Genomic DNA, 270108 nt, shown 5'->3' with positions numbered 1-270108 from the left:
CTTTTCTCATGTTACCAACAGCACTTGGTTTAGTTAACTTGTTCTTTTTTTTTGTTGTTGTGTTTTTTTTTTTTTTCATTTTTTGCTTCGGTAAAGTCTGTAACTCTTGATTATTAACGTAATAATTTATTTATAAAAGTAATACATATATATTTATATATATATAGTACCTTTGTTAGAGATTACAGATTGGGCAAATTCTTACTGAACCCCAAACTGCAACAATTCACAGTTTTAATGCAAAAAAATGAACAAATGAGTCAATAAATAAAGAGGTGTATGTTCCGGGCGGTGGGCTGGCTGAGGGGAGCTTGACCTGTTGCTCCAACCGAACTGTGGGGCAGAACTGTCAAACCAAAGGGCAATGAAATCATGAAACCGATTCTTTATCTCATAAGTGCCCACCCCGCCACCCTCCCCCCTCCCCGTCCGGCGGCCCCTAGCCTCCCAGACTTCACCCTCTCGGTACAACCCGACCCGTTCTCCTTTCAGTCCAGGACCTCAGCAGACCTGTTGAAACTCTCAACAATGGTAATGGAAAAGTCATGCAGCTGAACAAAAAGAACAAATGTCTATAAACATGGAAATCCATCTTCACCAGGGGCGTACCGCACCCACAGGGGTTCCCGTGTCTCCTGGTCTCCGCTCTCCACCGGGCCGGCCTGGCCTGAGTCGACTCCCTCATACCGGCGTGGTGCGGCGGTTCGCTGTGTTGGTGTGGCTCGAGTCTTTCAGGTCCTTCTGGATGCAGTTGTGGACTTGCAGGAAGTTGTGGTCCCTCTCAGAGTTGTAGGTGGCGGTGGGCGTGCCGGAGGACTTGAGGGTGTCCCGGGGCAGTGTGTACATGGAGATCTCTGTCGATGGCAGCGCGCTGAAGCCCTTGAGGCCCACCGGCGAGGCGTCACGGGAGTGTGACGGGTCTGTGGAGCGGGAGGAGGAGCGCGAGCGGCGTCTGTAGCGGTAGCGGTAGCTGGGGATCCGTGTTATGGCCGAGCCCTGGAGGTAGTCGGCTGCGCGCGCCCCTATTCGTAGCTGTCGATGACGGTCGATGAACATGTGCACGGCCAAGACGCCCACCATCTCAGCCATGATGAAGGAGAGGGCGCCGAAGTAGAAGGACCAGCCGTACGAGTAGCTGTTCTTCTTCGAGTCGCTTTTTGAAGGGTCCCCCGCGTTGGCTGATATGTACACAATGATCCCGATGATGTTGCTCAGGCCTGAAACGATGGGAAATGCAGGATGGGCGCCATGCAACGGGATCGGGGTGGGTTATGGGTAATGAGTTCATGAAGCAAAGAGAGGAGGAAAACAAATTGCATCATTCAGGACAAGCTCAAAGTTATCCTTGTTGTGCAGTTAACTGAATACGCAGCATCATGCCAAATGTGTTCAGAGCGCTGATTCATGCCGTGTACAGAGTACTAATCCTACCCAGGCCACTCTGACTGATATTAGACTCCTAATCTTTGCCCTTGCAGCGAGAAACAGAGCGGCTCCAGGTTTTGATGCAGATCATTGGGGACAGAGAACAAAATAACCCACAGTGGAGCTGTGTCCTGCGTTCCAGCCCATCATATATCCACACACACATATATATATATATACTTTAACTTGTTAGTTGAGTCACACACAGAGAAACGTTTGACGTGGAGTATCTGGGAAGATGGATCGTAGACAAAGTGTGTCAGGGACAAAATATTTTTAGAGATGAGTCCCAATGGGTGGCTTTTCGTCTGACAACAGGACTAAGAGAAGGAAGAGAGAAGAAGAAGGAACTCGTAGCTGCGTTACAACCAACAGCCTGAGACAGAGCAACGCTGCATACGTGGACACAAATTAAGCTTGTAATGAAAATAGTTTGACATTTTGAGAAATGACGTTTTTTTTTTTCCCACAGGAGAGAAAGATAAGGAGATTAATCCTTCCCCTTGTACCTGCAGACAGAATGCAGATACAGCAAGCAGCAAATTAGCCTAGCTTAGCACAACAACACCAAGATATAGATTTTTTCTTCTGTTAACAGATCTCGTGCTAAACTAAGCTGAACTAAGTCACTGCTAATTCCCTTCCCACTGATTCCACAGAAATGCCAAACTATGCTTTTAAAAGAATCATCCACCATACAAATTAATTTTGGATTTATGAGGTTGTAAAATTCACAATCAGTGATTAGATCATTTTATAATCCTCAACAGCTGAACACATCTCTGAGCAGCACAAACAAAACAGCTCTATTTTTAAGGAGTTTGGTCACATGAAACCTAAAGTTCATCTGAAATTTTTATTCTGCTGGTCAACCGGTCACTAACCACAGGAAGGCTTTTATTTTGAAAGTGTTGCAAGAGGCAGGTGTGGAGTTAAGTTGTTGCTGTTTCAGGAAGAAAACTGACTGACTTTGGTGGAATTTCATTTTCAAGGATTAAAAAAAAAAAGGCCATTGCTGTAGTAGAATATGTTTTGAGGGCCGCGGTGCTGACAATGCTCAACAGTGCTGCCCCTTTGTGTTGCTATGACAGGTGTGTGACTCACCTGCAGACACAAAGAAGATCCCTGCGCTGAGGATGATGTTGTGGCGTGACTTATAGAACTCACTGGCAGCTATACACAGCCCTCCCATGAAGAGCAGGATAACACTGAGGATGGGGAAGATGCTGGAGGCTCGTACCGCACCTGGAAAAAAGGGGAGGACAGAAGAGGTTTGTGAAGGGAAGAGACGGGGGAAATGGCAATGATGAAGGCAGCGATGAGTAGGAAGAAGCGGGGGCGAGAGACAAAGAGAGAGAAGCACATTAGAGTCCATTTCAGCATCTGCTCTTTGTGTGTGAGCACATCCTAATCAACACCCCATCAGGCCTGTGAAAGACTCCATCAACACAGTTTAGTGAGTGTGTATCCCCACAGTGAGCCTGTTATCCAGCCTTATGTAATCACACCGCTTGACTCTCCCTCTCGCAGCACAGTCCACAGAGCGAACTGGCTGCTGTGTGAAGCTTCATGTGAACGGCAGTCGACTGAAGTGCTACGGGGCTCCGGCGCGTACACGAGCCAGGCCGCAGTGCAGAGGGACGCCCTTCAAACCAAACGGCGCCCTTGCAGCTAATTATGAAGACGCACAAACTGGAAACGGGACGTGGTTTTATTTTGGAGGTCAAGCCAGTGTCAAAGAAAAAATAAATAAAAAGGGAGCCGTGCTGCACCCTGAGGTGTCAGGTGAAATTAGAGTCTAAGAGAACTTGCAGGGCAAACAATGAAGAAGCCCCCCCGCCCCTCCATCTGCCTCCTGTTTAACATGCACGCTTAAACTTTCATCAAGCTGGGAAAATTTTCCCCACTTCACCTCATCTCCCCATGTGGCTGCCGACTCAGCACTTTTCACAGCTTCTTCCCCAAAGTGCTGACGCCGGTCTGGGTGACTCTGCTGAACCGGCCCACCTGCACCTCCACAGGGACCCACCGGGCTCCTGACGGTCCATCTGCCTGTCTACCTGCTGCCATTCACCCCACCGTGTCCCACAGGTGGGCTCATGGGTGCCCAGGGTACCTGAGGGGGCTCTGTTTAGGCTCACACACTCAATACACAACTCCAGCATTGGTATTATTACTGAAAATGAAGCAAACCTCCAACGACTCATCAGACAACAATGAGAACAGAGAAACACAGTTGATCCAGTATTTCATTATAAGAAGATGGAAATAAACAGAAAAAAGATTAAAACGAGTAAAAAAAAAAAAAAAAAAAGAAGCAATACCCACAATATCTAATATAATATAAAATAAGACACTAACATGACTCTAGCCAGAAACCTTCAGAACAAATCTTATATTTTTAGTCCCAATAGTGCTACAAACAGCAAACTCATGAATATATTATTATTCATTTTGTCCATGGCTGTTATGTTGTGGAGAATAATGTAGAAATAAGGCTGTAGAGACACATTATCTCTCACTGAAGACTGAAGAAGAAGGCCCGAAGCTGTTTTTGAGGAGGCTGAGGCACTTTGATCGTGTTTAGCAGACAAACGAAGGTGCCGATGTGGGAAGGGAGGGGCACTAAGACAGGAAGACACAGTCAAAGTCACGTATCATGCTGGACAGTGTCTCCCATCCGATCTGCAAAGACGCACAACAGGAGGTCGTTTCTGTGTCATTCTGATCTTTGCATTTTTAAATATTCCTATTCAAATGTAATAAATATATTCTATGGGGATTACTTCTTTAAATTTAACCTCAGCCAGTCAAAGGGGGACTGAAGGGATATGTTTTATGACAGCGGGGTTGACAACATTAAAACCTTAAAGATTTTAAAGCGCATTGTCCCGGGACATCTTTATGAATGAGCTTTTGACCTGATGTTGTAATGTCTCTGCTCCCCGTCCCACCTGTCTCCATCATGCCATCACTCACTATCACGACGTGCTCATCCCTTTCTTTAACCTTGCCTGAAACGGCCCGGCCACTGGGCTGTGGTCTGGGTGATGGAGAAGCTTTAAACGCCATCATTCACCTCCTTCCATTTTTCTTCCATCTGTCCGTCTCTGTCTGCTGCACGCGGTCATCTCGCCCTCTTTGTCACTCGTCTTTTCTTGTCTTTCTCCCTCTCTCGCTTAATTCTCACTCAGTCAAAGCACCAGACAAGTTGAGATAAAGATAAAGTGTCTCCCTTCACCTCGTCTTTCTCTGTTTCTACCCCCTTTTTTCTCTCCCACTTGTCTCCTTGCTCAACCAGAGGGGATTGTGGGAGCTTGGGTTACCGTTGAGGCTGGATGATTAAATATTAAGTTGTCCTGAGAGCTGACCCTGCTCCCCTTGCCCCCCATCTGTGCCGCCCTCCCTCTATCCCGTTAACCCTGAAGGCATTGACATGGTCGTTCACAGCACGTTCCCTGTGAGAGCACCGGGGCTCTTTTTCATCCATCGGCTTCATTTGCAGAGACAAAGGAGAGAGGGGGGGCCAGCCAAATTTATTGATTGTTGACAGTGGGGCTGTTTAATAGTGTGGGATCTCAAGGTGACACCGAAGTTGCAGAAACCTCAGAGGCTCAGGTGCAGACAAACGTAGAGAGAAAAGGGAAATGTGTGCACGTATCTAAATCTAGATGTAGAAAAGAACAGCGTGACAACACCTGATGTGTGCGACATCTGACCCAAACCGACACGGAGGCCAAATAAAGTCTTGGACTGTCATGTGCTGCTGTCGATGAATCTATCCAAGAGTGGAATTAAAAACAAAGTTAGATGTATCACACACATTAATGCACCAACAATGTAAACTCAAAAGATAACATATGAGCATTAAACCTGAATAAATAACTGCAATTATGTTAAATACATACTAAATAAAAACATGGATATTCTCGTTCCCTCCCTTTTATAATAGTAAAGGTGGGAAAATGGCCAATAATAATAATAAAATATATTTGTTTCATGATAACACTGCCTGGAAATGTTTGTGTCTGTGTCTGTGGAGTCTGTGGAGACGCCTGATAATTTTTTTGGAGAACACAGTGATGTTTTAAATAGTACGACTGTATTACCAGTTTCTGCGTCCAAACATCTTATAATCTATATTATCTGTATAAAATGTGACAGGCAGCGACAGCACACGAAGCCCAGGCATCCTGAAAGCTGCGACGGGGTTTGTGATGCTGGAGTATTCCAGGATCCAAACGGATCCAGCTCATCTGCATGGCTTCGAAGGACTGGCCGCCCTGCAGTGCTTCTCCAGTGCGATGCATTCTCTGCATTAACTTCCATGTTGAGCAGCGTGCTGAAAAGTGCAGTGACCTTCACAGTGACCTCCCATCATGCACTGTGCCTTTCCTGGGATCAGGCTGCAGTTTGCTGCGCCAACATGCCCCTGGGTTTGGCTGACCATGCTCTACCTCGGAAGAAAAGGCTGAAGTCCCTGCAAATTTTTCATGGCAGGGTGCTCTCTGCATAATACCGAGTGTGCCCGTGGTCAAATAGCACACGCATGACGCCATGTCTCCCAGCGGCTCTTTGCCTGCAGTGAGCGCTCAGGACGGGGGCTGTTGGGGCAATAACTACTCCCTAGGGCGGTGAAGCTGCTTCTTCCTCACGGCATTCAGGAGGTTTCACATCTTCACTTTACATCTTTTAAGGATGGGCTGAGCCCCTGTCAGATGTTTGGATCCTGCCTGGGGGGGATGTTTAAAGTAGGCCCCTCAGGGGGGGAGGCAGGCAGAGAGACTGACAGGCTGACAGGTCTATGATACACCATGTTTAGCAGCGCTGCACAGGGCCAGACAAATATATTGATTTGTTGATATATTGAGCTCATGTTGACCTTCTATTAAACTTTAGCTGCTGGCTAACAATGTCGGCCACCTCTGACATAATGAAGGTCTCCTATTCTCTTTCATTCATTCTACCTGTTCCAGCAGCACAGAGTGATTTAAATACTCAAACTAATGAAACATGGTGACAGTACAAACTACAGACATCAAAACGGCAGCTCACAGACTGATGGGTGATGCCAGTAATTATGAGCAAAGCCCCTTCTCAAACCAACTGGTCCTCTTTAATTGTGTATCTGTTATATCTTCACATCTTCACGGAGGCCTGCAGAACGGAGATTATCTTGGCCAGGCTGAATTATTCTGACAGACGGCTGTTGGGACGGCTCCAGTCCTGAGAGAAGAGAGCGGGATACGGTTGCTCTCCTGTGCGGTAAAACGCTGTCAATCTCCGGCTGCTGGAAAGAAAACGACCCCGTCCAAACGAAAGCTTTGACCCCCGTGCTAATAGCCAATGACAGCGGCGACCTCTGCGGCGTCTTGTGTGTCTGAGGCTCTCGCCACGGCCCACATGAAAAGATGCTCTCAAAAGCCCTGTGATTAGCCCCGAGGTCGCTGTTTTGATTTGGGTCGAGGTCACGATCACAGGGAGCGGCAAATCTGCAACACCCAGTTAAGGACAGTATCCGGGGCTGAACACCCGATCGGCTCCTCCTCACTGCTGCCCGTCTCTGCCTTGTCTTTCATATCTGGTAACACATCGCGTCATATTTTCGGAGATATAATTCAACCATGGCTGTTTGCTATACTGCTTCACGGTCAGCTAATCAGCTAACTGCTGAGCAAACATCACTGGGCATCGGTCCATCAAGCTTTAGATTTTTGCACATTGCTCCAAAAGAAGAACTAAGAGACACAGTGTAAGAAATTAATTCAGCCATGAATTAATCCTATTAAATGTTTCTACCAAAGACAATTTGGATGTCATAAACTATCTCTGGTGACATGTGAGGGGTTATTTCAGAAAAAATGTCCTTTCAGGACGTTAGTCTGATCTGATTCGGACATTTTCAAACTCGTGTTCAGTTTGCCAAACTTATCAAAAACAAAAACCACTATGTTGCTTCTCCAAGTTTCCCTACAGCTTCTCTTTATTCTGGTCGGTGACTGTTTGTCTCCAGATGATTGACACTTTTCTATTTACCAACACAATCACTGGTTGTTTTCATATCGGCAACCGAAATGAGAATTGGCACATAAGTTTACTTACTCCAGATGGAGGAAATCTCATTTACTCTGTTTTTATTGAACAAGAACTCTAAATATTGTCACTATTTGGTTTGGTCTGATCCTTTTTATACAAACGTTGGAAGATGCCAAGTGATGACTAATGAGTCGTATATTCATTTTCCTAGTGGCAGCCTTTTACTGTTTCTCCGGGTCTGCACAGTTGGGGGGTACATGGCCACTGACAGGGCCTCGCTCTGCCCAGACTGTTAGTGGTAGTAAGGGGTGATGGGGGCCGGTTAGCCCCCGCCTGCTGCCAGCCTGCGTGCCAACCTGCTCAGACACCCCGGCTGAAGGCAGAAACTGTGTGTACTGTATTGATTGGCACGGCTGTAGCTCAGGCTGGTGTCCGAGTGCTGGCACTCTTCAGCGCCTGCTGACAAACAACTTAATGAAACTCAACATGCATGCATGTCGATGGCTGCTGGGTTTCTACAGCGGTTAGTCCTCCTGGATGCCGCCATGGCTTTACTCACTCAAACAAATGGTAATTAACCTGAATATTTAGACGCATCTGAACAGCTTTGAATCAGATCTGAGGAGGAAGCCGATCTATTTCATATTCTGATTCTGAAACTCACACTGACTGGCAGTTTGAATTTTTCAGAGCATCACAAAAACAAACACATGAAAGAGAGAATCCAGAAAACAACAAAGTCCCTTCATTTCATTTGAGTCAGAGTCAAAGTCTGAGGCAGAATCTTTATAAAAATAATGCTTTTGAAATTAAAAATGCACAAGTGAAGTGTGCACGATGAGCACACGCACTGAGACTCATGTTGTTCATGTGAACATACATGTGAACTGATACGCACATCATTCTCTCCACAAAGGCGTCTCTTTGCACCTTCTATTCCTTCGCTCTCTCTCTTTCATTGACAGGGTTGAGAGGAAATTAGCATTGGCTCTTAATCAGCTTCCCACAGGCCTGAATGTGCTGATGTGCAGGACGGGGTCATGCTAATCAGGTGCCTCAGCTCCAAGGCACATTGATTTAATACTACAAACGCTTATTAATCCCCTCTATACCGCCTCCTCCTCTCCCTCTTCTTCATCCTCCTTGATACCGAGCCCTTGCACCGTCCTCGTCCCGACCATGAGGTTTGTTGCCCCCATCAACCCCGGCATCAAACACCCACAAAAAAAATAAATAAGTAAAAGGATGGTGCTAGTGCCCACTGATGGTGTGATCGTGTTCAAATACACGGTGTGAAACAACATGTATTATGACAGGAAATTAGCTTTGGTGGCTGAATTAAAATGTGTGCTTGCAGGAGTGCTTACGCAGCTCTCAGCCTCATGCGCCTCGATAACGCAGCTCGAAGGCAGAATGAAGTGTGACTTGAATTGATTAGAGAATAAAGGCAGGTTTCACTCACTGGTTTATAAACCACACAAGAGTAAAAGCTGCGATGTTCAGATGTGACATTCAGGACACCTATGGGAACTCATGGACTTATTCTGTTTGTTCTTATCCTGATTATTCCTTTTTGGCAATTTGAATCTATTTTTCATACACGTTGTTCCTCATCATCCTGTTTGTGACACTGCTGGTATTCTTCATTTAAGCAAGAATAATTGAGCTGTTCACTGCTCACAGAGCTGAGATGACAAGATGATTAATTTATTAGTCATTCGACAGATTTGGAGGATCCATTAAACATTTAACATGTAATTCTTTAAAGCATCAGAAAATCAAGCTTTTCTCTCTAATATGTTAAAATTGGCTAGTTTTCTTACGCAATAAACTAGATTGGCAGTTTCTTGGATTGATAGCTGGAATAATGTTAATCATTTTTGGTTGCAGCTGAGTGAGACTAAAAACAGTTTGATATTCACGGTCAAGATTTCTGACCGAGTCTCTCCAGTCACTCATCATAATTCGTGTCTAATCAAAGAAGGGCTGCAGCCCTCCAGGACCAGTGTTGGGGACCCCCCGGGGGCCTAAGCCATGAAAAATGATTTATTCATTTCAGTGTATTTTAAGTATTTTGTCAAACTGACGGTGGCCACTGTGGCAGCTGCAGCAGTGACTCCCAACAGCTGACAGTGAAAAAATAACTTTTGTAAATTAAACTGAAGTGTTTTTGAAGAAAGTAAATTTCAGATAAACCCTGCTGAACGTAAAGCCACACGTGGGTGATCTCTGCAGAGTACTGCTGTCATTTTACCACCACACACACAGTTGGGTCAGTGGAACACAGAAGAAAAGCCCTTCACATGACAGGCCTGCTCAGACTATTAAAGTTCCCTCCACACAACACATTTCAATTACTGTAATTAGCCTCCACTCGGCTGCTGATGTCCCCACAGATCACGCCTGAACGTCTGCATGACAGCACTCGCTGCTGGAGCTTCACATAGCCAAAATCACACATCAGCGGGGAAGTGAACGCCACACTGAGCGGCTTCAACACAGTTACACTGATGTCAGTTATTAACGTTCAAGGGTCAGATGGTTGGGAAACAAACAGGCTCAATGCGCTCAACAACGACCATACGTATTTATTTGTATATCAATTTTCACATAAAACCTTTATGTCTTTTAAGCTGAACATTAACCTCGATCATATCCTACATTGACTAAGCATAAATTGTGATTATGTCAAAAGTTTGATACTGTTCAATGTCTCTAAAATCATAAGTGGGAAAATTTGTGCTTGTCTGTGCTGACAGCCTCAAACCTTTCCATGTTTCATCCGGTGGTGTCATTTACACTTCACAACTATCATCAGAGAGCGAGGCAGGAACTGCTGTATCTGCTATTCGTTATCACAGAAGCAACTATGACGATGTAAGTTTATAAATCAACGCTATCATGGTGTGTGTGTGCCAAAGTCACCCCACTGTGACCGTGAAGATTAACGCCACATTCCTGATATGTAGCCTAATTCAGTAACATGGAATTAGAGCAAAGAATTGGCCTCCTAACATGGAATTAACGTGGCTCCAGCATGTGAGGGCATCAATGAGATATGACACAAAGATGAAATCTTCCTAATGATCACGCCACTTTTAGCCCCTGCGTTAACTTTCATGTGTACTTATTTCGTGTTTTTGCCCCAAGCCAGAGTTAATGCCAGCCTCTGGTGTTTGCACGTGTTGATCTGAGCATATTCGCTGACACTGATGACAGAAGGGCAGGCCTGTCACAGCCTGCTGTCACCCTGGGGCCTCGCAGCGGACTGGACGCCGACCTAAACTGGCTTTGGCGTTGACCGATAAAATCAATGGGTCTGGGGCAGGACACGCAGGGGCTTGTAGGGCAGAGCAGGGGGAGGCATCAAGCCAGCATGATCTTTGTATACTTTAGTGTATGTGCATGGAGGGAGGGGGGGGGGGGGGGGGGGGGGCTCAGCAGGGAGCTCTCACATGATCACATGAGTTGAAATGAGGTTGTCAGAAGGGAAGGCTGAGTGCTAAATCTCACAATGACACTGACATGTTTGGTTTAGCAGTTGGTCATGGTGACATTGAGACATTGAGCGTCTTGTTTGTCTCGCAGTATCCAAGACAACAAATAAGGAAGCCATCGACTGACACAAAACACACACAGCACACAGACATGGCCCAATAAATTAAAAGGCAATCGTTTTTGTTCTGGTTGACCGAGTGAGTGATAGCACTCCAACTTTATATCTTATTAACGACAAATATAGAGGCAGCACGGCTTGTAAAACACAGAGGTGAGGTGGGTGAGAGCGTGTCCCCATATTGAAACCAGATTAAAAAATACAGGACAAGCAGCAGTGTTGGGCTGTCACTGGGGCATCATCAAAAGACAGCTACACTCTCTCCCTTCAGTTTTACATACTCACATTTATTCATAAGTTGTGAGCCATACAGTCGGAAAATTCCCACTGCTGCCGCCGTGTCCTTTTTATCTCAGACATAAAGCAGCAAAGATTCAGGTTTGACAGTTTGTGGGCCTTTCACGCAGAACATAGCAGAGAAGGAAGGAACAGCTTCGGTGTGGCGGATCCACACGCGATCAAAAGCGAAATGACCTCCAGCTGCCGCGACATAAAGAAGAAACAACTGGTGTAGGAAACATATGGCTGAGTGATAAAGTCTGTATGAGATCCATCACGGAAATGTGCTTTGTGAGCATATTTCTGGGTCACAGACTGTAACGTAATCTTCTCACTGACATATTTTATGGGGGACGGTTTTGTGTTTGCAGAAATGTGAGTGAATTTGATGAAGGTCACGGTCAGCGTGGCCTCAGTAAATGATTTTTTTGGATGTAATTCATTCACCAGTTATGGGACAGAAAATGGAATAATAACACAAGACTACCAATGTTATAAACCTAGATTCTGTCCGATGACCTTCAGGGGGGCAACTCCACTTTTATTGAAATCTACGGGAAAATGTTTCAACATCCTCTCTCATTTTATCAGCTCCCTGATGGGTTTATAGTCTTCAATGCAACATGATTTTATCTTCCATATTTTGATAAAAGTAGACCATAAAGTAGAAGATGGATTAGAGAACATTAAGTTGAGGCTTCAATACGGCAGCTCACAAACCAATGTGTGATGTTATTGTGGGACAGAAAAACGCTGGTGCCAGCTACAGGAAACAAAAAAGTTTCCGGCTCCAAGAGCCGAAAAAATGGGAAGCATTGGACCTGAAAGATGATTCTCTGTGGGTTCATCTATGTGAGTGACCCCTTTCAAATAATAGTTCTTATGTGATCTGTTGTTCAGATGGAAATATTGATAATGGCTGCTTTTAATTACTTTATTCAGAAATAGCAACACCAAGCAAAATTTTCTGGACTATGTCCCAACAACACAGAGCCAGTATCAGCATTATTAGATAGTTTCTGCTTCATAGTTTGAGCCTATATTATGAAAATGAGACGCACTTCATGACTGGAGGGGTTTCAGTGGGCTGCTGGATGAGAAAAACAAAGCAGCCAACAAGCAAATATGCTGCTCGAAGCGCTGGAAGATGTTGTGGCCTGGAGAAAGAAAATTCCAAACCCACATGGGCTTGATGAAAACCATACATATATTAAATGATTAAATTAATCAGCAGTGAAATGATGGTCTTGTTAGCGATATAGAACCAAAAACAGATCTTTGCAGTCTGCTGACTGTCTTTGTGATTAACAATTATGTCAGAAAACAGCAACAAACTGCTCACTATACAATTACAAAGGGAATTATCAGATTGTTTGTTCTGTCCGACCAACGGCCCAAAAACTGAAATAGATTTAATTCATTTCTGACTTAAAACAGAGACAGCAGCAGAATCACACATTGAGAAATTAATTATCAAAACAGCTGGTGATTATTTTTCAGTCGATTAGTTCATAACAGAATTTCTCAATCCACAGAAAACCAATCAGAAATCATTTCAATAATCTGTTTGCTGAAGAACGCAGCAATTTGGAAACTGAAAATATTTGCAGCTTTTGAAAATGTTGGGATTTCTAGCTTTTATGTCAATGTAAACTAAAAATATTCAGGTTGGTCAGAGTAAAACTTTCATTTAACTACATGACCTGAGTATATGTCATCATCACACTCATATACAAGTAGAAATATTGATTCTAAATTTCTTTGATGTGTCATCAAAATGATTCTAGATTTTGTGATTCATTTGGTTGATAATGAGGCCTGGACTAGTCAAATCACTTATTGTTTTCAGCCCTAATAACTTATTGTTTGATAGTTTAAAAACATGAAAACCATCAAGGAAGTTGAGCCTAACTTGAACTCTCGCCAGCAGCGTCGACGTGAACCAGACACGCAGTCTGCTGCCCCTGGTCTTTTTTTTTTAACAGAGAATTGATATCTTTCACTTAAGTATTAGTATCTTGCATAACTGGGCGTCTTCTTCCTCTCTCTTTCTCTCTCAGCTGCTTAGCGCCCAGTAGAGCAGTGGATGATGGGAGCTCCGACACGGCATGATCTAAAAACCCACTGGCGCTTTAGTGTGCCTCAGCTGGCTTATATAACCCCGTGTGGATGTGCAAACTGCCTCGCTATTGAGAGAGCTGAGGACTCACGGATCAGACAAACAAACACAGAAGCGACTGATATGTGGTCTGTTTGTAGGGGTTTGTGTACTTGTGTGTGTGTGTTTGTGCATGAGGACAGCAGATCTCAGTGTGTGTTTGTGTGATGAAGCGGAGGTGCATTTTTGGAGAATATAGTCAGATCCGTCTGCTTTCTGCTCAGCAACCACGCCACCAAATATCCCCCTCCTCTGCTCTGTGCCGCCTGGTGACATCACCAATGTGTCCCCTCGATTTTGGCCCAGTGTGCTCCCCATGTGATGTCACTTCCTCCGGGCCTTCACCTGAAATGACATCACTCGTGTTGCATAACTATCCCCCCCTCTTCCTCGCCTAACACGAGAGCAGAGCCAGCTTTTCTGTGTCTCTGGCCACCCAGAGGCGCCGTGAAACTCCTCATTATGGAAATACCAGGTGTGTGTCCATAAAATGGGCAGCTTTAAAAATACATCACCAGGGCTGCTGCGTCCCCTATGACCTCCCCATGCACCCAGAATAATCATTCTCACATGTTTAAACCGCTTCATGCTCTGAATCATCACGGCGGAGACATGACAACAGGTACTGTACAAATCCTGACTTGAAATAATGTGGGTGTGAGGGTTAAGAGCGAGAAAGAGAGACATTGATAGAGAAAGGCCTGACCTATATAAGAAGGAGGCTGAAATATTTATGGATGTGAGTGTCCTAATTGGCAAGCCACTGGGAGCACTGTGGCCTTCTCCTCCAATCACAGCCAGGGAAGAGGTTAACACACACTCGGGCACGCGCCTGCAGACGAGCCATGGCGATCCAAGGGCCAGAGCGTGACTTCCCCCTGCCCCTCGACGCTGTCATCCCCAGCCAGAGAGGCGCCTCGTTACAAGACGAAGCTCCGGCACAGTTAGAATCATTACAAGAGCTGTTATCATAAGCGTTCTCCACGATACATACGGGCAGGAACAACCGCTCAGAGCGCTAAGCCAAACACAACCTAATTGGCTGAGCTTAATCTCCAGCGCTGGCACACACTGCTCGGTTCTCAGGCCTCAATTACCGCCCTTGCTGATGGAGACAAGGAGACGGACACTTTCTGACTTGTAGTTTAAAACCAGTGCAGACTGCAGCTGGCTCGAGGGTGGGGGGGCACAGCAGGGGGCAGAGTGCACCACATCAGTCCACCAACAGGGACTCATTTGGTTTCACGGTGACTCAACGGATACATCGTAGTGAGAAAAGTTGGAACAATGTTATTTTACTGATTGGTGAACAGCAGAACATCCACTACTGGTGTTTCTCAGACCTTAAACAATAAGGTCAATGTAAGAGAATTTATCAGAAACCTGGACAACTGAATACCTTCTAAAAAAAAAGTCTTTTGGTGCAAAAATCATGTTTTCCTGCTGAACTGCTGTGGCATTATATATTTATATTATCTCCATTTGAACTCGTCTTCAGAGACCATACCTGTCCCATCCTTTCAAACACTTCACATGTGGACACTTTGTGGTCCCTCCTCAGGGAGCTCAGTCTGTCACCCAGCTATGGGCTATGAGATTGTGTTTCTTTTGCAGCACAAGCAGTGATTTTGTTTCCAAACTGATGGATTAAGCGACTGTCTTGATCTAATTATGGTTCAAATGAAGCTTGAAAACGTGGACTCAATTTCTTCATGAAATTCACATTTATAGTTTTCACAAAACGGAAGCTTCTACATTATTTCTAGATTTATATGTTCACGTAGTTTTCCTCATACTTCATATATTTGTATAGTGCTCAGACTGTTAGTCGGCATGAGCAATGACCACAATATCTAATCCAAGCAGAATATTACAGTTTTACATGTGCCCATATCAACTTTTCAATATGGACATGATCCACAAAGCAATGGATTCTGATGACAGTGATCCAGAATCTTTCTTATCGAAGCTGTCTGAACAGATTGCTTCACAACAGGGAAAGATGTCCAAAGCAATAAAGAAAATCCCACTGACTGGACCAGAACAACACAACTATAAGCTCCATCTTAATTCCTGTCCCTCCAAACATGAGGGCAGATAATGAGACAAGGGGCCCCTGGGCACAGATATTATAAAGGCCCGACATAAGTCCTGCCGAACAGCAACAGCCACGTGTCCAAAGAGGCACATTTTTGTGTGGCTTTGTGGTCATTTTGCTGCTCTTTGTGGTGGTTTGATTTCCCAGAGAAATCATTATTAGCTGTTTACTTTGGACATACACTGTGTCTCATGGCCCCCAGACCCACTGGGGCCCCTCCGTTTAGAAATCCTTTATACAAGAATGGAAGAAAACATTTATAGCTTCCATCTGTTGCTACATTGACCATAGAAACAGCCGTCTCCAGCATTAACACTGTCCTGACAGCATAAACAAATGAAAATAAGATAAAGCGGCGCTGCTGTTTAACCAGCTGACTTATCTGTAATTCACAAACAACAGGTCAAACGCGTTTAACAGCCAGTTAGAGGAGCGCATTGAGCTAACCGTGCTAACAGTAAATCATGAGCTCCGAGTCATTGTTGTGATTTTTGGGATTAGCAGGCAAATGAGTTCGACAAGCATCTCAGTCCTGCTTGCACAAAGGAAAAGAGGGAAGAAATCAATGGGCTGTGTTTACAGGGTACAAAGCCGATTGTAACACTGCACGTTGTGTTACACACAGCCAAGCAGTAAAAGCAGAAAGAGCTGCTTGGCAGAGCTCAGCCTGGCCAGCCTCGTGCTAAAAGCAGACAGAGACGGCAGTGACACACAGGCCAAGAGCAAGTTACTGGCACCGGGCTCCAGTCTGAGACGGAGCAAAAAGTGGGACACATTTCAAAAATATTCTGTGGAAATGTCAAAAGAACATGCATTTTTTCCCTCCTTGTGGCCATAAAACACTTGGGCAGCGAGAAACCATCATAATCCAATGTGCATAGAGGATTTTCAACATGCAAGAGATACTCACGTAAGAAGTACTCAGATGGGTCCGCTTCATAATCTGTTTCCTCAGGAAAATGGTCTATCTGTTTACACATCCCTTTGAAGTTCCCTGTTGGGAAAAACAGAGAGAGTTCAGTAGAGTTCAAACTGCTGCTGTGAAAACTTTTATTTACTTTATTTACTTTTCAAAGCTGAAATGACTCGTTGATTAATCAGAGACTGAAATTACACAAAAGTAATTGGCAACAACTTTGATGAAGTTGCTTGTCTCGTAAAAATTCACACATTCCAGCTCATGGGTTACAAAATAAACCAACAACCTTTCACAACCCCGAGAGCCTGAGAGAAAGAGGCCCTGGTGGTAATATTAAATGGTGCATCTTTATGTGTGTGCAAGAGTTAATATGAGAATGTAGAAAGAGTGCCAGGTAGACATGTCAGGGTTTAAATAGAGGACATTCCCTCTGAAAAGGTGAGAGGGACGTCTCCGCTCTGATGGGATTCAGGAGCTGGTTCCACCTGAGATATTTTTACTCACATTCAGATAGGATTATTAATCAATTCATTGAGAAAAATAATGAATAGATTCAACACATGCCACACGTTTCTTTCATCCTCTGCACAGATAGCAGAAGAATAGCTGGACCCTGTTCGCTGGTCTTGGCTCTTGCGCAGACCGGAAGGTCCTCATCAGAAAGCAGACCTGAGCACCAGGCCTCTCAGGCAGCAAGTGGCGGCTTGTAAACAAGAGCAGTGCAGCTGGTGCGATCTGGAGCTGCTCCAACTGCTGTGCACAGGGAACCTCATCTCTTAATGCTTGTTCATTTGGCTGACACCATCCCGTCCAGCTACTCCGTCCACACAGGAAGCAGCAAGCCGGCTTCCCTCCCTCCCACTTCCTCTAACTGCGGCCCCTCAGTGGAGTTTTGGCTTTGATGAGGTCACTCAAGGTGGCGTGGCGGGGGAGGTCTCCATAAGGCAGCCATTAAGGTGGCCTGCTGCTGCAGTGAGCAGGCAGATGCCGGGGCGTTTGATTGGACCAGATTAGCATTTCATTAACTTCTTCATCTCCTCTCCCTCCAGCGTCCCTCTAATTAGATGAACAGGTGTTGGTTACCATGGTGCCAGGTGTTTCCAAGGAGGTCTTGGCAGAAATGGATGATGGGCACAGCAGGGTGTGGTTATTAGTTTGTGAACAGCCCACATTCTACGGATAGAGAGGGACCCCCGGTGATGACCACTCAGCCATAAGAGAGACTGTCCGGAAACATCCTGCCCCCCCCCGCCTGCACAGGTTCAGTGTTAGCTCAAGATGGATGGCTTCAGGTCAGTTTGGTTTGACTGTCACTTATCAAGATTCCATCAAATGTGATGCAGATTTTAACAGAATTCATTGAAATGACCTTCCTTTATCTGACATTAACAGCTAATACAATAAGGCCATTAAAGCGTAATACATTGGTGTGATTAAAACATGCAGGTTAAACCTCTTTGTTTCGTGTTTTAATTTGAGGAATGTCACTTTCTGTTCATAGTTCATGTCCATAACATAACTGATTTCATCATGAAGTCTGTAACACATTGCGTTCATCAATATACCAACGTAAAAACTTGTGTAAATGGACGCATACTTGACGGATTAGGTTTAAGACTTTATGCCCAGCGGAGTCGCTATACGACGGTCATTGGGTAAAATGCAGGTTTAAGGCTCTCCATCTGACTAAATAAACAGTGTTTGTTTGCAGGAAACATTCATTTGTATCAGTATCAGTTCAACTGTGACCTGAAAAACCTGGTAATCAGTCAGTGGAGACAATCCAGTCAGCTCTGGTTGATAATCGAAAAACACTTCACAAGTTCTGTGGCATTTAGGACTGGAGAAAGAAAAGGTAATGGGAACAGGAAGGAAAGATAAATATAAGAAGGGCATGGAACAGAGTGCTTTTGAAGGACAGAGGGGGAAGATGGAGTGGGAGGTGGAATACATCAAGTCTGAGTGTCACAGTTTAGGCCTCGGTAATTGCTGAGCCATGAAAAAGCCCTCCAGAGTTTAACAGACCTGCACACTTTTGAACTTGAGACACTGATATGACAGAGTTCGTCTTTAGACAGCTGACTGGAGATCATGGCTGAGTTTATACCGATCAGCTGGAAGGTGGAAGGTGATCTTAGTTAACTCGCTGGAGATACTTCAGCAGCTCAGTTTTGGTGCATACTGTAGGTGTAACCGTGCCGCCTCCTGCAACTACTCCCCCAGGCTGCTGCTGGAAATAACCGTGTGCTCCTCTTCAACTTGCCTGCTCAAAAATAAGTTGCATTTCAAGAGGAAAGAGAGAAGGGGAAGGCGGGGAGGGCGGGGAGGGCGCACCCTCGTGCCTCCACTCATCAGAAAGATGACTTGTGTTTACATACAACTACATTGTGTGCTCCCAGTGGAGCTGTCTGAGCAAACTAGCAGCAGCAGCAGCCCACAGAGCACCGGGTCTGTCTTAACAACGTTATCCAGTGGTTGGAAGATTCGGTTTGCAGCTGGCAGTCCCATTCGCAGTTGTGCGATTTGTAATAGCAGCTGTGGAGAGTGGCCTATTGGGGGAACCTCTTCAATTAGCCTGCTGAAAGATTTATGTGACACTTAACCGCTCCAAATGGTCTTTTTCGTGTCAGACATGTAAACTCAGCAGGCTGGTAAATGGTTTATAATAGCATTTTCATTTCAGAGACCTCCCCAGACGATTGTGAACGCAGGGCCCGGTGCATGGAGACCTGTTTAGCCACAATAACAGGCAGAGACGGGTGGGGCACCAGTGAGTGGAGTGGTGTTAACCAGAGGCTCAGGTGTGTGGCGGGTCACAACACTTCGCCCAAAGAGGAACATCACTTACACTCACAGCACAGTGCGCTGGATTACTGAAGTTCTCTGAGTTTGAAGACACACAAAACCGGGTGTTGCTTCACATTTGAATCCAGATGAAAGGGAAGGGGCTAAAGCACAATTGGTTTAAAGATCACAAACGTTCTGTTAAACAGCAATAAATTCCACCAAGAACCTCACAATGCAGGATTTTAGTGTTGCAAAGAGTGGAAAACAAGTCTTGTGTTGTTTTCATACTGCTCTGATTGTAAGTAAAGCGACAGAGTGAAGAATGCTCGAAGCTAAATACAGTCGATTTCTCCGTCTGCTGATGAGCATTATCCTCCCTCAGCCAGAGGAGGAGCGGCTCACACCGGAAAAAATTCTAATCAAGTGTGGGTGGCGGTCAAACAGCTCCAGAAAAATTACGTAAAGTTTGATTAGCAGAAGATTTCCAAAGTTGCTGTAAAAATGTAATATAGAAGGAGACGGGGTTGGTTAGTGGTAGTATGTAGCACATATCGTATAGGTTGATCCAAGTTGGACACCAAAAAATTCAAGATGGATGGCAGCTGTCAGGTAGCGCTCATGCTTCTTGCTCATAAAACAGCCACCACGTCTCAACCTGCTGTGACGTCAGCCGCTGACTTGTGAGCTGATGTTTTCAGTCCTGCAGCTTGCAGGTTGCCCATTGCCATGTTGGTTTGCCCAGCTTCTCTACAAAGTGACTTCTGAGTCGGCACCCATCAACTTAAACACAATCATTCAAGTTTATGCTTCTGGCACTGCCATCGCTGCACACAAGGCAATAACAAACTTGACTGTGGTGTTAGAGCGAGCTGCCAAACTCACCTCCTCTCTTAACACCTCTAACATCCTCACATTCCTAACTAGCACCTTCTACACCTTGTTGAACATATTTAGTGCTTCGTACCTCGAAGGTCTTCTGCTGCACTGAAGCATTTTGTGTTGTCCCTCACTTTGGATAAAAGTGCCTGCCAAATAATTCAATGTAAATATACTTCAGCGCGAGATAAAATTCAGCTCAGTGATATTTATAATAAAAGATGTCAAAGGTTTTGCACATTGTGTCCATAAACTTCTCTGAGGACAAATATTATGACATGAAGACTTAATGAGGTGAAAAAATGTTTTCCTGACTTTGAGAGTGAGTGAGTTAAGTTTGTTTGTGCAACTTTTAACCAGTTTCAATGCGCTTCAGATAATTTAACACAAATAAAACATGAAAACTAAAACCCTTCAGACCTCAAAGCCTCACAGAGAGAAAGGTTTGGGAAGGCGCTGTGACCGAGATGCTGACTGGATTACTGGACGGGCCGACAACCATCTTTAAAAAAGGGGGGAGAGTTATCTGAAATGTTCTGCAACACCCCCATGGACCCCTCTGCTGGGACCGGGCTTTGTGTATTAGTGTGCATATGGTGTTGGCGGGGAGTTTGGGGGGAGGACACGGTGTCCAGACTTACTCAATCATCCCAGTCACTGCCGGCCACTGTGCCCCGTCTATAGAGGGAATGAGCTATGGGCTAACCCCCTGCCCCCTGCGTCCCCCCCCCCCCCCCCCCCGTCCTCTGCAGCCATAAAGCACTTCATTACCTCAGAGCCTGAAGAGACAGGGAGGCACTCAAGAGGGGAGTGCTGTGGAGAAGAGGGGGGGTCGTTGGGGCAAAAAGACACGGGGGGTGGATGGATGTAGATTTATAGCTGCCCACCGCAGCGTGGCTCTGGGGCTGGACCTGAGGGAAGAGGGTTTATTCGGTCAAGTCTGTTTTTAGACCCTGTTGGCACAAACACACAACCATGAGGAGAAGCTATTCCTGCTCTGGCGACGGCGCTGCGTTGCTCTTTATTCATGTTTTTTGAAAGGATGCTTTCCCTGAGCTGATGTTCACATATATGTGCAGGGTTTTGGACTGATTCCAGCCTGAGCTCTACGTAACGTGGAAGCATTCCAAGGTTTAGGTGTTGACTGGTTAAAAGAGGTCCATGCTCAGAAGACTTTTCTAAGACTACTGATACCACAAGCAAGGCCCCTGGCTTCTGGTTATCGCACAGAAGAGGAAAAGTGAGCCCGAGGACACTTTTTTGGCCTCCCTTCTAAGTTTGAAGTTCTCCCACTTTGAGTCGCATCTTAATCTTCTTGTGCATGATCAACATGAGCATGTTACAAGACACAATTTTAACATAATTCAACAATCCCTTCAGCTGTTTCTTTCCTAAGATCACTATGCAGCATGCTACAAAGTTAATCATTATATACACATTGATAACACTACACAGCTGCTATTATCAGATTTATATTTGCAGATAAGAGAAGAGCAGAAGTGGACGAATCCTTCCTGACGCCGGAGGAGAGAGACATCCAGGTCAGACCTGCCCACACACATGAAAACCCTCCAACAGTGATCAAACACAATCACAGCTGCCACAGAGCTGCAGACACAGACAAAGGTTTGATGAAACACAAACATGGAGGAGGTGCATGATGGGATGGCAAGGAGGTGGGGTGGGGGGGTGGGGTGCAGGGCTGTTTGAAGGTGGGGGGCGGAGGTTAGAAGGACTCTTAACTGAGTAGGAAGTATGGATGTAAGTGAGCAGAGAGAGACATTTAAGCCGGAGTCTGATTCGTCAGTGAGTTGCATTCTCAAAAACTTTCCAGGCAGCCACCAAGTGCGTCAGCAAACCCCCCCGCCTCCTCCCGCCGCCAGTCCACATTGTCGTCCTCCCACCTTCATCAGCAATCCCTACGGCAGCCGTTGCCATGTGGACATCAGGACCGTACTTCGGTTGCCATGGTTATAGCTAACTGGTGGTGGTGGGGGTCACACGGCAGAGCTGTTGAGGTGGACACGCGGCAACAGCACCGGGACTCAACACAGCAACCTGCAGATGCAGTCAGGTCCACTCGCGCCCTTTCAGGTCAAAGACATCAGCTGGATTGCACCAGCCAACAGCCATTGGAAAGAGATATACTGCATACACGGGTCATTTAACCGTGCAAATGATCACAAATTGTCTCTTCTGGTCTGGTGTTACAGCGTCGCAGTATTCTCATGTGCATGCAGGCATGTATAGGTATGCTTATAAATCCCGGCGGATGAAAAGGTAATGGGTTCACACATGTTACAGGCTGACATCCTCTGTCTCCTAACGAACAGCCGCCCCAGCAGCAGTGACAAGAGCCCTAATCGCCTTATTCATCTTCATAATCACACCTTATTCATCCTTATAATCACTATATTCATCTTGGTAATGACCGCACTAAGGCAGGGAGGCCCGTGTGCACCGTCTTCCCGAGCACACACACACCACAGATGTAGTGGGGCATCTAAGGCTGTGAAAACTGGCTTTTTTCATGTCAACGCCGGAGCCCGGCTGTTGTGCAAAGACTTGAGGAAACAGTGAAATGACAGTTGGAGCTTCTTTAGCTTAAGTAATGTGACACGTTTCACAGCGAAGTGGAATATGTGGACAGGGTATAATTTCAGAGGACATCTGATCATATCGGGGATTTGAAAGTGGACGTGACTTCAGCCTGTAGATCGACTGTGGCTCAGATGTGGATTCAGCTGTTTTAAAGGCACGATTGCCTCCACCCACACCTCCCTCAACCATGTTGTTGAATCGGAAGCTGGAGGAAGACGCAGAACTAAATATATCTTACAATCATTCACTTTTAGTGAATTTGACTTTGGCCATGACATTTAAGCCCACATCTCCAAAAACAGACTCTTTGGGAAATTAGGTTTCTTTAAATACTGCTAAAAACCAGATACACTGAATATGTAACAATTCTAAATAAAAATAAATAAAATAAAAATAATAACAAAAAACAACTATCTTTATCTAGACAACTGAATTGAGCTACGTGATGTACTGTTAAAAGTTTTAGAAAACCAGGAGTTGTGGTTCGACCTTGACTCTTTACATAATGCCATCAGATTTCTCTGACTCATATTTGATTGGATATCATTTATACATACAACCTAACGTCTAGGATGAGTCATCTGAAATAGTTTCATGTTTCCCAGTAAGAGAAAGGGCGAGGACTTTAGATGTATAAATAATGATAGCACTTTACTTCAGATCCCCTTTTAAGCATTTACATGCATTATAAATACATTGAATGGTTTATGTTAAACCATTTGCATGTAGCCTTTTAAGATCACCATGTATAAACCAGTAGAACTTACACAGCGACAAATAGAGATATCTAATGCAAAATAAGCTAAACTGAAGAGAGTGCCATCATGTAGGATCATCTAGGTCCGGGATATGTACTGTTTTTATTTCAGTGTTTATTTTGGAGATGTGGTCAGAAAAAAAAAAAAAAAGAATATTAGCAGCTTTGTTAATAAAGATGCCTCGTTCATGTCTCTGAGAAGTTGGCAGGTATGTAACCCAGCAGCTGTAGCTGTCAGTGATGTGGGAGGCAAGCTAATGTAGGCAGCGAGGTGCTGTCAGGTTTCGGCTCGTTGGAGGATGACTGACAGATGTTAGGCAGTCATTTGACCTCCCACAGCTTGGCTTGGAGCGCATGCCTAACAAAGCAGCTCCTCTCTGCCCTCCAACTGCATGTCCATCGCTTCTGACGTTGAAACGCCACCGCTCACCACGTCTGTGAGCTGAGGGCCACCATCTGTGGCAGCACCGCCTGGGCCTGTTTACTCCTTAGATGATGTGTGGATGGAAAAGAAACAGGAAGGGAGGAGGTCGGCTGTGATAACGCTGCCAAAGGAGCAGCAAACCTGTGGGGAGGCCAGGCTCTGTCCGATTCCCCCCACTGCTCTCTTGATTTTTCTCTGTATTTATAGCCTCCTGTTTTTAAACAGTATCAGGCTCTGCTCTGCAGGTGGCGCTCTCAGGGAGCTCAAACAGCTCCTTCACAACAGCACAATAAATGAGGGATATGTATTTATACCTCCTACTGAGAACAGGACAGTACAACCAGAGGACTTTCATCTGCTTTCCGGAGTCTGGGATGAAAAACTCCACAGGAAGATTTTAGAGAAAATCAATATGAGCTCTACAGTTTCCATTGTTTTCTGTGCCACAACTGACCTGCACTCATCTCTCTATCAATGCATTAAAAAGGAAAAGAAGTGTCACCTCAAAAAACAAAATGGGGTGAAGAAAGAAGGAGCAAACATGAAAAGACTGACAGGTTCATTTTGTAGGACTCTCCAACATACAGGAGGTTCCTGTTTTGTGTTTTCGTGTTCAGGGGTCTGATGAGTGGGAGGGTTTTCTCCTGTCTCTGGTCCATCTGTGTGTCTCAGCTCAGATGTGTGGACGCGCTGGGACATGTGAGGTCATGGAGAACGATAAGAATGGCGGTGGAGGGTAGGATGAGATTTCACAGATCCAGGAACGGGGGAACCAGTGAGTCACCGGTGTCAGAGCACGAATGTGTCACAGCCTTCTGGGCTGACGGGGTGAGAGCTGTCCAGTTCTTAGAAGAGTCCCTCAGCAGCAGCACCCACAGGGAGAGGCATTCCCAGAATGCAGGCCAAGTAAACACCTCACGCTAATAACAGCAATTGCAAAAGCAACACCTCACCTACGCCAATAACATTCATGTAATCACCTTCATGGAGGGAAACTGGTTTGCATCTATTAATGATTCTGCGTTTTGAGTCTTTTAAAACAGGCTCATTGGAACGCAGCTGTTTGAAACCCGGCTGGACACGGCAGAGTTAGAACAGATGTCAGGACATTCAACTGGGAATCACCTGGTTTTAATGTTTACCTAGTTCAGCCTTCATCCTCCACAGTGAGAATGTGATATTCACCGCGTGTCCAAATCGACTTAGATGCAGCATAAACACGTGTACAGTCAACAGAAGAAGGCAAAGTTCTGCTGCAGGCAAAGTAAAATGAGTCAAAGAGGAACTGATTCCAGTTCAAGTCTTGACTGACAGTTAATGAGTAACTTTTGTTAAGTTTTCTCCCTGTAGAGAATAAAAAAAGAGCTGTAAACTCCAACATATCACTGGTCAATAGAACTGAGAGGCCAAGAAGTCAACCTCCGTTTCTACCTGTATCCATCCACAGCTTGATCAAAAATCGAAAATCTGAATTTACATGGAACTACTGTCACTACAACAACTGAGATGAACAGTTTGCACGGCGGCTAGAAGAGAGGGAAACTCACCTGGCAGTGGAAATGGGTCTAATGTAGTGTCCTGTTATGCTCACATTTAAAAAGCTTGAGTAAGCCTGCTAATTTTGTTGGAAAAGGGTTGTTAGCTGTAAACTGATGTTATTTTTAAGTGGCAAGTGTTAATACGTGCATGAGAGCTCAGGCCACAGGGCTGATATTTATGAGCTAAGAAACGTCTCAAAGAAGGACAACGACCTGAACGGAAAGCTGAAGCAATGGTTTGTAAAGTATCTATTTGACTGGACAGGAGGCAGAGCTCCACTAACCATCAGCCACCATAAAATCTAAAGCGTCCTCTCTGCAGCACAGCGCCACACTTTACCAGACCTGAAGCAACGCACTGGCATGGACTAAACGCTTTGCCCATGGCAACACTCACACAGCTTCAGATGCACCAGGTTGCTTATCTTACCTGTACAAGATGCTCACAGGGAGAAAACAAAGTGATGGCCGGAAACAAGAGAGATAGGAAATCTTATAAAACTTCATAGGAATCTATTAATCCATTCATTTGTACCCATAACAATAAATATCAATTCAGCACTTAAAGTGAGTAAGAATGCCTGAAAACACTCAGATCTTATAAGCTTGATGTCAGATCTCAACTTCACTTTCTCTGCATTTTAACAGTTGTCGACCTGTTTATGGGATCCAGTTCAAGCCAGAGCACCTGACTTGTTCTGTTGAGACTGGGTTATACACAACGGAGCCTCAGCTCCCAACAAATCTGATCTGGAGATGCAAATTTGTCTGCTGTGATGGTGGGACAGAGACAGAGCACATAAGGACATGTTATAAATAAATAAGTGTTTACATGCATCCACGGGAAGTAGCATGCAAGAAAAACTCTCAGAAGGTTGTTGTGTATTTCAAGTTCAGGCTTCTCTGAACAAACCCTACAACCTCCTCACAAACAATCAATGTTTATTGTCCATTTCAAACTTTAGCTCTTTGTCTTTTATCACTGGCTATCTAATCACGTAGCTTTCAACTTTTTATTAAATGTGCATAGAACTAATGATGATGTAATGCTCCCTCAGCTCACAGCTGTGCTTAGCGTCCAAGCAGGAGAACAAAGCGTCCTTTAAACTTTCGCACCTCAGGTTTATTTCCACAGCCTGGAAAACATCACACTCACTCCAGCTCACTTTAATAAACTGGCAGCAGCGCAGAGGTACCGTTCACCTCTCCGCACTGGTGATGATGAAGCTGTAGCTGATGTTCATCTGCTGTGATGAAGCCCTAAATGATTTGACCCCATCGGCGACCCCCATTTTGCCCCCCGATGATTTACATCTCACGCCCTGGAAGTGAGCTTACGGTATCAGCGCAAAATCTGCACAGTGAGCACAGTGGGACAGTGGCTGGCGTCATAAATTCCCTCGTAAAACAGTTTCCCATTGATCTTATCAACGTGCCACACTCTTATTTAAATCAACTGGATCCCCAACTGCCATTAATAACAGCAGGAACACTTGAGGACAGATCTAAGGAGGGGGTGGGGGGTGGGTTACTTTTACTGGCGGCTATAAAAGATCACAAATCAAAGAAAGTCGATGCAGCTGTTTCACCGGATTATAACGAGGAATGTACGGCAGAGAAAGAGGATTGATAGAGAGAGCTGTGAGAATACAGGAAAAAGGTTATTTATCTGTAATTATTGTTATTACTGGTCGTCAGTTGCTGTGTGCAACTTTCTTCTCAATTAAAATGTAGGGGAAAGTGACGGGTACATGCAGACTGATGGTATTAAAGGATTCATTTTGAAGCATTGGAAACATTTTTTTCCTCTTTCATCATTTACTATCAGGAAGTGTTGAGAAATGAACAAGGTGATGTCTTCAAACTGCTCAGCACATGGGAGATACAGCAAGCCCATGAAATCCTCAGACTCATCTCTACAATAGCAGCTAGCGTCTCTGTGAAGAGAGAACACGCTGACACGCTGACGATAACTGTCCTGTCAGTCTACGCTACATCGTTTTGTTGCATGAGGTGCTCAGGACTACAGGCCTGTGGCGCATGCTGACGCATTTGTGTGTTCAGAGGGCGTTGGGGGTCCTGTTGCACACATTGTCTCTATCCAAAAAGGTTGTGTATCCAGCCACCCGCCTACTCTTCCCCTAATCCATCTCACATTATGTTGGCTTGAAAACCGCCATATGTACACCAGTTTTCTCTTCAGCTGAACGGAATCTAGAAATATCTCTTTCTTTTTTGGAGTTAACACATTTCATTGTAACATTAGCAGTAAAATCGCAAAAATAAATAAAAAATAAAAACCTCAATAATAAAAGATTTCAGGCCTGAGGCGACTCGCAGGATGAAGAGCCAAGAAAAGCTGGTTCTCTGATATATAAACTCTGGTTCCAGACAAGTTGGATTCCCTACAGTTTCCCGACACTGGAACACTTGGACCCTAATACAGCATATGCACACATGCTCTTTCTGGATTACAGCGCTGGCTTCAACACCTTCCAACCAAGGAGGCTGATTGTGAAGCTGGCAGAGCAGAGAGTGCCAACACCCACCTCTAACTGGATTTCTTCACAGGCAGACCACAGGTGGTGCCTGCTGAGCTCACAACCAGGGCAGAGCTGCTGCCTCAGCCCCGAACTCCGTACACCCTGTCACACTTCGGACTGTGTTTACACCCAGGGCAACAATCTTGTCATTGAATATGCAGATGTGGGGATGAGTCAGGGAACTGGTGAGCAAACATCAGTGTCTCGGGAGAGGGCATGGAAAAACTATTGAAATAATGAACTTCAGGAGGAGGGACTCTGGCCTTTAATGACAGAAAACCTGAGTTGGGCCTAAGCCAGTGTGTCCACAGTGGCAGCTTTACTTCATCGTGCTGTGGAGGAAGGCCTTGTCCAGGCCAGCAGCCAGCAGGAAATCTCCTCAGCCAGTCATCGGCTCTCACCCCCCCTCCATGGACACAGGTCACACATACAGATCAGTCTGTTTCAGGTGGAAGAACTGAGGACCATCACCACTCACACGGTAAAGGCTTGTTTTCCAGTTTGATGGCAGATGGTGTTGATATTACCTCCTCGGGCTTTACTGAGGAGAATCATCTACTATAAATAAAAAGTAAGACAAATAAACAATGGGACGTGGAAATTAGCAGGTTTATCCATGAAAGCGGTGCTTAGACGAGGCATCTGTGCTGTGGAGGTGTTTGTATAAGCCAAAATGAACGGATGCCAGCAGGTGGACGAGAGAGACAAAGCAAGCACACGGGCCAGCTTTTATAGTCCAGAGGGCCCAGGTGAACTGCATCAGCTGACGCCGCCGCCGAGTTTGGCCTGGAAAACCTTCAAGGCAGCGAGAGGGATGTCGCACTATTACCATTACTATCAAAACTGAGACATCTGTCCAGAAGCAGCATTTTACTACACAATACTAACAATGAACTAGCCTCCATCTACATTTTTTTCTAAGAACTTCGGGAACTCTGTGGACTACAGTGGTGGCTATCACACCCCTGGGCTCTGTATGTAAACATAGGTAGCAGTGTAGGAAAGTGTATCCGTGCTCAGTTACAGTCCCACTGTACGAAACACTGGGCCAGACTTCTGCCAACAGTGGCACAAACACTGTATCAGGTTATACCTACACTCAGCACCCAGAGCCAAGTCCCTCCACCTGATAGGACTTTCTCCACCATACATTACGGCATTTTGGGGTTGCTGTTGATATTACATGACGTCAGGACACAGTCCCTTAGCTATTTTAAAGAATATGTATATACAAACATTTCCTGATGCAGGAACAATGTGCATTCAGTGGAGTTGAAGGGCTGGAAATGTTCTGCATCCCATTTGAGCAGCAATTCATCCATCCATCCTGAATATTACAGCCATCATCAAGCCATAATAATCTGAGAGAGGGAGTGAGAGATACTTTTTACCTTTGGCTTCATTTACGGAGATTATGACTCACTCATATGTCAGTCTTCCTTTGCATTGAAAACAGGATGTTTTGTATCCCAGCTCTCATTAATAACACATGGAACGATCATCATCCGGAAAAGGCTCAGTTGATCCATGTCCTCGGAAGGAGATCCAGCCGCTTGCTGCCAACTCCTCGAAAGACTGAGGGATAAATCATAACTGTGATCGACATCCTCTGTAAGATCAAGACTGAGCTCTCTGTTTATGCGTTCAGGAGGCGCAGGAAGTAAACAGATCTGCTAGATTTCCGTCATATTATTGGACACTTTATTCCTGACTGTTTCAGACTCTTGATTTGTAGTTTCATTTTGAATTGCTTCTTTGTGTGGCACCTGACCCTCTCACAGACACAGTGTCATCATTTATCTTACTCTTTCTCTCGAAAGAAAAAGAAATATTGTCCAAAATGTTAAACGTGCCCTAAAATCAATACTCATTGATAATTATTTTTCAGGAACAAGAAATCTAAATTATTTTCCATTGCCATCTCAGACACCATTTTTATGTTCTTTTTGCCTTGAGATCATCATAAACTAGACAATCAAGACTTTTGAAAACGTCACCCTGGGAAGCTGTGAGAGCCATCTTTCACTATTCTGACATTTTATTGACTAAATAATCAACCAATGGAACAAATAATTGACTGCCTAAATTGGCAGCTTAAATGAAAATAAACGAGAGTGAGTGCTGCAGCCATATTAACCGGAGAGCAGCAGTTTGGATGGTGGCGGTGTTGAGGAGATCATTTCCAAATTCCCTCTCAGTCTGATTCATTCATAACAAAGAACCTGTGATGTTTTCCTTGTGTCCCTGCTCTCTTTGCTTCGGCCTGATCCCTCACCTCCCAGCACTCTCAGTAAATTAGCCCCATCCCCTTTTCCTCTTCTTCTCAAAAAGTGTCTGGTAAAGGATCACTCCCACCACCATCACCGTGTCTGTGTGGACAGTGTGCGAGAAACATAGAGGCCTTTCCTCAGGCAAATAAAGTACTTGTCATTTTGAGTGGAGTGAAAACAGGCAGAAGGGGAACACACTCCCTTTCTTTCCTTTTTTTTAATGTGAGCTTCAGGTTTAGCTTTGGAGATTTTTAACTCACTTTCTGTACACTTGAATCATGTGAGGTGTTTCCTTTTTTCTTTGTTTTTGTCTTTATTTTTAGTTCTTCAAACCGTGACCTTACAGCTTTATTATCAGCAGGATTTATGAACCAAACCTTTATTCAAATAACCTCTAAATATCAAACTAATTTAATAAACATGCTGCTCCAAAGCTCTGTTTTGATCAAATAAGGCTCCAAAGCTGTACCAGATAACTTTATTGTACTAATTTAAATTTATTGATAAATGTATTCTTTTGAATCTAACTTAAACCAAATGTTGTAGCTTAACACCACTAATATAAAAGAGGATGTGAATTCAGTCCTTTCTGTTTGACTAATTTTCTGTCACTGTTTCCAGACTATTTCACCAATGAACCATTTCTTACAATAAATGGTTCTCTTATATATACACTCTTCTTTTAACTAACGATGAGATTTACTCAGTGGTCCCTTTAACGGCTCCATATTCATCCCAGTAACGGTCCCATATGTTATAAATGCAGACGTTCATGTCTTCTGTGATTATAAATCAGGTCTATATCAGGTGTAACCCTAACCCTCCGTCCACAGAGAAAGGCCCACATAAGAAGCGCTAAAACCAGCTGTAAGGACTCGTGATGTCACAACAAAGCGTCACTGTGCTCAGGCCACGCCTCCAAGCCCCCAACTCAAAAAACACAAATACATGTTCTTATAGATCAACACTTCAGATACAACATGTAAGTGTAAAATAATGGCCTTTTACACAGAACAAACACTGCGAAAATTAAATAAAAGCGACAAACCTAATATCACTCCGTGCAGAAACAGTGCTATAACAGCAATATGAGGCCTGAGTGAGACATGCTCAGGTCAGAGACATTCAGCTCCTCCGAAGGCACTTCATACCTTTTTGTCAAAAAGGGATTTAAACAGAGGTTTCACACAATTTAAATAATTCCATCAGGGTCCTCCTGCTCCTGAAAACTGCAGAGCTCAGCAACACTCAAGCAGCTTGGTAGATAAGGTTATTGAGCAGAGATAACAAAGTCTTAGCAGAAGGACCAAATGCAGGGAGCGACACGGAAGCCAAACTCACAGCAGCAATTTCCAATAAAGGTGAAGTGAGGTAAATGCAGTTATGTTCAGGTAGTGATGAATATGATGGCAGGAGGTCGGGCAGCTGGTGGGGTGGGGTGGGGGTTGGGGATGTAATAACCCTGTGACTAATGCTGGTTTACTGTAAACACAATTTCTCATGCCCACATTGCAAATCTTGTGCAGTCTTAGATACGACTGTAAGTCTCTCAAATGAAAACATTACTCAGTTCAGTTTTCAAATTCACATTATTCCTATGGCTTCGGACAGGCTGATAAATATTTGTGATCGCAACCCCCCCCCCTCTTTTAAGCCCAAGAGTCTGATCATCAAAACATGCAGCCTAGAGTTCCTCCATCGACAGCAAACAGCACGCTCACTTTGTGGACTCATCCAAATGATATTTGAGCCTTTTCCACCGGAGCCGAACTCCATTTTAAAAGCACAGATAACAGTTGGGAATCAGAAAATGCGTGCTCACAGTGTCAAAGTCACCTTTTCCATCTCTGCCAATTACAGTAAGTTCTCTGAGGTGCAATACTGTAGCTCAGCCCGACACCACACATCAGCAGGAGAGACAAATTCCAGCACTGCGAGACAGCTGCTTCATGCCCAGGATTACAAATTGAATTGTCTGAGGCAGTATAATAAATCCAAACACTAAAATGCAGACTTATTCACTTTTACTTTATGAAGTTTCAACTTTAATTTTACAATATACCAAGTGCTGTGTCATAAGAAGGACATGCTTTCTTCAACAGACATCCTGTGGTGCACTCTATTTTTTAACCCTGAACATGCCTGCTATTCAAGGGCAGAGGCATAAAACCCTAAAACTGTGCTGATTCATGAGTAAAACAAAATCTGAAAAAATGCAGTCACAAAAGTGAAAATATGTATTATTCCGTTATAGAAATCTCACTCGTCACAAGCGAACCTTAAATGAACAAAGACGCATTCTTAATCATCATTTTGCAAAGAAAATTGTTATCAGGCAGGGAGAGAAAAGGATAACGGAAAGGAAAGAACTTCGCAGATTGTTGGTGGAATTAAAAACTCAGCTCATTGGGAAATATTAGCACAGTAACTCCAGCTGTTAAGTCCTCTTTTAGTCTAAACTTCATGTGTTGGGACAAGAATCGTCTTCATTAAGATACAGGGGCTCTGAAACTGTGATCAGTAAATATTAAAAGAGTGTGTAAAAGGTTTACAGACTGAATCACAATAAATAACAATATAATATTAAACAAGGACAAACTGAGCACACAACAGAGAGTTTGTTGCTGTGTAAACACTTAAAACTCATAATGATCGGGACGAATGCAGCTCTGGGATTTTGTTTTCTTTTATGTTAAATTCAGTGTCTCCTCTTTGTTTTGCATTTTCACTTTGTTGGATCTGACTTGACTGTGAGCAGCAATTTTTGTAAGCTTCTCGTTTTTCTTGGCATTATTACTTGATACACTAATAGGACAATATCTGTCATAGTGACTTTATAATCTGATATAATAGTAGTTTAGCTTTTCAAATCAGGGTAAATTAAGTGGTTGATGTGCTTGGACTCAGTTAAGCCTAGCCCAGTCCGATTTCACATCTGTCCCAATACAGACTGACTGAACAGACAGACAGACCGAGCCACACCCACACACACCAGATCAGACAGGTAAGGTGTGTAAGTATGCAGGTAACAGCAGCTGGCTCGTGTTTAGCGTCAGCAGGTAGATCTGGACCGGACTGGAAATGCAGCATCAAGTCAGGACCACAGAACCACATGGGGAAAGTCACAATTCAAATCACGTTTCCAAAAGAAATCTTTCACAGCTGTGGCGCTCCTGCAGTTGGGGTTCCTTGTCATCCATTTAATGCCCCCCTCCGCCCCCGCCATGACCAAAACCCCAGTCCGCGGTTTTGCTGCTTTAGTTTCAACACACCTAGAGGGTGTTTGTGGCCCTAAAATAAAAAAGGCTCAAGCAATCACTCTTGATACCTTTCTGTAGCCCTCTAAACCCCCACCCCCACCTTCCTAACACCCCCCCCCCATCCTCACCTCCTCCCTTTGACTGCCCAGGGCAGAATGATTAATTTGTGACTATTGATTTCTCCTCTTGAGCTCAAAGTATGTGAGCGAGGGAGGGAGGGAGAAGGTGAGGTAGCGTGAGAGAGGGTCAGAGAAGCAAAGGGGTGAGGGCGGAGATACTTGGAGAAAGGAGAAAGAGGGTGGGGGTTGGGTGGTGGGGGGGGGTACATCCAGTATTCAGTGTAGTGCTTCTCTGCAGTTCTTTTTTTCCTAATCTTTAATGTAGGAGAAAAAAAGCCAATGGTTGCAGTCTGGATGCGTCAAACCACCTCCCCTCAGTCTCTCTCTCCCCTTCTCTCTCCCTCTCTCTGTGGCAATTGGCAATTCACTGAGTGTCCACATGTCATCTCTTGCCCTGCTGCAGCGGCGAGCAGCGTGGCATGCTGGGAGGAGGAAGGGAGGGGAAAAATCAAAACATGAAAATGGGGGGAGTTTAGGGAGAGGCGATGAGGGTGGGCACCCAGGATGGCTTGATGGATGTGGCATGCGTTCATCCACTTCCCTGTTTCAGTAATTCTATGTAAATGCTGCTGGATATGTATGGGTCCATGTGTGCATGGCCATCCCTCTCCCCCCACCCACCCCCACTTCCCTCTTCATCCTCCCCCCGCGGTCTGATAGAAGACAAACGTCGTCTCGCACAGTTTTCTCCCCTCCAATTCTTCACTGCCTCTTTTGGTTCCTCCTCCCTTCGGCTTTCAGTTAAATCCCTGTGCAGCGGCAGCAGCCAAGGAAATTTAATATTATGTCCTCTGGAAAAAAGGAGGGTGGTGGGGGGGTTAAAGGAGATGACAGGCCATGTGATCAGCACTTAATTCTATTGAATAATCATTTTAATTAAGCCTCTATGTGGTTAGCGTTTTGCACTGACGAGCCTGTCTCTGCGTACTCCAAACACATCTTGAACAGATGACGTTTGGAGAACAGGGTGACCTACATTTGTTTGAGACTCACACACACTCACACACTGTGCTTTGTCTGACTGCATACAGTTAATGAGGGAAATGAAACACACACAGTGATCATCAAATGCCCATTTTGTCATGTGACCTTTCAAGGGCACATTTACAGCAGCAGTGAGGGGTGATGAAACTGAGCCGTCCATGAAAAGAGCCGATTAACATCCCAGTGACACCACTGACATGGAGGGGACAATCTGAGGAAGATGACGACCTGCTGAACAGCTCAAGAGAATGAAATTTTTTAAATGTATTTTTAAAACACAAACATTAAACCTGAAAACGCCAACAAACAGACGACAGGTCCGGAGGAAAGTTGTGTGCGGGTCAGATGCTGCAGTCATCATGACTGAGACTTCTGGCCTGAATCTGGAGATTAGCTTGATCTCACACGGACAGGACTTCAGACATGAAAATTACATGAAAATGCAATAAATAAATAAATAAATAAAAGGAAAAGAATAACCTTAAGTGTAAAAGTGATTTCTCACATTTTTTTAGATGAGATTACGTCTATTACGACTATTATTAACAGTGACAACAAGAAAAGATCACATGTTGTTTTCCCTGTTTAGAAACATATCAGTTCAGGCTTATTGCTTTTGCTGGAGGTGACTTTCCTAATCCTTCAGAAGGACTGTGAAGGCTCCACCGTGCTGGTCTGTTTTTATAATGAAAATCTGGCAGCAGAATGTGGCACTAAATAGTATCAATTTATCAGCATTTTTGAAAGAAATAACACACAATAAATTCCTGCTTTTCATTTCACCTTAACATCCATATGAACACGCCATGCACACAGCATTTCGCAGTCTGAGCTCATTCCACTAGATTTAATGAAACTGTGCTGCTAATTCTCACCACTTGACTCAAACTGGCGTGGCGCCACTGAGGGCAAAAAATAATTAGATTTTGTTCAGTGATCGATGCAGACGTGTGGTTTGCGAAGTGAGCCTCAGTCTCGGCCGTTATATTCAACTTATTTTTGGGCGCGCTGCCTTCAATACTACTGTGATGTGTCCTGACTTTGTGGCCGAGCTGCCCTGGAGCGAGCGGTATGAGGAACACTGTGGGTAAATAAAAGATTCATTTTCACAACTTGTTCATGCAGTCATCCTAAAGACCGGCACAGCGCAGGCCCTCACTGTGGTGATGTAACAGCATGACACATAAAAAAACACACACACACACACAAAATAAGAGGCTGATTACAGACACACAACTGTAAGGCTTGAAAAAATGTCACAGCAGCACCAGTGTCATACTCACTCATGTCCACTCAGAAGAAAAAAAAAATAAATAAAATAATCATGTGCAGCTCACATCGTCATGACATCTGCCGTCATCTCCAGGTGAAAATGCGTTTGTTGTATATCTGTGTGTTTGTGTGACTTTTCCCCGCCTGTGTGCATGCTGCTGTGATCATGAGAGACTCCCTGTCCTGGAAAGCGATCTGAGAGAGCAAAGGGGAAGCCACACTGCTCATCATTAAAAATTCATCCTGTTTCTTACTGCTCGCAGAAATACAGAAACAAAGGTGAGCGGTCACATGCATGCCTGCACACACAACACACACATACTCACAAAACAGAGACACACACTGAGACGAAGAGACGGGGAGGAAAGAAGAAGCATAGTCGACTGAAAATTACATCATCCTCCTTAGTGGACTTAACAACACCTTATCTTTGCCTACATCAGGATGGAGCCACGATAACGGCAGCAACTTCATTTTGACAAATTCCCTGATTCACTCAGATCTGCCGATTAGCGTGGCAATGTCTTTTTATCCCAGCAAAAATCAGCAGCATCGTCAGCAGGTTTGGCCCGTGCTTTGTCTAAGCGTTTGAGTCACAGTATGTACCGCCACAGACATGAATAATCGAGTGTCAGTCTTTCCCAGACACCAGGTTTACATCATTTCCTGTAGGAAGCCTATTAAATCATCAACCTTCAGTTAAAGGACCCAGCTCACTCCATCAAGCTGCTCCAGTGAGACATGTGAGTGATAGAACAAACAGCATCTAAATCAATTACATGGGTCACATTCAGCATTTGCTCAAATGAAAATGAATTTTACAGACAGCTGTAAAAAAAAAAAAAAAAACTACACAAAAGCAAAACAAAAAAACTTCCCACCACGATGAAAAACAAACTAAAATGTCAGGCCGCTCTCAGACTATGAACCCATCGCTGCTGCACATCAACCTTCCACCTCATTCTCTTCTTCTGCTGCTCTTGCGTTTTGGATTGAAGCAGTTCTCAGCAGCCTCATTGGACAGATACGGTCTCATTACAACTGTTTGTTTTCCCAACAGCACCATTTGCTGTGACAGTGGGGTCTGCCAGTCCTGTCGACTGCAGTAAATACTCACTCTGGAGTGCAGTAAACATGGCCATCTGAGTGGCGTCACACTGATAGGCAGCTCTGATGTCCTCAGAGACAGACAGGCAGACACGTAGGCCAGTTCAATGCCGCCGGGTCTTCGCTATCAATATGGTCGCCAAAGGATATGCCATATGTTTACTGTACACTTTATTATTCGGACGGATCACAAAACTTTGGTTAAGAATATCATCTGTGGCTTCCAATTGGTGCTCTGATGTTATGTTTCTTTGTAGTGTATATTTATTTATGTTTTACTTGCTTTTATTTGTCTCAAACAATGGCTCTGGCCCAAAGTTACCGTGTGCTGATTTTGTTATTTTTGGTTTATGGGAAATTCTGCATACGTCATGACTTTTTAGAAAAAAAGAGCTAAACATTGACGCTACAAGTAAGGACCTGTTACTGTCTCTGACATGTAGTCTGTGGTGCAGACTCCTAAACTGTGTAAAAAATAAATCAGTCTCATTGGATCAGCTGTCTGTCTGAAATTACAAGCGTCTAGAGTTTCTTTGCCTTGTTGCTCAGAAAATGAATCAATCAGATTGAGTGTCAGATGCCAAAGACATTTGATATCTACACCACGAAGCTTCATATAGGCCTTTCAAAAACAGACGCGCACCTTTACCATCCTGGGCCATCTGGAGCCGATCACCTCCGTCCTCTCAGCCTGGCTCTATAAAATCACTGTAGATATACATGAAGCGATCTCTTCCTTCCTCCTTGCCCTCTCTGTTTGCCCTGTGCTCACTGCTCCATCTGTCATACTCTGACACTGCTCTGCTGGCGTTACCTCCAGCCGTCCTCCTCTGTCCTCCAACCAACCCTGGGCGGTGGCCCACAGTCCAGCTACAGGAACCTCCAGCCCTCTACACCCCGAGCCTGACACTCAATCTGGAGAGTTTTTTGGCCTCATCGCTGTGGCAGAGCTGTCAGCGGTTCTCCAACTACATGAAAAGAGGCCAGAACATTTTTGTCCACATCTATCACTTCATATGCATTTATCTGTTTAGCTCGATTAACTGCATCATTGCAACAGTTACTGTGTCTGAACTACACATGAAGATATGTCAACAACACTGACACATAAAAAAAATCACTTGGACCTGTTAAAATAATAGCAGGTAATTAAATGAAAATCTGAGGGGCTGTTTACCATATCAAACTTTTTGAAGCAAAAACGCCAGATATTTGCTGATTAGCCCCTTTAAATTTCAGAATCTGATGCTGTGTCATACCTGACAATAAACTGAAATATATTTGTAGTTTTTCATGGTTATTTGGACACAAAAAACATTTTGGGACATTTTATAGGAAAAACCATGAACTGATTAAGACAGCACCACTTGGAATAATTAAGAATTATTGAGAGCAGTAACTAAGACACAGGTTGATAATACGTAATAATCTGTAATTTCCCAGAGTTCACAGTAACATCTTCATAGTGCTCGTTGTGTTTGACCAACAGCTACAAACCACAAGATATTACATTTACAGCGATGTAATACATTGGCACAAACATTATCAAAATAGCTGCCAATGAACTGATTCAGCTCTGATGTGATTCTACTAAAAGTTATGAAGCAATGAAATTGAATTAAGTTTCCAGCCAGACTGTTGCAGTGAAAAAAATACACTCAGTATCCACTTTATTAAATGTAAGTGTAGAATCTCATGCAATCCAAAACAATTGACAGTCACCATTTATGATGCTGATGATCAGTTTTTGTTGACAGTGTGAAGGAGGTATTAATTAAACTATACGATTCAGCAGTGAGGCTGTAATGAGTGACCTTCACACGTTACATTCAGTTTCTAAAATTCTGCCCGCCCCCATAGAGCTGACATGTTCTGATCGAAACAGCACAAAGCAAAGTTAGCAAAATTGTTTATGCTATTTTTGGGTGAAATGACGCTTTAAACAAGACGAGCACTGGAGGCCACGGGGCTGAGCTCTGGGACAATGGATCAGGGTTAAAGCAGAAATCTATACCACGGTCATTACAGTTATTGTTTCATTATTAGCATGATAGTAACCAGGCAGTCGTATTCTCCCCAGCTGGGGCAAAGGCACCAAAAACACACTGACTCTGCCCCGTCCCTTCTCCCAGCTCTGAAATGATGCAGTGTGTTTGGGCTGCGTTCTGACACAAAGCAAATACGGTGTAATAGATTGCAAATGAACTGCACCACGGACACCACCAATTAATCAAAAGGCAGATTGCTGTACTTTTTTTCTGTGCAATTGCAGTGGGGGGGGGGGGGCGCAAAGAGAGAATCGCACCTCCTTAAAATGAATGGATTGTATCTGCAGTTAATTATCATTTACTACAGAGTCTCTTTGGGATGTTTCCACAGCTTAAGGATACAGCCAGTGAAGTGGAACGGAAAGGAGCTCTGCTGCGATGGAGTCAGAGATTGGCCTGCTGGTAATTACACTTTCGTTGTAAGAGGATCAATTCTATGTAATCAGAGTGCAGTCTCACTGAAAATTGAGTGGTTATTCAAGCCGCTTTAACGGGGAAACTTTACATTTTCAAGTGGACAACGTTTGTTTGACAAACAATAGTCACGAACAAAAGGTTGTAGGTTCTGTTTGGGCTGGATACCAACACGTTTCTCACCAAATCTGCTTTTGACCTCTGACCCCTGAACACTGCAGAGGTTTGAAAAGCTTTATCTGGTGTGTTTCTGGGCCCTAAGGAACCTATATTTAAATCTGCCCATTGTGTTTTCTATTAAACATTATCAAGAATTATTGTCATTGTCATATATAAATGAAATTAAGTGTGTCTTATTACTCCAGAAAAATCTTAAAAAAAAAAAAAAAAAAAAAAAAACAAGCCCCCCCCCCTCCAAACCACAAATTAAGCCAACTCTAGTGCACACTTATTTTTGGGTAATTTTATATTTATGTATTAAAAAAAAGTGATCAGTAAGAGGGCTGCGCCTGCAGTATCATGCTGTGGTGAGTTGTGGTGCCACACAGTATGCTTACACAAAGACTAGTCCAGGGCATGTTTTGTATTGATTTGTTCTCTGGTCATGTCGGATAAAGATAGACCCCACCCAACAGGACCAACTGCAGCTAAAAATAACAAACAGCCAAAGCCACAAACACAGATACATGCAGTCCTGCTGGCTGTGATGATGACGATGTGTCAAAGGTCAGAGGGGCCAATTATTATGTAATAACTGAGACACTGCTCCTCTTTGATGCATGTCCCATGTTTAATGCTTGTTCTTTAATTTTATTTTTCGAATTTATAGCCACAGCGCTTTCTCTCTGGATTATGTTGACCGTGGGGAGGGGGCCCTCAATGCAGAGCGAGTGACAGCATTTATGGGACGTGCCACCGAAGTTTACAGCACCTCTCCCATCGATCAAAGCCGCCTGAGCCATTAATCATATGTTAAAACCAATTACCGTGCCATCACACCCGTCTACTGTCCATCTCATCTCAGAGGCTCCGGCAGGTCGGCTGAACGCTGCTACCAAGACAGGACTATTAATATACTAGGGTTGGTGGTGGTGGGGGGAGGGGGGTCTTTCTCCAAGTGTGTACTTTAAATCTCCGTTGTCCTCTCAAGTTGGATGTAACTCATAATATTTTTTTTTTATTTGAGGGGAACAGATCCTGCTTCAATATGTCCAAAACTTATTGTGATGATTAATGCTTTTGGGTGTTTGTTAATTTTTTTCTGGTGATGCAATATCAACAGTATTTTGTCTTAAAGTGTGACATGTAATTTTTTTTAACATCATTCAGATTAGAAGATGAGAAGCTGCAGTGTATGTAGCTGCAAGATTATTATTTTCTCTGTATCCGCTCATTTCTTCCTGTTGTTAAGCGTTAGATGTACAAACCAATAAGTTTTTCTATACTTTTTCCCTCATAAGGGAAAAAGCAACCACTTGAACATCCTGCAGCCTTTCTCTAATTTTGCCAACAGTTTGAAGGCACGGTTGTTGTGTCTGAATAAACTTTATTGGTATTGTCACTGGGCAAAACTGATAGCAGGTTCTGTGAGTTCAGTGTGAGCTTCAAACTGCGGCTGGTTGATTGATTTGGACAACGTGAGCATTAATGTCACAGGTTCTGGCCACACAGGGAGGCCGATTACAAAGTGTAGTAACACAACATACAAGATTAATACAAAATGTGCAACGTTTGCCCAGTTTAATGTGCTTTACCATAGCAGCGCTGCTATTAAACCTACATAACAGACCTGAGGCTACACTCAAACACAATCAATAAACTCTACACTGATATCCTGGTAGCTGAGCGTGTTTGCTGTAAATGAAGCATTACAACAAATAGCAGTCTTACAGCTACATCAACACAACCCAAGGCCACAGTCCTGCACTGTTCCTAGACCATCGCTGGCCTCAGCCTAATCCGGTAATGTCTGGCCTGTAATTTGGCCTTTGTGGGCAATAGAGAGGGCAAAGTGGAGAACAATAAAACAGGGGCGTTCGGCAGTGACTGTCTGCACTCTCAGCGGAGCTCCAGTGAAAGGCAAGCCGGGGCAAAATGAATCCCATCCATCGCCGGCTGCAGGGCAGAGTGACAGTGTACTGCAATAGAGCTCAATCACTTTACACAGGCTGTTATCAGATGAAGGGTCGAAACAGCCCAGAGTAGTGACACCCCACTGATACAGGAGAGAAGGCCCAGATTCAGCTTCAACAAGTGGCTTCCCAAATAAACTTTCCATACACACTGCTCTCAACTCGTCAAACTGTAATCTGGCCCATGCAGCTGGATGTGCAGTGGATCGGCATCATAATGCGGCGTAATGCCACTTTAGAGCCGGGACATTAGCCTGGGTGGGCATACTCCAGTTTGGTAATCCTTATCTGATTGGACTATGAGACTAATCCTGCTCTTCTCTGCCGCTGTGCTCCGCTATCTGCTTTTATCTCATCCTGTCTCTCAGCTACAGAGAGAGCACACTCATAAACATCACCATTCACATGTTAAAGCACACACAACTACATATGTGCGCACACATACCCACGCACAACATACTCCCACGTGTGTTTTCAGTTGCCTGAATGTACACTACATTGATACTCCCACGTGCTTGAACATAAAATCATGAGGCAGAACGCGTGAACTGTGATCTGTGGTGATTGACAAGAGCTGTGGGAGGCCACACTGCAGTGGTAAATGTTTCAGTTAAAAAAAGAAAGTACATGTTCCTAAATAATCTCTGTTGGGTGTTCGAACGCACCAAAAAGAAGAAGGAAGTTAGTAAAGGTTTGGTTGACCCGAGTTTTACCTTTCAGGCTGCGTTAAGGCAATCCTTGAAGATTTAATTGTTTAGGGGATTATTCAAGTTCATCCCTCATCTTGCTTCCTTTAATCCTTTCATTTATATCTATAAATGAAAGCAAGTGCAGCATTATCTTCATACAGGAGAAGACTGGGACTGTACAATTACTGTAACATGGAGGAAAGAGTAGGAAAAGTCCAGCGATTAGTTTGATCATGAAAATGTCATTTAAATGATTCTCGTGTTAAAGCAATAGCCACTCTACAGAAAATAATGTATGCTTATTTTTCTGAGACAATGCACTTTGTGTCAGACAAAACGGGCTGTTTGGAGACATTCCAGCTTTCGGATGCTTCAGTTCTCAGATATGTATGGCCAAAATGAGTAAACAGCAGAATATTTACGAAACTGAAAGCCCTTCATTTGAGCAAAAATATAATTTGCATTGGAGAAATGCAGGAAGCTACACTGCATTTATTGTAGTTGTTGTAGTTGTGGTGTTAGTGATTTTAAAGCACAGAAGAACCTAAACCAACAAATTGCTTCATATAAGAGGTAATAAAAAGACAGCATGGTGGCCGTCCTTCATTTCTTTCCCACACATCCTCCCTGACTCTGAGCCTCTCATCCTATAACCACAGCGGAGGCTGAGGGCGGCGCTGTAATGAAGACGAATGCCTCAGATTAGTAGAAAACACAGCAAGGTACACCTGGTTGAGAGTGTGGTGCAGCAGCAGTGGTGTCTTTTACAGACGTCCCATATAGGACTGGGGAGCGGTGGCCTCGGGGGGCCACTTCATCAGCAAAATGCAAGATGTTTGGTGTGCAATGTTCATGTCTCATCAGCCGAATCATCGTCTGCAGCCACATCTGTGTTTGTGGTGACACAGTCACTGAATTTTTAATACAGTTTCAGGACTTTATGGGAGAACTGTGCACTTCCTTACCAGCAAATGCAAAACCAAGTACTGAAAATGTCCAGCCCTATCTGTTATTGCCAAAAAAGGATTTCCAAATTGGAAACTATTATAATTGATTGATAATATAATACTAGATAATTGATTATATTTACTAATTTAATTTAATTTTTGTTTATCAACAAAATCTGCAGTTTTATTGCGATGCTACAGATGACGCAACCAGTATTTGGTTAAAAAGATACTAAATGCTCGTTCCTGGTAAAAGTCTCCTGAATAAAAATTATCTAATCTTGCTAGAACCAGAACAAATGACTCCTGTATCAGAAGACAACCATGATTAAAATAATCATCACTGATTGATAAAGATACACAACAGCTTCCTTATTCTGGAGGCAGAGGTCGAGGTGCTGAAACACCCGGAGCGAACATCCCTGTTTTAGGCTTTTCACAGGCTCTTCTTTCCTGTAGCTGGTTATACAAACACAAACCATCCCACCTGTGTCCACTCTGTGAGCAGGATGTGTGGGCCTTTGCTGCCAAACAGTGCTGCGAACAGGACAGATCACCAGTAAGCATTCATTTAACTGAAGGGGGGGGCATCTTGGCCCTTTGCATTAATTGAGCTGAGCTGCAAACTGAAGCCCAATTAGCATCGGAAATGTTAAACTAGATCTCACTCCTGACTGTACTGAGACAAGGTTGGGTTTGCAGCAAGCAGCTTATCGCCGCCTCTCCCCAGCTGCATCCGCTCTGCACATTTTTTTCTCCCCCCCTTCCAATTTTTGGTCTGAAATGTGCAAACTACCTATAATTAAATGTACTTGCTTTAAAAGACCCAATTTGGTGAACAGGAAGTCATTTGAATTTGAATTTAAATTAGCCTGACCCTGTAAGTAAATGCTGTGGCCCCCTTTCTACGCTCCCTTGCCTTCACTGGGCTGAGGATCATTCATGAATCAGAAATGACAAATCTGAGTTGATTTCCTGCCATTTTGATCCTGCATTCAAAGGAAGAGGCTTATTGTTCTGATACAAAGCAACACACACACACACACACATACACACACACGCACGGAAATCAGATTCAAAGAAAGCAGAGTGTTATGTTTTGATCCCATCTTGACTCTCCACTGTTTTGTTTGCCAATTAAATAATGGGCCGGCAGGGGTAAAGGCTGCTCACTGCCACCATTACACTCCAGCTGTGATTAATCCTATGTGCATTAATGTAATTATTGTAGGGAGGGTTTATATACACCAGAGCACTGTGTCAGCATTCAGAGGTATCTCTTCTTACCTATCCCGGGATGGTTTACTACGCTCATTTCAAACACACTCATATCTGTAGTAACCACACATTTCTGCTGTTAACACCTGAGCAGCTTCTCAGGAACAGCTAAGGTGTAGATGCTGTGATGAGTGATCTGAAGTGGGGCTAAAAAAAAAAAAAAACAGTGCAAATAGGAGATATGAATTTCAGTGTTAATGCTTAAACCCATTTTTCCCTGTACGCCACTCCCACTTTTTCTCTCATTTCATGGTGTGTTTAATGACCTGTGTTTATGTGGCTCTTTGATCCAAAGCACATGAGTTAGCCTTTCACTCCACCAAGGCCAGCTGAGTTTTGAACATATTTTCATCAGCCTTTCTGCTTTAGATTACATTATACTTGGAAAAAAAACTTGGCAATTTGCTTGGCAGTTGCATCGCCATCAAGAGCATTTCTTGGTTCAGTGTCTTGCTCAAAGTACACTTAAACATGCGGACAGGAGGAGTCAGGGATCAAACCACCGACCTTGCTTTTTGATAGACAACCTACTCTGCCTGCTGAGTCACAGCGAAAATTGAGCCAGACATCAGTGTTTAAACACAAAAGAGGCGTTCAAGATCTTTGCCTGAATACATCAAAGAAGTGATCAAAGAATCGGTAAACAAGAGTCAGAGCTCGACCAAGTATTCAGAGCCAACTCTGGGTGCTGGACAGATATCGACAAGGACACGGCACAGTAATCATAAAGTATTGAGGTGTGACACCAGGTCCTACTCAAAGGTAGAAACTGTCCTCCAACAAACATCAGGCTTTGCCAAAAGAGACCAGTTACCAGCGACAGGCCGTGTTGAACAAATGTCCTCTGACATTAAACTGTGAACTGACCCAAACTTTAACCTGCAATAACTGTTTCCAACACCAGTGAAGAGAAGCTGTACACATAAAACTGACATATCATCACCTTGTGTGTAGCAGACAGCTACAAAAACACGTAATCGTTCATTTGGAAATACGCATGTTTCCAGTGTTTTGGTCTCCACCAGTTCCGGAGGGAAATATCTGGTTCTCGAGCTGCTAAATGTTCCACTATTTTCAGAAACTAGTCTTTTAACTGACAGTTTCAAATAGTGCTCCAAACAGTCACCGAGCTTGTCTGGTTGAACGTTCAAAAATGGGTGTGGTTGGACCAATGACTAATCATGTAACAACATTGTCATGACTCCTGAGTGGTCAAGGAACACAAATGGCCATAAAGTGTGTGTACCTCAGAAAGTCCACATTGTGGCTGCTTCCCATGGAAGATCGTCTGTAGTTGTAAAAATAAAGATTATGGCTTCCTTAAATTGAACCTGATACTTCAAACCAGTTATTAAGCTTTGAACAGAAGGTGCAGAGTCTGGCTGCTTATCACAGGAGGCAGAGGAGCATGAAGTCAGATACTGTGGCCTTTCAGGAGCTCACAGCTAAGAAGATGAGCAGATTTGTAACGCTCTGTGCCCTCACAAGGTTACAGTGCCTCTCTTCAAGTCAGCACCCAATGCCTCCACTGGGGCATGATGGGAAACACACCATCTCCGTTTGACAGGAATGACTCTGGAGGTCGTCTTGAAACCTGCATGCACTTGTGCAGGTACCGAGCCCAGACATGTCAAAAGTTACATGACAAACTGTTCTGACATCACTGACTTTATCTGGTCTGGTCAGAGAGAGAGCCATGTCTTCACTTTGGGGTCTGCATTATTCAAATAAATATCCTGTCCAAGCTGCTGGCACAGTGTTAGCTCCCCTGTAGAGGGAAAATCCCCTGCAGTTTTCTTTAATTAGGGTTAGACCAAAGTATCGGTTTGCCAATTTATCAGGCTGATATATGATGAAGATCCTACCCTAACTACAGCTTGAGAATATGTATTTATTTCATTAATTAAACTCTGATGTCTGAGCAACTGTTCCAGAGAGGTGTGGGAGGAACAGCTTCCGGCTGCAACCAGAAACCACTTCACCCTCTCTGCAGGAGCTCAAAACCGAATGTGAATGATATCAGCCTAGATTTAAAGGAAAGTTTTAGTTCTCAGTGTCTACCGGTGTGTGCCATTTAAACACGGAAGGTGATGTTTCCTTCTCAGATTCTTTCAAGTGGAGACATGGAAAAGTAAAACTATTGGGCTTTTTACAAGAAAAAGAAAAGAGTGTCAGAAAAGTGTAAGAGTTAGGACTTTTCCTTTCGGTCTATTAGAGAAAGTTGGAGCAATAAACAAGAATTTCTTTATGTGAATTAGGATGGCTGATCTTTTCTGCCCTTAATGATGAAGAAAGAAGGTAAAAGTAAAATCTTGCAACACTACAGTTGAATCGGAAACCCCTGGCAATCATGCCAAAATCAAAAACGGTGGGTTTCTGGAAATATGCACCTAGGTTGGCTGAGCTTTCAATGCTTGTGGCTGCTCTGGTCTCCTTTCCAATTCTTGTCTTCCAGTGTTGTACATTTCATGTGTGGGAACAGAAGCATCAAGGAGCATCTTTACACTTCCACCGACACAGCAGGTCAAAGGGCAGAGGGCTTGAAATTCAGCCATAAAATGTGAGTTACTTTTCTGAACATCACAGCTGCAGAGAGACAGATTTCCCTCTTACCTTCCAAGCAGCATGTCCTCCACAGGCCCGAGTGGGTCATCACTTCCTCATTCTTCTTGCTGGTCTCATTCTCGCTCATGGACTTTGTCTTGCAGACACCGCGGGAGTACAGCCAGTAGTCCGTGCCGACCGCGATGGTCATGAGACTGAAGGCCGCGAAGGCTCCCACCGTGGTCAGCAGCATCTGGACTCCGCGGTCGAAAAGACCCATGTTTCCACATTCCATGAAAGGGGGACCCCCTTTCCTCTTGATGTACAGGAAGTAAATATTTGAAAATTTTCGGGACCAAACCAAACCGAAAAAACGGGATATACTCGAGCGGAAGGAGAGGGAAGAAGGAGGCGGAGGATGCGGTAGGAACCTTATGGTTGCGTTTGGGTGAGGACCAAAACAAGAGAAAAAATTAGGAAAGGCTTGTTTTGCTGGGGGGAAGAGAGGAAGAGGCAGTGATGTCTCTCCTCTCTTGTTTGTTCTTACTTTTCCACCCCAAAGAGATGAGAAATCTGGTTATGGAGGATGGCAGCCCCTCAGCAGGCCTGCAGCTGCAGATGTAGCCACAGTACAGCCACTCACAACAACCAAAAAAAAAAAAAAAAACCTACAAATGAGAACAACAACACTAAGCTATAAGGATTATTTATGTCTTAAAGCCTACGGTGGCAGAGCTGAGCCTAAAAATGGAAAGGAGATAAACCAAACTTAGGTTTATTCTCCACAGAATCTGAAACAACCTGTTTCTTGACTTATAAAGGTTACAGCTAAAGCTGATTTAACATGAGCTCAAATGGAGCAAAGAGATGGTTGAGGGCAGTTGGGAGGGGGGGTTGGGGGGGTGTTAAGAGTAATGGCAGGCTTACAGTACAACAGTTCAATATGTCTGTTACAATGAGTTACAGTTACTTTAGTCAGAAGGCTATAACATTACTGGTACGAAATACGAATTATAGCTATTTCCAAAGCTATCCTAAAGACTATTATTAATGATATTATTCTAATGGGTTTTGTTAGTCAGAAAGGGGAAAAGCAAGGAGATCGTTATAACAATAATAAACTGGGGAGAATCTATCATAATACAGGGAACAGAAAAGAGTAAACAAATGGACAGATTCAAGTCCTGTCAGGAGGAAATAAAAGCAAATCTCTGGGTGTATTACAACGACCTATTGTGAGGCTAAAGGAAAATATTAGGCTGGCTTCTCACAAATCAACCCGAAGGCATGAGGAAATCAGGGCTCAACGAATAGATTAATTCATCAGCACACCGAAAAAAGAAACAAATATAAACCGATGAAAACCTAAAAAAAAAAAAACAAAAACAAATTAACCGCTTAGATTTCCCTTTTTCCTAAAATTTTGATCCCCAGTTTCCATATGTAGCTCTATAGCTCTGGGTAGGTTTCCGCCGAAAATGGGGGTCTGCGGTCAGAAGAGGCTCGGTCGTCGACGATCCGGAAAGAGCGGGGAGCATCCAGAAAGGCAAGCCGACCATCACTCGACATAGAGCCGGCAGGAGGAGGACGAGGAGTCGCTGTGGGCGCCGCCGCAGCCGTGGATGATGCTTGTTCTTCCGCGGATGGAGGAGGAGGATGCTGCTGCTTGGATATCCAAATTCACCGTGGCAGTATCACATCCAGGACCGTCCCGTTTGTTTAACCCTTGCGCCATGTAATAGGAAGAAAAATAAATTCTGATGAATGTTGCAATCCTCCTGTTTTTCCCCTCCTCCTCCTCCTCCTCCTCCTCCTCTTCTTCTTCCTCTTCTTGCTCTGTTGCTGCCGCTTCCTCTCCTTTGCGCTCTCGGCTGCAGGTTTGGCCGCTTTGCAGGAAGGGAGAGAGGAGAAAAAAAAAAAGATATTACACAATCAGGACTTGTGCACAGATCCACAGACAGACAGAGCTGGTGTTGTCACGATGTCAGTGTCAGCGGCGGTGTGCATTGAAGACATTCAGGTTAGCCCCCCCAACACACACACACACTTTCTTTTCACGGATATTGTCTGCAAAGAAGCTGCTCTTAATTCTGCAGGCAAGTTTCTCTTCTTCTTAAAAGGCTCACAGCGTGTGTGCGTGTGTGTGTATGTGTGTGTATGTGCATTCTCGCTGCAGCAATGGAGGCTCGTTGCTGGAAAGATATTAAAGATTTTTTAATTCCGTTTGTGAGTGGAGGGGGCGGAAGGAGGGGGTGTTTCGATGCTGGACTCGCTCTCTCCCTCTCTGTCTCACTCGCTCTTCATAGATGGAGGATTACTGAATTGCATTTGTGCACACTGGCTGAGATTTATGCATTTATGGCTTATTATTGTCCGATCCAATCGTTGCAGCAGTCTCTCAGGCACGTCCCTGCCACTCTCCCCTGGAGTAATCTCGCTAAATGCCCAACTGCGGCTTCACCTCGCTCACTGTGGTCATCAATATCTGCGATTTCTTTTCAGGCTGCATCTTTAAAGCTTTTAGGGCAGATATGGTGTCATGCTCCGATTAGATGCGGGAATGGCACTTAGGCTGCCCAGACTGCATTTCATTCAGCAGACTGTGTTTGGTCATATCGAGGGTTTCAATCTCAGAATTCAATGTTGAATTCAGTCACATTAAAAAAAGCTCTATTTTAGTGTGTGTGTGTGTGTGTGTGTGTGTGTGTGTGGGGGGGGGGTGCTGAAAGGACAGCTCCCTCCAGCGCTGCCTCTGTGGAGTTTGTCGCCCCCTGCTGTCCAGACGTCTTTATCACAACCAATAAAATATCCAAACCCAAAGACATCCAACCTTTGTACACCTTATTAAAATGACCTTTTCAATAAAGATAATGGAAGCAGTCAGATCTTATACATAGAAGAGTCCAAGTCTAAAACATGGGTCAGATGCATAGACAGACTTTCAATGTAACGTGTAGTCAAGGTAACTCTCACTCCCAGACACAAACACGGCCTGAAATCTCACGGAAGGAATTCCATGTCAGAATTTGATACTAATAAGCCACAGATATCCACTTTACCGGTTCATGCACCAGCCAAAAATAATGTATGCAAAATCTAGAGTATGCCAGTCATTAAGCTGGCTTCCTTATAAATGTAAAAAACTTCAAAGTTTTTAGTCAGAATGTTACCACAAGAAATACTAGACAAAACATGGTAGAAATGTAAGGCACTCAAGTTGTTGAGCTATTTTTGAGTTTATTTATACTAAACTATTTCCTGACGTGTTTGATGGTAGTACATCACTGTCGTAGTACAATCATTATATTTCCATGTAAAAACTAACTATTAGTAAGTCTGAACTTCAACTATCACTAAAAAAAACGTGCGTGGCAGTATAAGGTCCCCGTGAGAGAAATATCATTATATTTGGCATTATTAGATTATTGTCACTGCTGTAAGAGGTGGAGCTGGTTTTAACTATTTTATAGTTCATTCTGGTGGTTCTCAGCGTCAGAAAAAAAACAAAAACAGCCAAAACAACAACAACAATAAAAAAACTAACGCTAAATCAAATCAATATTTGTGATGGCCACTCTCTGCCTTTGATCCAGTGCTAGTTCTTCAGGTATACTGTCCCTTCACAGGTAAATTTTGGAGACCTTGCCAGATATTTCCTGTGGATTTTGTCTTTTTCAGTGTCTACTGTCAGTTTTATGTGATCCCAGACTGACTGTGTGATGCTGAGCTCGGGGCTCTGTGCTCAGGGCCAGGCCATCTGTTGCAGTACATCTTATTCTTCTGGTCTCTGGAGACAGTTCTTTATGGCATCAGCTGAATGATGGACTTTTTGTCCAGCTGCCAAACAACTATAGGAGCAATCAGATGTCTCCCTGATGGTTTGAGGGGAATCTGTTTCTCTTCATCACCTCCATGAAATCTGTGCCTGAAGGTGTCGTCTAATGGTCAAGAATCTACAAAATCTTTTTCATTAAAATCTGTAACTGTCACCAGAAAATGAGTTAGTGGAGTAAAATATTTCATATACATAAAATAAAACAGTTTTTTTAAAGTTATTATTACTGACATAATTTCAGTCATTTCTGACTGACTGGATAATGTGCACAACTTTTTGTGGTCTCCAATAATGTCAAATTGAAATGGTCCGTCTGGATTAAGACTTTATATCAATTGAAAGTTTCGTTGCTGAGCCAAAAGCTTCCCTTTTCTGAGCAGATATAAAATCCAAAGTGTTCAGTCATGAGAAAAACAATACGTTTCAGTACCAAGACCAAAAACATTTTAGAAATCTTGTGGATTTTATTCTCATTTCAGTCCACTTTAATAATACTTTGGGATAAACAGTATAAAGATGAAGGTTTGTTATTAAGAGTTCACTCCGGAGGGCGTCGTTAGCACAGCCGGGCTAATGAGCTAGCTCACGAGCGAAGCTAGCAGGAGAGCTGCTAATTAATGATTTTTACTCAACTTTTACTGCATTAAACTTTTGCCCACCTCAGAAAAAGCACAGCGCAGGCTCCATCTTGTTCTTTCGGCCACTTTGGCACAAAGACAGCAGCGGTATTAGTCCCAAGTTTCCGAGGAAAAGTTCTCGAAACGTTGAGCTAGCCTAGCAGCCGCCGCCGGACCGCGGGCAGTGACGTAAGCACGGCAGGCGCACAGGAGTGACGGAACGCACCTGCCGTGTAAAGAGACCACGCCCTCAAACCTCAAACACCCTAACAGGTGGAAGGTGCTACGGTAGGTTTTGGGTTCGAATCCGATCTGACTGTACAGTTAACACTAACGGTTTTTTCCCTATCAGCATCATTGTAGGTGATTGCAGGTACTCCAGCTTTTCCTCCCACAGTCCAAAGACATTTAAGAAGACTGGTGACCTGCACCTGGACATGCTCTGCCCTCGCCCGCTGTCACCTGGAATCGGACCCAGGGGGTCGACGGCGATGGATGGATGTGGTCCTCTCCTCTGCTCTCTCTGCCAGGTTTTTGGCTCATTAAACGAAGATGGTCTTGTCCTGCTCTGTTTGGAAAGTGTCTTGAGATAACTGATGCTGCAAACTGGCGCTGTTACCTTTCTACCATGTTTGCTTCTGCCGTAATGTTGGGCATTGAAATAATGGATGGGATTTGTGACTTGTGTTTAGAGGCAACCTTAAGTGGCCATTTTAGGAACTGCAGTTTTTCTGGCCACTTGTGAAGACAACATTGACAAACTGTATATATATATATATATATATATATATATATATTATATTTTAACGTCTTTGTTTCTGTGTCCAACAGTCACTGAGCCACGTTTTGATTTGTTTGGAGATAATGATTTATGTCCACATGATGAGGGGAGTTCTGCATTTTCCTTGTTTCAGTAATCTTGTTAATTCTACGAGCAGCCTCACTGCTGCTAATATAATACATTTGGTATTTGAAAATTATCTTTCATCCAAGAGCTTGATCTAAAAAGATTTGAGTAAGACTTAAACTGACTAGAAAAATCATAATATTGAACTGAAGTACACTGCAGTAAATTTGATTGACACATTCTATATTAAGCCATGTCTTCATCAGACAAATACTGTAAATCAGAGTGTTTCTCACAGATCTAACACTCTAAGCTCTGACTAAAGACCTCTCTGATTCTCACGCTCTGCAGGATTTGGGACACCCTTGACTTTCATTAAACAATTATCCCTGACAGGCAAAGAGGGTTTGCAAATAAGGTCCCAGGCCTGCACCCACACTGGTCCCACATGAACTCTTTATGCCAATCTGACATTAACTCAGCAAGCTGCAAATCCAGCTCTAATCGGGGCCTTGTTAGAGCGCCCCTCGAGCATTGGCTCGGGGAGCGCTTCTTGTAAATTGAGCTCTGGAGAAGGGAAAAACAAAAAACAAAACAAGAGCACACTTTAAACATGCTCGTAATTTGAACATTTTATTCTATCTGCATTAATTGAACCTGATTAGTTGCATTCTCTGGGTGAAGGTGCACTGGTGGGTTCTTCCCTCCAGGGATGCAGGGTAAATGTGTCAGTGAAGGATGTAGTTTGATGTTTTTTAACTGCACTTAATATGCGTTTCTGAGCTTTTAAGATACCAAAGTGTGGTGCTCACCATGAAGTTGCCATAGATTGTTCATTTCCATTTATTCATTCGGCAGATGGTTTTATCCAAAGCCACTTACAACAAGGGACACTGGTAAAGCTTGGGTTTGGGGTTTTTAGGAGAGAATAGGAGTTTTCAACATTCAATAGCTTTGTAAAGAAAAAGATTAAGAGGGTTGTTGTTGCTCTCATAGGATTCAGGAGCTGAGCAGAACATCTGAGATTTACCTGTTTGTAAAAATGGTAACACCAGAGGTTTTAGTAACAATAGCTAACACACATTTGTAAATACTGAGTTAAATTTTTCAGACTTCCTCGAGGACTCAGCACAGCAGCCGTCACTGTGCATTCACAGAAAAAGCCTTCATTGACCACACTATTCAGAGTTCATGAATCACCCAGCCACCAACAAACATCTTCTCTGCTGGAGGTCTGGACAGATCTGCAGAGGATTTCCATGATGGGCTGGGCTGCAAACCGATTCTTTCCCAGGTGGACTGAAGAGAAGACATAAGGTGTGATGTGGCCGACAACTTGTGTCAGGATGCACAACACAGGGCTGCAGTGAAAATGTGTATTTTTGTGGCTCTTTAGTGTCATCTTGCACATTTGAAATGATTCTCTGCAGAAAACCAAAGGCTTTTGAAGTGTGTTGCAGAATTTGTGATTCATTTCTACAACATTGACTACAAGGTGCCTTGCATGCAATAAAAAACATAACCTTTATTTATACCAAATGCATGAAGACTGAACAGTTTGTAAATAACTAACCTGAATTAACAGCATAGAAACTAAGAACTGAGGCTATGTAAGTAAAGAAGGACAATACCTGTACAGTCAAGGGGACGTATATGGGAACAGAATACTTCAGATGTACTTAAATGTACTCTGTTACTCTGCTGCTGCTGCTCAGTTCATGTTTTGCGGCTGTCTTGTGTGCGTGAGGACACTGCCATGTCAGCAGCGTTTCCACCTCCATCCCCGGGTGTCTGCACTGAGCTGACTGCAGCTGAGTGAGCGCTTTGACTGCTAACCCCCCCAGCACACACACTCCTACCTTACCACAGGGGAGGAATGAGAAGTGTCACCTTCATGTGTTTCCTGTGGCCACAAAGAGCGCCACCAACTTTACCACAGCAGTTTATTAAAGCAGAAATGAGTGAAATTTATCCCTTATTAAAATCACATAGTGTGGTAATGTAGTCCGCCGTGGTGAAAAAGAAAGAAAGTCAAACTGTCCTGAGGTGGACAGTAACACAGTAAATTTACTTGATCACTGTACTGAAGCACAGTTTTTGAGTATCTGTACTTTACTTGAGTAGTAGTAGTGTCACATTACTCGTTCTTTGGTTTTAATTGTAATTGTTTTTGTTCCAGGTAAGAATTTGGCCACAAAGTATAATGTTCATCCTACCTGGATTATTTCTCCAGAACAATCGGCTGAATCTACATTGTACATGGAGGCCTTGTTATTACCCGAAAGACGCACAAGTCTCGCAATAATGATATATATTTTTTACATTTAATGAGCTGGTATGTTAAATTCTGTCCCTTTTTCCTCCATCAATAATTCATCTCAGTGGGTGGTTCGTTCTGTTCGGGCTGGTTTCGGCCCAGTCCATTAAGAACCACCTGACCTTACCTGGTCTCTCCCCTTTTCCTTGTAGCTCAGCCCCTCATCCGCCGCTGCCGGGAATCGAACCGCGACTCCTCATTGCGGGTCCGCAGTGTTATCCACTACTCCACCTGCTGGAGGGAATCAAACCCCCCCCCCTTGCTGCGGGGCTCCAGCTCCATATTTGCCAAGTAGTATCTGTACCTTTACTGAAGTAGTAAAGTTGTGTACTCTGTTCCACCTCTGACTGGGTTGAATGTGAAAATTATCCAAATCCTCTCTTGATTTATTACCTCAGTAGACATTTATTTTTATTTGTTTGTGGTCTCAGTCCCTAGTTAAAAGTCCTCCTCAATGCAAATCAATGTTAATTTATTTTATAAATCATATTATTAATGTCTAATCGAAAATGGAGTGGAAATGAACGACAGCACCCGAAGGCAGCACCAGGAAGTGAAAGTAAAAAAACAATATCATGGAAAATCCTTTTGTCCATTTGCTCCTAATATCACACTGAAGTAGAGGACGGACGTGTCAGCTGATAAGTGTAGTGATGTGGAAAACGAAAACGAAACCTTCCTGCTGAAGCCCGAGCTGTCTGGAAGCTGCTGGTCTGTTGGAGTGTTCAAAACAAACCACAAAACAAACAAACAGACAAAAAATAAAAACAAGCTGGTGATCTTCAGCAGAGCAGAAATCCACCTCTGACCTTCCTCTGTTCTTTTTTGTGTGAGAAGCTGACGACAGAGCTGAGGAGAAGATGGCTGCTGCAAGGTAAAGTCTGAGCTGCTTTTGTTCTCAGCAGAGGAGAAAACACACCTCATGAGTTTGTTTTTATAGGAAATACATGTAAGAAAATCTAATTAAATTAATTTAGCAGATTTACTTAAGAGTTCCTTTAAGTGCAGGTTTTAAGTTCTTCTACTTAATGATACTTCATACGTTGTTTTTCCATCGAGCTTTTACCTGGAAGCTGGAAAAGCTAATTGGCTTACAGTTTAGGAAAACACAGTATGATATGCTGAGTTACAAAACAAAACTGAAAGTAAAAAATAGTGTGGCCTTCTGGCCCACAGTGCCATATTAACAACAGTTTTAGGCTGAAATCAGTGCATTCAGCCAATACTTGGGGAAAAATCTGAAACTTTAAGATAAATTCGTGCCTCCATGTAACCTCTGATGACCCCTCAGATTTATGATGTGACTGAGGAAGCATGAGATCATTGCTTCATTGTTTACATTATTTAATAATACAAATTATAACTATACATTATTAGGCATAATTAATTATTGTCATGCAGGTAATTACTTTTACAAATAACGTCTAAACTACCAAATTAATAATGCAAGACTTTACATTTTGTAGAGGACTATTTTATTTATTTATCCATCCACCACTGCAGATAAGTGAATAATATGTTTTGTATACAAAAGTAAAGGTAAAAGCAATAATTAATTTAATAATGGTGACTCCTCCAAGTCACCATTATTAAACACCAGGTGTCACTGTTTCATTTTTATTTTCTTTGTTGGAAACTGGTCTTTTTTTTTTTTTTGCTCAATATTATTTCCTTACATTCAGTCTGAACTTTCGTCTCTTCTGTAGTCATTTTGTGTCTCTAGTGTCTTTTATCTGGTTGTCTACCAATGAAGCAAGTATCTGTCCCCCAACCCTGAGTTGAAGATGATTTGAAAAAAGATTTATTGCACAGCAACAACCGCCTTCCTTTTTGTTTTAAAATCTCGAAAATTGACTGATGGTTTGTCTTTCAGACGAAGAGAACTGCGGGAGGCGTTGTACCGCTACGCCACAGATACCTTCACATACTTGGACACAGTGAAGGGATTCTATGAGATGCTCTCCAAATGGGAGCTCAGGAGAGAAACAGAATTAAACATGATGATGGACATTAAACAGAGGGCTGACAAGATCAACCTGGGTATCAGCCATGTTACAAGGTCACAGAAGAAAGGTAAGGCCATGTTGGACTACATGGCGAGCAAGGCGACCCAGATCACTGCAGACCGCAGGCGTGCAGAACTCGTGGAGGAGCTGGCTGCCGTGCTGAAGGACATGCTGGGTGGCCTGGAGGAGCTCTACTCTTTCCTGGATGCAGTGGAGAAGCTGGCGGTCACCTCCCTTCATGTGTTCACGGAGAACCAGATGCTCCGTCTGCCCGAAGGAATCAGCTTTGAACATGTTCAGATTGTCATCAGTGCTGCTCGACTCGTCTGCCCCTACCTGCTGGTGTTTAAAAGGGATGCACAAGTCTTCTTCCTCCCCAAACTTCAGAACCTGGAGGTGCTGTCGTATCAGTTAGATCGATACATACAGACCATGAAGAAAATGTGTGAGAAGTTAGACAAAAGGTAAACACCTTCACGATCAGAATGGTTCTGCAGCTGAAACAGACTGTAGATTCTCAGTGTAACTGTCTGTCTCAGCTGTTTCAGTGGGTTTTGCCCAGAGGTGTCTATGGAGTCTTTGGTGCACGTCAGTGTGGGCCTTTCTGAAGACAACACACAGAAGCTGCTCAACCACATTAATCAGCTTGATGAAATCAGGTGAGTGTTGTCTCGTGTATCCATAGATTTTGAATTTATTTTGCTGATGTACTTGTTTAAATTCCTAATTGGCAACAGCGCAGCCCAGTCTGAGAACTGCTCTCGCTGGCAACATGGCTTTGCCTCTATTATATTCTCCCAAGTGGGATCCAACTGTGACTTGACATCGAGCTGTTGTTTTGAAGCCTCCGATTTGTAATTGGTCTTCTGGCCATCTTGTGTTTGTTTTTTTGTTTTTTGTTTTTATTTGGAGGAGGAGTGAGGGGTGGATCTGACCTGGTCTGTACTTTGTCCAGGTACAGATTTCCAGTCACACCCTAACCCATCCCCTGCTTCATGGTCTGTTTGCTGCTAATAACCATAATAATAATGACAAATCCATAAGAAAACTGTTTACTGAGTAAATGCATAAATGGGAACATTTTCACATAGACTTCAGTACAGTCTGGTGTGGAGTCACCCCCTGGTGGTCATCAGAAAGAATGTAGGTTTAAGGCTTCACTTTTCAGCTCTGGGGTCCATGTTTCGTCCACCTGTCCCTCTCTGGATCACTTTTGTCGTGTCACTTATCCCTCAGCTTTTCCTTTAGCACCGCCCTTTTTCCTCCATTAAGTTTTTGTTCTAAAAAAGAATAACATTCGAGATGCATTGTTATTTATTCTCCTCTTTTGTCCTCATCAGGATGAGCCAACACTTCCGGACAGTGTTTATGTTTCGGGAGGATTCAGGCCATGGCTTCCTCAAAGAGTTCAGCAAGCGGCAGCCCGGGATGCTGGACTTTCTAAAAGAGCTGGAGCAGACAAGTGTTAAAATTGACAGGATGAATAAGGGCGCAAAGATTTCCAGTGTGGCAGGCAGCTCAGTGGGGGCCGTTGGAGGTGTGCTTTCCATTGTTGGTCTGGCCTTAATTCCTGTAACTGCAGGAGTGTCTCTCGCTCTGACCATGACAGGGATAGGGCTAGGGATCACCAGCGGAGTCAACAGTGCTATCACTACAGCCACAGAGCTCGGAGTAAATGTTACACAACAAAAAAAAGCCAGCAGAGTCATGAAGTCCTTTGTGGATGATGTGGAGGCTCTCCAGAATTGTTTGGAGGAGGTGATAACGACAGCAGCAAGTAAGCTGGAGATGGCTGTGGAAGTTGGTAAGGTGGTGTGCAAAGCTGGCCTTGTTGGAAAAAACATTGATGCTTTAGTCGACGCTGCTTCTGCTGCTAAATTGGTGAAAACTGAAGAGGTTATTGCGGATGTTGGTAAGATTGTGGCCCAGGAAGGCAAAGCATTACGGAATGTGCCTAGGGCGGCGGCAGACATTCCAGATATTGGTCAGGCAGCAGTAAAAGGGCCTCTCGCTCTCAGCAAGTCAGCCAGGGCAGGTCTCATCGCAGTCAATGCTCTGTTCCTCGGCATGGATATCTTCTTCATCTGTAAAGACAGCATCAGTCTGGCCAAGGGCACTGAGGCTGAAATCTCACAGTTCATCCGAGCCAGAGCTGCTCTTTGGAGCACAGAGTTGAACTCGTGGCAGAAGATCCATGACTCTGTGATTGAAGGCTTGCTGACTTCAGAGAAGGACAATGCTATCCTGGAGATGCCATTTTATGAAGTAGAAATGGAGGTCAACAAAGTTGTGCCTCGTGATAAAATGGATGGAAGAAAATGTATTGTTCAGTAGTGGCCAGTTAAGAGATTCATCCTCATGGTGTTTTTTTTTTTTTGCCAATTCCAAGAACACAATAAGAGCAGATCAAAGATATTCATTCATCTATCTGTCTTCTGTCACTTATCCTTTTCCAGGTCATGGGCAAATCAAAGACATTTTGTTTGAATTGACCACATTCATCTGATGTTGTATAACTCCCTGTTTACCATTACCACCATGTATATATATATATATTTAACCATACATGTTTCAGATCACACATTGATATCATACATCTGACAATGAAAAATTAAATCACTGTCAATTCTAGAGATGCAAGAACTGCTTCATAGAAATGTTTTAAAACAATGTTATGTGCATTCTGTATATGTGTTCGGTTAGCAGCTTTTTGCTCAAGCAAACTGAGAAAGTGCCAAATTTTATGGAATATATCATTTATATATTCAACTCAGAACAACAATAAAGTATATCCAGCTCATTATGTATCTCCTTTTTTTTTTGTACAAATATGTTTCCCAATTTTCTACGACGTCACGGTACATTAAAATAAAAATTGCTTACTCAGGAACAGCCAACAACTATAAGTACTGTAACTGCGTTCTGTCAAACAAGACATGAAAACATTTGTACTTCACTGACACAGAAAGTAATATAAAACAATGATATTTGATAAAACAACACCATGCCAAATTATGAACAAAAATAACCTACTTCAAATTGGCCTTAACATCAAAACAAAATGGAGGACATCTGAGATAACAGTGTGATTTAATAATCAGACTGATTGATTTACTTTATTGATCCCACGCTGGGAAATGTTATTATCGCATCAGCCAGGATTCAGCATGAAGCCGCGCTGTGATGACCAAAAAAAGGTTTGGTGTAAAGAGCAGACTTACTGGAGGCTGGATTTTTAGAAGCACATGTTGAGGAGTAAAGTCTCGGATGATGGTTTCTTTTTGTTTTTGTTTTTTTGGATCCGGATCCGCCTGACAGTCCGAACATAAATTAACTAATTTCATCAGTCCCAGCCAATCAGAGAGGTCGCTTACTTTAAGGGCGGGGTGAGAACAGCACCTTCACATTTATTATTGGTTATTTTTTATGTCAATCAAATATATCTCGCCTGTGATTGGCTGCTGCTCTCAAAGTCGCGGAAGTGTCACTTTCCTTTTTCTGCGGACTTGAGCTGAACTTCATCACACCGAGCGGCGGCTTCGGGCTGATTCTCCGGCTTTGGGGACGAAATGGCCTCCAGAAAGCACTGAAACGGGTACGTTTGGAAGCTTTTCTCCACACCAGAGGACAGGACTGTAGGATTTATCCAGGTTTCTTGGCGCCGTTGGCCCCTTCAGACGTGATCCGAGTTTCACTGTCCGAGTTTTAAGCTAGTCCCACATTTTGTCAGTTAGCGCCGATGAAGTCAACGGCAGACTTCGTTAAAATGTGCTGATGTTCACTCCAGAAGTGGAATATTTTTGTGTTTTCACACAATGTCCACTCAACCCGACCCTCCGGCTCTCTTCACGGTTCCACTTACATTGAATCCGCTGACTTTTTGTGGTACTTTGTAGTTCTCCCCATCTTCTTCCACTAAAACACGTTCACACCTCTTCAAGTTGACATTTCACGGTTTAAAAAAAAAGGCTTTTTGGTGAAAAGTGTCTTTGCCGAATTTTCTTTGATATGTTAATAAGTTAGAAAATGTCTCCCTTAACTTGTTAGAACTCGTCGGGGTCTTAATTTCAGTGGGGCCAATTTGAAAATGCGAAATCTCTTTAACGGAGTTTTGGCCTAATTCTTTCTGCACGACAGAGCAACGATAAATATCAGAACATGATCCATCCTGGAGCCTCCTCCCGACAGTCCAGCACCAAAACGGAGAAGCTGTGTGGTCTGAATTGTGTAATTGTGCATTTTGCATTGTTAAATTTAGATCCCCAATCAATGGTGGTGGGTAGACTTGGTATCTTGTTGAAAATATCCCCAAAATACGGAAGTTGAAGAGCGCAGGCTTGGACATGTCTGATGTCTCCTGTTGTGTGGTTTTGTCAGCAGTCTGTTCTAATAATAATAATAATAATAATAATATCGGTTTGCACTTTGAATGCCTCTCATAACTTGCCTGTTAGTCAGACATGTGCAGCATGCCTGAAGGAACAGCCTGCAGCCTTTAAACTTCTTTCTGATGAAATGTAATGAAAGACCAGACTGGCAGGATTTGATTTGGCTCACACCACTAAGTATTAATAGTCCCTGACAATATCAACAAACTCTGTGCTGCTGTTATAGCTGCAGTAACTGATTTATTAAGCCAGTCCTCCAACAGGTTGTTAATTAAAGAATCAGTTTTAATACAAAAACAGCAGAATGCTTTTTTTAAATGCTGGTAATGGTAAAACATCCTCGAGATGAGACAAGGAATATTCATCAACAAACGATTAAGATTAGTTGATCATTTAATAGAAATATTTGCTGCCCCATTGTTCCTTTCTTAAAGCTGGCCGCATAATATGCATGTTTCAAAACTGCTAAACTGGATTAAAAGACAGCATAAGTGCACAGAAAAAACCCGTTGTGAAGATATTCAGTGTTGGATATGCTGTGTGAGTATGACTTCACCAGGCTGTGGTTTCTGCCCCTGTGAAAGCAGGGCATTGGGGCATCTTCCCATCCAGGTTGACCTAAATTCTCCCGTACCACACTGCTGGTCATTGTGCAGCTCGACGTTACGTCAAAACATTAGAGAAATAAAGACGGAGGGAGGTTTGTGTCAGAATGCCTGTGGCCGCACCCGTATCATACACCCAGACAGTTTCTGTGCTACAGTACGACTAGACTTATGTTTGCTTGGCTAAACACCAGACATTTACTTAGTCTTTAGGATGTTTTAGGGAGAGAAAGAGGGGGATTATCAACTACAGGATTAAAGATAGGGAGAGGGATGAAAGAAGAAGAGATCTCTGCTGTGGATAGATGGACGAAAGGCTGCTGTTCTGGGCACTTTGTTGTGTGTGAGGGGGGACTTGACCGATGTTAGCGGTGGGTGTTGTTTATGTCAAAGCGAGCAAGCTGGTGCATGCCTGCATAATTCTGAATTGCCGCATTTGCATTCATGTGTGTTTGACTGCATACACTGGATGTCTGTCGCTGTAACAGTGGGCCAGTTTAATGAGTGTGTGTCATGTCAATGAACTTATCTTATTATACAGCAGTTGTCAGTTTCATATATCATAAGGACTAAAGGAAGGAATCTGCTGATCTAGTTAGACTTCATGAAAATGGACGTACACTCCTGAAAAGTGAAGCCAACTCTGAAAAGACCATCATCTGGAAACTTCACTGCTTGTAAAAAAGAGGTCAGACTTTATTGAAACCTATGGGTAAATGTCCCTACTTCTCCTTTGTTTTATTAGCTCAGTAAACGTTTTCCTGATGAGTTTATGGTGTCAGTCTGTAGTTTCAGGTCTTCAATGCAACACCATGGTAATGTTTTTAAATGATGTTCCCAGTTAGAGGGAAATAAACCCTTATGCAGTTGGATTTATTACAAATAGAAATAATATTTTTTCTGAAATGACATAACATAATTCACAGTTTGTCTCTTATTTAGCTGTAGAACAAAAATGTTTCCATAGAATAGAGATGCAACACAACATGGATCCTTTACTATAGAAGAGCAGTGTGAGGGTGAACTCACACCTTCTGATAATAAGTTAGTAAAGAACTGTATGAATGTTGTAGCCATTTTCCAGAGCACTGAAAAAACTCATTTTGCATTTAGTAGACTATTTAGAGATGCTGCCTTTCCACAGTGTAACATTAGAAGTGCAGCTGGTCCACATCATGACACTGTGCATACTGTATGTGACAGAAGCATGAGCCCCATCACTGACTTCCTCTTAAATTGCTGTACAGGAAGCATGGCCGACCACAGCAAGAGGCCAGGTTGTGTCACTGCTTTCAGCTCTACTGAAGACGAAACTGAGCAGGTTTGATGCACCTGATATGGGAGATTACAGGCGTTTAGCCTAACATTGTATTGGCTGGTGTGTTTTCTTATTCAAAATTTATGACTGCTCTAAGCAAAGATTCAACTCAAGCATTCTTTGCAGACTATTGAATTATTTCCATAAAGGAAGCTCATTTAAATCATCATGCAATCTATGTTACATACAACAGTCATATGTGGCCAGGTCGCTCCCATTTTATGGTACAACACATCAATTAAATCTGTTATTAGGCTGTACAAAGATCTGCTCCCAAACACATTAACTGAAAAATCCTCACTTATAGTCAGTGAAATACATTTAAAGATGAAACCTGCAAACTTTAGCCAAATAATTCCTGAATTATTTCACAGTGGAATTAGTCTGAGTTTGACATCCCCTTGATTCCTTCGCTAAAGTAGACGTTTGTGACAGGAAGACGTTTAGGGTAGTGCAAAAGGAAATTTGTCTCATTCAGTTTCGTTCTGTGTGCACGGTGGCGAGAGAACTAAGCTGTTTTGTCCATTTGTTTCTGGGTGTGATCAGCTGTATACTGTCACTCTACCCTCTAATGAAAGCTCGATGGTGTACAGTATTATGAGTGGTGTTGTGGCTCTTTTGTTCCAGTGTGTTTTGAGTCCACTCTGTTGCTCCATAAATAATATTTAGAAGGCTTCCTTGCGTTAATGAATTCTCTTGTGTAATCTGGTGGACAAAGTGCTTGTTGCTGCAGATAAACTCTTTCTAAGCAGTTTTACGTGTTTGTGACTGCCGTGACGTCAACACTGATGTGGCTGATGGGTTGTTGTTTTGAAGCCATACGAGCTCTACGCAGTGTTGATATTACTTTGTTCTGTATTATCAGTTGTCCCACAGATCCATCAAGCAGCTCCAACATTAACACTCAACCAAAATAACCAGATTCAGTTTTTCTAGTGATCTTTGATAACAGATGTTAAGGTCACAGGAAGGTGATTATTATTATATTTGCCTTGTCGTACTCTGCTGTGTTTTTCCAGGGAAACTTTGTGTTGTATCAGAGACACACCGCACTGAGCGGTCCTTATCCAGATTTTATTTAAAGTAACGGCTCTGTACAGAAAACCAAGTGCTGTTAACTGACTGTTGGGTAGTTTCTCGCTGGTTGCTGTAGGAAGTGGTTTTCTTGTTGCCACACATCTCACTCATAACGCACCGTGTCTTTTTTTTTTTTGTTGTTGTTGTTGTGTAGTGGATGATGAGTATTTAAACAATCAACCGCCAGCAATGTCAACAATCAGTTAATTAATGCAATAGAGTGAGATTTCATTTAAAAAATGAATTTTGAGAAAACAAATGATACAATTGTATTTGTTATTGTTATCTTTTTGGAAAAGTGACACTTCCATTCACATCTGTTACAATTCTGCATCCAGCTAGACAAAAACGAAGTTGGACTCATTTCCAACAGCACTGAATAAACATGAAAACTGTTGGCCCTCTCTCCACACAGTGGGCTTCAGTGTTCCTGCTTTTTGTGAGATAGAACACAACTTTATCTACATGGGCATTGTTCATTGTAGTTTCTCTGTGGCTGCCGGAAACTCCTGCTCAGCTGATGGAGATGCACAAATAATGTGGTGGCAACTTTATCAGTCCAGTTTTGCATTTTCATGAGCTCAGATAGCTGGAATTTTTGCAGCAGTGTTCATCAACATGACAGTGAAAGACCACAGTTCTGCCTGTTACAGTTTCCAATGATAAATTAAAAATGAACAAAACAACAAATCTTCTGTTTTGGGATGCATGCCTGTTGTTTGTTTTTAGTTTTTTTTACTATTTTAGTTTGAACGATGCCAGAAATGGTTTGGAAAGTTGTGGAACCTCCAGATCCAGTTGTGTGGTTTGTAAGCTAAAGTTAGCTTAGCCTAACCTTCCACCTCACTGAAAACCTGACTCTTTTTGGTTTGTCCTCTCACAACCACAATGAGTTGAAAATAGATTTTCAAATGGTTCAAATCCATAGTTTTCTTGAGAATTGATAATTTTTTGAACGAGCCAGTCTGGTTTCAGGCCGTACTTTTAAATCTTCTCTCTTGTGTGTGTCAGGAGGTGGGAGGATGTCTGCGGAGGTGGACGTATTGCTGCAGGAGGCGAAGGAAAGCATCGAGGCGGCCCAGAACTACCGCAGTGAACTGCAGCAGCGTCTGCATGGCCTCAACCAGGCCAGGAAACAGGTACCAGTCTGTTCAGCCACTACATCTGAATTATTTCAATGGGTTCTCCACACCAGCCACCATCTCTGTCCCTTTTAAAATACTCCTTTTCTCTCTGAAATAAACACAAACACAGCCGGGGCCCATATGAACTGTGTCAGCTGAGTCCCATGAGAATAGATTCTCCCTCTCTCTCTCCGCTATCTCTTCCTTCCTCCTGCTGTCTAGATTTACCCATCCAGCTGCTCACAGTAAACAATGCTGCTATTTCCTGTTTCTCTGGAGGGACAGAAAGCCTTGGAGGACAAATAAAGGAGGAGCCAGACTCCTGTCCAGAACATGGGGCTCAGACTCATTTTAAATTATCAATAACGTTTTCACAAAAAAATGAAAAGTGAGACACATATCTCCTCTTTAGAGAGGTCACCATGGCCCAGTATCATTTCATGTATTTATTTATTTATTTTTTTATAAATAAGATGGATTACAGATCTGTTCAGACCAACAACTGTGAGTAGGAGTGAGGGGAGGATCTGACCTGCTCTGTCCCGATTGGGTGGTAAAGTCTGTCAGTCAGTCCTGTTTCAGTCATGTTGTATTGAAGACTTTTTTGAAGACATTTTCCCATAGAATTCATATTGACTGCTGATCTGCGCTGGCCTCACTTCTATGTGCAGTCTTATATCAGTTTATTTATTTATTTTTATATCAGTATCCTAAATGACTGATATAAATAAATGTACCAGTGAGAAGTGTAAGCCGGACCAGTGAAAAGGATTCTGTAGATTTCAGAAATAAAGCCTCACCCACTGTAAGTTTTATTTATTTATTTGTTTTCCTTTGTGTGTCAGACTCTCTACCCAATCCCAGCCGTCCCATCAAACTATCAGGTGGGGTCTCTTTCCATAACCCCACTTTTTCCCACAGCAGGGATGGCTCACCACCAGATTATAGGAATCCAGGAAGCATTACACACCACAGACACAATGAGATACCAGAGTGTGTGTTTGAACACACTCAGACAATGTTATCACAGCAACATCTTGTCTTCGGACGAAGAGTTGTCTAAACATTTAGGAAAACGTCTTTCTGTGTTGCCTGATGTCAGATCGTCTCAGTAAATATCGGATCAATTATTTAATGTTTTCTCCTGATATTTTTAGTTTGACTATTATGACTAACTCCAAAATATTGATCATCAGTCGTCTGTGTCGGACTGATAGTCACCAGGAAGTGATGCATTGTGTCCTGTGTCTGCAACACACACACACACGCACTTTTACATATGCACAAAGTTCAGTGTGTATTCTGGCAAAAACTCCAGTTTGTGTTTTCCATTCTCATCGTTGGACAGTTTCTGCTTCCTGCTGTTTCTCTGCAGCTCTCCAGCTCTGAAAACGTGTGTGTGTGTGTGTGTGTGTGTGTGTGTGTGTGTGTGTGTGTGTGTGTGTGTGTGTGTGTGTGTGTGTGTGTGTGTGTGTGTGTGTGTGTGTGTGTGTGTGTGTGTGTGTGTGTGTGTGTGTGTGTGTGTGTGTGTGTGTGTGTGTGTGTGTGTGTGTGTGTGTGTGTGTGTGTGTGTGTGTGTGTAAGTAAAGTGATTTGAAAAGCAGAACTGAAACACAACCTCTACCTCTGGTGACAAACCAGCAAGCTTCATGACGAGCTGCCTGTGCTGCCCCTGCGGACAATCTAAAGCCCAACACCTCGCTGATCGTTGGCAGAATCAGCTCCAACAGCTCCCATTTGTTGTTTTGTCAAACTGATTTCAGTGAAACTGAATAACCAAGTGAGTTCAGATCTGGATCAGTCTGACTTTGATAGTGACCTCTAGAATCACGTCTCTACATCGGACGCTCCTATTGGCTCCACTTGGTGATGTCACAGCCAATCAGAGTCTCTCTGTATCAGTCCTGTATGTTTCTGGGTTTATTGTGTCAGAATAAAGACAGTCAGATATTTAGAGCAGATTTTTCATCATTGCTGCTCCAAAGAATGAGCAGAACTCCTGATCAGATTTCTGTGCTGCTATCCCCTATTACAGTGAACAGGCTCTTTACTGAATGACATGTATAATTAACTGTGGTTGTGCTGATTCTGAATATGTGGAGACTTTTTAAAGAATGACAGCTTTGCTCTGGTACTACTGTGGCCAGCTGTTCTCAGAAATGACCGAGCTCAACTGAAAAATGATAGCTCACGAATATATAATTTACGTTTTGATTTACATCTCCAGTATGAAGCAGTGGGTTTGGAGATATTTGGCGAAATCTGGTGATCTGGTGAAAAAACATGTAAGTGCATCAGGTGACCAGAAACAACATTCCATGTGAAAGAAATGAGCTAGATGAAGAATGTCTTTGGGTCCCAGTAGTTCTCAACAGTTTCTCATCTGGACCGTGACTGACAAACAAAAATTCTTTTTTAGTTTAAGATCCTGAAATGACGACTCCCACTGTGTTGTGATGGAAGCCGGGCTTAAAAACTCTCCACAGCAACACTCTGATCGTCAGAATAGTTCCTGCTTGATTCTTTTGTCGGTCATACAATCTTTCTGCTGCTTCGTTTCTCTGTATTGTCTTTGTAAACTCACATTTTTTTGTATTGAACTGTTGGTCAAACTAATTTCAAGATGTTATAAAGCCAATTTAAACTCAATAAATTGAGAATAGATCAGTGCAGTGACCGTGCCTTTGTTGGTCCTCACCTGCTTCCTCCTCTTCCCTCTCTGCCCTGTAGGTCCGGGGAAGCTCGGGTCAGGCCCGGGAGGCCCTCCGGAGACACTTTGCAGAGCTGCAGACGGCAGCGACTCGGCTGCTGACAGACCGACTGACCTCACTGTTGGCCGAAGTGGATGTCATTGAGGCGGATAGCGTCAAACCGCTGGATGACTGTCAGAGCCTCATTGAGCACGGTGTGGGCCAGGCGGACGAGCTGCTGAGAGAGGGTGGGCCCTTAAAACCTCTGAAGCCTTCTGTAAAACATTCACGCTGTTCCTTTAGGAAGTGAAGATGCAGCTGAGGCGGTTTGAGAAAATAATCTGCATACTTTCCTTCAGCGCCAACCAGATAAGAAGGAATGCATGTTAAATATAGCCCCCTCTCTGTCTCCAGGGGAAGCAGCTCTGCGTTGTGGTCTTGGGGAGAAGGAGGACAAACTGGGCAGTTTCACCAAGAAGGCCATGCATATCCAACTGGACAGGTAGGACACAAGCAGTCTTCCTTCCTTGGCAGACAGCAGTTCAGGGTCGTGATAAGAGAAAGAATCCAGGGAAATGTTTTATTATTTACTGCATGTCTGTCCCACATTTCTGTTTCTCTCCACTTTCCCTATCAAAGTAAACACATTAGACTGTCCCGAGAGAATAAAAAAAACCAAATATCTGCTGGTGCCTCCAGATATTTTTATATTATTACCAGATTTGGTTTGAAATGATCTGCTGGTTGTGGTGGTTTCCCAGTCTACCCGAGGTCCCGGCGTTGGTGGATGTGCCGTGTGTTTCGGCCCAGCTGGATGACTCCCTGCTGGGGGTTCTGAGGGACCGGGTGTCCCGCCACGGCTCCGTGTCCTCCCACCCGCCCGTCCAGATAGAGGAGCTGCAGGAAAGACCTGGCGGTATCCTGGTCCGCTGGTGCAAGGTCGGCAAGAGGATGCTCATGTACCCGCTAAACGTGTTTGATATGTTGGACGTACAGTATTTGTAGATTTGCGGTTTCATGTGTGTGTCAGGTGGACGAGGACTTCGCCGCGGCAGATTACCGGCTGCAGCACCGGCGGTCGGGCAGCGGGGGGAGCCAGTATGAGGATGCCTACATAGGACGAGACACTGAATTTCTGGTTCTACATCTGGACCCCCACACGGATTATCTGTTCAGGGTGTGCGCCCGCGGAGAGGGACGCACTGAGTGGAGCCCCTGGAGCATCCCTCAGACAGGATACACCACACTGGCACCACACGGTAGGAGAAGGATTCTTTTATGGGATTGAACTGCTGCTGAAAAGGTTGAAATACTACATTCAGAAACCATCATTCAGCAGCCGTTAAATATCTTGGACGGTAATGTGCACTCAGAACGAGCCCAGCAGTGATCAGTGATGAGGAAGGTGGTAGTTGCTTTGATACGTCCCGTTCGCCTTAACCTTTTCCCTCCTCACTGCAGCTTTTTCTTCTTGCACATTATCACCAGTATTAAATCGATCCACCACAACATCCTCTAACTGTGGTGTCGATTCCGATGCATTTCCTGCAGCTACTTCACAGTGAAACTCTGAAGCTGAGCAGCAGGAAATGATCACTTTGAATTAGAAGTAACTCAACACAATAGATAATCGATGTCACGCTGTTATTTGACATTTGAGCATGTGTGTCATTATAACAGAGTGGTGTCCGGGCACTGAGGGCTACATCCTGAGCAGCAGGAGAAACATCGCCCTGCGAAATGACTCATCCCAGTCCAAATGCCCCATCCTCTACTCCAACGCACCCACCTACTTCTCTGGGCAGACTCTCACTTTCAAGTACGCACACACACATTTGTTCCTCCAGTGGCAGCCGATGTAAATCTAGTTTAGTTTACGGTTTTTCCCTCTGGACTCGTCAGGTAAATTATTTTGAAACTGCTTCCTGTGTGTAGGATCTCTGCAGCAGGTCACGTGGATCGGAGGGACAGTCTGGGCGTGTGTGTGGACAGCCAGAGGGGGGCGGAGTCACTTCAGAGAGACCAAGCTGTCTGTATTTCCACTAATGGTACGCTGACCTTTGAACCCTGTCAACAAACGTGGTGTCAAATTTATCTGGAGATCATGCCAACTAACTATATACTGAAACTAATATAAGTCAGTAATTCTGGTTATTAATTGAAATTTCACATTCCGTTTTTCCCCTGAAAGATAATTTAGATTCATTTATAACAGTAAAACAGACGCTGTCACTTTCTCAGCCAGCAGAATAAATTACAGCTCATCCTACACTCAGTGTTAGAAAATATCATCTATTGTGATCACATGATGTACGTTTCTCTGCTCAGGTGCCGTATTTGTAAACGGTAAAGAGATGACCAACCAGCTGCCCGCCATCACCATGGGCTCCGCCGTGACCTTCGACATGGAAGTGGTGAATCTGTTTCCTCTCAACAACAACCTGAGTGAGGGCGGCAGCTTCAAGCTGAGGGTGACGATCGGCTCAGGGAACAGGGAGGTGGTGTTCGACTGGCTGGTGGACCAGGCGGTGGACTGCCTCTTCTTCGGCTGCTCTTTTGTCCACTCTGGCTGGAAGGTGCTGGTGTTTTAAAGGCTCCGTTCTGAGTGGGTCCTTCCGTCTGCTGGAGTTTGGGAGCTGTTCACGCAGGCATCGCCATCTTCGCTTCAATCATTTGTCTTTTTTTTTCCTTTTTGCAAAGTCTGGAAAAATGTGAGAATCTGTCTTTTCTTCCCAGAATTCCTTTGATTTAACAGCGGCTGACTTTGAGAATTCTCTCCACATCAGGCATCCCGGGACAAAACTGACCTGAAGTGTCAGTTTGACTTCAACACATCTGGACGACGAAGCTGTGAGCTGCAGAGCTCCAACAACTTTGAACACAAATGAAGAGTTTCTCTGTTGTTGTTCAAAACCAGACATTTTTTCTGATTATTATTTTTATTTTTTATTTTTTCCAGATTTTGCAAAACCACATCAGCCCCCACCCCCACCCCCACCCCTTGTGTACACGCACAAACACACTTGTGTACATGTGAACAATCAGCTGAGCTGATCACGGCCGTGGTGGACGATGATCCAGCTCTTCCTCGGTCTCTGCTGATATTTGTGTTGATGACATTTCTTACGTTTTTGTTTTCTCTGGTTTTGGGCCTTCTCATTTGTTTGGCCGTTGTTTACAGCTGTTTTCTCATCTTCCTCACAGAGAGGAAGAGTCTGACTGTTTATCTCTGCGTCATCTTCCTTTAGTCAAAGTCTGACAGATGAAAATGCTTAAGTGTTGTCTTGTTGGTTTTTTGGGAGCAGAATCGTCACAATCTGCTGCTGCCTCTTAAACAGGTTTAGCCTGATTAATATTTTATTTTCATGAAAAAAAAAGTCACTGTGAAAGTCTCACTTCTTCTTGTTTCTGTCTTTGCCCCGTTAACCTGTTCACCAAAAACACCGCCCCCTCCCAGAAACTCAGCAGAAACTCTGGAAATCATGCCATAACAATAACAAATAGCTCTTGGACAGGCTGAAAAGCAGCAGCTCTGTTCCTCGTAGTTTTTATTTCCTGACATCTTTGGATTGTGGTTAAAATATTTTCTTATCTGGACGCGAGGAAACATTTCCTTCTTTTTAAGACAAATTTTGCTGATATTCATCTGGAGATAACGTCTCTGGACTCAGAACAAATTGTGCCAATGTGACGCAAAAAGCTCAGGGAGACACTGAGATAAAGGCATGATAATGAGATTATAGCTGAAATATCTACGGGGGGGGGTCCGACCTGGTGAAGCTCTGCCTTAAATAATGAGTCATCTACTCTTTATCTTTTTACTGTTGCTTTGACAATCCTATTACAGTATTCACAGCACCTGCCACTTGAATTCTAAGGTGATGATCTTGTTCAGTCCAGTTTACAGTGTTTGATAAGAGTGGGATGAATGTGAGGAATCGACGTCACCTCGTGTGTTGATCAAAGATGTTGGTAAGACTTGACAGTCGTTCCTTTGGTAACAGCTGCAACTAAACATTTATTTTCATGAGTTTGTCTCTTTAATGACGTGAAAATAATGAAAATTGTCTGTGATAGTTTCTTAGACATCTTCACGTGACTTTATTAATGTTCAATGTTCCATTAAGAATACAGAAATTAAAATATTCCAAGAAAAAAACTAAGTAATATGCAGTGACTCCTTCATTGTTCGTCTGGAAAAGATGAGAGATTCCAAGATTATTTTAATAATTTTTATGTATCAGAAAATCTGAAGTCTGAACAATAATAATAAAAAAGAAACATCAGAAAAGTTTTTTTTGTTTATATTTGGTTGATGTTTTTCTTTGTAGACCAGGAGGGAAAAAAAAGAAAAATGTTTCCTTGTGTTGTTGTTCTGCTCAGATTTCAGTTGAATAATGGAAAAAGTCTTGTCCTGTTTTTATGACAATCAGGTATTTCATTAATATTATGATTAATTTTAAAGAGGGAATAAACTTTGGGTGTTTTTTCCTGCTCACACTTTGGACTGGAACACACGAAAAGTGTCATTTTCTGATGTGTCCTAAATATCTCACGTTCAGCCGACACGTCCAACCAGCATTCCTCATCTCACTCATCTTGGTTTTTCCACCGCTCTGACGTCAGTGTTTTATCACAGATGTGTCCAACTGATGGTACAAATTTGGTACAAAAGCCACCTCAGTCCTCTCCTCTCACCTGAGAGACAAACCTGTCAGCCTGACCTGCAGTGAAGCGGTGGCCTCTGAAAACGAGGTTTGTTTTCAGCGCTGCCGTTATTTTGTTCAATAAAGATCACTTCATGTCAACTCGTGTCGTCTGTGGTTCAACCTCTGTGGGCGATTACATTTCTTTATTTACACAAAAAATGTATTTTTAGGCATTATATACATTATATACATGAGTTTTTAAATGCTTTATGATGAATATGGGATTTAAAGTAATGAGATGAACTTTTACATCTAAAACTTATGTTTTGTTGTTCACTGAGTCATTTTATTGTGTTATCTGCTGATTTTATTTAATTTAATGTAAAATCTGTTTCAACCCAGCAACCATTAGTTAGCACTGTTAGCTAACTGAAGCTAACGCTCCTGAAACAGGAAGTGACGTTTACCGGATTAACCTCCCGCTTTCTTTTTCTGTTATAACTTTATTGGTTCGACAGTCAGATCTGTTTAACTAAATGAATTTTAATCGTGATTTTGGTGAATTGGATGTTTTCGAATAGGCCATGAAACATTTTAAGTTTATTGTTTCAGAAAAAAGGCGGCAAAACATGTCTACGGCGCACAAAGTTAGTCCGCCATTTTGTTTCATAAGAGCGACTTTGGGGCTGATTTCTGTCTTTTTGTCCACCTTTCACCCAAAAAGCCTCCTTCAGCTTTAATCCAGACTGCTTCACATTCGTCCAGTTTCACCTGAAGACTTCCAGGAGGAAAATTATTCCTCTGCTGACCTCTGGAAGAAAGTCCGCCGTGAGTCTGAGAGCCCGAACTGGAGCTTTAATACACTTTAATACACTGAACATTAACAGAGTTAGAATAATAGAATTTGGTTAAATATATACGTAGAGAATTTTTGTCCGCTTGCTTTTGTTACCATGACTTTGGTGACTTTATTTTGAAAACCGGAAGTAGTAACCGCTCTATTGACGTCATCTTATTACCGTCATGCACATCCTGGTTATGACCACCAGAGGGCGGCAAACACTCATCATCCTCAGTTAGCTATTATAATAAAAAAATAAACATTTAAAAATATAATTTATTGTTTTTAAATATCTCATACATGTTAGACACACACAGGCTTGTCTAGTTTCTAAGTTTTGAACAATTTTCTGAAAATATTTTTAATCATGTTAAGACTGAAAGTGCTCAGGCTGCACACACTTGTTGGAATATGTTCACGTTTGTAAATCTCTATTTTATTTTATTACAGTATTCGAGTTAATAAAACCTCCAAAAACCAACAAACAAAATGATATATTTGGGTAGTCGCACATTGTGGCCACTGAAGGGCACCAAAACTCCTCATTCAAGGAAGCAATGAGTATCAGATATAAAAAAAAAAAAGACAATAACACAATTAGACATTCATCTGTTCTAAAGAAACAATCAGTGGAGAGACATCCTCAGCAAACGTACACAAAACGTTCTGTTGGTTTGTTTGTGATAAGAGAAAGAAACGGACCACATGACTGACCGTTGTACAAAATTGTTCTTTTAATAGAAAACCATTATGACTCAGCTGGTTTTACATTATTGTTGTATTTCTTGACATGGCTCCTCTCATCTTGTGCAAAATGCTGCTTGTCTTGTGTGAATCAACAGAAAAACCTTAAAATAAACAAAAAGTGCTCTGCACGTCACTCTGAACTGTCACATCTGAACCAAACGGCTCTGAAAACACTCAGCAGACCGGATTCCTGTGAGAAGGATTATCCTGCATGAGACTTCCTGACTGATGTAAAGCTTTTAAAAGAGCTGCAGCTGCAATATGAGGAGTCACACATAAAAAAAAAAAAAAAAAAATCCAACCATTCCCATCAACCCTCCAAATATTTCTGCATCAGTGCCGGTTCCAACAGCTGGCCACATCTGGAAGCTCCTAACTGCAGATAACACCATCAAATGAAAGCAGAGCAGTAAAACTGAAACTGTATCTGGACTGTTGTGCTCTCAGACCTTGGCTCATCTGACGGCAGTGCTGTTGGGTCAGACGGTTCAGAGATGCAGCCCGAATCTGCTGTGCAGAAGCAAAAAAATCTTCCCCAGAAACAAATAAGTGGATAAGTCTGCAGCAAATTCGCCTCCTTTGGTCTGTAACCTAAGAAACTAACAAAAGCTCCCAGATGGAGTTCAGCTTTCCAAATAACCTTATTCCAAAGCTAATGTATGACACACTGTTTCAGAGTCATATATACTTAAACAGGTGCAGCGAAGAGTGGAGGAAGAACCAGCAAAGAAATCTGTCGTCTCTTCGTCCATGTTCTCTGAAGGTGAAGCCTCCTTCGTGTGATCTTTCAGTTAATGAGTCATTCAGTCTTTAAATTGCAGCTCGGAGGTTCAGAGAGGATCAGCTGATTAACAAACTGAATGAAAACATTGACTCAGCAACACTCCTGCTGTGAGCAGTTTGTTTGTAAGAAAAGATGCTGCGTTTTCCGTCCTGAACACGTCAGGCTTCGTCAGACCGGTTGTGGATCTGACAGGAGGCAGAGTGTGGCGTGAGAGTGAGGAGTTTCTGTTTGATTATAAAAAGCAGCGATGCACCTTGACCTTTATCAGCACTGGCAGTGTTTCCTGTTTTCCACCAAGAGGAATAAAACAAGGAAAAGGGTGAAGCACCAGAAGGAGAAGCTGTAAGCAGACGTGTGTGTTCGTGCTTCGACTCTCAGAGCTGATCTGGATCAGTGGAGCCTTTCACTTGTAAACATGTTGATCCAGGACTCAGTTGTCTGAACCGGCTCATGAACCAGAACCAGAGCGAAGCGGCAGAGACATCTGGTCCAGGACCTGATGAGACCTGATCAGACTGTGGCACCTTCGTTCGTGTGCACGAAAACAGTGATGAATGAAAAACCTTTGGTGGAGCTGAGTGTGTCTGGAAGGTCAGTGATTGAGGTTCCTTAGCAAAACTATGGAGGGAGCACAAAAGGAATCTGATTGGTTGAGACGCGAGGCGGTGCAGAGGCAGGTGGGATCAGGTCTGGAGGAAAAATTCAGTCTGTTCATTCACGTCTGGGGAAAATTTACAACCAAATTCTGTTTACAATTTTTTTTTTTTTTTTTGAAACACTGAGAAGAAGAAGAAAAAAAAAAAAAGCTGCAAAATCCCCAAAACTTTTGGGAGATTTGTTTGATCTGATGAAACAGATATGGGTAAAAAAATAGTGAAAGCAGATTTTAAAGTCAAAATCCTGAGTTCTATTTTTCAAAAGTCCAGAAATTACAATGAGTTTATCTCACACAGACACACACAGTCTGTACCAAGCGTGTCTTAATGCACAGCTGAAAACACTCAACCTGACCGGCCTCATTCTTTGTCTCAGACTGAGACCTGGTTTGTTTTGTGCTCACTTCATAGTTAAGTTGTTGATGAACTTGCTGGTCTGGGAATATTTCCGATTCAAAGTTTTTTGCCGTCATGACAAACCTCTGAGATTAACAGTCGGGTTGTTTTTGTGTCCTGCCTTTGAAAGTGTCATCCCTGCAGTAAGTTGTGTTTGTGCTTTAACGTCTGTTCCTGGATCCGGGATTTTCCAAACTGCTCAGGGTCTTTAGATCAGTTTAGAACCGAACCAGAGAGTTTCTGCTTGTTCAACATTCGCTCGGTCGTGGCTGCTCCTCTTCCGCTCTCCTCCTGGTTTTCCTTTTCCAGGCAGCCAGCGCTCGTCTCCTCGCTGTAGGGTTTATACTCAGACGGATCCGGATCGGGATCTGGATCCAGCTCTGGTTGGGACTCCACAGCTGTCTCCCAGTCTTCCTCCTCCTCCTCCTCCTCGTCTTCCTGCCTGTCTCTCTCTCTCTGGGTGGCCTGGCTCCTGATGAGGCGGAGTTGGGCCATCGCCTGGTCGATGGTCAGCGTGCTGACCAGGTTGAAGTCGTGCATGCTGATGAGGTGCAGCAGGAAGTTGCGGCAGAGGTTCTGTTTGACGATGTAGGCGCCGTGGTTCTGGGCGAACAGCAGGCAGGCCTCGTTCATCTGGTTGTCCGCTATGAAGCTGGATGGAGGACAGACACAGCGTCAAAAACTGAGCTAATAAGTGAGAAGTAGGACCATTTTCCCATTAACTTCAATACAATACGACTTTGTCCCTGGTTGTAGATGTTGAGGAAAAGACTGACCCATGCTTCATGGCGTGCAGGTTCCACAGCTTCATGATCTCCTTCTCACCTTCGTTGACGTCGGTGAAATCCTCGATTTGCTGAAGAAAAAACAAAAACTCAGATTCACTCTGATTTTAATCCAAAATGCTTTTCAGACTTGAGGACCTGCAGAAGGTTGGATGATGAGAGTCAAGGAAACTCCGGCTGTGACCGACCTTGACAGTTTTCTCTTTTAGCCAGTCGGGGTCCCTCTCGTCTTCGCTGTCCACCTCCATCTCCTGAGGCCGGAGTGGCAGGCAGCTGTCGCTGTGGAAGTAGAGCCGGTTGTGTCCGCTGATGTAGGTCCTCTGCAGCTCTCTCTCCCCGTCCTCCAGCTCCAGGAACTCAGACAGGCTGGGCTTCGTCCTCTTGGGTCTGGACAGAGGACAGGACGTTAAGCCTCCTCTGACAGGAAGTGAACCTGCGGGGAAGATAACGGAGGATCTACCTGCAGACGAGGACGTGGGTGACGGCGGTCCTCTTGACGGGGCCGTTCCTGCTGAAGGCGAAGCCCGGCTGGCTGTGGATGTCCTGGGGGTTCCCTGCATACGAACCATCATAACACTCATTGATGGAAACCTCGATCTTTGCTCCTTTAGGATGCGGCTGCCAAAGATCAAGGACTCGTGTGAGGATAAAAGACATTCCATCAAACGTCAAATTTTTATTTATTCTTTTATCCGTTTCCTTCGTGAAAACATAACATCTGATGTTAAGATTTCTACTTTAAGTAAAGCATCTTAATTTGCCATGTAGGACATTTTCTCATCTTTGCGAGTCCGGCTCACCACGTAGTTGAAGATGAAGCGGGAGTGGGACAGTTTGAGGTGTTTGAGGAGACTGTAGAGCTTCCTGCAGTTCAGGGTACACCAGGGACAGTGAAGGTCGTCTCTGGCCTCCGTCTGCTGACGAGTGTTGTTGTTGTACTGAAACTGGACAAACACAAACCAACAGTGAGCCGAAACAGCACAAACTAACAGCTGATGAAGGGATTATTATTAGATCATTGGAGTACCACCTGACTGGGTCCCTGAGCTTTAGTTGGGGGGTTAAGGGTCATTTAGCCTCACTGATCTCCGGTGATCTGTATTTATGTTCAATCCGATGAGATCAAACTCGGACTCCTGCAGGTGAAGGACATCCGGTGAGACTCACCTGGTAGAGGATGCGAAGTTTCTGTCTGGGCTCAGCTGAGATCTGTTCTCTTCGTGTTTGCATGTCAGTGTTGACGGATTCTTTCAGGGCTGCAGAGAAGAAACACCGGCTCTAACTACTGACACCTGCACTGACAAAGATCCTGTTTGTGTGTTAGTTACTTTGTCGTGCTCACCCAGTGTCTGTGTGGATCTCAGGGTGCAGGGCCTGGTGTCCTGGTTAGTCTCGGAGTTTCGTGTGGCCAGAGGCTTGGCTACGGGTGCAGTGGAGCGATCGGAGGAGTCGCTGGTCCAGCGCAGTGTGAACTGCAGGGTGGGACCCTGAGAGAAACTCTCAAACGGAGGTAAACGCTAGAAAAACACAAATCAGACAGTAAAAAAAAAAAAAAAAAAAAAACAGATGCAGATTCAAGGTCCATTATTCCAGAAAGTTTTCTATCACATCTGAGTAGGATTTAACTACCTGCCTGGTTACCACAAACATCTTACATGTGAACATGTTACATAAAAAGAGCTTTCTCTCTCACGTGCAGACACACACACACACACACACACACACACACCTTCCCATCCAGGATGGTCTCCCAGGTCGCCCTCTTCTTGCTGATGGGACACTCCTCCATCTCTTGCATAGACACCTCATACTCTCCGTCTAACAACTGCAGACGCCTATGCACAAACACATCAGTGTTTTCTCACTTCTTGTTCCTGCTACACAACTGCTGCTTTTCCTGTGTCACAACTGTGTTTGTGAGTGTCACACTGTGTGAGCTTCACCTGTTCTTATCAAACACCGTCATCTGAGCCACGAATGTGGTTTCTCCCTCCTCCCTCAGAGAGGAGCTCCTCCTCTTCCTATTTACCACTTCCTCTGTAAAATCTGAAACAGACATCACATCATGAAATGTAGCTCGTCTTCATCACACTTTGATCATTTTGTATGCCGGATCTTTAATGGGGCGCCCTCAGGAAGAACCGAGGTGACACGTGAAATTACGATTTCATTTATTAAACGATCTCCATTCAGATCAGCGTTTTAGCTGCGTGTCGGAAACAATCTGCATCCAAACCGAAACGCCTGAAAACACACCGATGTGACTATTCTGATACTGGACACGTCCACGCTGGTCTAAACAGGAAGTAGAATGTGTGGCTGTGATCTCCATTTTTCCAGAGATGTGTTTTAAAACAAAAATGTAGCAGTGTGAAGGTGACTGTAAAGAGAAAAACCAGACGTTTAGCTAAAAAAAACCCTGAAAGCGCCGGGGATATTTTTTCCCCAGCTCACGCTGAAATGAACCAGATCAGATGTCTGTGTGCGTCTTGTGCGGAGCTGACCTCTGCTGTGGTGATTCTCTCCGTTGGTCAGGCCGTTGATCTGCGTTTGGGTGCACCCAGGCAGCAACACCCTTAACAGTAAAGAGTAGGACTTGACCATGTGAGAGTTGCTTGGTTCAAACTCGCTGCTGGGGACCAGCAGGGAGGGGAAGGAGCCTGGCTTGGCCTGGACCCCAGCGCTCATATCTGGGTTCAGAGGAACCTGCTTCTTGCCTGTGGGGACCTGCTTCACCGGGCAGCTCACATCCTGGACGGCAGAGGAAGAGGAATGTGGGTCACTGAAATTCTGAAAAATAAAAGCTCATCATCTAAATGTTCATCACACACACCTTCCTCTTCTTGTGGCAGACTTTGATCAGCAGCACCTCCAGAGACACAGAGTTCTGCTCATTCTCACAGTCCTGAGAAGGCTTCCCTGGAAACACAACGTCACAAACCAAGACACAACACTTCCTGTTAGTCACAGTTAATCAGAGGAAAGAGCTTGTTTAGAAACGCCAAGGAGGAGGAAGCTCAAACTTACCAGCTTTATGGAAAAACCCAGTAAAGGTGAGCTGCAGATTAGAGGCCAAGCTGTGGGAAAACACAGAAACTTTAAAAGCAGCTGATGTGGGTCAGGATTAGGGTTTGGTGTGATTAAATATCATCTGGATTTAACATCAGGACTACAGTTTGAAATCAGGACAGCCAATGTCTCTGATTAGGAGATCCTTCATCCTCAATATCTTCACCAGAAGTAACCAAACCCATTTAATTATATTCCCTAAGTATTAAATACCATCAGAACAGCTGATCTTCCCTTGGAGGATAAATTCAGTGTGTTGAACACCTCTTCAAGTTTTCCATATGAAAGGACTTGACTTATCTTTAAAAGTGTATAAATGTTGACACAGACCCTGAGTGTTTACCTGTGAGTCTCCTGTTCACCCCTCATCTTCTCCACCTTGAACAGCAGGTTGTCAACTTTGAAGGTTTTCCTGCACACATGGAAAAACAACTGCAGTTAGGAGCTACACAACCACCACTCGTGACTGATCTGCAAGCACAACAGAGCACTGGACAGAGTGAGACCGAGCCAGCGAGGGGTCAGAATTCCTGGCTTCATGATGTCACCTCGTCCTCCCATTCCTCCGTTTTCTCATGTTTTATAGACCAAACAGCTGATTCGTCAGGAAACTAAGTTAAAGGTGAATTGATCACCAAAACGATTAGTTGCAGCCTTACATCTCAAAACCAACCAGTCGAATCAGGTTGAAATGTTGTTTATAGACTTCCAGTTGGTTGATTCATCAGCTCTGTGTGTCAGGTGTTGAATGTTTGGCGCCCAGACTGGATTGAACCACCTTCATGGATGGAAAGTGGAAACAGCTGACAAACCCACTGTAGCGAACTTTAATTACCTTTGTTTAAAGAGTTGGCACGAGTTAGAGTTAGACGACGCAGGGCATTTTCCACGTGAATCCAACCATGACAAGCTTTGAGATCTGCGATCATTTGTCTGCTGGTTGATGTGACGTTTTGTTTGCATGATACAAAAGCTGACGATTCATGTCGGCATGAGTTGCATGTGCTGCTTTGTGCGCTGGATTCATGCTAAACAGGAAGCACAACCACCTGGCTCAAATTGTTCCCATTAGTGTATAGAGTTTGGTGACCTCATATAAATCCATGTTCTGTCCGGCGTCAACCTGAGAAGCAGTCTAATGAGCTGAAGTAACTGAAAACACCTGGGAGGCCGTGCAGCGCCCTCAAGTCTTCAGGCTGCTTTCAGACAAACATCAAAAAGTTCTGCCTCCTTCCTCTTCTTTCATACAACAACGCAACATCCACCAACGCACCTCATCAGCTTAACATGAGCCAGCTCTCCTTCCTGGTGCTTCACCGTAACACGAACGCCTCTGTTTTCCTGTTCTCCAGGAGAAAATGATCAGGGTTTGTGCCAGATTCACCCAGTTCACTTGATTCACTGTAGCGAAATTACAGCATTTCCAGATTTCATATTGTCTGCGGTTGTTTTCCCAGCACTTTGCTGCAGGAACCAACAATGCAGCAACTATAAAATATAATGAAGTAATCCTTAAATATTCTCTGAACCTGGATAAGCAGAACGCTGCGGCCAGAGTCCTCACTAACACATTACACCTGTTCTTAAATCACAACACTGGCTTCCTGTGATTCAAAGGATCGATTTTAAAATCCTACTGCTGGTCTTGGGCCTAAAGACCGAAGAGACATCCTCGTCCTCTACAAAGCACCCAGACTCCTCAGGTCCTCTGGGACAAGCTTGGGACTGTTCCTAGAACCAGAACCAAGCAGGGTGAAGCAGCCTTTAGTGATTATGTGGAACAAACTGCCGGAAAACCTGAAAACATTCTTATTCAACGCTGCATTCACAAAGTCCACTGAAACCATTGCTCCCTTTTAATCACTGTTTTATAATTTCTTTATAAAATTGAATTTATTTTTAATGTAATCTTTTCTAAATCTTTTGTTTTAACTATTAACTGTAAAGCACTCTGAATTACTGAATGTATGAATGGTGCCATACAAATAAAGCTGCCTTGCCTTTTGCAGTCAGGTTGCTGTAAACCACAGGAGAGAAAAAAGGATTTAAGACCTTTGTAAATGGAAGTTAAGGTTTTTTTTTTTAAATACCTTTCAAGGTCTTTTCAAGAGCTGCATAATTACCTACACCCTGTGGATCTGCTGCTGCTGGCTGGCTGCCTTTTACTTTAATTTGCTTACAGTTACATACGTCAGGGTCCAGAAGTCTGAAACCACTTTCCCATTAATGGTAAAGTGGTCTCAGACTTCAGGACGGCACAACATCTAAAAGATCTGAGCAGCTTTGTGGGGTATGGACTCATTCTGACACACTTTCAAACTGTAACAATTCTGTGCAGCGTCAAGTCATTCTTTTGCTTCTGAGCCCTAGTACAGAACATTTCAACTCACTGCTGAGATTATCTGCCTTTCTTTGTGAACAGTTAATGGCTGTAGAAGAGCCCTGTGCCAAAATTCATTCATTCATTCATTTCAAATCACAAGCTCAGTTTCATGTGACTCATTTTCTGCTGTACTTGTGAAACTGAGCTGAGCAGCAGCCGTCACCTCGTTCATAATCTCCACTTCAAATCAGAAAAGGAACCCAATCTAACGGCTTCCATCTTTAAGAAACAGAACAAAAGTGGTGGTGGTCTGGTCTGATGAGGGAAAAAGACAGACTGAGACATTCCAGACACAAAATGATCATCTACAATTAAATGGATTTAATTCCTGCTTATTCCAATGAACATGTTTGTTTTTAATCATGAAAATTAAAATTAAAAATACAGCAGAAACTTTTCCATATTCACACATTTACAGAATTAGTGGAAGACTTTTTTACTCTTTTTTTATACACAAAAGCCCAAACAGCTTGTATATTTATATTGGAAGTGATCCACTGATTAACCACAGTCACTAGTTTATTGGCAGAGCAGCAGGAGATCTTTTAATACCAGCGTCAACATGATATTGAAGTTTTTGTACGAATTCTCAGTGTCTTACTTTTCAAATAATTACACCTCATTTCTAGTGACGTTACAGCACAAACGGTTTTACGAGAACACTGACTAAGATAGCAATAAAGATGACTCAAAAACCAACACACCCCATACATGGGGTCCAACAGCAGCTAAATGTCATTTTTGATAACACAGCTCAAAATGCTTAACATGTAGTTCTTCAGCTGAACATCTGTGACGCTGACAGAGGGGGCTCACTATTTTTAACACACTCCTTTAGTGCAAACTTAACCACAAGCAGCCCCATGTGTGTCAGCAGGATCTCTTTTTTCTGGTGAAGCGTCTGTATGCAAAGCAGCCTAACTGAAAACGTGTCTCCTATCTCAGTTTTAACTGAGCCAGGCTGTCCCCACCTACAGCCGTTCACTCATTCATGATAAGAGCTGGCCTGCTTTCTAAGAGTAAAACTATTGAACACCACATTTTAATCCAACCAACAGCAAAGAATCTTAAAAAAAACAGAAACACAAGAAGCCAATTAACACTTATCACAAGATGTCTATCTGGGCCTACAAGTTTTCAATGAATCGCATCACAGCATTATCAAACAGCATATTCTGTTACCTTTTGGTGTTATTCCTTGAGTTTCTGTGGCACATATAAGTGAGAGTCCGGTGCAAGAATATGGGCTGAAGTTTAAAAGAAAGAACAGTTACATGTATGCTTCAACATGCAAAGAGGTCTTACTCAAATTAATCATGTGACAAGTTTGAAGAAAAGGTGAAACTCACAGCGATCAAGTTTCGAGTGCGTAGGAATCTGTAGATTTGTGTTGGTTCTGTGAAGAAATATAGATGTTTTCAGGGAAGCCAAAGACACAATGACCCAAATCAAACATCCATTTCTTGAATAAAAACTTGAAAAATCAAATCAATCACTTCATTTTAACATTTGTTCAGTTTGGTTGCAGTTGCTCATTAATATCCATCTCTTTCATATCTTCATTTTGGCATTTTGCCTGACTAACTTTGATTTGAAGGAAAAACTTTGTGCTCAGTTAACTTTCGTTTTCTCTTTCAATGACACTTTATAAACTGCAAACTGACAGATTAACAGAAAAGACAGTTAAACACGTGATTGTTAAGTTTCACTGAAATGTGCACAAAAATATGAAGTGTGGCAGCACTTTCACACGTGTTATTCCGAAATGGAAGTCTTCGTTCGCAGATAACAGTCCTGTCTGTGCATTCTCCTCTGGCCTGACTTTAAACTGTGCTATCGGATTTTTGGAGACATAACTTGGTGACAGCAGTAACTCACTCTCGAAGGCCTGCAGGAACAACTCGTGGTCGTCCTGAATGAGCTGCATGTTGGGCTTCTTGGCTGCAGCCACCGCGGAGGACGGCTGGTAGAACCCGTTGGCTTTTCCTCCAGGACCGAAACCGACAGGGTGGCTTCCACCTGAGGAGCTCTGCTTATGGGGAGCCATTGTCAAAACACCCCGCCCCAAGAAAAAAAATATATATGGGGGGGAAATAAAACTTCCCCTGCACCTGATCGGTTTAAAGAAAATAATCGAAATAAACTACGGTCCTTCCTTTGTCAAAACAAAAGAGCAGCGTTGGCAGAGAACCGGCCGCCTAACACAAACTGTGTCGACTCATTTTCCGGAGCGGATTCAGCTTCACTTTCCGCCCGTTCACACCGGACACCGGTGTGGGTGGGATGGGAGGATTTTCGGTCCGGGTTCAGACCTCCGGAGGAGTCCGGGCTGGGTGGAAATGCGCGAAACAAGAGAGCAGCCTCCGGCGAGCTGAGGCTCGCTAGCTAACCGGCTAACTTCCTTAGCCAGCTAGTAACGACCGCGGGGCTAACTGGCTAGCATTGTCCGGCACTTTTTACTTCACCGGATCGGAAAAACCAAAACCTTCCGCCAACCTGCTGTCGACGTGACACCGAAAAACGGCTCAGGGCGCCTTTGGTCTCGATGCCACGGATTTTCTTCGGCTGATTATTCACATTATTTGTCGCCGACAGGCTGTTGGCAAGTTGGGAGAGCGGTGCCGGAAAGCGGCGCGAATTAACGCGGACGTGATTGCGTTCGTATTTCCTAAATAAAATCGAATCAAGTGTGAAACTGCGAAGCGCGGGTCACACGTGTTTGTTTGTTGTTTTGTTGATGTGACATTTTTTTTATTTAATCGAAAAGTCGCCGAATAACTGTAGAATTATCGAACTTGGGAGGTTTTGAAACGAAATCGTCTTCGACGGGCGGCTTTTGTTTTGAAGGCGAGTTTCCGCTTTCTTTGGCCCAGCCGTAAACTTGACGGATGCGCGTTGACGCTTCGGCGTTGAAAGATCCCGCCTTTCGTCGGCTCCGACCAATCACAGGGCTTGTTTGCGAAAGGCCGAGCTCTGATTGGCCGTAATGTCGGGCCGGTTCCAGGCACGTTTGCCGCCCGCAGCAGCGGCAGCATGGCGGCCGGCGGCTCCGCTGACGGCCGGAGAGCTCCTGACAATAAATACAGTAGGAATAAAATAAAGTTAGTCACACGTCCCATTTAATGCTGTTTGTTACCCCCCGTGTTCAGAGGCGAACTGTACGGATTCTGCTGATCAAACATCAATGATTGATTGATCAATTTATTGAATACAGAAAAATAAAGTTTGTCTTCACTGAGTGACTGCGGCAGCAAACAAATTTAGTTTATATATATATGTATATAGTTTCATATACAGCATTATTTATATCTTGATATCATTCGGCCATTGACTTTAATTTCATCTTTGCTTTCTACTTTATTATTACATTATATCTGTGTTATAAATCTAAAGTTTCTGTTTTTATTCTGGAGCAGCTGTAACAAACCAAATCACCCTGTGTATTAATAAAGATTCTGATCATTCATGATAATATTTTATTTGTTAACACAGCAGATGATAAACACTTATTAGGATTGCTGTGATAATTTTTTTCCATCATTAGATATGGGACAAATGCCTTCGTAGAACACATATGGTTCAGAAGGAGCACTGCATTCCTGCACATGACTAAACCATTGACCTCAAAACATAATGAGGACAGAAATAGCTCATTGGCACACAGTGGTTGAACTCGCACACTGGTGATACATTTCCACTGCGTTACTGAGCTGCACCAATACCAAGCACTGACAGTTTGGCTCCATTCCTTTTTGATTTTTAAAATCTTGTACATATTCTGTTTTCTCCCATATCCAAATGATTAATATCTGCGCCCATCACTATCACACTCATGTAATTGCACAACTGTGGCAAAGTTAATTTATTTTTCAGTCAGGCTTTCTGCCTCCAGATCCTCCACAAGACTGTATCCTCTAAAAATACACATTTCCCTTCATATTATACAAACTTACACTGCAACTGCAATTTAATCAGATTTCCTTTAATGAATACAAAAGCAAACGATGGCAGCAAATATCCAGAGTTAAAAATAGTTTGAAAAACAAAGAAAAGTAGTCTTTCTTCCTATTGTAGATTATCTATTCAACAGTGACAGTGAGATGTTATCAATTAAAAAAACATGTAGAAGAAACCTTATTATTTGAACATATTCCCTTTACCTCTAATGAACCTTTACGTGGTTCATTAGAGAAACATACAGTATACAGATACAGCAGCAAAGTCACTTATAAGTGTTGGTAAAAACCAGGACAAATTAAGCTCTTCCTCACGCACTCATACAACCCGTCTCTCCTGCTCCAAACACCACATATTACATACTACTTTTTATCCTCAGCATAAAAAAAATAAGAAAAAGTAAAATAGCAGATGAATTCACTTCTCGGTGTTTCAATCTTTTAACAGTGCTTTTTGCATTTACCCTGTTATTTCAAGTTTGCCACCTGGAGCCAGGATAATTACAAACCACAGCAGCCATGAGGCATTTCTATGCCTTTTAAAAAGTCACCACGTGACGTCACTTGCCTGTAACAGTGCAACATAATCACTACCCCCCCATAGTGCTGTGTCCCTTCATCATCATGGTGGAGTATTAGAGGCAACTATTAAGTCATGATTACAATATAAATTATGTCAAGACGATAACACCAACTTAATAGTCTTAGAGACATTAAGAATCTCTATTAAAAGAACAACAACTTTAGAATAATTATATTTGGAAAAAAAAGTGATAATTTGTCAACATGAAGTAAGGACATTGTGATCTTGGAGCCAACAGTTAAACTTTACTTAAATTCTGTAACAGACCAAAGGTTTTCAATGATAAATCACATTGGAATTTCAGTGACAACAGTGTCAGTCAAGAGCATTACTTTAGTGGGTTTTTCTAGAGATTAAAGTCCTCCAAGCTTGGCAAAAAAGTGCAAAGTTACCTTGAGAAACATTTCTGATTCTGGGTTAATGCAGACATTAGTCCAAGGAACTTGCCAAGATTGTTAAATATTGAAAATAAACAGACAGGAAACTGAGTCGGACTACCAAATTGGTGCCGACAACAGAATGCCTGTTTTTATTGGAGCTATTACAGTTGGGTGAGTTGCCCATCAGTGCTCCTGACCTCATCTGGGACATCCAGATTGTACCTGAACATGCATGATATTCAAGTGGGAGAAGCTGTGTGACTCAGACTGACAACATCTGGATGGAAAATAGCATGGATAATGAAAGATATCCTGCGACAAAGTAAAAAAAAAAAAAAAAGACTGGAGAAGCCCAGGTCCACAAAGCTTTAGTGTTTTCTCCATAGTATATACGTCATGAGCAGGATGAGGCCTGCCGACAGGCCTGCGATCACAAACTGATGGATGGACAGGACGTTCTCCAGCGTATGGATCCTTTCCTCCATTGCACTGGTGTGGAAGTAGTCATAAATGCCAGCTCCAATGCTCCAAAGTGCCCACATGGCATCCACCACCAGCGGCATGATGAGGCAGACGGGGGGCGGGCTCAGCTGCAGATCCAACAGGCTGTCAAAAACTGGCACAAGAACACAAGACATGCCAAGATTTCAGTTACATTAAACAACGCTACGCTTCAAGGTCACTCTGGGATGAAACTCAATATTCCCCTGAACAGCATTCCTTTCTTGTCATCATACGCATCAAGTTTGGAAAAAACAGCTGTCTCTGACAATGAACCAAATTAATTAAAATTACACCATTTAAACTTTCATTTGGCTGTAATCACATTTGTGTTAACCAAAACATGATTGAAGTACTCAGTGACTTCACTAGAAGAAAATTGTGTTGGTTAATTTTTACTCCCAACCTTTAGCTTCAAATAAAAGAAGTTGGTATCATACTTTTTCATGAACATCTTATTTAGATATCCCAACATTGTTAATCTGGATGGATTTGTCTATTTTTTAGAGTAAACACAAGAAACTTGTGCTACTGAAAAAAAAAAAAAAAAAAAAAGACCAGACTCATTGACTAACTCCCTAACAACAAACTTTCAGTCTGCCTCATGTACCCTACAGACAATATCTAACTAGCCCAGTGAGCAGTGATAGCTAACATGTCTTTGAGGTCATCAGGTGGGAACCTCCTTTCACTGGTGTTTTGTCTAGTTAGGCCCACGACACCTCCAGGAGGCTAAACCGTGAACACTGGGGTCCCAGAGTCACCCCCCTAATGCCAGCCATCACAAAGACAACTATCTCAGACAGCACCACTGTCAACTACTCTGACCTCTCACCAACTGCACCAGTGAAAGCGGGGTGGGGATATTGACCCTGGTTCGGGTAGGGTGGAGAAATAGAAGAGGTGGAGTTAAAAGTAGGGATGGGATACAGACCCTGGTTCAGGTAGGGGGCATGAGTATACAGCGTGCAGGAGGTGGAGGACAAAGTACGCTAGCAGATTCAGCAACCAAACTCATCTGAACAGTCCTATACTTAAACCAAATCAAAACAATACAGACCAACTCACCTGGACTAACCGCCTGGTCTCAAAGAGGCTCAAACAGGCCACACCCTCCACTTAAATACACTTCCTCTTCCTGGATTTCTTTCTCTGCTTCTCCCAAATGTAAACTATTTCTAATAGTTTGATTCATGCACAGATTGGTGTGAGTATTATCATCATATGTCATGTTTGAACCCAACAAACAGTAAGGGACGACTTTAGTGAAACAGAAAAACAAAATGTGCAGGACAATTTGACATTTCCAGAAAAAAAAATAAACTCCAATATTGAACAGATCATCTGCTAGCAAGCTAACGCTGTAGCCTGGAGAGCAAAACGTCTCTGTTCTTTCAACCAGATTTTTTTTTTTTAACCAAATATCAGTTGTGGTACTTACAGCATTTAGTCACTGCTGACACCTGCACAGCATTTTAAACATGATCGCACGACTTTCACATCGTATTCCGGTTAAATCTCCGCCGTGCTTCAGCTCCCATCGAGTCCAGCCGCTGCCACTTCCGGGTGTGGCTCCGATCGAGATCACGTGTCCGATGACGCAACGTCCGCCAAACTTCATTGAAGTATATGCAACTTTTTAGTTTCCTCCGCGAGCAAAACAATACGGATTTATAAATCAGTGTTTACCATCAATAATGATTTCTGCCGTAACATCCGGCTCTCCCTAAGATTCGTTTCAAGGCGGATTTAGATATTAACACGGCTTCTTTATGATACCGGCAAATAGAAATAATAAACGTCCAAAAACAGGAATCTTCCCTCAAATTATTCAGATTGGTCGTTTTCTGATTTCAGGATTGAATATGAAATATTTTACGGAAAAACTAAACAAAAAAAGAATCAACTTGTGTAGAAGTGAGATGTTTAAGAAAAATGGGAAATGTGAAGCGTCCTGAGGGGAGTTTGGAGCCGGAGCCTGTCGGTGCAGCACAACACAACACAAAAACAGCCACAGATGCACAGATTCAACTACACACCCGTCTCTGCACTTACACTACCGGGCGCGGTGGCCAAGTGGTAAGGCGTCGGTCTCGTAAACCGAAGATCGCGGGTTCGAACCCCGTCCGTGCCTGCAGCCCGTGTTGACCTTCATGCTTCTTTTTGATGACAGTGAACTCCGAGCTGCAGCTTCTGTAGAGCTTATTCATGTTAAAGTAGGTGGACAAATGGGCCCGGTTCTTATTTAAACCCAGAACAAAGTAGAATCAGAGACAGAAATAGATTTATTAGCAGCTATGTGTAATAAAAGCTGTTTCTATCTTGGACAAGGGAAAGACAGAAAAAATATAACATATATAACATATAAATATATTCTTTAAAATTGTTTCCAGTTAGTAATAATTTTAATTGACTCTGACATCTGATGTATTTATGTGAACAGCAGGTCCGGACCCTGAACCTGTCGGGCGGTAGGACCCGGAGGAGAGCCGGAGGAAGAGCCGGGCCGACGGCTCATCATGGCGGACAAACACAAACCGGACACCGACAGGAGCTTCTTCAGCGAAATTCTCAGGTGAGAGTTCAAAGCTTCAGTCTTTGTGGGTCTGCGCCTGCTTTTGCCCGCTTCTGTCTCAGGTTGGGTCTGTTTGGTGTCTCCTGCTGCTCACATGGACACACTGGGACATCCCACAGTTACACATGGCTGAAATCATCAGCACATCAAATATGACATCAAACCTGTGAGCTCTGCTCATCCTCAGAGGGACACTGAGACACTGAGACTCTGTCTCCATCTGTGTTGTTGGAGGAAGAAAGGCTTAAGACTTATACATATACAGTGACATGCTTCTTTATCATAATAACTATATTTATACAGCACTCTGTCAGAACTGAGGTGGCTTTAAAGAGGGAAGGCAGGAAAATATGACAGTGTAAGATTGTATTATTTAAAAATGCTTTAAAGCAGTCAGTGAAGTGAAGCGAACACCAGCATAATGTGTTACCAGGAAGAAGCCCAGCTGCTGTTTTCTGCATTTGTCAGTGTCTTACAGTTCATTGTTTTTGTCGAGCGTCTGGGCGATGTCCTGTGACCATGAGTCACAAAGTCATGACTCATGGAAGTAGAAAAAATACAGCACAGGCTGGATTGAGGTGAGCTTGTCGTTCTGGTGACGAGTTTTATCGAGACATGCCTGAAGATGTTTTGCAAAAGTACAAAAGTTGAAGAACTTATTGTTCTTCCTTGATTGACACTGAGAGGTGTCATCCCTGAGCCGGTTCACGGTGGATTCTGAGGTCTGCTGGACTACTGTCCTGTTGTAGAAACTCCCCTCTTTCACTTTCTGGACATTTCTTTCAGGATTTGTTGACAGTAAATGAGATTCATTCCTCTCTCCCACTTATTGCTCCTCATCCAGAGCACTTGCTCACAAAACTAATCTGGCTTTTTGTTGTTGTTGTTGTTGTTGTTGCTGAAAGATTTCTTACTCTTGAAGACCAGAAGATCTTTTCACCTCCTCAGTGGTTGAATCGAACATTAGAGCCAATTCAGAGGAAAACAGAGCAGAAAGCAGGCGTGCATATAGAGGCGGGGCTGTTCTGCTTTAATTTGGTGATAAATCATTCACTCCCACGTGTCTGGAGCTGATATTTATTTCTTTTTTATTATTATTCCAGCCCATCAGAGCTGTTTGCTGCTCGGTCCAGGAGTCACAAGATCCCAATCCGAGGACAGAAGGATTTCTTCCCCAATGACTCGGAGGAGCAGAGACAGCGACTTGAGCAGTCTCTGAACGAGCACTGGAGCCTCATATCAGAGGAGAGAGTGGAGAGGCTGTGAGTAGGCCGTCTGTCCGTCCATCCGTCCGTCCACCATGCTTTACTTTGACTTTGTCAGTATACTGATGGTTGTATTTGACTGCAGGGGAAACCTGGTGAGGGCCAAATGGATTCCAGGTGACCAGATTGTGGAGCTTCAGTCTCCAGCTGTGAGTCCGGCCTCAAATGACACAACTACAGCCGCCCTGTGAAGAGCTCATAATGTCTACGCTGCATCCTGTCAAGTATGTCATACAGCGATTATATCTTCTATCTGAACAGGGAAAGTTCTGGCAGACGATGGGCTTCTCCTCCGACGGAAAACAGTTCCTCCTCCCTGAAGAGGCGCTCTACCTGATGGAGTGTGTGAGTTGGTCCGGGTCTGTGGTTCCTGGAAAACCAAATGATTTGTTTAAATAACAGCGATGGAGCCGGTGTGCTCTGGAAACCATTAAATGATGACATCTGTGTGTGAACAGGGAAACCTGCAGGTGTTCCACAGGGACCTGCCGCTGTCCATCCAGGACGGCTATGAGAGGTTTCTGTCCCCCAACACGCTGAGACTTCAGCAATATCAGGTACAAATACTAATCCGATCCAAGTTCTGGAAGAGGAACACCATCCTGACCTGATCTAATGGCCCCTTTTCATTACGAAGGTGTTTGGGCATTTGAAGAGGCTCGGCTACGTTGTGCACAGGTTTGATCCCAGGTAAGAGCGCCTTTAGGACATGTATAGACGATCTTTGTGACGTAGTTTGGACCTGCTGTTCTCTGGATGGACACTTTAAGTGGGTTCAGGTTTCCAAAGCCTGCTGAATGCCCACGTTTTGCTTTGACTTCTTCCAGTTCGGAGCCGTCGTCCTACGCGAGGCGGCTGAACCTGCCTCAGTCACGTGACAGAGCGGGGAGGCAACTGAAGAGGAAGCGCAGCGCCAGCCCCACGCCATCATGCAGGCAAACACAAGTCCTATATACAAACCTCTCCACACAGTAAAATAGATTTATTAACCTGCTCTTATATTTCATCAACAGAATTCAGTGACAAAAGTATATTTTATTGTTTGAAACTATTGTTTTCTCCTGCTAAGCTGTCATTGTATGAAGTAAATATATGCAGTTATTGAAAAGTTTGTTCTCGTTCACGTTTTAGTCGCAGTGAAGCGCCAGAGGAGTCGACCACTGAGAGAATGGAGGATGATAAACCTCGGCATGACGGTGAGGAGGAGAAAACAGTCCCAGAGTCACAGCTGACAGCCTCTTCAGAGGCTCCATCAGTGCAGGCCGCCACCACCAGTACAGCTGAAGAGCGCAGAGGGAGGAGCTGGTGGATGACGGAGGATCTGAAGCACAAAGCATCAGTTCACTGCCCCCCCTCTGCTTCCTCCCACTGGGACTTCAGCACCGTCCCTTTCCCTGACCTGGGGGGGCGGCTCTCTGGCTGCCTGGCCTCTCCAGACCCCTCTCTGCTGCCGGGGGCTTTAGCCGTGGGGGTCTGCGACGTAGCTGCCTGGAAGGGGAGGATCAACCTGCGAAAGGTGAAGATGTCTGCGAAGGAGAGGAACCGGGAAAAAGAAGTGTGTCGGCGGCGGCGGGACATCAATAAAGACAGAGAGGTTTGTAGCAGCTGATAAATGTTTTAAAGGGATATAAAAGAGGAACATCACAGAGCGTCACCTTCTGAGTTTCTTTAAGGTTCAGCAGTGCAGCAATTGGGCCGATTATAAGAAGCTCCTGGCGAAGAGGCAGGGGAGACGCAAAGGTCGGCCAGAGCACCTGTGGAACAGAGAGGTCGCCCCTTTACACGACCCGAGACAGCCCCTCCCCACAGGTGACCTCACACAGACCTGCTCTGTAAAGTATAAATACATTTAACGCATTTATTTTTTGTTTCCTGAGTTGCTGATATTTGTGTTTCTTTCCTCAGGAGAACTGTTGGATAAAATCAGCGTACTCAAATCTACTAATTTGCTGGAGGGAGCGTCCAGGTATCATCTGTCTCTGCTTCCTGTTATTATACCTGTGTCATAATGTTACATCAACTCTGAGCTCAACAAACCAAACCAAAGACGGCAGGAGACGTGTGGCGCCTCATTCAGACGCTAATGACCTTGTGCTTTGTGTGTTCAGGTTGAAAGGGTCAGATGAGTGGAAGATTTGTTTTAATGTTTACCAACCTGACACGGTGGCTGACTTCAAAAAGAGCAACCCGGGAAAACCGTACTCCCGCATGTGTGTGTGCAGGTAAGCACAGTTGTTTGGCTTCCCGGGTCAGTTAACAGCAGACAACAGGCATCAGTCGCACAGTGACTGCAGATGAATGGATCCTTTGTGTGCTCTTACTGTGATTGAGACTGCAGTTATCTCATGAACCAGTTCATTACTGTTGTATGGCAGAAAATACGGACTGATAGGCATCGAGATGTTTTCCCCACATCTGACCAGAACACATAGCTGCTGTTGGCTGAATTGAATCCAGCTTGTGATTCCTTCCTCTGGTGTTTTATAGTTTCGATGATCCCGTGCCGGACCTGCGTGCTATCAAGCTGCTGGCCTCCCAGAGCGGAGACGTCCCAGTGGTCATCGCTGTGGTCGACCACGGAGACATCTCCTTCTACACCTTCAAAGACTTCCAGCTGCCAAAGGACGTGTACCCCTGAGACCTCGCTGCTCCCTTCACCCAAAAGTCACCCAGGACTTTTAAATAAATGTGCGTCTGTTGGGTGGCGGACGCTGCATCGTTCTCTTATGTGTCTTACTGTGGGGGGGGGGTATTTTCGGTGGCAAAGCTTTTACTCCCCAGCTCAGAGCTCTGAGATGGACAGAGTGTGTGTTGTTTTATAAAAATGATCACTTTTTATATTTAGATTTGACATTATAGATTCTGTGTTTGGCAACCCATCAGAAAATCAACCCTTCAGTTTCTTTAAAGTAAAGATTTGTTTTCCTTGAGAGAAGTTTCTTCTAGAAAACAAACGATGGATCTGCGTTTTTTTGTTGTTTCTTTTTTTTTGGACCTTCTAAACTTCCTAGCTTTATGTGGCAATAGGAAAATGATCATCAAAATCCAAGGTGTGCATCATGATTGCTGATAAATTTGCACTAAAATAACTAATGTTCCATACTACAATCATCGACCGCCTCACAGATGGAAGTTTGAGGAAGTTGATCCTCACATATCTATTTTGCAGGTCAGAGCATCTCTAACAACACAACAATGTTAGGACATATATATATGTATATAAAAAATGCAGCTCCTTATTAAAGACGAAATGTTGCTAATTGTTTTTTTCTTTAGGGAGTTAAATGTGTTTTGTGATGAAACAGAAGACTTAAGATGTTTTAAATGAAATTAATTAAAACCACGATGGGAGTTTCATGTTCCACGGTGTGCAGGTTTATTTATTTTTTTACTTACCACTGCTATTGTAAACTCCATCTGAAGCTTCACTGGGGTCTCGTCATGTTGACTCTTTGCTTCGGCTGCAGCTGGACAATAGAAGTGCTCGGGTCATTCAATGTGTTAACCCAAAGCAGGAACAATGGGAGGCTTTATTCCACTTTGACAGGGGAATTAGATTATATTAGATCTATTGATATTTCCTCCGCACTTAACGCCTGCATTGTCCGTCTTGATATAAGTGAGCAGGTTGGGATGATGAGCTCTTACTCTGCTGAAGGAAAACAGCCATGCCAGCTCTGACGACGCTCATTTTTCTCGCTTTCATTGGTGAGCTGTTCATTCAAACTTCAAATTCAGTTTTTCATGATAAAATGAATCACTGTAACTCAGGTTTTCTTTCACTCCTTCCTTCCAGGTGTTTGTGGCAGTCAGACCCCAGACTGCTCGTACTCAGGTCTGCTGAATCATTTAAACCTGACTTCAACAAGCTTAAATCTAGAAATCATTCGACCTGTTAAAAACTGGACGATGCCGACCAACGTGCTGTTGGACATGCTGTTGTACGGCATTTTAGAGGTGGTGAGTGTCTCTTTCTTTGTAAATTAAACTAAATGTACAGTCATTCAGCCACAGCTGCAGTTTTAGTCCGAATATATTTTTAAGATTTTTATGCTGAATGTTTGATGTTGATGTTTTACATCCTCATCATCTTCCATGTTACTAAATTCTCTAAAAACTATCCATACCTTTGATTCTTTTTTTCTTGACTTTCTCTTTCATCCACATCCCATGAAACATCTCCTGACCCCTCAGATTTGTTATCTGACTGGACTGAACTAACTTTAAATAACATCTTTTATTATAATGGATGTTCCTGCAGATTCAACATATCTAACAGAGAACTATCATATTTTTTTATATGTTTTGCAATCCGACAGAAGACACCATGTTGGTATACTGTTACTGAATATTTTCATCAAGTTTTAAAATGTGTCAGATATCAAACTGGATAAAATCTGAGTCTGTGTGTTCTGTTGTTGAGTTCTCACCACGTTGCTGCTGCTCGTTTGCAGAATGAGAAGTCCCAAACCATCACCAGTCACATCTGGCTCAACATGGTAAGAACCTGGACTGTTCGAAGTGCCGTTCAAACATCAGCTGATGTTCTTCATTTATCTCATTTCAGCGTCGCCACCACCATTTTTTTTTCTTTTCCCAGGTGTGGAAAAATGAATTCCTGTCTTGGAATCCTTCAGACTTTTGTGGGATAGACAGCGTGACCGTTCCCGGCTCCAGGCTTTGGATTCCAGACATTATAATCCAAGAGGAGTATGTTTGAGTCACTGAGCCATTACTCACGTTTGGTCTGAACTCAAAGTTTCGTTTCATAGCCGAGAGTCAAGATGGCAGAGCTTACTCTGAAAAGATTTTTATTGTTTCTTAAACTCAGAAACTGAGAAAAACTAGTTATCTAGTCAAACAATAGTAAAGAGAGTGAGACAAACTGTAAACACGACAGTGACATGAAGATACCCGAGTCCAAAGAAAAACAAATGTGCAAAGGAGGAAAAATAATTTTTATGTGTGATGTACTCAAAAGGAGGCACGGTGGGAAAGTGGTTAGTGCTGCTGCCAGGTTAATGTGTCTGCATGCTGACTCTGTGACAGACTGCTGATCTGTCCAGGGTCAAAGGTCAGCCGGGATTGGCTGTGATATAGACAGTGGCTGGCTGGCTGGATTATCGAAACAAACATTGACTTTGTACAGTCTCTCTTTATAAAGATCGTTTATCGTAGAAAAGAAAAGACACAGTCCTGTCGGAAGCTGCTTAAACCCTTCACTGAATCACTGAACACAAATAAATAAATGTCATTTCCTGTCGTCCCTCCAGCGCCTCGGACTCTGGGAGCATCCAGGACAGCCCATACATCGTTCTGAAGTCCAACGGTTTGTCGTCAGCGAGCAGACGCCAGCGGCTGACCTTCACCTGTCAGTTCGACCTCTTCCTGTTCCCCTTTGATGTTCAAAGTTGCCATATCAGATTTACCTCTATGAGTTACACAGGTAGGCGTCGCCACACGAGCTGGAGCTTATTTATCGAAACAAATGTGATGATTCTTCCTTTATTATTATCCGTGCAGCGGACAGTCTCACACTGGGAGCAATTACCAGTGACACAACTCTGACTTTCATCTCCGAGCACATCATGGTCACACACGGCGAATGGAGACTGATAAATATAGAACTTTTAGTTCTCACACTGCATGAAGACATTCCAGGTCGAAGCCAGCTCATGTACACGGTAAGAAAACCTACGAAAACTCTTGCACATCTCCACAGTAATGTTTTCCTATTACTTCATGGATGTGTGTTTCTCAGGTCACCCTGATGAGGAAGCCGCTGCTCTACGTCATAGATCTAATCATACCCCTGTTTTATTTCCTGATCCTGGATCTGGCTTCATTTTTCATCAACGAGGCCAGAGGTGAAAAGCTGAGCTTCAAGGTCACCATCCTGCTGTCCATCTCCGTCCTGCTGCTGATTCTCAAGGATATGTTGCCCTCCACTGAAGACAACCTGCCGATGATTGGTGCCCCCCCCCCGCCTGTGATCATCATCATGACCTTCTTATGGCGTTAACACTAATAAACTCTCTGTTTATTCCAGCCAGGTACTGTGTTTCCATCTTCACCCTTGTGGGGATCAGCTTGCTGGAGTCCATGCTGGTCAGCTTCCTCGTGGATCTGGATGTTTGCTGCGCTCACAGGTCCGTTAAAGCCAAAAAGGAGATTCAGCCGGAAACCAGCTATCACCAAGGTATTTCCTTTTGTTTGTAACTGCAGTTCATTCGAAACCGTGAACTGCTGTTTACTTACAGCTAAGATAAAGTAATCAGCATGATGAAGCAGAATGATGACAGCTGTTTTCCTGCACAGAACCAATCCAGAATCCGCTGCCTTTGCCCGGGACCAGTGACCCAGACGTACTGAAACTGATCCTGGAGGAAGTGAAGGCAGCTCGACAGGAAGCTGCGAGACAAAACACCCGCAAGAAAAAACCTGGACGCTTCCAACGAGCGGCAGAAATCATAGACTCCGTGTTCTTCGTCTTGTATTTTATAACTGTTGTCATTTTTATGGTGGTAATGCACAATATGTGGTGTGAAAACTGTTGATGAGTCGACGATGCCGCCACATGATCTTCGACTGGACGGCGTCAGACAGCTGCGTGCTTTCCCTATTTCTCACCCTGCATGGATAAAAGATAACGGCATGAAAATGATCTGTAGTTTTTTATAAATACTGACTCTGGAATGGAAAACATTCAGTTTGTTGTGTTGAAGTCTATGGGAAAATGTCCCTCCTCCTCCCTGATCAGTTTATGGTCTCAGTCTTCAACACAACATGATGTTCATTTTTTTAGATGATGCTCCATTTAGAGGGAAACAGACCAGGAAGGAGGGGAGGAGTTGGGGGCGGGGCCAAAGTTTGATTGATAGACTGTACCATCCAATCACGATAGAGAACAGAGCAGGTCAACTCCACCTTTTCCTGGTTCAAAAATCCAAGATGGCTGCAAACTGCAGGCCTCAAATCAGCAGGTGACGTCACGGTGAGTGGAAACTTGAAACACTGAGAACGATGCACGTTGACTTCTAACTGAAACTGAAAACAATCACATTAAAAATGTATGTTATTAAACAAAATCCGGTCTGTTGACGGGTTATTTTTCCACATGTACAAACTTTGAAGGGGAGACTCAACATGTCTGTCCACCAGGTGTCAGCATTCACAGGCTGATTAAAATACTGGAGCATTCACCAATCTGCGATAAAATCATATTTTCATTCATTTTTCACAAAATTCTGTGCTCTTGTGTGACGTGTGTTTTTGGAGATTAGAATCAGTTTAAATTTTCATGTGGCTTTAAAGACTGTATCACACAACGCTGATCATTTATGTCGTATTTACATCATCAATCTATCTGCATCCCGGCTTTCATGCTGCATAAATGTATTTATTCATTTTTTTAGTTTTTAGGTCATGCTACAATAATTTTCATACAGATGTTTCTTCTTTCTTCTTCTGCAAACACAATAAAGTCCAAACGCTCTGATCCATTAGCCCACTTTTCTGTTTTTACATAACTGCCATGAATTTGTTTTTGATGCTGAAAAGGTTATTTGCATGTTTTTACATAATTTCTCTTGTATTAATTACAGCTTCATGGTGCAGTGACACAATTTCCTCTTCGCTTTGATGAATTCCTCGAATATGCAAGTTCAGCTGTTAGTGTGTTGATGAAGTGAAATAGAACACAGCAGCTTCCTGACAGGTGGGAAGCACCAGTTTTAAAATAAATCTAGAAGATGAATTACAGGATGCAGTCTGTGGTTTAAAAATGTCTTTTTATTTTCAGTCTTCTGTATTCTCTTGTGGTTTTCCTGCCTGTTGTTTTCTGCTGCAGCCTCAGTGGACTGTTGTTGTCTCGTGGTGTGTCCCTGTCCCTGCGTGGCTGGATTGATGAGCAGGCTCGTCGGGGGCCTCGGACATTTCCTGCCCTCACAGAGCCGGACTCCTTATCTCCAGTCAGACAACACAATTCCTCATCGAGCCGGCCCACAATGCAAACCTGAAGGTGAGAATATTTAAAGACTAATTCTCCATCATCAGCTGAATGTCAGCCTCTGTGGAGAAAAGTGTTGATCTATTGGTTCACTCTGACGAACTAAAGAGCAGAATTTATTTTACTGTAGATGCTCCAAAAACAGCTGTAGTGGTAAAGTGTTTAGTTCTGGAGTTACTCAAACTGGAGTTGAAATCGGGAATCTCTCAGAAAGATTTGTAAAGAATATCAGAACTTTTCTGATCAGTGACGGCTAAATCTGAGAGACTCGGCAGAAAACCTGCAGACTTTTAACAAGCTGATGAAAAAACAGAAAAAAAGAGCATAATATTGATTGATGAAATATTTTATATGTAGATATGTGGTGGATTGTTTTTAATGACAGATGCTAACAGGCTAACGTTCAGGATGTTAATGCACTGACTCCACCTCCATACTTCTAAAAGGCTCTTTTCTAATGTAAAGTTATTACAGCTCATGCGGGAGCATCAAAGCCAAAGTTCAGCACAGATAGAAATAGTTTTCAAGACAATTCACTGAGAACCTCAAATATAAACACTGTGGCAGCAGATTGATTCAGGAAGTAAAATAAAATAAGATGTTTGCGTCTGGATTAGATTTGAAATCAACACTTTGTTTGCATCACAATCTGAATTCAAATCAATATTTTCATTCACACATATTCTTCATGAAGCTTGCTGAATCACTGAGTTCATCGGTTGCTATGCAGAATAATCTGCTGTGAAAAAAGAGAAAACCAGTGAATATGTCGGCTCTTTTTTCCGCTGATGTAAATTGATGTAAATTTTCTCTCTGTTGTTTAGGTGCTCTGAGAGTATCCGGTGTATTCCATGAGGCCATTATGTTTGTGAATAAATTACTGCCTGCAGCTGTAGAGCAGCGGGGCCGAGACGAAGGGCTGAATTATTCTTGACAGTGAGACTAATGACAGTATTTTTCTTTCCCTATGATTCCAGTAAAACTAAATTTCACTTACAGAGATGGATTATCTGTTTGTTTGCAGCGGCCTGGACTGCACCAACTCCTGCAGAGTGGTGATCAGTCCGCCGGTGGCAGCTATAGCATACAGACTTTTAAATTGGTGTTCCTTCACTGGAGGAAAAACGTCAAAGCCGCCTTGGCAGCTGTGCGTCCTGGCAGCCTTAAATGGCGAAGAGAGGTCGCTGTGTGGAAAGGATCACCTCCACCGCCCAAAAAAATCCTCTGGTGGGATGCCAGAAAATCACATTTACCAAAAGAACAAGGAAGGCTGCAGATTGTACAGCGAGTGCAGCTTCCTGTGGACGGACCTGGTGTGCTTGAGGAGACGTTTTGTCCTGTCTGCCTGTCAAAAACATCCACAGTCAGCACAAAAACCTAATTCACGCAAACATGCTAAATGTGCACGTGTTGATGTGATTTCACTTCATTTCTACCTTTACCTCCTTAAACAATCTGGAAGTAAACGCTGTAAGTCATCTCCCAATGAAGGAAGAGCGAGGGCCAGAGCTGACCTTTGGTTCAGTCTGCCAATCACACAGTAGCCCCGCCCCCTAGCCCCTCCCCTCCTTCCTGCTCAAACATCATGTCGTGTTGAAGACTGAGACCATAAACTCATCAGGGAGTAGGAGGGACATTTTCCCATAGACTTCAATCCAATCTGACTTCTTTTCCAACCGGTGTTGCTGCCCCCTGATGGTCAGTAGATAGAAGCAGACCCAGCGGACCGAACCGGACCAGAACTTAGTTTCTGACTGTTAAATAAAGAAGTTTACATTTGAATCTGTCAGCTTCGGTTCTCAGAGATGGAGATTTGTGTGTCTGTCTGAGAGCGTCCTGAGCTCAGGAAACAAAACCACCGCTCATCCTCCTGCAGCTTTTTGTGTACCTGGGGTTGTTTAGTGTCTGTTTGTCGTTGTGTGTCTGTTAGTTGTTGTTTTATCTGCCTTTGTGGTAATTTTTTGTCTTTTTTGTTCAGTGGTTTGTAGTAATTTTGTGTCTCTTTGTTGTTAGATGTGTCTTTATGGACATTTTGTACCTTTTTGTGTCTCATTGTGGCTGTTTGGAATCTCTTTTTTGGTCTTTTTATTTCATTTGCAGCTGGTGTGTGTCTTTGTGGTCCTTCTATATCTTTTCTGTCTTGTCTGCTGCTTTTTTTGTGTTTCTTTACAGCCATGTTGTGGCTTTTATCACCTTGTTCAGCTCTGTGTCGTCCTCGTCCTCTCTGGTTATTCTCTTTTCGGCCATTTTGTGTCTCTCTGTGGTTGTTTTATTGTCACTTTACTATCTTTGTGGTTATTTTGTCACATTTTGTGTCTTTTTATGGTTCTCCATCTCGTCACGGTTACGCCCTTCTTTCTTCTTCTCTTGTCTTATTTGTGTTTTTGTCTCTTCGTCCTCTTCTTCTGTCTCTCTGGGACTGTCGTGTATTTCTTTGAAGTAGGAAACATTTTCAGTTGTGTGGCACTGAAGATTTGGCCCCGGGGCCTTTTCTACATAACACAATAGAGCAGAGTGTAATCCAGATAGTAATTACATTTCTCACCGCAGTCTTTGTGAAAACAAATAACTACCATGTAACAACATGATCACCTCTCTTCTTTTTATTCCATCTCAGCCCGCCACTGTAGCGCTCTTGTCCCGGCTGAACCCTCTCAGAGGTTAAACGGACTTCGGCTGCCAGACTTCTCTGCCCCCCCCCCCCCCCTCAATCCCTTCAGCTCCCACTTAAATAACACATTTATTTTGAAAACACTTCTCCTCGTCCACAAATCTTTCAGTGCCTCAGCACCTCCACACTCCAATCTGCTCCATCCATCCGAGGACCTCCGCCCCCCCGTCGGTCACCGGGCTCTAAGATCATTAGTGTTGGCGTTTTGGACTTTAACGAAGCAGAGTTTCTTAGCAAACACAAACCTTAATCAAAGTTTAACCTGAAGGAAGTTTGTGGGTGTTACTGTTGGTTTAAACATGAAATCGGTTATTACAGAAGTGTTCAAACTGTGACTGGGGGGCAGGCAGTCTTTTCTCTCCATCTGTGTCTGCTGATAATCAGACACTGTTCATATTCCAAGGCGGCGGCTGTCTGGTCAGGAGGAGCGTCCTGAATATCTGACTCTGCAGGCAACACCACACTCCTGAGACTGCGTGTTCGTGCACGCTCGTCCATTACTCACACACAACGATGGCATATTGGACGCGACCATTTATACTGATCTGTGTCTCAGCAGCTATCAGCCATGTTCAAACCCGCTGCAGCTATTAGACAGATCTTTTCCTTCGTAGACTTCAAAAGTGAGATTCTTCCTTTTATTTTAAACAGATTTTATACAAACAATAAAAAAAAAAATGAAGTCAGCTGCGTCCAGTATAATCAGGATGGAGGCAAATATCATTAATCAGATTGGAAAGCAAATCCTTGAATCCACACAAAGCTTAATGTAATATGAACATTAAATAAAAACCCTGAGGCTGAGCGGGGTCGGCAGGCCGCACGTTTACCAGTCAGTCATCACCTGCTGGAAGTTAAACCAGCTGACAGACGGCTGAATGTCCTCTCAGCGACCAGGCAGACCAAATATAACAGATAAAAAGTGATGGAAGCTGCTGTCAGTGTCAGAGGATAAGGCTATGTCCTGGATTGGACTCAAACTTGCACCAAAAAAAAAAAAAAAAAAAGGATTAGTTTGGTCATTTTGACATTAAATGACTTATTTCTCATCGACGGCCGATCGCAGCAGCAGCAGTTGTATTTTTAATAGTCTTATCATTCCGATCATTTTGGGTTTGAAACTCCTGCCAAAGAGCTTCAAACCAACATCGTCCCTCCTTCAATGCACATTTTTTTCAATTAATCACGACCTTCTCATCGTGTGATCGCGCTTTAATTTACTGTTTATGGCCAGAGGATGCTGGGTAATCTGCCGTGTGTTGTCCTTTTGAGTTAGGCCGCCGCCACGAGAGGAATTTAATCGTTTTAGCCATGCTCATCTTCAAACAGTGGCACGAGAAACAAGCTGCTGTATTTACGCTATTGTACTTCGAGTTGAATGATTATTATAAACTGAAGAACAGCTCTGGTCAGTTCAGGTCAAAGATGAGGAGCGGAGAGTTTTGGTGGACGGCGAGGGGAATAAATATCCCTCCTACAGCGCTGTTGTCAAGGAAGCGCTGAGGGAAAAAAATTAAATATATATATATAAATAAATAAAAATGGCATCCAAGCGGCTGAGAGGAGCTGTGTCAGGGAGCAATTTATTTTCCCTCCATGTGCATGTGTCCTCTCAGCGTTGTGTGCGTCACGTGGATCTGTGGTCCGTGTGGGGGCGGCTGCACCTCGATCATGGTGGAAGATCACCTGTTTCTGTGTCCATGTGCTTCAGACGGGGGGGCTGTCGGACTGAAGGCCAGTTGGAGGGTTCTCAGTTTCCCAACAACAACAACAACAGACAGGCTGGTATTAAATGTTTTACCTTCATGAGGACGTTATGACATTTTACTTTTTGCTGTTAACTAACATGTTTGTCAGGTTGAAGAAATGTGCTGGAAATGCACATGAGCTCTCAGGGCCACCGTACTTCTTTTGCTTCCTCTAAATCGCCTTCTGCAGCATCTTAAAAAACTTTGTTAGCTTCAAATAAACGTGACTCATTTGCATTTGAGCGTTAAATGAAGATCGGTGCCCTTCAGTCCGTTTAACAAACAGCAAGCAGCTAGTTAGCTTAGCTTATCTTAGCTTAGCATGTGACTGTTTAAAGTTTAAGGATGAACTTTAAAACCTGTTTAAAATGAGTTAAATTGTATTGTATTTTGTGAGTTAATTGTTAAGCTGCTACTTTAGTGCTTAAAATTCCGACTATTACTGGCATCATTATTATCATTTCTTTGGTAGTTTAGAGAACCTCAAACTTTTTAAAGCGCCTCATCTTCAGTGAAACGTTGGCGTTCAGGTGTATATTGGATTTTTCAGGACTGAACTCCATCTCCTCTTCACAGATTCGACCAGTTTGAATCTTCTCTAACTGCTCGGCGTCTCTTCTCCTCTTTCTCACCTTCTGGTTGTAAAATGGAGGAGCAGAATTGGAGCTGTGGTTAAATCTATTTTTTGGGGCGGATTCGTGTCCAAAAGACAAAGCTGGCTTTATATTTTTATATACGATATATTCATTTAATTTTTTTGTTGCGTTGAATTACATTTAATCTTTTAACCTAAAATGTCCATTATATAACAGCAGTAGAGACATGATAAGAAACATGGCAGAGAAAGTAGTGCAACTAAAGCCTCTGGCTGGATTGTGGCTCATGCTCCACATGTCGATCCACGAGCTGCTAAACGACTATAAATAATTAGTTATATTGATTTTTCGTGGCTGACTCTTCATTATTGTTCTGTGTCCGTTCTTCCTCTGCTCCGTAGGAGTTTTAATAGTCATTCTATGATAAGATATAAAATATGAACTGTTTATAACTAACTCACAGTAAAACAGCAGCCAACCTGCAGTGCAGGTCAGTTATCGTTAGAATATCAGAAGCTTTAATGAACTGGACCTGGAAGCAGCTTCACGTGTTAAATTCATGGTCTTCCTCCTAATCAGGACTGGACTCCTGTGTGGCAGGTTTCCAGAAAACCTCCTAACATGAAAACGATTTGGTCAGTTCTCTGCTGGAGCTCCGTTCCCTTTGCTATGCAAACGCCACAGTTTATCCTAATTACACAAGAGCGGGACTCCTTTGCTCTTATCTCTGCCTCGGCTGCATTCAGCCAAGCTTTTCGTCGTCAGGAAATTGAGTCAGTTTATCTGCGTAGATGCTCCAAACGGACGGGGCAGTAACCAGCTCCAGGCCGGATTAAAAACTGGATGTCAGCCCGTGTGGCATTCTGGGAGATTGCTGCTGTAACCTTGATTGAAGGAGTCCCAGCTGTTCATTTTTTATTTTTTATTTTTTGGTTTGCTTGGTGGGCCGACAAACGTGAGACACAAATCAGTCTGAGGTCACTAATGCTGCACCTTTACATGAAAAACATAATCCAGCTCGAAACACACTTATTTTCATATTCAGCTTTACATTTATGACTGATCAGCTAACGTGACCAATGTATGAATTACCTGGTCCGGGGGCCCAGCAGGGTGGGGGGGCAAAACATGATAAGATTGATTGAAGTAAATGAATTATTAGTATTTGAAAAATTGCACAAGTTGTAACTGACAAGCGAGATAAAAGAACGCAAAGGAAAATTTCTTTAGAATGAATCTGAATTGAATGCTTATTAATCTGTAGATGCTGTGAGTCTCAGAGATGGAGTCACATGTTACATAACGTCCAACCGCAGGATGTCGTTATTCCAGCCTGAGGAGGAGCCGATCAAACGTGTTGGTATGATAATCTAACCGTCTCCTTCAGGGAAAACACTCCTGAGCGTCCTGAGCCGCTCTGTCAGGAAACCAACGCTCCAAATCGACCTGTTATACTGACGAGGAATCTCATCGATAACCTTCCAGCTGAGGGAGACGAGATGTTTCTGTCTGATGGCAGCAGTGAAAAGCAGGCAAACAGAGAAGTCACTCACAGCTCAGAGCTTCACAGGAATATTTACACATTTTGTCTATTCTCCACCTCATTGTCATGGAATTATTTAAATATCTATAACCATAACAACAATAATAAAAACGTCATGTGGCGGAAGTGAAGTTTTGATTTTATAGTTTCAGTATATGATTTGAGTTAAATGACACATGTTCATTGTTGAATTTAATCAGAAAGTATTTCTGATGAGGTATTGTTTTAAAAAAGGTTTAAAGATGCAATTAACATTTTTTTTTTTATCATCAATGCGTCATTAGTTCATATATCAATTACTAAGTCATCAATAAGGGCGGCTGTTGGGTTTCCAAGTTGTGCAAAAGCCTTCAATTCCATCCTGGAAAACAGCTACGGGACCTTTAGACCTTCAGTTAAGAGAATTGATGTATCTGCCGGAAAGCCAAGCTCTTCCTTCCAGTTTTAATGTGGAGCTGGACTCTTCAGGAACAGGTCCGGTTGTCTTCACACATCCACTCTCCCATAATTACTATCTGTGAGGACGCACATCTCCCTGGAGAAATACACAAATGCCAGAGTCACCTTTTTCTCCTCCTCCTCCTCCTCTTTGGGGATTTTTACTCCCAGCCTGATTTAAAGTGTTGTCAGCCGGTCAATTTTTAAAGGAGCTCTCTGCAAAACCGCCGAGGGAGCTACTTTGTCTGCCTCAGATATGAACATAGAACTGTGACGTGTGATTTGAGATGTTTCTTGGCGCTTTCAGACAGAGATGTTTGAGGTGAAAATTGAAAAATCTACTCGGGGATGAATTCACAGCAGCAATTGCATGGTAAAAAAATAAAAAATCGAAGATCAGCGTCTCTTCCCTCCCCACTGCTGCTGGTTTTCCTGCAGCCAGACTCTCCAGTTCTCTCCCCTGAGGTGGATTCGTGGTGTCGCAGCTGATGACTCAGGAATTAAAACGATCCTTCACCTTCATGTTTCTGAGAGAGCAGGTGAAGAATCTGATTATCACCACAGAGAAACACAACTGTGACCTTTGACCTAATCACTTCTTGTTTTGTTTACATACTTATGTTTATATCTATGACTTCTTTCATTTCCTTTAAAAAATGTATTTACCTCAGAAACTTGTCTTTTCTGTGTGCTTTTATATAGAAACTTAACTTTATCTCTTCTTCTTCTTCTTCTTCTTCCCACACGTGCTTCTTATCTTTTCTTCCATTTCACTGAGCTCTTGAAGGTCCTGGCCGATGTAACAGATACTACATTGAGTCAAAATCACGATAAAGCCCTTTGAATCATGATCCTGTGCAGCTTCTTTGGGTTTCATTTGGATGATTTTCACGAGCACATGAACAAATTTCTCAGCCAACATCCAACGTTATAGACGTGAATTAGGACCAACCAAAGTCCAAACAGAGTGGCCTCCAGTCTGATCCCGAGCAAACATGGATCAATACACTGAACCGCAGCGTCACGGCTTCACCTCAGTCTGAAAAGCACATTTCAGTCTCCCTGAATTCGACAGACCTTGAGTCGCCACAGGAGAGACTTCCAAGGTCACTTTGGTGTCGACACCTGATGTTGCTCACATCTTTTAATTCACTGCTGCTGCTGCAAACACACACACGTTGTAGGAAACACTGATTTAAATCTCAGACACTCACTGCTGCACGTTTCTTAGTACATGCTGTGCTTCAGCATCCTCTGCTGCCGCATTCAGGGACGTGGGAATCATTGGGGGGATTGTTTAAATCAGCTGGTGGAGTTTGTGTTAAGAGATTTTAACCTTATCACGTCAGGAATGATCTTCTAAACTGTTTGCACGTCCCTTCATCTTCCTTTTTTTCTGCACAAACTGCTGTCTTTGTCTGATTCCTCCGTTTGTGTGATGATGCCATGAAAAATTTGGTGCTCAGAATAAGATCAGTTTTTGGTTGTAAAAGTTGTTTGTTCAAATAAAAAAAAATATATAGAAATTTAGAAAAATAAGGCCAATTATTGATTGTATTGAGTAATGAGTGATTTTTTATTCCAAAAACATAACACTACTATTATTACTATTGCTACTACAAGTACTTCTACTTCTACTGTTACTCATAATAATATACTGTATGATTGGAGGATTGATGGCCTGCAGACTCAGTTTGTTTTAACACAACTCTCAGTAAATATTTTACTGACCAAACAGACTTCAGAGGATAAATTTAGTATTTTCAAACTCACACAATGGAGCCAGAATCTGGAGTTTTATCTTGTGTCTGCTGTTATAAACTCTAGAAATGCATCTTTGGAGTTGTGGTCAACTTGTACTTGGGCTTTCTTTTTAATGGAGTTTAATGTAATTTAGACTGTGATAATAAGATTTCTGCCCATTTTCCTTCAGAGTCAAACAGACTGATCACTTTCACAGTTGAAATGAAGTCTCTAATTTCCTGCGGCTCCTGAAGGCATCGCCGCCGCAGAGAAGCGCACCGCCGCTGGGGGCTCTGATTGGCTGGCGCTGGCTGCGGGGGGCGTGGCCACCGGCGGGGAGCGGAGACAATAGACAGCTGCTCCGGAGCGGCCGACCGACGGACACCGGAGACCGGACACCGGAGGAGGAGACCGGAGACCGGAGACCGGAGACCCACAGACACCGGACACCGGAGACCGGAGGAGGAGACCGGAGACCGACAGACACCGGAGACCGGAGACCGGAGACCGGAGACCGACAGACACTGGAGGAGGAAGACACCGGAGACCGACAGACACCGGAGACCAGAGTAGGAGACCGGAGACCGGAAGAGACCGGACACCGGAGGACAGTGACCGGAGCCCGGACACCGGGAGCGGCGGAGGCTCCAGCCGGGCTCAGAGCTCCGGGCTCGGCTGCTCTGTGAGGATTTTGACCCTGACAGCAAAATCTGGTCTGAATCTGCATGCAGCACATTTCCAAAGGTAACAGCGGTGTGTTGTGTTGTGTTGTGTTGTGTTGTGTTTGTTTGTTTGTTTGGTGCCGTTTTAAACCCACGTTGTGTTGTTTTTTTGGAGCGCTGTTGTGTTGACAGCTTCAGCACAGTTGAAGTTCCTTTTTTAACGTTTCATTTAATTTAAATGTGATAATTTATTAGATTAATTTAAATCCTCACACACACACAATATAAAAGTTGCACAGTGTGAGTTGACAGCAGAACAATGGACCTGCTGTTGTGTATCCGGACACACACACACACACACACACACACACACGTGTAATCCGCCAGTCTGTGTTTCTGCTGTCGGCATTTGTCTTTAGATTTCATTGATCACACCTATTTGTATTAACTGTCCACGTTTGCACACACACAGACACACACAGACACACACGTGCTGCAGTTATAATGGGAGGCTTTGTGTCTGCAGAGCTGATTCACACTTCATGTCTTTGTGTTGCAGTTTGTGTGTTTCTGACACTGACCTCAGCTCAGACAGAATCCTTCAGCCTGGTGTCGTTTGTGTTGTGTTGTGTGAAATGACACACAGACACACAAAAAGGAGGTCAGATTGATGTGGCTGCTGTTCAGAGGTGAAAGATCGAGTCCATCGGTCTGTTTGTCTGCTGACAGCCAACATTTTAAAAACAGGTTTGTTCTTTCATGTTTTAGTTTTGTGCTGAAAACAATCAGTCACCTGGAAGAAGGATAATCAATAACTGTGTTTTAAAGGCCGAAGAGTGTCTGACTTCGGCCTTTTGTCGTCGATATGAGCTAAAAATCTTAATTTGGTTCATCAAAGAAACGTTTAATTCTCAGCTGTGTCATTTGAGAAGCTGAAAACAGAACAGTTGGAAGCTTTTTTTGGTCAATAATGATCATTATTATTATCAGATATCAGTTTTATCTCGTCGTGCTGAGAACTGAAACTTTTCTTTGATAAATAGATTCGTCTCTGTTTCAGATGATTTGTTAGATTTCACAGTAAGCTGAATATCAGCTGATAAATCAATGAAATGATCGGGGTTAAGTCAGTCTGATGCTAACGAAGCTAACAGCAGGCCTCTGAGCTGCTCTGAAGCTTTACCAACACAAAAACACAACAATCGAAGTGTCTCACACTTTGACAGACCAACAACCCGACGACGAGACGCCACGTCGTCCACAGAACTGGCAGCTGTATCTCATCTGGGAAGCCGGTGAATTAGAAGCTTTACCTTTTAAAAATCTGCAGCTGATAACAGACCAGACGGTTCTTTGTGACAGTTGCTGTATTTCTGACCTGAATATCAGTGTGTTGTGTTGTGTTGTGTTTGTGTTTGTGTTTGTGCAGAGTTCGGTCCTCAGCCATCAGGCCTGGTCTGAGCAGCCTGTTTGGCCAGTGGACTTTTGGAGAATTGATAACGGAGCCGCTGACGTTGTCGGGGGGGTTAAAGGCTGTTTGGTGGCGTCTGTTAGCTTCTTGACTTTTATTTGTTAACCGGATTTCAAATCTGTCTGCTGTTATTTGAAACGTGAATGAGCAGATGTGAAAATAACAGACCAGACAGAAAGGCGGGGGGGTTAATGTGACCTGTAACGTGGCGTTCAGGTTAAAGCGAGCGGCCACAGAGCTCCATCGTTTGAAGCTGCAGAAGGCCGAGCCGGTTAACGTCGCCACGCTTTGATGTGCTCCACAGCTCCGTGAGCTCCGGGGGACCCCCCCCCCCTTTGACTTCTACAAACATTTGAGGAGGGAAGAGCTGCCGGTGGGACAGAAATAACATTTCCCAGCACACACTGGATGACAAAGGCCACAAAGGCCGTTCGCCTTCAGTCGGCTGGAGCAGTACGGATGGTTCAACCAGTTCAACCGCCCACAAACACAAACGGCATTTCACTTCATCACAAGTGGGCCGAATGTCCGTCTGATGTTGGTTAAATACATGAAGATCGATTGAGCTGCTAATTAAGGACATGCAGAGAGCGAACTTTAAACCAGCAGGGACCAGCCTAAAGGTCGGGGGCCACAAACTATTTTCCAACCACACAATTTTGATGAAAGTATGTAATTATAGAAGTGCTGTTTGTAAATTCCTAAAAAGGAAATCTATTCTTAAGAATGTTTTTGTTCAGAAACCATTTTCTGTTAAAGCGCCGCAGAAACTCAGCTGGCAGGTCAGCAGTCCAGGTAATTAAACAACCTGCTGGACTGGGACAACCTCAGAATCCAGTTCTGTTGGATCAGCAGCATTAAGGAACTGAGCTGGCCACAGCTCGTGCAGATGTTGCCGGATGGAGTGAGCTTCATCCAGTCACACTTTAATGACGGCTGACCGGCGCTGGCAGTGTTTCTCTTCTCCGGTTTGACTTCTGCGGCCGAAGATGGGAGCACTTGTTCATGAAGTCATTTTCAGTTGGGTGACGTATCGATTTAACATTACAGTTAATCGGACGCTGGCGATTTACAAGTCGAAGTTGGCCTGAAACACAAATAAGGTGGCAGAGGCTGTTTTTGTGTGTGTGTGTGTGTGTGTGTGTGCGCGCTGCCTGCCAAATGACAGGGATACTGTTACTCAGCACTTTGGTTGTGTTGCTCACATTAATTGCGGCCCACCTGTGGTGTTGATGTGTGCTGATGAATGTTCAGCTGGTGTTTTGGCAGCATCTTTTCCGCTTTGGTCCGGTGGCTCTGACGGAGCAGCTTGGATTGGCAGCATTTCAGTGACGATCTGGGCCCAGAAATAGATTCATAAATGTAGTGTGATCTTAAAAATGTAATCTAAACTGAACCTGATGTGACTGTGGGGGCTTCGGAGCGGGAACAGTCTGATCCGTGTTGTTCGCTGCAGTTAAAACTGGCAGCGTTATTCTGCACAAGCTGCGATTGATTTGTTGCCTTTCTGGAGGCACCTGAGAGCCGAGCAGAGCAGGAGTTTACATAAAAGCTCTCTCAGCTTTCTCTGTGTGAGGGCAGAGAAATGTCACCCTGAAAATTAGAGCAGTTAGTCAGTCGTCACAATTTCTTTCTCAGTACACATTTTTATATCCAGAATATGTTTAGCAGCTCATTTTTGTTTGTAAATTAAAAATGATGCCACAGCATCTTATTCTTTTTTAACAGCTTCACGGCCGCAGTAAATATATCTGTATGAATGGGAAACTGTCCATGGAACAGAGATGAGGTGCTACCTGTTCTAACATGGCTAACACAAAAAGAACGCTGTGGTTTTATTGTGATGTTAATCCTGTTCAGCGGTTTCATCTTTCAGAGGGCGTCACAGTCGGCTCCTTCAAATATGGCCGACAATTTTTGTGTTTTCAGGTAGAGAAAGGCCAGAAAGCCAGAATATTACACTTCTGTTTGGTTTCAGCTGACGACACACTGGACCCTCCAAATCGGGTTGTGACTCCTGATGAAAATATGTTGTTGTGTCATGAAATGAAGGAACGGCAGCTGTTCAGATGATTTATGTCACACAGGAAGTCCACAAGGAGCCGTAAATTAGATCGACCTGTAGGCGTAGATGGTGAACAAATTCTCTTCAACACTTTGTGGGCTCGTCAGCTCCGGTAACATGATGTGGAGGAGAGCAAAAATGATGCAACACAGATTGGCATCTTTCCAGCGGAGCTTTAATTACACACGAGAAGAAAGGCGGCGGGGTGCTTGTCAGCGACCTGGAGGCCCTCCGGGGAGCTGCAGAGAGTACACGATGCGTCTCATTAGCGCTGGTTGTGACTTCTCCCGTCTCTGAGCTCTTTGATATGATGGGAGCGCAGATGAGCGCCAACGAATGCTCAGGAGGTTACATCGCTCAGAAAAGTGTGACGTTGTGCATGATCTGTGCTCACACGTCGAGGTTTAGCAGAGTAAGAACAGGCGGCAGCACCCAGACTGTCCCAGTTAGATGTTTTGTAGTGACAGAAATCTGAGGATGTTCAGACTGAAGTGATGTTCTCATTCGCTGCTTTCAGGCCCAACACAGATATTTTTGGGGGTTCAGGTGCTAAAGTGAACGTTTAAAATCCAAATTCTTACATAAAGTTACTTCCTGTAAGTGTATGAAATCAAACTAATGCTGCAGATTTCAACGCAGTCGCGTTAAAATTGGACATTTGGCATAAAAATTGTATGAACCTGAAATTGAAATCAGTCTGCAGAGCGCTCTGCGGGCGACAAAGAACAAAGATGCAGGTCTCAAAGTGCAGCTCTGCAGCTCGTCGCCGTTATTTGCAAATGCTGAAAGGAGAAATGCCTCACTCTCCTTTTCATTTTTCAAAACCCATTTCCGTTTATTGTGCCGGCGATGCAAAGGCCGTGCAGAAGAACTGAACCGACGAGTTTATTAAAAATCTAATCACAATCCAAAGTAAAGACACAGCGTGTGTTCATCTGTGAGCAGCAGGTACGTTTTCTCCCCGGCTCCCTCAGCTGCTGTGCTTTATTGACCTTGTCGGGGGGAAGCTGATGGACAGCCGGTTGGCTCCTCTGGCTTCAGCTGACTCCTTATTTTTTATTTGCTTTTGTGCTTTTTATTCTCAGCGCATACGGTTTGTGTCCTGATTCATTTTCATCCCACGAGCAGTTTCTGCTTTTCCTAAATGAACTTCCAGTCTGTTCAAACTCCTGACGAGCGTTAGTCACATTTAGTGTGCAGTTCTTTAAAATAATCTAATTTCAGTCCAGCCTGGATCAAACCACCAACACTTTTCTTTATTCCTCATGTACATATTTCAATAAACAAAGTAAAACAAGTTGATCGTTCAACTGTATATATTAACATTATTTGTCTTTTTTTTGTTGATGCAGATCTATAGTGATCAGTTTTGGACGTTTAAATATAAATGTCAGTATCTGTAGAACAACAACACAAAGAACAGACTTGGTGTGTATATTTTTGTTTGGTGTCACTGGTTTCACACGTCTCTGCTGAGTTTTGTGTACACATTTCCCCGCCGTGCACAGATGGACGCGGAGCACGGCATCCATTAGCATCCTGTCTCATTCAACACTTTCTCACGGCCGTTAACGAGGGACGGTAGAATTCTGCTGCGCCATCGGAGCGGCCAAGCCTCTCCACACACTCAGACACCATGAGTGATGGAGCACGCAGCAGAACAGTGTTGTTTGGCTCCTTCGGAGGAGAGGGGGAGGAGGAAGGTGAGACAAATCTGCTGAGAGTGGAAGTCAGCAGGCGCGACGGATCATTCATCAGGACGGTTGTTAATCAGCCGCGTGTCCGTTTGGTTGGTTGGCATGATGGAAACAAACGTATTCAGTCAAAAGAACCAAAATATTTGGTTTGATTATATGTCAAAGGAGCAGGAATCGATCGCTCGGCTTCGTGGCAGAAAGTGCTGCTGATGAGATAATTGAGTTTTAGAAGAATGACAGACAGGAAGTGCCCTCAGGACTCTCCTCCTTCTTCACGAAGTTCAGACCAGAGACTCCGGTCCATCAGTCCGTCTTTGGTTGCTTTTTATCCCGACAGTCAGAGATGGTTCAAACGGACTTCATTACTTAGATTATTAACCCCCAAATATTAAAAACCATTTCATGGTGTTTTATCCAGAAAAGCTGCAGCTCCTTTTGTTGACTGTGAGGTCTGACCTGAGCTGACGTGGCGTCTTTGTGTATGTGACTAATTAAAAATGTCATTTATAAACCAACATTTTCGACAGTCAGAGGCTACAATCATGTGAGCAAGAAAAAACATTCAGGAACTTCAGAAACATTTCAAAGACTGAAGTCCTGATTTGGGTCATTGCTGCAATCACCGTTCATCCAATTGTTTTCATTTCATTATTATTGTTAAAATAAAGCAGAGCTGCTAACGTGGCCTGAGACTCCGGTTCTTGCCGGGAAGATTGCTTGATTAGGGGGAACCTGCTTTCTTTGTCCTGGACACGAATCGAAGGTTATGTAACAGCTCACTTGGCCATTCACTGTCCCGATGAGTGTCTCTGCAGTAACAATAGGTGTTCCACACCGTGAACCCCGCTTTCCTTCCTGCTCCACAGGAACATCCCCGTCCCGCCGCCACAATGAACTCCTCCACCCATGGCTCCCGCGCCTCCATCGACATCCTGGAGGAGCTCCAGCTGATCGCCGCACAGAACCTGGAAAAGCTGGACATCAACAAGTACTACGAGGTCGTCCGTGAACTGGGCAAGGGCACGTACGGGAAGGTGGACCTGGTCATCCACAAAATCAGAGGTAACTACCAGTATTCATCCTTTCACACGTTTATGTACGTCACTCTAATGGGAGAAATATAAAATGTGCACGTTTGGGGCACCGGAGTGGAAGAGCGGCCCCCAGCTGGCCCCTCATTGTGGAGTCCAAATGTCTTTGGATGGAGCCGGACACCTAAGGCTCTTTACACAGAGCAGGTCTGGCCCAAAGTCTTCATGGAGTTATTTAGACACCCAGCAAATCCCTCCATGAGTAAACACTTTGCATTTCAAGTTTCAGATCATCACCTGCCGAGATGAATCTGGCCTCAGAGGAAATGGGCTGCTGTTCACTTTTGTGGCCCTGCTTTGAAATTCAGAGCGATGAGGCAGAGACATTTTACATAAGAGCCGTCCAGAGTGCAGCTTTAAAATCTTTCCATTTGGCAGCAGCAGAAATAATGGTGTTTTGTCTCCTCTTTCCTGTTGCCCAAACATACAATCGGTGCAGGTAAAGTGCTCTGGAGTGTTTACTTTCAGAAAGCCAAATCTGAGCTAACACACGACGCCTTTGTACGAGATGAGTCAGCACAGATCACGATCCAGACGACCTAAATTCACTATTTAACTAACAGACAATGTTTTCAACCTTTTCACACTAAAGCCAAAATGTTGACCAGCTGCTCAGAACCTCTTAATAATCTCTTTTATGGAGCACAAAGCCTCTCAGAGTGGCTGCATCTGCCGCTCAGATGAGTTCTGACCTTTGCCGGCTGTTGAAGAGATGTATTAGAAAAGCAAATGTACCTGCTGCTCTGTTGCTAACGTCTTTTCAGAAGCATCAACGAGTCAGAGCGGCTTTAACTGTCTGCCCTCAACTTCCTAATGCTGCTCTGTGTAAATGTCAAGTTAAATTGTGGAAAATAAATGAGCTGCAAAGCCATTTCCAACCTTTTGAATCACAACTGTGCGCAAATGCATTTCAGGGAAGCCGAGAACTGAGAGGCTAAGTCAGAATGTGTAACTGTTAAATAAGGACCGGAGGGGCGTCAGGCACAGGCCTCATATTTCTCTTTTAAAATCTTTAATATTCAACCAAATCCAGCTCAATATTGTATTTAATTTTTGTCCTTCATGCCACAGCTGCTCAGCTGAACAGGAGTCGCCGTAACACGAACCTTCATGTTGTCTGTCTTGTGTGCTGCTGTTTGTGGGCTCCTGCGCAGATCGGACGCGTTCGCAGCGAGCTGTGAGGCCGAGAATGTTATTTACTGAACTACATCACGTTTTTCCTTCCTCACACATGGATGTTGCTGCTCGTAGCTATGTGAAACTGTTTCCTAATTGATGTGTGAAGTCTTCCTTTGACCTTTGACCCCTGACCACCAAAATCTCATTAAGACATCGTTAAGAAAAAAGTATTTTTGACAGAAAAAGGATGTTTGTACTCTGCGTGCTTTAGGGAAACTTCTTTTGTTACCTTGAGCACTTTGCAGAGCTGATCCGGTGCTATTGGAGAAGTGTCCCCTCTCATCTGTGCTGACTGTTGGTGCAGGGAGAGGCCGACGTGGCAGCTCTCCAGCTTTATTGTCTGGGGTATTTCGCGAGGCTTTCAGATTAGTCCTGGTAATTTCTCTTCCCTCTTGTTCTGGGCAGCAAGTGGCCGCCGAAGAGAGAGAGAGAGAGAGCTGAGCTGAGCCTCCGAACCATGTCTGCATAAATTGCCTTTCTGTGTTCCCTCCAGATTAGTGTTTTTTTTTTTTTTTCTTTTTTGCATCCTATACTTTATTATGTAAAGGAAAATGATTTACTTCGGCGTAGAACGAGACCCGCGTCTTGTCTTCAGCTTACTAATCTTATTACCGGCCGTCTTTGAGGACGTGTTTGCAGCAGTTAACATCACTTCACCACAAAATCCCCAACATGAAAGCAGATCAGCAACATCCTGGTCACTCTGTGGGAACAAGACTGAAGAAGATTGGAAATGCTAACAATATATATAAAAAAAAATCACACCAGGATTCAATTCCGTGACCTTGGTGGAGCTTAATTATTCGAATTAAGCTTCTCGCATGTGGTTTAGCGGCTCTGAAATAAATCCCCCAACACTTTAAATAGGGTGGGAAAAGAAGACAAAGCTTGTGTAACTCTTCCCTGTCCTCGTTTTTCAGGCACAAAAATGGCCCTGAAGTTTTTGAGGAAGAAGACCACCAAACTGAAGAGCTTCCTGCGAGAGTACAGCATCTCGCTCTACCTGTCGCCCTGCCCGTTCATCATCAACATGTACGGCATCGCCTTCGAGACAGACGAGTACTACATCTTCGCCCAGGAGTACGCTCTGGCCGGAGACCTGTTCGACATCATCCCTCCGCAGGTGAGCGGAAAATATCAGCAGCTAGTCAAAGTTAAGTTTAATGCTTTAGATTTTCATCTCTATTTCTGCAAATATCAAATTAGTTCCCTTTTCTTCGGTTAATATTTCATTGTAACATAATCCAAATGAGTCATTCTTAATCCTTCAAATATTGGAAATTATTTTTGGACTCGTTTCCAGACCAGCTGCAGCTTCAGATGTATATAGGCCGGGTCCCGGCGGATTAGTGTTTACAGCTGTGTTGTTATTTCTGTTTTTCTTCGTGACATTTAGCTGTCGGCTTTGTGGAGGGTCATCACTTCCCCGTGCCAGGACAACAAAAAAACACTTTTATTGTGAATGTCGTGACTGATCAGGTTTTTTTGGAAGGCAGAGTCAGAAGATCAAACTTAACCCTCGATTCAGTTAAACAAAGTCACTGAAAGTGGTTTGAAATGGACATTCAAACACAAACTGATGAGAAAGGTCAAAGGTCAAGGTCATGGTGACCTCCCAAAATGGGGTTTTGGCTTTGAGGATGTGATCACGGACTGACTGGTCAGATTTAGTTGCTCAAAGGTCAGAGCAGGGTGACATTTCAGACAGATGTCAGTATTTTACGGCCTTAGTGATCGGGGCTCCTGTTTCCTGTTCAGGTGGGGCTCCCCGAGGCGGTGGCGAAGCGCTGCGTGCACCAGGTGGCCATCGCTCTGGATTACCTGCACTGCAAGAAGCTGGTCCACAGAGACATCAAGCCGGAGAACATCCTCATCTTTGACAAAGAGTGCAGGAAGGTCAAGCTGTCAGACTTTGGCATGACGCGGCGCGCCGGATCTCCGGTGAAACGCGTGAGCGGCACGATCCCGTACACGGCGCCCGAGCTGTGCGACACCTCGCGGCACGAGGGCTTCTGTGTGGACTACAGCACGGACGTGTGGGCGTTTGGAGTGCTGCTCTTCTGCATGCTGACAGGAAACTTCCCCTGGGAGAAGGCCATGCCGAACGACGCCTTCTACGAGGAGTTTGTCCGCTGGCAGCGTCGCCGGACGGGGATGGTGCCCTCACAGTGGCGCCGCTTCACCGATGAAGCTCTGCGGATGTTTCGTAGGCTCCTCTCCATCGAGCAGGAGCGCCGCTGCTCCGTCAAAGAAGTCTTCAGCTACTTCAATCAGTGCTGGATGTTGGACACGGAGAACGGGAACGGCGGCGGCAGTGGTGGTCTGGCGAGCGGCGCTCCCCCTCTGGACATCAGCTCGTCCTCATCTGAAGAAGACGTGCTGGTGGACAGACTGAAGCAGCAGAGCCTTTCGCCCGCCCGCGCGGTGGCCAAGGGAAGCATCATGATGGACACCAACTACTCGTCCATGTCTGCCAACAGCTCGCCGTCTTCCACCGGCAGCTACGAGCGGGTCAACAGGGAGAACAACGAAAGGGGGCGCATCCTGGTGACCACGCCCATCGAGATCTGCGTGTAGAGGCCGCCGCCGCCGCTTTGCAGGCCAGCTGCTCGCAGGTGAGGCTGGTGTGAGCTGAGGAGGAAGATTTCTCCGAGAAAAGGCAGAGGAAGGAGGAGGTGTCACTGCTGAGGAAACGAGCAGTGAGACAATCACAGGCTGCAGCCTCCACAATGTGGTCCGACATGAACTCCTCTAAAGACGGCTGTAAAGAAGAATACTGACGGGAGAACAACGAAAAACAAACAAGCAATATGTTGACGTGTTCTGGAAGAAGAGATCGGCTGGATCGTGCAGAAGAGACTGACGGTACTGTTGTGTCCACTGTAATGTCCCATTTTCATGTTTTGGTAGATGTGTTTCTGTGAAGTGTGCGTTTTCAGATTTTTATTTGGATTTAAATTATTTATTTATGTCAGCTGCATATTTATGATTTGTTTTACTGAGTGGCGGAAAACAGAACATTTTGAATTAAACACAAAAAAAAGAACTAGTAGTGTCAGCTCCATTTTCCTTTGAACAATTTGTCATGTTGTTGTTGTCGTCGTTGTCGTCGTGGTCTTTCATGATAGTAAATGTCTGTAGACTGTTTTTTCTCATCCAAGATGTTCCTTTCCTGTTGGAACTCACTGTACAGTAACAACAACGATACAAGCTGCTGAAAACTGAAGCTACGACTGAACACGTGGTTAAAAAAAGAGCAAACGAATCACAGATAATCCTAATTCTTTTACTTGCATGGTTAATAAAGAAGATGGAGATTGTACCTTTCGTTGACAAGTTAATTATCGAACATGATGAATAGTCAAAATCCACGAAAGGGCTTAAATTCAGAATGAGGACTTAATTGTCCTTCAGCACTCTCTGTTTGGGCGAACTGATGCTTTGCTGCCCTCTCAGCCTTTTACACCCTATAACTCATGAGAAAGAACTTAATGCGAGATGGGACGGACGAGCGTCAAACACAAAAAGGTTTTTGGATTTTGGGGATTAATATGTTTCAAATCTCAGTCTCCTCCTTTTGTGCTTTTCAGAAATATTGCATGAATATTAATGTGGTGAAAATTTGTTGAAATAAATACCCTGAGGGGGAAAAAAGTTGCCTCTGTTTCTTTTTTAATTCTCTTAAAATAATTATTTATGTTTCTGTATAGTTTTTAATGACTGCAATAATTTCATATTCAGAGAATGACCTTATTTGCTTTCCTGCTGAAGGTTTATACATATGGAACCATGATTAACAATTAATTAGCTTGTTTTGAAAACAGGCAACGAAATAAAATATTTCAAAAATATATTTCGAGACATTTAAAAATAAATTGTTGTGATTTAAAGAGGGGGCATTATATTAAATGAAGGATTTAAAGCTTAAATGTGCAGGCAGATTACTGCCCTGAGTTAAATGACAATAAAAAAATCTGCAACAACACAAAATGCTGACACAACGCATCTTTTAGTTTCTAAAAGTGGGACCATTCTGTATTTTAAGGGACGTCGGCGGTCCCAGCAGAGTTGAGATGAAATAAAAACCTACAAACAGCCCTGTAATGTCTCATAAATAGGATTTAGGAGTTCAGGAGATAAAACGTTACTTTCCATCAACGACGTCTGACCCTAAAGTCGATATTTCTTCTAGAATAAAAAGTAAAAAGCTATGATATAAAGTTTTGCTAACGTGAGCTCATTTAAAGGTGGTGATGTAAAATAATTGCTCTCTATGTAACATTTTCTTTCTCCTGATTGATTTTCTTTCCTCTGCTCGTTTCCTGAGCTAACAGGCTGCTAGCTGTAGTTTAGAAGCTGCAGGTTTAGTTTATTAAGCTGCCAAATCAGCAGATGCTAATGTGTCAGATTTCAGAGATATTTGTGCTAAACTGAATGTATAAAGTTGAAAATAAACAATGTGCTGCTCAACAGGAGGCGATCAGGCCTGCACAACACAAAACAAAAAAGAGACGCACAACAAGGCAAAACCACCAGGACCACATGAAGTCTATCAGCCAGCAGAGACTCTTTGTGGATTAGTACAAAGAGATGCAATTAAAAACAGACACAAAGCACCAACAAACAGACGCACACAGATCACAGAAAAGCAAAATGACCGCAAAACAAACAGGACATGAAACGGCTGGAGACGCAAAATGTCCTCAAAGAGATGCAAAACCTCAAAGACGCAAACAAAAGCACAACAAATTCAACACAGCGGAGACACAAAATGCCTTTAAAAACCCACGATACAATCACAAGGAGGTACAAACAGGTGCCAAACAAACACACAGACACCAAACGGTGTCATCCCTACGAGCTGACAAGTTGGCTGCAAAGAAGCTCCGACCGCAGGAGCCACCACTGAGCATCACCAATGAATAATTAGATCATTGACTGTTCATCGTTCAAAGCTGAGTTAACTGCAAAGACTTCATCTGATCATCTTCCAACAATGCTCTTCACACAGAGAAAACTGGATGTACTGTGCTTTTAGATGAACCTACAGGAAATAACAGTGTGTGTAATTATTCTCCCTGAACGTTCATTAAAGATGAAATAAACCAATCAGAAACGGAGCTGGACTCTAAAATGACGTGACGCATTCAGAGTCAAGACGAAGATCAAAAATCATTTCATGCATTAAACTGAAGCTTAGCTGTATGTTGGTCACACAATTATGCCCCAATAAACTGACGTCTCTGCCTCCAAAACCTCGATTTACAAAGCACGCCCACCCAGGTGGGACTGAATCTGATTTAATATCGCATCGAAGAAAAAAGAAAGAAAGAACATCAAGAACCCACGAGCCGAAGCATTTCATGCAGCAGAACCAAAATTTGACTGGATGTGCACATTTTAAACACCGATAAGAAAGAGCAGGCTGAAATTAATCTTCACGTCAGCGCAACAAAGCAACCCTGCATGTTCAGCATAACAACTCCAGCTGAGCGCTGCACATCTTTATGTATTCGCATGTTTCTGTTGGTCAGGCTCTTCATTTACACTGAAATACCTCAACAACAACTTTGTGGTTGAATTTATATTTCTTCTGAAAGTTACAGCGAGTGAATTTAAAGCCCATTTTAATCTCCCGGCTCACAAAATGGTGCAAAAACGACAACTACAGCTTCCACCCAACAACAGGGCAACACTGAACTCTCCCTTTAGGAGGGAGAGCATCTGTGGCTCCTGCTGCTGGCTGAAGGAGCACACTGCGACCGCCATGATGCTCTGCACAGCTCGTTCTCATGTTCTGCTGATGTTTTTAAACGTTATGCAACGAGAGGGCGAGCAGAAGGGACCTGACAGTGGGGAGGATTGCCGACGAAGGAACAGAGATAAGGCTGCAGCCTGAGCGAGGGATGGGGAGGAGAAGGAGGAAAAGGAACAATGAAAATAAAAATAAAGAGAAGTAAACACAGAAAGGAGGATTCAGGTGCATGTGTCCATTTTAACTGCAGAGCGCGGCCTTCCACCCAACAGACCAACAGATCGATCTATTCAAACAGGCCTCCACAACGCTGTGCACGAATCAACAATTACACTTCTATCTGCTTTTACTTGCATTGATAAATGTTTTGTAGCATTTATTTTGAATGAAAGTGAAATGTTTGTGAACCTGTGAGGATGAAACTCTTCACTCCTTTTTTCCTGCAGCGCCACCATGAGGTTGACAGTTGTGCATGTTTTTTTGTTTTTTTTTACTAATAACTGGAGCAATAACTTCAAACAACAACTCCTGAGATGAGTCTGCAAATCATAAGAATGTGACGGCTTTCATTCATTTTCTGAAATCTGTTTATCTGAACAGATCTTTTAATCTTTCCTTTTGAGATCTGATTCATTAAAAACACGACTGACTGAATTAGTCAACGTGTTCACATCTTCTCTGGCTGAGAGTCTATTCTCAGTTCACAAGGTGACAGTGAGTTTTCATAAGGAAACCTAAAAGCGTCACATTTTCTCAGTACTCCTTCATATATTCAAAATGCTTTGGTTGCCCCGAAAAAGAAAAAAGTACAATATGTCCATCTTTAACGATAAAAAGAGACACGGGGCAAACAGCTTAGAACCAGCACAGGGTGTCAGATTTACTTTGATTCGACAGGAAGTTTAAAGATGCTTTCTGACAACAATAATGAAAAATGGTGTTATCACACAAACCTGGCGGATGTTCCCGCTGGTTCAGAGACAGAAGGATTCCAGAGTCTGAGAGCAAATCTCTTCAGAAATTTTGATGATTTGCCAAAACTCACACAGGAAACGTTCCTCACGTTTTGCTCCTGAGCAGGAACGTCAGAAATGTTCTGCACAAACATCATTTGTAAGGATTTTTGAGGGATTTGCGAAAGAAAAACTAGAAAATTTTTTGCATGTCTACGTGTATTTTTCCAATAAAAGGCAGTTTGGGTTCTTTTTTTTTTTTATCTTTATTAAATGACAATTGTCTGTTTAAACAATTAATCACCTGCATCTCGTCTGTCATGTCGGTCCAATAATGATTCATGAAAACTCAAACACAAGACTTTGGGCCAGTTAAAGATGACTTCAGCTCCACATGGCAACAAGAGGGGACAGATGCATTAAAGGGCCGATTCACACAAATCACAAACATGTTTTTCCACTTAACCTTCTCAAGAATGTCTTTATCTGCAGTTAATGGCATATAAAGTAAATAAATCAGCTGAGAAATCACAGATTTAAAATGTAACTGTGTTATTTAAGTTTTTAAAGGAAAAATTTTTAATGGAAATTGGAACCTGAGAGAAACATTTTCAAATTGTGTGTGAAGGGGAGGAGACGCTGCTGCAAATAAAACCGACAAACCTGACACCAAGGACTGTTTCACCATCGATTTTTAGCTGAATTATTTTAGTGTGTAACTGATCAGTAACTGATCAGTAAATAGATGCAACGTTACTCGTTAAAATACCGACCTGTTCGGAACGATACACCTTCATGCAACACGCTCCTCTGGTTGGCTTTCCATGAAATCTTATTCTACCTGAGCCAATCATGTGCGACTGGAGGCTGCTGTCTGAGAGCTGCAATGAGTGGCTTCATTTCACACTTCATAACGCGCCACATTTAATTCGTAACGATGGAAACAGTAATTAGTTAGATTACCTGTTACTGAAAAAAATAACGCTGTTATTTCCACGGCTACTATTTATGTATACTAGCAGTCATTGCTAAAGGGCAAGAGGCAAGTCTACTACTAAGTGTTGTATTTGTTAACCAACTGTTAACTTAAAGTGTTATTCACTACCAGAATAGTTTGGAACTTGTTCTGACAAGCAAAATAAATAAATCATTTTGGGAGAAAAAAAAATAAAAAAAAGTCTCTTTATGCACAAAACACCGAAATGGTGACACAAAAACCGTGAGCCACCGGCACCATTGCACCTCGAGCAAATGGTGGGAAAAAAAAAAACAAAAAAAAAAAAACAACGGCTTTTTGTCCAACCAACAGAAAACAGAAAACTAAACCGATCTGATTAAAAAAGCCTCCTTTTTTGTGATTTGGTTGAAGTGACCTTTTAACAGAACATTTATCTGAAATCCCTCCAACATGACATAAGAGAGAACGATCTACCAGCTCTGCCACAAAACACTGAACACTGATAGCTGCATCTTTTCCTGTTCATGAGAGACTTTGTCGTGTTTGTCAGGTTTAAATTTCCACATCCTGTTCACAGACAAACATCCAAACCTGACGCTGGGAACAAAGTCACTTAGATGTGGTGACTGTGACTGAAGTGTCCTACTTTTATATATAAATCTTATTTAGTGCAGCTTTATATTCAATTTAAATAACCGCTTTGAAAAAGAAGAACGAAGTCTACGACTTCAAAAAAACGGATGAAATCAAAGGATAAAGTGCATCGTAGCAAACATCAACTGTGCATGCATCGGACTGAAAATAAATTATGTTATGACTGAAGCACTAACAGTGATAGAAAAGTAGTAGAAAAACAGTAGAAAGAAAAGTGGCCTTATATAAAGATATTATACTCTATACAACATATTAATAAAGCTAATTTAAACTCTAAAATATTCAATATTCAAATAATAAACTGTATTTGTGACGTGGCTGATCCAAGAGTGGATCTTCAAGAAGAGGAATAAATACACACTTCCCAACACACACTCACACCCCCATCTTGGTTCAGTCCAAATGGTGTTAAAGACCTACAAAAGGACAGAAATAGAACAAAACAAACACACGTCTTATAAAAGTCCTCCAGTGGCCGCTGGTTTGATCTGCCTGTCACCGCGAGTGAGATCTTACCAGCAGGTCGGTCCTTCTGCTCCAGCGCTCACATTAATGAGCGTTAGGTGAAGTCAGGCAGCTCGCGTCGCACCCTGAGGAGATCTGAGTGTCGTTCTGGGAAAAAAACACACCGACTTTATTCTGTTATGTCAGCAATTCTTTCATTAAAAACAAACAGCTGCGACAAAAATGTTTCTGCTTTACGGCCAATTTCACTCACGAGTCGATCCTGTACTTTGGACACTGTCGAGCAGATTAACGTCCATTTCTTTGTTATTCTTTTACTTATTTAATGTCATTTTTTTATATATTTTCTTCCAGGTGCTACGAAACACAAATAATAAAGTTTTATCGGCTCTTATGAGGACACAGAGGAGCTGTGGTGACGTTGCAGGAACGATCAGATGGTTTGATTAGTCGTCAGAAATAGTACAAACCTCCCGTTCTTCCACACCTTCACGTCTGCATCATCTCTTGTGTTGTCTGGTTGCAGTTGTGAACGTTTTGTTCTGTTGGACACAAACAAAAACGTTATCAGTAATATTTTCAGTGTTTTTGTGTGCCGGTCTTACAGTCTCAAATCTGAAACGAAATGCTGGTCAAAACAGACAAACTGACTTTCAGTGTGACCGACTGATATTTCTTCATTTTCAGCCTGAAAAGAACACTCAGACTTGTTGTTGTTGTTGTTGTCATTACTTCTTCACTTGGTGCTAAAGACATCATTTATCATGTATTTTTAAACTCTGCTGACCTCCAGAGGCCGCTCAGCTCCTCACAGCTTTCTGCATGTTTTCCTTCATTTGGAGGTTTTTCCTTCCACGTCTCACCCTCACGCTATTTTTATCATGAATAATGACTGAATTTCATTTCTGGTTATTTATTGGACTCAAATTTGATTTGTTTTATATTTTCCATCTTTTGGAATTTTATTATTTTGTTTTCATGTCTGTATTGGATTCCATATTTTTATTGTGTTGTTTTTGTAATTTATGATTTTTTTGTTTATCTTTGATTCCCACTCTTTCATGTTATTGTTCCAATTTTTATTATTTTTTATTACTTTGGGCTGTGTGTGTGTGTGTGTGTGTGTGTGTGAATTAAAGAGCCCCTTCATTCACACACATGCAAAAAGATGTCTGCATATTGAAACCTATGGGAAAATGCCACTACTTCTCACTTGATTTATTTGCTCAATAAACTTATTCATTAAATGTTTCAATCCATTCTTTGTTTTGATTCATGAATATCAGCTTTAAAGTCTTAAAACAGCTTTAAAAGAGAGACTGGAAAAGAAACTAATCAATCAATCTTAATCACGGTCATTATAAACAGAAGGTCTCCTGTTTTTATAAAGTAAAATAAAAACAACACTGTGTGAGTCTGCTCTCTCTCATGTTTTTCCACTCGGATTTTATTTTTCCAAAGAGATCATTCTTCTGAGTTAAACTGAAACGTTGACCATGAAAGCATTTCGAAATCATTTAAGAGGATTTTATCAAACGTGTTTAACAAGAATTCACCATGATCAACCTTTTTAGTGTGTTTTTATTGTGATATGTGACAACACTGTGCATCGGCCCCGGTGTTGTGTCTTACCTTGTGCTCTGTGCATCTCATTGAGAAGTTCTCTTCATTGAGGACACAACCTAAAAAAACAGAACACACAAACACAAGACACTTTAAAATTCAATGAGAACGACAACCTTCATTTAACCTGAACACACAAACGCACAAAAAAAAAAAAGAGAAAAACCTTAAAAACTCCACACTTCAGTCTGAGTGTGAATAACAACCTTCCCATGTGAACACACAAAAACACACGTGAGTCAAATTCTCAGCCTGCAAAGATCTATCACTTTGACAGTCAAAGATTTTCAGAGCGCAAACACAACATGACAACACAACAACTCGTGTACATATTTGCACCGGCCTGTACCTGACTGGATGGCACATCTGTAGTGGTAGTTTCTGGGGCAGCCCTTCTGGAAACAGCCCATTATTGCCCCCGTTTGTCGGCACGTGGAACACACCTGCGGAGGACAAACACAAACCTGTGAGAAAACGCACAAACAAGGTGTCCATTCTCTGTGCTTTTATTGTGACGGATGCTGATTCCTCAGCAGGACTTTGTCTGAACAAAGTTTCCAGCTTAAAAAAAAATGTAAATAAATGATTATTTAACGGCCAGAGGAAAAATAATCATCAACTCTTCACATCAAGCCGAACTGAAGCAGTCGAGTTTGGATTTGAGAGCGAAGATGATTTTACTTTCAACGTCTGTTTTCTATCTGAGTTTGACAGTTTGTTCGATCACTGAGCATTTTAGTTTAAACAGATGATATTAAAACTATTATTGAAAGTGTTTATTCAGGTAGATTTAAAAGCTGCTGACTGCTCAGTGTTCTCTGATCGATTGATCGATTTTCAAAAAGGTAAAGGCTTTTAATGTGATGCAGCAGCGGCAGGAAGTGCCGGGTCGTCACCAGTAACTTGATGTTGCTGAGAAAGTGAAGAAGGAAGCTGATTTTATTTAGAAGAACAGAATCACTGAAGACACAGCAGATTTATTTTCACTACCATGTAAATTAATTTTATGTTCATTTATTAACCGACGACTGCAGCTTTTATTCATTATTGACGGCCAGAAATAACGAGGTCTGGTTTGATTTCCTGTAAATGTAGAATAAATAAAAACATAAAAAAACTGGGCTGTAATAAAAAAAAGCTGATAATAAAAATTTGACTTAACAGTCAGGCAGTTTTAATCAATAAAAAATATATTTTATAAAAGACTTTTGTCTTTTTCAGAATTAGTTTCAACAAATAAAACTTTTGAAAACGTCACATTCTGACTATTTAAAACCGTCAACCTGGGAAAAGAAAAGTCCCTGTTTGTGTCACTCACTGTTTCCTGTGCGAGCCGTGCTGCCTCCCCCAACCCGAACAGCTTTCCTCGGACCAGGAAGACCCCGGTGGACCAGATCCCGCAGTCCTCGTGGATCCAGCATTCGTCCAGATGAAGAGGCACCTTTGGGAGAGAGCCGTGGTTGCCGTTGTTGCCCCCGTGCGAATGCGTGCCGGCAGAGCGGTCGCCATCTGAGGAATTCACCAAATGGCTGTTAGAGAGTCCACGTGAGTCCTCTTCCTCCTTCTGCTCGGCCCGGCAGGTCTGGCAGTCCTGAGGCGGGCTGCTGGGGTAGTACGGGCCGTGGAGGTCCCCCAGGCCCGTGATGTTGGCCGTCTGGCCGCACAGGCAGCACAGCAGCGTGTCCGGACACCTGCTGTCCGAGCTGAGCCGACCCAGCTGGAAGCAGGAAGTACTGGGCACGAATCCAGAGAGAGACCGGGAGGCCGTCTGCTGCCGCCGGCCCCTGCTGCCCCGGACTGTCGCCTCGTCCTCCTGATAGTTGACGACGGTGCATATCCTGTGCTCGACATGAACAAAGGGACAAAAGCTCTCCAACTTCCTGTCCTTTTCCTTCCTGTCGTCTTTGATGTTTGCATATTTGAGTTTGATCTCCGGCTCTCTGGGTGAAAACAGAGCCGAAGGTCCCGGCTGAGTTCGCCGTTTCCTCTTCCGCCTGGTGGCGGTTTTGTTGTTCGCTGACGTGCTCCTGCAGGCCGAGGCCTTCAGGTGCTGCTGTGGAGGGAGTCTGTGTTTCTGTTTCGGTTTGGTTCGTCTGAACTGTTTTGCTTTCTGAATGACGAGTGGCTTCTTTCGTTTGCCGCTTGTAGTGAACGAGGCTCTTCGCCGAGGTCGCTGCTTCCTCTGTTGTGACTCCCCCTCCGTCTGAACGTCGGTGTCCGAGTCCTCCGAGTGACCGCTCACTCTCTGCGCCGCGTTCGGCTGTGAAACCGCCTCGTCTGCCTCCGTGCTGGACGACCTCACGGCGTACTCCATCACGCCATCCGAGTCGCAGTTCTCGTTGTAGATGCCCACGGCGTCGTTCTTGACCTGTCTCCTCAGACTGTGGCGTGATGCGCTGCAGGCGAACTGAGGCGTTTCAGAGACGGGTTTTCTGATCCGGGAACTCCGTCGAACCTCTTTAGGAACAGCCTTCGTCCCTTCGCTCTGAGCTGGACTTTCTCTTGCCAGACTCTTCTTACAAGAAACAGTTTTCTTGTAAGGACACGGGACGCTTTTCTTCTTTTCATTGGTCACCGAAACTTCAATAACGTCGCTGTCGTCGCTGGAAATGTCGACGGGAGATTCGGCCGGGTTCCCGTAAACAGCGCTGAGGTCCGACAGGAGGACGACAGGCCGGGTGTGATGAACAGGGATGTCCACCGAGCTGTCCGAGGAGTCTTCCGAGTACGAGCTGTCCGGACTGGGCGAGCTCAGCGGCTGAGGTAGGTGGTAGCAACCTCTCCCCTCGTCCAGCGAGGACACGGCCGGGGACAGAGGCTCCACGATGTGCCTCACGCTGTCTTGGATGAAAGAACTGCATATGAGCGGCTCTTTCGCTGAGGAAACAAGGAAAATAACATCAGAACCGCTGTCGCTCTCCTCGCCGCCGCTGCTTTCTGGAACGGGGCCGCCGCTTTGGTCAGGCCCGTAGAAACCGGGATGCCACAGGTTGCCGTGAACTCGCTCGTGGTACAGATCCAGTCCCGGAGCTCGTGTTGAATTCATGTAGTTACCTAAAGCCTCAGGGCCCGGGTCCATGTCTCTGCAGTGGACAGGCGCGCCCGGCTGCGCCGAGAGAGAGCCGTACGACGACGACGACGCTCTGGATCGGTACGAGGAGCCGATGTCCGTGCTGCAGCTCGCCGGGCGTCGGTGATACCACTCCGGTTTCTTCGCCAGGTCCATGGCTTCGGCGTGGCCGCGGGTCAGCGGGCTGTAGCTCTTCGACAGGTCCATAGCCATGAGGGACGGATCCTGGGAGGAAACTTCCATCACTGCAAAACACCGAAAAGAACATTACCGCCACGCACCATTTCATGTCCTTAAAAAAAAAGAGACTTTTCACGACGGCTGTCGCCACATTCAAGCTTCATCAATCATATTGATCACTTTAAGTTTTTTTCTAAAATATGCAACTTCCTGTGTGATAATAAACAGACTCTTAGTAAACCTGAAGCTTCAGGAAATTACATTTTACAAACCAAACAGTCTCTTATCATTGTTACCATTAACATAATTATTTTGTGCTGATGAATTTCTGTTCATGCATTAAATTGTTTATATATAAAAGTCAACAAAAAGGGACTAAAAAAACAAGCTAAAATGAGTAAAAACTATTTGGCTCGGATGATGAAAATAATTGTTAATTTAAAGATGCATAACGTGACTGTCACTGAATAAATGTTAAATCATCTCTTTTTCACCCTGAACTGATCATTTTAAAAAGTATTGATGGTAATATTTTAACTGTTTTGATTGGAAATCAACATGAACAACAGTTAATCAGAAGATGATCTAAAAACAACAATAATAATAAAATCTTCAAATAAAGGAGAATCCACAGGAACATTTATTTTTCTAAATTTCCAAAACACAGATATCATAGAGAAAAATGATATTAATGATAATTTCCTTCCGATTGAAGGCCCGATCAGACATCCCTTTCTGATCGATACAAATATTTTTTGAAACAAACAAACAAACACACAAAGCTGTTTTGGTGGATGAGACTCACATTCAGAGTGAGATGGAAGTTAAAGCCGCAGCGGAGCTCCGCTCTCAGCGGGCGGCGGGTCGGAGCTCGACTCCCGGGCAGCGGGAGGCGTCTGTCCCCGCTGGAGGAGCGCTGGTAGCGGGGTTAGCGAACAGACCTCACCGGGCCCATCTTCATCATCATCATCATCATCTTCAGCGTCTTCTTCATCATCTTCATCAGCAGGACTGGATGTAAACAATAGCAGCAGCAGCAGCAGCAGCAGCAGCAGCAGCGGCGGCGGCCCGACTTCATGCTAGCTGGCTAGCCCGCCTCGGTCCGGCTAAGCTGCTTCCAGCCGGAGACGACGCTCGACGAGGCGGCCGAGGCCGAGCGGCGGCATCCCGGCCCGGGCAGGCAGGTGAGTCGGAGCCCGCTGGCTACAGTCGGTGTCTGAAAGTTGTCATCATGGTCGTCGCCTCCTTCCTCCACAGTCAAGACACCCCGAAACAACATGGACGACACCGGAAGAGAAGCGCGGGGCTTCAGAGTAAAAGCTCCCCGTAACGGTTTAATATTTGAAGGCGTCTGAAGAGTTTTGACTTTAAAAATGTGATTTAAATGTTTTTACAGCAATAAAAGAAGAAAAGTTAAAGCTATTTTTCTTCTTCTTCTCTGGTGTGAATATCCAAATTATCCAATATCCAAAAATAAAATACGACAAATACTCATAACAGTAATTAAATATATAGAATTATTAATTATTAATAATCATAATTATCATCATAATATTTTTCTTTGCTGGTATAGATATTCTTATTCAAAAGTAACTGAATAATAACATTAATTTTAATGATGGATTTTTCATTGCAGTGTAAAATCCGTCCAGATTCTTCTTCCCTCCTCTTCAGGTAAAAAAACAGCTGCTTTTATAAATATATACACACATTTATACATTTATATGTATCAGCAGAATTTTAAAAGAGCAGATTGTCCAACTCCAAACTGCCACACATGAATTAGAGCATTTATTCTGATGTACTTTGTGGGATGTTGTGTGTTTTCCTTCTGCAGACTGAGCAGTCACAAACTCACAGCTCTTTACTGCACCTTCAAGGTTTCAAGCTAGAATGACCGAAGCAGCTGTGACTGTTTTTGGGTTTTTCTAAATGGAAACCAAATAAATAAATAAATAAAATCAAGAAATAAATATGATATACAAAATAAAATGAGGCTCCAAATACAAAGGTGGCGACTCAGTGAGACCACAATAAGACAACAACAAAGTAAAGAAACGCAGTGAAGGTTTAATCAGCCAAATCTGTTTAATAACAATAAAAATCTATTTATATTAATGACACTTCAGTGTACAAATATAAATTACAGTTTGTGTGTTACAGGTTAAATTACCTGTCAGAAATGTTTATAGATGTGCTTCGTTTAAAAATACACAACACATACAGCAGTCATCAGAGGCAGAAAAACAATAACTCATATATCTGAGAAAACTGTACACATAAAATACTGTATATACAACACACAAAATATCTGTAGGGGCATATTTAAGGACAAAGTAAAACAACAAGATTGTAAGTTTGACTTAATCTACAATAGAGTCAGTCAGCAACCAAAAATAAAAAGGGAGTCCCCGGTGTGTTAAATACTTAATTTGCGTTCATCAGAGTACTGTCGCTCCTCACGGTGGAGTCTGGTCCAGAGCCTGATGAGCCAGCCTCAGGTTCTCTCTCAGTTCGTCCATCTCTCTCTCTGTTTGGGCTCTAACAATGCTCAGCTCCGTGTAAATGTCCTTGTACTTCTTTGTGGCGTTCCTCTTGTCCTGAAATGTGTCACAGATCTGGGGACTTAGTTTTTACTCAACAGTTCCCTGTCTGGCTTTGGGCCGTGTGTGTGATTCTCACCCTTTGTGCCGACTGCAGCTCATCCTTCAGAGACATGATCTCCTGCTTCAGGCTCTGCACCTCAGACTCCTTCACTCTCAGCGTGATCTGGAATAAGAAAACATCACATCGTCAGCTTCACATCTTTAAAAGCTGAAGTTCAGAATCACAGCTCATCCTGTGACACTTTCACTGGAGTGATGCTCACATTTCTTGTGTCATGGTTGACATCTCGAGGTACAAAATCACATCACCACTGAAACCTTCATCCTGATCCAGCTGCAGGATTCCCCCTACACTGAAACCAGGTTTAAGCTAACCCTGCTGCAGACTGGAGTTAAACTAAACCCAAATGACATCAGGAATCCTTGAAAGCAGAGAGAACTGCTGCTTCCTGTTTCGACCACACTCACCTCCATCTCGTAGATGTCCATCCCCTGACTGAGCGGCAGATCGTCCTGCTTGGCTAAACAACACAGTCTGGTGATTTCTGCTGCCAGGTGACTGCTCAGCTCCTGGATCAGTCACAAACAACCAATTAAACATCACGAAGTTCACAGATAAAATATAAACATCTGTTCCAGTGACATGTAGGACAGGAAACTCTAGAAAGGAAATAGAAACTGGAAAGAAAAGACAAGTGAAATAAACTCACCAAAGGTCGAATTAGATCAGAGTTATAAAATGTTTGACTTTGTTGATGATGGTTAAAGGTAAAATAGAAAAGATGTACTTATATTTTAGATTTTCTGAATGTCAGGTAAAATGTGGAGCAGAAGGTTAATCACACGCCTAAACCAAGACAAGGCTCTCCGTGTTGGCTTGGCATCTTGGAACTTTTGTGTATTAACTGTGTCAAATAAAACATAATGGGTGGACTGATGAGTCACCTGGTTTCTGGTCCTCAGGTCCTGGTTTTCCTGCTGGCACTGACACAAGGCCTTCCTCTCTGCATCCAGAGCCTGGACCAGATGGCTGTTCTCCAGACACTTGAGGCAGAACTGCTGGGACAACACGTCCAGCTCCCGCTGATAGGACGCCAGCTCCTCGCTTCACAAGTGCACAACAAACACACATTAATCACATAGTCTCACCGTTTGTCAGCTCAGTCCTGATTCATCAGCAGCAGACGTACCTGTGTTGTTGGTGCAGCTCTTCCAGGATTGTGTTTCCGTTGTTGTTTTCTGACTGACGCCTCCTCTGGACCTCCCTCTCCAGCTCCAGGCGGTGGGCGTTCTTAATGGCTTCGATGGCTGTAAACCACATTCAGACATTAAAGTTTGAGGATTTACTGACAATCAGAGACTGTGGAAGAAAATAAAGCTTTTCTCAAACATTCTGGTTTGATAATAAATAAATACATGTTCTGGATCAACGTTTGATGCGTTTCCTGTCACCTGTTGCCGTGGCAGCGCTCTCCTCCTCCAGCAGCTGGTCTCTCTCCACCAAGAGGTGCTCCACCTCCTGCTGGTGTCGACGCTGCAGCTCTTCCACCACCTTCAGGTGGGACTCCTCCATGGAGGCAAACCCTTGTTGACATGAGATCTGGAGGGGGCGGAGTCAAACACTGAACTTATAAATAAATCGCATTCACTGTTGCTGGGGCAGCACATGTTCCTGTTTCCCTCCAACACCACCCAGGAGGTTCTGGTCATCGTCACCTCTTTAATGCAAACACGCTCTGATGGGTTTTATTTTTTCCTCCATGAAGACAGAAATGATCTCTAAACGAGTTTCAGACACAACCAGCTTCCATCACCACACATTCAGAGCCACCTACCTTCATCTTCTCTATCTCCTTCTCATGTTGCATCTGAGCTGAACTCATTTGCCCGTCAAACTCTTGCTTCATCTCCTCCACAGTGACGGACAGCAGCTGCTCCAGTTCCTCCACTCGTCTTCTCAGCTCTAAAATTTGCTCCACCTCCAAGTCCGGCTCCATTTCCTGCTGAGAATCATCACTTTCCTGGATTCCCAGTTGTGTGGTTTCCATGAAGCAGAACGAGGACTCGACTGTCTCCTCTTCTGGATTTTCAGCTTTTTCTGGAATATTTTTTTCCCTTATTTCATCTGCAGAACTTTCCTTTGTTACCTGACGCTCTGTGGCTGGGCCCTGTGGGTAAACCTCATCTGTCTGAGAGCAAACATTCATCTTCTCTCTCAACGAGGATCCCTGTTGCTCCTCCCGATTTGACAGTGTTGCTTTCAGCTCCATGTTTTCCTCCGTCAGTTTGACACAGTTGCTGCAGTGAAGAGACAATGAGAGCTCCCTCTCACATTTAGACTGAAGCTGGTTGAGCAGGCAGCAGTACAGAGCCTCAGTGGCTGCAGAGTGAATGAAAGCAAACCACGGATGCTCTGAAATGTGTGAATCATTGAGTCTGTCTACAACCAGCTGGAGTTTTTCAGGGACGGAGGTGCCGAGGTGGTTTAGCAAAGAGATTTTCATCTGTGTGAGTGCTCTGAAATCTCCAATGCTGCACGGCTGCTTCTTAAAACCAACCCTCTCGCTTTCATTGCTGCTTGTGGTTTTTGTTTCGGTCACACTTGTGGTATCCCAAATAATATCCAGATCATTCAAGCCCTCCCTTCCCTCGTCTGTCTCAGGAAGTAGGCCATGACCTTCAAGAAGCAGCTCTCTCTCTAGAATCATGTGCTCTGTCACCTGTCTGAGAAGCACTTCGACATCTCTGTCCTCGTCTGATTGGGGGGGGCTGTCTTGCAGTTTGGTGAGAAGTGAACTCCAGAGTTCTTCCTCCCGCTTCAGTTGACCCACCACTTCAGGCATATCCTCCTCATCCTCACTTTCTTTTCCACAATCCAACATGTCAATGGCCTCCAGTAATTTCCCCAGAGCTCTCAGTCTCACCAGCATCCCTTCTATCACTTGCTCAGTCCTTCCTTCCTCAGGAACACTCCTCTTTGCTTCCTTTAACCTCTCCTTCTCTAATTCCTCCTTCAGCCCCATGATGTGAACCTCCGCCTCTACAGCTTTCTGAAGGTAAAATTTCTCTGTCTCTTTCAGCTCCATGTTTTGCACCTGCAGCTCCCTGCATGTCATTTCTGATTGGTCGAGCTGCCTCTCCAGCTCCGTCAGCTTCGTTTCAGCGGCCTCGAAACACCGCAGCAGATATCCGTCTGTTTTCTGTCCGTTTCCCTCCTCACCTGTTTCTTCCCTCTCTGTCTGGACGCTCAGCTGCAGCAGCGCCTCCGTCTCCCTCAGATTCTCCTCCAGAGACGTGATCAGCGTCTGGGCCTCCAGGAGCTCCTGGTTCCTCGCCCTCAGCTCCCTCTCCAGATCTTCTGTCCTCATCTTTCCCTGCTGCTCCACCTCCGGCAGGTGATGGGGTTCAGTGTACCGGCTGCTGAGCTCTGCTTTCAGCTTCTCGATCTCGCGGTCGGCCTCTGTCAGTTGGTTTAGCATCTCCTGGTTGCGCTGGTTGAGAGCCTCGTTCTGGCTGGTAAGCAGCTCCACCTCCTGGGAAAGCCTCCTGACGATGGCCTGGTCTGGAACAACGTGCTGCTCTATGAGACAGCTGAGTGCTCTCTTGTTTCCCTCTGCAGGCTTCTCCAAAATGAATAAGCCTGATTCATATTCACTGTCATTTATTTGTGTCTCTGAGGTGGGAAACTGCTGAGTGTCTTCTCTGTCCTGCTGCTGCTGGTTGGTTGTTGTGCCATCAAAGTTTACTCCTGAATGTGTTCCTTCGTTCTCAGAAAGTGTGTGTTCGCTGGACAACACAGGTGATTGTAAAGGAGTGGAATCTCCCAGCTCTTGCAAGTTGTCGTCTGTGTCATGAATCCAAATGCTGGGCGTCTGAGGATTTGATGAAGGCGGGTTAAGGCCGAGCCGCTGCTGCTTGTGCTGTCTGATAACATCATGCTCTCTGGTCTCCTCATATATGTCCCTCAGACTATGTGTTTGGCTGGCTGACAAATTTTCATTTGTGTCTGATGCACAAAAATAATCTTCAGAACTGCGTGGAGGGTCCAGCTGGGAAAAGAAAACAGGATCAGCTGCCTGATGTTTCAGCACAAAAACAAGATGTCACCTAACAAACTAATAATATAATTATGTATTTAGCTTTACCAAGGTGACCTGCTCCTGATGATGATGATAATATCCGACTGTACTCAGCTGCTCTTCCAGCTCCAGTCTGTGCCGCTCCGATTCCTCCAGCTGAACCTTCAGATCTTCCACCTTCAACAACACAGACAACCAGCTAAAGGGCCCGGCATCAATTTCACACTTGAAAAGGGAAAATATATATATCGATACTAACATGCTTTAACCAAAAAATGAAGTACTGGTGATTATGAGGGGATCACAAGTTCGATCTTCTGGCGGTATTTTATGGTACTCTATCATGAAGTTGGGCTGATGAGAAGCACTCACCCGCTTCCTGTAGCTGTCCAGCAGCTCCTCCATCTCTTCAGTGTTTTTGGCTTCAGGAAACAGAGGGATTGTCCTCTCCAGTCTGAATGCAGTCTTCTCCACCTGCTTCCAGCACTCTTCTATGTCCTCTTCCACTTTTTGTAGTGATTTAGGACTCAGTGCTCTGAGACCGTCAGCCTCCCTCTTATCTCCAGTCTCTTCCCAGCTCACAGGGAAACCCAGCATGCTCTCATACCTCCTCCTTCTCTCCTCCCGTCTCCTCCTCCTTTCCAGGTCACCGTTCTCCAGAGAGCACAGAGTTTTAGTCCTCTGATTGTCGGTCTCTGCTGTCAGACTTTTCTGAGGTCTGAACTCCGCCCAGTCAAAGGTTTTGTAACGTCCTTCCCGCCGTCTCTCCATCACACTCCTGGGTTTGTGGTGAGGGTCTCTCTCTGAGGGGACATCGGTGGAGGAAGAGTCCTGAGTCACATCTGGTTTGGGGAGTTCAGGTGGGGTGCAGGGGACATGGTGACCAGGTAAACTGCAGACAACAGGAGGTTTGTTTAGATGGATATTAAAAAAAAGACTTTGTTTTACTGAATTAACACTTGTACTGTTTGGTAATGTGCCTTCACCTGGCCACATCTGGAGCATGAGCTGGATGTACGTTCTTCATCAGAGACTGGATCCAGTTCCTGCGTATCCCTGCAGTCATGGCTGACAGTGTGTAGACAGCCTTTGGTGTCTGTGACAAAAACAAAGTTAGTTTTTCTGGAGACAGAGTGTCGGTTCTTCAGTGTAGCAACTGTTGATATGAAGTCTTACATGGATCTGAAAGCCGTAGTTCCTCTGCACCTGATACTCAGACACATTATAACACTTTGTTAGGTCAATTTCTCCTTCGAGATCTGAGGCCTAGGAAGATGAAGCAGAAAGTATCTCTTTGTTAAAGGAACCACAAAAGCTGAATGTTTTACATTATGAAACAACAAATGTACCTCCTCAGTCACTGAGTCCTTGTAGTATCTCAGACTGTCAGCCGACAGCACAAACCAGTATTTCTTCCACTAGAGGGAAGCAAAAGACAAACGTGACACACAGAAGGCCAAACATGGTGTATTTTAGGAAAGTAAAAAATGTTTACCTGGTCATTTTCATCCAGTTTCACCATCCAGCCTTTCTTAAAGTTCAATAAATCTGGCTGTAAAGAAAGGAAACTTTAACATTTTCAAATTATTGTAAAATCAGAAACATTGAAGTTGTTCCCAACCTAATCATGATTGTTAGATGAGGGCAATTATAGCTTCTGTACATTTAATTGATACTACAGGTTAAAGGGTCAACTGTCACTGTCAGCTGGAAGTAAACATGTAAAGATGCCTGATTTTCTGACACAAATAATGAATTTTATTCTTGACTTGTCGACTTACTGTCATCACAGTGTCTGATGTCCTGCGGTCCAGGGATTTGGATCGTCTCTGACGAGGGGGGGCGCTGAGCTGGGCCTTCTCTCCACATGACTGCAGTTTCTGTGGAGAGTAAAAAGTAAAAACAACTGAAATGGTTGCGCACACACTGAAATTACAGCATGTCACAGGTTCTTCACTGATGCAGAGACGTAACGCCTTCCCTCCCCTCTGGACGGTGGCAGCTCTGCAGCCTGCATTCCTTCAACCGGAGTAACCGATGGTCTTGGTCCTTGGCAGGGATGTCAGCTGTGAGGATTAGGTCTGCTGTGGAGCACCGCAGGGAGCCCAGCAGGCTTTTACTCACATCCCCAGTGTGCTGCACACGGATGACTGGATTTGGATGTGGAATGCATGAAAAGGCTTTAGAGGCAACATAATCCCTGATACTCCGAGGCCTTTTTGTTTTACGTTTCAAAATGATGCTACAAATCCAACGAGCTGAGAGTGAGATTCCTGTTTGCTTCTTATGATCAGGTTTCACGCTGGCGAATAGAGACGCCTTAACAGCACGTATCAGGGTCTCTTTCAAGGCTGGATTACACAGCATTAAATGGAACAAGGTTTTTTGTTTACTTGAGCCTCTGCTATTCAAAAGATTCATTCTTCCCTCTTATATAACCACTTAAATGGGAAAAATGACCACTTTAATGGTTACAGAACATTCTTTGTGTTTTCGTCTTCTCTGGCATTTACATTGAAAACTATCCGAGGACACAACACACACAGGAGCACACAGCTCAGTTTTTTTCTTCCCAAACGGTTGTTGACGGCTGCAGACAGAGCTCGTCCTCTGTTCAGTGAAGAAGACTCCCTGAGGGAAGGAGGGGGGGGGAGGCTGTCTTCGGCATCTCGGCTCTGAGGCCTGAATAAACTCCGGACAGGCCCCTCTGACCTTATCCTTGCTACCAAATCAGATCCACGCAGAGACATAAATCACCACATGGGGGAAAAAAAAGTGCTGCCAATGTACTTCAATCAATCCTCTATAATGAGGCTGTGTGTTTAATCAAAGACTATCAGCAGCCACACTGACGACCATCTGTGACTGCAGTGTTAGCAAATCACAGTGTTTCATAATGGTGGCTCAGAAAAGTTCGCTCTAAAACTGAACCAGAGTTAATCTGCTTCATCTGCACAGGTCAAGCCTGGTTTATTTTTGACTTTATAAACACAGTTGTGCAAAATTAAACATTTGTTGCTCAAGAATTAATGCACTCTGATTTAGCAACTTATCACCTTCAGGCCTTTGGTCCGGTCTTGTTTTTGTTCTTCACACTCTGCGTTGTGTTGCGTTGACCCTTGAGTCTCCCAAACCTGGAGGAACTGATTTTTTTTGGCCACTTGGGGGCAGCGGACACGTTAAGTTGATTATGTATGTTGGACTGATGTGAGGATGATGATGGTGATGATGATGATGATGACTGTCTGTCCAGAATGTCCTGTAGCTAAGCTTTTGCACTCTTAACTTCCTTCGATAAATTTAATATTTATTTCAGATAGACTTGTGACCAATTTTCTAATTCTATCATGATTCTTATAGTTCCAAAAAAAAAAAAAAAAAAAAAAAAAAGAAACCACATGACCGCCTGTGAAGTTTCAGATGACACCCCTCTAAATCCAGAGATATAAAACTAAACACTAAAAAGTGTTTTGTGAAGTCACGTTGACCTTGACTTTCCATCAATCCATTTCCTTTAACTTATTCTGGGTCAGGTCACGGTGGCAGCAGGTCACACAGGGAATTCCAGACATCCTTCTTCCCAGCAACATTTTCCCGTTCCTCCTATGGGATCCCAAGACCTTCCGAGGCCAGATGGACTATGTCGTCCTTCCAGCAAGTTCCGGGTCAACTCTGTCAGGAAAGCCTCCAGAGGAAGGCGCCTGGGCGGTCATCCTTATTAGACGCCCGAAGCACCTCAACTGACTCCTTTTGACATGAGGGAACAGCGATTCTATTCTGAGACCCCTCTGGATAGCAGACATCTGGACCTTGACCTTTGACCCCGAAAATCTGCTCACTTCATCCTCCAGGCCACGCTGCCAGTTGCATCATAAGTGAAGGGATGAAGAGATGTAGAGATCTTGCATTTAAAAGGCTCCGGATGAACATTTGGAAGGTGTTACCGCGATATTGTGTTCACAAATCACATTTTGTGTGGTCAGTGAGAGCTTGACCTTTGACCTTTAACAACCAAAATCTAATCAGTTCATCTTAGTGAACATTTAACCGAAGTTTGAAGAAGTTCTTTCTGAGGTATTGTGTCTATGAGAATGGGATGGCCTCAGGCAGCTCCTCCAGGACTCAACAACAGATAGAAGACCTGGAACTAGGAACTGCATGCAACATGCTGTAGAACAAAGAGAAGCCACGACAAACCTGAAGCATCCGGTCAACAGGCTGAAGATATTACACAGGAGAAGATGGTATTTTAAAGATAAGCAATATTTCTAAGATAATAAAAACAAGACATTTTGACAAACCGTGTTTCCTAAATATCCCCAGAGAAGAGCAGTATGGAAGTATCGGTTTCCATGGTAACTGCAGTACCGTTTCTGAAAAAAAAAAAACAAAAAAAAAAAAAAAACAAACAACAAACAAGCCCTGTGAACTGATCCTGGTTTAAGTTGTAATCTGGCTGTTTGTGCTCTTGTGTTTGGTTGATTCTTTTGCACTTTGAGGTTTACTCACCTCCTTAATCACGGGGGCCTGACAACGCACAGTGTCATTCACAAACAGATGTGCTGTTTTCTGATTTAACACACACTGCCAACATTTTACAACAGTCCTGCCAACGAGTCCTTGAGACTCACGGCTCCCAACACAACACTGACTCTTTTTTTCAGTTCATAGGAATCCCTGGAAAAAAGTCTGTAAGAAGAATGCTGTCTCCCAGATTACAACACACAGCAGCAGGCGGACTCAACGCCTCGAGGGCATCAAAACCAGTTCTGTTCACAAACAAAATGCAGCTCAGAGTGAATCACCAACTCTCTCTCCCACCTGCTGACACTTGTATTCAGTCACAAACACGCTGGGAGAAACGCATGCCCTGACATGGCAGGATCGACTCGTCCACGCGTTCCTTGCCAAACTCTCATCACCTGCTTTTAAAGTTCTCAACATGGACTGAATGAGGACAGTGAAGATGCAGAAACCTTTAATGAAGCAGGATCCCTCGTGTTTATGGTGTCAGAGGAGAATATAAAGGGGGTAGACTCTGGAGGTATGACATCAGGACAGAGCTTCTTCGTTTAAATTGACGTCTTTCCCACACCTGGTTGTGAGTCATGTTCAAACCAGTCCAGCCCAAAGCCCAGCCCAGCAGCAGCCCCAGATCAGTCACGACAAACCCACACTCCCTATTTCTGATTATCCCTCTCATGAAGCAGCAAAGGACTGCAGTCAGGAACTGTTTTCTTTCTTTCACGTTGATGTTAAAGGACCTGAAATCTGACGTCTTCCTCCTCTCCATGCTAAAATAAAAACCCTGAACAAACTTACAATATAAGTCATGACAATAAGAGTCATTTTGTCAGGAATATTTCCGCTTACTGCAGCTTCCTGTCGGCAAGCCTGCCTCCATGTTAAGGCAACTTGTCATTAATGTTAATTCATTACACCCATTAACATGCAATTCGAAACATAAAAACAATACTTAATATGTTTGTTAAGGCGGTGAAGTGTTCTATCTTGTTGCATCTCACACACAATATGGATAAAGACAAAGACAAATACATCTACAGCTTGGCGACAACAAGCAGCAGACCACTGCAGGGATCAATCAGAATACAGCTACAAACCTACCAACTCATCAGAATTTTTTTGTGCAGATGGACAAACGCTAAAGATAAAACGTGTTGATGTCTGAGTGTCAGAGATGTACAGTACCATGGAGATGTGGGACTGCTGTTAATCCTCTGATCTAACTCTCTGAGGCCATCCCAGCATCCGACAGGCTGATAGATGATCAGTGTGGTGTGGAAGGTGCCTTGTAGTGTGAAACATGTATTTAGCTTGATTACCTCACATTTGCTGGTGCGAGCTTCACTCCTGCCCTTCCTGGAAACAGCCGACTCTCCTCTCTCTTCTGTTTTGACGGACAATCCCAGAATCCTCTCTGCCGCTTGGCTGGAAAACATGAACAGCAAATTAGTGAAAAATTTTACCCAAGACAAACAGACAGTCTTCCTTGACCCAGCAAACACACGCAGGTGGTCCTGACATCATTTCCACGTAACTGCACCTGTGTGACCAGGACCTTCCTCTGAATGTCACCACTGACCACTGAGACACACCAATGACAGTGTAAACCTGGACACAGGATCAGTCCGTATGTTTGAGGACAACAGAGACACATTCCATCTACATTATTTTAACAGACTGGGCTTTGTAAACATATTCAGAGTCTCAAACAACAAAATATAAATGTTCTCACTCCACATGCAGCAAATAAATGTACTATTTTTAATTTGCCTTCCAGTCAAAGACTATTTTAGCAGATTGTTAGAGTTACTGATTGATCAACCATAATGTCAGCATCAGTGGATCAATAGTAAAAAAAATTATCTAACTGCTTTTCTTGCTGCTGCAGTTTGTTCCTATAATGATCACACTCAAAATGTTTCTCCATCGTCTCCTGAAGAGGATGTGTCATAACTTCATGTATGAATGTAAAAATGGCTGAAACTCTCTGCAACACCGGTGAGTAAACAGCTGCTAATGTTCACGTTGCCTATGCAGGCACAGTGAAACCTACAAGTAGCCCCTGTATTTGTGTAGGATACACATCAAGTAAACAAGTCAGGTTGATGTTGAAGAAATAAAAAGAATACAGGATGTTGACAAAACAGCATGGGAACATACTAAGACAAAACCTTTTTTAAGCATCATATGAGTCTAGTGTCTGTTTTACTGTCCCTAAAGGTAACACAGGTTCACTTCCACATACATTAGTCATTTCTGTACATTCTTCTGGAGCAGGATGTTTTAGTTGCCTCTGAGATGGGCTGTGCCCTCACACTGAGCTCTGCGTTCTCTGACAGGCAGGCAGACAGTCCGCATTAAGGTCCTGAGAAACAAGGCTGCAGATATCTAATTACAGCAGCATTTTGGAATTTCTGGCCTTATTTGGTGGAGGAGGGGGGTGAAATAAGTATTTTGTGTTTTTGTTTCCCAATAAGGCAATGAGTGAAGAACTGAGATGTATTCTCCTCACGTGACCAGTTTACATGTTGCTGGAGCACAAACTGGGAGGGTTTCTTTAAGCTAAATATAAAAATGTGGCAGTCGGATCTCTAATGGAGGGGTAGAGCGTGAGCCTTTGATCTGGTGTTTAGCGGTGTGTGATGGCTGTTCGGCTGGGGGGAAGCTGAGAGGCATTGGATGTCCTTTGTGCTAATTGCTTGCACATTTACCCCCCCACCCCCACCCCAAACCCTTTCCTTTGCCAAGGCCCTTTAAATGGTGAGCATTACCCACAGATTACATACAAACATACATACAGAAAATAAACTCCAGATTGCAGCCAAACACAATGTAAAGTTACTTCCACATATCATCACTGAAATTGGCTGGAAATGGCTAATCTTCCCCTGATTCATTACGCACCTTCTGTCCTGGCTCGGTTTCTTGTTGTTTGAGGGTGTTTGGATGTTGTTTGACTTTTCCAGATGGTTGTTCATCCCCAGGCTTGTGTTTCCGTTGCCTGCCAGGTCCAAAACTGGGCCCCCAAAACTGCCAGCTCTAATGTGTGAGTCCCTGGGGGCCGAGCACAGGTAGGCAGACGTGTTGCCTGGATATCAAGAACAACACAAAAGGTTTCAGGCTGAGTTGGACACGATACAGGGTCGACAAGCCAACACAGTTTGGTGTAAGAATAAAGAAAGAATGATGCATGAAGGAAAGGCTCTTCAATGAGATCTGTGTGTGGAGACATGAATAAATGAAGAATATTTTATATTAAATACAGATTTATGGAGAAATTTAAAGATGAAAGTAGATATGTTTTCACACAGATTTTCTGAGGTGACTGGTATGTTCTATTTATATTATATTTATATTACATCACATACAGGTGTTCCATTTGTCCATTTCTTTCAAGATTTCGCCAAAAAAAAAAAAAACCCTGACTTTCTAAACATCAAGGAGCTACATGAAGTCATTGTTTTTTGATCCCCTGTGTGTGAACCCTATGCCAGGGTTCACACTGCAGTCAGTGGCGTAAAACCATTTACATTGTTTTACATAATGATATGTTTTCCAAAGTTTAGTAAATCACCTAAGGATTTAAGAAAGCATTTGAATCAGCTTTTTGAAGTAAAAAAAATTAAATAAAAAATACCATGGGGTTTGAAACTGAGGCGTTTTTAAGGCCAATCATTCCGGGCTTATGGCCTAAATATTTTTTGGTTTTCAAAAATTGGGCTTTGGGAACCGCACTTTTAGCAGGAAGGGGGGTAATGAAAAAAATGTAGCGATTTTTGGCTTCTTCAAGACGTCAAGTCAGAGCAAGAACAACAGCAACATTAGGTTACTCTATGCAGATCAATAAATCAATAAAGAATCCTGGGCCTCCCAAAGTTTTTTAAGTTCTAGAGAGGCATCTGGTTTAAAGGCAGTAAACCCACCAAAGACCTTTTTATTATTCTACAGTTGCTATGGAAGCGCCAACACAATTGCAGTCCATCTTCCGTTCCATGTGTCAGCTAATTAATCATTTACAGCAGCACAAAGTCAACACATGCACAACTATGACCTGATTATGGTGAATTTGAATAGAATCAACAAAAAGATGGATGAACTGGACAGACAGAGAAAAGGTGATTAATGACACAAGTTAATATACAAACATACACATGACTTCATGATCCTCAGATACTGGGTGAGTTTCTAAACAGAACCATCAACATAACGGAATCATTCAATGACGAGGGGAAACTTCAGCTCCAGATAAGAGTCGTGACAGAAGATCATTCATCAGAAAGTCTTAGAGGGAACCTCTAATGAAGCAGCAGGAGTTAATCCCGGCCTTTATTACAGGACCTTTCCAGACCCTGCAATAAGTCTGACACCAGCTGGGGACTGGTGTGCACACTGTCCTCGCACAAAGCTCCAGTCCGGACAAATACCTGTCCTGAGCTAATCTTCCAGCCCACCAGGACCCGTTTAAGAGGTCTTTTAATGGATCGTCTTTGGTTTTTATGATGCCTGAAGGTTAGAGACACACGTTTCTTGGTACATCCCAGTGTGTTTTTGTAATTCTGTCAGTCTGTGTCACTTCCTGTTAAAACAAAAACCCCTCCGTCCTGTTCTCATGAACCTGGACTAGACAACAAGACTGCTGGAACAAGAGCTAAATGAACTGTTTAAATAAAAAGCTGCAAGTGTGCGAACATCTGCACAACGTTAGGACAGAGCGAGAGGACAGGAAGTGGCTGTGATTGGCTGACGGACCTGAAAGCCTTGGTGTGTGTGTGTGTGTGTGCTTTGCCTCTGCTGCACCTGCAGGGGTCTGCTCCGGGCCTGGGGGGTCTGCGTCTGTGACAGCCCAGATGGGGGTCACATCCGGTCCCCTGTCCTGCTGGTCTTCCTGCCACCGAGCACAGCCGGACTCTACTGGATCAGTCGCAGCCATCTTTGCTGGACTTGGTTCCTAATTTTTCAGAGAAGATCATTCAGTAACACTCATTGAAAATTCATTTTGACTTTCACCCCATTTAACATGCATTAAAACATAAAACGTTCCTGAATACCACATCACACTGCGTGGTCTTCACAACATGTTTCCATGTTGAATTTTAATCTTACTGACTTTGGCAATCTTGTCCTTTTTCCTTTACGGATACCACAAAGTTCACGTTTGTGGCTTTGCTTTCGTACTCTTTCAGACTGAAAATTAAAGATGAACGACCAGAAGCAACAGGATTCATTCTCCAGGAACCACAAGAATCTAAAACGAATTACAAGCTTCTGGAGCCGCTAATCTGTTCATCTGGTGCTGAATCAAAATATTCCAGTATAATGTGTCCCCACGGCAGCACAAACACACTGTGTCCTGAATCACTGATTGGACATTTGCTTTGTTACCTGGGTGGTAACAAGATCCACTTTTCGTTTCTTCTTCTGGTTTTGCTTGTTAGCCTGCAGATATGCTGAAAGCTGCTCACTCCACCTGGTACAGAGACATAGAAACAGCAGAGGTGAGACATCTTACAGGATGCAGGATATGAACTACCAGCCTCTGCAGCTTTATACCAACCCATTAATGATCTCCTTATTGTCTCCACGGATGAATATTTCCTGCTGCGGTGTGAGGATGGACAGTGCGTTTCTCTGGCCCGTCCTGGGCTCAGCATCTGTGATGTCTGTGCACAGATTCATGTTCACTGTCCCCTGGGGCAAGGTGCTCGGCTGGGGGAGAATCACAGCATCTAGGTTAGTACGGTCGAGGTTGGAGAGCCCAGAGACCAGAGTGCATGGCCGTGCAGAAAGTCGTTAGTGGTGTTGAGAGCAGAATGACAGAGATGAGGGATTGAGATTTGAGGGGGATCACAGAGAGAGGGGGGATGTGTGCATTAGAGGTCAGGCTAAGCCCAAATCATCTGCTGTGATTCTGCTCACAACATCTGGCCTGAAGATGCCGGCTTGATCCCAACACACTGCAGATGTATAGTGTACACAGAGCAGGGTTCATTGTGCACGACTTCTTTGTGTATGGTTGCATTGTGATTCTAAATTCTCGCAGCATTTGCTCACCAGCTCGTCCAGGGCAAAGCTGAGGCTGCCGTGTTCGTACAGGATGAAGAAGCGCCGCTGCCATTTCTGTCAGATGGCGAGAGGACACAGAAATTACTGCATTTCAGTTTTTCCTTGATGAAGAAGTCGCAATGCAGAAGTAGGAAATGCCTCTATATTTCATTTCAGTGTTGTTATGTCCTACCCTCGACTTCTGCATCGGGTTCTCAAAGTCCGTCCCCTCAGGAGCCAAACAGAGCCAGCCTCCATAGATAGGTTTGGCCTGTGGGAGAAAGAAGAAACTAAGTATTGATAGATTTAATGTTAACGTTCACTTATATCAGGATTTGCTGAAATTTCCTATTGGTGAATTTGTTTTTTGTTTTTTTTCTTTTATGAATCACTGAATCTATAAAATGTCTGAATAAAATGAAATGTTTCTTTTCCTATTCAATGTAAAGCCAGAATAAAGTATTCTTTGTTATTGTCTTTGATTGGTTTATTAAGAAATCTGTAACAGCTACAATAAAAATCTCCTTGAGTCCAAAAACCACGGCTGTCCAACTTCACTGTCACACATGAAACAGGGAAAGAGAAAATTCTCACAGCTGGAAAGAAAGAATATTTGGTGTTTTTAATATAAAAAAATAATAACTTAAACAAATCAATGGTGACCAAAGTTGCTTGACTGGCCAATCACCGTCCAGATGCACAAACTCTTTATCTTTTGAAACACTATCCTCAGATTTTCCCAAACTTCCTGCAGCTTAAACAAAGAAAATAAACATCATGACTTTGAGCTCCCAGTGCCAGTCAGGGCGGACAAGAGGGGATTTTCTCTTTCCTGTCATCAAAAGTCCGGACACACTATGCAACATTTTTTAACATGTGATACACAAGGAAAAAATTAACCAAAAAAAAAAAAAAAAAACCAACACTATGTGCGGTGTGTGTGCAGGTTGAGCAACAACTGCTGAAATTACAGGGCACAGTCACACCAGCCAGGAGGACAGACAGCAATAACATATTTGAACAATGTGAGGCATGTAGGAGGCCGCTGTGATCGTCTCTTCATCATCTCGATATGACAGACCTGCAGGAACCTGAAATAAATAAATGAGCTGACGATTGGGGAACTTATCAGTGATTACACTTCCACTGGTTGATTTTGTTTTATACCAGGATTCTATAAAGGTCAACCAAAACAAGGATTTCTGTGCAGTTAATTTAAAAGATGCTGATATTATCTTTGCTTTTTACTTTTTATATTCCAAATGTTTGGTGTGAATGAGGAATCCTCAAGCCTTGAATGACAAAAAGTCAGTGACTGGGTTGGTTGATTAGATCGTTTCAAAGCAAAAAAGACGAAACATTTGCTGTTTCAAGCTTCAGACCTTTAAAGATGTGACACTTTTAAATGTAAGTCCATCAACAGTTAGACTGAAAAACAAATGATCATAAATAAAGATGGGTGAAGACGGGACGTTAGCTAAAATCAAACTTTAAATTCAACACTTTCTCCTCTTCGATTCGGAACGCTTTCGGTGTGATGTGGAAGCCTACAGTTTGTGGAGCAGCTAAGACGTATAAAAACGGCGCCGTTTTCTTGGATTTTTTGGCCGAAATCGGAGCAGATGAGCGGGCTCCTTACCTGCTCCTTGTCGCGGTCGCTCAGCAGATGCAGCTCTCGGGACTTGAAGCAGTTCTGACACTTGGTTTTGTTAAAGATGTTGGGCTGAAATTTGTTACAGGGATTCGTCGCCTTTTCCGCAGACATTTTATTTAGTCCCCCCCCCTGAACACGGAGCTCTTCTCGGCGGATGATGATCCACACGCAGCCGGCTGACCTCCGTGTCTCCTCGGCGCCGGACGGAGCTGCAGTCCCGCTCCGCATCTGTCAAACGCTGAGCCTTTGGCCCGGGCCGTTGTCATGGTCACGTGTTCTGACGCGGCAACGCGTCACCACATCCGGTCACGGCCTCCGAAATAATGATAATTAAAAAAAACAACAACAACAACAACGTGATTTTATTCTTAGTTCTACATGAGAAAAGAAACTAACAAAAAGAAACGAGGATACTATATAGGTTTGAAATAGTTTGAATAATAATGAAAGATATCGTTAATTCGGTCACAGCCTCCAAAATAAAACCAACAAAACCAACATAAAGTCACCGTTTTTATTTTATTTTACTTTTATTTTCATTTTTTCAAATTGTTTTCATGAGAGCCTTAACTCAGAACAAGTCAAGTAAAGATACAGATTATAGCGATCAGAGATAGTTTTAATGATACTGAAATATATCGCACGTTAATCTAAGATTATAAACATCCGGTCACAGCCTCCAAAATAAAGCCAACAAAAATGTTATTTTTATAAAAAATGTTTATTTAATAAGAGAAGCGATTTGAACAAACTAAATTAAAAATTAAAAAACTACTATACAGAAAAATATGAATGATTTATCCTAATAAATCACATTCTAACACATGGGATCACAGACATCCGGTTACAGTCTCCAAAATAAAAACAACACAAATTCACCGTTTTCACTCTCCCTCGCTACTTTCTTGTTAATTTTATTATTTTGAGAGACACAACTTTAAATAATCACATGGTTATAAAATAACATGTCAAAGCAGAAGCCAACAAGACAAAACTACTATCTTTTAATTATTCAGGTTACAGTTTATGGTATTTGGTTTTTAAAAGATGTATTAACGTGTAGCAAAATCTTCATAAAAAATAAGACTCCCTGTGATATGAAATGTAAAGAGAGCTACCAAATGCATGATTACCATGACAATGCTATTTAATGCTATATATTTATATAGTAATTTTATGGAATGCAGTTCTTCATTTTGACCACTGGAGGACGGTTTCTCATTTTATATAATTCTATTCATCATCAAAAAATAAAAGAAAAGCATAAAAAGGATGAAGAAAGTACAGTGAAGAACTGTTTATTGAATTCATATTGTTCCTCTGCATTATATATCTACACTATCTCCAATAACTGGGTCAATGAATTTGTGTTGACTCTTCAAAAATAACACACAAAAAAACAAACAAAACAAAAAAACCCAATAGACTGACTGACAGTGAATGCAAGCATTTATTCAAGGCAATGGCAGTGGCAGGAATTATACAAATTAAAAATGATCTAAAATTTTTGGCCATCCAAAAATGTAGAAAATACAGTAATTTATTATTATTATTATTTGCTATGTATCACTGATTACATTAAAACACAAGTAGTTGACTGAAACAGAACAAGCCATTTTCTGCATGTGCAGATCAGATCATCATGCCAATTTCTATCATATTTGTTTGAATACAGAATCATTTTTTGCCTGCATTTTACATTGATAAATTATATTTCATAATAAATTAACGCTCTAAGTTAATACATTTTCTTCAACAGATGCAAAACAGCACACAGAGAATAATAAAGCCTAAAAAATTCATTCAGTATGTTATCTACAAAACTTAAAGGTGCATTTCATAATATGTGCATATTTGCTTTATTTTTTAAATAAGACTATGAAGAAAATTTAGGTTTTGTTATTCTGATTTTGTTGACTATTGCTGGTTCAAAGAAAAGCGCGGTTGACTGTGAATAAAGCCACACCCCCTCATTTCCAGGTGGATCCTATCCCAAGATTCAGTGTGCCAGGCGCCACCAGCAGAGGGTTACACTCGTAAATGTAAGTTTTGCGTTTTGATAATGGAACAACTGTGAGTAGTCAAGTTCCTTCAGATGTCAGGTTTATGTGGGAAATATCCATGTTGGGGGAGGGGTTAAAAACTGTCAACAATATTTAAGATCTTTTCCATTGAGATGTTTCAATTTTATTTACATTATCTAATTCAAGTACCTTCCAGTGAGCAGGGCCAATTTTATATATTCAGACATGAATGATTCATATTTACAAAATGTCCTTTGAGGCCAAAACGCATCTTCTCACTTGACATTTGGTCTACATAAGCAGTACAGATAACAGCATTGTATATGACTCAGGAACATTAATATATGACGTATAGAATAAAAATATTACTCTGGAAAAATAAATAAATTGAAAACTTCTTTTCCTCATAGCCACATAAATAAAGTTAAAATGGCTTCTCAAGTGTGGGTCTAAAACAGAAATAAATATTTGTGCTCCGGGGGGAAGTCTAAACATCTCACCGTTGTTTTTTTTTTTGTTTTTGTTTTTTATAGTGCATACTTCATAGACAGCTACTCTGTTATTGTCAGGCAGTATTAGTTTGGGTTTAGATAAGATACATGTCACAATCATGATACTGCAAATGCTATGTATACTACAGAATTCTTTTTAAAATTCAAAGTGAGTTGAGTTCACTGTGGGGTATTAGGTGAAAGCTGGAGTTAGATATTCAGTAATGAAGAAAAACACACTGCAATTTAGTTTGTAGAGTCGAAGATGTAATAAAATGTCTTTTCCTAGTCCAGCTTCTAAGGACACACTCACAACATCCAGAGGATTAAAGGAACTGACTGAACTGAAGCTTACTAACAGAAAGGAGGAGGGAGATTCTCCGTCTGTGCTTTAAAACTCGTGTCTGTGATACATGTCTGGATCGTAGTATTTGGTGACCACCACTCTGTTGGCAAACTTTCGGCCGGTGAGGGCTTGCATGGCTTTCTGACAGTCTGCAGCAGAAACGTACTCCACAAAGATCTGAAATCACAAACAGAAAGTATGAAAGTCAGAGACGGGATTCAGATCTATGACCTCCTCATCCATGAGAAGTTCCTGATCAATGTTACGTTTGGACAAAAAAATATTTTAAAAAGTCATGAATTAGGAGACCTACATCTGGCAGGTGGTATAAATATTATGGCAAACCAGTGTTTATTTAATTCAAACTTTATTCAAACCCTGCAGGCAGCACAGAGCAGCAGGATTGATCTGTGAGCCTCTAAACTCAGAGAGAGGCGAGTGTTAATTATTTAAATGTTGGTCAGGTTCTGTGGATCTGAGTTCCTGCTCAGCAATTTTCAGAGCAGCAGACAGGAAAGCTGCAAAGTTAATACAGTGAAATTATTATAACATACTGATTATTTTATACACTGAGACTCTTCTTAAAAAAAAAAAAGCTTCCATGGAAGCCTGAAAACTGAACCTTGAAGCCTGAATTCACCTTTAATGGTGTCCAATCAGAAACATTTACTGGAGTCAATAAGTTGAAACTTCTGAAAGTATAAAATGTAAATATACAAGCTCGGAGAGCACCTTTCCACAGCCGGGGACTTCCACACCGTCGACGGGCCGGGGGATCTCGATGGAGCGGACGTTGCCGTACTTGCAGCACTCCTCACGGATGTCTTCCAGGATCTCCTCGTAGTCGTCGTCGTCCACCAGCTCCTCGGGCATCACCATGTTGAGAAGGCACAGCACCTCCGTGGGCATGCCAGAGTTCTGCAGCCTCTGGAGCCCGGGCACCTGCAGCGTCACCGGGGTCTCGATGATGGAGGTCTGAGGACACACTCAGCTCAGACCACAGTCCACACTCACCCAGCAGCACCCTTTAAGGAAGGTCCAACAGATTCCTACTCACAGGATTGGCGTTCTTCGCTCCCACGCTCGCTCTCTGGACAATCAGCTTTTTATCTCCCAGTTGCATTCCATTGAGTCCAGCGACTGCCTGATTAAGACCACTCAAAGAGTTAAAATGTGCACCTCAAACACACACAGCTGACTATCCAACGATGTTCACACAGAGAAGGCGCAGGCCGCGCGGTTACCTGATCGGTGGCGCTGATGTCAACATATTCGCAAAAGGCGTAACCTTTTGACAGTGACGTGGCACTGTCCTTCACAAGATTGAACGCTTTGAGCGGCCCGAACGATGTCAAGAGCTCCTTCACCTGCACAACAGAGTCAGACCACAAAGTGTGAGACGGGCAGTTCACCGGGAACATGATGAGTTATTGTACAGAGTGAATTCTAAATGTCCATTTGATTTGATTTGAATCGGGTCACAGGAAATGGACTGGAAACGTTCACTCTACTGAACAGAACAGGGAAACTAAATGTAGCTGATTAAATACACTTTGCACACTTTGTTGACTTTTTATGGATGTGACTTTGCAAAATAACCTCTTGACAAATTTACTGAGATCATCCAGCAAACAGATTCAAAAATGAATATCTGCTGGTTGTTTAATTTTATTGATTATTTGATTCTTTGTGGAGTCGCAATCCAAACTGTTTATTTAGTCAAATCAGTGGTCTGAAACCTGAACATGACGAATTTACCGCAATGGAGTCATGAATGCATAAAAAATTATGAATGCCATTATTATCATAATAATTATTATTTTAATGCGCAGGTATCATATCCGTGCTCGGATACGGCCCATTTATAAGTTCAGGTATCAGGATTGATGTTGGGGGGTTAAAGTGGTGTTTCCATTGATTAAATAATCAAGCTGTGATCTGGAGCGTTGGTGAGACAGTTACATATAAGATAACGATGACGGTCTCTTTTTCACAGATTCACAGAATTACTTTGAGAAGAAGAAAAAAAAAGAAAAGATTTTATTTAAAGTGTTTTAAGTGACTGCACCAGAGCAGTCAGACAATGTTTATACAGTCTTACCTTTACATTAACACGTTAATCTCACCACCACCACCAACAACAACAACAACAACAACAACAACTGAGCAGTCCTTAACCCATAATCCCTGGGTCCTAAACGCGCTCCAAAAGCATGATGGGAGAAAGAAAGCAGCCAGTAAGGGAGCCTGCTGGCTCGGAGTGTATCCGTGTGAGGACCAGAATGTCTTACTTGCCTTGTGTTACAAGTTGGCATGGCAGCAGTAGATGAGTACTACTGAACAAATTATGAGCGCAGACTTAACGATCTTACAGGCCCCTAGCTGGGGACAAAGTGGGGGAACAAAAATGAAAGAGCTGTGAGTATCAACGCAGTGGCAGTGACTGCAAGTATATATATATATATATATATATATATGAATATATTTTTAAAAAGTCAATGAATAGTATACATCAGGCTACATGTGCTCTAAACTAGAGACTGAATGGACAGTTAGAATTAAAAGTCATGATCATCTGCTGCTCACCTGGGAGCAAAGATGGAGCTGGACTGTCAAACTGCTCCTTCAGATACTGTAAACTGTCCCATTTATCAGGAAATATTTACTCTACTTTGATATTCTCAAAGAAAAAGTCCACCTTCCAGTTCTCTTCTAGATTTCATTATAATCCTTTTACAACATGCAAAGTAGTCTGATTTAATGGAGGGCCAACAGAAACTACCAAGAACTGAGCTACACTAGTTAAAAATATGAGAAGTAATGTAATATAATATACTATATGAAACATCAACATCTCTGTTCTCTCTGATACAGAAATACAACAGTCATACTGATATGGGTTGATGCATTGACTGATCTGTTAACATGTTAACATCTAAAACAATCAACCAGCAATTTAAATTTGCACCTATTTGAATCATTTCAGATAGAGTTTATAATATAATTATTTTCCAGCAGTCAAAACATTTGGTCATGATGCTGTGTTCATATCAAAGCAAAGTAACTTAAATGTCTCACAGGGATGTGGCTGTAAAAAAAAAGGAACCAAAATCATTTTACCATCTATGATTAATCACATTGAAACATATCTGTGGACTTTTTCTTTGACAATCCAAACACCACAGAGATAACTACACGTCTCTGATGTAAACACACTGGGCATGGCTTACCTTTCCTAAATCAGTACGCTTAACATGAGAAAGGTATAAGCAGTTTACTTCAATAACCATTTCAGAAAAAGCCTTATTATCATATTCTTGTACAATAAATGACAACATCAATACTGTACCTGCATCAGGAAAAAGCTAGCAAAACAAAAGCTTGCGCTATAGACTTTTATTTTGACTATATGTGTAAAGTTGATCTTTGTGAGAACTTTAAAACATCAGATACATTTCCACAAATACAAGTCATTAAAAATGAACCTGTTTATCTTTCTGCTAAACAGTGTTTCTGAAAGTTATCTTACTTTTGTTTTTATATTCTGGTGTCATTCACTTCAGCTACTTTGACTTTAGTGTCTCAGTGAGACAGACAGGAAACTGAGGAAACATGAGAGCACCTGTTCAGTCTGTACTCAGTTCAATACCTGGTCGTCGTTAAGGTAGTTGGGGAGGCCTCCTATGAACAGTTTGTGGGGGGAATCTGGAACGACGGTGGAAACAACACCTGAACAAAAACAGCAAATATCAGTCTTCCATATCACGTGGTACTGCTTCTTATTTTTAGACAAAAAGAAGAAGAGTCAGTGAGGTACCTGGGACGTGGAAAGCTGGCTGCTCTGAGATACCGGGCAAAGGTCGGTAGTCGTGAGGTCTCCTGATCTTCAGCGACTGACCCTGGAAAATGATTCCATCGAAGGCCATGGCCTGCGTCGTCTCGTCTACGGACCGGAACTACAACAGAAAAACACAGCTTGAGACGTGATGATGGTGATGAAGGAGGAGGAAGAAAACTATCTATCCAGTCAGTTTTTAGTTGTAAGGCACTTTCGTCACAGAGCAGGTCTAGAACCATGGACCCAAACTCTAGGCCTGGAAAGTGAGGCCAAATGCTGCAGAGCTCTAAACCTGCATTCTACCTTACAAGCATCATGAAAAGTAACACACCTCTAGGAAAGCAAAGTTTTTATCCTGATTAATCTGCACAGCGAGGACTGGGTTACTCGGTGCTTGTGAAAGGCCTGCGAGACGCATCTGAGCGTTAAAGAACTCGGCCATGGACTCCTGTGGAGAGAGGAAACAGAGAGAATGACTCGACACACCGGGCGGACCTGTGTCGGCTACCGGAGGGCGGCCAACACTTTACCTCAGTCACTCCGAAGGGAATATTTCCAACGTAGAGCCGTCTGGCCTGTCTGGTCATCTGGCTGCCGACTATGGGCACTTGTGTCGGTGCTGCAGCCACTCCTGTGGTGGTGGAGGTCGCCAGCAGTGCTATTGTTGGAATTTGTCCGGCCGCTGAGGGGAACATACACCGTCAGCTGTAATACTGCCCGTACATGTCATAGAAAACATGAAGATAGAAGCTCCAAGGGAATCATCACATACCTTGCATAGCTTTGTATTGCATTGGTGTGATGTGTTCAAAGCCGGCAGGAGGCACGTCCCAGTATTTACAGGTTCTTTTCTTCCTCGTTCGCCTCGGAGAGTGACTGCATAAAAAGAAAACTGAGAAAAATCTCACTCATTCAACTCATTTAATCTCAGTGGTGAACAAAGTGGAGCGTTTAGCAGCTAAAGAAGCACAGAGCCAAAAGTGAGGGAACAGTGGACTCACATTGATCAGCTGGAGATAAACATGACTTCAAATGAACCATCATGTTGCTCTGTGAGCGTTGGATGTGTAATCAAAGCAAAAGCTTTGTTATCTCAACTTCACTGGTGAGTTCAGCGTCCCAAAGTTTCCATAAATCATTGCAGGTTCTCTGGCGTGGCTCGGGGACTCCGGCCCACTGACCTGTGCTTCTTGTGGTCCCGGGAGGAACTCCGGCGGTCCCGGCTTTTCCTGTCTCTGCTCCGGCTCCTCTTCTCTCGGCTGCGGCTCCCTCTGTCTTTGCTCCAGCTGCGATGTTTGTCCCCTCGGCCCAGAGAGCCACTGCGACTCCTCTTTTTGTGTCTCTCTCTTTCTCGCTCTGGAAGATCGAAAAAGGAAAAAGAAATATTTACTATAACTGTAATCACTGTGTATTTATCTGGTAAACTCTGCTGTGTGTTATATTACTGGAACACAGATACTCAACCCAGGAAATTAACTCCTTCATATAAATAATTCATATTCTGACGTTTTTATTGGTTTTTCCAACTCGTACTGTTTCATTCTGCAGCCAACATCCCACCCACCACAAAAAACAAACACACAAAGCATTAAACATAAAGCAAAAACAAACACACACAAACGAAATGAAATAACGACAGCATTCATTAAAATGATTTGTGCTGCAGGGCTTTTTCAGGGTTGTGGTTACTGTTACTGACGTTAGGTTTTATTTGTTGTACTACATACAGCAGCTCTGTGGGGCAGCACATCAATATGGATGGTTCTGGGACCTAGACTGGAACTGAGTCATACCTGGGAAGGTTCAAAATGAAAGCATCAACATCTTGGAGATATAATTTAATTTATCTAGATTTGAGTGTTCCATTTTGATTCAAAGTAAAAGTTCATGTAAAGTAATTAATTGTGCTGCAACTGACAAGCTAAGCGTCATAACAGCTTCTTCTGTTGATTATTTGATTTATAAGAAAAATAATGAATAAAAGTGCCCATTAGAGGTTTTAATGAAACTGATAAGAGATAATATTCACCTCTGTATTTATCATAAGATGTATTATGCTTAGAAGTTTGATTATTTTTCTTTTGGATTAACTTTTAAATAAATCTGTGCACAGACTGACAACAGGGTGGGCTTCACCCTGTTGTCAGTCACTTTTGAAATTCAGTATGAACCTAGGGGAACCTGATTATTGCTCCAAGTCAGCGTTGTGAGGTTTTTTGCTTTATTTATATTTGACATTATTATTTACATTTGACAACTGTGCCTTATACATCACCGGCCAAAATTTTAATAAAGGAAAAATACAAGTTGTTGTTAGTCAGTTTTTTAAATAAAACTGAAATTATTGCAGTGCGGACTGCATTGATTTATGCCTTCCTCCCTGACAGCAACAAGAAAACAATGATTATAATAAATTTATTAAAAATGACCTTTCAGCTGCTAAAAAGGTCAAAGTGTTTTTGAGAAAATTAAAAAAATAAAATGTTCCCAGCATTGACGTGAAAATATCATTAATGGCTGCCGAATTAAAAAGTCAATCACGGAGAATCAGAAAACTTCACATGGGGCCGATCTGCCGCGAAGTTTTCTCTTTTTAGAGGCGAAAATCCGGAAAAGGTCAAAAATCCGGACGGAGTTCAGCGCACTTGTGGAGAATCACAGCCAAAGAACGGGCTCCTCAACCCGGAACCGGACTCCGGTCGGGATCGTGTCAAATTAGCAAACGGCTGAACAAATAGATAAAATGAATAAAATGAATAAATAAAATAAAAAAAGAGGAGGGGGGGTTATGATGACATGAGGAATCAGCTGAGCCGGAGGGGGGGGCGGTGAAAGCTGCTGGCCGGTCGGAGGTCCATTCATAAATAACGGCCGCTCCGCCGGTTAGCTAGCTAACCGTCGGTCCGGTCCGGTCCGGTCCGGTCCGTCCGTCCGTCCGTCCGTCGGTCGGTGCTCACCTTGTCGATTCTCGCTCAGCTGTTTCTCAAATTCCTCGAAATCCGACATCCCTCCGATGATTTCCGCCCCGGTGGAAGCACCGCAGGGGGCCGACAGGCGGGGCTCAGGAGGCCGGGGGACGGCGCACGGTCAGCCCGCTGTCAGTGCCGCAAAACCCCGGAGGAACCGGAGGGACGTCCCGGAGTATAAAATTAACGCACACACATAACGGTGCATCCGGTTAGAACCTTCAAAATAAAACCAGTTAGTTAGCCAGTTTATTTCCAAAAATAAAATCAGGACTGCTTTGGACAAAAAAACTGATTACAAAAGGAAACATGGAATATAAAATACTAAAAATATTTAATTTACGGATCTGAAAATAATAATCAGATTTTTCCTTTTGATTCTATAATGAGTATGAAAAACTCTTTGTCAGAATAACATTTTTTAACTTGACTCCTTCAGTCTGACTGCAGAATGAGAGAAATTGTTATTTTGAGCACTTTGACTTTACTTTAACACTCTCTGCAGCCAAGATTAGGTAATCTTTCATTGTGTTGTGTCTATTACTTAATGACAAAACAGTTGATGGATCATACAGAAAATAGAAATGAATAAAAATAACAAATACTTTGTTCACAGTTTCTTTAAAAGAATGGCAATCCGATGGAATGAAAAGAGCTGAATACACACAGAAACACAAACAGAGTCACAGTCAGGTTTTTATCTTATCAGTTTGTGCAGTTCGGTGAGTTAAAAGAACAACTTTGTTGTATGCAAAGTTTGGTGCATAACTTTGTACAATAACTGCAGGACCTTTAGGCTTTTATTGTGATAATGTCAACATCCGGTTTCCCTTTCAAACTTTTCCAACTTTATTGATAGAATTTTCGAGCCTGTTATTTCTTCTCTCTCTCTCTCTCTCTCTCACACACACACACACACACACACACTGAGTAGTATCAAGCTTTCTTCTCTTTATCACTAAAAATAAAATTAATTAACCGAATTCAGTTTATTCAAGCATTAAAAACATGGATGCACAGAAATGTGATGTACGCAAACACACCCAATACAGAAAAACTAAATGAATAACCTACAGTCACTATCAATCCGTCTGACACTTTTCTTGAAGAAATGATTAATGTTTTTATCCATAAAATATTTTTTTAAATTGTGAGAAATGCTCAACAATGTCCTTGTAACCTAGATTAACTGATGCTTGACCACAGAACACCTTTGTGGTCTTTATTTCTCACTTTAGGGCTCAGCCATCTCACCCCTGAGACCAAACTCCTCCTCAACACAAAGATCTACCAGTACATTTGTTATCTATTATTCACCTGAAGGATGCTGTACGGCAGCCAAGAGAAACACCTCGTTCAGCCCCCAACACCTGCCACCCTAAACATAACATGTTGACAACATACGTGGAAAATATCCGACTCAGCTGTGCTGCTATTAAAAGAGCTCAAATCCTGGAGTCTTTGTGCAGCAGGCGAGCTGGAGCTGAGTGGATGAGCTGCTGAGGCGAACAGCCACAGCTCCTCAGGAGACGAATTAAAGCTCCGTCCAGGATACCTGCAGAGGCCCAGGAGGCAGTAAGTGCTGGCAGCTACTTCATTTCTCGTAATATCGAGGTCGGATGACTCAGTCAGTCAGAAACAAGCTGCTCTTTGGCCAAACATGCCGAGACACTTGAGGGTTTTCACGCGTTGTTTTATTCTCTGATTTCATGCTGAATTATTGCAGCATAAAATAAGAAGTGATGTCATTTCCTTTGGGTTTTGTGGATGTATGGACTTGAATGAATGTAGCTGGTACTCTGACATTGAGCCTTTGTGGGAGATAGAGTGTCTATTTCTGGGGAAGTTTATATTTAGAAGGCTCCTCTCGCACAAACAGCTGCTGCTTGACGTGTTGAACTTTCACCAAAAGTTCATCGTACAAGAGGACAAGTGGAGCGATTACAAAGGACAGTTTTTCTGGGTCAGATGAGAACAAAAAATAATTAAAGACATTGTAACGCCCCATTCCTTCAACACAGGACCGGAACACACAAAGCAACAACAAACAACATGGCTGCATTTTTGTGTCTCTCTTGTGGCCTTTTGTCTGTTTCTGTTGTTTTGTTGCATCACTTTTTTGATGTTTAAAGTTTCTCTGTGGATGCTTTTTAAGATATTTAGTTAAAATTCTTTGTTTAGACTCTTTTGCTGTCATTTTCTATATTTGTACTGCTGTATCCATCTTCAGCATCTGTGCTCATCCAAAAATGTAAAAAATGGTCATAATATATAAGAATTAGAATAAAATGTTTATTTATATACTTTAATACACCTTTCTAAAGAAAAGCCTTTTAGATGTGAAAGATTAAAATGAATCAATTATGTTTGATCCATCAATTCATCCAAATCAATCAATGAAATCTTTCATTTTCATGATTTGTGAATTTGCCCTTTCATTTCATTTTACTTTCATATGTAAGAACATGGTTGAAATATCTTGTCTGTTTTTGTTTCAGAGTTGTAAGAATAAAGGTAGATTTAGAAATGGTTGTAGAAGGTGAGATGGATTCCAATGTTACAGAGCCGGAGAGCTTCTGGGTATGAAACAATCCTTCTTCTTGTGAATGACGCTTCATTAGAGCCTGAAAAGGTTTTTGACATCTCATCCCATCTCAGCTGCATCTGCACAAATAAGTCATCCGCCATCTAAACATGTTTACTTCCTGAAACAAAACCCTGCAGTGAGCCGCAGCAGTCCTGACGGTCGCTGTTTACAAAGGTTTTTGTTTATCTGTTTGTTTAAAGTCCTTTTAGCTTATTTGCTTTTTTTCCACCTCAGACACTCACTACTTAACCCCAATGAAGCTGCCATTAGCAGCTAGCTACATTAGCACAAACGGTATAAATATGAGAAACAGCTAGCCTGCTTCTGCTAGCACCTTTAATACTCACTGAATGACATTAAGACTTTACCAGCTGTCCCAGCAGAAAAGGGAAAGAGCCTAACTCTGCTAGTATCATTAAAAAAATAATCAAGAAATCAACATTTATGATGAATATGAACTAAAAGAACAAACGCTGGCTAGCTTGACTTAGGAACTTAGCAGAAACAGTCAAAACGAATTAGGCTGCTTCTGCTAGCATTAGCCAATTAACATGCACAGCAATTTAGAAGCTAAGTTAATTGGCTTAGATTTTTACAATAATAATATATAGTAATAGGAAGAAATTGTTTGTTTAAATTGTTGAAATGTGACTTTGATACTACTTTTTTTTATTTTATTTTTTTTACAAATGTTATTTAGCCTCCTGACTGGTGAGTTTCCAGTCTTTATGCTAAGCTAAGCTAACCAGCTGTAGCCTCATAGACACACATGAGTGGTATCAAAAAGCAAATAAGAGCATTTCCCAACATATTCGACTTTTTCTTTAACGTTTTACAGAAATATTTTTGTCCTTTTTGTGTATTAAATGTAAAAATAAACTCCTCCAGGAGATGGACCCGGCCTGGACCACCACGGTCCTCCTGGTGCCCTGTGTTGTTGTGCTGACTGCTGGATTCTTCTACCTCTACGAGTTCATTATTGGTCTGTTGTCCAAAACATCAGTTCGCAACAAGGTGGTGGTCATTACCGATGCTCTGTCTGGACTCGGAAAAGGTAAGAAAAGGCACATTTTCAGCATCTGGAAGTTAAATAATTCAACTTATTTGTTTTTCTGCTGGCTGAGGTAGAATGTGCAGGAGTGTTTCACAGAGGAGGAGCCAGGCTGATCCTCTGCGGGAAAAGTTGGGAGAAGCTTGAAGAACTTGCAGACGATTTGTCGAACACCTCGGATCCTGCAGTGGTAAGTGAGCAGCCACTGTTAGCAGCACAAACCGGACAGTTGTTGAAAATGTTCTTCTGCTCCTCAGACGTTTCCTCCTAAGCTGGTGCTGCTGGACTTTGGAGACATGGAGAGCATGCCTGAGGTCATCGTGGAGATCATGGACTGTTACGGCTGCCTGGATGTTCTCATCATCAACAGCAGCATGAAGGTCAAAGCTCCTGCACAGAACGTGTCTCTGGAGATCGACAAGCTGCTGATGGACAACAATTACTTTGGACCGGCCACGCTGGCCAAAGGTGGATGGAAACACCTGGTTTGGATCTGCAGCTGCAGAGGGAGGACAGCGTCTTCACATTTCCTCTGTTGTCTTTCTGTCTCAGGCGTCCTGCCCTCCATGATCTCGAGGAGAACCGGCCACCTGCTCCTGGTCAGCAGCATCCAGGGGAAACTAGCTGTTCCTTTTCGTGCCACATGTGAGTTTACAGGTCCAATATCTTATTTTCAGATCTAGTTCAGGAGCTGCATCCTTCTACATCCTGTCTGGTCGTGGCTGAACTGAAATGAGCCACTCTGATCTCTGTAGGATCTTCCTTTTTAAATGAGAGGTTTTTAGAGCCAAGTTGTACTGGGACCTGAAATCCTTTGGCGCCCCGTCTGGGGTTTTTATTTTTATTGCCGATGCAAAAGGGCGTCTTGGGAAAAGGTTGGACCACGAAGGATCCAACTGTTAGATTATTCTTTTTTTTTTATGAAAATATACATCCTCTGAATTTGGGACACAGCTTTTATTGCTAACTAAAAAACTTTAGCACGCCAAACAGGATGGCAAATGGAGTAATGCTTTGGGCAGATTGTGAAAACAGGCCTCTGATCTGACCTACATTGGACACCTGATTTACGTCTCTGTGGCTGTTTTGTCTCCTATTGTGGTGTTTCTTGTTTTGTTTTTTTTTTTTTTTTTTTTTGCCTCTTGTGATAATTTCCCAAGTGGAACTCATTTAATACGTGAAGTGTTTCCATGTTGAATTATAAGATGCTGCAGATGTGATATCTGTGAGATCTGAGCCGTGCTACTGTACCTTTTCAGATGCGGCATCCAAACATGCAGTCCAGGCCTTTTTTGACTGCCTGAGGGCCGAGGTGGAAGAGTACGGGATCTCCGTCAGCACCATCAACCACACCTTCATCAGCCGCTCTGCCTCTGAAAACACACACACCAACTCATCCAAATCCATCTGGTCATGTGAGTCGGGCCGAAGGTTCACGTAGAAATCACATATATATGCTGTATTTTCCTTTCAGGTCAGATAAATATTCAAAGGTATAAACAGGAGTGTTGTGTTATTTGTCTTGTGGCTCCTCACCTCCGTCTCTGCAGGGTTGTACACGAAGAAGCCCCTCGGCGTTTCTCCAGACGAGGCGACCTGTGAGATTATCAAGACTTTAAACAACAGGAGGAAGGAGGTGGTCATTGCTCCCTCACTCCCCAAAGCGGCCATCTACGCCAGATCCTTCTTTCCTAATGTTTTCTTCGCCGTGATGGCTGCCGGAGTGAAGAACGCTGCAGTAAAAGCCGTTCACTGAAACAACATGAGTGCAACTTTGATTTTCTGACATTTGTGAGGCGAAGCAATGAAAATGCTGCAGGTTGTTTGGATTTCTCATAAATCCACGTGGGCTGTGGCTCTTTGAGGCGTTGTATTGTTATTAAATTTATACTTACATGTAGAATTATGATTTTAAAGTGTGTAGCCTGTTTTGTCACATGTAGAGTTACGCATGCTTCTTTCGATTCCTCTTTACTCATTTCTATTTTAACAAATGTAAAAATGTGCACAATTTTCATAAACAGAACTTCATTCAGCTGAATTAATGAAATTTCTGACTGTTTTTACTTCTGAGTGGAGTTTCTAGCTGAAAGCAGAAAGGACATTTTCAGGAAACTGGATTCTGGAAAAACTTGATTTAAAGCCAGTTGTTGAACATGAACTCATGAATAACACAGCTTGCCCCCTGAGTATTGGGACAGGAAATGAGTCTGGAGAAGGTCAGAGGTCAGTTTGGATTTGTCTCCTCTCAGTGGACAGTCTGTAAATCACTCCCTCATGGTGGCAGACAGGGATCCGTCCTCCAACATGTTCCCCAGACTCACGGCTCTGACGCCCCGGCTCAGGGGGCTGCAGGTCGCCCTCAGCTCTGCCGGCTCCGGCTGCAGGTTCGCGGTGGACCACGACCGACAGAACCGGCGCTTCACAGTCCGTCCGGGCAGCGGGAGCGGTAAGGACGCCCCGCCGCCGCTGGAGCTCCGTGGCCCGCGGAGATCCGGCAGGAAAGCCCGGCGCCCGCCCGCGGCCTGCTGGATCGCAGCTCTGCGATGAATGAAACTATCCGTCCGTTTTAGTTTGTTTGCTGAATCCTGTGATGAACTGCAGCAGCGCAGATATCAACATTTCTATTTTTTATGATTTACTTCCACTCTCTTCCATGAATACTTTTTCGTGCCGCTTTGTCTGAGAAGTGTCAGTTTGTGTGTTCACACATGACCAGACGAATGCTGGTATTTTATCTGGATGATGGAAATGAAATTATTTGCCTCCAGCTGCTGCACGTCTGTTTATTGTGTCCACAGCGGCCCATGAATGTGCGGTGCTCAGCTACAGCTTCATCGGAGACAAAGAGGTGGATCTGATGTCCACCTATGTACCCGAGGCCCTCAGGGGCCAAGGGGTCGCTGCTCTGCTGTCACAGGTGAAGTCCATCCACGTTCCCCGTCCAGTAAAAGTTTCATTTCTGATTGAATGTGTTTTTACAGGCTGCCGTGGAGTTTCTGGTGGAAGGAAACCTGAAGGCTCGCGTCTCCTGTTGGTACATCCAGAAATACATGGAGGAGCATCCACAGCGGCATTTTAAAGACCTCATCATCAGCTGATCACAGATACCTCATCGTACGACCCCGGAGACCGAAGCAGGACGGAAAGCTACACCGTTTTTTTCTTGCTCTTTTGTTGGTCTGTATGTTAAATGTAAATTATTTGGAGCAAGATGTTCACATATTTAATCAAGCAATCATTTTTATATGCACTTTTTACCACAATTGTTGTAACTGTGATAGTAGAACTTTGTGTAATTGTTGTTAAAGGCGCTCATGTTTCTTGTGAATGTATAAATCAGTTTATCATCAACCAATTTACAGAGGCTGATTTTTTTTTTTTTAAACCTTGAAGGAAGCAAGAACAGACGAGTGCTGTCGAATCTGAAAGGGAACAATATAATATAAAATATAACATTAGTGTTAAATGTCCTTCATAAAGAAAGTCAACTTCTCTCAGCAGAGCTGCTGCTTCATGTGAAGGTAGGAAAGACTAAAAAAGTCGAATGTGAACTCACTGTGATGTCACTCAGTTTATAATCTGCTGTTTTGGATCTTTTTGTTTAAAATTTGTCTGTCAGTCATTTTTTTTAACCATATTTGGTACAATAAAACTGTAACCCCGCCCCTAACCCCGCTCCTCTTTCCTGGTCTGTTTCCGTCTAAATGGAACATCATTTAAAAAATGTTGGAAATCATGTTGGATTGAAGACTGCAAACTCAAGACTGAGACCATAAACTCATCAGGAAAACAGGAGTGATATTTTCCCATAGACTTCAGTCCAATCTCACATTTTTCTTTTTTTTTTTTAGATAGAATGGAAGTTTAACGCTCTTCTATAAACAGTCTGTTTGGAGTGACCAGTGGTGGGAAAGGTAGAATACATAAATGAATTAAAATCAGCCAATCAATAAAATATCAGAGCTGTTAGATTTTCCTGAAGGAAATGTAAAATTTCCATTTTCTGTTGTCTAAAAGCTTCAATATTCTTCTGTAACATAATTAAATGGAAAAAAAGACCCACAACACAAACAGACTGTGTCCCAAAAATCACAAGATTACATCACAACTGCTGCAAACACAAAAACCGCGTGGTAAGAAAGTGAAATGTTTCTTTAGCCTCACCACGAGCCGCCGCCTCAGATGAAATGAGCACAGCACACCTTCAACTCTCGCCACCTAAAAAAGATTATGGAACAAGAAGGACGGCGTCCGGTCGGCTGTGGAGGGGGGGGCCGGGGCCCGGGGGGTCAAACGGTGCCTTCAGGAGCAACCACCAGGGGGGATATTAGATGTAGAGTGCAAAACCAATAAATTAAAAACAAGCTGATGTTTTATTGTCTTAAACTTTGTGATGAAACAAAAGTCCAGTCCTGTATTTTCTGCTCCAACAGATGTCAGTCTTACTCTGTTCAACTTCCCTTCAGTCCGTGTTTGGAGTCATCAGAGCTGAAACAAAGTGAGGAAACATAAAAACAAGCTTCCTGATTTACATCTGAACTGTTGTTAACAGAAGTGGAGCCTTGCTGACATTTCCAAACCTTTAAAGTTTATTCAGTCTGGTTTTTAATAATATTGTTTTCATTCACTTTTTTGGTAATTGAATTATATTTTTTGTTGTTTCGGTGCCCTTGGTGGCCAAATTAAGTCTTATTTGTGATGCTGAGGATGTTTTACGGTTAGGTTGTTCCATACACATTAGTAAACTGCAGTCCCTCCCACCACGTGACCTATGAGCGACAGATCAAAGGTCAAAGGTCACCTCGGCTGATACAGAAGAAGGGTCTGTCCTGCTGCCTGCACGTGGCCTCAGCTCAGTGCGAAGGCGGTGCAGTCGCAGCTCTCCTCCCTCCTCCTACAAACAATGTTGCACGGAAGGATGTGATGAAAAGCATGTTGGGTCGGAGCGGACCATGTATCATTATTTTCCAGAAAAAGATTCTGGACTCTGCTGTCTCAGACACACATTAGATGTGTGTCAGAGGAGGAAACAAACACACCCTGCCCTGAATTAGAAATTTAAATCCTAGAACAAGAGTCAATCAGGCCTGAAAAAGGATCCAGCTGTGTGCGGGGGAAAAAGGGACAGCGGCTCCATTTTTAGCAGTACGCCTCTCCTTGTGGTTCTGGGACGTGGTCCATCTCCACCACGTACGTGGCTCCTGTGGGCGGCTTGTGGCCGTTGGCTGGCAGTTCTAGCAGCGCCTCAGCGTCGGCCGTCAGGTACATGTCCCACATCCGCTCGGGAAGGTCCAGCTCCATCATGTTCTGCTTGACCATCAGGCTCTTCTCGATGTTCCGCCGCTTGTACTTGAACTCTATGATGGTCTTGGTGTACCTGTTCAGCGCCGTCACCGCAGAGCCCATGCAGGTGCCGAAGGAGCCCCACGCTAATCTGAGCAGAAAAGAGCCAGAAGAAGGTCTTCATGCAGCTGCTGGGTAAAATAAAACTCCCTGTTTCCCGTTAACTCTGTCATTTTATCCCACACTGCTGGCTGGGTCGCACTTCAGCCGTGGGGTCCAGCAGTGCTCAGCAATAATCCAACATGAAGATGATCTGTGAGGATCATTAAACTGAATAAACGAGGAAACTAACAAACATCTCAATTCAGCCACGACACTAAAAACTACACGACAACAGTTTGAGCTTATTGTGCCTTTTTGGTCCTCGCTGAGTATTTGAGCTCGTAACTACATAAAAATTGAATCAACTGACTATTTTGGCCAAATCCGGCTCCTATAAAATGATAAAACGAAGGACCCTGATGGAAGACGGTTCCTCCAGCTGCTCACAGTCCTGGATTGTACCGCTGAGGGCCTCAGACCTGTCCTGCTGTTCGGTTTGTGTTTGACTTGGACAGTGGGAGCCGCTAAGCCGGGCTTACTACTGTTAACACTGAGACGTTAATCATAGTTCATGTTATTTCAGCACCTGCTGAGTCTCTGGCAGCTCTCACACACTTCATCTGCGTTCTCTCACCGGACGAGCGGACGAGCGGGGGGGTCTGACATTCAACAGCATTAACCGCTGTGACTCCAGATGTGCAAACAGCAACTTCATGGACCGGTCAGAATGAAATCACAGCACTTACACATAAGACCAGCTGTAGTCCCAGGTCTTGGGCCTCCAGTCCTCTGGTCCCATTGCGACAGCTAGCTGGAATATGGTGGTAAACATCATGTGGGCCACCATCCCACAAAGGCCTGAGGACGAGAGCACATCTGTGTATTTTCTGCAGTGAAACGTACACAGAAATCCTCTTTACTTTCATTACATGTACTCCAACAACACATTTTAACAAAAAGGATCCTGCAGCAACAGCAAATTCATCAGAGCTCTTAACATCAGCGTTTAGGAAACTTTGTCTCAGTAAACTGAATTTATGAATATTTGCAGAATACTAAGAGCCGGAGTGAGAACTTTAAAGAACAAATATTCTCTGACAGTTTGAGCCTGAAAGGAGCTTTTATCTTTTATCTTCAGTCCCTAAACAAGCTGTGGGTGAGGTGAGCCGGCCGTGGCTCTCCCTTATCTCCCTTCTCCATCCCGGCCCTCCCTCATCCAGCAGTCTGCCCCATCCATCCACAGCTGCTTTTCTTGGGATTAACTCCTAACAACAGGGGGGGATGGGGGAGTGGAGGGAGGAGGGGGCATCAATGAGGAAGCTCCTCTGGTCAGGTCTTGGCACGGCCCAAAACCGCTGCCCCCCGGCTCCAATCCGATTAGTCCACATACCAGAAAATCCTCCGAGGCAGCGAGGGGACAAAGTACAGTTGACTGTTTGCTCACTGGTGCTGCCTGACCTGCTGCCCCCTCCTCTGCTCTCTGACGGCAAAGTTCTCACCACGTAAAACACGTCTTACTCTCAAGAGAGCAGGTTTCTTTTTGTCTTCTGATACGGCATCCTGTCGTTTTGCTTTCATTTATTGTCTACAGATATTCACAATAATTATGGGGCTATGAGAACATGGATCTTATCGGAAAAATAAGAAATAAATATTCTTGGCTTTAATGTACAGGTCTAACATAAAGTGTCTCTTAAACGGATGTTACCATCTGGATTCGTCGAGTGAAACTCTCTCCTGTCTCTCCTGTAAACAATGAAATTATCTCTGGCCACAGGATGTGATCTGTGATAAATGAATAGATTGCACGTTTAGGTTCAGGTAAAAGATGCTAACTGTGCTGAGTTTCTTTCTTTAACTCTGTTTTACCTGTCACCTGGACCCAGCAGGTGGTGGGCGGGGCCTAAATCCTGATCTGTAATTTTCCATGAGGACAGTACGGTAGGTAAACTTCCAGCCTTCCAGCCAGTTTAATTATCAGTGCACAAAAAGAAAGTCTAACCCCCAGTTTCCAAAATGCGGTGTAATTTAAGATCTCCCATAATTCATTTGGTTGCGTTCATTGAAAACTGCAGGTACTTTACTTGGACACCTGTTGGCGAATATGACCGTAGAAAGTAGAGCTGACGGTTAAATGTGAAACAACCAGAAACTGCACTTCTCTGACCTAAACCAGCCAGATTATTTCTGCCTCACAGCTACGTTTATCTAACTGTAGCTCCACGGGATTTCTTCTTCACAGTGGGAGGATGTCAGCATCAGCTGCTGTCATTTAAAAACATAAAATAAAACAGTTACCTGACAGGGCGGTGCACAAGGCGGCGAAGGCACTGAGCTTCAGTTTGTTCATGATACTGAAGCAGGGACACTGCTCCAGGGTCATCAGAGCCCCCCCAGTGAAGAGCAGGGTGAGGTACAGACTCTCCGCCACAATACACAACCACAAGACTCCTGGAAACACGAAACAGACGGAGGGAGGGAGGGTGATGGGAATTGAGTTGTGTTGTCCTGATAATGATTCCGTGTTCAGGTTCTGTGTTTTGGCTATCTGTTTTCATACAGGCTGGCATTCACAGTCACAGAGGAAGTACTAAAGTGTTCTGCTTTCTGCTAAAGAGAAATCAGGAAACAGATATTCTGGTGTTGATGACTGACCGTTGAAGGCAAAATGAATAATACGATTTGAGGTTCCACCAAAAGTGTTTGCTCGGCTCACAGTTTCACTTTAAAGAAGAAAACTCAGCCTCAGTCTTTTTACCAACCTCGTTCATGCTCTGGTGCGATCTCTGAGAAGTCTCGACAGTCGAACCCTGTGGAAAAAACAAAACAGTGAAATGAAGTCACCGTATTTCCAGGTTTAATGAGCTTCTGCATTAGATGCTTATTAGCTCTGAGACAGACACGAGAGAAAACAGCTGGAGATGTGACATGATTTCATCAGACCAGACTTGAAGTATTGTGATGAAACAGGTCTCTTTGGGTGAGATACTGCACCTGATGGCAGCTTCATCAGTCTTTGGGTTTGGACAGCGTTTCAAAGCACTTTAGAGCAGATGAGAAACGCGATATGTCACTGCAGTGGTGTGACCTTTTGGAGTCGGTCCTCTGGTTTCCCTGAAGAACTGGTTTTCATGTGCGGGTCGGACAATTTCAATTCCCTGCAAATCCTGATAAAAACTTATTTTGCTCAGTCTCATCACCGGAGCTTATGAAATCAAATGGGACGGCTTGCATGCAACGTTTGGAGAAATGATTTTAATCTGGTTCTGACTCACAGTAGCTTTGCTATCGATGTTAAAGACGTAATCTTACAAAAACTCCAGTTTGATGAATATGAATGGTGCGTTTGGCGTTTCCAGATTTAGGTGAGTGCTGAAGCTTTCATGAGTTATTGGTCTTACCGTTCATGTCGGCGGCCTGCTCACAGGAGAAAAAGATGCCTGTGTGGAACTTCCTCAACAGGAACTTCTCCTCCCCGGTCTCAAAGATGTACTGCACCAGCCGGGTGTCGTTGATGTTGGAGCTGTTGAAGCGGATGCAGAACCACTGCTTCACTTTCACCGGCGGTCCCGTGCAGAAGGGCTTGGCCACCTTCCTGGTCCCCTCGCACCAGTAGCTGGTGGTCACCGCTGATAAGGCAAAGGCAAACGCCACAAAGTTGAGGGTGAGCGCCAGAGAAGCCCGCCGCCCGTGCTCTAGCCTCATGGTCGAGGCCAGGCCAAAAAGGAGATGAAATGAAAAGGCAACTAATCCTGGCTTTCAATATGTAGCCACCGTGTTTGGCCTCCAGGCAGATATATCAAATCTTCATAATCTTGTTGCCCTTGGGGCTGCTTGGGTGAGACTTGTGTATATTCCTCTGCTGGCTCTAATGAAAAGCTGCCACCTTGATTCACGGCCTCATTCTCTCCACGTCCAGAAATACAATGGACACCCATGGCAGCCCAACGGCTCTTTGTTTCCCTCTGCATCATTTCAGATCTTTCACTCTCTGCTGCCTCTCCGAGCCCATCGCTCCTCCCCTCCTACAAATCTTTGCCTGGAATATTATCCATTACAAATGGCAAATTATATTCCAGACTTGCTTTGAGCATATTAATAAGAAAAAAGATTACTATGGTCTTATATTATAATCCAGGACAAGGCTCTTCCTGCTCACATTTGCCCTGATTTTTCTGCATTTCATGTCCAAGCCTATCTGTAAGTAATTGCAGCCACAAGCAGAAGATCAACTGCCTGCCTCACAGTCTGTGACCCGTGACATAATGTGCACCGTCTCGTATGAAAATCCATCCATAATGTGTGTGTACATGCAGTGCAAATCTCTTCACATCTAATAGCCTGCTGACTGTGAAAATGAAGACAAATCACTTACAGAAGTGTGTGGAGGAGATGACAGATGTCAGCAGAAAAGACCTGCTACCTTCACTCGCTATAATTTTCCATCATGCCATTAAATGTGCCATAAAACGCTGCAGTTCAGGCTCTCAGTCACCTTTGGATTGATCTGGAATTCACAACGGGGACTTTGGGAGTCATTTTTAAAAGCTTTGGTCTTTGGTGCTGGGAAAGGCTGCAGACTCGTGTCAGCTGGAACATAAAACATCAATCACATCAACCTTGTCATGTTTCCTACACCAAATCCCAAATACACTGAACGAACAGGTTGGATGAGTCACGCAAACTGAAACATCAAAGTTAACGATGCGGTCCTCCTGGATTATTTCGATTTAAGCAAAACAAAACACAGATCAGAATTCATGTAGCTGCAATTTCTTTTAAACAGCCGTTGTTTTGACTTATGAGTCCATAATTGTGGGCCAAATATTATTGCAACATGTAGAATATATACAATAACATCTGCCTTATTCAAGAACTTTGCAAGTTACAGTGATATATAATAAAGTTAATAGTTAGACAGCAGTGTGATTGCAGTGAATACAAAGATTATTCTGGAATAAAAACCTGCAGCATTACATGTGATGAAGTATTTCATTTTTAACATAAGAAATGCGACTGGCAGATGTGATGCCTCAGTGTTCTTTTCCCCGAGACAGAGACGCTGCACGATTTTACAACGAAACTTAAATGCTGCACGATTACGTAAAAGCATACAATAATATTAAAAGAGTCCGGACTGAGTTCAAATCTGATTTGGACGCTCCCAGATTACATTTCATAAAGTCTCACTTATTAAAACTCCCAATTGGATTAAAATCACTGATAGATTTCTGCAGATTACAATACAGATACAGTTCCAATATCCATCTCACATTGTCTGACAATACGATGGGAAATATTTTGTCTTCAAGGTGCTCAACAAAACAACAGCAACGAGACCAGCTCCAACAGGTCACGGAAAAACAACAACAAAAATAAATTACTCATGATCATACTGAACAATACCTTCGAACATCGTATCCTAAATTTAAATGAATGAAAAACATGAAATATCAGTTTAAAGCAAGTTACATGTCAAATAAAATAAACTCTTTCTATCAAAGATAAAAAGAAGTTGAGGCTGTTTATTATGGAAGGGCAAGATAAATCTATTTCAGATGATTTGGCAGGAAAACGGTACACTGTAATAAAAGATGGACCAATGTAGGAAAAAAAACAATACAATGCCATCCAATGAGATTAAAGCAGCTTCAGTCAAATCAGGAAACGTGGTCCATTTCCGGCTTCAGGTCTGATTTCACAGGCTCGTGTTGCTTCTTTAATTACCTTCACCGCTGCTGTTTTGGCAGCAGCAGATGGGTTTGTAATCTAGCCTGAGATTCCCACACTGCAGACCTGGATTATCTCGTCTCATTGTGGTGGATGACATCTATCTATATCTGTATTTTGGTTATTCTAACCACCACTCACATTGGCTTTTTTAGATGTTAGTTTAGTCCCAAAATAAAATAGTTTCATTATCATTACATCTGGCATATGAAATTGTCATCGAAGCAAAAATGTTGTGAAGTGTTTGAAAGGTCTGCAGATGTTGACCTTTAAAGCGTTATCCACCTGTTGTGTTTAATCTGCTGTTTATACCGCCAGTACAGTAAAACTGTGTCCAAGTGGGGTGACGTGGTTATCCCCTTAATCTTCATGACAGCTGTCTGGATTTAGGTAGTGATGACCATAATCTCATTTGGCACCTTGAGGGGCCGCCACGGTGAACACAAGGGAGAGCAACGCGAAGGAAACACCGGAGATAGAGAAAGTTTCTGAGCAGGATGGGAAACAATAAGAGCAGCGCTTTGTCGAAGGAGCTCCTGGAGGATCTGAAGTCCAACACAAAATACTCCGAGGCCGAGCTCTGCACTTGGTACCAGTCTTTCCTGAAGGAGTGTCCCACCGGGAAGATCAGCAAGGAGCAGTTTGAGGGTATCTACGCCAGCTTCTTCCCAAACGCAGACCCCACGGCGTACGCGCGGCATGTGTTCAGGAGCTTTGACACCAACTCAGACGGCACTTTGGACTTTAAGGAGTACATCGTCGCTCTGCATCTCACCTCAGGGGGGAAGACACTGCAGAAGCTGGAGTGGGCCTTCGCTCTGTACGACGTGGATGGGAACGGAACCATCAGCAAAAACGAAGTCCAGGAGATCGTCAGGGTACTTTCACCTTCTTCTCTAATTATGCTGGTGCACAAAACAGGCCTGCAACACACAGAAGCATCATTAATAACTTTAGTCTTCCATTAGGGCCTCAATCCAACTGACATTTTAAAACATCCAACATTACGTATGGTTCAAAAATTGTGTGGCAATAATTTCTGTAAACATCTTTATACATAAGCAAGTTGGACTGTGAGGGTGAGTAATGAGTCATTAATGCTGCACACTCCTGTTTGTGATGATGAAATCTTTACAGAGTAGAAAATTATACATTTATAGAGAATCAGGTAAAGGCTGCAATTAAAGCAATTATCTGAATAATGTTGTTTATAAAAAGTCTCTGAGTCTGCAGCCCATCCGTTTCTCAGACTGTAATCTTTTATTGCTTTTTAGCCAAACAAACAACACGATAAATGAAAGCAGACAAAAGCTGTAAATTACCAACATCTTTAGTCTATAAATCAAATCTTAGCTGGTTAACTGGTTATCAATGGATGATAAACTGAAGCTATTATAAAGTACTATTTGTGTATTTTATGAGTGAAGTTCAGCATAAAGAACTAAACATGTTTGCTGACTGACTTCCATGCAGTCAATATTCAACATGATTCCTACTGACGACCAGAAGAATCTCCCCGAGGATGAAAACACACCGGAAAAGAGAGCTGAAAAAATCTGGGAGTTCTTTGGAAAGAAGGATAACGGTAATTCTCAACCCATTATCTCCTTCACAACACCATCAAGCCTTTTTAATACTGTCCTTATGTCTCTTTATTTACTCTGCTGTTGTCCTTTCACAGATAAAATTTCAGAAGGTGAATTCATTCAGGGGGTGATGGACAACAAGGACATTTTGAGGTTGATACAATATGATGAACCTCAGAAAATTAAAGACAAGCTGAAAGAGAAGAAACAATAGCCTCCGTGAAAAATCCCTCCATGTTGTGTTAAGACTGTTTTCTTTTTCCATTCCTACATGATTCATCTTTCCCGTTTTTGTTTTTGGCCTCAATAGCCAAAAAATGCTGTTTTTTCTCTGTGTACCCTAAAAGTTGGAGATTTAACGTCTGAATTTAAACCTGTTTGCACACATATATATCATTAGGCAACATTTGCTCAAAATTAAGTTTATACTTGATTTTTTTTTTACATTTTTACAAGATGCAGGCCATTCTTCCATATATCTCTTCTACATAAGATAGAAACTCAGACTAAGAGATACAAACAAATTCAGCTGAGCGCTAAACAGCAAACATATGAAATAACACAAAAAGTGACATGATTTCAATTAGCTGCATTTATGTATGAATATATCTGATTAAATATTTATTCGTTAAACTGCCTCATTAACGTTGATGGTTTTCTGGGAATCAGTGAAAGTCAAAATAACAAAATAACACCACACTGACTGCACTCAGATCTAGTAAGACATAATGCTAATACTTTTTTCTGTTTCCTGTTTTGATGTCTGAACCAGAAGATAAATCTTATGAACTGAGGGAGTAAATAGAAAGAAACACAGACTAGCTTCCGTCTCTGTAGCTTCTGACTCCAGCTGATGTCATGTCTTTAAATATCACATATTTAAATCTATTTGATGTATTAAATGTTTATCTAAATAGCAAATGACTTTATGATGCAGCTTGCAACAGAAAAAGAGCATATTCTCTTTGAAGATTAAGTGTTTTTGACACAATCTGAATATTTTTGTCACAAATATCAGGATTAAAACTGGTATAATTTATGTTTTACACATTTTGTATGTTTCAGGTGTCTGTGTTTACCTCTCTTTGACTTTGCAGGGCAGTAAAGGGCTCGATATCCCAACTTTACATCCAAAACTTTGGCTAACTCTAACCCGTAATCGTGACCCTTTCCACCTGCCATCCTCTGTGTCCACCAACAACCAATTTATTCGCTCACACCTGGCAGCATGGCAACACGTTTTCTTCCACTCCGCTCGGATTCATTCATTAGGCTGATGGCAGGAAAGTCAGACGGAGAGCTCCTTATGAGGGGAATTAGGCTCAGGTTAACAATCCGCCTGTTTCAGACAATCCTATTAGGAGCTGAAGGTCAGTCGAGACAAACCTCCTTACTCGAGTGTCCCGTTGGGACTTAAGTGGTTTGGTGCAGGGAAGAATTCACTCCTGGACAGTTTGTGTACTTCACAACGTCCACGTTACAATTTCTGTTTTTCATCATAAATACTTTGAGTGATAACGAGTGCGTCAGCGTACTGATTAGGAATTTTATACAATACATATATATTCACAAAACTGGCCTTCAAAGTTCTGTTTGACAATCATTTCAGTCTCCTGTCTGACAGCCTGTTTAAGCGATACACCTATATTTAACATAGTAATAATTTAATTTCTGCCATGGTTCTTTAAGGTGAAATTTCCCATCCTTTTCTGTCCCTGCATCTTTATTTAAAAATGTCATTTTAAATACCACAAAGAGAAATGTGATTAAACAAGTCGTACCAATGTCACACTGTTGTGTCCTGTGTTTGCGTTAGAAAGCACAAAATATTAGATACTTAAAATTTACAATGGAATAGAAATTTTTTGAGTCAGCTGGAAAAATTTCCTTGAAAGCCAAAAACACTCACTGCATCTAAACATCAGAGCTCACAGAAAAAGGAAATAACGCTGATTATCTTTTAGACAATATTCAGATTCAACAATGTGTCGGCCGCTCTTTTTAACGGGCAGATGATTTTCCATCTGCTTGTGCTTAAATGTTTCAGTTTTGGAAAGAGTCCACGCTGACTCAGTGCCCATCCAGTCTGGATCTCTGGACTGGATCCAGCATTTGATAAGCACGTAAGGCAAAAGGTCAAAATGTGTGTGTGTGTGTGTGTGAACGTACCACCATGTAAGAGCCTTCACCTCCCAGCACAGTTATATAATAACACACCGTTACATTTGCTTTCCAAAGAGGAGATTTATTTTGGACTCTGCATTCCACAGTACACCGTCTGGACAGGTCACCTATGATCAAACATTCTTAAAACATCAGGAACATCGGATTGAATGCACATCATGAAAATGTTCACCACAGAGGGGCAGTCAACTCAGTCGTTACGTCATCATGAAACTGTTGTGTCTTGTCAAGAACATTTAGTTGGAACATAATAACATCTTACATTTAGTGCACAACACTGACACACTGATTAAAACCTCTACAACAGATATGCTGTTTAAAAACCATCTGGGTTAAAACTGAAATTCTGAATCCATCCGATTCTAACAAACATTTGTTTTTTTCTTTTAAGAAAATGAATTATCAGTGTGCTGGCAAGAAGGCAGGTCAGCAGTTGTTTATTTTTTCACATTTTTTTGGTTTTTTCTCATGCCTTGCAGCTGGATTAAGATCAACAACTAAAGCAAATGTTGTTTGGTCACCTTTATCAAAAAAGACGGCCTCAGAAAGGTAATAATCCAAATAAATCCAAAGCAGCTCGGCCACAACAAAACGTAAAGACAAAGACGAGAGACGCACACGTACGTGTAAGCACAGACACAAACTGTACATGCAGTCTTTGATCAAACGTGTTTTTATCGCCATTTGTGCAACTGGAATGAATCGGCTGGCTTTTGCTCCACTGGATCAAAAACGTACCTCCTCGTCTCATCTGTAATTTGGTGAATTTAGCTCTCATGCTGCGCCCTTTAACCGAACACCTCCATAAAGATATCCTCTGTGATTTACCAAAAATAAAACAAACAACGTTGTACAGTACAAACACGTCACGGGCCCGAACATCTGGGAGCCTGTTAAACATCTGACAGCAAAATACGTCTAGCCTGTATGTACAACTGTACACTGATGTAGAGTAGAATATATCAAGGACATTCCAGGTATATAACCGTTAGGCACTAAAAGGTGTTTCAGTGTAACTTGGACCACCTTTTTCCTCTGGACTCATCCAAAACAGACCTCAATCCCATCGACCACATTTTGGGACTTGTGCTGAGAAAAATCTAATTCACATTCCAAAACACTGTATACATATGTGTGTGTGTGTGTGTGTGTGTGTTTGCTTTAAACAGTTGAGGTTACTGGATTTTCACGCTGTACACTTGAAGTCTATATTTATTTATTTGTTTTTTGTTTTTCTGAGAAAGCTCCTAAATTGATTCTGCCACTTACAGAATAACTGTGTAAATTCAATGACTACACAAAAAAAAGAAAATAAAATAAAATATAAAGAACAACCATCATGGTTCCACAAATTGTGCAGCTCTCCATATACAGTAAAAGCAAGATATTCAAAACATGCATTTCCACCAAAAATGAACCAGCAAAATATGAAAATATATCATATTCATTCTAAGATATCAATATGCTTCAATATCTGTATCGAAAATAAAGGGCAATATCAATAATCAGACTTTTTTGTTTGGTCTACTCGAGCTGGAAAAGTTTTAATTGAAGCTAAAACTAAACAATTCAAAATGCTTTTTTTTTTTTTTTATAGTCTCGACTTTACAACAGGTAAACAGCAGAGTATGTTTCATGGCATTCAATAAGCTAATGTTGATTATGAGAGGGATAAAATTTAGAAGGAACATGCTGGTACTTTGATCCATGACTGTTTCCTGGCTTCACACCGTTTCCTCTTGTTGTTCCAGTCAGAGAGAGGATGAGCACGCCGCTGTACCCGGATCAGTGTTGGTACAAATGTTCTGTGATTCTGTGCTGTAATAATGGAGGCTGAACCGCTGATCCCAGGTCAGGACTGTTTATATGTCCATGTCCACAGGCCGGACCTCGCCGGTTTTGTTCTCCTTCACCCAAAGCTCTCGGTCTTTGGCTGGATCCACGTTCTGCAGCAGCTGGTCGACCGGTTCCACCGTCTACAAACGCACAACCACACGAACCAATCAGACATCAGTACTTCACTATTATTATTACCCCAGCAATGAGGCAGAGAAATAACCACCAAACAACGTTGTTTTTTTTCCTGGGCAGCAGAAGATTCGCCTTTCCTCAGATTCTTTGAGCATCAGTGACGGATTATTCTTTGAAAATAGATTAAGACACCGAGGATGAATAGGAAATCCTCAGCAGACCTGACCGTCCTACTTCTCGTTACACCAGGTGTCGGCTTAAAGCCCATTTTAAAGCCTGTATTTGTTTATATTTAACCACATTGGGCCCGATGAACTGTGCTGAATTAGCCGCTGGTATCTGTGTTTGTGTGGATGTGGGTTATTCTGGATACTGAAGAAAACCAGGCAGCGGCACATCAGTTTTCCGTGGTTGAGGGAGGAAAGTTCCCAGAAACAAAGGAATATAAGTCGGGTTGTGTTATCGGGGGAACAGTGACGATAGATTAGAGAATAATACAAAAACTAAAGGAGCTCATTATCTGCAGCAGAAAGCTTCAGCGTCACAGAGAGAGCTGGTTCTGCACTCACACTCTGATTGAACATGTCGGTTTCATGCCGCAGCGTCGTGTACTGGCGTAGATGCTGCTGGATCCACTCGATCCGGTCCACCTCCAGCTTTTCCAGCTCCTGAAGAGGAAGGAAGGAAGTCAGACGGTCAGTATCAGGCTGTTTTGGAGATTAGCTGGACTCTGTGTTTAGTCGAGACCACGAAGAGGAAGCGTTACCATGCTGGTGGTGACCATTTCTTCGAACCATTTGGACTGGGTCTGGTTGTACAGGTCCACGCAGCGCATCAGGTCGTCTCCTGGGAAACACAGAGCAGCACGTGAAAAGTTAAAGGTCAGACAGAGACACTTCTCCTTTTCAGCTCTACGTGTCTGCAGGACCAGCAGAGGGAGCTCAGGCATCACCTACATTATCACGTAGCTGCTTTCATTACAGCTGTTTTACAACATTGGTTGTTCATTATGTGTTCATACAAAAGCCTCCACTCAATGCACAGGAATAAACTAACTCTGTGACAAACCAGCTCCTCACATGAAATAATAAAACAAACTCACTAAAACTTTCCTTCTGCTCATGATGCTGAACATTTCTGGGACAAACATGAAGGAGAGTTCAGGTTTGCTTTGACAGCTACTATTTTTAAACCCTCCTCACCTTCTCACTTTTTTAAATTTATTTTTAATACATAAAAATCTGCACAGTTTGAATTATTCATCACTTATTTTGCCTCTGTTGGTTTAATGTGGATATCTAAACCAGCAGCTATGTGTCGTTTTGTATTTTGGTCCCTTATGAAAATCTGCAGCTGCTCTCCTTCTGTCAGCAGTTACAACATACATTTTGTTTATTTAAATAACTGTAAGGCCGGATGAGGAAAATATTTTTCTTTGGTTATTATAAGATTTGCAGTAAAAAGATTTTTTGTCTTCATTTTTGTTTTCATGTCACCATGAATGTCTCTTTCTCTATCAAATCCAAATCACATACCAGCTCTGTGTCTCCTAAAACACAAAGAGTCTGATAATGAGGCAGTAAAAAAGTCAGTGTGGCTCATTAAAATTCACTCAGTGAAGGTAAAAACTCCTTCCCGCCTCGGGCAGCGTGTGCAGTGAATCGCAATGACACGTGGCCCAACCCTGAGGTTACAGCAGTGATCACTGACACGCGGCTGACATCATTTCATGGTGGCTCACGAGCGATATCGATTAGTGCCGTGGACGGTGACTAATCTACTGAGTGGAAGAGAGAAACTACCAGATAAGTTCCCGCAGAGCTTTCTCTCTGCTGAAGCACAGCTGGAGCTCTTATTCTGCCTGAGTAAAATGTCAACCGCCGAATCTTTTTCTTCTTCGCTCCGCTCGTCTTTCAGTTTCTTCACTTTAAGCTGGTGAAACTTCCAGTCCAGTGACTGAAATGGAGGACTGTGTGTTTCATCTATAACACAAACCAACGGAGGAGGTCACAGTTGGCTGACCTCTGAGCTCGGCTTAGCCTGACAATGAATTGTTCCATCACGTCGTGCCACCTGAAACCAAACGTGGGTGGTTTTAAATCGAGCCACAGTAAAGCAGATTGTGGTTGATTCGCTTTTTTCTGACAGTCACCATCTTCGGCTTTAAAACGCTGATGACAGACGTTAACTGTAGATCTTTTTTCTCCTCTCTGGTTCTCAGTGCAGTTATTTGGTGTGACCTCTGACCTGCTTGTGTGGATTTCCTCCGGGCCTTCTTTATGTCCTCCTCCGTCTTGTTGCTCAGTTTGATCTCCAGCTGCTGGGTCTTCACCTCCAGATCCTTCTGCCTGTCCGCCAGAGCTTTACGGGCCTGCACACACACAAACAGAAACAGGATGTGTGAATGAAGAAAAGAAGTGATTCGGCCCAATCCTTAGACGTACACACCATACCTACATCTGTTACAAAGGTAAAGCTCAAAGCCTTCCTCTCATTCTGTCATGGTGTTCAAAAGGTAAACAAGCAGTAACCGTGATGTGCAAAATGAAAAGGTGTGGTCTGCAGAGAACCTGAAGCCACCGCTGTCAGGAGAACAGTTTATTACTCAGAAAAATAATCAGAAAAATAACTGACTGTACAGCTCATGAAGTACTCACAACTCAAAAACTTTCTGGAATAAACTTAATTTAAAATAGAAAATTACTTACTTATTCGGTTGATTATTTTAAATTGTTAATACTTTTATTTTTGCACACAGTTTTTAATGAATCATGCTGTATAATTCATCGTTCCTCTTCTCTCTCCCATCTCTTAACCACACTGTCCTATAAAAGTTTTCTGACAGTAAAAAAACTAGTTAGTCCTCCAAGAAAACACAGATGGATAACGACATTCCTCCATGAATTAATATAATTTCCATGTTTTTATATTTCTCTTTATATTAAAGGTCCCACACGGTCTAAAGGTAGATTTTGAAATCTGCTAAAATCAGGTCGAAGTTCTCTGTTAGTCCACAAAGAAAAGCTCACAGCCCGGATTTAGAAATTGAGTCTTAAAACTAGCTGTCACAACGAAGCAGCCACCGTCCTCAGCTACGTCCACGAACCCCACCTCCCTGGACTCACCATCCAACCGTGTTTTTCCTAAAATCTGATGTATTCAGAAAATAGTCAGAGAGAAGAGACGTAAAAATACACTGAGGCAGTTTTTGGTTCTCCTTATCGACATCAGCCCTTTAAAATTTAAACCAAGTTTATAGATAATCTTCAGCTAGTCCAGTTTGGATTTTGCTGATATCGACCGCAAAGTGCGTTCTGTTTGTGTTTCTACGCAGGAAACAAGTTCATTCATGAAAAGACTGAACAGGTGGGAAGCAAAAATAAAGCACCAAGACGTGGTGAGAATGGTTATGTAATATCTGTGATATAAACACTGCTGTGTGTTTCACTGGCTGTGAGGAGAAAACAAAAATAGAAACTCTCTCAGTACCTTCTCCACTCCTGCGTAGCGACTGGCCAGCTGCTTCCTGAGGTCGGCGATGTGATGGTCGTACTTCTTCAGGTCCTTCTTGAAGTTGTCGCCCCTGAACGTCAGCAGAGGTTTCTCCACCTCGGAGTGGAGCTGCAGGAAGAAGACGATTCATCTCATGATTAGGCGTATTATTCTTCTCTTTGGATGTTTCTCAATATCAAATATCAACATCTAAGAAGAATTTTATTAGAAATAATAAACAGGATTCAAATTTGAAACAGTGAGTCAGGTTGAGTAGATTTTTAGACAAAACATGGATGAAAACACAAAAGTCGGTTGGTGTGAAGAATCACTGAGATCCAAATTGTCCGGATGGGACTGGACAGTAAAAGTCCTCATTAGACGTTACTTTGTTGGAGAACTTCAGGTGAACCTCGGCCTCGTCGTGGAGACTCTTCTTCAGCTGAGTCCAGGCTTCTCCCAGAGTCCTGAGAAAAGACGAAGGTGGATTCATGTTTTAGGACCCAGAATCTCCGATCCAACGCGATCAAAGATGGAGGATGAGAAAGCGGCAGAGCTCCTGTCAGAGTCAGACTGATCCAGATCTGAACTAACTTGGTTCATCAGTTTATCTCCGATGTGGTTGTTTAAAAAAGGTTTTTATTTGACGATTATTCTAATCTGCAATCGTGGAATTTCCAGATCTGGAAAGGAACCAGACGGCGCTCGTTCTGATCTGTTGAGCCGAACTTTATCTCTGTCTGCGTCTGCTGAATTTGAGATCAGCTCAAAGATTTAAAACTCTCAACACACACACACACACAACACAATTTCTTTCATGAAGTATGTGTGCTTGAACGGAGCATCAGTCACAGAAAGCAGTGTGGGAATGAGCCTATTTTAAACATTCCTATCTTTAGATGCTCTTCTGTTAATTACTGACACTATCTGCCGCCTTGCTGAGGGAGCTTTGGAGCCGCACGCACAGCAGCGAATGTTTACAGCACTCACCCTTCCTCCTGCGCTGCCAGGGGGCTCAGAGACAGCTTGGAGAGGTTCTTGGCATACTCCTCTTCAATCTTTATCCTGAAACACAAACAGCGAGATGTGAAAGCTTCCTGGCGAAAACAGAGGACAGAAACTGCTTTGGTGAAGTGTGTAGCAAAAAAAAAAGATCATTTCAAGGCTGTGCTGCAGCAGAATGATGCAAAACTTCTGCTACAAATGTGCTGTGAAAGCTGAAATCCAAACGGATTTCACACACCAGCTGTTCTTCCTCCTCCCTCCATTTTGGAGAAGCCATGTTTTCGCCCTGTGTGACATTCACTTCCTCACATTTACGGTCCACACCTGAATGAACCCGCCACCCGAGGAAGGTCAGTCGTTCTCCGACTTCAGGAAAAAGAAAACGGGATGTGAACAGAAGCTTTTTGTCCAATGAGCTGAGGCTAATTATACAGAGGCCTCGTTATCTGTGTCAGACTCAGGAAGTTTCCTGCACATTCAGATCTATAGATTCTTTAATTACTGGCTTCAAGCCTACATTTCAGCCTTCAGACCTAAATGGAGCCTCTTCTGCCGATTGTTGTGCTGTTTTTCAAGCTTTTTATAGCTTTAATGTGCGTTTATACAAAAACTGCTTAACCCTTTATGGCCAAATTTTCCCCATTTTCCTTTCCCCTTCGACAAATATGTTCAGAAAACACTAAAAAGAGAAAAAAGGGTTTATCTGTAAACCACAACACGATATGATTCATTGACGGACTGCCATTAAAGCTGTTACCTCTCGTGGATAAACTCTGCCATCTCTTTCTGCATCTGTTTGCCCTTCAGCTGCTTCTGCAGAAGAACCTCGAAGCCCGCCACCGAGGCGGTCCCCTGGGGGTCCTTCTTGTCGGTCTGAAGAGAAGTGGAAAAATAAACAGCGATGAGTTCAGGGACGTCTGTGTTGTTTACATTGGAGAGCGTGTAGGTTTGTGAAAATGGGCTCGAGTGCTGAGTCAGAAACTATGAGCATGAATGTGTGACTCACACTGTGTTCATCAGTCACCGATGATTGGGTTGTGTATTCGATGTGTGTTCTTTTGTATGAAAATGGCAGATGGGATTTGCCAACGTGTGGCGCTCTCTCTGTTTTTTATGGGAGCATTTGCGTCGCCACGTGGAGCTGAGGCAGCAGTTTGGAGCAGCAGCGACGCAACAAGACGCACAACAGGCAGGAAATTAGGGAGAAAAGGTGTGTGTTTGGCGGGGGGAAGGTGTCGGGCTGCAGTCAATACCTGGGGCTTTTCAACGTAAATTCCATTTTGAATTGAAACGTGTGGAAACTGAAAATAACAGCCGCCACAGGGGAAACATCTAAAGCAGGAAGCCGTTCGATCGGCGCTCCAACATGAAAACCAATAGCATCCTTTGTTTAATGAGGGTTTTGTATTGACCGCTTCTGTCATGCTTTAGTCTCATAATTTAATTTAATTGTTTATCCTCCAACTGCGGTGTGATGAACCCTGCGCTGATGGGAACCTTCTGGGCACATTGTGATGTCACAGTGAGGCTGACCTTTGACCCTCTGGATGTTAACTGTCATTGCAGTTAATTTGTGTCGTAATTAGCAAATTAATTTGTGAGGTCACGTCGAGGTCTAATTTCTGAAGCTCAGTGTTATATATGTCATTTTTTCCTTCTCCAGAAACCATTAGTGGTCGTACCTACTGAAAATGATCCATGATAAGAAAACACTTTTAGCTTTGTGATGTTGATAGCATCTAGTTTATGTTGCTGCACGTTTACCTAAAAAAATAAATCTCTTTTGAACATTTACATGTGTTTTAAAGGACAGTAATCCTCCCTCCACTATTTGTCAGGCAGCTCGGTTCATCTATTTAAATAAAAGACCGTTGTGTTTACTCCTTTTTAAAATGTAGTACTGTTGTTTGTTAAGTGACGCCATCTAACAAACAAAAGTTTCCCCCGGACATGCAGGATAAAGCTGCAGGCCAGGGAGGATGGGAAAGGTTTCCACGGCAACGGCTTGTAAAACCTCATCTGGCACATCAAAACAGGTTTCCATTCTTTGGATGATGCGAGGCAGCGATGTCCTCGGTCGTAACGGCCTCTCGGATGTTGGTGGGAAGATGTTTTTAATTTATGGTTAGCTCTCAGACGCTGTGATGGAATGACAGCCTGTAACCTTGTGTAGAAAATGAGATGGATGGACATCAGCTCTCTCTGCTGTCCTTGCCGTGAACTCACCCAGAAGTAATCGCAGTAGCTCCATTCGTTGGGTTTGAGGAGCTGCTGCTCCGGACCTTCTCCAGGGAGAGGGAAAGTCACACAGTTGATCTGAGGCAAAGAGAGAGGAAGAGAGCTGCTGAGTTTCATTTGGATGCTGCAGATGGGAAGGGACAAACGGTCAGACATGAGTAAGTTTGGTGACCCATGGGCCTGCGGGGGGCACAGAAAGAAACCAGAGAGGCAGAGAGAGGAACAAAGAGCCAAAACAAAAAGGAACTTTCTCTAGATTGAATATGTGCTGCTGCAGATAAACACACGGCACTCATCTGAACACAGACTCGGCGCTCCACAGCGTCTCCAATTACTCTTTAGGGTGCAATTATGTAATGTAACCATCTGTGAGCGCCCCCCCCCCCCGACTGGCACGACCAGATACCCTCCCTGTCATGTCATCCACGGCCATCCGCACACACACAGACACACAGTGACTCAGAGTTCAAGGCTCGAGTTCACCGCCGCCACAAAGAGAAACATGCAGCTTCGCTCCTTTCTCTTTCAGATTTCAGAAGGGAAACATCTCACTTGTGTAATCCAACCGTCACATCAGAGCAGAGAGAAAACCAAAGGGACAAAGGCTGAATTTATTTGGGACACATTTCATGACAAGTTCCAGGATGTGTGGCGAGTTTAGAAAGTCCAGATGTTCTGAAACACTTAGTGCAGAAAATGGTGACATTTCTTTTAAACTGTATCTGATTCTTTGGAGGACGAGGTCAATGGAAGCTCGGCCTGTGCAGACAGAGCATTACAGCTGATTTATCCACCTGGTGTGGAATAAATATTGGAAGGTTGGGCAGCAGAGGATGTGTCCATTGAAACCGTCCTTTATGTGGAATAAGATGATGTGTTCTTCGAAGGACTCTGTTAACTGCTGCTTATAAAAGCCACTGCTAAAAGAAATATTCAGACACGTTTTGGAATTCCCTGAGGACTTATAAAAAGGTGAACCCAGTAAAAAGGAAGAAAATTGTACAAAATATAAAAAACCCCTCCTTTAACTTCTGGCCAGGTCAAACGGTGCTTCTCATCTAAAGTACAAAGCTCATTGCTAATGAAAACTCCAATTATGTGGCAAAACCAAAACATACAAACTCTTTTAACCTGAACCTGAACAGGCTCCTCCATTCTTCTGCATTAACCTTTAAATTTCATTCCCTAATATGATAAATATACTATTTAAACTCCTTTCCTACTTACAGAAGGCTGTTAACTGGAGCTTCAACCACAAATCTGAACCAAACCTGTTTATCAGTGATATGAGGACGCTGAAACAGGATCAGGACCTTTCAGACTCAAGTGTAATTTAGACTCTTTGGAGACGATGGAGTCCAGAACAAAGTGAAACACAGCTGAAGTAATGATGCTAAAGCCAATAATACAGTTCATGTAACGCTCAGTTTGTCCGTTTGGAGTTGAGCAGGTTGTGTTTCTGATTGAAAATGGCCGATGGGACCCTCGAACATAAAGCCTGTTGTGGGTGGACGACTTAGTGTGGCAGAGATGTCGTTACATTGCATCTGATTTATCTAAAAAAACCCAAACAAACAAAACAAAAAACCCCCTCACAGCATCAGGGGGAGGAGATTGTCCTCTCTGTTTGCCGCCTCACGTTGTCACAACACAATTGTTCTTTCCTATAAAACACAAAAAGCCGGAGAGCCAACATCGACCTCTTCATTCTCCGCTCTGCCATCAGCGCACTTCATCTGAGCGGCTTCCAATAAACAACTTCAAAAACAGATGAGTAACGCTCTCTCCTCTCTTACATAATCACCACAGTCCAGAGGAAATACCGATGTGACCATTCGCCAATTGGTAAAACGACGACAGTGCGTCGATAAGAAACATGAACTGGCAGTAACGCCGTGAAACCGAAGGAGCAGCGGTGTGATTTACTCCGTGTGCCGACCAGTCACTTTGTTCATTTTCTGCCTCAGAGATCATACTGATTGTCATGGGCACCAGATTTTCCATTACGCTGGCTCCACATTCATCATGACTGTTGTTTATCAGCCTCTCACATCCTGCAGAAAATGAGACCATTTATCTCCAGGAAGGCTGTCGGCCGAACTGACTTCTCCTTTATGGCTGCTTGGTGAGGTACACCAGGCTGCCAGTAAAGTATTAATATAGATTATCTTAATGACACAGTGTGTGATAAATGTTTGAGGTCCAGCTGTGAGGACGTGTGATGCTGCAGCTGCCTGTTTGTGTTGCCGTGTTTTGCCTCCTTGTGTTGTTGCAGTTGTGCATAAAACAAAGTGCAGAAGTGATGACTTGTCCTCACTGAGGACTCACACACTCCCCTGAGGGGTTTTCATGAGGTTTCCAGGCTGCAGGCTGTGTAAATGCTTTATTCTTTTCCTTTGCTGAATAAGAGAGAACAAAATCATGACACAGTCAAAGAACTAATGGCCCGTGAGCCGCGTAAAAAATAACGGCTTTTCAGTCAACGAACAACTGAAACACTTCCATTCTCTCTCCGACACAATGCGACTGTAGGATGGTCTGCTGCTGTTGCTAAGCAACAAATTACTTTTGCTGTAAAAGACCCCCCCCCACACACACACACACACACACACAACCACATGCTCCCTTCCCATTCCCATAACAAAACAATCTCAAACATCCTCTCTGTTGCCTTTTCTCCCCTCATTCCTCCATTCCCTTCCTCACTGACCAATCAGAGCGCCCCGTCTGAATCCCGCCATCAACCCCAGATGAGTCCCTTTAACGAGCTGCCATTCCCAGCATGCCTACACTGAGTGCACGCGGCATAGCAACAAGTCTGAATGAGCGGATGAATGTTTTATGAGAGGGGAAAAACATTAAAGGCCGAGGCAGGAGAATTTGTTCCGATCTGGTCGAGGCCGGTGAAGGTGAAGTCAAGGTTACAGAGCGGCTCCTGGGTCCTCCTATCTGATGTGCGGCGTCCTGTGAGGGTCCATTTTGCAGACAGTCATGGATGTGTGCGTCTCCATGACAACTGTGGAGGGGTTGTGTAATGCGAGGTGTACCGTGGCGAACAAAAAGACACCTTTGTGGACTGACGTCATCCTCGTCTGCAGATTTAATCTCCATCACCTGCCTTTAATTTGAATTCAATCTTGTTTTATTCCGGCTGCTGCGCTCACTGCAGCGGAAACATGCAGCATTTACTTGAAGTTGACAGCAGCGCGCGTTCACAGATCAGGACTTGTGTGCAGATTTAAAATTAGCTGAAACTACAAAATAGATGTCAGTAGATTCACACGGAGGCTGCGAGTCAATGAAAAGACCCAGAGAGGAGGAATCATCTTTTTTTTTTCCTTCTCCAAAACAGTGAATATCTGAATGGCACCCCCCAACACCGCCGTCTCCTCTGCCAGTGTTTTCCATTTCAACACCCATTAATCAGTGCCATTGCTTTTGTCACCATGGAAACTGGACTTGCTGCATCTCTCCTCGCCAGGTCTGCTCGGGGTTTTTCACAATAGCCAGACTGACGGCTCCCGCGGCTGCTGCAGGTCAGCGCAAAAAAATCAACCCCCCGTGAGACTTAAAATAAAAATCACCCTCCGTCTGTCTTCACCACCACAGGTTGGCCTCAACCCCCCCGAACTCCACGCCTCCCCTCCTCCTTCAACACTCATCTACGGACTAAGAGGTTACATAACTGCAGCTCCTGTCTGGGCATCTTGAGACAAAGACACTGTTCTCCACTTCACAGAGAGCACATTTAAATTCCTCCTCATCTCGCACCGATACCCATGAGTTTAGCGTTTTCTTTGGCGGGGTGGGGGGGCATTTACTTGTGACCTGCACTGCTCTGTAAATTACATGTGGACGACGCTCGATGACCAAACCACTCTGAGGTTCTTCCTCCTCTTCTTCATCTGACAGACTAAAAGGTTGCTTGATACTAAAAATACTGACCATCAGTCTGACGGATCAGCGCCAGACTTTCCACTAACTGAAATAACAATTCGGAAAGGGAGAATCAATTTATCTTTGACGAGGTCAAACTCCCTGCACGGCTTCTTCCTCTTCTTCTCCTTCTCCTTTTTCATTCAGACTGATCTGGTCTCCAACATGCAGGGAACCCCATGTTACTCCACGAGGACGACAACAACACGCTCCACTACAGGAAACGTCAACAGATGATAGAAGACGGGGAGGAGGAGGAGAAGAAGAAGAAGAAGGAGAAGAAGAAGAAGAAGGAGAAGGGATGGAGGTGAACTCATCAGATCGACCTGCTGAGGAGGAGTTAGAGGATTAAGTTCTCAGGTACTCACGGTGATCTTGGTCTCCTTGACCTCCCTGATCTGCCTCTTGGCCGGTGAGATGGAGCCGGGGGGCTGCGGGGCGAGACAGGAGGGATCGTCAAAACTCTCCTCAGTGTCAAAGCTGGCTTCCATCATCATCCCTCTCACCTCCTCCTGCTTCTCTATTCTGGGAAAGCCTCGCTCTCTCTCTCCTTTCCCTCTCTCTCTCTCTCTCTCTCTCGCTCTCGCTCTCGCTCTCTCTCGCTCTCTGTCAAGGCTGCCTTCAGTCTCACAAGCCAACGGAGTGATCGGAGGAGAGTGGCGTTGCAGGGGGAGGGGAGGTGGGAGAGGGGGTGTGTGTAGTGGTGGGAAGGTAGCTCCAGGGGTGAGGAGGGGGAGGAAGAGGAGGAGGAGGAGGTTTTGTGGGGAAGCGTGACGAAGTCGAGCCGCCAGTGAAGCTGCTGTCACACGAGTTTTAAGGTTGAAGGCTGCAAAGAAGAGATGGATGCAGCCTGCTGCCCCCCCCACACCCCAAAACACCTCACCTTCACCCTCACCCCTCACCAGAGAGACAGCAAGAGCAAGTTCATGGATGAAGATCATAAAGATGAGGACGGAGGAGAGAAAAGGGCAGAAAGAGAAGGGGGGGGGGGTTATTTACATGATCCTCACCACACCTCCCTCCCCAGAGAGCCTGATAGTAAAGGAGGAGCGAGGAGAGGTGGGGGTTTGTTTCATGGAAATGGCTCCATGATGAGGCTAATTACGATGGGGGGGGGGGGCGACAGGCAACCAATGAGAAGCAGCTTTTGATTGTGTGTTCATGTGTGTGTGTGTGTTTGGGAGTGCAAGGGTTAAAAAGGTTTACTGAAGAGGCACATTCAGAGAGTGTGTGTGTGTGTGTCAACAACAACTGAGACATTTTGTGTGTTGACACGCACACAGACACACACACAGCCGTTCTGATCTTTCTCACATGATGTCGCTCCGCCCGGGGGCATCGAACATCAGCCGCCTGCAAAGCAGAGCAGCTCGGGCTCACACCTTCGCACAACATCCACCTGCGCCATCACACCCACACACACTTCCTCACCTTCGCTGTGCAAAACATGGCGGAGGGCAGCTCTGGCCGCCACAGCCCCGGTCCAGGTGGTTGGTGATCCCTCGCCCCAGAACTCCCACCGTGAGATTTAACGGTCTCCTTCTCCCAAACCGACCACCTCGGACAGGTGGAGTCCAGATCTCAGCCCATATGGCCGGAGTGTGTGTCCATCTCTGCCGTCCCGTGTGATCATGACACGATATGCCCTCATCTGACTTGCAATTAGTCACGTGGGTTGGCGTGTAATCTTTGTTGGCCCAGGTTCACGGGAGCGGCGGGAGCGGCCCTGCCTCACATGATCAACCTGCTGCAGCCTTCCTGCAGCGAGGCCCGACCAGCCCACGAGGTTAGGCTGCAAATCACTCTTTTCTTTTCTCTTTTCTAAACAATGAAGAGAAAGCTCCCTCGAGTCCAAGTTGGCACCTTGAATTTGTTTTTGTTGATCAGTCTAAAATCCGAAGAATTCCTATTTACATCGATTAAAAACTGGAGAAAATTCTCACAGATCAGTCAAAGCTGAATTCATAAATCCCCACAGAACACGAATTTCCTGATCTAATGACCATCAGGGTCCATCAGTCTCCACTGGCTGGAAAAAGATGTCACTTTGTCTTGAAGTCTATGGGAAAACGGCCTTATTTCTCCCTGATTTAACGAATTTATGGTCTCAAAACGTGATTGTTGTTTTCAAAAATAAATAAACCTGATTTTAACTGACAGGGACGGTGACAACAAATGAAGAAAACAATCTTCCATAAAATCTAGACAATATTCTCCTTTTACACGTCCAGAAGCCAACAGAGAGAAAATAGTTTATATTCCTTCTCTTTTCTTTTTGGTCCCCACCTGCTCCAGCGGGAAACATCTCTCTCTTTGGCTGCCAAAGTTGTTTCCAACTGAAACTCCTCACCCACTAACGCTCCTCAAACTTCGGTGATAAATTCTCTTTGGCTTCATCCTTTTATCCCCCGTCACATCTCCAAGCCTAATTGTTTCACGTGACGTCATCAAACTGAAACCACGAAGGGAAACGGCTCCGGCATCACGTGAGGCGCCGTGCCGGTGGTTGTCTTTGTGCACACACAGGACTGATGGATAAAGATTTTTACCTGCTTGTTGTTGGAGGGTTTCCTCAGAGCGACATCGGCGGCCTCTGTGGGCGGACCGGTCTTTGTTCTGCTGTGACATCCACCAGCTGACAACAAACACATCATAAACCACATTATCGATTCACTGACATTCGTCATTTTTAATGTTTTTGGAGCAGGTTATCTTGAAAACAAACGGCTCTGAGAGCCGCTCCCTAGCAGCGCCCCCCTGGTTTCAGCCTACATGCCCTTAGTGGCTCCACACCGCCTGTGATTCATCAGCCATCCGCTCGCTGCATAACAAGTGGGACTATCTCTGGCTAAAGGTAAACACGTGCACTGGCAGAGCGTGACCTCCCCGGGGGCCAAACATCAGAGTGCTGCTGGACTCCGGTCAGAGCCAAGACCGGCCCGACGGTGGGAAACGAGCGGTGACTCTAAAAATAGAGATGGCTGCCATATTATTTTTTTTAGCACAAATGCACAACCTTCAATGGCTCCTGTTGGTAAACGGTGAGATTTAATAATCTGCCAGGAAAACACACTCACTGTCTTTCTGTAAATCTAAAAAAAAAAAAACAAAGCTACAAATTATTAGCGATGATGTGGCCTGACGCTAAAAGGCAGATTTGGTTCAATGACCAGAGATGACCGGCTTGTTTCTCAGACTGCAGCTAAACAGGAAGTGAAGTCAAACTGGACCTTAGGAAAAGGTCTTTAATTTTAGAGATTGACGTGATGACTGGACATGTGGCCATTTGCTGTAGAGTATTGGCATGTTGCAGCTGATAAAAGTGACTTTTATTGGAGGTAAATCTTGTGAATATCTCAAAAATTACAGCATTTTCCTCAAGATAGACATCAAACTGGAAACTGATGTGAACACAGCAGAAAAAAAAGGTCTGTAGCTGCAGTTATCCGCAGATAAATGTCGCTTAAGCTAAGCTAAGGCTAAGATAAGGCTATCTCATCCTCAGTTTCCCGTCCACAGGCTGAGCTCAGACTTTGACGTACCCTTCGTGGGACGCCTTCCTCTCCGAGGAGGCTCACACTTGTCTGGTTTAATGCTGACAAACTCCGCAGGAGCCGGCCGCCTCCCTCCTCTAAGTGTGTTTAGGCCACATGCCAGCAGAAAGAAGAAAACCATCTGTTATCTGCTGAGATGTTGTTAGCGAGCGACGCTGCCAGGGATGAAACAAAACGAGAAGCTCATTAAGAAAATGTAGGATTTCCTCCTGAAGCGCTACCTGAGGTTCGCGATAATGTGGCAGAGAATTGGATCACTCGAGGATTTGTCTAAAAACCTTTCAGGGACATGTTTGTCGGTCTCATGGAAACAGAGGGATCACTTGTATGTGTCAGAATAAAGTCTTGGTGTAATTTCCAGATTAATGCCGATGATGAAAATCACCAAAAGGCTTCCGACTGAAACGTTAAGTCACAGAACTGTCATAAAGGGGAAACCTCGTTCTCTTTCCTTCATCAAACTTCCACTTGTTGAAGTCCCTGCGTCAAAAAAGGGAAAGGAGAGGAGATAGGGGCTCAGTTTTACCATATGGTGAGGACTTCTGTCGTGCATGTGGTCTCTGTGGGGCCTCAGCTGAGGAGGAAGGATGTCGCCATGTTGTTTCTGGAACAGCAAAAAAACGAAGGAGGGACGACAGCTGAATAAAAAAGAAATCTCACGTTAAACTGCCATTTCTTTCACCTCCAATCCGGATACGGAAACAGAGAATCCATTAATTGCCGTTTTTCAATCAAAAATTAGCTGAATTTGCTTTCCAGCTCGGTCAGCCGCTTGTGAAATAAGACTTTGAGCACAGAATCAGATTTTTTGTTCAACCCCAGAAAAGAAAATCTTTGTTGCCTTGTTTCAGGTTTGAGCCGTAGTTTTTTTCTCTAACAAACTAAACAGTTAAGCTTTGGGGAGGAAATGCTCCTGTGAATAATTTCCTACTTGCCTCTGGTAGTTTAACTGTCCGTCACATACAAATAATCTGGAATCATTCCACTCTGCAGAGCAGGAAGTCCTCCACGCTGTCATGGCTGTGGGTGAATCAGCGCTCCTCCATGACGCCGTGAGTCTTCAAGAGCAATCAAGCTGCTTCTTCAAACAGAAATATTGAAGAACGTGGCAGCAGAAATGTTTTGGCAGCGAGTTTACTGTCGTGGCACGAATTCAAATCCAAATATGTGTGGACATAAAGCAGAAATCAAAGAACCCGAGCATTCGCTTAATGAGCAGATTTAAACACAGAGAATCTGTGATGTGTGTTGCTCTGAATGTTTTTTTAATCAGATTCATTTACAGAAGATCGGATCTGAATGGCACATCGTTTCTGTGCCGGTCTGAGCCCAGCTGACTTTGGGGGCTAAACGAGGACAGGTCGTGAGCGTTTGAGACACATCTGAAGAAATTCCATCGAGGAAATCACATCCACAAGGCTAAATGTGTGTTTAGTGAGGTCACTGTGACTTTTGACCTTTGACCTTTTTGATTCCAGTCTCACCTCCTCCCTGCAATTCATTCTCATCCTCCATTAAAAAACACACACAGACTGTGAACAACAAGCAGCTTTCTCATAAACACACTTTAGCATCTCTCTGACACACACAGACGCACACAGACTGACACACACTGTCTCTTTAGCAGCTCTTTGAAGCTGCACACTTACAGAACAGACTGTAACAAAATAAAAAGTGACTGTCGGAGCATATGGCTTCACAATGTAAAAATAGCTCCTGCCGTGTTTGTTTGTGTTTGTGTGTGTGTGTGTGTGTGTGTGTGCGTTGTGCTGTATGCCAAAGTGTAATCACAGCCAAGGTTGTTTTGTTGATGCAGCCTTGGTCTGTCCCATGAGAGCCCGTCCCCTCCCTCTGGACTTTTTCCCAAATGAGGTGTAAAACACAAACACACACAGGAAAACAGATGTTTGTGTGCAGAAACATCCTCCGACTCTTTAAGAAAATCACGTTACGTCAGATCGAATCTGCTCACGGAGTCTCCTCTGGGCTCCATCCTGTCAATCACACAGTAGCCACACCCCCTAACCAATTTCCTTCTTTACGTTCCATTTCGCCCAATATGGGACCATCATTTTATTTTTAAAAACTGGAAATTGAGACTATAAACTCACTGAGCAGGGACATTTCCCCATTCACTTCAATACAACCCTGCCTCACTTCACAGTCTGACGTGCTTTCTCACCTTTACTGCAGCTGTTGACGTAATACCTCAGTCCCTCAGGAGACACGTAGCTCCTCCATCCGGGGGGGAGCGGCCGAGCGTCCGACTCCTGTCGCAGATAAACAACAATTCAAGCTGAGGCTGTATCCTGGAGGCTTCAGGAAGCTGATTTCATCTGGGACGTTTTTTAATAAACTGGATTTTAATGTTTGCTGCATAATGTGGATCCATAAATGTATCATCAGTGATTTTATCCTGAAGAGAAGTTTTACAGATTATACAGCTGTCAGCATAACATTATGACCCCTCACTTGGCATTCATTTTCTGATTCACCATTGAAAAACAAAAACATGATGTCCAAAAAATGAACACCAGCCCATCATCATCAAATTCCCATATTCCTTTTCAGCACATTCCTGTTATCCACATGGCAAGAAAGGATCCGTGTAACGGATAAATAAGGACAGACGCTGGCTGCTCCTTATCAGGACTCTCCAGGAGGCTCCTTTGTGTCGAAGCTGCACTCTGACTTCACCGCTTTAATCTGCAGCGGCTGCACGCTCGGCTCAGATCAGAACTCCAGTCTGAGGGGGTTTGGGAGGAGGCGATGGGACGGAGATTGTTTAAAGAGTGATAAAGGAGTCGCCCCGTTTTCCTGATTTTCCTATCTTTGCGTTGAGTTTGCTGTTAGAGCAGCAGATAACTTCAGCTGAGGGGACGTTTGCTGCACGCTGAAGATGAACGGCCTCAGAGGATGTCCCATCTTATTTTATGCTCCACACAGATGTGGAGTCAACAGAAGAATCCCGCTGACAGCCGACAGGCCTCGTAACTCAGCGACAGATGTGCTGACGTGCTGACGGCTCCATCATGGCGGCCCACACGAAGAGCAAATGATTCGAAAGTTAAACAAAACGATAACGATCACTCAGGGTTGCATTGAACAGTTTTTCCTGAATCTAACGGCTAACCTAAGATAAGATAACCCAATTAAACCTGCCTAATTTCATTAAAGCTCTGAATGTTGAAATCAGCTCTTTTCTTCGTCCAGCCACGACAAGCTTCTTCAGGAGACAAACTTTGTGGAAAAGAATTTTAATAAACAATCAGTGCTGGTGTTTCTCTAAGTGAGAGACGTTGATTACATCTAAAATAATATCCACTGGATGGTTTTTAAAGCTGCTCTAATCCATAATTTTATACCAACAGTGGATGAGGGGATTATGCGAACGGTGAAAATTCACCCGTGGGGACAAATATCATCCAACTCTGCAGCTCCTGCCGACTTTAAGGGGCTTTAGTGCGTCTCCAGGCTCACCGGATTGATTTCACAGCCTAAAACTTTGCTTCTTTTGGTTCCATCTCACGTTTCTCATCAACCATGTTTTCAGAAATGGCTCTGAAAGGTCACCGTCCGGCTCCTTTAAGCAGCTAAAGAGCAAGATGTTTCCTTCAGTTGCTGGTGGAGACCAAACACGGTGCAAAAAGGCTGCCATATATTCAGAAACATTCACACCTGTGGACAGTTGCTGGCCACCGTTTAACCAAACAAGAGGGAGGAAGTACCTGGAGGTACCATCCAGAAAGGCTCAGGATTCAAACCAAGGACCATCTTGCTGTGCGGCCGCAGTAAAAACCACTGCGTCACCGTGCCACCAGGTTTACGTAAAATGTAATAGTTGTGTTAAAAGTGTGACCCATCTTAGTGTTGATCATATTTATAGTGATATAAGTGACAGTGAAGCTAATCTTCTGGATCACCTTCAGTCCAGGGCTGCTTCCTGTGACGGTGACGGAGCTCCCGTTGGACTGAACCAGTGAAGCATTTTGGTGAAATTTGTAGAAAAGGTTAACATTTAAATCGACTACAAAGCAGGACAACAGAATGTTTTCCCTCCATCATGATCCAAAGGTTTAAAGATAAGCTCCTTCCCAGAATCATTTCACACCTCCTCTGGATGAAGAGAAGTGCAGCTCAGTGGGATCTCAGCCTTTAGATGAATTCTTAAAAAGAAACACGCACACACCCACAGATCTGTAAGATATCCCTGTCAAATTCCCACAATCCTCTGGGGTTCTGCTCTCAATGTAACCCTGAAACCACGATCTGCACTCGGTTCGTGTTAGCTCACTTCCTCTGAGAAGGAGGAAGCTAACGAGACAGGCTGTGTCAGACTGCAGCAGAAGGGAGGACGCCTTCCTCTCTGTTGGTTTATGGAGGCTGACAGGAGAAGAAAGGAGGCATTCAGATCCTCTTTGTACCTGGAAAACAAGATTAATAAAACTAAACCTGCTTATGGACGCCGAGGGGAGGAGCGGATGTTTACATTTCTCTGCTTTTGTCTGCTGCTGCAGCAGTTTATTCAGGGAGCTGTATCATTTCTAACAGCTCACACAGGCCCATTTTATACCTGAAGGAGAAATATAAGATGATGCAGGCACCGAGGAGAAGCTCCAGCCAGACAATAATTGGAAATTTAAGATAAAAATGGTTTTAAATAATAGTTTTTCATTATCATAAATCCATTTCGCGGTGCTGGTCTGAATCTGCTGCAGAAGAAAACTCAATTTATCACAAAGGGAAAAAGCCTCCATGTGTAATTTTAGATGAAACAAAAAAGTATAATTTTTCACATGGTTTGTTTCTGCGTCCCGAGGCGGCAGCAATTATCAGAAAAACAAGAGGAAGCCTCAGAGAGGAATGTAAAGTCACTCCACACAGGATGCTAATAGAGAAGAAGAAGAAGAAGAAGGGAGCATGGAAAAGGCAATGAGCCCTTTATTCTCTCAGAGGCTAAATGAGCGTTGCATTAGTCAGGCTGCTGGCAGGTCGGGTTGTTCCTGCAGGCGCTGCAGACTGTTTGGGCGCGATGTGACTGAGGAGAGATTTCATGTCAGCAGAGAAATATCCGGCATGTTTAAGCCAAAGTGCTTCACAGACTTCTCACGCTCAGTTTTTAGTCATCCTACATTCCTGCACAGGTTTTAGTTGAATGAGGAAGATGAAGTCAGGTGGATCTGAGCTACTTCAGTCTTAACCAGAATTCAAAAAAAAGTTTCATATCTTAATCATTTTCATTATTTATTATCCTAAAAGTTAAAATAGTCGTCCTGTAAAACTCTGCTTTGCGATGAGTTTGACGTTACACAGACTTCCACAGGAGGACCTGAAGGGATAAGATGGGACTTTGATCACAACCAATGAGCTGCTGAAATGATCCAAACGCTGCTCAGCTGGAGGGATAATTGAACTGTAAATAAGTTTGACCATAAAGAAGAAATAAGTTTGACTTGGACCGTAAACATCCTTTTCACGGTTTGCAGCATCTCTTGTTTTTGCTGTAAACACTCAACGTGATTTATGCTGATAGTCTTTAAATAACACAAACAGTAATTAAAAGGAAGGTCTCACCATGCTGCTGCGCTGCTGTGCTGAGGAACAGTGTCAGTCGAGCAGCCACTGGAAACAGGAGGCAGGACAGGGCATCTCATTAGTGTCCAAAGTGATCTGCAGGGTTCCAGCTGGAAGCAGAGAGGCGTTAAAGACACTGAGTTTCTTTCAAACTAAGTTCCTTTTTTTCCTCCACTTGTACCAAATAAAAGGCCTGACAGAGACGAGCTGTGGCTCTGATCGGTCAGAGACGTCTTCTAAGAGTCTTTGTTGGGAGGAAACGTCCAGCGGTTTGACTCAGAGTGTGGAAACACAAAGGAGCTCACTGTGAGACCGAGTCCAGTTGGACCGGGACACAACAAGGACGCTCCTGTCCAACCGGCCCGCACACTTCTGTTGAATCAGATGGAGTGAGTCCGGCTCAGTCCGGCTCTCTCAGTCCTGATCCTGGAGGTCCGACGCTGCGAGCTGGAGCCAACATCTATCAATATTTTCAAATTTGTGCAAATTCAATGATATTTTTCTACTAACTACTTAAACTGAACAAATATGGAGGACAACATTTAAAAAAACATCTGAACCAAGATATTACTGCTTACAGATACGATGTTCGTCTCTTCTCCTCCTGTCAGTACAGTACAAAGACACTGCCTCTGAAATAAAAGGGGAATTATTTTTGTTATATTGTCAGTTTGTTTTTCATTCTGATCAAAAGCACTGGCTGCCTCACCACAGAGCACAATCGCAGAAAAGAGCTCACGTTACAGGCTTTCTTCATCTTTCCGACTGAAGAGGACGAGGAAACAAGCAGAGACTGACGGCTCTTTGTTCTCAGATCTAAAAGAAAAGAACTCCACGGCTGCCGGATTTGGAAGTTTCTGTCACGTCTCGGTTTCACCTGAAGGTGTTGAAAGAGCGAGAATGCCTTATAATTAGTTTACAATCAATCTCCCCGAGGCTTTTTCTAAACATTTGGCTATTTTAAGAACCGTCGGCGGCATTTACAGTGATGAGGGTCAAAGGTCGTCCCTCTGTGGTCGGGGAAACGCTTCCTGCTCTGGTTCAGTCCTGTCACATTTTAATTACATTCTCACAACATCAGCGTGTTAATGTCCCCAAAATAAATTCAAATTAAAACATTATCTTTCTCAGGTTGTAGCTGAAGGACAATGCAGAACAGAAAATAAAAACTTCACCCTGTCAGACTGACCATGCTGTTCATTTTAAAGCTCGTAATGAACCGCCACATCAGAAATAAGATATTACCCCCAAATAAAACACGATCAGGTTTTTATGTGACGATTTAAAAGGTTCGCATTTAACTCTGTTATTTGATTTAAAAAGCACTTTGAGAGGAAAAACGTTATCAAATGTGTGATCAGAGAGAAACCTTAAAGCTGCAGGCGAAGACGCCGCCGTGACGTCACAGACACAAACCCAACCGACTCCAGAACAACGATGGACTTTTCCTCTGGGCCGCCGCCGCCCACTCAGGCTGTGATGGCCTTTATTTCCATAGCAGCTGCCTGCAGTAATCCTTTAAAAGGAAAATAATCAATCCTCTTCAAACCCACTTTTAAAGGTTGTCTGCCTGCTCGTGTCTCCACGTCGGACCGTAAAAATAAAACAAGCCTCGTGTTACTGGACGAGTGAGGATGATTAAATGATGAAAACCTCTCGTCCTCGTACAGATTCCAAATATAATGAGGAGCTTGGCTGATGGGACTCGGAGCAGAAATGAGCTGCTGATTGGGCTTTTATTAACCTTGACTTTCTGCGAATGTGGAATAACTGAAACGATCAGGACGGGGTTAGGGTTGAAGGAATGAGCTTTGATAAAGAACCGTCAGTGTTACTACACAGATAAATCTGAAATAACAAATATACAAATTTAAAATTCATCTTTAATCAGAAAGTATGAGCCTTCAAAAACAATGAGGAAGATCTTTTATTCTTTTTATTTGTCCTCAATTAAAATGGAATTATTCTTCTTCCATTTAGCTCCGAGGTGTTGGAGGAGTTTTAATGAAATGTAATTATTCTGTTGTGTGTCCTGCTGGATTTATGATGCAGCTGACTGCTGATGATGATCTGATTTATTCTAACACACTATAAACTGTTACGTATCTATGATTGTCATGCACATTTATGCTCGCCAGCCTTCAGACGGGACGGGAAGTCTTCCTCCTCGTTCGGTCACTCGGCCTGTCCCTCCTGTGCCTGGAAACGAGTGAACGCAGAGTTGATTCATTTGTCATTTTATTTATGAGCCAATAAGTCTGATCGTTTGTTTTATGGAGTTCTAGTCGTACCAACAAAAGGAACAATAGTTCAGCTTCTATTTAAAGTTCATGATTTAGAGTTTATATCAAATATGAACTCAGCACCTTCGTCCCGATTTCACGGCTCTTTGCTCGCATCTTGTTGGCCAGAGCTTCGGCCACGTCGGCTCGTTCTTCGGCCTCCTCCAGCTCGTGCTGGGCCTTCCTGAATCTGGCCATGTGCACGTTAGACTGCTCCTCCTGCAAGTCAACCCGGGGTCAGTGCATTGGTCCGACTTTTTATTATCTACCCGCTGATTGACGATGATCCACTCACAGCCTCCTCTGCGTGCCGTTTGTAGGCCTTCATTTTGATCTGGAGTTTATCCACCAGGTCCTGCAGCCGGACGTTGTTCTTCTTGTCTTCCTCCGACTGAGAGACGTCGAGAAACAAAGGACGAGGTCTTTAAAGACTTTTAATCGGACAGTATTGTTCACAGGTGCAGGAGGTTTTAAGAGACTGCAAACATAAAGAAGCCTGATTTACCTGATAAGATAATTCTTTGACCTTCCTTTCATATTTACGGACTCCCTTGATCGCCTCAGTAGAACGCTTCTGCTCAGCTTCCAGCTCATTTTCCAGCTCGCGGACCTGAAAACAAGATCCGAGTTCAGTCCAAACAAAAGAGTAAAAATGGAAGATATTTATCATTCAACTCCAATTTTGAGAAACAAAAATTAGAGTTTGTAATTTGTCCGTCAGACATCTTGGTTTTTAGAAACTGGATGAAACCATATTTGGAGGGATGCCGCTCTTCACTGTGTTCTGATTGGGTTTTACAGTCTGTCAGTCAGCCAGTAGCTCCGCCCCCTCCTTACTCACTCTGGCCTCCAGTTTCTGCAGCTGTTTCTTCCCGCCCTTCATGGCCAAGTTTTCAGCCTCGTCCAATCGGTGCTGCAGATCCTTCACCGTCACCTCCAGGTTCTTCTTCATCCTCTCCAGGTGAGCGCTGGTGTCCTGCTCCTTCCTCAGCTCCTCCGCCATCATGGCGGCCTTGAGGTGCCGCAACAATAGAGTGGATATCTTATTATTTTTGTTGTACTTCCTGAAGTCTGTGTGAAGCAGAATGAGTTCCTTACATCAGTAATGGCTTTCTTCGCCTTCTCCTCGGCGTTCCTGGCCTCCTGAACAGCTTCATCTATCTCACCGTGTAGTTGAGTCGCATCCACCTCGAGTTTCTTTTTGGTGTTCAGGAGACTGGTGTTCTGCCAGAGATGAAGCGGTTCTTTAGAACTCCTTAGAACTGAAGTATAAATAAGCCGGTGCTCAGCAGGTCCTCCTACCTGAGAATGAAGAAGTCCGGCGCGTTCGCTGGCGTCCACCAGCTCCTGTTCAGCCATTTTGCGGCTCCTCTCTGTTTGCTCCACGACGGCCCGAAGCTCCTCGATCTCGGCCTGCATCAAGGCCGTTCTGCGCTCCATCATGGCGACCTGCTCCTTCATATCATCCTGCCCTCTAACGGAGTCATCCAAGTGGATTTGCGCATCCTGAAGAAGGAGTTTAGTTGGTTAAGCTCTGCTGATTTACCCTGAAAGTTGTAACCTGAAATAATTACGCTGCAGGAAACACACACTGGCTGATTGTTCATCTTATTAATTGCACCTTGAGTTGCCCCTGAATGTTCCTCAGCTGTTTCTGGGCCTCGGCCGCCTGCCTGTTGGCGTGACTCAGCTGGATCTCCATCTCGTTCAGGTCTCCCTCCATCTTCTTCTTCACCCTCAGGGCGTCGTTCCTGCTCCGGACCTCGGCGTCCAGCGTGGCCTGCATGGACTCCATCACCCGCTGGTGGTTCCTCTTCATCTGGTCGATCTCCTCGTCCTTCTCCGCCACTTTTCTGTCCACTTCAGCCTTCACCTGGTTCAGGTCCAACTGCACACGCAAGATCTTGGACTCTTCTTGTTCCAGCGAAGCCTGAAACCCGGTTCAGGTTTATGGGTTAATATCATCTCAGTGAGCTTTTTACTGCTCTGCTAGTTTGAACAAACGGTACCTCAGCTTCCTCCAGTGCAGTCTGCATGTCGTATTTTTCTGTCTCCACCTGCTTCTTGAATTTCTCCAGCTCATGAATTGTCTTTCCAGTCTCTCCGAGTTGCTCCGTCAGGTCTGAGATCTCCTCTGCGTTTCAAAAACATGACACATCAGTGAGGCTTTGGAAGAAGTGACGTAAAAGCTTCTTTTTTTAGATTTCACTCACGTTGCAGGTTTTTATTTTCCCTCTTCATCGTCTCCAGATGGTCGAGAGCTTCTTCGTAGGAATTCTTCAGTTTGAAGAGCTCGGTGCTCAGGGATCGGGATTCTTTCTGCGCGCCTTCAAGCTCGGCCTGAGACTCCTCATACTTCTGCTTCCACTCGGCGAGAATCTGAAATGTAAAATTAGTGGCTGATGATGAAACTCTTACATTTTGTGTGTTATTGAGGAAGATTGTCAAAGGAAATACCTTGTCAAAGTTTCTCTGCTTTTTGTCAAGAGTGGCAGCTAAGTTGTTGGACTTTTCCACGTCCACCATGATATCTTCCATTTCACTCTGGAGTCGCTGTTTAGTTTTCTCCAGTGATGCACATTTTGAATTCACTGCTTCGATTTGTTCTTCGGCCTCTTGGAGGCGCTGGGCCAATTTTTTCCTTTGAAGAGTGAAGAGGCAGTCAAGAAGTGTTATCTACATTGTAACACAACAGGAAGGATTGCTGCTCATATAAAGACAAATCGAACAAAGGCAGGATCAGAATTTTCTGCTGTTGTTATTTTTGTTGTCAGAGTGTTATTAAACAGGAAATAATGGCCCAGATTTGTTGTGAATCCAAATCTGAAATTGTAGTTACTTTGCCTCCTCCAGCTCTTCGGTGCGCTGGATGGCGTCCGTCTCGTACTTGTTCCTCCAGAGAGCCACCTCGGTGTTCGCCTTTGACAAACTCCGCTGCAGCTCTGCTTTGGCCTCCTGCTCCTCCTCGTACTGCTCGCGGAGGAGATCGCAGTCGTGGCGAGCCGACTGAAGGCTGTGAGCCAGGGCGTTCTTCGCCTACGGGGACTCAGATTAATGAGACACCACGAAGATGACCGGAGGCGTAATGGTGTTGGTCGGTGTGAGCTTTGATTACCTTTGATTCTTCATCGATCAGCCTCTTCAGCTCGTCGATCTGCGTCGTGAATCCCTGCTTTCCTCTCGTCAGCTGGGAGATGAGACTCTCCCTTTCTTCCATTTGACGTGAAACTTCAGCTTTGAAGAGCAAAACAAGAAGCCACGTTTTAATTAAAACCCTTTAACACAATGACCTGAACTGTAAAAGAGCGATGGGGTACCATTCTCAGTTTGAAAACGGGCTCTCTGATTGGTGAGATCGGAGATTTGTCGTGTGTTTTCCTCATTCTTGGTCCTCAGCTCCATCAGCTGATCTTCAAGGGAACGACACATCTTCTCCAGATTGACCTATGTGTAGAAAACAAAACAAAACAAAACACGGATTTGACATTCAAGCTAAGTTAAGTGAGTTTTCGGATGTTGAATTCTTCATTTCTGGCTCATAAATCCCACCTTAGTTTTTGCCACTGTCTCCATGTTGCTGGACAAATCGTCGATCTCCATCTTCATTTCACTCTTCTCCTTCTCCAGTTTCTGTTTGATTCTCTGGAGGTTGTCGATCTGCTCTCCCAGCTCGGCCATGCTGTCCGCCTGCTTCTTGCGCAGCGCGGCGGTCGTGGCCTCATGGTGCAGCGTGGACTCCTCCAGGTCGCGGCGCAGTTTGAGGAACTCGGCTTCACGCTTCTTGTTCATCTCGATCTGTGTGGCGGTGGCTCCTCCGGCCTCATCCAGCCTCTCGCTGATCTCCTCGATCTCCCTGGTGAGGTCGGACCTCTGCTTCTCGATCTTGGCCCGGACCGCACGCTCGGCCTCGACCTCTTCCTCCAGTTCTTCGATACGGGCCTAAACGCAGAAAACAAAAGATACAGTGATGAGGGTCGGAACAAATCTGATCAATGTTGACTTTGTTCTGAGCGTCGTTACATGGAGTTCCTTCATCTTCTTTTGGAGCTGGTTATTAATCGCCTGCTCGTCTGCGATGTTGCTGAGCAGCTGGTTGTTTTCAAATTCTTTTCTGGGAGGAAAAAAAAGGTGCAGTCAGTTGAATCCATCATTAACATGTTTCCCATCATCAACGTCATCTTACTTCTTAATCCTCTCCTCAGATTGCTGCTTGTCATTTTCCAGATCCATCAGGGACTCCTGTGTGAGCTTCACATCTCCCTCCAGCTTCCTCTTGGCTCTTTCCAAGTCCATGCGGATCTTCTTTTCTTGCTCCAGTGAACCCTCAAGCTTGAAAACGAGCAGCACAGAGTTAATTTTAGTGTTTCGGAGAAAATCAGAGATGGAGAACGTCTTTGTCTGCAACTCACATCATCCACTTGTTGTTCGAGCTTCGACTTGGCTTTGGTCAGAGAGTTGACTTTGTCTTCCTCTGCTTGAAGATCATCCAGCGTCTGTTGATGAGCCTCTTGAAGAGCTTTTTTCTCCTTGGTCAGTTTACCGATGTTCTCGTCCTGACCAGCCAACTCCTCCAACAGATTTTTCACCTGGAGTAGGAAATGTGCCAGATTGGAGGAGGAGGAAACAAGAACGGTTTCATGCCTCATTCAACATACATAACCTGCATCTACATTCCCACATGGCCAAAGCGTCCACACCAAAACTAAGCTCTTCTTTTGAGGCTTTATATATTACTCCAATTAAATGTTAAATTGTTTTTGAGACAAACGAGTCAACCCACCAAGGCAAATCACAAACCTTGTTTTCCGTGGCGTGTTTCTCCTTCTCCACTTTAGCCAGAGTGATCTCCAGGTCATCAATATCTTTCTTGAGCTCGGAGCATTCGTCTTCCAGCTTCCGCTTCTTGGCGGTCAACTCTGCGTTCATCTCCTCCTCGTCCTCCAGTCTCTCTGTCACCTCTTTGAGTTTGGCCTCCAGCTGGATTTTGCTTTTGATCAAGCCTTCACATCTCTCCTCTGCATCACAGAGATTTTCTGAGTCCTGAGAAAAAGAGACCAACAGCTGTTGTGATCTTTTGGACTTTACTCTGACTGACATCAGTGACTTCTCTGATACTCACAGCTTGAACTTGCAGCAGCAGGTTATTTTTCTCCTGCAGCAGAGAAACCATCTTCTCTTCGAGCTCTTTCCTCTTGGCCTCTGACTTTGTCAGATCGTCCTTACACTTGATGAAGTCCTCTTTCATGGTCGCCATCTCCTTTTCGGTCTCTGCACTCTTGAGGAGCGGCTTTATCTTGAAGAACAGCTTCATCCATGGCCAGTGTTTCACATTCATAAATGAGCGCAGGTTGTACTGCAGAATCCAGACGCAATCTCTGTCGGACACAGAACCAGAGGTGTTAGAGCTGGCTGAATGACCTTAATGAACCAAACCCACATTTGGTGCAGATTTTACCTTTGAGCAATTAGTTTGGAGAATTCTTTCCTCATCAGATAACCACGACAAAGTGCTTGAGTCTGCGTCACCAGAGAAGCTAGTTTTTCATCTCGCAGCTCCTCCAGAGTGCCGAGTAGACCAGCTTTGAAGAACACCTAAAACAAGATCCGTCAAAATCAATCTGTTCTTTCCAAAGTGAATTCTCAAAGCTACAAAAACACACACACACACACACCAAAAAAAAAACAAAAAAACAGTCAGGACACAAACCTTTGTGGCCCCAAACCGGTACTGCGTGTGGTCAACGTCGATTGAACCGAGAAGCTTCTCAGAGGCTTTCTTTCCGTCAATGAACTGTCCCTCGGGGATGGCGCTGGCGTTCAGGATTCTGTACCTGTTCACATTTGGATGAAGAATATATCACAATCTGGACAGCTGTAAATGATGATGATTTCACAGTTTAGTTGTTTAATCCTGACCGCTGCTTGAAGTCAGCATAAAGGATCCTGCTGGGGAATCCTTTCCTACAAATCCGGATTCCCTCCAGCACGCCGTTACAGCGTAGCTGGTGGATGACCAGGTGATTGTCCATGATACCTGCAGACAGGAAGCGTATTTAGTTTCATTTAGCTTGTGTCTTTGGAGATAAATAGTCACTGCACCTGGTGTTTTGATCTCGTTTGGAATCAGACAGCGCACAAAGTGAGGATGGGTGCTCCTCAAGTTCGTCATGAGTTTTCCCAGATTTTCCTGTAAACGAATAAACATTTGCTGATTTTAAGGATGTCAGTTGAGACAGCTCATCAGAGGTGAAAATGATCCAGCCGACGACTCGTGGAAATCGTGGATAAAATCTCTTTTCTTTTGTACCCTGAAAACAGCAGACACTGTCTGGAAGGAGCCGCCCTTCTTCTTTCCACCTTTCTTTCCAGCTTTTCCACCTCCAGCGTCACCACCTGATTCTACGGCGCAAATAAGACCCAACGCAAATTAGATTTGAGTTCCTGCCATTGATGGAGATCGCTCTGGCTCTTTGTAAACGTCGTACCTGCTTCGGTGCCAGAAAACGATGCGTACAAGTAGGCCAGAAGTTTCATGGATGACTTCTGGTAAAGCTGGACCACGGACTCGTTCAGCGGATCCTTGTTCTTCTCCAGCCAGCCAGTGATGTTGTAGTCCACGGTGCCGGCGTAGTGCACCAGAGAGAAGTGAGCCTCGGGCCTCCCTTTGACGATCTTCGGCTTCTGGAAAGCGTTCGTCTTTCCGAGATGTTGGTCGTAGAGTTTATTCTTAAAGGAAGTGTCTGAAGCCTTGGGGAACATACACTCCTCTTCCAGGATGGAGAAGATGCCCATTGGCTGTTGATCGTATCACAGCCACATGTGAAATACTGTGTTTGTAATGAAGCCAATTATTAGACTGTAGATTAATCGTACCTTTTCAATGAGCTCGATGCAGGCGGCCAGGTCCATGCCGAAGTCGATGAACTCCCAGTCTATCCCTTCCTTTTTGTACTCTTCTTGCTCCAACACAAACATGTGGTGGTTGAAAAACTGTTGCAGCTTCTCGTTGGTGAAGTTGATGCAGAGTTGCTCCATGCTGTTGAACTGAGACGACGATTAACAATAACTTTACAACAAATCCACATAAAAACAACAGAAAGAGAGAGAGGCAACAACAACAACAAAAAACATCAACAGAAAGGGAAGAAAAGTCAGAACTCACGTCGAATATTTCGAATCCGGCGATGTCCAACACTCCGATGAAAAACTGTCTGGGCTGCTTCGTGTCCAACATCTCATTGATTCTTATGACCATCCACAAGAACATCTTCTCATAGACGGACTTGGCCAGAGCACCGACTGCATTGGTGACCTGATCAGGAGATTTTATCCGCCACAAGCACAAAATATTATTTTTTATGTCATGAAAAGTCCATCCGTCCTAATCTCATCCATGACGGGTGACATTTTTGCCGTGAACAAAGTTAAAAAGAATAACACCTTTTCCGTATTTTGCTGCTGTTCTTCTTCTCTTGTGTTTGTAAAAGTTCAGATCACTTTTATGTTTTCTGTTGGAATGATGCTAACCAAGTTAAAAGGTACCTGGGGGACCGTCTGGCCCTTGGTCACATATTCGTTCCCCACTTTGACTCTGGGGTAGCAGAGGCCTTTCAGCAGGTCGGCGGAGTTCAGGCTCATGAGGAACGCCACTTTGTCTGCGACTGAGAGACGAACACGGACACGTTTCTTCATTTCAGCTTCAAATCGTTGCTGAAAAACAAACAGACCGGTCGGTGAAACGTCTCACCCTCGGTGCCGTCTGGCTCCGCCTGCTCCTCCCGCTGTTTCTGCTTGAACTTCATGTTCCCATAATGCATCACAGCGCCGGTCAGCTTGTAGATGGAGACTTTCTCTTCGTTGGTGAAGCCCAAGATATCAGTGGCAGTCTGGTAGGTTAAAGAAGGTAAATGGGATTAACGTCCAGAGTCACGTCTCTTTGTCGGACACTCCTATTGGCTCCGGTGGGTGATGTCACAGCCAATCAGAGTGTCTCTGGATCAGTCCTGTATGTTTCTGAGTTTATTGTGTCGACAGAAATAAAGAGCTGTTTTTCATCATTAATGAGCAGAACTCCTGATCAGATAAAGACAGACACGACCCGAACACACGAGAGGAACTTTTTTTGGTTATTCTGCTTCAGGAAAATAAAGAACTAAATCTGTTTTATGAGAGACGTATATTTATCTGAGTTTGTGCAGATTCTGAATATGTGGAAACATTTGAAATGATGACTTTCAAAGGAAAAACACAAAGCAGATTAAAATGTTGTTGCAATGTTGCTCTAAAAGGGTTAAAACTCACGTCTGTTGCCAACAGCTCCTCTTTGTCGTCGATGCTGGCCACAGAGATCTGGCCCTGGCTTATCATGGGGAAGTCGTACGGGTTTGTAGTTATGAGAAGCATTTCTATGGAGAGAAACATCCAATTACTTAAGAACTGCCTGAAACTAAACCGTCCAAAGTCAGGTATGATGGTTTGACTGTACCGATGAGCTCCGGTTTGTGTCCGGTCATGATCTGGTAGAAGATGTGGTAGCTCCTCTCCTCAGCCAGCTGGAACGTCACTCTTGACTTTTCCAGCAAGTCTACCAAAAATGTACCAACAAATTGACTTTTGATAGCTATACTATAGCTGATACTATAACGGACGTGACTGATGTGGGAAGACGAACTCACAGGTTTCAATGTCAGCAGAGGCCAGTTTCCCCGTCGTTCCGAAGTGAATTCTGATGAATTTGCCCTGGGAAATTAAAAAAATCGGGCAAAATGTTAAGTTATAACGACAAACATTTTATATTTTTCCGCTCGCCAAGCTCGTACTCACAAATCTGGAGGAGTTGTCATTCCTCACAGTCTTGGCGTTCCCAAAAGCCTCCAGCAAAGGGTTTGCTGAGATGATTTGATCTTCCAGCGTCCCCTGAAAAAGGGAGGCGCAGTTATCAGAATACCCACGACTTTAATCTTCTGCACGGACAATTCATACATTTGTTTTTCAAACCACCTGCATCTTCCCAGATGAGTGGTCCTTCTTGTCGCCACCAGCCACTGCGATTGTCGCAAAGTACTGGATGACACGTTTGGTGTTGACGGTCTTTCCCGCCCCAGATTCTCCGCTTTCAGCAGAGCAACAGAAGACAACAACAAAAATCAATTTGCATCTTTGATTGTTTGAATTCTAAACACATTTTTAGTTCACGTGTCTCAGACTTACGTGATCAGGACAGACTGGTTCTCCCGATCTGTTGGTGACAAACAAACATGACTCAGCTTTGGTGATTCATTCTGTTTGGTGCAACTGAGTCATTTTATATTTTGACTTTATTATTTATTGGTGATAAATGATACCAATTCATTTTTAGGGGCTTTAAAGTTTGATTATATTGCAGTTGTGTTTTGGCAGCCACTGCTGCCTCAAGTGCAGTTTTTTCTTTAAATAATTAACTGACCTGACTGATACAACATTTGAATGGAAAACAAAACAATAACAAATATGTCTGCTGAACCCGTCTGGCCTTCTCTTCTGATCTTATTTACATAATTATAAAACTACTTCTGTTGTACATTTAAATAGATCAGACTTCTGTCTTGATTTATTATTCTTACTTTCCTGTTATTATTTCTAGAGTGTTTAATGTCTTTTTTTTAATGTTGTACAGCTTCACATAATAATATTTACATTCATTCCTGTTCAGGTTCAGCTTGTTTGGCCACCATTGTTCTGTTTTGTTATCTAGCTGAGGGTCAAAAGAAGACGAAGTTTCTTACCTGTGAGCATATTTTGATATGCGTTATCAGACACAGAGAAAATGTGCGGTGGGGCCTCCATGCGTTTTTTGCCTCTGTAGGCCGAGACGACCTGCGGGTCGTAGACCGGCAGCCATTTGTACGGGTTGACGGTGACGCAGAAGAGCCCGGAGTACGTCTACAGGAAGAGAATATACAGAGCGAGGTTAATAAGAGAGCATCGGTCCGACAGAAACGCCTCAGTCATCACATACATAAATCATCCAGGCTGCGTAACGATCTTTGAGGTTAAACAGCACGGAGGGCTCGTTGAGGTGGGTCATCATGGCCATGTCCTCGATCTTGTCGTACTTTGGAGGATTCATGGGATGGCAGTCCTCCTCCTTCACTGTTACAGTCTGAACAATAAAGAAAAAAAGGAAAATGGCATTTATGAATCCAACAAATCCAACTCTAATCAGCGGGCTGTTAGTAAGTCTGACTGATATTCACCTCCTCAGCTTCAGTCTTCACGACGACTTGGCCACCTTCCTTCTTCTGGATAATCCCTTTGATGTACAGCTCCTTGGGGTCGGGCACGAAGCAGGCCGTCCGGGCGTCGAAAGGCCGGTTCTGGGCCTCCACTCGCTCTTTCTCAGGTTTGCGGAGGAAAACGGCCGCCGGCCCGTACTGGGCCATCTCAGCGTCGCTGCTCATGCTGATACCTCAAGAAAAAGGAGACAACAGAAACAGTCAAAATGTTTAAAGGAGTTTTTTTTTTTTTTCCCCAAGACAATTTGGTGTCCAACCTACCAGCTGTGAATCAAAAGACAGACGACGAGTCCGATCAAACAGGCGCCTATAAAGAAAAGACAATGTTGGAGAGGGGCAGTTCAGTTCTGAGCCAACGCTGCCGTCAGGCCTCTAAGTGAAGACCAGCAGGAGGTTGAGGCCCCTTTTATCAGGATGAAAGTGCAGCTGAAGCAAACCGGACGCTCCAAACTTGGCAATGTCACTATTCAAATGTCAATCAAGTTGCATTATCGATCGCTGCTCAACGCTTAAATATGGCACAGGATCCTCCGGTGGTAATAAGAAGATGTCAGCAGCGACAGGCGATGATCCTCAAGCACTATTTTTACATGGCTTCTGTCCCGTTAAGAGCTGTCACTGACTACTTAATCAAAGCTGCTCAGCAGGGACGACGTCCTGGGATTCATACTCGAACAGTTTCATCAGTATATGTGGTGTTATAATGACGATTTGGAGAAAGAAGGTGCTGTTGTGTGTGCGTTTGTGGGTGTAACTCGGTGTGTCGATGTGTCACGACCTTCATGGTTCATCCTGGACTTTAGGACCACCTGCTCGGTCACCTCTAAGGCACCTTGGTTGGATTAACTGGCTCAATCTCAAGACAAATGTAGGAACAGCTTCAACATTACTTTTTTGGGAATGTGTCGTGAGAAGGTGCAATAATTCCAGTGTCACCTTCAAACGCACAAAAACCCAGTTTTCTCTCAGTGTTTTTTTTTTCCAACGCAGACATATTGTAAAGATGAACCCATGTGTTGAGATCTGATTAGAATTAACACTGAATTCATTGAAACTGCACTGTACTGTAATACACTTCAATCTATTCTGTTATTTTACTCTCTTCCCACAATGCATCACTGAAATGAAATTAGAGACATAGCGCTGAGTCTTCATCATAACAAGATGTATTAACTGCATAAATAATATAATTTAGTGAGGAGTTTGAATCAGACAATAAAAATGGTCCAAGAGTCAAGCCCTGAGGCACACCATCCCATAAACAGACCCACTGAAAGTTTGTTTGTATAAAAACACTGACGTTGTTATCATAAGGGGAAGAGATTGTGTTACTTTTGGACAAAGACAAAAAGGACTACATCATTTACATCCATTAACGTTTCATGCCCTGATTAGCGACAGGCAGCCACCTTGAGGGAAATTTTCTGGTTTGTCTGTTTCATTTACGAGTTAACGCGCGTCCTGCTCGTACTAAACTTAAGGCCATCAGAAGGAGGCGGAGACATGCGACCACATTTAGAAGAAGCAGAGGACTGTCTGTCTGTAACTGGAGCTCTCATCACATTGGGGGGGGGCAGTGCACAGAAGCAAGTGTGAACAGCAGCTTGTCATCTTGAAGATACATCCCATCGTGTCTTAATGTCGGACTGGGTGTCTACAGGCTCTGTGTGGAAGACACCTGCCACAAAAACAAAGCTGAAAATAAATATATCAGACAGAATGACCTCATAAGACCTTGTAGCTTTACTGTTTGCTTATTAAAATAAATGTTCTCATTAATTATTTTGGTAAAATTCAGAAGTTAAGCTTTTTTAATTAATTGAAAACTAAATGTGTCCAATGGGCTGTTGGGTAATTTATCTATAAATTTGAGAGGGAACGATAAGTGTTTCTACCCGTAATCAATTGTTGGGTTGTAACTATGAACAGAAACAAAAACCTGCCAGAAAATGTAAAATATGTAATTTTGGTCTCAATGTGTTTGGCCTTGCAGGACAACAATTTAAAAACATGAGCTAATAAATCAAGGCAGAAGTGGGAACATTTTCCCATAGATTTCAATCCAATCTGACTTTTAGACTGTATGTTTAGTATTTACAATGTTGAAGTGAGCAGACGCTGTCAGCTCCTTGAGTCTTCCTCTCCTGGAGGTTACCTTCAGCCCCCCGCTGAAAGTCAAACATGCCCCACAGTAACTCTAAACGTGCTTCACAGGGATTTCTACAAATGTCACGAAGGAACCAGCTGCTGCTGAGCGCTGACAGGATGAGAGAAAAAGATCATCTTCATCTTCTTTGCTCCTTTAAATGTTAGTGCTGGCTCCTCAGGTCCTGTTGAACTGATGCAGTAAATCATTGAATTGTATTTTAATCTTCTCAGTGTAATAATTTTTGTCTCCCAAATACTGTTTCCTTTCTCTGCTACTGCAGAGATAATATGATGCTTTTAAAACAGATATATCGCTAATATTCATAAAACTGCACCATTAAAATTAGTGTTCATTTCTGAGCTCCTTCTGGAATTTCAGCTTTTATTAAAATGATGTTTTGGATCACCTTTTTTTTTTCTTGGGAGATAAAATAAAGTCACCTGACAGATTCAGGACGCTTTCAGAATAATCGCGGGACATAAACATCAGATGTTTTGGTCTTTAATGGTGGATGTCGATAAGCCTTTTGGCAGTTAATTAACCAGACACTCTGTAAATTATTTCTCATCCATTTCACACACTGAAGAATACGAAAGGAACTAATGAGGGCGAAATTAAAGATGCTTTTTCTCTCGAGTCTCTTTTCCGTTGACTCGGGAGCAGCTTCTCTGATTTTACCTCTGACTGTTTAGGATTAACTGTGTTTGGGCTGCAGGGAGGATCAGGGAAGCAGATTACTCATTAAACACTAACTTCAGTCAGATTTCAGACTTTCATCAAACTCATTTCTCCTGTGTGTTTGGAAGATTTTAGTTCAGGTCAGTGCAGAAATAACTGCAGCATAGACGCTATTCCTGGACTGCATTGAGCCGTCAGTGTTTACTTTGTCCGCTCTGCATTGATCGCAGGATTAACCACCAGAACGGAGACCAGATCCTGAGCAGCCATTTTCCTTTCCCCCTCTGATTTAAGTCCATAAATCTTTAGTTTCAAGTGATTTGGCTTTATGCCTTCTTTTTTTCTCCATTAAATCTTGTTTAGTCTAAAAAGAAAAGACAAAAACAAACAATTCTGTCTGAAAAGTGTCTAAATGACCAGCAACAGAAAATAATTTCTCTGACTTTATCAGTTCAGCTGGAGGTCTTAATATTAAATCCAACATCTGCTCGGTAAAAGGAGGAGAATTGGTAAAAAAAAGTGCTGCTAAAGGGCCAGTCAGACATTTCAGGGTTTGGACGACATTTCCCATAATTCCAGATCTTTTCTTCCAGCTTCACAGTTGAGTACCAACTTTTCTCGCAGCGTGTTACATGTCCGCCATGTTTATTCCCTTAAATTTAATACTGTGACTCAACTGACATGAATAGTTAAGTTTCATGATGCTGAAGTTTAGTAGACTTTGTTTTATTCCACAGAACATGTTTTAGTAGAATAAATCACTCTCCAAAGGAAACCAAGTATTTCCAAATGAAGTTGTTTAGATTTTTATGGAGGATTAAATTTAGATTAAATCCAGATACAGATTGATGCTTCTGACTTCGACCTTTGACCACCAAAACTTTAGCGGTGGCAGTGACAGCATTTGAAGACCGACGGTGTGAAAGGCCGATGAACGAGTCCACAGTTTCCAGCTTCAGGTGGTTCCTATGCGGCCAAATCGATCCCAAGATTCATGAGCATAGCCGATAAAATGAGCAGCAAAAAAAAAAACAAAACAAAACACCAAGAGAGGATTACACTTTTAAATTAAAGTATCGGGTCTCAGCTAAAAGGACAACCGGTCAAATTCACCATACGGCCACAGAGGACTGCACAGTTTCTGAGTCTGAGGGGACATTTAAACCAAATTTACCAAAAATGCCAAGCAGCTTGAGAAAACACAAACAAACAGTAGGTGAAAACCAAACATGGTTTTCAGAGGACGATGGTGTCTTCACTAAAGTGGATCATTACTTTATTCCCCTTTACCAACGACGTCGCGGCTCTTGGCTCGTAACTTATTCAGCTGGGACTCGGCAGCATCAGCTCGCTCCTCAGCTTCCTCCAGCTCATGTTGCACCTTCCGAAATTTAGCCAAGTGGATGCTGGTTTGTTCCTCCTGTGGCAGAGAACAATGTGTGTATTTAAACATATTTTAAAGGCACACATCACGCCAACAGCATTCATATAATTTTACTCACCGCCTCCTCGCTCTGCCTCTTATACGCTTTCACTTTCATCTGCAGTTTGTTGACCAGATCCTGGAGTCTGGCCATGTTCTTCTTCTCCTCCTCTCCCTGAAACAGTTTTGTATCATTTGTATTTACCTTAAAGCAGAGGCTGGAAATTGGGAAATGTTAGGTTATATAACAGGATCGTACACTTCTCACCTGATAAGTCAGCTCTTTGATTTTTCTTTCATATTTCCTCACACCTTTCATCGCCTCGCCGCTGCGTTTCTGTTCGGCCTCCAGCTCGTTCTCCAGCTCTCGGACCTTGAAGAAAAGTCTCAGTTAAGATCTAAGATCTAAGTTAAGATTTTTTTTTTTTCACTTGTTTTTGTCTCGCACTGATTTGTACCCTGTTTTCCAGCTTCTGCAGCTCCTTCTTCCCTCCCTTCAGAGCGATCTGCTCAGCCTCGTCCAGACGCTGCTGCAGGTCCCTCACTGTGGCCTCCAGGTTCTTCTTCATCCTCTCCAGGTGAGCGCTGGTGTCCTGCTCTTTCTTCAGCTCCTCCGCCATCATGGCAGCCTGAAGGAGAACCAGAGCTCGGTGAGAAATTTCAGGCCGCAAGTTTAAAGCGCAGCAGTTGCTCGTTCTAACTTACATCTGTGATGGCCTTTTTGGCCTTCTCATCTGCGTTCCTGGCCTCCTGAACGGTGTCCTCCACCTCTGACTGCAGCTGAGCTAAATCAGAGTCCATCTTCTTCTTCGTGTTGACGAGGCTGGTGTTCTGATCAATGACAACACGTTAATGTGACGCTGAAGTGGATCACAACCAAGGTCGATAAAGAGAGGCCGGGACAGACTGGACTGAGTCTTGTGTGCAGTTTGAATGACTGCATTTGAGTAGACGTGAGCAGGATCAGATGTCCCAGTGAAGACAAACATTAGTGTTGGTGTGGGCGGACGAGCAGCTGAGGGACATGTGACCTTTATGTCTTAAAATGTTATCCATGTGCGAAACTGTTCAACGTTTCTTTTGGGTTTCTAAATCATTTCTCACCAGCTTCTCTGAAATATGTACAAAATATTTTATATATTCAAATTGGATATATTTTCATAGATAGGGCCAGTCCAACCATGTCTGACGGCAGCTACACCGGATGGTTGGCTGAGGAGTCGGATGTCATACTGAGCAGTTTAGAAGTTCTGATTCATCGTGTTGAACATAGGAGGCCGGGATGCGTGACGTTCTGCCCTTGTCTCCTAACCTGAGAGTGCAGCAGCTGAATCCTCTCGCTGGCGTCGATCAGTTCCTGCTCGGCCAGCTTGCGACTCCTCTCTGATTGCTCCAGCGCCACCCTGATCTCCTCGTTCTCCGCCATCATCAGATTGGTGCGACGCTCCACGATGGCGAGTTGCTCCTTCAGGTCCTCCTGACTGTGGAGGGCCTCGTCCAGATGAACTTGAGTGTCCTGGGACAGAGAGGAGGAGTCTGAGGATCTAAATGCCCCACGGTCTGTTTGTGTTAAACTTTCTCACAAACCTTGAGCTGAGTCTGCAGGTTCCTCAGTTGTTTGGTGGCCTCGGACGCCTGCCGGTTGGCATGACCCAGCTGGATTTCCATCTCATTCAGATCTCCCTCCATCTTCTTTTTCATCCGGATGGCGTCGTTCCTGCTGCGTGTCTCGCCGTCCAGTGTGCTCTGCAGAGAGTCCACGGTTCTCTGGTGATTCCTCTTGAGGTGGTCGATTTCTTCGTCCTTCTCCGCCACCTTCCTGTCCACCTCCGACTTGATCTGGTTCAGCTCCAGCTGAAGGTGCAGGATTTTGGCTTCCTCGTGCTCCAGGGACGACTTCAGGGCAAAAAACAGACACTCGGTTGTGGTTACGTGGCTGAAATTGGAGGTTTACTGTCATTTGAAGATGTAACACACACCTCTACTTCTTCCAGAGCTGCCTGCGTGTCTCTCTTCTCCTGTTCAGTTTGCTTTCCAGCTTTCTCCAGCTCATGGATGGTTTTAGCTGATTGTCCAACTTGCTCTGTGATGTCTGTGATCTCGTCTACAGAAGGAAACATTCATGTTAATAAGTTAATAAGAATCACCACAAAATAAAATAAAATAAAAAAGAGCTCTCACGTTGAAGATTTTTATTCTCTCTCTTCATGCTTTCCAGGTGATCCAGAGCTTCTTCGTATAAATTTTTCAGCTTGAAAAGCTCTGTGCTCAGCACTCTGGACTCTCGCTGGGAGACCTCCAGGTCAGACTGACCCTCCTCATATTTCTGCTTCCATTCAGCCAGGACCTGAAAGACGAAGACAGCAAATGTATAATGGGTGCAGCTAATGTTGGAAGACAGAGAAAAGGCAGAAAGAAGAAAACACCTTGTCAAAGTTCCTTTGTTTCTTGTCCAAGGTGGCGTTTGCTGCATTTGACCTTTCCAGCTCCACCATGAGATCCTCAACTTCAGCCTGCAGCCTCTGCTTGGTTTTCTCCAGCGATGCACATTTGACATTTGCCGCCTCCGTCATCTCCTCCGACTCCTGCAGCCGCAGGGCCAGTTTCTTCCTGTGAACCGCAGAGCAGTCGTGTTAAAAGCTTCACAGACAAACCGGCGGTGGCTTGAAAAACGTGCTGCCCGGCTCTTACTTCGCTTCCTCCAGCTCTTCGGTGCGTTGGATGGCGTCTGTCTCATATTTGGTTCTCCACTGGGCCACGTCGCTGTTGGCCTTGGACAGGCAGCGCTGCAGCTCGGCTTTGGCCTCCTGCTCCTCCTCGTACTGCTCCCTCAGCAGCTCGCAGTCGTGGCGAGATGACTGCAAACTGTGAGCCAGGGCGTTTTTAGCCTGAAAGGAAAAACTTATGGATGATTGTGACGTAGACCTCTCAGACTTCTTGTTGGCTTCTGGAAAACTCTGAAGTGTATTTTCTTTTTGTACAGTATTTCTGACCAAACAATTAATCGATTAAAGACGAACTAATAAGTAAAGGAGCATGAATTGGTTGACTCTAACAAACGGTGTCAGGTTTCTGACCTTAGCTTCCTCGTCCAGGAGCCTCTTCAGTTCTTCGATTTGTTGACTCCCTGCAGATTTTCCTCTGCTCAGCTGGGACAGAGTGATCTCCTTCTCCTCCAGCTGACGTGAGAGCTCACCTGTCCAGGAAGAAAGATGACGCCATTTGACTTCCTGTCCACCTTAAATGTTCTTCTTTTCCAGTCTTTATGATCTGAAACTCACCATTTTCTGTTTGTAGACGAGCGCTGAGAGCAGTATGGTCACTCAGAGATCGCTGGGCTTCTTCTGCTTTGGTCTTGTATTCAATAATTTGGTCTTCAAGACTCCTGCACAGTTTCTCCAGATTGGCCTGAGAGAGGGAGCACTGGTCACCTTCAGACAAACAAAGCTGGATCCATCCCCACAGAAAACTCTCACCTTGCCCTTCAGAACACTCTCCACGCTGCTGGCCATGTCGTCGATCTCCATCTTCAGCTCACTCTTCTCCTTCTCCAGCTTCTGCTTCACTCTCTGGAGGTTTTCTATCTGGTCGCTGAGCTCGGCGACGCTGTCGGCCTGCTTCTTGCGCAGAGTGGCAGCGATGGATTCGTGCTGCAGGGTGGACTCTTCCAGATCCCGACGCAGCCTCTGGAACTCAGCTTCTCGCTTCTTGTTCAGCTCGGCCTGCGTGGCGGTGGCTCCTCCGGCCTCCTCCAGCCTCTCGCTGATCTCCTCCAGCTCTCTGGAAAGGTCCGTCCTCTGCTTCTCCACTTTGGCCCGAGCCGAGCGCTCGGCCTCGATTTCCTCCTCCAGTTCCTCAGTGCGAGCCTTTGTGGGAAAGGATAGTGAAATGCATAAATCAGAAGGTGTGATGAAATCCTGCTGCGCTGTGGCTGTAAAATCTTACCTGAAGCTCTTTAATCTTCTTCTGGAGCTGAGTGCCAACAGCTTGTTCGTCATCAATCTTGGACTGCAGGCTGCTGATGTCAAAGTCCTTTCTGAAAAGAGTTGAATTTTCTGTATAATGGCAGCAGATCCATCATCAAAATTCTTAGAAATAAAAAAAAACTGGATCTGATTAGCTCACACACTTTTGCTTTGACCGTTCAATTTTAAATCAAAACAATACTTTTTCAGTCTCTCCTCCGTGTGCTGTCTTTCATTCTCCAGGTCCATGTTGGTTTCCTGGGACAGCTTCAAATCCCCCTCCAGCTTTCTTCTGGATCTCTCCAAGTCTGCACGGACCTTCTTCTCCTGTTCCAGAGAGCCCTCCAGCTGCAGGAGACAAAAACCTCCCGTCTCATCGTCAGCGTCATTAACAAGTTAACCGCCGTCCAAATAATTCAGCACTTACATCATCGACCTGTTGCTCCAACTTGATCTTTGTCTTCATCAGAGAGTTGACTTTGTCCTCCTCAGCCTGCAGGTCATCTAAAGTCTGCTGGTGAACCTCCTGCAAAGCTTTCATCTCCTTTGAGGACTTCATAAGGTTTTCCTCCAGAGTAGTTAGCTCCTCCACCAGGTTCTTCACCTGAGCACAGACACGTCTTCTCACCCGTCAGTGTTTTCATATTCTTACATTCACCCACTTGGCAGATGTTTTTACATCTGAAGTGTCAGTGCACCTTGTTCTCCGTGGCGTATTTTTCCTTCTCCACCTTGGCGATGGTGAGCTCCAGGTCGTCGATGTCCCTCTTGAGCTCAGAACACTCGTCCTCCAGCTTCCTCTTCTTGGCAGTGATCTCGGCGTTGATCTCCTCCTCTTCCTCCATCCTCTCGGAGAACTCCTTGACTTTGGCCTCCAGGTGGATCTTGCTCTTTATCAAGCCTTCACATCTCTCCTCAGCGTCGCAAAGGTTCTCCCTCTCCTGAATTACAGGGATATGTTGGTGTGTTAACATGCAGTGACGTCAGATATTGTTATTATTTGACATTTTTACCGGCTTTTGTGTTTCTGCTGTTACATTTTTGTTCCATTGTGCTGATACTTTGTAATGAACATCTACGTTTCTTTATATTATTGTCATGTTCTGACATGTAAAAGTTTCAGTTTTATTTACATTTTTGGTAGAATATTAGTATTTTTCACTGCTTCAGTTCATCTTTTAAAAGGTCTTCTATCTTCTTTGCAAAGTTGTTTTGATAATTTCTTTATGCTACAACTTTAATGTATTTTAAATGACATTTTAATGTAATTTTAATGTTCTTTTTAAAAATGTATTTCCATGCCTCCGTAAACCTCTTAAAGGTGCAATAAACTTGTCTTATCTTGCCTTTACTTGGGAAATGCACATTTAGTCTTTAGAGAAGTTTTGGGATATTAAATGTCTGATGATGTAAAGGTCTCGCCTGCGATAATTTAAATCTAGGTATTTATGTGAAGTACCACTGATTGCCTATAACAACCACAAAGAATTTGAATAAGTCTGAACCTCAACATCTTTATGATGGAAACGATAACTTTTTCTGGCATCAGGCATCCACATCAGAACTATTCATGCTTTGTTGTACAGTGTTAAAAGTAAGAAATGTTTAAAATTGTTGTGATGAATAATATGCCAAATTAAACATGTTCATGATCATTGCATAGACGAACGGAAGTCATATTAAATATATTTGTTTGTTTATTTTTTAGTATGCTTATTTCTATGTGCATTTATTATATATAAAGGTGGATTAAAAGGAAAATAAGGACATGCTTATATTTCTTTCTTAATATGCTCGACTGATGATTTGTGTTTTGGCTAAAGGCCTGTCTGTTCCATTTGAGTTCTGATTTACTTTTTTCTTGCGGACATCAGTGACATTTGCTTTTGTTATCATTGATTTTCTAGTTTCTGAAGAACAAAGAAAGTCTCCAGATGTCTTTATTAGGGAGAAGCGAATCGGTACAAGCGGCCGATTTGGTCAGCTCTTTACTCACAGCTTGGATCTGAAGGTAAAGGTCATTTTTCTCCTGGACCAGCATGACCATCTTCTCCTCCAGCTCCTTCCTCCTAGCTTCGGACCTGGCCAACTCCTCTTTGAGTCGGGCAAACTCCTCTTTCATGGTCTGCATCTCCTTCTCCGCCTCTGCGCTTCGCAACAGAGGCTTTATCTTGAAGAAGAGTCTCATCCAGGGCCAGTTCTTCACATTCATGAAGGAGCGGATGTTGTACTGGATGATGAAAATGGACTCTCTGTGTAATGAAACCAACATTAGCAATAAGGACTTTGTTGAGAAACATCCTGGCAGGTGGCAGCTCTGAATATAACGACATGCTTGAGCGTCTTATTCTGCCAGCTCCCTCCAATCATAAGGACAGGATCAAAACAAGGTGAAAATAAACTACATTTGAGCATATTCTTAATTAAATTTCCTGATGTTTTCTCTGTAGCTTCCTGAATGTTTTCAGATGTCGTCAGAGACCTTTTCTTGGCCATCTCCTTGAACCTCAGCCGGGTCACGTAGCCTCTGGCCACGGCCTGGATTCGCGTCATCAGGACAGTCAGACGCTCGTCCCTCATCTCCTCCAGGAGGCCCAGAAGACCAGCTTTGAAAAACACCTGCAGACGTCAAGGAGAACCATGAGGAGGATAAAGGGGGAGTGAGGGGCATTCAGGACCGTCTGGACTGGTGTCCCCCTGCTGCTGGTGGTCCTTTATTATTGTTCTTTTTAGGTTGGAGGTCTCTGCTGGTGTAGTTTTTGGTTTAAGATTTTGTTGGTGTATTTCAAGGAGAAGTCTGGCTCCCAACTTTTTATTCTTTTTGGCTAACTGTAACTTTGACATAAATTAATTCTCTGGGTTTTAGCTCTTTAAGACAAATATCTAAGACAAGAAAGGCTGACAAGATTTCAAAGATATTAGAACAAAAAAGGACAAAGAGTGGCTGAGAAAATTTCTTGTGCAGGTAAAAACTACAGATGAATATGTATTCCATTGATAACTGAGAGGTTTTGATGTCTCAGCTCAAGGCCTCAAAGAATCTAAATCAACAATCCTATTATCTATTAACTATGTTAAATATTATATGCAGCATTTAAAATGTTTATGAACTTTTAATTAGCCCTGTTTTATGTTGTCTGCTTTGGAAATCTCAAAGTAACTGATGGCAAAATAAAGTTCAGCAGGAAAATACAGGATTTCCTGGGATGTTTCTGAAAAATACCTTTGTGTATCCGAATCTGTACTGGCCGTGGTCCACATCGATGGAGGAGAGCAGTTTCTCCGATGCCTTCTTGCTGTCGATGAACTGGCCCTCAGGGATCGCACTGGCATTCAGGATCCTGTATCTGTCACACACGGAGACATCAGGAAGTCCAGCTTCAAGCTTTGTTCATCAGAAACAGAGCTAACCTGTGTTACCTCTGCCTGAAATCTCCGTAGAGGATCCTGCTGGGGAATCCCTTCCTGCAGATCCGGATGCCTTCCAGCACGCCGTTACATCTCAGCTGGAGCAGGACCAGATGATGATCCATTGATCCTGCGTGTAAAACAGATTCAAATTGAAAAGGTCTGTTTTGTTGTTTCTTTTTTCTTCTTCTTCTTTTTTTTTTTTTACCCGGTGTCTTGGTCTCGTTTGGGATGATGCATCTTACAAAGTGCGGGTGTGTAGACCTGAGGTTGGCCATCAGTTTGTTCAGGTTCTCCTGCAGAAGATCAACAGGTTATGTTCCATCACGGAACAGTTGGACATTAGATTAGGCTGGGAAATTGTAGTAATTTATGCATTTCATAATTTTTATCTCCCTAAAATTTGAACCTGAAGCATAAGCATAAGTTACATAGAGGCTGTTTTCGGCTTATTGTGCAGAAATTCTGACAGATTTTAGGCAGGCAGGGGAAATATGGGTTAGAATATAAATGAATATAAATGTTATACAACATTTAACAGGGCAGCTTGGTGTGATAAAGTCAACTGCCCATACATTAATACCAGTACGGTATTAACAGTATAGTTATTCTTAGTAGGATTATTGTTGATTGTCACCCTGAAAAGTGCAGAAACTGTCTGGAAAGAGGATCCTTTCTTCTTGTAACTTTTCTTACTTCCACCAGCAGCTGAGGAAACACAACAGAGGGACTGTGACTGTAATGCAGTAGATTCTCACTGTGATATTGACCTGCAGATGAAAGCAAACTGACCGTCAGCAGACGCGTATGTGGCGAAAAGCTGGGAAAGCAGCTTGAGGGAAGCTTTTTGGTAAAGCTGAACCACTGTGTCGTTCAGCGGATCCTTGTTCTTCTCCAGCCAGCCGCTGATGTTGTAGTCCACGGTGCCGGCGTAGTGAATCAGGGAGAAGTGAGCCTCGGCCTTTCCTTTGGACGGTTTGGGCTTCTGAAAGATGCTATTCTTGCCCTGGTGTTGGTCGTACAGCTTGTTCTTGAAGGAGCCATCTGTCGCCTTCGGGAACATGCACTCCTCTTCCAGGATGGAGAAAATCCCCATCGGCTGCAGGACAGAAAGCCGTCTGGTGTTGGAACACAGCCGTCAACTGTTTGCTGGATATTTTTGGATGCATATCGAAGGGAATGTACCTTTTCAATGAGCTCGATGCAGGCAGCCAAGTCCATGCCAAAGTCAATGAACTCCCACGCTATCCCTTCCTTTTTGTACTCTTCTTGCTCCAACACAAACATGTGGTGGTTGAAAAACTGTTGCAGCTTCTCATTGGTGAAGTTGATGCACAGCTGCTCCAGACTGTTCATCTGGATAGAACCACCACAGAGTCAATAAACACAAACAGATTGGTTTGATTTTTTTTTACTAAATCCTGTTTACCTCAAATATCTCAAATCCTGCGATATCCAAGACACCGATAAAATGTTGTCTCGGCAGTTTGGTGTCCAGCTGCTGGTTGATCCTCGTGACCATCCAAAGGAAGAGTTTCTCATACACGGCCTTGGACAGGGCACCCATGGCGTTGTTCACCTTTAATCAAACAAATGCTTTAAGTTAAACATTTAAAATCAAACTGAACAGAGTTAAGGGGATTTCTGATGAAGAAATGTGCCGTGCCTGTTGTGGAGTCTGCCCTTTGGTGACGTACTCATTCCCAACCTTGACTCGGGGGTAACAAAGAGCTTTCAGCAGGTCAGCAGAGTTCAGGCCCATGAGGTAGGCCACTTTATCTGCCACTGTGGAGGGAAATTATAAAAGACGTTGGATTGAGAAGTCTGCAGAATAAAAGCTGGTGCGGCAGCTCAGGAGAGTTACCCTCAGTGCCGTCGGGCTCTGCCTGCTCCTCTCGCTGCTTCTGCTTGAACTTCATGTTGCCGTTGTGCATCACGGCCCCCGTCAGCTTGTAGATGCCCAACTTCTCCTCCATGTTGAAGCCCAGGATGTCAATGGCGCTCTGTGGAAATTACACAGAGACTGATTGTGTTGGCCATTTTTTACTGGCTGAAATAACATTTTGATGATATGACTGTGTAAGAATAATAAGGATATATTGTAGAATTATGGATACCGCCACCAATGACAGTAATTTTTCTTGATATAGCACTTTTCTTAACAGGGAGAGAAAAATAAAATAGAATTAAAGAGAAAAAAACGGAAATAACTAGAGCAACCATCATTTATCAAACACTATGCTAAAGGACTGAACCAGAAGCAAAAAGAGGCAATAAAAAAATGAAAGCAATAATTACAAAACAAAAAAACCAAGAGACATAAATCACAGTTGCCATATTATGTGTGATGACATTGAGATTAATTTGATGGTTTAAATCATGACGCCCTGTCCTAATTTAATATTTCTATCCATGATGTTGGCTCACGTCTGTTGCCATCAGCTCCTCGGTGTCGTTGATGCTCAGCACAGTGATCTCACCCTGACTGATGAACGGATAGTCGTACGGATTGGTGGTTATCAGCAGCATCTCTAAAATGAAGCACAGACAGCTGTGGTATTTGTGTGAAGGATCAGCAGCTGCAGTAACAATGTCTCAATGCAGTGTTAATTACATCTGCGCTGAGCTAATGATCATTCAGAGGTCGCCAAATTAAAAGTATATTCACCAATTAAATCAGGCTTCTTGTTTGACAAGATCTGATAGAAGATGTGGTAGCTCCTCTCTGCCAGAAGCTGAAATGTCACCCTGGATTTTTCCAAAAGGTCTAAATATAAATTAAAGAAATAATAAACATCAACTCATTAAATATCTATGAAAACCATGTAATATCACATATAGCTGGATGACTTACAAGTTTCAATGTCAGCTGATGCCAATTTCCCCTTCGTTCCAAAGTGGATGCGGATGAATTTGCCCTGAAATGTTCCTTAGATTATTATTCAGTTGTAACACTGAAACTCACAAGTCAGCTATCTAATTTGCATCAATATAAAAAGTTAGTTTTACATGAAGACGGGTGATAAAAGGGATTACAAATATCAATAAAAATAATGATTGTGGCCACTTTTGGCTTCTACACTGATTGAATTTTAACTCACAAATCGAGACGAGTTGTCGTTTCTCACAGTCTTGGCATTCCCGAAAGCTTCAAGCAGCGGGTTGGCCTGGATGATTTGATCCTCCAGAGTCCCCTGCAGAGGAGATTCGGAAATAAAAAAAAGTTGTTTTTACATTTTAGATCTTTTTTTTTCTGCAAATGATCAACTCAGGAAAACGAACCTGCATTTTGCCAGCAAGTTGCTCTTTCTTGCTCGAGTCACCAATTGATGCAATTGTTGCAAAATACTGGATGACGCGTTTTGTGTTGACCGTCTTCCCGGCACCAGATTCTCCACTGGCAGAGGTAAAGCGCTGAAATGAATGATGGGAAATACAGGCGTATGTGTAAGGAAACACATCAGCAAACACTTACGTGATCAGGATAGACTGATTCTCTCGATCTGCAGAAAGGAGCAAAAACAGAAGTCATTCAAAGTTTTTCATTGTCTCTAAATTTAATCATCAACAGCATAAATGTTTAATGTCACAATAATCTGAATCATAAAGTGTTATGATTCAGGTTTCTGCACTTTAAAGCCATTTATTGATGAGGCCAGACCTGTGAGCATGTATTGATAGGCGTTGTCAGAGATGGAGAAGATGTGTGGAGGGGCCTCCTGGCGTTTTTTCCCTCGGTACCCGGCCACCACCTCGGGGTTGTAGACCGGAAGCCACTTGTAGGGGTTCACAGTGACACAGAAGAGTCCAGAGTAGGTCTGGGAATAAACGGGAAAACACGACGTGGAAGGGTGACCAAAGAAATACAATTTAAATTCAGTTCGTTGTTCTTACGTAGATCATCCAGGCGGCGTAGCGCTCCTTGAGGTTAAACAGCACGGCTGGTTCGTGGAGGTGCGTCAGCAGGGCCATGTCCTCGATCTTGTCAAATTTAGGCGGGTTCATGGGCCGAATGTCGTCCAGGTGAACCGTGACAACCTGAAATAAAGATTCAGAGAAGGACGTCGACTTCTCACCGCCTCAGTAAGAATGTTCCCATCTGTGTTACTGCGCTCACCTTTCTGTCCTCCGTCTCCACGGTGACCTTGGAGCCGTCCTGGCTTTTGATTTTTCCCTTGACGTACTCCTGCTTCGGGTCCGGCACGAAGATGGCCGTTTTGGCGTCGAACGGCATATTCTGGGCCGCGATCCTTTCCCGCTCAGATTTGCGGAGGTACGGGGCCGCCACCCCGAATGTTTCCATCTCTGCGTCGCTCATTTTGTCCAGCTGGACAAACAAATGTTATGAATAATAAGAAGTCAAAGGAAAAAGTGGTGGCTTTCCTGAGTCCTTCAGACCAAAAGAAGAAGCTGGAAACCCCCCTGTAGGTTCAACTAAAGTTTCAAGGCCTTCAGAAAAGACTCCTCGCTCTGTGCTGCAGTTTAATCGTTCCAGCTCAGCACCACAATCATCCCTCACCCAAACAAGACTTCGTCAGCTTTTTATAAGGTGGGACCTTTTTCGTGGCCGCGCCGTTGTCTCCTATATTTGGCCATGGTTGTCCTCGGAAAAGTCAAGTATGCCCATTTTGTATTTCAAACTGTCTATGTATAGCCGTATTGTGTCACTTTTAAACGGTTTCAATTGTAATCCTTCAGACTGTCCATTAAAAAGCAATGAATGCTAAGGACGTCAGCTTAGAGGGTTTATGGTCCCGACAAGGCAGGCCTCATTTTCTGGGATCAGGGAAGATTAGGTCTGTTAGGGCATTGCTGATATTTTGGCATTGGCTGTCTGGAGAGCAGATCTGATCACACACAACTGTTGTGAGCAGCCGGGCAACATTTAGCACATTCCAGACAGAGGCCGACCTCTGCGAAGCCGCATTTATTAAAAAATGTTTCTGCTGGAGTTTGTCATTTCACGCGTTTTTCCTTCACATTTAGCATCTTGTTCAGTTCAGGAGATCAATTGTTTGGACTTGGTCCGAACCAGGCTTAGGTCAGCTCAGACCAGATCACCGGTCCAGTTCTCGACTGGTCTGCAGCTACGCAATCAGACCCAGCGGCTACAGTAGCTCTTGTGTTGGATCAATGACCCTTGACCCCCATGACCACAGGGGTCAGGGGTTTTCCTTCCTCAGCCCACTTGCATCCATCACAGTTCGGCCTTTGTCAAAGTCGCTCACGTCCTCACACTGGACCGTTTTTCCTTCAGGACCAAATGTTCACCTGCTGCCCGGTACTATTTCAGCTTTTTTTTTTTTTTTTTTTTTTTTTAAACAAATAGCGACACGTCTGACTGTTCAAGTCATTCTTTTACAATCAGTTTGAGCCGAGGAAATGATGTGTTCCAGACAGAAAAGAGCTGTATGGTTTGGGCTTTTAATCTGGCAGTGCATCACAGACAGGCCTAATTGGAGCTGATTTAATAGCCTCTTAATGTCACTTGAAGGTCCTGCAACAGCTGCGATTATAATTGGCTCCGGGTAGACGAGCACGGCCGCGGCAAGCGGACCCTCTCAGGGTGCTTGACAGTACGCCGACCCCCCTCCCCGGGTCACGCCTTGATGCGGCAGCAAGTGAGCATGTGGAAGTTTGACAGCAAGGGGGCCATGAATTTAGGGGTCACAAGGCAAGATGGGGGAAGACGCAGGGAGAAAATCCATCCCCACAGCTGGCTTTACTGGGAAGAGACCTGATGTCTCACCCTGGTGGAAAATAGATCTGAGGACGGGGGGTCTGTACGGGATTAGAGGGTCAGCCGGACAGACAGGGATCAGCTTCAGAGCAAAGCTACTGAAAACCACATGAATGGGAAAAGGCAGCATTTCCTTTGATTTGTGAAGAAAGCGGTATTTTAAAACTGTAAAAATGTTACACACTACACTGGAGGCTTTGTGTCACTCGGAGGCCGCTTTTCTGGACGGGGATTAAACCCGGCAGTCAAAGCAGACACAGCTTCTTTACTGAGCTGTGTCATTTGTGAGTCTGCGCTGCAACGAGCATGACAGAAAACTGCATCTGGATTGACAGCAGGTCTGATCTGCCCAGACACGAAGAGCTCGGGGTCGTCCCACATCAATCCCGTCCACTTCTTTCATTGCCGATGCAGTTTAGCTTCACAAATTACTACAAAATGGAGCTGGTGATATTTTAATCATAACAGCTGAACATATGCTGCATCTCTTGACAATAATCCGTTGTGTTGTTTTGAGACTGAGAACATTTTTTGTTGGACTGTTAACAGTTGGCAGATCCCTGAGGTGTTTGATGCTTTGGTCTCGTTTTGTTTAAACTGCAGTGATTCGACCCAAGAAAGACAGAAAATAAATAATATTTAAAATAAACAATTTTTTTCTGCTTTGTCAAGAAGGCTCTGAATTCACATTTTTAATGGAGTTCAGTTCACTTAGTGTTGTTTTGACTGAAATTAACAGGATTAGGACTCTACAGAGGAACCGAGGGGTTTTTAAAATAACTTATCAATCCGGAAAATCAACACGGTCCATTCTGAGAGCCCCATGTGACGGCGGTCTGAGCTGGAAGGCCTCTCTCCTCCAGGAATAAGTGCGATGTCTGGCAGCACTCAGCCAAACGACTGCTGTGTTTACTTTTCTAATCCAATTTCTAAAGGAGGAGCCCAACAGGTGTTCGGCCTGAGACGATATTAATAAATCAGAACTGGCTGGTGGGAAGTTCAGGATTGAATTAATGTTTTTGTGAATCTAAATTTAGATGGTATTCATTGTCAATGAAATATTAACATAAGGAAAGATTTGTCTGGAGTATGGGATGTCAACTGGCTTTTAATGATGGATGCAGTGTTTCTGATTATTACCCAGCTTCACCTTTTATAAATTTTCCTTTCTGCATGTAAACAAATTATATTTTACTTTACATTAAACCACATGTAACCTCATAGGCACAAACAAAACCAATCCAAATGTTTTTGGTTTTTATCACAAAATCAAATGCTCAAATGTTAATTTTCTACATTTGACTTAAAGTATTTCTTTTATTTACACCAAAAATCTGTAATATATTGAACAACGGCAGTCTTTTTCCACATTAGCCGAAGGCAGCAACAGAGTGAACTGTTTAAGGATCATAATGTGAAAGTGCCATCCCGCAAACCTTTTTTTTTTTTTTTTAATCTGCACTCCACTGAAAGTATTGCAGACACATTATTATCATACAATCCTACATCAAAAATAAATAATACACATCACTGTTGCAGCAATGATTTAAGTTGAACAAAACCACCTTAAGGCAGCGTGTCAGTCCATCACTTTTTGTTATACTTCCTCATATGTGCTGCTATCGAGCTGCTGATCTCTGGGCTTCTCTTGTTCTGTCCAAAATACTCCATAAACTCCCCGTCTGGTCCCACCAGGTACATGATGATCGTGTGGTCGACCTTGAGACGAGAAGAGACAAACGTTAAGACAGAGACAGCACTCTTCAACTGATAAATGTTTTAGTTTTTATCTATTTCTCCATTTAAAATAGACAGAAAATAAACTAAAAACAAACAGCTTACAGCAAATGGACATGTTAACAGCATTGTTACAATAAAGATACTGAAAAAGAGAGGAGCAAGCAAGCGTTCTTTTATTAACATTGTTTTCATTAGTGACGGCTACAGGAGCATCGAAACGGGCGGACTAACAAAAAAGCTGGAGAGCAACATATCACCACAATGGTAACATTTGTCAATTTATGTAGTTCAGTTGTTTTCCGCTCACTCCCATGTACACAGGGTAATTTCATGCTGGTGGTCTAGTGTGACATCTAGTGGCAGTGACGACTGTCTACAATAGAAGCAGGTTGGGTTTCCACTCACAATGTAGTCGTTGTCTTCGTCCTTTGGTCCCTGACTGTAATAGACTCTGTAGGCTCTGGACACCTGCTCCACCTCAGCCGTCGTCCCTGTCAGTCCGATCAGCTTTGGAGAAAACTCTGAAAAGCAAATCAGATCATCTATCAGACACAACCTGATTAATAACAAAAACAAAAAACAAAAAAAACAGACGAAATAGCTGTTAAAAATTAAGTGAGGATTCAAAACTCAAGAGAACGAGATTGAAAAAAATAACTAATATCACTGAAAGAGAATGAAGGAGCTAAAAGGTGGAGTTTTCTTTTAGGATAATCAGACAGAATGCTGATGATATCTGTTTTGATCCTGGTTTTTGAAGCTCTGCAGAGTTGGAGGCTGTTTGGTTGATTTTAAAATTATTACTTCAGGTTAGTTTTGTCTCATAATAGGAGCATTTTAAGGACAGACTTGAAGCTGCAACAGCTTTAAAAAAAAACATTTTTCTGGAAAAAATTGTTTTGGTTTTTTTTTTTGCCAGGATTTCAGTTGTCCTTATTTAACACACATCTGTAAAGGAAAATCCAGAAAATCCAGCCAACAGATACCTTTCACATATGCAGCCATGGCCTCTGGTGTGTCTCTCTCAGGATCGATGGTGATAAGGAGAGGCGTCAGGTTCGGAAGAGACTTTATTCTATCTGCAAACAAAACCAAACAGGAACAGGATGTCTGGTAAATTTAACTCCTGTTACGTGTCTCCCTGCTGTGTGATGAAAACTGGCTTCGTTACCAATTTCGTCCACCACTTCAATCATCTTCTCCAATTCATCCGGGCAGATGTCCGGGCAGTGGGTGAACCCAAAATAGATGAGGACCCACTGGCCCAGGAAGTCCTCGCTCTTGACGGGCTTGTTGTTGTGATCAGTGAGTGAGAACGGACCACCCAGTGCTGGTCTTCCTATCGATTTGTTCCTCTCTTTTTCAATCACTGCAGACAAGCAAAGTTAATTCTACTATTAACTAAGAAATAACTTAGTTCAGACATGACAGCTGATTTATTTCCTAAATTCTTACTCACAGTTTTTACATTTGAAGTGTATTTTGCTACTACCAGAATAATACTCACTTTCTTCCTTTTCCTTTTTGAAATATTTCATCCCTCCCAGCAGAGTTCCTCCAATAGCAAATGTTATTGCTAAAGATTTCCATGTTACAGGCTTGACAGGAGAAAAAGAAAAAGAAAATCACAGAGGGTTGTTTACTACAGGCTGAGATCTAGAAACAAATCGAAATGTTCATCCTGAGGCTGGGATGTGCATATAATGATGATTTCACAGATTCAACCCACCAACAAACTTTAATGAAAGAAAAAGAATCATAATGAGCTAGTTTAATGTGTTAGAAACCGTATGCATGCCGAACTGTGGAAGGAATAACTCATTTATCAATGAGTCTATGCTGACAAATTAACTATTCATTGTAATAGCTAGTTATCCCCTGCGTCACCCAAAGCATCTAATGACCTCATTATTTTTGAGTTTAATGCATCGCCAATATACAAAGTGCTCTCTCATCATTATAGCTCCTATCGTCTCACTGAAAGGTTTCTGTTAATGCATTGTTGTGCTCCTAATTGTGGCAGAGATGTGTTTTTGCTCCCAGAGTACTTATAACATTTTATTCTATTTTATAATGTATAATTAATATTTCATTTCAATATTTCACTTAATGTCTTAAGTGTGAGCACTGTTTTTCCTAAATGGCAGTTCACTCATATGCACCATTAAAAATAAAACTCGCAGAAGCAGTTTCTGTTGATTCCATAACAAATAATGTCTCTAGAATTTGGCTTTTAGGAGAACACCTGAAAACTTTCCCAACGTTTGTAAGGAAGTGATTTTTAACTAGTTTATTATGTTAAAGGGCAGCATAGTGGTTAGTGCTGTTGCCCCACAATGTTGGTTGCGGGTTCGGTTCCTGGCCTGGGGCCTTTCTGTACGGAGGTTGCATGTTCTCCCTGTGCCTGCCGGGGTTTCCTCCCACCGTCCAAAGACACCATGTTTGGGTTCATTGGTGGCTCTAAACTGTCCGTAGGTCTGAGTGAGTCTGAGTGAGTGTGAGTGGTTGTTGGTCTCTGTGATGGACTGGAGACCTGTCCAGGGTGACCCCTGACCTATCCAGAGTGAGCTGGGATCGGCTCCAGCCCCCTCCCGTGACCCGGAAACAGATAAGCGGTAGAATGAATTACGTTGAGCTTTTACCGGAGACCCATCAATCCTGGAGATTAATGACCTTTTTGTGTGCTTTCATTACTTACCCCTAACTTCTTCGGCTCGCCCTGCGGCCCTGGTGGAGGAGGCAAAGAGGAAAATGTTCTTGAGCGGTGTGGATTTGTTGTGAACCACCGGCTGACGTTCACCTGTCAGGGAGTAACACAGGAAAACACACCTGGTCAGACATTGAGCACAGCAACCGAACTCCATTCAAAAATCTGCCAATTTAAGGTGATCTTTTCCTTTTTATGTGGACAGCTTCAGACTGTCTGTTAAAATAAAAATAAAAAGACTAAATTGAAACAGACACATTTTTAATGAGTTTTAAAGATAGAATATCAATAATAATAATATGTTATGTCATAATATGTTAAATGAGCTTTGACCTACCGGGCAGCAGGAGCAGACTCTCCCCGGGGAAGGTGTCTCTTTGGCCGCAGCGTCTCCCCGGAACGCGCCGCGCGTGAATCTGACGAAGCACGTCTGTAAAACTTGGAGGTTTCTGCGGATGAAGCGGTGCTGTAGGAGACTGTGTGCCATGTTCGGGCCTCGGCAGGACCGGGAAGCGCTGAATGAGTTTATAAAACGGGAAACGACGCGGAGAAGGGTCCGCTGTTCCCGGATCAGCGGCTCCTCTCATGGCGGAACAAGATGGCGGATTAAAACCATTTTACGGCCGCTCTCAGATCAGCCCGCGAAGATACAGGAAGTGACGTAATTTACATCTTCTTCTACGATTATCTCGGTCTTCCGCTCTCTGCTGCTGCTGCTGATAATAAAGTAATAATAGTAATGTTTGATTTTTAAATAAAAAATAATTTGTTTTTACTTTTATGTTAGTATAAATAAAGATATCAATTCCAAATACACATTTAGACACAAATGAACGTATACAGTACCTTGACGTGTATATTAACTTGATATGATTTCGTTTTTAGTAATTTCCTGTTTGTTTTTTGATTTCTTAACAAATATATTACATTTCCCACATTAGGATATGGTCACAGTTTAAACCACGGCATGATATCTTAACTAAAACTAAAAGTTTAACAGGTGGAAATCATACAGACCGGCCTGATTTGCATTTTTATTTTGACATTCAATATTATTTACACAGTGCACTTCAATTGAAAAACAGAAATTACAAAAAAAAAAAAAATCTATAACAAAATAACTCTTCAGTCAAATAGAAATTGAATATGTGTGATATTGATGCAATACAGTTAAATATCATTGATTACAATATTAAATTTCACCTTGGCTGCCTGGTTTGTGTACAGTGATACTGAAAAATGGTACTTCCCATATTTGGTCCAGGATTTTCAGTTGGAAAACCACCACACAATTATCATTTAATCAAGTAAAAAAAAAACAGGAGCGGTGTTGCCGTCTAAATAGCGTTTTTACAATGTGAAGGCCAGTTGACTCTCAGCTCCTTGTTGATGTAGTAGTAAAGCCAGGCCACGAAGGGGAACACTGTTATGGCAACAGCTATAGTAACTCTGGGCATCCCAACTGGAGCCCTGACAGGGAACATGGAGATGGTTTTATTTCCAAAATCAAGTCCATGAGTTTGAAATAAATCCCCTGAATACAACTTGACGTTACCTCCCAGAGTGGCGACACAGGAGAAGCCAAACAACTGTCAGCATGAGACCAGAAAATTCCCTAAAGTAAAAAAAAAATTAATAATAAAAATAAAAAAAAGCACAAAAATAAACTAATTGAATCAGGTTTGAGTTTCTTAGTTGATGTTTTGTTTTGTTTTTTTTTAAACGAAAATCAAATCACCTTTCAAATTTATTTTTAGAGTTTGAATTACTGAATTAATTCTTGGTTTATTTTCACACAACCTTTATTTCAGGAAACAAAACAACAACAACTCTTTAAGATCTTAACAGTGATGTTAATTTCACTTCTGACAAATGCATATTCTTTTTGTTTGTTCAATAAATTTGTATCACTCATTTTTTAAAAAGGTTGTTCTGTTAACCCTAACCACTAGGGAGACTGAGTGAGGAGGTTAAAAGTGAACTGTGTGTCAGGTGTAGTACCTGCCCTCCTCCTGGTGGAAGATGTGTGTGATCTGCTCTTTATAAAGTGTCCATCCCAACATGGCAACAACAGCACTGGATATCATCACATGGAGATCAGCCACTTTCCTCCAGGCCAAAGTCTCTGCATTGAAAACGATTCAAACTAAATATCCCCCACCAAAAAAAAATAAATAAATAAATAAATAAAGGAAAACGACCTGCAGCCACCTGGTGGCGCCTTCAACACCACAGAAATCCACTAAAAGCAGAGTTTCAACAGCTTGTGGTGAAATTTGGAAAACAGGAAAGAAGTGTCAGTGTCACAGGACAGGAAACTCCCTCCGTGGTTTTTATCCACCACCTACTGAAGTCCAAACTAAGAACCACAGCTGCAGGCTCACAGGTGTCTCTTTACCTGTCACACGTGGCCTCAGGCCAATAAATGCACACAACAGTGCAGGAACTCCATAACCGACCTGCAACGGACACACAATGAGTCACACACAAAGACACACAAAGGAACAACACTATGAGACAGTGCTGCGGCCTTACCATCCATAACCCTGCGTCTGGATCATTGATCTGAGGGGCAACACAGGAGGTCAGGGTTTGGTTTTAACCAAAGGAGGGGGGCAGAGAGGGAAGTGGGCTGAAACTCTCACCTGGACATATGTGGCGAGAGCGAAGAACACGGACATGAAAAGGTTGCAGGTTTGCCAAATCAGAAGCAGCCATGAGCTGCCGCTGAGAGCTGCTCCAACTTCTCCCATGGCCGCTTTCCCCGTCTCCGCCCGGGCCTGCGGGACGTGCCGGCGGAAGTAAGCAGCCGCACCGACCGTCAACAGCGGCGGGGTGTGTTTGATATTCATCACTTCGGCCGCACTGTGTTGGATATAAACTGCCATTTATAAATGATTTAACGTCGCTGTCTGCCAAATGGGCGGCGGATCAGACCCGCAGCTCCTTTTGTGTTGGATTTTGGAGCACACAACAACATTACAGTCGGATTTTCAACCGTGTTTTTATATATTTATATATCATTTTGCGTTGCGTAACTGTCTGCACTGCACCCATTTGGATAAACGGTCCTTAGATGGCAACACAGTTGACTATATGGCGTCTGACAGAGATGTCCTATAAAGTATTAAAAAACACACCACATTGGTCTTTGTTTATTTATTACATCAGATATTATCTGGGACTTTTCCCTCCCCGGCGGCCACGTACAACAAAACGAGCACACGCTCTCCAAAAACCGCAGTGACGTCAAGGCAGCGATAATGAGGAAATACTACTTCTGGTGTGGCTTTCCAAAATAAAACCCCCAACGCATACGACTGGGATACCTCGATTATCGGAGACAATTAAAAAAAAAAAAAAAAAAAACACATTCATAATCAATACACCACAAAACTGATATATTTTCCTGCTGTTTTTTACTTAAAACATCCAAGAACATGTTTGACTTTAATGTTTAAATTTAATTCAATTTAAGCAGATTAGTTCACCACGAATAACTGCGATGAATACGCGTATCTAAGAATTTATTATTTTTTAATAGATAGATAGCAAAAGTAACATACTGAATAAAAAATACCTAAAAGACGTACTGTACAATAAATACAACACTTTCAAATAGAAAAGCATACTCTGAAAGGTATAAAGTTTAACTTGTTTATCTGTTTTATTTGAGTTTAGTGTGTTTCATGTCAGAAGTGTCACCCTCAGAGGAGTGGATTTATTTATCTTTTATTTTGAAGCGGCCTTCCGGGCCGGTGCGGCCCCCGCTGCGGGAGTTGACGTGCCGTCGGTCGGTCAGCTGATTGTGAGCTCCGTGTTAGCAGGCTCGGTTAGCTTAGCCTAGCCGGGTGTTTGTTTTTGTTAACGTTACCACGCAGCTCCGCTTCACCGCAACTTTTAACGTTTTCTTTATTATTAAGGCGAAGTCCTCCTCCCCCTCCAACACCTCCTCCACCCCGCCCTCCCTCCCTCCTTTCCTCCTCCTCCTCCTCCTCCTCCTCCACCACCACCCAAGTTAGCCAGGCGGTGATCACCGGGGGCGGAGGAGCGGAGACGGCCGAAGTTGTTGCTCTCTCCGCCGTCCTCGTCTCTCCGCATCGCAGCCGGAGCCGCCGCTGATGGAATTCAAACACACAACAATGGCGACTCCCGGCCCGAACAGCCAGACGGCGCCGAGCGGTGGAGGCGGAAACAACGGGGGCTCCGCGGCTCCACACCCCCACCAGCAGCAGCAGCAGCCCCAGCACATCACCACCATGAGCAGCATGCAGGGTAAGTGAGGGGGACTGGAGGAGGAGAAGGAGGAGGAGGAGGGGGGAGCAGGGGGCAGGAGGAGGAGGAATCTGCCCCGGAGCCCGGAGCTCACATTCGGCTGCAGTGAAGGTTAACCTTAGCGGGGCTAGCTAACTGCCCCTGGGGTTTATTTTACCCCCCAAACATCCCCGGAAAGATAAATTATTTATCTACCCCCCCCCCCAGATGCGTTAAATGCCCCTGTTGGCGCTTAATGCCCCCCACCCACCACCACCTAGTTCAATTCTGCTCTGCGCCAAACTCCGTCCAAAAAATGGGCGATTTGAAGTGGCAGCTGTGGATGGGCTCGTACTGAGGGAGCACTGAAAACACTTCTGTTTGGAAACCTTCAGAATCGACAAAATAAACAAAAATCACACATTCAGCACTGATTTCATAAGATCATCTTGTGTTTGAATTACAGCTGCTGTGATTTTTTTTTTTTTCATGGCGCCTCTTTGCTCTTCCACATGAAGATATTTTAATATAAAATATACCGATTTTGTCAAAAACCCTTCACACAAAGCCATGTCTCATTTGTGTTTGTGTGGTTGGGGAAATGCAAAACAGCTTTGAATAGTTAAAGTTGATATTACTTTCTTCACTAATTGTCCTTGTTAAGGGTTTGTCAACAGAAACACCTTATTTCTTTATTTCCGTCGCCTCTGCTGAACCAAATGCTCATCACAATGATTCTTTCTGTGTACAAACAAATGTCTCATTTTAACTTTCAGAGTCCAACACCTGCTGGAGATGTCAGAGTGAAACAGGTAGTTACACACTTCATTTCACTTGGTAGAGTAAGATGTGAAGTTTGATCGGAAATCTGAGCAATTGAAGTTTTCATTTTCGGTCAGAATCCATCATGTTTGACTTCACTGTACTCTGTTAGTACGTCATGATGTTTGTGCTCAGGGTTTGTTCATTTGTCAACGATTCACATCTGATTTGCACGTTAATTTTGTATTCCTTGTACATCTATGTATAAAGATGATTAAGATATTTGCTTTAACTGTTTTACTTTATTAATAATAATGATATCACTGTTTTATTGGGTATCTGAAATGTAATCCTGTTTTCATTCACCTCTCCCTGATTGTGTTTCACCCCTCTTTACCTTAATGCTGCTAACTAATGATTCCTAACTCCTGACACGGTGCTGAACGATGGTGAGCTGACCTGAGAAAAGAAAAATGAAACTGTCACATGTTTTTGTTTGCAAAATCATGTCGTGACTGTAATTTATGCTCATTCCTAGATCCTTTTGTTTGTTTTGTTTTATTGCAGGTCATTTTGCCTCCCTCATTTGCTGTTCCACTGACTGACACATAACGTTATTCACCACACTGATATGTGCGTGCATGCGAATGCATTACTCTCCTGATGATGCATTTAACCTGCAACAGCAAGGCCAATTTCTGTGATTATTTGTCCACCCTAAAACTACAGGACAGACAGACACCACAGTTAGTCCTGTTTTTTGTGTGAATAAAGTGGACACTTTAATTCCAGGAAGAGGTTGTTTTGGAGTCCTTTTAAAGGAGGGATGTCACATTAAATCTCAAAACTACTAACAAAGCAGTCTCTTGAGCAAGACATAACAAGCTGCCAAACTGAAGGGTGAACTATGAAGAAAATAAAAGCTGTCTTCTCACCTCTAGGGTTTCAGATAAACCTGTCTGGAGCTCCCCCAAGTAAGCCAACCCTCTTTTGCTTTAGCACCAGTTCTCATTCCTTTGTTTTCCGCTTGACAGTCTGGTATGGGGGAGTCTGTCCTGCTATTCTCAACTAATCCAAAGTCAAGACTTCTGACGGGTTCAAGTAGGCTTGTGCCGGTAGCGCAACAGTTGTCAGATGCTCAGTTTAATAGAACGCAGCCTAAAACACTGATTTTTAGAAAGCTGTGCTGTATTAAAAACAAAAAGCAGCACTTGCAGGTAAGACAGATTAAGTAAGATTTGTCCTCATCGGCACAAGCCTAAGATTCAGAGCTTCCATTGATATTTTGGCTCGAGATCCTCTCGACTGATTTTAACTCCTCAGTGGGATGGAAGAGAAAGATAGACTGTTTTCCACTTTAATACCTGTAATGGAAGCTCTACTTCACTGGTTACCAGTGCGTCACTAACAAACAACAGTAGTGCCTGTAGTTTTGTCACATAACTTTTTTTTTTTTGTTTGTTTGTTTTTTTCCCAAACTGGTTTGTCTTTTTTTTTTTTTTTTTTTTGGCATGGGTGCACCTCAGCATAGCCCTTGCTTGTTGGGACAAGGTACACACTCGGAAGTTGTCATTTCAAGCGATGCAGTGTCCTGGAATTCAAACACACATTCTTGTGGTATTTTGGGTGGAGTGAGCTGGAAATAAAGCCTCAAGATTCAAGGTGAAATCAAAGCAGTTGGCCTTGAGAAGCATGTGCGGGATCATTAGTGTTGTCTTTTTTACCCCCCCCCTTTTTTTTTTTGTTTGTTTTTTGATGTTGTTGTTGTTGACTTGTGGTGAGGTTTGTGTCTGCGTTGGGAATGTAAGTGTCTGGGGAGTTTGTCAGCATGCTACGTTTCTGTATCTGCAGCAGATAAAGGATCAAAATAAAATGTAGAGGCAGGGCTGCAGGAAAAAGGGGTGAGATACTGAAGTGGGTGTTGATAGGATCCTCAGATAAATGGATGAATGTGTCAGGCAGCTGCTGAACAGGTGACACCACTGTCAGTAATTCAGGGTTGGGCGATGTGATGATATACTCAGTCAGGCTTTGACATGTGATTTATAGTCGCTCGCTCTGTATTAGTTTCCTGTAGCATAAACGAATGTGATCTAATGCAACACGTCGGCATTAACTTATACTTTCGTGAAGGTTAAAATGTGTTATTTTTATCAGTGAGGGTGCAGAAAGGCCTCAGTCTAGTGTGATGAAGATGCATTCAACATTAAAGCATAAGATGGGAGTTGTGTTGTTGCTGTTTCTGTTATTTTGTCCAGTTTAATCAGCGACTTTAGACTTAGTAACAGAAACAAATCACCTGAAGCAAAAGTAGTCTTATCTTTCATGAAGGAAGGATTTATTGGAGGACAGTTGGATTAGATGAATTAGTGTAAGGGAGATGGGCAAATGTTCTTTTTTTTAATAAAACCACAAACCAGAGAGTAGGACTGCTTTATTAGTCTGCCTGTGTTTTATTCATCTGAACTTACTTTGTCTTTTAGATATTAAAGCAGCTTCTTAATTGATTTTCACTACAAACATAAAAGAACTATCGGAAAATATTATGATAAAGCATCACCCACTCTCATATGTACATGAAACATACAGTGTCATCTGTATAAAAGTGAAGTTGAATTTGGTGTATTAGGTACATCTGTGGGATATAAGAAACCAGCTGAGCGAGCGGTTTTTCTAATATTTTACCGGCTGCTTTTCAAAACAAAACAAATATTAGAAGCACCTCTGGCTGGAGGAAACAGTGTATTTTATTAGGGAGTTTTCTTCTGCAGATTAATCTGCATTTGTTATAGCAAACAATAAGGAAACAAACAACTGTGTGTGTCACCCAGTTGTGTTTCTAGTAGTGCCACATGTAGATACACAACTTGGATGGAGGTGCTCGTAGTTTCCTGGGATTTGTTGGCATGAAGCAAACAAACCACCAGTCAACATTTCTGAGGCTCATAGAGGAGGGTGATGCAGCAGTCGTCCCCTTGTTCAGTGGAAAGCATGATCTCCACAGATTTGAGTTAATTTGGTTTAAATGTCTTCCTTGTCTTCCCGTTGTCTCATTTTGTGGTTTGTGTTGTTTTCCCTCACTGACTTTTCATGTGGGATGAGTTTCTGTTTAATTTATTGATCTATTATTTTTATTTTTCAATCCTCAACAGTTGTTGCTTTATTATTTATTTATTTATTTTATTACATTCTGACTCGTCACTGTTTCCTCTCCCGGTCAGGTAAACGCAAAGCCCTGAAGCTGAACTTTGCCAATCCTCCCATCAAACCCACCACCAGGTTCACACTGAACACAGCGGGACCGCCCTTTCAAAACCCGCACATGTGAGTGAAGAAATCCACCAGGACGTTTACTTTAATCTCTCTCTTTCACACGCTCCAAACGTATTTTATCACCCTTCTCTTTTTCTTGCAGAGAGAGGCTGAGAACACACAGCATTGAGTCGTCGGGAAAGCTGAAGATTTCCCCGGAACAGCACTGGGACTTCACAGCAGAGGATCTCAAAGATCTGGGCGAGATTGGCCGAGGGGCTTACGGCTCCGTCAACAAGATGGTGCACAAGCCGAGTAACCAAATCATGGCGGTCAAGGTGTGTGTCACCCCCTCCTGCAGGTATCTACGCCATGGCAGATATTTTTATGTTGTGGTCATGTTTCGCGTTTCCTTCCTGCCACAGAGGATTCGGTCGACGGTGGACGAGAAGGAGCAGAAGCAGCTGCTGATGGACTTGGACGTGGTCATGAGAAGTAGTGATTGTCCCTACATCGTGCAGTTTTATGGTGCTCTGTTCAGAGAGGTGAGATTAAGACCAGATTTTACTCAAACATTTCTTATTCCACTGGAATATTTGAATCACTTATCCAGGATGAGAGTTTTCTTTTTCTCTTGTTTCAGGGCGACTGTTGGATTTGTATGGAACTTATGGCTACCTCCTTAGACAAATTTTACAAATTTGTATATTGCTCATTAGACGACGTGATTCCAGAAGAAATATTAGGAAAAATAACATTAGCTGTAAGTTTTTCCTGAAGATTATATACCTGTTGTAAATAATAACAATTCCTCATGAATCAACTGCTGATGCTAATGAGTTTGGTGTTTTGCAGACTGTGAAAGCGCTTAACCACTTAAAAGAAAACTTGAAAATAATACACAGAGGTAAGACAACGCCAGACACGGCCCCCTTACCTTTCATATCGTCCTGGCCTCTTTTCATTAATCTGTCCTTCGTGTTTCTCCATCAGACATTAAGCCGTCGAACATCCTCCTCGACAGGAATGGCAACATAAAGTTGTGTGACTTTGGCATCAGTGGTCAGCTGGTAGACTCCATCGCCAAAACCCGAGACGCAGGCTGCAGACCCTACATGGCCGTGAGTAGCAACGTGTGCTGAGATGGAGTTCTGCTGTTGAAGGAACATGGCAGATGTTTGATTTTAGGCATTAATTAAGGAACCTGCAGATCCCCCACAGAGCGCTGCAGTCCGGCTCCAACTGTGACTTTGTGTTTTAATGTCTAAATTTACAGCAGAAATAAACAAAGTTTAAAGCCTGTCTTAAAAGGAGCTCCAGTCTCTGCAGCTAATTCCCTCCTTCAGGACTACAAGGGTGAATATATATATAACTCACCTGTTTACATTTTATTAAATTGCAGGTGTGGCCTCTTCTGAGTGACAGAGCAGTAAGCTTGCAATAAACCGGTTTGCATTAAAATCTCTGCTCAGCGAAGTAAATATTTCTACCTGTTGGGTCCCAGAAGTCGGTCAGAAAGCTGATATGAACATGAATCAGAGCAGGTGTGTGACATCTCTTGACGGCAGTGACATTTTAGTGTTGACAGAATGATTCATGATGAATCAGCATCCGGCCTCAACTCAGCAAAACAGAACGTTCTCATTGTGAGTGAGGAGGGGAAAAAAAAGTCATGACAAGGTCAGTCGGTGGTTGTGGCTCACTGATAGGATGCCTATTGTGTGTTGAAATCTGAGCCATGTTGAAGTTTTTGTGTCTGAGTCAGAAAGTTGTGTACGGTGGCATTGGATCAGAAACCACATCAACATCCTGCAGAAGTTTTCTGGTGCTTGTAGTGCGAGAATAATGCTGCTGTTCTCACACAGCCCTGTGTTGTGCAGGAAAAAGTGAAATTCTGCTTTGACAGCGGCTGTGTGGAGGTGAAGGTTTCAGTGCTGTTTATCTCTGGGGGACTGCAGCTAAAGGCCAGTTTAGATCTGGACTGGGATTGGTCAGCTGGAGTGCGTCACAGTTTGTCCATGTCTCCTAATCTCCTTCTGCTCCTCCTTCACTGTCATTTCAATAACACGAACAGTTTGTTTCATCCCCGACATCAGACTGCTCCCTTTCAGTCCATCATTTGATGAAACTCTGCTGTTAATTAGGTTTTTGTTGCAGAGCAAACACAATAGAACTATACAATAAACTTAAAGGCCCAGTATGTTTAAAAACCTGCTCTCACTTGATTCATTCAGAATTTCATGCAACAAATCTTCCCATTTAAGAGGCCACATTTGAAGCGTTTCTGCCTGACAGTAAATTAGTGATCTGTCAGTTATCACTTTATCTGCTGCTTAATTGCTGTGACTGTGTTTTTAGTCAACAGCCCCGGCGTGTGTTGTGTACATGCACAAAATTGTTGGCAGTGCAAAGAGTTGATCTCACTGTGTCGTCACTAGCTGCAGGTTATTTTCTGTCTCTGGGGTTACATCAGCCTTTGGGGGTGGTTCGCCCTCCTCCCAGCCGCCCCGGCCACTCCACACTAATTTCCGATCTAAATTTGGTGAGGCACTATCAGGACCCTGGCTGTTCCACACACACGCACCCCCCCTCTTTTCATTCATGACTCCGGTCTGAACTGAGGTGCTCGGGGATCTTTCCGCGGCTGTGAACTCAGGGATCAGGAATCTCAGCTCCAGTCTTTTTGTTTCCAGCTGGCGAGCTGGCCGGGTGTTTGATCACAGTTCTGCTGGTTCCCTGCAGGAGCAATGACGTAAAAAAACTGAGTCCAGCTGCAGACTTGAAGTCCTGAGGGGCTTTTATACAACCAGTAGCTGTTGCTCATAAACTCTTTTCAGTCACTGTGATGGGTTTGTTTTTTTTTTTTTGTGTGTTCTACTGTACATGATCATGTTTTGGCACACCTGTTTCCGTGTAGAACATACTAAAGCCTGCGAGCGCGCACACACACACTCACACTTCTCTATAAAGCACTCTAATGCAGCCTCATAACACTTACATAGCAACATTAGACTCAATGAGACCATAACATAAGGACACCACACAAGAGTTTGCAATGAATTTTTTTGCAAATTAAGTTGAATCACAATGAAAAGGTTAGCCCATAAAGTAATCAGCTAAAACTAGATGAAGACTGGGCCAAAAAGAAGAAAAGATGGGGAAGCACAGGGCCGTCGCACCCTAAACTGGGAAAAAAAACAACAAACAAGGGCTACCGGCAACTCAACCTAAAGTAACAAACTGTCATTAAAGACAGAGGAAAGGGGAAACTTACACAAAGAAAAACAACAACCTTCCCCACGCTGCTGCTCCAGAGTGTCCAGCTGAGAATGAACTCTGTCCTCTTTATTCCCTGCCTGATTAGCTAATTGATCCCAGGCCTGTGGAGAAGGAGCCGAGGAGAAAGAGAGACACAGCAGCAGAGAGGACACACCCTCTGCTCAGATGTGTATGTGGATCAGCTGTGGCCACACACAACAACGCCTCATTCAAAAATGTTAATTGTTTTATTTAAGGTTGATTTTTCTGCATAAATGAAAACTAAATGAATATTTACACTGCTGCTTCCACGTCTTTCAGCTCTTGTTACTGTAAATAATAAGCGTCATCAGAATTTCTTAATTCCAGAGAATAACACATGAAATTGAGTCAACTCTGTTGGAGTGATGAAATTGAGGGTTTGTTGTTTTGTTTTTGTTTTTTTGCAGCTTTATTAGGTCTAGATGGAGCAAACAGTGTTATTAAAAACTGCCAGACTGTAAATACAGAGTTTTGCTGGTGGCTAATTTTTTAATAAGTTTTCCAGGATATCACAGGAGCATCTTTTGTTTTAACAGCAGTTAAAACCCTTTAAATATTCAGTTCATAATGAGCGATATGAGAGAGGATGTGGAGATGTCATTTACATTTCTGTTTAATTGCTTCCCAGTTAATTCTTAAATTTATATGCTGTGACTGCAGAGACTAAACAGCCCGTATTGGCAGATGTGAGTGGGCTCTCTGCAGTAGTCAGCTGCTCTTCTCTAAAACCCATCAGCGCTGCAGCACAGACTGTCCCGCTCTGCTGCGGTGACGTCAGCATCTAATTCAGGCCTGTAAATGGGCCAGCGAGGTGCTGCCTTCCTCTCCGCACAGCAGCAGCAGGACAGGCAAGAGATTTCTGCAGCGCTCTGCTCACGCGCTTCATCATCACGTCTGCCCGCCGTGAATCATGATGAGCAGGCTGGAAAAGTCAGAAGTGAACCCCGACAGGCAGCGCTGAGGGAAAGTGTGAGCTGCAGAGCTGATGGCATCTTGTTGTGCAGGTGAAAACATGCCCCCGAAGTGACGAGCCGGCTTGGCATTCTCTCAGGGGAGATGTGTTTTGGCACAAACACCTGTTTGTCTCTCTGATGATTTGATCTGGAGCTCAGAATAAAGAAAAGCTTTCTGAATTTTCTCATGAGCTTGAATATTAAAGTGGTGAAACTCCAGTTAAAGTTCGCAATAACACGTTTACGCATGTGGCTTTCTTCCTGATGGGCACCCTGCTACAGATTTGAAGGATTTAGGTTTTAAAGTGAACAAGCACAGTGACATCTGGTGGTCTGAAGGATTTACACCCAACTCATCTGGTAGTCTCAATCATGTGTGTCCATTTAAAAACTCAAGAGGCCTTTTGGGGTTAAAACCATAATGCTGTTGTTTAGACGAGCAGCTGAAAATGCTAAATTATCGCTGAATAACTGTGTTGATTTGACCTTTTAGTGTTTTTTTTTTCCCACAGTTAATAGAGTTTTCATCTGATTCCCTGTTGTATTTTCAGCCTGAGAGAATAGACCCCAGTGCTTCCAGGCAAGGCTATGATGTGCGATCAGATGTTTGGAGTTTGGGAATCACACTGGTGAGTCTTCGTGCCATCACCTTTACAGAGAAAATAGATAAATTTGTGCTTTTTACACATATTTCATGTAAAAACTATAAAACAATTGCTGTGGGTTGTGTATTTGTCCCATAAGGGTTCAATCATTGTCACAGTTGTGGCAAATGCCCCCCTGAACAGTTCCAACTGCCCCCACTACAATCAGTCATTCCTCAGTTAAGCGTTCTAGCATGTTGGTTTGACGTCAACATTAAGAGCGTCTGCTACTTCAGGTTATGTGAGTCACACATTTTATCTGTGAGACAATGAACCCTCTGCGAAAAAATGATCTTGATTAAAACATTTACTTTCTTCCCCTAAAATAAATAAAATCCAGACGGCCGCTCACACGACCATGCCACTTCTCCCGCTGGGCCAAAAAGGAAATGGGAGTATATGATGGTGATGAAATCACCACAGCTAAAACAAAGAAACACCTGCAATTACAAAATCAAACAAATTTTCTAATGTTCTGGCTTGTGGTGCTACCTCCTGTTTGGATTAACTGTCCAGATATTTCCAAGGAACTAAATTGCATTTAACAGCACAACCTGAAATACAGCCTGATTTAATAAACAGGGAGGACAGCTCATGATATTTTCTGTACATTTGATATAAAATGTAGAGGGTTTTTCTTCAAAGATCACATAAAATGATCCAGAAAAGATCATTTCAGGACATATGAAATGTTAATTCAAGGTGTTTGTGTATAATGTGTTTCAGTACGAGCTGGCCACTGGACGGTTTCCCTACCCGAAGTGGAACAGTGTGTTTGACCAGTTGACCCAGGTGGTGAGAGGAGACCCTCCACAGCTCAGCAACTCGGAGGAGCGGCGCTTCTCCCCCATGTTCATCGCCTTTGTCAATGTGTGGTGAGGAAACACCTCTAGGGTGCCATCCCATTTCTGTCATGGTCTATGAATTGCTTTTTCTGTGGAGTCATGCAGCTGCTGCATGCTGTGGTTGTGTCTCCCCTCTGGTGGACACACGGCTGAACTGCATCGTAATGTTTTTAATTCTTTCTCTTCCTCCTTAATCTTTTCCTCAAGCCTTACAAAGGACGAGTCGAAGAGGCCAAAGTACAAAGAGCTACTGGTGAGTGCAGCGCTCTGCATTTCCACCCACAAAATAAAAGATGGAGCTTTTAAATCTTTTAAACTGCCTCAGTCTGCTGTTGCATCCTCTCTGCTTCAGGATTCTTTGATAGGAATTTGTAATTTTTCGCCCCCCCCTTTTCCCATTTCAGAAAGACCCGTTCATCCAGATGTACGAGGAGCGTTCGGTCGACGTAGCCGGTTACGTCTGCAGGATCCTGGATCAGATGTCAACATCCCCCAGCTCCCCTATGTATATGGACTGAAAGCAGAACAAAATCAAAAAATACGTCATTAAATATAAGTCACAAGTCTGCAACAGTAAAGACAGTGGGAAAAAAAACACAAAGTAAAGAAAACAAATCCTCATGTAAATTTGCTTGATCCCCTTATTGCAGTGTTAAGAGAATTGTAAAGACTAAAAAAAAAAAAAAAAACAAAAGAAAAAAAAGAATGAAACACCATTTGCAATAACATTGGTGTTTATTTCAGTCATGTCTGTATAATATATAAACGTTAACACACTTCTATTTCTCTCTTGTTCACAAACACACAGTCACGCAAGTATAAAGACAGCAGCTGAATCAATCAATCATGGTCTTGACTCATCTTGATGAGGACTCATCTCAGTGATTAGTAGTGATTTAAAAGATAAATAAGTAACCTGGAACTTGTATTTATAGAACCAAAATCATGTGAAGTATCTGATTGGAGATTCTTCAGCATACTGGAATCATGCTCTTTGTGAATTGTCCCAAATCTTCCATGTATGTGAATGAAAGCATTGTGTTTGGTATGTTAATGGAACTTTGCTTCTCTGGGTCTAAAGCAGTTTAAAGGTGAACGTGTTGGTCAGAATCATTAGACCTGCAGTCCAGTTAGTGCTCACTGTGGACTATATGCCGATATATGAATAAAGAGAGAGAAAGGGAAGGGCAATGTGTGGCGTATCTTTTTTTGTCTTTCGTTGTGGAATTAAGTATGAGGGGGCTTTATATCAGAATACTGTTCTGATTTTGAGATTCTAGAGCAAAACCACCTGGGCACAAGACCATCAGTGACTTCAGCTCTGATGTCTGATGAGACTCAGGTCAAGGTCTCAGAACTGCTCTTTTCTGCTGATTGACTGATTGTTCAATTAATTATTGGAGCCAGAAACTGAAAATAAATCACATAAACAAGTCCAAGTTTCAGTAAAGAGTTAAAAGGGCTGTGTTCAAACTGGTTCCTCTTTTTTTTTTTTTCAGGACTTACATTGAAAGTGCCTTTAATTGTCAATCAAACAGGCTACCAAGAGCAAGAATTTATATGGTTATATATCACTTTTATTTATTTATATAAAATGTACTTTTCTCTTTCCTGAGTCAAATATGTTATTATTTAATGGTTTTATTAAGCGTTTTAATCATAGAAACTTAATTACATTTATCATAAAACAGCTTTATTTTATCACCGCAAAGCATTTTAATATCGCTGTTTACTATTGGTGTTTTATTTTGTAGTAATTTGTTTATTTCTAGCAGACGTTCCGGCTTCCTGTCTCCAAAAGCCGCTGTGATTGGTCCACAGCCCATCTCCGTCAATCCTGCGCACCAATGAGCGACACGCTGCTGAAACGTCATCATTAGAAGCCGGACGTGTTGTCGCATGTGTCACCAACCTTCACATCTTCTGGACGTGTTTATTTTAGTTGATTCATGCTTTAAAAATGCCTAGAAATGTAAGCAAGAGCGTTACGTGATTGTTTTCACGTGTGAGTGTTTTTAAACACCAGCTGGACGTTTTTTTTTTGTGTTTATTATGAATACGGCGCATTTGAAGCTGAGATACTTCACGTCTCTGTTGGTAAAAGGCAGAGCTGCTCCGCTGCTAACACGGCCGGACTCTCCCACAATCCTCCGCTTTATCCGAACAATGGCGACCAATAATATCAAGGATAGTAAAAATAACAACATTAATAATAATAATAATAAGAAAGCCAAACAGAAGGAGCCGCTGCGGAGACTGAAGACCAAAGAGGGAAGGAGCAAACGGGGAGACGTTCACGGACCGTCCACCGTCTACCTGCAGGTGGTCGGCGCCGGGACCAGAGACAACGCTGCGTCCCTTTACGTCTTCTCCGAGTACAACAGGTAGAGTTCACACCTGCAGCCTCCTCATGTCAACACCCCGCCCCTCCCCCGTCCAGAGAATCAGATCTCAGCCTACATCAGGTTCTTGTGATAGTTAATCGTAATGCTTCCAGAAGATGCATGTAAGGAAATTGAACACAACACCACAGATGTGTTTGTTTTAAGGTCTGTGTCCGCTGCAGGTACCTGTTCAACTGTGGAGAGGGAACACAGAGGCTCATGCAGGAACACAAGTAAGCCGGTTTGTAAACACACTGTTGCTGTCTGTAAGTCGGTTTGGATGACAAAGTGATGAAGGGTTGACGTGAACGTGTTTCTCTCTCTGGCAGACTGAAAGCCGCTCACCTGGACAACATCTTCCTGACCAGACTGAGCTGGGAGAACGTGGGAGGGTTATCAGGTCAGTGGCATTCGATGTGTTTGTGAGAAGGGAAGTTCTGCTTATTGAAGCACAAAGTCAAGATTTGGCAGGTTGTCTGTTTAACTAGATGGATTCTCTGTGCAGTCAGATGTACGAGAGGCAGAAACCATAAATACAGTCTGTCATTTCTTTGAAGATGGATTTCAGTGGTTGATTAGAGAAGACATAACTGGCAGAGCACAAATTCATGGAGACAACATGGAAATTCCCATTAGAAAAGCTAAAGTCAATATCTCTACAAGAACAGTGGTTGATTCTGGTGCTTTATCTTATATTTCAACTCGTTTGTCTGCGTTGGCACAACTTTGCTCCTCTCTGTCACTCTCACTGAGTGAGAAGCCACTAACGTCTAACAGCAGAGAGAAGGCCTATAGTGAACTCCGTCCAGATCAGTTATTGACAGATTTGAGATCAGCTGTTATCACACGCTCCTTAACTCCCAAAAAGACTTAGATTCATTATGTGACACAAACAGCTGGATGTTCATATGGCGACTGTTTCTGCTGCCCTCAAGTGACCAAAAGAATCAGTTACAGCAGCTTCAAAATGAAAAGTCTGATATGAGAATCTTTTTATTCAACTGGCAACAAATCAGTAACATAAATGGCATCAATTCAGATCTGTAACAAACAACAAAGTATGCCAATAATTTAATATATAAAGACAAAAATCTCTTTAAATCCCAGTGACTCAAATCTTATCAAAAAGTATCAAATGAAACTGGACTTGATTTCATCTGTTGTGCTGCAGATGAACATGCTTTTAATTGATATTTCTTTCTATATTTATAATGATGTATCAAAAGCAAAAATAGCTTTTAAATGAACACTTCATTATTTCTTATATTTTATTATCTATGGTATTATATTTTTGCATTAAATGAAAGACACAGCTTTTGCTGCTACGGATAATTTTGATTGATGAAAAAAGTCTGTGTTTATCTGCAGGGATGATTTTAACTCTGAAGGACACGGGTGTACCCGAGTGTGTGCTTTCTGGACCGCCACAGCTGGTGAGACACTGAATCCTCCGGTATGAAAACTGCTGCAGGAGATTTGCGTTCACATCACATCTGTCTCTTCTTCTTCTTCTCCTCTGCCTTCATTTTAGGAGAACTATATAAATGCCATCAAGTCATTTTCTGGACCGCTGGAAGATATCAAGCTGTGTATGTTGACTTTGCAGAACTGAATTGGATGAGCATGAAACAGTTTACATTTTGTCAGCGATTGTTTACTGTGTTGTGTTCTCACAGCGGTCCGTCCGTACACTGCAGAGACGTACACAGACGACACAATGACAGTTCACCAAGTGCCAATATTTGGTGAGTTCGTCTTTTTCTTTTCTGCTTCACCTCCACTGTTGAAGTGTCTTCGCTGCCAGCTGACTCTTGTTCGACCTTCACGCTGTAGCCCAGTCGAAGGATCGCGGTAGGAGCCCCTCCCCTGGAGCAGGCGGCCCAGCTTCGCCAAAGAGAGATAACGTTGATAGAGACCGGCCGCACAGTCCAGGTGAGTCTGGGAGCGGACAGAGTCCCACCTTGAGTAAAAAGGGACGTGTTTTCATCAGTGTTTTGTTCTGATGTCCTGTAGGTGACCGACAAACAGCAGCAAGAGACTCATCTCTGGTTGTCGCTTTTATATGTAAGGTAGGAAACTGACAGTGATGTCATCCATGTGCGACGAACAAACTGAGGAACTCTGTGCCACTCTTCTTTGTCACTTTGTTTTGTTGGCCTTTTCCTCATTCTTCTCATTTTACACCTTCTCTTTTTCATTCTCGTAATTCTCCTTCCTCTTCCTCCTCCTCTCAACTCTTTCCCAGCTTCACCCAAAGAAAGGAAACTTCCTGGTTCCTGAAGCGCTGAAGCTCGGTCTTCCTGTGTGAGTGGATCTTTACATCTGAGAAGCATCAAAAACATTTTTTTTTTTTTAAATTGAAAGTAGACCCCCCCCCCCAATTTTATTGGTATTAATATTAATGTCCTCTAAATCGTACTTAAATCGCCCCCCTCACAGAGGCACAGCTGCCATCGGCCCGCTCATCAAAGCTCTGAAGGCTGGAAGCAGCATCACGTTCGAAGGCAGAGAGGTGCAGTATGAAGGAGGACTTCTTTTCCGTCTTCTTCCATCTCCTTCAGCCCTGCAGCTCCTGACTGTATCAGTATCTGCTGTTTTCCTGTAGATCCGGCCGGAGCAGGTCTGTACTCCCACCGATCCGGGACCCATCTTTGTTATCGTCGAGTGTCCGACCGAAGAGTTCGTCGACGCCGTCTGCACCAATCAGCAACTGAGAAGGTGCCAAAGCTGCTCATCATCTCTTCAGCTGAATTAAACTGAGCTGAGTGACTCACTTTTCTGTGCCGTCCCCTACAGACACCAAACGGAGGGTGAGGAGGACTCTGCTGCGCTGGTGGTCCACATCACTCCGGAGTCTGTTTTGAAAACGGAAACATACAAAGAGTGGATGGAGAGGTTTGAAATCAGACTCCATAGATGCTCCCGCTTCTATTTTCTTCCTCTTTTGTGTCATTCAGTGAGGCTGAGAGTTCCTCTTCGTGCCTTCCTGCAGGTTTCCCTCCACAACACAACACCTGATCCTGAACGAACAAGCTTGCACGGTCCACAACATCAGGAGTCACAAGATTCAGGCTCAGCTGAACATGATTCACCCCGAGATTTTTCCACACCTCAAGTCTTACAAAGCAGAGGTAACACTGTTGCTTCTTTTACAGCTTTTATAATACTTAAGTGTTCAGTTCCCGTCAGGATCCGTTAGGAATGAGTCAGTTTCTCCAGGTTGGGAGTCAGATTTCTGTTGGAATGGTCTCCGGTTTTGCATCTTATTTTCAGGAAAACTTTTATTGAGCTATTAAATCAAGAGAGAAGGAAGACCATTTTCACATAGACTTCAACACAATTTGACTCCTTTATGCAGCCAGTGAAGTCATTGGATAAAATGCAGGTTCACCTTACAGACTCAGAGTCCAGGTCCAGGTCTATAAATGGTCCCCGGGGTGGTGATCTGCTGCTTGCTGAATGTTTGTGTAAAAGCTCTAGAGATCAGCAGCCATTTCACGGTCACATCACCCCCCCGAGGGTACAGGGAGGCTTTACCCAGTGTCCAAGTCAGGTGTGGTTCATAAAGAACAACAACAGAACCATGTTTTTCCCTCAGGAGCCTCAGGCTGCCCTGAACGTCGCCGTCGTCAGAGCCGAGTGTCTGCTCAAGTTCCAGCTCAGACCTGTAATGGAGTGGCAAAGGTCAGTTTCTCCTTCACTCCCTCCCAATTTAGCCGACCTTACTCTGCCGCTCTGAGCGCCGCCTCGTCACAGAAAACAATCTGCAATGGACCATTACACTCTGCCTCTTTATTTTTTAGCTTTTCTTTTTTTTTTTTTTTTTTTAAACTCGTCTTACACATGAGAATTTTTTTTCCCCGGCTCTGTTTCTGTCAAGTCTTACAGAGATGATGCGAGCCAAGGTCAGATGTGAAACGAACGTTTCTCCTCGCCTGGCGGTCTGTTTGCAGGCAGCGATGTGTGTCTTCCTGACTCTGTATCTTATTCATTAGAGACGCCCTCCCCTCTTGCAACGCTGAGGAATTTGTGAGAGAAGCTGCCGAAGTCCCAAACTTCCTGGAAGAAGTGGAAAAGTGCAGGAAGATTTGCTCCACTGATGCGGCAGATCTGTCCGGTCAGTTCTCCCCTGGAAACCCAAGTGGGGGGGGCAGAGGATATTTTTAGTATTCAAGGCTTAGAAATTGGTCCCAGATTGATCCTGCACTGATGTTTAAATGTGGAAAAGTTCTGTTTTTCTTTTCTTTTCACTAGAACTTTGCCTTCATATTAATTGGAAGAGTTTTGTGCTGCAGGACAAGGAGTGGAATACCCAGAGGTGGTTTTCATGGGAACCGGATCAGCACTTCCGATGAAGATCAGAAACGTCAGTGGCACTTTAGTTAATATCAGGTAGGGATCTGTCTGTCCTGTTCATTTGTACGTCCTCGACAATCAGGTATGATTAAATGTATCAAATCAGGATTATGTCTTTGAATTGGGTCAGTTCTTGTGTTTGAGCTGGCGGCTCAAGTCCTTTGTTTGTAGTTTTTGTGTCTGTGTGGGTCGATAACATCCGTCTCTGCCTGTAGTCCCAGCCAGTCGCTGCTGTTGGACTGTGGGGAGGGAACCTTCGGTCAGCTCTGCAGACACTACGGGGACGACGTGGATGACGTCCTCTGCAAGATCTCCACCGTCTTCATCTCGCACTTGCATGCCGACCACCACACGGTAAACTGCTGTGCACTGTCATCAAAAGACCAGACCGGCTCTGCACGATCTAATCTCATCTTCTCTGTGTCTCAGGGTCTGCTTAATCTGCTGTACCAGAGGGAACGAGCCATGGTAAAAAAAAGAAAAAGATGAAATGCATGCCGTAACGGTCAAAAGATGAAATATTACTTGTGCTGCTGAGGCGTGAATGAGCGATTCAATGACTGCGTTGTCGTATTTCTGCCTTTAGAGGACGTCTGGAAAGACTTTCAGCCCAATCTACCTGATCGCTCCGGGTCAGATCATGATGTGGCTCAATCAGTATCACGACTCCTGCGGGGAAATCCTGAACCACATCAGGTATGTTAACACGTCAGAATGTGATGATATATATTTTCTTTGTTTTCAGCATGAAAAAATGAGAGAGCTTCACTGTCCATTAGAACCATCAGTGAAACATTATTATTATTATTATTATTATTGTTACAGACAGATTATTTGAGCTGTGCATTTAAGCTTGAGTCCTGAAATGGCCACCTAAAAGGCAGTTTCTTGATGATAGACCCAGCTGTAAGCCGACCCTCCTCTTCTCTGAAGGCCTCACTGGACTGCAGATTGTCTTGTTGTGGTTTTCGTCGTCTTTAACGTCTGCTGTGGTTTCCAGTCTCATCCCAAACAGATCTCTGAGCGAAGACGCAGAGCCGACCAAACCCTGGATGAAGTCGCTCATCGGGGCAGCGCTGGAGAAGAACGATCTGTTGAAGGTCTGCTGCAGTTTGAGCATCGAAGCCCTTCAGTGTTCAACAATACTCAGTTTGTTTTTGTGTGTTTGTCGCAGTTCCAGACGTGTTTGGTGCGTCACTGTAAAAACGCCTTCGCCTGCAGCTTCACGCACCGGTCGGGCTGGAAGCTGGCCTTCTCCGGTGACACCATGCCCTGTGATGGATTCGTCCGCATCGGTGAGCAGCTCTCTGAGTAATTACAGTCCACGTTAAGGTGAAGTGTGGCTACACAGATGCACTAGTGGGCAACGGCATATTGAGCATGTGCTCTTCAATATTGCAGTTTCATATAAAAAGGTCATCTTAACTCGTAGCTCAACTGGACGGCTTGTTCTGAATAATTTATCCGATATTTCTCGATGCTTTCGATCACTCTCGCAGCTGCCAGGCTCCTCTAATGGTTCCTGCGGGATCCTGCTTCACTGACTCCTCTTAAATTGCTCAGCTGGACTCGGTCCAAGCGGAGGCCTCCGCACAGACAGCCAGTGTATCCCACACCCGTTCGTTTATAGATGGCTCGGCGCCGCAGGCAAACAGGGCGTGCCGCTTCTTGATTACGCCGACCACCTGATTGATTTCCTGCACGACAGGAAGAGACTGTAAGTGCTCGTCTGTGACCCGGGCCTCTTTCTTCTGCAGGAAAGGACGCCAGCCTGCTGATACACGAGGCCACGCTGGAGGACGGGATGGAGGCAGAAGCAGCGGAGAAGAGACACAGGTGAGTAAAACAAACTGACACCAAGTTGTTCTGCAGGGCTTTAATGTGATTTAGGTAAATGAATAAAACAGCCGAGGAAAACAAGAAGATTGCAGCACTTAAGCCTGAGTGTCCACCAAAGAAATGTTGCTTCATTGGCTGTTGGAAATTGCAGTTATGTTGAGTAGCTTGTTTAGTTTCTAACCTCTCCAGACGATTGCTATTGATTTCTGCTCCTGTTTTCCGGCAGCAGAGTGAGAAACCGTCTTCACAAAAGCATCTTTTAGGACCGTAGAAAAACAATATTCCCAGTGAAGCTCAGATCAGTGTAACGTAAACCTCTCTGACTTCACGCTGCCTGTTTCCTGACAGCACGACCTCCCAAGCCATCGGCATCGGCATGGAGATGAACGCCGGCTTCATCATGCTGAACCACTTCAGCCAGCGCTACGCTAAGATCCCGCTCTTCAGCGAGGACTTCAGCGACAGAGTCGGCATATCGTTCGACCACATGAGAGTGAGTAGGAAGTCGTAACAGAAACAGGAAATCTTTTTTCCCCACGTGAACGAGCGCTCCTGAATGCAGCATTGACATTCTGCAGATGATTTACTGCTGCGACATGAAGGAGGCTTGTAGGAGAGGTTCTTTCTTTGCTTCAGCTGAGAGCCTGAAATGAGTTTAAGAATCTGACTGCTTGTTTATTGTTTAATCAGATAGTTTTTGTCCTAAGATTCAAATCCCTTTATTCATTTCATTTTTATCCTCCTGGAAAGAACTTTGTTGCCATTTCACAACATAATTTTTATTAAGCGGTGTGAGAATGTTTCTAAATATTTGATGATTATTGATTAAGATTTTATTTGAGGAGAGTAACAGTTGTAATGTTTTCATTTCTCTGCGTCTGGTCCACGTTTAACTGAAAAGCTGATTTCAGGAGCTTAATGTTGTTTCAGCTCACAGTTTGTTGAATTACAGTGATTTCTTTGCTTCCAGACTGAAGGATGAAAAGAAGACGTTTGAAAAATGAGACCCATCAATGAGCTGCAGTCCTTCAGGAGTTTAAATCCAGACTTGGTGCCGTCTCTTCACCAATTTTCTCCATTTCCTCTTGTCTCAGATTTGCCCCGGAGACTTGAAGATCCTCCCCAGACTCATTCCCGCACTGAAAACCCTTTTTGCCGAGGAGATCGAAGAGATGGAGGAGAGAAGAGAGAAGAGGGAGCTGAAACATCCGAGAGGAAGCAGCTCTGAGCGAAACATGACGGGCCGAGCCGCCAAACGAGAACAGGAGGAGGCAGCGACACACATCGTAGAAACAAAGAGACAGAAAACCTCCAGCATGAAACAGTGAGGCCTTTAACTGAAGAACCTTGAGTTATGTTATTTAAGTGAACATGAGTTTTATTTGGCTCTTGCGGTTTGATGAGAATGATTTATATTTGTAGCACCGGAGAGACGATGCTAAACCATGAGTGGATATGAATTTCTGTTTTTCATTAAACACAATAAAGAAATCCCTCAATCTGTAGTGTCGGTTACTTCGACTCCGGTTTTCAAAACTGAGCTGAAGTGAAAGTGGAGCTTCTGAACCAGAAGATGACAATTAAAAATGATAATTATTCTTCTCTCTGTCACACGAACTGGACGTTTTTGTTGTTTTGTTGTTTTCTCAGACATTTTTCACATTTTCTGTGACGGACTCAGAGAGAGATGGATGAGCTGCAGCTAAAGGCCACAAATTGGATTTGAACCTGATTAGGATGACGCCTCGGCGGTTTTCTCTCCACCAGTTGAGCCTTTGGGCCGTCCCAGCTGTCATGATGCTGCTGTGAAATTTGGCCCAGACAGACATTCGTAGTTGCCAGTGGATCAATCAGAGTTTATTGATCCGTCATCAGGTAAAAAAGAACTAAAATTCTTAGATTGGGAAAAAAGTTTTATTTTAAAGTTAACCATTTACCTGAGCTGTGTCTTAAATCAACTTGGAAATGTTAGTATCCGTTTATAATACAGAATATCCATTTCATACATACAATATATTCTAGAGTTATAACTATAACTAAATATCCTGTAGACACGTTAATTTGGAGGTTGCTGGATGAAAATAGCGAATAATTAGATGATATAAAGCAAAACTAATATAAAATCTCTTTTCACAGGAGAGTTTGATTAAAAATGAGTAATCACAAACTTATCTTCATCTTTGTACATGTGCATGATGGAATTGTTTACGTTGTGGAAATAAATTGCTTAAAGTAGATTTACAGCTTTAATTGGTCAACAATTTTCACGCCTCTCAGCTGGATGTCTCAGTTCATCTAAGAACTGCAGCAGGACTTTCCACTTCAGTCCACATGGGGGCTTCAGTGTGCCGTCGGCGCTGATGCAGACCAGTTACTGAGGTCTAGAGGAGGGAAGAAAGCCAGCCAGCATTGCAATAAGCTCATTTATTATCTGCTGCCGCTGGAGGGAGCGGTGGCTGCAGGAATCTCCTTTTGCTCTGCTGGAGAGTCAGGCAGTGGATTCTGCATCGTGTGTTCAGGATGGGAAAGGTCTTCGATGTGGTTTGGGTTTGTTCACGTCTGCAGGAATGAGCGCTCTGACTTCAGGAGTGGCCTCTCCATTAAGCAGAGGAAGTATATTTCAGGGCCTTGTTTTCCAGGACTCGGTGGGCAGCAAAGTCTCGACTCTAATTCGAGGCCAAAGGTAGAGCGGACTGAGAGGATCCCTCCTCTCTCTGCTCAGATAAAACAAGAGGTAAATGTGAGTTTTCAGAGATTAGTGGGCTGAGTGGCGTGCTGGCGATTAGCCTATTTTCTGGAATGTGAAGCAGCGAGATGAAGATGCATTGCTCTCGGGCCCAGAGTTCATTTAGGGGCCTTCGCTGCCGCCGAGGGCCCCTCCTATCAGAGAAGGCACGGCTGATAAGCAGGAAGGGAGCAGAAATGGGTTTTGACATACGCTCTGCGGAGTCAGAATGGTGGACTGATAGACCTAATCATCACTTGACCAGCGGTGGATCACCACAAATGAATATTGAAGGCACAATTCAAATGTATTTATCACGCTGCATTCAAGAAAAGCCACCCGAGGGCCCGCTTTCCCTGAGCTCTATTTTTAGGGTGACGCATGCTCCGACTTAAAGTGAAGCAAAGATGTGTGACCACAGAACTCAGGCAGATATTTATTCCATCAGCACCACAACTGTGCAGATAAAGTCAGTAGACGTTAAATGGAGTAAAACTTTACCATAATTTCAAAACGATGAAACTACTCTTGGCTTCCTCTCCCCAATAAAACAAGTAAATAAATCCATTTTTGAAGAACGTCATTATGTCAGAAGTTCAACAACACAAGCTGATGAGAAAAGTTGAAGCAGAAAGTTCTCTGACTCCCGATTAGTGAAGAGCTCGTCTGGGTTTTCTCTTCCGTCGTCAGGCTTCCTTTAAAACTGTCGCCCTTCACAGATTTTAACACTCCACTTCATTATCGTCAAATGGAGAGGGTTTTGCTTTTGTCCACCACTCTTGTTAGAGTCGAGTCTGATGGCGACTAATGAAGCCTTTTGGCGTGAAAGGGCCCCCCCGCTGCCTGTGAGACCAGGACTCAGATTGGGAGAGAAGTGCCATCAGGTCCTTCTTCTCCGGCTCATTTGTCATCGACGTTGCCCAGTCAGAACTTTCTGTAACAACAATGAGCCGGACTTTCTGCAGAATGTGTGAAGCTCGTTTTCAAACTGCAGCTCAGAATGTTTCTGTAGATTTTTTAAACCTCAGTACAAAAAAATGTCCCAGTCACATCAGATTTTCATTAATACAGGAGGAGAGGGGAATCCAACCATCAACCTTCAGCCGCTCAGGTCAGTAAAGGACCGGGCCGTGTTGCAGCGTGATGTCATCATTGTGTGGCGTTTGTCCTTCTCTCTGGTTCTCCTGATAGATGCACAAAGTTTTTGTCCAGGAAGTTTTTAAAACCGTGAATGAACATTTTGTGCTGGAAGGAGGAAGTGACATTTGGTTTGTCAGGCTGCTGAAAGGTGCCTCGGTTTCCACGTGTTGACCCCCATCAGCAGCCGGTGATTCCCAACATCTGCTGCTGACGCCTGAAGGATTCGTTTTAAAATGAAGTGAAGAAGAGAAGTCCTCACTGTCGTCGCCAGACCGGAGAATAAAAAACAAAAAACAAAAACAAACTTCAGATGAAGGAGGGAAGCCATTAAAATTAAACGTGGTCACGCTAACAGGCTCTTCATTATTCATGTTTGTCGTTTGTTCGGCGTGGAATGAAAGGAGACAGATCTGAACAGAGCAGGACGCCACTAATCAGACACACCTGAATCCTCCGCTTCAATCCAAAGTCAGTCAGGCTGCTGACTCAGAGCCCCCCCCCACAGCTGAGCTGATGGTCCGTCAGCATTCAGACACCTTCATCCTCCGACTGGACGTCTGAAAACCAAACATAAGTCTTTCTGAAAAATGGCTTATTTTAAAAGCTGCCTCTGTGCATTAATATTGGATGTGGCCCTGCCCCCCCCCCAAAAAAAAAAAAAAAAACTCAGCATGGCTGCTCTGCATTAAACCTCGGGAGGTTTGCAGGAAAGCTCTGGCACTCACCTGGCCCCGCATGTGAATAAAGCAAAGGTCGTCCCTCAGCCGAGAAAACAAATCAGCTGCTCTGATATTCACCGGCAGTCGCTGCACAAATCACCAAACCTGAAAGTCTCAGTAAACTAACATTGATTTTTTTTTTTTTTTTTTGATGACTCAGATAAAGACTCACTGAGAAGCCTTTTGAAACCAGCCACGGAAAAAACAACAACAAAAAGAAAACTTGTGAAATGAAGTTCCCGTGAGAGTTTGGAGCTCAGGTTTTGGATCAGGGAGCCTCTCCTCAAAATATCACTCAAGCTGCGGATTATGAAGCAGCTTTTTTTGGGGGGGGGGTCAAGCTTTTCGATGCTTTGTTCGTGGAGGAACCGACACAGATCCTGTGGGGGAATGCTGATGAATCACAGGACGCCATGTTGCATCTCAGCAGAGGCGACGTGAAGGTGAAGTGATGCTTTTCTGCTTGGAGTGTCGGGAGGTGCTGCTGGTTTTAAAACAACTTTTAATTCCAAGGTGCACTTTAACTTCTTTGAACAGAGCTCTCCCGCTCTGCAGACGGAGGAGAAGAGGCCTCTCCTGTCAGAGCACGAAGAACTTAACTGGATACAAGTGATCATTAGGTTATATTATATCAAACTACATCATATTTTTGGAGCTGGGCTGTTGAAAACTCCATTTACAACAGATTTCACACCCCCCATTAAGTCAGACTTTTATTTCAGTAGTTCTGCTGTTAGAGCCACTGCAGGTATTACAGCTCTGACATTTTCATCCTTTTCAAACACATTATCAGATATAAAATTAAAATACATTACAACAAATATCACACACAGGGGACATTCATCTCTCCGACCAGGGACACAATAATGACGCCTGTTTTAAAACCTCTTGTTCACAGCTCTGCAGTAACTCATAAAAAATAATGTGAAATGTCATTTAAAATGCCATTCAGGCCACACCGAGGCTGCTGAAGCAGGAAAACCCTGCAGCTCCACTTCCCTGTATCTGTGGAAAACTAACTGTGGGGAAGTAACTTTAAACAGCAGCGAACAAACGTTCAGGTGTGGCGGCGGTTCTTAAAAAGTTGGGACGTAAAAAACAGAACGCAAAGATTCGTAAACTGAGAAAATGCACCATTTGACTTTGACGGCAGAAATACGTCTGTAAAAAGGGGAAGCTCTCTCTCCTCCATCTTTCTTCTTCTCACTTTTCCAGCCTTTTGTCGCCCCGTCCGACTTCATTGGAGACACGGTTGCTGCCACCAAATTAGAAATGAGCTAATATCTTTCATGAAATAATGAAATATCTCAGTTTGACTGTTTGATGTCAATTATTTCATAAAAATGTGTAAATGAGTGAATTATTACAACACAAACTTTAGTGTAGTTCTGAACTAAACAGACTTCAATTTACCAAAAAGGACAAACAGCGTAAAAATATTTCTGTTATTTAAGGAGCCCAAAAGTGAAAATATATATCAAAACACACTAAAAGTACCAAAAGTAAAAGCACAGATTATCCAAAGAGGCCCATTTGTGTATTATTTATTGATTTGATTTAATGTTGCAGCTGTTGCTTTACTAATTTTAATTACAGCTCTTAGCTTCCAAAATTTACTGCTTTGGCCAATAAAAATCTTCTTTCGACCTTTAAAAATGAATATTGTTGATTTTATTTTATTAAATTTTTCTGAATCAAATAAATATTGTGGCTATAATATAATGAGGCAGGATTTTAGTGTCACATCGCTGCAGCGTCTTTAAATGTTTACTTCGTTTGAAGGGACTTCAGGAGATCTGAGTGTGTTTGTGTGAAAATTTTAACACTTAATTAAAAGATTCCTACAAATATGAGCTTGCGTTGCCGGCTGCAACAAAAGCATCTGCCGCCGCCCGGCTTGTAGCAATTAACTGGGAGCGCTGTAGATGTGTGTCCGTGAAATGAAATCAGACAGGAGAAGAAGAACGGCAAATTGCTCATCAGAAACATCCAGCCAACCTGCGGCGGGTCCAGGTGCCGTGAACGGAGCCGGCGCCTTTTACCTGCAGAGAGGAATCACGCCTCGTGATAACGGAGCGGCAGATGCATCTGGAGGAGCACAGGTGTAAATGATAAGTTTAACAATGACTGTGTTTCATCTCCAAGGTGCTGCTCTGCTCCACGGCTGATGGGAAAACAGCAGCGGTCTGCAAAGTTGCTTTAGTCGTTTTCGTCACGCGTCTACAAAGCGAGCTCATCCTTCGGAAGGCAGAACCCTCGGGAGGCAACCGCTGTGAAACCTGGACCAGCAGCTCCAACAGACCAGAAAAGGGCGATGGGTTGACCTCTGACCTCAACCAGCAGCCGCTGTGAAAGGCCGTGTATCCCGAGCGAAGGTCTGCGCTCCCCGAGGAGACAGTTTTTACCTAAAACTCAAAGTGCCCCCCCCTTCAGTTATGTCACGGAGGAGGAAATTAGGAAGTAAACCAGATTTGTGAACTGGATTATTTGGACTTCTTCATTCAGCTAATCCAGAACCAAAGTCCATCTGAAGCAGCTGATCTAAAACAACTCAGCGTTACCCAACCTGCTTCCTTTGTGACAGCGACTGCTCGTTCGTTGTGCGTCATTATCTTGACAAATAGCCGAGCCGGTTTTGTTGCTGTACTCATTACAGAAACACGGAAGTTTTGTGTCGTCTGGAACGGTAATGAGTCAGATGGGAGGAACGCTCTGTTTCTGCATGCTGAATAAATAAAAACGCATTTTTTGTTTCTTTTTGCCGAGGCGGCACAGAAACAGCGGGTGGATCACCTGAGGCTCCACGCTCATTCATCAGCCACAACAACAACACCCACAATGCTTTGGGAGACAGGTTTGGACGGACGTGGTGCTGTTGGCTCGTTAATCGGGCCGTGCAGCCAATCACAGGCCATCTGTTTGATCAGGACTTGGCCCACTCGTACTCCGTTCTGGTCAAAAGGTTGAAGTGACGGTTTGGCCCGTGTGAGGTGAGTTTTGTCAGCTCACTTTTATTTTCACAGATTTTTCTTTTCAAACTACTGTTTCTCCTCCAAATGTTCCCCGTCTGGTTTCAGGAAACCAAGATGGCTGCCGACAGGTTCCAAACAGTGACGTCAGTCTGACGTAATATGCTCAAAATATTAAAATATTTTTTAATAATCTGGTTAAAATAAGACTAAACCTACCGCAGCTCAGACTGATTATAGATTTCAAAGTTGTACGTTGAGGTTGAAGGGAAAGTCCTCGTTGTTGTTTGCGTCCCTCTTTACTCTTGTCGTCATTTTGTGTTTCATGTTGTGGATTTAATTTATTCACATTTCCTTTTACACTTCCTGCTCCTGTTTTGTGACTTGTGATCTGACTGAGTGAGCGCCTTCCTAATAAAATCATAACAAGGCCCCTCCATCCAATCAGTTAACTGTATGAGACGTATTATATGGGATTAATCCAAATGAAAAAGGGAACCCTGCTGCTTCTGTCAGCGCTGTCGGGCTAAAGTGACCATGTTTCTCTCAGCGTGTTGTTGAGGAGCTCCGGTTGCTCCTGCTGGTCCGTCTTCACACGTCTTCTCGTGTCAAATCCGACTGTTTCTGAACTTCCTCGTCCATCTCCGCAGCTCTGACTTCCCAGCAGGCCAGTGTGACGTCTTCCCCCTTCGCTGTCCACGCCGCCTCACACCTGCAACGAGGAGAAGAGGAAGAAAACAACAACAGCAACAAAAAAACCCACCTGTTCTTCATCACTGTTGTTCTGAGGCGGAACGTTTCTGGAATTAGAGGCCTGTGATCTTCACTTCCTGCGTTTTTGATGAATCACAACGAAAATCCGTCCTTCAGTTACAAAGCTCTGCAGATGAGGAACGGGAGAGTTTCCCTGTTCCTTCTCTTCCTGCCTTTTCTCTCTCCACGTCTCACAAATGCTAATCAGCGTTGAAGTGAGCAGCCCGTAAAGCCGGGGAGAGAGACCGACAACATTTCTTTACTGCTGAGCAGTGAAGGAAAAAGGATAATCACGCTCTGCAGTGGCTTCAGTGTGGAGATGCTGTGAGCAGATAAACAGCCCCCCCCTCCAGGGAAAGGTAGGCAGACAAAGATGGATTTGTTTTATCTCTTTAAACCAGAGACATATGTGGGGAAGTCCTGAGATAATTAAGACCTCAGCCCCTTCAGAAAAAAATTAAAAAGGCAGATACCTCAAACCTTCATACAACAAATAATTCACTTCATTCTCGGTGTGATCAGCTGCACAGACAAAACTGTGCTTAAAGGTGTTGGCAAATCTGATCTGACACACCGTTTCAAAATAAAACGGCAGTGATTTGGTTCTGTTGTCAGACCCCCCCCCCCCCAAAAAAAAAAGAGATTTCTACAGACGACTGAAGAGCAGGATGATAAATTATAGTTCCTGTTTCACGGTGCAGATAGTTTCTGATGTTTTATCTCACACGGACAGTAACGTGTTTTCTTTAACAAGCTGAGGAAGTTGCCTGGGAAAGTTTTTTAATTATTAGGATTTTTTTCTCATTTCATCATTTGCATTCAGATTTCAGAAGGGGAATGATGAGTAAAAATGGGCGTGGCCTCTGTGATGTCACCCACAGGTGACTCGATGCCGCCGTCCCTGTTCACACGCTTTAATATGAATCTATGTCGTAACTGCTGCGTGACATCCTGAGTTGTGGCTGAAAGTGTGTAAATCTAATCAGCTCATCGCTATGAGGCCTAATAGGGAATACAGCTTGTATTGACATCTATGGGAAAACAGTGATATTCATTGTTCCGTTTTATTTTCTGAGCTTTCATCGAAAGAAAAAGAACCACCAGTTGTTCTGAATCAACGCTCACTTTGTAAACAACCACACAATCGTATTTATGTGCGTCTCGTCCTCTGTGATCCCTTTTTAAAACCCCCCATACGCACATACCCAAAGTTTTGTAGCACATAGTAAATTCACACCAAGGACACAGTCAGGGATTTATGGAAAGGCTGAGATTATATCACCACACCGTACGACGATAATAACCCTCCACCAATTCATCACCACAGCCAGGAAGCCTTACCTCAGCTAAAGTCTCCATTCATTCCCCCTCAATGGAAACAGCCGCCCCCCCTTTATGATTCTTCCTCATGATAAATGAAAACTTCCCCGCCTCAGAAACAATTGGCTTCCCCGTGGATACGTTGTCTTTTCAGAAACATTTGACTGGTTTCATTCATTTTGTTGGGAGACATCCTCGTGTCTCATTCAGGAGACGCAAACAGCAAGCTACGCTGTTTGTATTCATTTTATTTAAAAAAAAGGATCTGAATGCAGCTACGGAGGCTTCGTCTTCTCCTCCTCTTGTGTTTCTGTTCAAATTGAGCTGAGTGGAGAGAGCAGAGTTCAGCCTGTTTCTATTCACACGATGGACTTTTGGAAAATTACCAATAATTTCTCAGTGACTGAGCATTTTCTTGCAGAACAATACGAGATATTGTGTTTGTCAGGGACTGGACCAGATTAACTGAAAAATTTGACAAAAAAAAAAAAAGAAAAGGAAATTAACCGTGTGAAGTAAGAGTCAGTGCAGTGAATTGGATGCGTGAGTAAGACGAGGAAAAAAAAAGTAATTGAAGTCGAAACCCGACCAAGACGACCAAACACACACTCAGTCACACACCCGAGGACTCCACCGCGGAGCGAGATTAATATATCCAGGATATCTTTTCGTTTTCTGGCTTCACTGAGCCCAACAACCGCACTCACAATTATAAACCTAATAAGTCAACCCAGGTTTTCCCTCAGCGGGTCCCCATAAAACGGGAAGTGCCTGCAGAATATGAATGAGGGCTGCTCATAAAAAAGTGTTGCAGAAAGCCAAAGACGGTTTGTCTTTGGTCTCTGAACAGACGAGAACAATCCAAACCCTGCAAATTCAGGGTTAAACCTGAAGTCAGACCAAATCCAGGCTCCTCAGGTGAGGCTGAGGATCCGCCGTACAGCCTTCAGCTGCTCCGCTGATGGTCCTCCTGCCCCTTAAAGATATTAGAACACATAATCACAACAGGAAATTCTGCATTTGAGATTTCACCCTCGGAGATCCGATGATCACACAGATGGTACCACGAGACGGTTACGTTTAAGATGAGGAACCAAGCAGAATGGGAACAGGTCAAAGGTCGAGGTCCGTGGGCGGGCTGAAGAGAAAGTCCAGGAAAACAAGACAAAGAGGTCAAAACTGCAGAAACGCTGGGAATTAATGGAGGAACTATTTTGTTCGACCACCAACATGCTTCAATCAGCAGTCTGGAAGTGCAGCCGGAGCGCTGCCCTCTCCGATGGGGGCGAAGGCGTCTGCCTGAAAGCCTTTGCAGACTGAGGAGAAACTGGGCGGCTGGGGAACGGGAAGCAGACGAGCAGGAGGGTGTGTTACAGGGTGAAGGCAGCTTTCTGCATGTTTAAATGAAATGTGTGCTGGTTTTATATTATCTTTAGGTGTTGGGATTGTGTGAATTGGTTGACTGGGCTCCAATGGGCCTCCTTCAGTGGCAGACTGCTGCAGGCGGCTGGTTATTTCACTGACCTGCAGTATTTCTAAGAGCCCTGGAGCAAAATGACAAAGTCCAAAAACCCCTCGGTGCTCTGTCTGACCCCCGTGAACAAATCCATATGTATGAAATGGATAACCGGGGAAAATGGAGAAAATACTTTACTGCCTGATGCAGTTGGGTTAACAAGTTTCTCGGTGTTTAGTGACATTTTGTAGGAATTCATCAGCTCAAAAAAAGACGTAAAGTTCATTTTATTGACAATAAAATCCAACAAATCAATTTGGGAACATTTCTTCAGTTCCATAAAATAAAATCTCCTCCAGCTATAAAAAAAACAACAACAAAGTCAGTACTTTGGTGCCTTGGGGACCAAACTGCAGAATTTAAACCTCTCCGCAGAAGGAAAACCTCAAAGACGAAGCAGATCCAGGTCCGGGTTCAGAGACTTTCCCTGGATTCAATGATTCCAGATTCTTTTCTGTCAAATCTGGTGTTTAAAGTTCCACATACAGCGCTAAAGAAGCTGAGCTGGTTTAGACTGATTTGATTGATTCGTTTGGGCTGAAATTGTTTGGGCAGCCGGTTTAAGTTCGGTGTGTTGTCACAGCTTCTGTAAAAATATTAGCGTTGTGAAGTCCTTGTAGCGTTAACAAATCTCAGCCCCCCCCACCAGATGAGTTTTCATCGGTTCAATGTCAGGAGAGGAAGTGGATTTAGCTAAAACAAAAAGCGCTCTCTAACCTTTTGGATGGAAGCAGAGTTTCTATCAGTTCGTTCCATAAAAACTGTTTCACTGGTTTTTTTAAAAGCTTTCGTTCACACGGTCCTTCTGCTTCGTGTGTTCCACATCGGATCTGCTCCCTCTCGTTGTCGTTGACGAGAGACTCGATCTGAAACCTGCTGTTAAAGTGAAGGGACTCTGATCGGGGTGAAATCCGGATATCTGCCGCTCTGATACAGCTTCCTTTTTATTGTGAATTATTTCCGTTCCTTGTGGGGAATGGAGCTTGTCCGAGCGGAGACATTAATTTCCCCCCAGTAGGCCTGCATAGCCCACAGTCGCTCTATTTATACTTATGGGAGCTTTAAATCTGATGTGGACAGAAGGTCCAGATCCAACTGCACCGCAGAAGACCTTCGACGCGTCACGAGACGAGATGAGATGATCGTGATGCAGGTTGACGTTAGTTCTGAAGTGTTGGTGTCTTTTCTTCTGTTAGCTCTTCTGCTGCTCTCTAACACACATCACTGATTTGATGTGATCAATGTTTAACGTCTTTCACACATTTAAATGCCTTTTTCCCCCCAAGACATCAAAAGTATTTACATTTAAATAACTTTTAATGTCACAAATGATGTGACTGGTCATGTGATAGCCAGGTCATGTGATGCATGTGGTCGGCCTCTTGACTGACGTCGCTGCTTTGGCTCGTGTGGAGGAGAACAGGACAAACAGGAGAAAGCAGAACTTCCACAGAAATCCACAGAGACAGAGAAGTGAGGTAAATCAGCCCTGCTACAAATCTCTTCTCCTCGCCTCTCACAATCAACAGCTCGGCACACACACAGTATTGCCTGTCCAGTGCAATCACAGAGCTGTCTCAAAGCGCAGGAAGCCTGGATGTGCACTGGAGGCTGAATATGACAGACAGACACATTCCAGATAAATTGCAGCAGAGTTTCAACAGAAGAGGAGAAAAAAAATAAAATAAAGAAAAAGGATTTCAACATTGAGCTTCCCCGCTGAAGTTAGTCACATTTAGTCCTGAGGTGATGATTCATGCTGAAAAATATTTAAACTAGAGACTCCAGACCGACTGCTTCACACTCCCTGCAGAATTAAGCCGGACACATTTGTTATCCACAGAAACTTCTGGAGGATCTGTGCTGAAATTTCAACGGAAGTTCTGATAGTGTGAACAAAGTCTGGCTGCACAGCGTGAGCTCACACTGCCTGACCCACAGCTGGAAGTGAACTGTGGGTCTTAGGTTTCAGTCTGGAGAATCTTGCAGGATCCAGCCCTTCAAAAAACCCTCAGCGACGCGCTTTTACAAAGTAATTCCTTTCCGCTTTCATTGATGCAGCTTGAACTCGGCCATGAATTCAGAGTTGGAAGGGTCTGAATCGGCCCCGAGGTGCCGTCAGAGGTCAGGATGTCGACTGGCCCGGGATCTTCCATACATCTCTCTTTTTCTTCTGTTCCCACCAAACCAACAAACAAAGAGAACTTAACAGGAAATGGATGCAGAGCCTCGTCACTGCTGCACAGATGACACAGGAGGTACCTGGTACGGGGAAGTCCGGCTGTGACGTCTTATTTAAAACCCTTCCACACTCTTCTGTATTTGAAGGCGTGAATAAATTATTTGCATTATTGTAACTGTTAAAACGGCTCATCAGTTGAGTTTTACGCACCATCCAGACCGAAGATGTTCTCCCACAGTCAGTCAAACATCCTCCCAGCTCTCATCAGTGTCGCTGGAATAAATCCTGCCGCTTTTTGTGCGGATAAAACAAATGACATACGACGTTGTTACCCCTGGATGGATTCGGGCTGGAGGGCGTTTCCTCTCCGCCTCCGTAGCTTCATATTTACGGTTGAGACTCCAGACTGGCATCAATCTTCCACTCACAAAACAGCAAACAAGCTAACAGGTGAAATATTGCTCCTTCGTGTTGATCTATACAACACTCAGGGCTGACTGACACGCTCTAATTTGTTTGTCACATATGTGCGTGTGTTTATACTCCCAAATCAGAGACAACTCCGTATTTCGGTCCCTTCAGACCTCTTATTTGAGGATGACTCACTCCACATTATACAGCGAGGAGCCGGGAAGAGCAGTTAAGCTGTGCAGCAAAGTCTATTTGAGAGCTATTACTGACACTGCATCCCGCTCAGGAATATCATTTCCCATCCTGAATAAGTCCCTGTTTCTCTGGTGTCCTAATTTGTGGTGTGGGGATATTGCTTGTTTTCTCAGCATAATAGGCCACGCAGAGGAGGGATGCACTCTTTCTCCTTCTCTGGTATGAGCAGCAGCAGCGCCGAGGCCAGGTCTCACTTCATTGCAGGTCAAATG

At 43.5% G+C, this 270108-nt stretch overlaps 21 protein-coding genes, 1 long non-coding RNA gene and 1 other non-coding gene across 44 annotated transcripts; 11 read left to right on the top strand and 12 right to left on the bottom strand.

Moving 5' to 3' along the window:
• Positions 1-681: 681 nt before the first annotated feature.
• On the bottom strand, positions 682-47416 carry cacng2a (calcium channel, voltage-dependent, gamma subunit 2a). The gene is made up of 4 exons (XM_029508878.1): positions 47191-47416; positions 16523-16606; positions 2530-2670; positions 682-1217 (listed from the first exon to the last, which is right to left on the bottom strand). Exons 1-4 carry the CDS (start codon positions 47414-47416, stop codon positions 682-684), a joined length of 987 nt encoding a protein of 328 aa, XP_029364738.1.
• A 7915-nt stretch (positions 47417-55331) lies between these two features.
• Positions 55332-59537, top strand: apol (apolipoprotein L). Of its 2 annotated transcripts, XM_029508757.1 has the most exons (5): positions 55332-55448; positions 55572-55611; positions 56611-57207; positions 57283-57402; positions 58084-59537. In XM_029508757.1, exons 2-5 carry the CDS (start codon positions 55598-55600, stop codon positions 59075-59077), a joined length of 1725 nt encoding a protein of 574 aa, XP_029364617.1. In that variant the 5' UTR covers positions 55332-55448; positions 55572-55597; the 3' UTR covers positions 59078-59537. The 2 variants fall into 2 exon arrangements, with proteins under 2 accessions (XP_029364617.1, XP_029364616.1); XM_029508756.1 differs by having other exon boundaries at positions 55357-55611.
• A 703-nt stretch (positions 59538-60240) lies between these two features.
• Positions 60241-72753, top strand: crlf3 (cytokine receptor-like factor 3). The gene is made up of 9 exons (XM_029509100.1): positions 60241-60338; positions 65143-65270; positions 67986-68193; positions 68360-68447; positions 68707-68884; positions 68976-69204; positions 69626-69764; positions 69881-69993; positions 70274-72753. Exons 2-9 carry the CDS (start codon positions 65154-65156, stop codon positions 70534-70536), a joined length of 1335 nt encoding a protein of 444 aa, XP_029364960.1. The 5' UTR covers positions 60241-60338; positions 65143-65153; the 3' UTR covers positions 70537-72753.
• Positions 72754-74145: 1392 nt separating this feature from the next.
• LOC115048082 (polycomb protein suz12-B-like) lies at positions 74146-84302 on the bottom strand. Its single transcript, XM_029509333.1, has 16 exons — positions 84134-84302; positions 83605-83651; positions 83438-83502; positions 80216-80284; positions 79831-79880; positions 79637-79722; positions 79308-79554; positions 78747-78849; positions 78533-78638; positions 78146-78320; positions 77971-78059; positions 77604-77747; positions 77264-77421; positions 76992-77190; positions 76795-76874; positions 74146-76670 (listed from the first exon to the last, which is right to left on the bottom strand). Exons 1-16 carry the CDS (start codon positions 84300-84302, stop codon positions 76232-76234), a joined length of 2226 nt encoding a protein of 741 aa, XP_029365193.1. The 3' UTR covers positions 74146-76231.
• A 1914-nt stretch (positions 84303-86216) lies between these two features.
• LOC115047867 (uncharacterized) lies at positions 86217-89246 on the bottom strand. Its single transcript, XR_003841033.1, has 2 exons — positions 89117-89246; positions 86217-87790 (listed from the first exon to the last, which is right to left on the bottom strand). It is a non-coding gene; the product is annotated as an uncharacterized LOC115047867 (long non-coding RNA).
• A 491-nt stretch (positions 89247-89737) lies between these two features.
• trnat-cgu (transfer RNA threonine (anticodon CGU)) lies at positions 89738-89809 on the top strand. Its single transcript has one exon. It is a non-coding gene; the product is annotated as a tRNA-Thr (tRNA).
• A 351-nt stretch (positions 89810-90160) lies between these two features.
• Positions 90161-94877, top strand: tsen54 (TSEN54 tRNA splicing endonuclease subunit). Its single transcript, XM_029508811.1, has 12 exons — positions 90161-90250; positions 91354-91512; positions 91601-91664; positions 91777-91860; positions 91974-92072; positions 92153-92205; positions 92343-92450; positions 92647-93109; positions 93189-93324; positions 93421-93481; positions 93624-93737; positions 94003-94877. Exons 1-12 carry the CDS (start codon positions 90195-90197, stop codon positions 94151-94153), a joined length of 1548 nt encoding a protein of 515 aa, XP_029364671.1. The 5' UTR covers positions 90161-90194; the 3' UTR covers positions 94154-94877.
• Positions 94878-95091: 214 nt separating this feature from the next.
• Positions 95092-99161, top strand: LOC115047748 (5-hydroxytryptamine receptor 3A). The gene is made up of 9 exons (XM_029508880.1): positions 95092-95223; positions 95312-95475; positions 95970-96014; positions 96116-96225; positions 96789-96961; positions 97039-97199; positions 97277-97487; positions 97565-97714; positions 97834-99161. Exons 1-9 carry the CDS (start codon positions 95184-95186, stop codon positions 98070-98072), a joined length of 1293 nt encoding a protein of 430 aa, XP_029364740.1. The 5' UTR covers positions 95092-95183; the 3' UTR covers positions 98073-99161.
• Positions 99162-99467: 306 nt separating this feature from the next.
• LOC115048109 (transcription factor 20) lies at positions 99468-131348 on the bottom strand. 4 transcript variants are annotated; one of them, XR_003841042.1, is made up of 7 exons: positions 130891-131348; positions 128154-130150; positions 127185-127278; positions 126845-126894; positions 125683-125754; positions 125264-125359; positions 99468-99529 (listed from the first exon to the last, which is right to left on the bottom strand). XR_003841042.1 is itself a non-coding variant. In XM_029509387.1 (7 exons), exons 2-6 carry the CDS (start codon positions 130146-130148, stop codon positions 125713-125715), a joined length of 2004 nt encoding a protein of 667 aa, XP_029365247.1. In that variant the 5' UTR covers positions 130149-130150; positions 130891-131348; the 3' UTR covers positions 123356-125359; positions 125683-125712. The 4 variants fall into 4 exon arrangements, 2 of the variants coding, with proteins under 2 accessions (XP_029365247.1, XP_029365246.1); XR_003841041.1 differs by lacking the exon at positions 99468-99529 and adding an exon at positions 123356-125163; XM_029509387.1 differs by lacking the exon at positions 99468-99529 and having other exon boundaries at positions 123356-125359; positions 128154-129712; positions 129890-130150.
• unm_sa1261 (un-named sa1261) lies at positions 108827-120058 on the top strand. Its single transcript, XM_029509389.1, has 4 exons — positions 108827-109006; positions 115024-115219; positions 117348-117550; positions 118186-120058. Exons 2-4 carry the CDS (start codon positions 115048-115050, stop codon positions 119002-119004), a joined length of 1194 nt encoding a protein of 397 aa, XP_029365249.1. The 5' UTR covers positions 108827-109006; positions 115024-115047; the 3' UTR covers positions 119005-120058.
• Positions 131349-132151: 803 nt separating the features above from the next.
• Positions 132152-149215, bottom strand: LOC115047653 (myosin phosphatase Rho-interacting protein-like). The gene is made up of 22 exons (XM_029508735.1): positions 148976-149215; positions 147530-147607; positions 147346-147411; positions 146849-147000; positions 146677-146761; positions 146092-146242; positions 144199-144382; positions 142614-142719; positions 138552-138650; positions 138266-138322; positions 138120-138188; positions 137947-138036; positions 137757-137866; positions 137143-137662; positions 136837-136947; positions 134527-136740; positions 134144-134291; positions 133882-133999; positions 133637-133796; positions 133160-133261; positions 132768-132854; positions 132152-132685 (listed from the first exon to the last, which is right to left on the bottom strand). The coding sequence occupies exons 1-22, from the start codon at positions 149099-149101 to the stop codon at positions 132545-132547; spliced, it is 4974 nt and encodes a 1657-aa protein (XP_029364595.1). The 5' UTR covers positions 149102-149215; the 3' UTR covers positions 132152-132544.
• Positions 149216-151464: 2249 nt separating this feature from the next.
• On the bottom strand, positions 151465-158790 carry LOC115047374 (splicing factor U2AF 65 kDa subunit-like). 2 transcript variants are annotated; one of them, XM_029508259.1, is made up of 11 exons: positions 158647-158790; positions 156871-157045; positions 156462-156565; positions 156220-156371; positions 156021-156137; positions 155669-155807; positions 155501-155580; positions 153096-153218; positions 152905-152995; positions 152584-152837; positions 151465-152028 (listed from the first exon to the last, which is right to left on the bottom strand). In XM_029508259.1, the coding sequence occupies exons 1-11, from the start codon at positions 158693-158695 to the stop codon at positions 151897-151899; spliced, it is 1416 nt and encodes a 471-aa protein (XP_029364119.1). In that variant the 5' UTR covers positions 158696-158790; the 3' UTR covers positions 151465-151896. The 2 variants fall into 2 exon arrangements, with proteins under 2 accessions (XP_029364119.1, XP_029364118.1); XM_029508258.1 differs by having other exon boundaries at positions 152584-152826; positions 152909-152995.
• Positions 158791-160131: 1341 nt separating this feature from the next.
• Positions 160132-164304, top strand: dhrs7ca (dehydrogenase/reductase (SDR family) member 7Ca). Of its 3 annotated transcripts, none has more exons than XM_029508941.1 (8): positions 160132-160230; positions 161154-161235; positions 162131-162296; positions 162371-162480; positions 162551-162761; positions 162846-162938; positions 163553-163708; positions 163844-164304. In XM_029508941.1, exons 2-8 carry the CDS (start codon positions 161182-161184, stop codon positions 164047-164049), a joined length of 996 nt encoding a protein of 331 aa, XP_029364801.1. In that variant the 5' UTR covers positions 160132-160230; positions 161154-161181; the 3' UTR covers positions 164050-164304. The 3 variants fall into 3 exon arrangements, with proteins under 3 accessions (XP_029364801.1, XP_029364800.1, XP_029364802.1); XM_029508940.1 differs by having other exon boundaries at positions 162371-162483; XM_029508942.1 differs by lacking the exon at positions 161154-161235 and having other exon boundaries at positions 160133-160230; positions 162371-162483.
• Positions 164305-164541: 237 nt separating this feature from the next.
• Positions 164542-165960, top strand: LOC115047864 (protein NATD1-like). 2 transcript variants are annotated; one of them, XM_029509068.1, is made up of 3 exons: positions 164542-164742; positions 165095-165213; positions 165278-165960. In XM_029509068.1, the coding sequence occupies exons 1-3, from the start codon at positions 164571-164573 to the stop codon at positions 165392-165394; spliced, it is 408 nt and encodes a 135-aa protein (XP_029364928.1). In that variant the 5' UTR covers positions 164542-164570; the 3' UTR covers positions 165395-165960. The 2 variants fall into 2 exon arrangements, with proteins under 2 accessions (XP_029364928.1, XP_029364927.1); XM_029509067.1 differs by having other exon boundaries at positions 165095-165411.
• Positions 165961-167399: 1439 nt separating this feature from the next.
• gsg1l2a (gsg1-like 2a) lies at positions 167400-171386 on the bottom strand. The gene is made up of 5 exons (XM_029509083.1): positions 171083-171386; positions 170444-170491; positions 169980-170132; positions 168428-168539; positions 167400-167730 (listed from the first exon to the last, which is right to left on the bottom strand). Exons 1-5 carry the CDS (start codon positions 171384-171386, stop codon positions 167436-167438), a joined length of 912 nt encoding a protein of 303 aa, XP_029364943.1. The 3' UTR covers positions 167400-167435.
• Positions 171387-173908: 2522 nt separating this feature from the next.
• On the top strand, positions 173909-175211 carry rcvrna (recoverin a). Its single transcript, XM_029508821.1, has 3 exons — positions 173909-174289; positions 174885-174996; positions 175093-175211. Exons 1-3 carry the CDS (start codon positions 173909-173911, stop codon positions 175209-175211), a joined length of 612 nt encoding a protein of 203 aa, XP_029364681.1.
• Positions 175212-178692: 3481 nt separating this feature from the next.
• On the bottom strand, positions 178693-199055 carry gas7a (growth arrest-specific 7a). 2 transcript variants are annotated; one of them, XM_029507623.1, is made up of 14 exons: positions 198952-199055; positions 195560-195647; positions 193904-193981; positions 192373-192458; positions 190192-190254; positions 185876-185965; positions 184407-184522; positions 183635-183709; positions 183033-183111; positions 182642-182773; positions 181400-181523; positions 179919-179998; positions 179722-179820; positions 178693-179157 (listed from the first exon to the last, which is right to left on the bottom strand). In XM_029507623.1, exons 1-14 carry the CDS (start codon positions 198952-198954, stop codon positions 179044-179046), a joined length of 1227 nt encoding a protein of 408 aa, XP_029363483.1. In that variant the 5' UTR covers positions 198955-199055; the 3' UTR covers positions 178693-179043. The 2 variants fall into 2 exon arrangements, with proteins under 2 accessions (XP_029363483.1, XP_029363484.1); XM_029507624.1 differs by lacking the exons at positions 192373-192458; positions 193904-193981; positions 195560-195647; positions 198952-199055 and having other exon boundaries at positions 190192-190677.
• A 2238-nt stretch (positions 199056-201293) lies between these two features.
• LOC115047199 (myosin heavy chain, fast skeletal muscle-like) lies at positions 201294-211672 on the bottom strand. Its single transcript, XM_029507990.1, has 38 exons — positions 211469-211672; positions 211231-211374; positions 210998-211154; positions 210444-210471; positions 210234-210345; positions 210057-210149; positions 209909-209972; positions 209719-209817; positions 209535-209638; positions 208981-209119; positions 208776-208894; positions 208396-208545; positions 208107-208277; positions 207719-208028; positions 207541-207632; positions 207333-207420; positions 207150-207267; positions 206941-207064; positions 206689-206825; positions 206353-206608; positions 206031-206273; positions 205643-205819; positions 205417-205562; positions 205254-205344; positions 204783-205172; positions 204551-204677; positions 204349-204467; positions 204073-204269; positions 203691-203874; positions 203447-203612; positions 203243-203367; positions 202855-203163; positions 202536-202739; positions 202332-202457; positions 202075-202245; positions 201739-201843; positions 201529-201624; positions 201294-201452 (listed from the first exon to the last, which is right to left on the bottom strand). Exons 1-38 carry the CDS (start codon positions 211670-211672, stop codon positions 201294-201296), a joined length of 5844 nt encoding a protein of 1947 aa, XP_029363850.1.
• A 3938-nt stretch (positions 211673-215610) lies between these two features.
• On the bottom strand, positions 215611-227451 carry LOC115047004 (myosin-8-like). 8 transcript variants are annotated; one of them, XM_029507621.1, is made up of 38 exons: positions 227248-227451; positions 227025-227168; positions 226792-226948; positions 226606-226633; positions 226413-226527; positions 226232-226324; positions 225985-226048; positions 225799-225897; positions 225558-225661; positions 224995-225133; positions 224797-224915; positions 224560-224709; positions 224316-224486; positions 223923-224229; positions 223768-223838; positions 223339-223426; positions 223143-223260; positions 222946-223069; positions 222205-222341; positions 221719-221974; positions 220421-220663; positions 220150-220326; positions 219925-220070; positions 219703-219793; positions 219234-219623; positions 219039-219165; positions 218835-218953; positions 218449-218645; positions 218184-218367; positions 217939-218104; positions 217737-217861; positions 217345-217653; positions 217070-217273; positions 216463-216588; positions 216216-216386; positions 216026-216130; positions 215837-215932; positions 215611-215754 (listed from the first exon to the last, which is right to left on the bottom strand). In XM_029507621.1, the coding sequence occupies exons 1-38, from the start codon at positions 227446-227448 to the stop codon at positions 215611-215613; spliced, it is 5805 nt and encodes a 1934-aa protein (XP_029363481.1). In that variant the 5' UTR covers positions 227449-227451. The 8 variants fall into 8 exon arrangements, with proteins under 8 accessions (XP_029363481.1, XP_029363478.1, XP_029363477.1 ...); XM_029507618.1 differs by having other exon boundaries at positions 223768-223825; positions 223901-224229; positions 227248-227448; XM_029507617.1 differs by having other exon boundaries at positions 223768-223842; positions 223918-224229; positions 227248-227448.
• Positions 227452-230335: 2884 nt separating this feature from the next.
• Positions 230336-233910, bottom strand: sco1 (synthesis of cytochrome C oxidase 1). Its single transcript, XM_029508939.1, has 7 exons — positions 233655-233910; positions 233309-233410; positions 232118-232208; positions 231782-231979; positions 231597-231689; positions 231016-231131; positions 230336-230589 (listed from the first exon to the last, which is right to left on the bottom strand). Exons 1-7 carry the CDS (start codon positions 233802-233804, stop codon positions 230458-230460), a joined length of 882 nt encoding a protein of 293 aa, XP_029364799.1. The 5' UTR covers positions 233805-233910; the 3' UTR covers positions 230336-230457.
• Positions 233911-234345: 435 nt separating this feature from the next.
• tmem220 (transmembrane protein 220) lies at positions 234346-236097 on the bottom strand. Its single transcript, XM_029509075.1, has 6 exons — positions 235963-236097; positions 235853-235882; positions 235716-235776; positions 235319-235442; positions 234873-234932; positions 234346-234787 (listed from the first exon to the last, which is right to left on the bottom strand). The coding sequence occupies exons 1-6, from the start codon at positions 236068-236070 to the stop codon at positions 234655-234657; spliced, it is 516 nt and encodes a 171-aa protein (XP_029364935.1). The 5' UTR covers positions 236071-236097; the 3' UTR covers positions 234346-234654.
• A 1033-nt stretch (positions 236098-237130) lies between these two features.
• Positions 237131-248068, top strand: map2k4a (mitogen-activated protein kinase kinase 4a). Of its 4 annotated transcripts, XM_029507805.1 has the most exons (13): positions 237132-237592; positions 238348-238383; positions 239275-239307; positions 241555-241657; positions 241749-241923; positions 242011-242130; positions 242229-242348; positions 242441-242492; positions 242579-242706; positions 246390-246467; positions 247209-247357; positions 247535-247580; positions 247732-248068. In XM_029507805.1, the coding sequence occupies exons 1-13, from the start codon at positions 237439-237441 to the stop codon at positions 247843-247845; spliced, it is 1308 nt and encodes a 435-aa protein (XP_029363665.1). In that variant the 5' UTR covers positions 237132-237438; the 3' UTR covers positions 247846-248068. The 4 variants fall into 4 exon arrangements, with proteins under 4 accessions (XP_029363667.1, XP_029363665.1, XP_029363666.1 ...); XM_029507807.1 differs by lacking the exon at positions 238348-238383 and having other exon boundaries at positions 237131-237592; XM_029507806.1 differs by lacking the exon at positions 239275-239307.
• Positions 248069-249219: 1151 nt separating this feature from the next.
• elac2 (elaC ribonuclease Z 2) lies at positions 249220-258095 on the top strand. 3 transcript variants are annotated; one of them, XM_029508093.1, is made up of 25 exons: positions 249220-249711; positions 249894-249944; positions 250041-250111; positions 251080-251144; positions 251243-251300; positions 251388-251456; positions 251545-251643; positions 251725-251780; positions 251957-252015; positions 252151-252223; positions 252317-252429; positions 252508-252606; positions 252704-252842; positions 253310-253395; positions 253707-253852; positions 254007-254103; positions 254283-254421; positions 254497-254535; positions 254654-254763; positions 255068-255167; positions 255242-255362; positions 255825-255903; positions 256255-256399; positions 257001-257230; positions 257557-258095. In XM_029508093.1, exons 1-25 carry the CDS (start codon positions 249380-249382, stop codon positions 257576-257578), a joined length of 2598 nt encoding a protein of 865 aa, XP_029363953.1. In that variant the 5' UTR covers positions 249220-249379; the 3' UTR covers positions 257579-258095. The 3 variants fall into 3 exon arrangements, with proteins under 3 accessions (XP_029363953.1, XP_029363955.1, XP_029363954.1); XM_029508094.1 differs by having other exon boundaries at positions 249380-249711; positions 253707-253828; XM_029508095.1 differs by lacking the exons at positions 256255-256399; positions 257001-257230; positions 257557-258095 and having other exon boundaries at positions 255567-255863.
• Positions 258096-270108: the final 12013 nt, after the last annotated feature.

Source organism: Echeneis naucrates, chromosome 8 (genome assembly GCF_900963305.1).
Source record: "Echeneis naucrates chromosome 8, fEcheNa1.1, whole genome shotgun sequence".
Lineage (NCBI taxonomy): Eukaryota > Metazoa > Chordata > Actinopteri > Carangiformes > Echeneidae > Echeneis > Echeneis naucrates.
Note: the sequence above shows the minus strand (reverse complement) of the source record. Positions and strands in the feature narration are given on the sequence as shown.

Excerpts from the sequence above, each read along its gene's own strand:
- cacng2a (XM_029508878.1), bottom strand. The coding sequence starts at position 47,416 with ATGGAATGTGGAAACATGGGTCTTTTCGACCGCGGAGTCCAGATGCTG. Across the intron at positions 16,607-47,190 it reads GAGGACATGCTGCTTGGAAG|GGAACTTCAAAGGGATGTGT; the intron begins GTAAGAGGGAAA and ends TTTTCCCAACAG. Across the intron at positions 1,218-2,529 it reads GATCTTCTTTGTGTCTGCAG|GCCTGAGCAACATCATCGGG; the intron begins GTGAGTCACACA and ends CCATCGTTTCAG.
- apol (XM_029508757.1), top strand. Across the intron at positions 57,208-57,282 it reads TGTGAGAAGTTAGACAAAAG|CTGTTTCAGTGGGTTTTGCC; the intron begins GTAAACACCTTC and ends TGTCTGTCTCAG. Across the intron at positions 57,403-58,083 it reads AATCAGCTTGATGAAATCAG|GATGAGCCAACACTTCCGGA; the intron begins GTGAGTGTTGTC and ends TGTCCTCATCAG.
- crlf3 (XM_029509100.1), top strand. The coding sequence starts at position 65,154 with ATGTCTGCGGAGGTGGACGTATTGCTGCAGGAGGCGAAGGAAAGCATC. Across the intron at positions 68,885-68,975 it reads TCCTGGTCCGCTGGTGCAAG|GTGGACGAGGACTTCGCCGC; the intron begins GTCGGCAAGAGG and ends TGTGTGTGTCAG. Across the intron at positions 69,205-69,625 it reads CACCACACTGGCACCACACG|AGTGGTGTCCGGGCACTGAG; the intron begins GTAGGAGAAGGA and ends TCATTATAACAG.
- LOC115048082 (XM_029509333.1), bottom strand. The coding sequence starts at position 84,302 with ATGGCTCCCCATAAGCAGAGCTCCTCAGGTGGAAGCCACCCTGTCGGT. Across the intron at positions 78,639-78,746 it reads ACGGTGTTTGATAAGAACAG|GCGTCTGCAGTTGTTAGACG; the intron begins GTGAAGCTCACA and ends GTTTGTGCATAG. Across the intron at positions 76,671-76,794 it reads CTGCACGCCATGAAGCATGG|CTTCATAGCGGACAACCAGA; the intron begins GTCAGTCTTTTC and ends TCCTCCATCCAG.
- tsen54 (XM_029508811.1), top strand. The coding sequence starts at position 90,195 with ATGGCGGACAAACACAAACCGGACACCGACAGGAGCTTCTTCAGCGAA. Across the intron at positions 92,206-92,342 it reads GTGCACAGGTTTGATCCCAG|TTCGGAGCCGTCGTCCTACG; the intron begins GTAAGAGCGCCT and ends GACTTCTTCCAG. Across the intron at positions 93,325-93,420 it reads GAGACAGCCCCTCCCCACAG|GAGAACTGTTGGATAAAATC; the intron begins GTGACCTCACAC and ends TTCTTTCCTCAG.
- LOC115047748 (XM_029508880.1), top strand. The coding sequence starts at position 95,184 with ATGCCAGCTCTGACGACGCTCATTTTTCTCGCTTTCATTG. Across the intron at positions 96,962-97,038 it reads TACCTCTATGAGTTACACAG|CGGACAGTCTCACACTGGGA; the intron begins GTAGGCGTCGCC and ends TTATCCGTGCAG. Across the intron at positions 97,715-97,833 it reads GGAAACCAGCTATCACCAAG|AACCAATCCAGAATCCGCTG; the intron begins GTATTTCCTTTT and ends TTTCCTGCACAG.
- unm_sa1261 (XM_029509389.1), top strand. The coding sequence starts at position 115,048 with ATGAACTCCTCCACCCATGGCTCCCGCGCCTCCATCGACATCCTGGAG. Across the intron at positions 115,220-117,347 it reads GGTCATCCACAAAATCAGAG|GCACAAAAATGGCCCTGAAG; the intron begins GTAACTACCAGT and ends CTCGTTTTTCAG. Across the intron at positions 117,551-118,185 it reads TCGACATCATCCCTCCGCAG|GTGGGGCTCCCCGAGGCGGT; the intron begins GTGAGCGGAAAA and ends TTTCCTGTTCAG.
- LOC115048109 (XM_029509386.1), bottom strand. The coding sequence starts at position 130,148 with ATGGAAGTTTCCTCCCAGGATCCGTCCCTCATGGCTATGGACCTGTCG. Across the intron at positions 127,279-128,153 it reads CACGGCTCGCACAGGAAACA|GTGTGTTCCACGTGCCGACA; the intron begins GTGAGTGACACA and ends TGTCCTCCGCAG. Across the intron at positions 125,755-126,844 it reads TGAGATGCACAGAGCACAAG|AACAAAACGTTCACAACTGC; the intron begins GTAAGACACAAC and ends TGTGTCCAACAG.
- LOC115047653 (XM_029508735.1), bottom strand. The coding sequence starts at position 149,101 with ATGTCTGCGGAAAAGGCGACGAATCCCTGTAACAAATTTCAGCCCAAC. Across the intron at positions 147,608-148,975 it reads GCGACCGCGACAAGGAGCAG|GCCAAACCTATCTATGGAGG; the intron begins GTAAGGAGCCCG and ends TTTCTCCCACAG. Across the intron at positions 133,797-133,881 it reads GAGCTGCACCAACAACACAG|CGAGGAGCTGGCGTCCTATC; the intron begins GTACGTCTGCTG and ends GCACTTGTGAAG.
- LOC115047374 (XM_029508259.1), bottom strand. The coding sequence starts at position 158,695 with ATGTCGGATTTCGAGGAATTTGAGAAACAGCTGAGCGAGAATCGACAA. Across the intron at positions 157,046-158,646 it reads GCTGAGCGAGAATCGACAAG|AGCGAGAAAGAGAGAGACAC; the intron begins GTGAGCACCGAC and ends TCGATCTTCCAG. Across the intron at positions 156,566-156,870 it reads CGGGACCACAAGAAGCACAG|TCACTCTCCGAGGCGAACGA; the intron begins GTCAGTGGGCCG and ends CTTTTTATGCAG.
- dhrs7ca (XM_029508940.1), top strand. The coding sequence starts at position 161,182 with ATGGTTGTAGAAGGTGAGATGGATTCCAATGTTACAGAGCCGGAGAGC. Across the intron at positions 162,297-162,370 it reads TCTGTCTGGACTCGGAAAAG|AATGTGCAGGAGTGTTTCAC; the intron begins GTAAGAAAAGGC and ends TGGCTGAGGTAG. Across the intron at positions 163,709-163,843 it reads ATCCAAATCCATCTGGTCAT|GGTTGTACACGAAGAAGCCC; the intron begins GTGAGTCGGGCC and ends CCGTCTCTGCAG.
- LOC115047864 (XM_029509067.1), top strand. The coding sequence starts at position 164,571 with ATGGTGGCAGACAGGGATCCGTCCTCCAACATGTTCCCCAGACTCACG. Across the intron at positions 164,743-165,094 it reads CCGTCCGGGCAGCGGGAGCG|CGGCCCATGAATGTGCGGTG; the intron begins GTAAGGACGCCC and ends TTGTGTCCACAG.
- gsg1l2a (XM_029509083.1), bottom strand. The coding sequence starts at position 171,386 with ATGAGGCTAGAGCACGGGCGGCGGGCTTCTCTGGCGCTCACCCTCAAC. Across the intron at positions 168,540-169,979 it reads CTTGTGCACCGCCCTGTCAG|GCCTTTGTGGGATGGTGGCC; the intron begins GTAACTGTTTTA and ends TCTCGTCCTCAG. Across the intron at positions 167,731-168,427 it reads GACTACAGCTGGTCTTATGT|ATTAGCGTGGGGCTCCTTCG; the intron begins GTAAGTGCTGTG and ends TTTTCTGCTCAG.
- rcvrna (XM_029508821.1), top strand. The coding sequence starts at position 173,909 with ATGGGAAACAATAAGAGCAGCGCTTTGTCGAAGGAGCTCCTGGAGGAT. Across the intron at positions 174,290-174,884 it reads AAGTCCAGGAGATCGTCAGG|TCAATATTCAACATGATTCC; the intron begins GTACTTTCACCT and ends ACTTCCATGCAG. Across the intron at positions 174,997-175,092 it reads CTTTGGAAAGAAGGATAACG|ATAAAATTTCAGAAGGTGAA; the intron begins GTAATTCTCAAC and ends GTCCTTTCACAG.
- gas7a (XM_029507623.1), bottom strand. Across the intron at positions 183,710-184,406 it reads GCAGAGTTTATCCACGAGAG|GATAAAGATTGAAGAGGAGT; the intron begins GTAACAGCTTTA and ends TTTGTGTTTCAG. Across the intron at positions 181,524-182,641 it reads GCTACGCAGGAGTGGAGAAG|GCCCGTAAAGCTCTGGCGGA; the intron begins GTACTGAGAGAG and ends GTGTGTGTGCAG.
- LOC115047199 (XM_029507990.1), bottom strand. The coding sequence starts at position 211,672 with ATGAGCAGCGACGCTGAGATGGCCCAGTACGGGCCGGCGGCCGTTTTC. Across the intron at positions 208,895-208,980 it reads GGAGCCAGACGGCACCGAGG|TCGCAGACAAAGTGGCGTTC; the intron begins GTGAGACGTTTC and ends TTCGTCTCTCAG. Across the intron at positions 208,029-208,106 it reads GCATCGAGCTCATTGAAAAG|CCAATGGGCATCTTCTCCAT; the intron begins GTACGATTAATC and ends TACGATCAACAG.
- LOC115047004 (XM_029507615.1), bottom strand. The coding sequence starts at position 227,448 with ATGAGCGACGCAGAGATGGAAACATTCGGGGTGGCGGCCCCGTACCTC. Across the intron at positions 225,898-225,984 it reads ATCAGCTGACATTGAAACTT|ACCTTTTGGAAAAATCCAGG; the intron begins GTAAGTCATCCA and ends ATTTATATTTAG. Across the intron at positions 218,954-219,038 it reads TCGTCTACAAACAGAAAATG|GTGAGCTCTCACGTCAGCTG; the intron begins GTGAGTTTCAGA and ends CTTCCTGGACAG.
- sco1 (XM_029508939.1), bottom strand. The coding sequence starts at position 233,804 with ATGGCACACAGTCTCCTACAGCACCGCTTCATCCGCAGAAACCTCCAA. Across the intron at positions 231,980-232,117 it reads CAAAAAGGAAAAGGAAGAAA|TGATTGAAAAAGAGAGGAAC; the intron begins GTGAGTATTATT and ends GCTTGTCTGCAG. Across the intron at positions 231,132-231,596 it reads CATGGCTGCATATGTGAAAG|AGTTTTCTCCAAAGCTGATC; the intron begins GTATCTGTTGGC and ends TTTGCTTTTCAG.
- tmem220 (XM_029509075.1), bottom strand. The coding sequence starts at position 236,070 with ATGGGAGAAGTTGGAGCAGCTCTCAGCGGCAGCTCATGGCTGCTTCTG. Across the intron at positions 235,443-235,715 it reads CCTGAGGCCACGTGTGACAG|AGACTTTGGCCTGGAGGAAA; the intron begins GTAAAGAGACAC and ends TTTTCAATGCAG. Across the intron at positions 234,933-235,318 it reads TTCCACCAGGAGGAGGGCAG|GGAATTTTCTGGTCTCATGC; the intron begins GTACTACACCTG and ends TTTTTACTTTAG.
- map2k4a (XM_029507805.1), top strand. The coding sequence starts at position 237,439 with ATGGAATTCAAACACACAACAATGGCGACTCCCGGCCCGAACAGCCAG. Across the intron at positions 242,349-242,440 it reads TAGGAAAAATAACATTAGCT|ACTGTGAAAGCGCTTAACCA; the intron begins GTAAGTTTTTCC and ends GGTGTTTTGCAG. Across the intron at positions 247,581-247,731 it reads CAAAGTACAAAGAGCTACTG|AAAGACCCGTTCATCCAGAT; the intron begins GTGAGTGCAGCG and ends TTCCCATTTCAG.
- elac2 (XM_029508093.1), top strand. The coding sequence starts at position 249,380 with ATGAATACGGCGCATTTGAAGCTGAGATACTTCACGTCTCTGTTGGTA. Across the intron at positions 255,904-256,254 it reads GCAGCGGAGAAGAGACACAG|CACGACCTCCCAAGCCATCG; the intron begins GTGAGTAAAACA and ends GTTTCCTGACAG. Across the intron at positions 256,400-257,000 it reads TATCGTTCGACCACATGAGA|ATTTGCCCCGGAGACTTGAA; the intron begins GTGAGTAGGAAG and ends CTCTTGTCTCAG.